The sequence below is a fragment of the Astyanax mexicanus genome, chromosome 1 (genome assembly GCF_023375975.1).
Source record: "Astyanax mexicanus isolate ESR-SI-001 chromosome 1, AstMex3_surface, whole genome shotgun sequence".
NCBI classification, from domain to species: Eukaryota; Metazoa; Chordata; class Actinopteri; order Characiformes; family Acestrorhamphidae; genus Astyanax; species Astyanax mexicanus.
The window spans coordinates 50,924,240-51,145,892 of NC_064408.1; the positions used below are offsets into that span (position 1 = coordinate 50,924,240).

Consider the following 221,653-nt stretch of genomic DNA (forward strand, 5'->3'; position numbering starts at 1 on the left):
AGTAAACTGCATAAAAATGAACGTCCTTCCCAAATTCCTGTACTTATTTCAAAGTATACCACTGTATCTTAGTAAATCTTTCTTTAAATCTGTTGAAAAATCTTTTACTGAGTTTATTTGGAATGGCAAAAATCCCAGAATACGTATAGAGCTACTGCAGAAACCCAAGCAACAGGGTGGGTTAGCCCTTCCAAACCTTTGTTACTATTACTGGGCTGCAAATATTCAAAAAATAATCCACTGGCTTCATGCCCCAGATTCTGGGTGGTGTCAACTTGAGGCCTTCTCTTGTATCTCGACCTCTTTTAAGGCGTTGGTCACCTCCAATCTCCCCCTGTCTGCCTCAACCTTTACTAATAACCTAATTGTTATCAATACACTTAAAATATGGAATCAATTTAGAGAGCACTTTGGATTTAAACACTTCCTTCATATGAGCCCTATATGCAATAATCACTTATTTCTACCTGCAAAACTGGATTCTGCATTTTCTACTTGGTGTAGAAAAGGTATCTCTAGCTTTAAGGACGCATATATAGACTCCACATTTCCAAGCTTTGATGAGCTATCAGCAAAATTTAACCTTCGCCGATCTGACATGTTCCGTTACTTTCAGATCCGGCACTTTTTGAGAAATTTGGACCCGAACTTTCCTAACTTGCCTCAAACTTCAGTCTTGGATGACATATTAGAAACCCTCCCCAACATAAAAGGGTTGATTTCAAAACTAACAGACGTTATATCTTCCCTTAAAAATCTGACTCTGACTAAAATTAAGGCTGATTGGGAGAAGGAATTGGGTATAGTAATTGAAGAAGGACCATGGAACTGTGCTCTGCAAAGGGTTAATAACAGCATCTCTTGTGCAAGGTTAGGCCTGATACAGTTTAAAGTATTACATCGTGTTCATTTCTCTAAAGCAAGACTGGCCAAAATGTACTCCAATAGTGATATCTATTGCGATAAGTGTCACAACACCCCGGCCAATCTAACCCATATGTTCTGGTCTTGCCCCGCTTTAACCGCCTATTGGCTTTCAATTTTTACATTTTTATCAGAATCTCTTAATATAGATCTTCAACCTAATCCACTTACTGCCATATTTGGTATATCTGATAAAAGTCACAGAACAATCATAGCCTTTACAACCCTTCTTGCTCGCAGGAGAATTCTATTACACTGGAAATCAAAATACCCACCAAAAGCTTCTGTGTGGCTTAGAGACTTGATGCAGTTTATTCAGCTGGAAAAAATTAAATATTCCCTTAGGGGCTCTAGGAAAAAATTTCTAAATATTTGGGCACCAATTCTAAGCAATATAAGCAACATTAAATCTATAACAGACATTGATTAATCCTTCTTCAGTAAATCACTTCCTTCCCTCTTAGTTATATATTTGTTTATTATTTACTTGCTGATCTCATTTGACTTTGTTTTGTCTATTTGTTTTGTTCCATTGTTGTTGCTTAATAGTTTTGTTTGTTTATTATTATTATTTGTCTTTTTTTTTTTTTTTTTTGTGGGGGGATGGGGGGTTGAGGGATGCTGTGTGGGATTGGGGGAGATGGTGGGATGGGTGGAGTGTAATAATGGGGATTCGTTCATAGAAGTTGAAAAAGGGAGGGGAAAAAAAAAAAAAAAGATAAATGGAAATATCTAGTTGTGATTGCTTTGTGACTTTGTGTTGCTATACATTTCCACAATAAAAAATAAAATTAAAAAAAAAAAAAAAGTGTTAAACAAACCAAAATACTTTGAAACATTTAGAATTTTCGTGTTGAAAAACTGACATATGAGCCAGTTTCTGAAGGTAGGGGATCATGATCTGCTTCACAATGAAACAGCACATTTTTAAATTAGGCTCTCTAGTGCTGGCAGCAGTCCTGCAGCACCAGATCATGATACTCTCACACAAACAAGTTTTATCTTAAACTTGTCAGACAGGATTCCGGTAATGCATGCTCTTGGACTGCTTGTCTTCAGGAAACTGAGTTAATTAAAAAAGCTACCAGGGTCTCAACAAAATTTGTAATTTTTCGGCCATGACGTTGCCTCAAATCCTGCGTTTTCAGTTTTTGAGATACAATATGCCCCATTCTTAAAACGCACTCTAATTCCAAAGTTTTAAGAATTGTTAAAGAATTGTTTAAGAAGTGTTAAGAATCAATCTTTAAATAATGCAGTAAGTCAAAAAACTTCCTCTGCCAGACTTTTTATTGAGGTTTTCTCAATAAGAAAAATTATCACAACACCAGCAACCAGACCCTTCTCCATTTCAACGGGATTTGTCAACAGAGTTTTGAGAATAAAAACCTTTTATCAATAGTATATAATAGTGTTCAACACTACTGACATGTTATAGTTATACCAAACAAAAGAAGCTTAAGGATCCCTTGTAGTCCTTTATTGTGAAGATCTGGCACAGATTGGGTGGCTCACATGTTGGCCACTGATTGGCAGGTTCATTCTCTTGATGTATGTAGATACATTTATAGCATAAAGGAAATACCTACCAAAATATGCATATTTCATACATTAAAATGTGTACATGTACACAGATATTTAACTGTTGTTTAAAAATATATATTTTATATTGTTTGAGTAAATGTTGTCTTCCAGCCTCTGCCGGCAAATGTGACAGTTCTGTATTTTGTTGAAATGAACATGGAGATTTTTAATAGTATAACATTGGTCATATTTTTTCCAAGCTGAATGAAAGTCAGTCTTTGTTGATCTGACCCTATAAACTGGAATAAAGTACCAGTAAAAGGTTTGGACACACCTTCTCATTTAATGTTTTTATTACTATTTTTACCTACATTGTAAATGAATACTGAAATTATCCAGACTATGAAGGAACACATAAAAAATAATTTAGTAAACATAAAAGTGTTAAACAAACCAACTTACTCTTTGAAACATATATCATTTTAACACTTTTTTGTTTTTCTTTTTTTGTGTGTAAAATAAATAATAATAAAAAAAGGAAAAACATTGAATTTAAGGTCTTATATTTTGACTAAAGTGTATTTAGCCTATATGTTATTAGGTCTGGTTCTTTCCATTAATGTCATTATATCCATATTGTAATAATTCAACAAGCTACGTGTGCTGTATACTGAATGCTAATCGGCTTAAAGTTTGCACAAAGTGTTCATTATCCATTCACATAAAGTTCGTAAATCCAAAGAACATGACAGGATCATTGCTTAGGACTTTTGTACCATAATGCTTTTTACTCTGAAACAATCATGAATTTCATTAAAATCCATGAAATTAAAATATACTGTGGAAAAGTTTTTGATGTTGTCAAGGGTTAATGCATATATATATATATATATATATATATATATATATATATATATATATATATATATATATATATATATATATATATATATATATGCGATTATTATTATTATTTATGTTGTTAAATGTTATTCATGGTACAGTATTCAACAAAAGTGAGTACACCCCTCACATTTCTGCAGTTATTATTTTTATATATTTTCAAGGGACAAAACTACTTATACAGCATTGTAGATTTACTGTTCTCTGAAACTCAACTCTATTAATCTCAAAACTGAGATTTGTTTAGAAGCATACTTCAAACAAAGGGGTATGAGATGGTGGTAAGATGGTGGAACAAGCGACCAAAGAAACTCACAAATGTAAGTATTTACTTGTTAAAAGTAATGGTTAGGACAATATTACCATAGTTTAATGTGTAGTATCAATGCTTTATAGCTGAATTCTTCATAACAAGCATAAAAAATTGCTAGTTTTTTTTTTAATCAGTAGCTAGTAGTTTGTATCAGTAGCTAGCTTGCTTATCTAACCTTCCTGTTCCACCTTAAATTGTGCAACAGGCAGGGGGCTGCAGCATTTAAGGCGGATATAAAATAAAATATAAAATAAAATAAAAGCTAAATTTAGCTCCCCATCACAGAGAAATTAAGGAATGGACAATAATAATTAATTTCTGTACCATCCTCCCCTCTTTCTAGAGACATACAATGCCCTAATGTTAACTAGTTAGCCAGAAGGAGCTAGGCTAATAAACTTTAGCGCTCCTGAGGACGTATTGGGTGCTTGAAGGTTTGGCCCAATTTATAGGGGGAGAATTTCACCCCTTCCCCTTGTAACTCTGTTCCAAGAGAAAGGGTTACACTCAAAAACAAAGGGAAGGTATAAATGGAAGGGCCAAGGGATAAAATGGGATTGTGCCTAAACTGTGTCCAGAGTTTCACTATTTTGTGTGACCACCATTATTAAGCACTGCATTAACCCTGAGCTGCACAGGTTCCTACTAAAATAAAAAAAAAAATGAAAACTGAAAACATCATGGAGTTGGGGGATGTTAGACAACCAGTGCTCCTCCACCTTCGACTTGAGGATGCCCCAGAGGTGCTCAATTAGATTAAGGTCTGGAGACATGCTCGGATAATTCATTTCCTCTTCCTTTATCTTCCTCAGAAAAGCAGTTTTTATCTTGGAGGTGTATTTGGGTCATGCTCTGCTTCAGAATGTAGCAGCACATTTTCAAATTAAGGTCCCTAGTGCTGGCAGCAGTCCTGCAGTTGTATTGATGCTTCTCACCTTGGCACTAAACATGCTGGCCATCATATTAATCTAGTGTGGCGTGAGGAGGCGGGGGAACCGTGGGTCCGCCCCACGCCGGAACTCACAGCCATGTCTGTCCCAGCCGGTGTGCATTCAGGACTGATTAAGCCGCCAGCTGGGACAGGCATAAAAACTCTGCCTCAGCTCACACTCGAGAGAGACTTGGACTTGGGAGGAGTGAGCTGAGGCTGCACGGACCTTTAACCGACAACTAAGTAATTCTACAGACTCTAGAGCCCCATTGGGCTGAGTTATGTTTATTTGAGTTATTCTGGGTGTGGTGGAGGGCGTTAAAAGAAAATAAAGGTATGATTTGAGTTCATTTACTCCCCGTGTCTGTGTTCTCTGGGTGCTTCCTCCTTCCGGGTCACAGTGGTCACGCCCCTAACCCCAGGGCCTACCACACTAGTCAGACAGGGTTTCAGTAATGAATGTTCCTGGACTGCTTGTCTTCAGCCAACTGTTTATAATATAACAAATATGAAATGCGGGCTCTTTATAAAAAAAAAAATAAAAAAAAACACTTTAAAGATTTTATTAACATTTTCTAAAATATATATTTTTTTTAAACTACAAGGGTCCCAAATAAAACTTTCAATTCTTTTGTTAATATTGCTTTAATCGTTGCTTGGTTAAGTTAGAGACAAATATTGTACTCTATTCTTGGATATATCACTAGAAAAGAGAGATCCACATTAAATGCATATTTAAAAGTGGAATCTTATATACTTGTTTCAAAAGGATCTGTATCATTTCTACTACTTTTGCCTTTACATTTACTGTTCTTGTCTGACAAGTGCATATGCTGCTTCCTGCTTTCAAAACAAATTTACCCACCTCAAGCAAGCTTATCAACTTTTAATCAAAGCTTATAGTCATATTTTATGCTTCCTGTTTCTGCCATGCCCTTTTTATTTTAAACTGACAAAATACACATAACAATGTCTGCCTATTTTGGTTCCCACCAGCCTGTTCTTCTTTTATATGAAAATGTAGACAAATAAACAGCATCTAACACAAGGCAATACATAGTACAACACAGATATAGATACAAGGTCTTTGAGGTCTCCAGCTACAGATTAAAGAATCACCTAAAGCAAAAATCCACTTGAACTTCTTTTTGTGTTCTAATTGCTTTTGTAACCAGCAGCAGTGGGACCCATGAATCATTCTTATCATTCTGCTAGATGTTTGTACTTAGAGTGGATGTTTGTTCAAACAACTGCAAATACACATCTAAAGGAATAATACTGCAGTGGTTGATTTCTAAGGTTGTGTCTCCATCTAGAGGGTCAATCTCGTATTCACCAAGGCTATTATGTGATGTGCACCACCTTAAGTGTAAATCCAGGTTATCCGGTTATAGTGGCACTTGCCAGTGGATGAGATATTATGTATAATTTAGGCAGCAAATGAACAGTAAGGTCTTGTTGAATGGCTGGCAGCAGAATAAATTGGAAAGCACAAGGATATGAGACACTTTGGCAAGATCCAAATGGTGTTGGCTAGATGACTAGATCAGAACATCTCCAAAACATCAGGCAGGTGTTGTGTCAAAAGTGCTGAGAAGAAGGAATATTTGTGATGTTGATACAGGGTCATTGGTGCACAAAACTTGGTGCTATTGATCCATGGAGGCCCCACCTTACAGCTAACAGGAAACCTACAATATTCTTTCTGAAATATCTTGGTGTCAGTTACCACAGGGTACATTCTGAGGTTTTTAATGTTATGTAACCACCACTCAAGTCAAAACAAATGCTTTGTATTTAGCCAGGCCTTTCACCTCCTGTTCGTCCACTGCCAAGCCAAGCTGCAACATCAGTCAGCACTGTCATTAGCATCGCAGCTTAACTGCCCCAACCCTGCTGACTTTTAGCATTTCAGCTATACTGCCCAACCCTGATAACTTTTAGCATTCCAACTAAACTGCCCAACCCCAATGAGCCTGACTGTTGTGTTTGTTAGCATTGTGTCTCTAACCCTGCTGGAGCTAGCATTATGGCAATCCCTCACTAGTCTGGTAGAGTCCGTCTGCTGTGTTTATCAGCATCGCAGCCTTAACTGTGCTGAGGTTGGCTAATAGCATTGCAATTCACCTGCTTTTGTTCTCCAGATACAAATTTCCTAACTTTTGAATGGTGTATTGTTCAACATTGTTTGATATACAGCATTATTTTTTTTTCGCTCTTATCTAAACATTTAGTTCTTCACTGCTGTGTGGGAGGTCATTAAGCCTCAATAAGCTTATACATGGCTGGGCTAATGTGCACCTGTAAAATGTTGGATTTTGCACCGTTAAGCGATTTGTTATATTCCATTTTACAATAACTCAAACAATACCTCTCTTCAGCCACCACCATATCATCCAGCCACCTCCCTTGGTCCTATTTTTACCTGAGATCTGCTGCTCTCTACCGTGGTCGGCAAAAAGGAGGCAATGCAGAAGAATGTCCATGTCACAAAGATTCACAGTTTCTATGACTACTGTCGCCAGGCAACGATCCGTCCATATACAGTGCACCATCTCCTTTGATTAAAGAACCTGAACCAGGACGGCCTATTCCACGTGTGTCTGTTTCCCATCCAGCTAGACTGACTTTGTCACATATACACTGGGGTTACTCAACACAGCAGGAAATCTACAGCAGCATTAACCTAATAACTTGCAATAATACAGCTCTCACATTCTCATATCTGTCAGTATTCTGGGTGAAAGCCACATTTTATATATGCTTTGCTGTACATGGCTCTACAGGGCATACAGTGCTCACGACAAGCTGCACCCAAATCAGCACACTAAGCTATCGGATCAATCTTTTTGATTTCCTTTTATGCTCAGCTGGTAAAGTGCTCCTCCACTGCAGTTTAAAATGTTCCCTGCTCTGAAACCCCACATATATAACCAAGCTCTTCATGGTTAGATCATAGAAAAACTGACACTGGTGATCACTGTAATTGGAGAGTAGTAGAATATTATGGAGAGGAATTAGTGCCAAACTTAAAAGCAAACACTACTGTGGAAAAATGTAAATGCAATCCACAAGATTTATTGCTTTTCCTAACTATCATGCAGAATTCCTGCCAAAATCAAAATGCAAAACCACTATTACATTACATTTCACTGCACTTGATCTCTTAATTGAAAAACTAAAATGCTGTATTGCTTTTCACCATGGGGTATTTCAAACATAAATGCCTGCTTAAAGTGCAATGCTCCCGAAATTGCTTTAAAACACTGATGTGAGGAAAACGTGCCACAGTAAAAAGTAAAAGCTTCACAGATTTAATATCACCCAATCTCTTAACGGAAAAACAGTGTGTGTAGATTTTGTATATAAAATAAGAAATGATGAATTACTGTCAAAATGCAATCGAATCAACTACACTGTATTCCACTGTGTGGCGCTGCAAATGTTCCCAAGCAAAGTACAGGATTGCATTTCGTCTAGGAGCAGTGTGGTATTTGTGCCAAAATTAAATGTAAACACTGTCGAACCATAACCCACCACTTAAAATGGGGTGGGGCTGAGAAACCTTATGGTGAAAAGCAATACCGCTGTCCCTTGATTACATTTTGAGGTGTACTGTACTCCATTCTTGTATATTGTTCTCAATAAAGAGATCAAGTGCAGTGAAATGTAATGGAATAGTGGTTTTGAGTTTTGATTTTGGCACATATTCTGCATGATAGTTAGGAAAAGCAATGCATCTTGTGGATTGCTTTTACATTTTTCCACAGTAGAGTTTTTTAATTTGGCACTAATTTAATCTGCTGATCATTTTTCAGATTAATCACTTATTAATCAGATAAAAAGGAAATATATTTATTAAAATAACTTTTTTTAAATATATATTTAACATATTTTACCAGTTACTGTTACAGACATGAAAGATTTTAGAAAACTAATGTTGAATGTAAATATATAAGGAACACATAACTATTATTAAAAATATAAAGGGTTTACATGACAGATTAACCTGAGATTTACATAAATTGTATTATTATCAATATTTAATAGCAGAACAACAGTGTATGTAATGTAAATATACACTTAGATGTGATTCTCAAACACTTCCATGCAATATCAGAGTCAGAGTCAAAGTGTTTATGAATGTTTATTGATTCTGCTGCTGCATTTAAGGTGGAACAGAAAACTTGCTAAACACGAGTGGAATATAAATGTACTCAAAGTAAGACTTATTTAAACACTCTTGCCAGCTCGAGTAACACTGAGTGTGATAAAAAACAGAACCTGTCACTAGCGTAAACTTGATTTAACTATGGCTTACATAGTTAAATACATACAGCTAAGGTTGAATTTAAGGTGGAAGGGAAAATACTCTTAGGCTAATTGTTAGCTAAGCATGAGTGAGACATAAATTTACAAAAAATGAGACATGTCTTGTTTAACTACTCTAGCAGGCTCTTGGAACATTGAGTGAGAGAAAAAATAGAATTAGCTAACTCATTATTATTCTTCCTTGCTTTCAAGTGCAAGTTTCAAGTTTCAAAGTGGCTTCTTTGATTCTCAGAGGTAAGCTTGTTTACCGACGTGTGGGAAAAAAGAGACTGCAGATATTTTTTAATGAATGTTTTATTTTTCATTATTTTATGCTAACTAGCATATATGTTGATTGTCTGGGATAAAAAAAGACATTATTGTGTTTTGTGTAAAATCTACATGGAACTGGTGGCACTGAGTACGTATCAGCAGGGCAGTGGGCTTGGTACGACCTTACGTCACCAGGGAGGCCGGGTGGCTCTACAGGTATGAAGTAGTGTAAGTGATAGGCTGTTGAAGTGAGCCTGCATGAAGTGGGTCTGGGAGGCTAGACCTCACTGTTGGACCTTTTGTGAGATTCAATGGAACACTGATGATGAGAGGTGCCTGCCTGATGATCCCTGTGAAGAGCCTATAGTGTAGCGGTTGATTGGAATATGGGTAATGGAAATTGGCTGGACCTAAATTATTAGTTGCAGGGTTGTCCTCTTTTCTTGTATTATTTTATCAGAGTCTTCAAAACACCATCTTTACTGGACTTGGAACCACAGAGATAAAATAATTTGTACATTATTGAAAAGATATCATATTTTCTTAAAGTTTCACATATTATAAACTAAAATGCAGCGTATTTTATCTCGGTTTGTATATCTTAAATAAATTAACTCATTTGTTTTAAAAGGAAATAAACAGAAAGACAAAACTATGTTGATGCAGATAATTGTATTCATGCAAAACTAATGTATTTGAATCAGGTCTATTTTATGTACCATTTGTTTCAGCCATTGTCAACTACTAGTTGACTACTAGTTGCTAAAGTGTATTGTGGCTTGTCAGTGAAGTCTTACCAAGGACTATAGTGTTACACATTTGGTGTAGACCATTGATATTTTTGGGAAGGCTGCAGATTTTTAAGAAAATAACATTCAAAATGTTCTGTAATATTATGATAAACTAAACACAAACATTAGTTAATGCTGTGTGTGAATAGCTGGTGACTTACTTTCAAGCTTATATGCAATGTGTTTATGTTAATGTAATGTCTCACATTCCTTCCACCAATCAGCCTGTCCCCACGACTCCCTCTTCAGTGACAATTCAACGCTCCGCCTCTCCTGAGTACTGACACCTGGATCTCGTTCCCTCCTCGTTAGCTCCGCCTATATAAACCTCACTCCTGTTCAGCTCCCTGCGCAGCATTGCACCCTCCATGTGCCTTTGCTCTGCCAAAAATCTTGACAATTCTAGCTCTGTTAAGCCCTGTTGTGTTTTTGTCCAGTTTATAGTTTGGTAGTCTGTTTTCTTGTTACTGCTAGCTTCCTAGCTTTCTTTAGTTTGAGTGATATGTTTTGTTGAATCCCATTGACTGATTTGTGTTTCCTTGTGCCTTCAGAATTGTACTCTCCTGATTAAAACCCGCTAAAGTGTCTTCCAGTGTCATCTGTGCTCATTGTTCACAGAATGCTGCGCCGTAACCCAACAGACACTGCGGGAGGCGAGTCCATCTCACAGATGGATGCAGCCAGCATAGAATCTATTTTTCAAACCCAACAACAACAAATCGGCAAACTACAACAGCAACTTGCTCAGCAAACACAACAAACAAACCATCTTGCTTCGCTGGTCCAGACTCTAAATCAAAGGCTGGCTGCAAGTCAATCAACTGGGAATCTGGGAGAGGTGAGTCATCCCCCTGCTCCTTCCCATGATTCAAAGATCTCCAAACCTGAAAAATATGATGGGAAAACAAGTGAATGTCGAGGATTCTTGCTGCAATGTTCACTTTTTGTGACTCACAATGCGTCCAAGTTTCATTCAGATGCCTCAAAGATTGCATTCATTATCTCGTTGTTGACTGGGAGAGCAAGAGATTGGGCTACAGCAATCTGGGAAAGACAAGGAGAGGAGACACAGTCATATGAGAGGTTCACCACCACTTTCCGCAAGGTGTTCGACCATCCTCCCGAGGGCAGGGCATCAGGAGAGGAATTATTCAAACTACGTCAAGGTAACCAGTCTGCAGCTGATTATGCTCTAACTTTTCGCACACTGGCAGCTCATGCAGGATGGAATGACAGTGCCTTGATTCCAGCTTTTCGCCGTGGACTGCGCAATGAGCTTCAAACAGAGATTGCCTGTCGTGATGATGCCCTGACCCTGGATCAGCTTATTTCCCTATCCATCCGATTAGACCATCTCATGCTGGAACGTCGTCAAAAAGCATCCCTACCCCCTAGACCCAAGGTAACCAATCGTGAACCAGAACCTATGGAGGTGGATCGTTCTAGCCTAACTCTAGAGGAGAGACGCCGGCGGATGCAGAATGGACTTTGTCTCTATTGTGGTGCAGCTGGCCACCTCCGCATGAACTGCCCTGTGAGACCACCACGTCAGAGTCAGTCGGTAAGCCATGAGAATTTCATTCCTGTCCTTGAATCGTTTTTAATTGAAGTACTAATCCAATGGGACAATCACTCTATACCTGTTACAGGACTGATTGACTCTGGTGCGGCAGGCAGTTTCATTGCTGAACACCTGGTCCATGCTTACAACATCCCTGTCTGCCCGTGTAAACCTCCTCTCCATGTGAAAGGCTTGGATGGCCGACCTTTGGGTACTGGGAGGGTATTGGAAAAGACACTGCCCTTAGTTTTGAAAACTGGACAGACTCACTCTGAAATAATCTCTCTGTATGTCATAGACTCACCTGGCCATTCTGTTGTTCTAGGACTTCCCTGGCTGCGATTACATGATCCAGTTGTTCGTTGGTCAAGAGGGGAAATTGTGGGCTGGTCACCCACTTGCTCAGGCCGATGTCTCCAGCTCACATGTGGCTCAACATCCATTGAAAGCCCATCCATCCAGGGAGTTGAAAGCGTGCCTAAGGAATACCAAGACCTGGCAGCAGTCTTCAGCAACAAAGGTGCCACACAACTTCCACCGCATCGTCCATGGGACTGTGCTATTGACTTGCTTCCAGGGGCTGTTCCTCCTAGGTCCCGTATTTATCCTTTGTCTGTAGCGGAGACAACAGCCATGAGTGAGTACATTCAGGAGGCCCTTAAGCAGGGGTTCATCAGGCCATCAGTGTCACCAGCATCTGCAGGGTTTTTCTTTGTCACCAAAAAAGATGGAGGGCTCCGACCATGCATCGATTACCGAGGTTTGAATCAAGTCACTGCAAAATTCCATTACCCCCTTCCGTTGGTACCAGCCGCACTGGAACAGGTGCGTGAAGCAAGCCTTTTCACAAAGCTGGACCTGAGGAGTGCATACAACCTCGTGCGTATCCGGGAAGGAGACGAGTGGAAGACTGCCTTCTCCACAGCAACAGGGCACTATGAATATCTCGTCATGCCATATGGTTTAGCAAATGCACCAGCAGTGTTCCAGTCCTTTGTCAATGAGGTGCTACGAGACATGCTTCACAAGTATGTAATCGTTTATATCGATGACATTCTAATTTATTCCTGCAATTTGGAGGAACACATAGGTCATGTGAGGTCTGTGTTAACTCGACTGTTCCAACACCATCTGTTTGTGAAGGCTGAAAAGTGCCAGTTCCACTTATCTTCTGTCTCCTTCCTAGGCTATGTGATTTCTGCAGGAGGTGTACGCATGGAGGATCAGAAGGTGCAAGCAGTGCTGGAATGGCCTCGCCCTCAGTCTGTCAAGGACCTACAGAGATTCCTGGGCTTCGCCAATTACTACAGGCGATTTATCAGAAACTTCAGTACTGTTGCGGCACCTCTCACCTCTCTCCTCAAAGGTGCTCCACGGCGACTCATATGGTCACCAGATGCAGAGGAGGCTTTCATCTCCCTGAAGACCAAGTTCACCACTGCACCTATCCTTCACCAACCAGACCCCTCAATGCCCTTCATTGTGGAAGTGGATGCCTCAGAAGTGGGAGTGGGAGCCATCTTGTCACAGCGCCAGGGGTCTCCTCCAAAGATGTTCCCCATCGCCTTCTACTCCAAGAAACTCACTCAGGCTGAACGTAATTATGACGTGGGGAACCGCGAGCTTCTGGCCATAAAATTGGCTCTTGAGGAGTGGCGTCATTGGCTGGAGGGGTCCCTCCATCCATTCATGGTATACACGGACCATCGTAATTTGGAGTACATCAGAAAGGCCCAGCGCTTATCTCCTCGCCAAGCCAGGTGGGCTCTTTTCTTTACCAGATTTCAATTTCTTATCTCTTACAGACCAGGATCAAAGAACGGCAAAGCTGATGCCCTCTCTAGAATTCATGAACGGGACCCAGCCATTAACAAGGATCAACCCATTATCGAGCCCACTTGCTTGGTTGCACCAGTCCTCTGGGAGGTCGACCAGGAGATCTCTGCCGCAGCAGCAGTTGACCCCGGACCCAGTGACAAACCACCCAACAAAGTTTACGTCCCAGAAGTTGTACAAGGTAAGCTCATTACTTGGGCTCACACTTCAATCGCTACTGGCCACCCTGGGGTGACTAAAACTGCACAACTCCTTTCCGACCGTTACTGGTGGCCTAACCTTCATGTTGATGTTCAGAGGTTCGTTAAATCCTGCTCTGTTTGTGCTCAATGCAAGGTTCCCAGATTGTTACCTGCAGGAAAACTCCAGCCTCTTCCAATACCCCAACGACCATGGACACATCTCTCTGTGGATTTTGTCACTGACCTCCCAGCTTCTGATGGTAACACAACAATATTAGTGGTGTAGGTTCCTTCCTTGGGCAGAATATGCCCAAAACTCCCTGATTCATTCATCTTCAGGCCTCACCCCTTTCCAATGTTTCTTAGGGTACCAGCCACCCTTATTTCCCTGGACCCCTGCCTGTGAGAGTGTCCCAGCTGTGGAGGAGTGGTTTCGCCGGAGTGGAGAGGTCTGGGAGTCTGCTCATGTCCAACTTGAGAGGGCTATCAGGCGACAGAAGAACCAGGCTGATCGCCACCGCAGGGAGGCCCCGAACTACAGGCCGGGGGAGAGAGTCTGGCTATCCACCAAAAACATGAACCTGGGCCTTCAGTGTAAAAAACTGTCTCCTCGCTTCATTGGTCCTTTTAAGATCATTCGCAGAATCACTCCGGTAACGTACAAACTACAATTGCCTCCGCAATATCGGATGTCCCCATCTTTTCATGTCTCTCTCCTCAGGCCTGTCGTCCCGGGTCCTTTACAAGATGCTGTCCCCTGTGATTCACCACCTCCGGCTCTCACCTTAGATGGAGAACCTGCTTATGCCGTGAGGGCTCTCCTGGATTCCCGCAGGAGAAGGGGACAGCTCCAGTACTTGGTTGATTGGGAGGGTTATGGGCCAGAGGAGCGTTCTTGGGTCCCTGCCGAGGACGTCCTTGATCCTCTTCTCAAAGCAGACTTCCATCAACGTCGACCTGATCGCCCCAGGCCTAGAAGGCGTGGCCGTCCTCCCAGTCGGACTTGTGCTGCCTCTGGAGAGGCTTCTGGGAGGGGGGCTTCTGTAATGTCTCACATTCCTTCCACCAATCAGCCTGTCCCCACGACTCCCTCTTCAGTGACAATTCAACGCTCCGCCTCTCCTGAGTACTGACACCTGGATCTCGTTCCCTCCTCGTTAGCTCCGCCTATATAAACCTCACTCCTGTTCAGCTCCCTGCGCAGCATTGCACCCTCCATGTGCCTTTGCTCTGCCAAAAATCTTGACAATTCTAGCTCTGTTAAGCCCTGTTGTGTTTTTGTCCAGTTTATAGTTTGGTAGTCTGTTTTCCTGTTACTGCTAGCTTCCTAGCTTTCTTTAGTTTGAGTGATATGTTTTGTTGAATCCCATTGACTGATTTGTGTTTCCTTGTGCCTTCAGAATTGTACTCTCCTGATTAAAACCCGCTAAAGTGTCTTCCAGTGTCATCTGTGCTCATTGTTCACAGAATGCTGCGCCGTAACCCAACAGACACTGCGGGAGGCGAGTCCATCTCACAGATGGATGCAGCCAGCATAGAATCTATTTTTCAAACCCAACAACAACAAATCGGCGAACTACAACAGCAACTTGCTCAGCAAACACAACAAACAAACCATCTTGCTTCGCTGGTCCAGACTCTAAATCAAAGGCTGGCTGCAAGTCAATCAACTGGGAATCTGGGAGAGGTGAGTCATCCCCCTGCTCCTTCCCATGATTCAAAGATCTCCAAACCTGAAAAATATGATGGGAAAACAAGTGAATGTCGAGGATTCTTGCTGCAATGTTCACTTTTTGTGACTCACAATGCGTCCAAGTTTCATTCAGATGCCTCAAAGATTGCATTCATTATCTCGTTGTTGACTGGGAGAGCAAGAGATTGGGCTACAGCAATCTGGGAAAGACAAGGAGAGGAGACACAGTCATATGAGAGGTTCACCACCACTTTCCGCAAGGTGTTCGACCATCCTCCCGAGGGCAGGGCATCAGGAGAGGAATTATTCAAACTACGTCAAGGTAACCAGTCTGCAGCTGATTATGCTCTAACTTTTCGCACACTGGCAGCTCATGCAGGATGGAATGACAGTGCCTTGATTCCAGCTTTTCGCCGTGGACTGCGCAATGAGCTTCAAACAGAGATTGCCTGTCGTGATGATGCCCTGACCCTGGATCAGCTTATTTCCCTATCCATCTGATTAGACCATCTCATGCTGGAACGTCGTCAAAAAACATCCCTACCCCCTAGACCCAAGGTAACCAATCGTGAACCAGAACCTATGGAGGTGGATCGTTCTAGCCTAACTCTAGAGGAGAGACGCCGGCGGATGCAGAATGGACTTTGTCTCTATTGTGGTGCAGCTGGCCACCTCCGCATGAACTGCCCTGTGAGACCACCACGTCAGAGTCAGTCGGTAAGCCATGAGAATTTCATTCCTGTCCTTGAATCGTTTTTAATTGAAGTACTAATCCAATGGGACAATCACTCTATACCTGTTACAGGACTGATTGACTCTGGTGCGGCAGGCAGTTTCATTGCTGAACACCTGGTCCATGCTTACAACATCCCTGTCTGCCCGTGTAAACCTCCTCTCCATGTGAAAGGCTTGGATGGCCGACCTTTGGGTACTGGGAGGGTATTGGAAAAGACACTGCCCTTAGTTTTGAAAACTGGACAGACTCACTCTGAAATAATCTCTCTGTATGTCATAGACTCACCTGGCCATTCTGTTGTTCTAGGACTTCCCTGGCTGCGATTACATGATCCAGTTGTTCGTTGGTCAAGAGGGGAAATTGTGGGCTGGTCACCCACTTGCTCAGGCCGATGTCTCCAGCTCACATGTGGCTCAACATCCATTGAAAGCCCATCCATCCAGGGAGTTGAAAGCGTGCCTAAGGAATACCAAGACCTGGCAGCAGTCTTCAGCAACAAAGGTGCCACACAACTTCCACCGCATCGTCCATGGGACTGTGCTATTGACTTGCTTCCAGGGGCTGTTCCTCCTAGGTCCCGTATTTATCCTTTGTCTGTAGCGGAGACAACAGCCATGAGTGAGTACATTCAGGAGGCCCTTAAGCAGGGGTTCATCAGGCCATCAGTGTCACCAGCATCTGCAGGGTTTTTCTTTGTCACCAAAAAAGATGGAGGGCTCCGACCATGCATCGATTACCGAGGTTTGAATCAAGTCACTGCAAAATTCCATTACCCCCTTCCGTTGGTACCAGCCGCACTGGAACAGGTGCGTGAAGCAAGCCTTTTCACAAAGCTGGACCTGAGGAGTGCATACAACCTCGTGCGTATCCGGGAAGGAGACGAGTGGAAGACTGCCTTCTCCACAGCAACAGGGCACTATGAATATCTCGTCATGCCATATGGTTTAGCAAATGCACCAGCAGTGTTCCAGTCCTTTGTCAATGAGGTGCTACGAGACATGCTTCACAAGTATGTAATCGTTTATATCGATGACATTCTAATTTATTCCTGCAATTTGGAGGAACACATAGGTCATGTGAGGTCTGTGTTAACTCGACTGTTCCAACACCATCTGTTTGTGAAGGCTGAAAAGTGCCAGTTCCACTTATCTTCTGTCTCCTTCCTAGGCTATGTGATTTCTGCAGGAGGTGTACGCATGGAGGATCAGAAGGTGCAAGCAGTGCTGGAATGGCCTCGCCCTCAGTCTGTCAAGGACCTACAGAGATTCCTGGGCTTCGCCAATTACTACAGGCGATTTATCAGAAACTTCAGTACTGTTGCGGCACCTCTCACCTCTCTCCTCAAAGGTGCTCCACGGCGACTCATATGGTCACCAGATGCAGAGGAGGCTTTCATCTCCCTGAAGACCAAGTTCACCACTGCACCTATCCTTCACCAACCAGACCCCTCAATGCCCTTCATTGTGGAAGTGGATGCCTCAGAAGTGGGAGTGGGAGCCATCTTGTCACAGCGCCAGGGGTCTCCTCCAAAGATGTTCCCCATCGCCTTCTACTCCAAGAAACTCACTCAGGCTGAACGTAATTATGACGTGGGGAACCGCAAGCTTCTGGCCATAAAATTGGCTCTTGAGGAGTGGCGTCATTGGCTGGAGGGGTCCCTCCATCCATTCATGGTATACACGGACCATCGTAATTTGGAGTACATCAGAAAGGCCCAGCGCTTATCTCCTCGCCAAGCCAGGTGGGCTCTTTTCTTTACCAGATTTCAATTTCTTATCTCTTACAGACCAGGATCAAAGAACGGCAAAGCTGATGCCCTCTCTAGAATTCATGAACGGGACCCAGCCATTAACAAGGATCAACCCATTATCGAGCCCACTTGCTTGGTTGCACCAGTCCTCTGGGAGGTCGACCAGGAGATCTCTGCCGCAGCAGCAGTTGACCCCGGACCCAGTGACAAACCACCCAACAAAGTTTACGTCCCAGAAGTTGTACGAGGTAAGCTCATTACTTGGGCTCACACTTCAATCGCTACTGGCCACCCTGGGGTGACTAAAACTGCACAACTCCTTTCCGACCGTTACTGGTGGCCTAACCTTCATGTTGATGTTCAGAGGTTCGTTAAATCCTGCTCTGTTTGTGCTCAATGCAAGGTTCCCAGATTGTTACCTGCAGGAAAACTCCAGCCTCTTCCAATACCCCAACGACCATGGACACATCTCTCTGTGGATTTTGTCACTGACCTCCCAGCTTCTGATGGTAACACAACAATATTAGTGGTGGTGGATCGGTTCTCTAAAGGATGTTGTCTGATCCCTCTCACAGGCCTACCTACTGCTCACCAGACTGCTGAGGCCCTTTTCCAGAATGTATTCCGCAGATATGGATTGCCAGAGGATATCGTCTCTGACAGGGGTTCTCAATTCACCTCCCAGATCTGGACTGCCTTCATGGAGAGACTTGGGGTGAACGTGAGTCTAACCTCTGGCCATCATCCAGAATCAAATGGGCAAGTAGAGAGGTTAAACCAGGAAATTGGTCGATACCTGCGTAGTCATTGTGCTGACCGTCAGGGGGACTGGTGTAGGTTCCTTCCTTGGGCAGAATATGCCCAAAACTCCCTGATTCATTCATCTTCAGGCCTCACCCCTTTCCAATGTTTCTTAGGGTACCAGCCACCCTTATTTCCCTGGACCCCTGCCTGTGAGAGTGTCCCAGCTGTGGAGGAGTGGTTTCGCCGGAGTGGAGAGGTCTGGGAGTCTGCTCATGTCCAACTTGAGAGGGCTATCAGGCGACAGAAGAACCAGGCTGATCGCCACCGCAGGGAGGCCCCGAACTACAGGCCGGGGGAGAGAGTCTGGCTATCCACCAAAAACATGAACCTGGGCCTTCAGTGTAAAAAACTGTCTCCTCGCTTCATTGGTCCTTTTAAGATCATTCGCAGAATCACTCCGGTAACGTACAAACTACAATTGCCTCCGCAATATCGGATGTCCCCATCTTTTCATGTCTCTCTCCTCAGGCCTGTCGTCCCGGGTCCTCTACAAGATGCTGTCCCCTGTGATTCACCACCTCCGGCTCTCACCTTAGATGGAGAACCTGCTTATGCCGTGAGGGCTCTCCTGGATTCCCGCAGGAGAAGGGGACAGCTCCAGTACTTGGTTGATTGGGAGGGTTATGGGCCAGAGGAGCGTTCTTGGGTCCCTGCCGAGGACGTCCTTGATCCTCTTCTCAAAGCAGACTTCCATCAACGTCGACCTGATCGCCCCAGGCCTAGAAGGCGTGGCCGTCCTCCCAGTCGGACTTGTGCTGCCTCTGGAGAGGCTTCTGGGAGGGGGGCTTCTGTAATGTCTCACATTCCTTCCACCAATCAGCCTGTCCCCACGACTCCCTCTTCAGTGACAATTCAACGCTCCGCCTCTCCTGAGTACTGACACCTGGATCTCGTTCCCTCCTCGTTAGCTCCGCCTATATAAACCTCACTCCTGTTCAGCTCCCTGCGCAGCATTGCACCCTCCATGTGCCTTTGCTCTGCCAAAAATCTTGACAATTCTAGCTCTGTTAAGCCCTGTTGTGTTTTTGTCCAGTTTATAGTTTGGTAGTCTGTTTTCTTGTTACTGCTAGCTTCCTAGCTTTCTTTAGTTTGAGTGATATGTTTTGTTGAATCCCATTGACTGATTTGTGTTTCCTTGTGCCTTCAGAATTGTACTCTCCTGATTAAAACCCGCTAAAGTGTCTTCCAGTGTCATCTGTGCTCATTGTTCACAGTTAAATTATTATGTTAATGTTTCATCATTAGTATTAAAAAATCTAAATTATGTGTATTTTGTGTTTATACATTTAGTTAAAGATGACACATTTATTTAAACACTTTAGATTCTTCATAAAGCTTAAAGAGAGCTACTCTTAGTACAAAAATGAAAACAAAATGGTTTGATTTTTAAATACATTTAATTTACCTCTCAGTAATGGAGGATGAAGCCTTGGGGCTGGATTTAGTACATGTAAAAATCTTGCACATACATATTCAGTGGTACAGTTAGAGTCATGATACTGCAGTGTGAAAAGTTCATAGAAAGAGTCTGAGGAAACTACTTTCCTCTGGTCAAATATTACTCTGCAGCCCTAATTCATTTATATTACACAAAGGCATTGGTGTGCCAAAATGACTAAAAGTAACTAGCTTCCTCAAACCATTTGAGTGAACTTGTGTCTTTCTTTTTTTAATCCTGGAGCATGCACAATACAGTTGTTCAGTCTGTCAAAGTGCTACATTTTTGCATGTACTAAATGCTATGCTTTGCCCTTAGCTGTGATGGTACATGACAGAACCAATGGTGACGTATGTACAGGAGTAGTGTACAGTGGTAAACACTCGCTACAGCTTTACAATGCTATCACAAACATTCTAGATGTAGTCATGAAACTATATTTGTTTGTCGTTTTCATAGTTTTCTTTATGTTCATTGTTTCTGTAATATTTTACGAATTCTCCCACATTTCTCTGAAAATCTTCCACAACAGTCCTTTTCCTTTTTAGTTCAATAAACTGATAAACCATTACCTATATATCTACGTCTCCATCTCCCTTCATTCTCTGTGATCACAGTGCACCGAGATCGTGACAGGAACGAGATTTCTGCCTGAAGAACTTTCCACTCTCACGCTCCTTCTCGCGCGGGTAGCGTGGCACCAGGCTGGCGAGGAAGCGCTTGGCTCGTGTGGTCATGCTCTCACGCCGACCACCTGCAGCCCCTTCTCCTCCAGCACCCAGGGGACCCACACTCTCACCACGTGCTGCCCGTACTGCCAGCTCCAGAAGCTCTGTGGTGCCGTGGTCTAGAGAGGCAGACAACTCCAGATAAGGAGACTCGTAAAGAGCAGCGCTGGACCGAGCCTCTGAAAAACAAAGACAAAGAACAAGGTGTTGATTATAGATAAGCAGATACACTATATAACTTCTAGCAAGACAGCACTCCATTCTACACAGCCAGGTCAATCAGGGTGTGGATGAAGAACTCTGTCATGACCAGTCCAATCTCTAGACCTGAAACCTATTGAAAACCTCTGGAAGGTAATAAAAAAGGTGGATGATCACAAGCCATCAACTATGGCTGAACTGCTTGAATTCTTGCACCAGGAGTGGCATAAAGTTATCCAAAAGCAGCGTGGAAGACTGGTGGAGAGCATGCCAAAATGCATGAAAGCCATGATTAAAAATCAGGGTTATTTCAATAAATACTTAAAATATTTAAAATATTAAATATTTCTGATCTCTTCCTGAGTTAAAATATTAGTATTTTTATTTGTAAATGATTATGAATAAAATTGTTATTTTTACCATTTAACATTTTCTGCAAATAAATGCTCTAAATTATTTATTTATTTTTTGGAAATTGGGTCAAATGTTGTCAGTAGTTAAAACAAAAATGTTAATTTTACTCAAACATGTACAAATAAATAGTAAAATCAGAGAAACTAATCATTTTGATTTCTGACTTAATTTTCATAATATGCAACCATAAAAAATAAACATCAGCATCATTGGCTGAAATATGCAATTTCAGTTCTATAAGCTTAACCTTTCTAGAAGCTCACTAATATTTTCAGGTCATATTTAGCAATTGTCTTATTTTCTAGGTGTGTCCATGACTGTAAAACAAAGGAAAACTAATCTTTCAATGTTTATGTTTAAGTTCTGTTTATGTAGTTCACTAGTCACTGCATCATCACTTCTGGCTCTGGGGTGGCTTTCCCAAGGGCGAAAAATAGCAAATAATGAATAAACTAACGCACAAAGTGGGAAAAGATTGAATGTGTGTTTTATCGTAGAGTTTTGCAAAGCAAACTTAATGAACGATTTAAAAAGAAACAACTTCCCAAAACAGAGCTCATCACAAACATTAATTTAACTCTGTCATATATAAAGTATCTATTCTCTATTATGCCAAACAAATGTAGAAATGTGTTATAAGCAGTATCACTACACAGATTCTGAAATTCAACTAACAAACGGATGTACCTGCAGTGTAAAATACTTGTAAACCCATGACCAAATAAATAAACAAAAATGTCCATATTAATGCTACAACCTATTTTAAAAACATTAAACTGCTAATTTCACTGGTACTGTCTACCGTCCTGTATTCCTGCTGTGCTCCAGCTCATCCCAAATCACTTATCGCAGTTAGGTTTAGGTCAGGGGATTGTGGAGGCCCAACACTTTTTTTGCTTACTACGTAATTCCATATGTTTTCGTGTCTTTAATATTAAACTGCAATGTAAAATATGAATTAAACAAAGAAATTAAGAAAAATACTAAATAAGAAGGTGTGTTCATTTTTTTACTGAACAGATATTTGCAGCTCTGGAAAAAACAGCCGTGCTGTTTCACAGTATGGCTGTATATGAAAGATGCATACAGCTCTGGTAAAAGATAAGAAACCATTTAAAAATTATGTGTTTCTTTGATTTTTACCAAACTGAAAACCTCTGGAATATAATCAAGAGGAAGATGGATGATCACAAGCCATCAAACCAAGCTGAACTGTTTGAATTTTTGCACCAGGAGTGGCATGAAGTTATCCAAAAGCAGTGTGTAAGACTGGTGAAGAACATGCCAAGATGCATAAAAACTGTGATTAAAAAACAGGGTTATTTCAACAAATATTGATTTTTGAACTCTTAAAACTTTATGAATATGAACTTGTTTTCTTTGCATTTTTTGAGGTCTCAGAGTTCTGCATCTTTTTTGTTATTTCAGCTTATATAATAAAACAACAATGTTTATTTTACTCAAACATATACCTATAAATAGTCAAATCAGAGAAACTGATTTAGAAACTGAAGTGTTCTCTTAATTTTGTCTGCAGGAACTCATTGAATGCATTAATCGCAGCATTAAGGCCTCTACATTTAAGTGGTAATTTAAAACTGACCAATTAGACTACAAGCTACAGACAAATGATGTCATTATTGTACAATCTAATCTAATCTATTATAATACAATATTGAATGTATTATATTATATATATTATATTTATATATTATATTATATATTATATTACACAGAAATAATAACATTTATTTTTGATTAATGAATGATCAACCTTAAGCATGAGCTAAAGAAGTCTTCAGTGAAACCTAATAGTTTTAATTCTGATGGAGTATAAACTCTAGTGAGTGAGTTTAACTAAATTATTTGTGTATTTATAAACAAGCAGTAACCTGCTTTCGCATTAACAAACGCAGACACGTGAAAAAGGTCTATACATACTAAACTGTGCCAACTCAAAATGTACATTAGTTACATTACATTACATTACATTACATTTGGCAGACGCTTTTGTCCAAAGCGACTTACAATAGTCAAGTACAATGTAAAATAAGTTTCAAGGTAAAACATCTTTGGATAGGGATAAAAGGAGGACAAGGGGAGTAATAGGATAGAGGAGTGAAGGAGAGGAAGAAGGAAATGAGGTTAGAAGTAGTTAGTGTGTTAGAGGTGTTAGGAGAGTAAGTGCTCTTTGAAGAGCTCTGTCTTCAGGAGTCTCTTAAAGATAGCGAGAGATTCTCCTGATCTGGTAGTGGAAGGTAGTTTGTTCCACCATTGGGGAACTCTGTATGAGAACAGTCTGGATTGCTTTGTGTGAGTTTTTGGCAAAGCGAGGCGACGTTCACTGGAGGAGCGCAGCGGCCGGGAGGTAGCGTAAGCCTTCAGGAGCGAGTGCAGGTAGGAAGGAGCCTGTTCTGTCATCACCTTGTAGGCGATTGTAAGAGCTTTGAATTTGATGCGAGCATCAACTGGTAGCCAATGGAGCTCAATGAGCAGCGGGGTGACATGTGCCCGTTTTGGCTGGTTGAAGACCAGACGTGCTGCTGCGTTCTGGATCATCTGGAGTGGTTTTACTACACAGGCCGGGAGGCCAGTTAGCAGGGCATTGCAGTAGTCGAGGCGTGAGATGACGACCGCTAAATGTACTGCAGTCTTTAGTATGTGTTCCTAAGTTATTCGTTTTTTTCATCTATAGGTTAGAAATTCCTATCCTCAGACTCTTAAACAGGGGTTTCTCTGGTGTTTGATGGGATTGATTGATGGGATTGATTTGGATCTCCTTGTTTCTTCACGACTTTGGCACAGAAACGGTGGTGGTCGTCTTGAAGCTTGTTGGCACGACCGCAGTGCTCAGAGAAATGTTAAAAAATGTGTCTTGGTTCTCTCTCACAAATCAACAGTGATGTAAGTTACATCAGTTACAGTTACATCACTGTTGATTTGTGAGAGAGAACCAAGAAACATTTTTTAACATTTCTCTGAGCACTGCGGTCGTGCCAACAAGCTTCAAGACGACCACCACTGTTCACTCTGCTGACTCTTGACTGTACTGCAAAGTACAGCTTAAACCACATCATCAAGTTCGCTGATGACACAACTGTAGTTGGCCTCATCAGCAAGAACGACGAGTCAGCATACAGAGAGGAGGTGCAGTGGCTGCCGGACTGGTGCAGAACCAATAACCTACCAAAGAGATAATTGTTCACTTCAGGAGAGTTCCAGGTGTCCACCACCCGCTGAACATCAACGGTTCTGCTGTGGAAATTGTGAAAAACAACAAGTTCCTCTGTGTTCACATTGCAGAGAACCTCACCTGGTCTCTCAACACCAGCACCATAACCAAGAAAGCCCAGCAGCGCCTCTACTTCCTGAGGAAAGCACATCTTCCATCTCCCATCCTCACCGTGTTCTACAGAGAGACTGTAGAAAGCATCTTGAGCACCATCATTACCATCTGGTTTGGGAACTGCAACACTTCAGACCGCAAGACCCTACAGCGGATAGTGAGGACAGCTGAAAAGATCATCAGAGTCTCTCTCCCCTCCATCACCGAGATCTACACCACACACTGCATCCGCAAAGCCACCAACATTGTGGACGACCCCACCCACCCCTCACAACGACTCTTCACTCTGATGCCGTCCGGCAGAAGATACTGAAGCATCTGAGCCTCCACTACTAGACTCTGCAAAAGCTTTATCCACCAACAGTGGCGTGCACAGACATTTTGGGGGGCAAGTGCTCAGGGGGGAAAAAGGGCACTTTTTAGCGCATGTGGAACACTTCATTATAAAAAAACCTTATCTATCATTGATTTGGGCTAGAGCAGCTAGTTTATCTGGTGACCAGTCGGCTAAAGATGCTTGTTAGTTTGGTGCTGTATGTCAGCCCTGAGGCTCCACCCATACCCTCTCAGCAGCGCTCGACGTCGCCAGAGTTCTGATCACCGGCCCACCCTTCCAGCTGATCATCATCAGCTGGGGTATTTAAGTGACTCAAGCTTCAAACCCAGTGCGAAGTCTTAGTTGCCATATCGTTTCTAAGTTCTGAGCGTTTCTATAGATATATGTTTAATCGTTACTGACCTCTGCCTATTCCTCGACCCCGATTCTGATTTCCTCTTATATTCCTGTTTGCCGGTACACTGACCTCTGCCTGTATTTGGATTTGTTTGTTGTGGTAATAAACTGTCTGCACTTGCATCCAGCCTCCCTCCTCCTTGGGGTAACAGCAAGACTTCGCCCCATGGATGCAGCAGACACCACCACACAGGGAGCTGCGGCAATCCTGCCGGCCCAGCTTGTAACGGCCGTTACAGAGCAGGGAAAGTTGTTGGGTGAGCACCATCAGACTTTGCAACACCTGGGCGGCTCCATGGCGGAGATCAGAGCAGCCCTTGAAAATCTCACTTCCGCTGTCGCCACCCTGGGTGCCTCCACTGCTGCCGACACGTCACAAGCTCCCGCCTCCTCGCAAGCGGCTCCTATCTCCATGGCAACCCCGAACGCTCTAGTTCCTCGAGCTGGTTGCCGTCTAGATCTGCCTACTAAGTATGATGGTAAGGCGAGTGATTGCCGGGGTTTTTTACTGCAGTGCTCACTGTACTTTACTCACCAGCCCGCTGGCTATATTAGTGATGTGGAGAAGATCGCCACTGTTATATCTTTACTGAAAGGTAAAGCATTAGAATGGGCTACTGCTGTATGGGAGCAAGCAGGCACTGCTACGCAGTCTTATGAACGTTTTGAGTCATTGTTTCGTTCTGTCTTTGATAATCCCCCTGACGGAAAAGAAGGGGGTGAGAAACTATTAAAAATCAGACAAGGGGGAAGAACCGCTGCGGAATACGCTCTGGAATTCCGCACAGTGGCGGCAGCAAGTGGATGGAACGATTCAGCGCTTGTCTCAGTTTTTCGGAGAGGACTAAGGGAGGAGGTACAAAAAGAACTGGCTTGCCGGGATGATGATCATGCAACTTGGTACAACCCGTTTATCCAACCAAGAGCGAGCCAGGCGTCGCGTCATGGGTCTTTGTCTATATTGTGGAACTGCAGGGCATCTGATCAGAGACTGTGTGTCTCGCCCCAAGAGAGAACTAACCTGTGACGCTACTCCTTCCTGCTGCGGGGTAAGTGTTCCACCACACACACTCTCTTTGAAACCCTTCACGGTGCCTATTACAGTTCACTGCCTGGTGTCTTCCTCTTCCACAGCCCTTCTCGACTCGGGAGCAGCCGGGAACTTTATTGATGAAGACTACGCACAAGAATTAAAACTGCAACTCTTCCCACTTAAACATCCCCTAAATGTCCAAGCCATTGATTCCCAGCCAGTAGGACACGGCAAAATAACCCACATTACAGAGCCTGTCCTTATTACAGTTGGAGCCATCCACCAAGAATTTGCGCGTCTATTAGTCACTGTTTCCCCTGTGCATAAAGTAATATTAGGGCTTCCCTGGTTGGAGAAGCACAACCCTGCCATCTCCTGGCGAGATCATGAACTTGCGACCTGGTCTACTGAATGTCTAGAGGAGTGCCTGAGGCTCACTGCTGCATCCACCACAGTGGAGAGCCCAGTCATAGCAAGCATTCCCCAAGTTCCAAGAGTGTACAGCGACCTGGCAGAAGTTTTTAGCAAAAAAAAGGCCACTCAATTACCCCCTCATCGGAGTTATGATTGTGCCATAGACCTAAAAGTAGGAGCTCCTCTTCCCAAAGCCAAGGTGTATTCACTTTCTCGTCCTGAAACAGCAGCCATGGAGGAATATATAAATGAGGCACTTAGACAAGGGTTTATCCGCCCCTCTACATCCCCTGCATCCTCTGGGTTCTTTTTTGTGCAGAAGAAGGATGGAGGATTACGACCCTGCATCGACTATCGTCAGTTGAACTCAGCTCTGGTTAAGTACTCCTATCCTCTCCCTCTGGTCCCAGCCACCTTAGAACAGATACGTGGAGCTCGCATTTTTACCAAGTTGGATTTGAGAAGTGCCTATAATCTCATACGAATCCGAGAGGGTGATGAATGGAAAACTGCGTTCAGCACCACCACTGGGCACTTTGAATATTTAGTTATGCCATACGGCCTATCTGTCTCTCCTTCTGTGTTTCAGGCTATGGTTAATGATGTACTTAGAGACATGATTGGACATTTTGTCATTATTTTTATTGATGATATTTTGATCTATTCCAGAACCGAGGTGGAGCACGTGCAGCATGTGCGCAAGGTTCTTAAAAGACTCTTGCAGATGCAACTCTACGTCAAGGCAGAGAAATGCCTTTTTCACCAATCCTCTGTGTCATTTCTAGGTTATGTACTGAGTGAGGAGGGTATCAAAATGGATTCAGCCAAGGTGGAGGCTGTTCTGTCATGGCCTACACCTCGTACTGTGAAGGAACTACAGAGGTTCCTGGGGTTTGCTAATTTTTACCGGCGATTCATTCGTGGATTCAGCGCTGTGGCAGCTCCTCTTACCTCAGCTCTAAAAGGAGGTGGTAAGAGAATCACATGGGATGAACACACGGAACACGCGTTCCAGACTTTAAAGGATCGCTTCACTTCTGCACCCATACTCAGACACCCAGATCCAGAGATACAATTTCTGGTGGAGGTGGATGCATCTGAAGTTGGAGTTGGAGCGGTCTTATCCCAACGCCAAGGTATGCCCCCTAAACTGTACCCATGTGCATTCTTTTCCAGGAAGTTGTCCGAAGCCGAGAAGAATTATGACATAGGCAACAGGGAACTACTTGCTGTCAAACTGGCACTAGAGGAATGGAGACACTGGCTGGAGGGAGCCAAGATGCCTTTCGTGGTTTTCATGGACCACAAGAATCTGGAGTATATCCGCACGGCCAAGAGATTGAATCCAAGACAAGCTAGGTGGGCTCTGTTTTTTACACGATTTGACTTTCACATCACCTATAGACCAGGTTCCAAAAATGTCAAAGCAGACTCACTGTCTAGACTATTTTGTGACACTGACAATCCCCGTCTTCCTGAACCTATTTTGTCTGAGTGTGTTGTTGTAGCTCCAATCGAGTGGCAGATCGATGCAGACATCAGGACAGAACTGAACAACACTCCACCACCAACATCCTGCCCTCCTGACAAACTCTATGTGCCGGAACATCTTAGACATGATCTGTTGGTCTGGGCTCACACCTCTTTCGGCTCGGGACATCCAGGTATTCAACGCACTCTCCAGCTGTTGTCCACCAAGTACTGGTGGCCCTCTATGAGTAAAACTGTGGAAAGATATATCAAATCCTGCACTACCTGCACCATCACCAAAACACCTAGAAGGCCCCCTGCTGGTAAGCTTGTCCCTTTGCCTATTCCCTCCAGACCATGGTCACACTTGTCAATGGATTTTATCACAGATTTACCTGTATCTGAGGGTTTTACTACTATTCTTGTAGTTGTGGACCGTTTCTCTAAATCCTGCAGATTCATCCCTTTCCCTAAGTTACCCAGTGCCTTCCAGGTAGCAGAAACCCTGTTTTCTCATGTATTTCGTTATTTTGGCATACCAGAGGACATAGTATCTGACAGGGGACCACAATTCACATCCAGGGTATGGAGAGCCTTCATGGACCGTTTAGGGGTCACTGTTAGTTTGTCGTCAGGTCATCATCCGGAGTCCAATGGGCAGACGGAACGAATGAATCAGGAACTGGGTCGATTCCTAAGATGCTACTGTCATGATCGACCTATGCAATGGGCACAATTCCTTCCATGGGCTGAATACGCTCAAAACTCCTTGCGGAACTCCTCCACTGGATTATCCCCATTTCAGTGTGTTCTAGGATTTCAACCCCCCTTGTACCCCTGGCATCTTGGACGGGACGAGGCGCCGGCAGTGGAGGTATGGGAGAGTGCTCATGTGCGACTGGACCAGGCCCAAACACGCTCCAAGACCCAGGCTGATCGTCATCGAGGCTCCACTCCTGAGTACCAGCCTGGGGACAGGGTCTGGTTGTCAACACGAAACTTGAATCTTCGTCTTCCTTGTCGAAAGTTAAGTCCCCGCTATGTTGGACCTTTTAAAATTGATAAGAGGATCAATGATGTCACATACAGGTTGCTATTACCTGCTCAGTATAGAATCTCACCCTCTTTTCATGTCTCTCTTCTCAGGCCGGTGATTCCTGGTCCACTAGCGGAGACGGTCCCTGTTGGTGATCCACCTGAACCCCTGGAGGTTGCGGGTGGTTCGGCCTATGCTGTCCGCACCTTGTTGGATTCCCGTCGTCGTGGGGGCCGTCTTCAATATCTGGTGGACTGGGAGGGGTTTGGTCCTGAGGACCGGTGCTGGGGACATCTTGGATCCTGCGTTGATATCCAGCTTTCATTCTCGTCGTCCTGATCGTCCTGCGCCGCGTCCTCGGGGTCGTCCCCCAGGCCGGCGGCGTCCTGCTGCTGTGGCAGCTCCTGGGGTGGGGGGTACTGTCAGCCCTGAGGCTCCACCCATACCCTCTCAGCAGCGCTCGACGTCGCCAGAGTTCTGATCACCGGCCCACCCTTCCAGCTGATCATCATCAGCTGGGGTATTTAAGTGACTCAAGCTTCAAACCCAGTGCGAAGTCTTAGTTGCCATATCGTTTCTAAGTTCTGAGCGTTTCTATAGATATATGTTTAATCGTTACTGACCTCTGCCTATTCCTCGACCCCGATTCTGATTTCCTCTTATATTCCTGTTTGCCGGTACACTGACCTCTGCCTGTATTTGGATTTGTTTGTTGTGGTAATAAACTGTCTGCACTTGCATCCAGCCTCCCTCCTCCTTGGGGTAACACTGTATAAGACATTTTACTGCACAACCAAATTATTTCACGTTGGGCTTAGAGGGCAAGCGGTACGATTTTACTTGATGTGTATGTTACCTGGCTGGTGGGACACGGGGGAGAAGAAGCCTATCTGTTGCCATGCGTGCTGTGCTGAAGACTCGCTGAACTGAACTGCTGCTGCAGAGCATCTAGTGTGCCTTGTGCACGACCGCGCGGGGTCATGTGACAGAGGAAGAGAGAGGTCGGGTGTGTGCGAGCTGATTTCAGGGCATTCTGTTTTCACTCGTTTTTAATCGCTCAGGTTTTCAAAAGATCATTTCAAACCGGCCTCAGTAAAATCTTAATAATAAAAATATTTAAAAAAAAAAAAAAAAAAAAAAAACGAAGTTTCAAAAGGGCACTTTGGTTGATGGGCAGAGTTGGTGGTGCTTTAGCACCACCTGATGTCTATGTCTGCATGCCTCTGTCCACCAGGCAGTCAGACTTCTCAACACACAGAGACGGCGCTGAACACTCACACAGAACTGAACAGATCCCCCACACCACACTTCACACACACACAAAGACTGTTCTGAACCCACCCATCACTCTAAACACACACACACTCACAGCACACAGACACCGAAATATCTCTATCCCTATCAGCAATGTTTGCTGCTTCATTCTATAAAACTATAAAATCTCTACCTCTCCTGTCTCGTCTGTTGTTTTTATTGTAGTGTTATAGTTTTATGTTGCACTATCGTTACCCTTTTGCAAATTACGTTTGTCTGTTTTATTGTTGTTCTATGTTAAACTGTGTACCTCTACTCAGATGTAATGACAATAAAAGCCTCTTGATTTAACTTGACCTGAAAAAATAGAAAGGTAAATTTACTTAAACTGTGTTTGATGTTTTTACATTTTTTTAAGCCCTAGAGTGGCAGCTCTGTCAGCTCATCAGAAGTAAACAGACCATATGTTTAAATCCCAGCAAGGATTAGTCTCTCCACTGTCAAAAGCATTCCAGCCTGCTGACATCAAACAACAGGGGGAACTCTAACATACAGATCATTAAGTGGCACCATCACTGTATAACATTTATTTGACAAAACAAGTAATATAACAAAGGCAAGGTTATGTCAAATTAAATAAATTATTAATAATGTGAATATTATTACCTCAACTTGCCAAATAAATCGTCTGTCATTCAACAATTATAAAAAACATATTTTTTTGCCCTGACTAATAGGCAACCCACACTCATGCCCAATACATTGTACCTTCATTTCTAGCTCTAAATATTTTTAATATATTATACCTTTATAACCAATGATTTGTGCTACCAGCAATGTAGTTTCTTGTTTTAAAAAGAAAGCCGTGTAGTTGCTTGCTTTAAACTGAAAGCTCTTACTGATTGTCTCATCTATTCAGTAATCACCTTCAAATCGACTGACACTGCTGTCATGTGTGCCAGTTACTGATTTTTCATTCTGTTCCTTCTGCTGCACTTTCTCGAGCAATCCAGGGTGGAAAGAGAGCAATAAGAATAATGGGGGAGGACAAGAGCAGGAAAAAATGTACGGGCACAAGCAAGACAAGCACGGTGAGGAGTTTGGACCAGGCAAGACAATAGCATAGTTCAAATCTTGCTGGTTTTTTTTTAACCAGATTAACTGAAAATGACTTTTACAAAAAACAAAAGCATTCAAGATTATGAGAAAAGGTTTGTATTTTTTAGACTATTCACTAAATACATTTGAGGTGCAACAATGTATTTATTGTAATGCAAATTAAAGACCAAGGTTCTTTCATAATTATAATGTTTGAATGGGTTTAATGGTATAACTAATGGAGAATTATGTATTTATGTGAAAAGGTTACTAACCAAGTTGCATTAATGAATCAAGATGCAACAGACCATCTAATAAGGTCACAAACAAAGAGTAACAGCTATGATTTAACAAATGGGAAAAAAAAAACAAAATGCAGCCTGCAATTTTGCTCTCAATTGTTTTATTCCAGGCTAGTTATTTAGCAAATCCATTTTATTACCAATGAACTAAGCATCCCTGTGCATATTTGTTGATATATGTTGATCTATGTCGAATCCACAATCATGTACGTGATTGCAGCATCGATTCAAAAGCAATTTCTCACTGGGAATGAGGCATTAGTGAGAGTATTGGCAGTTCCTGCAGACTGCATTCAAATAGAGTCTACAATTGAGTGAAACACAAAACAGAGACATGGTGGTATATATAGACAACGGAGAAGCAGAAAGAAGGAGGGAGATAGAGAAGAGAGAAAATCAGCCAACTCATTATCGTGGTTGAGGGTGGGTCACAGAGGCATGGTTTTCAGTTATGCTTTCCCCCTCTCTCTTTCTCTCTCTCTCTCTCTCTCTCTAACTCTCTCTCTCTCTCTCTCTTGCCCCCTCTGTGTCTGACTCACTCTCACCTTGCCCTGTAAACATTACACACAGAGTGTAGTATAACAGATTCCAGTGCCTCTCTAGAAAAAAGACCTCATTATAGAACTTCACCCACATCTCCACACACACACACATCTTTCTAAAGGCGACAAAGAGACAAGAGAGAAAAAGAGAGACTGAAAGGAAGCTGTCTGTGTCAAGCTGATAGTATAGTGGGAACAGATTAAGGTTTATCACAAAATTGTATTTTTTTCTAATTGGCCCCAATTAAAAGCTCATCCAGTAATTATCGTGCAATTTGTCCCTGATGGCTGATACAAAAACAAGTGGAACACTTCAATCTTTCTAGCTTTAAAAACTTTCTGGAGGGTTCTAAAGAAGCTCAAGTCCAAAGGAAGAAATTCACAGGGAGAGAGAAAAAGAGAGAGAGAGAGACAGACAGACAGACAGATAGAAAGAGTGTACTTTATCTTCTATTCAGCGCCTCTGAATGCAATTAACCCCAAATGCCATGTGACGCCACAGGCACACAAAAACACTTTCACACACACTCACACAGAGAGATTACACAACAGTCACAAACCCACAGGATCTAAAAGTGTGTGCATATCTGTGTGTGCTTGAGCGTGTGTGTGTATACCAGTTTCTTCCAAGTCTTTGTCTTTAAACTCAGATAAAGATGCATGAAAATGCAGCCAGTTTAAGCAATCTAAGATTTGTGTGTGTGTGTGTGTGTGTGTATGTGTGTATATATGTGTGTTTCATTTCAAGCCCATCCTCCTCTCCTCCCACACAGAGTGGATGCTGCTGTTCTCTGCCAGTGTGCATCTACGCTTTCATAAATCTGCCAACATCCCATTCCTCCAGCTGGGACACACATAGGACACACACACACACACACATTGAAATGAAAATGCACACACACACACACACTTATATCCACAAACAACCGCCTGCATACACTCACACAGAGTCTGTCACTGCAGAGAGAGAGAGATTTAAAAAGAGGCAGAGGCAGAGTAGGAGGTTCATTAGGAGCAGAAACTGAGAGAGAGAGAGGGAGAGAAAAACATGGGAAAAGTAGAGACAGGGTGGAAAGAGAGCACTGATTGCTTTCCACTAATGCAAAAAAAAAAAGATTTAGGGTGAAAGAGCAATGCAAGAATTTAAAGGTCAAATTGCACAAAAATCTATACCCAAGCTAACCGCTCACACAACTATGCTCAGACATTTTTAGAATCTGAACTAAGCTCCATCTACACTCAAACAATTTGGCTCTAGGCCACATGTTCCTGCAGTCCATGCCAATTTGAATATGTTTCTGAACCTGCTTTGGAAAATGATACACTGTTGTTTTAGTCATGATCTGATTAGTGCCAACAGATGTAAGCAAAAGCCATAAAGTTAACCCAATTTGGCTTGATTTAAAGGCATACGGGTCTTCAAGCCATGTGCTGTGTGTGTCAAGCCCATGATGAGACCTGTTTTTTTTTTTTTGGCTGAGCTCATCAGTGCCTGTATAAAGACTGAACCCTCTGGGTTTTCTGTATGACATTTTTATTGGCATGAAATAAATAACCAGAACTGAATAACATCATTGGCAGAACATCAGATTTTGCTAGTAATCTTATCAACACGTTTACATGCATTCAGGTAATCAGATAATTGGAAACTCTGAGTCCAGCAGTTATTGAGTTTTTGATTTGCAACCAATAATCTTGTCGAAAATATATTTTTTCACACTCGTCCTATATTTTAATATTTTATTTTGTCAAGCACAGTATTGGTTTTAGTGTCACTACAAAGAAGAGTAATCTGAATAATCAGATAACTTCAAAAACCTGATTATTAACTAATTTTCCAGGGCTTAAAAACACACCCACTCACTTAAGATTTACAGGATTATTAATGTTGACTGTACCTACTATTTGGATATTCCAGGGTCCAATCTTTGTTGCCTGGTCTGGTCATATTTTCAGACTAATTTTCATAAATTTGTATGATATATTATATTGCTGGGTATTTGATGTTTTTGCTGCACTGTGGACACTGACTCTGTGAGCACTAAAACTAAAAAAGCAATCTGCCTCTCCACCAACATTACAGAAACATGCTGTACACTGACTGAGCTTGTGGGCTTGTTGTTTTCTTGTGTCTTGCGATGCACTAAACCAATCTCACGCAGCAATGAGTCTTTGTATTTCCCTGGCTTTGTGTAAAATGTGTGTGCAATGTGGCCTAGCTTTTTGTGTATTTGCACTAATACTGTAATTCAATTTTATTTGTGTATTTGTTCAATTGAATTGTTGTTAATGCGAGAATTCATGTCAGAAACTCTAAGTTAAAAGCAGGGCTGCAGACTATATTCTTTAAAACAGCATTGGGCAACTGAAGGAGATGTCTGGAGAGGAGATTTATGCTAAAGTGGTTTTGAATAACCCAGACCAGGATGTCTCTTACAAACAAATACAATAAAGTCCAGGTCTGGGGGCAGCTCCCTGAAATTTTTGCAACTTGGGATGTCTGCACTTATTTTCAGCCTCAGTCAATTAAAACACAATCTAAGCTGTTGTGTTTAATCTAATAGCTAACTAATTTATCCCCAGCTAGTTAGGCTACAAAGCATTTTGCCTTTCTGTCATTCCAACACCAGTTGCCCCACTTTAATGTTTCAGACAAGTGTCAGTTTTGTGGCGTGTCACAGTTTGCAGCACTGATCTGTCTGATAGTCAGCTTGTGCTACTCCCTGCATTCATGAATACTAATATTTTGAGGCAGAAAGGTTGTATGAAAATGAGGAAGCCAACATATGACCACTGTTAGCTTAGTACTAGCCACATACAGCAAATTCTATATAATACCTTTAGAAAAATAGCATAATTGCTATAATATTGTTAAATAAATACAGGTTTCTTAATGTAAGGCATTAAAAAATTTAGCTTGATAATGTGCATGTTTTCAAGAAATGAACAGCACTATCAGAATAATCTGTATTTGATGGTGTTTGCATTGGTAATTTCGGATAATGTTAGAACATTCAGGCAACACAGGGTTACTAAGCTAAAATGACTGCATTTGATTTATTTTACGAGTGACAGGTTAAACTCGCCAGACACACACTTCTTTATAATGCATATTTAGGTATTGCCATTGCCAGGCACTTATGCTTATGAAAAACTGTATATTCTTATTAAATTCTGTGGAACATGCTACCATTGTTTCACAATTTAACAATAGTGAAACTCTTTATTGTGATATTTAGAATGCATTCAAGGTTCTTCATCATTTGATATCAACTGATCAGCATACTTCTTTAACCAATCACGTTTTGATTGTGTATACAACTACCTCACTTGAGAAAGTAAACATGAATGGGGACAGATCCTTCAACACTCTTAACTATTCACACCAAAGTTATTCAGAAGGGTATTAAACAGAACCTACCTTCTGCAGTGACCTCTCGGGATCGGACCAGGTCGCTTTTGTTGCCCACGAGGATGATGGGCGTTTGTGGCTGGTTTTCCCTGAGGAGGAGGCGGAGCTGAGCTGTGCGGTGGAAACTGCGTCTGTCAGTCACCGAAAACACCAACACGCACACTTCACACATCAGCGTGGACAGATCCTGTCACAGAGTGAGAGCATGAGAAAGGAACAGAGAGAGAGGAAGAGTGGGAGCAATGTGTTACTGTCAGTGTAAATACATGATTCATCTGAAACATACGCATGAACCATGCTGATTTGATAATCGGCTGCTGGTGTTCCAACACGTATGAGAGTAAAAAAATCCCAGTGGATGATCTAAGTCTCTTATAAGCTGTCAGTTGGAGTAATAGATTTTAGTGTGAGTGCTTGAGTTAACATGCAGTTCTGGGTGCTCTTGTGGAAGTGAAAATGTACCAGGCGGTGGGAGCAAATATAGTGAGAGTATCTGATAATGGGTGACTTTCAAGTCACGCACATATTGGAATTGAAGCAGCGCTGACTATGAAATCTCAAAGGCTGTGGAACTCAAAAGTCCTCTTTTGAGCTCTCCATGGTGCTGAACTGCTTACTGTCACAGTGACAAGACTACATAATTAGCAGATGAGTTGAATCAGGTGCTGTACTACAGCAAGAGACATTCATATAAATGATTTGGGACTCTAGCACTGGTGTCTGAAACACCTGTGCTGAAAAATAGATTTTTGTTGACAGCCTGGGAAACATGACTAATATGCTTATGTAAATGATTGTGTGCTCTTTAAAAAGGTTTGAAAGACTCCCCTAAAGACAAACAAATGTTTCAAGAGAGAATATGAACCAAGTCAGTGTTTGCGAATATTTAACTCAATGTGAATTCTGAATTCTGCAAATTCAGCTTGTCTTCCTTATATACAACAAGCAATAACTCTTGCTCAATATGCAAATATGAGTCTCTGTCACTCTGTCACATAATTAGCACCATAGCATGGAAAACAAGAAAGAAGCTGTACTACATTCACCCCTCAAGTATATTAGTATCTGGAGCTGTTGAGTAAATCAGAGTAGTTTGAATGTATGAGTAGATACTGCAAATCAATGTGTAAAAAATGTGTCAGTGTGTGGGTGTTTCTGGGCATTGTCTATAGGTCTCCTTGTGCTGGCTGTCAGGATACGAGGGCAGCAGAATTATGGGTCCAGATACAGTGTGAATTTTTTCATAAAGCATGATGAGTATGACATAAATACAGTGGTATGAAAAAGTTTGGGCACCCCTGATCATTTTCATAATTGCCCTATATAAATCAATGGTTGTTTGGATCAGCAATTTCAGTTAAATATATCATATAGCAGATGAACACAGTGATATTTCAGAAGTGAAATAAATGATTATTCCAGAACGTTGTACTTGTTCCTCTGCATGAAAGCTAGTAGTTTTTGTCTTGTTTAAGTATCCAGCCCCGGGGCAACTTTCACTTTCTCACTGATTCTTGATCATTGTTCTTAAGAATCTGCTGATTCTTAGTGTGAGAAGCAGTAAAGTGTTTGTGTTAGAATGCTGTGTTCTTTTTCCTCCATGCATACCACCCTCCAAATAACTCAATTTTAGATTCATCAGTCCATAGCACCTCATTCCAAAATTAAGCTGGTTTGTCTAAATGTGCTTTAGCTTCAGCATACCTCACGCGACTCTGTTTGTGGCGTGTGCACAGAAAAGGCTTCTTTTGCATTACTCTTCCATACAGCCTCTCCTTGTGTAAAGTGCTCTGAATAGCTGAACGATGCACAGTGACTCCATCTGCAGCAAGATGATGATGTAGGTGTTTGGAGCTGATCTGTGGGTTGACTATGACTGTTCCCACCATCCTTCTCCTCTGATTATCTGAGATTTTTCTTGATCTTCCACTTCAGGTCTTAACTAGAACCGTGTCTGTGGTTCTTCCATTTCCTCACTATGTTCCTCACAGTGGAAACTGACAGCTGGAATCTCTGAGCTTTTTGTATCCTTCCTCTAAACCATGATGTTGAACAATCTTTGTTTTCAGATCATTTGAGAGTTTTGTGTTGAGGCTCCCATGTTGCCGCTCTTCAGAGAAAATGCAAAGAGGAGAAAAACTTGCAGTAGGCTCATTAACCCTTTCTTGTAATTAGATTTACTTGTGTATGTAGGTCAAGGGTCAATAAGCTAACCAAACTAATTTTGTGTTCCAATAATTAGTTCTAAGGTATTCAAATTAATAAAACGTTATTATTATAATTTTGTTTAAAGAATTATTGCACACTTTCTGTAAATCCTATAAACTTTATTTTACTTCTCAAATATCACTGTGTTCATCTGCTATATGATATAATTAACAACCAATGATTTATAAAGGAAAATCATGAAAATTATCAAGAGTGACCAAAATTTTTCATATCACTGCATATACATACTGTATATAGCCTTCAAGTAACGAAGCAATGAAAGCAACTTCAAAATGCTACATGCAAGAATATTTTTCATATCTCTTAAATGAGCAAAATGTATTTTTATGTGAGTTCTGCTGCTTTCTACATTGATGTTACCTAGATTAATGTTATTTGATGGTGTTATCGCTGCAGCACCACATTAAGACCCCATTGGCATGTTATTTTTCTCATGTTGGTTTTCATCTGCTTTCAGTCAGATAAGAAATATGTAACCAATTTTGTCTCAGTCTGCATTCACTAAAACATTATTACCACTCACAGATGGCACTAATAACACTGATTATCTTGTAACATCAGTGCATGTCAAAGTCTGGGATACATTCAGACCATTACTGAACAGTTTGTTCTTGTACTGACATTCAAAAGGGGGTGTAAAGAGCGATGTGATTTTTACAAAGGCTGGGAGGCTGGGTTGCAGTGTTTCTCAGACAGCAGGGCTTTCGTGGTGCTCCTGGTCAGTAGTGATAAGTTCCTACTCACAGTAAATTTTAAATGAAGGACAAATCATAAATGGTGATAGGATGTTGATGACCCGAGGCTCATCAATGCACAAGGTTAATGGTGGCAATCAAGTCTGATCTAAATTGACAGAAGGTCTGCTGTCACACAGAATCTTTCAATGATGGTTATAGTAGGAATCCCTTAAAACACTCAATCACTTTATGCTGATTAAATCCACCCTAACCTAGTCTAATGCCGAACCGACACAGAACAGAGCTTTGTGTCAGGAGAGGAATGGAAAATGGTTACATTAAAATGAGTGTTTTTTTTTTTTTTGTGGGTGGCTTGGAAAGTGTATGCTGTTTACCAGTGTGATGTCTAGGAATAACAAGTAAAATCTATGGGAGGCTTACATTGCAACTTACAGGATCTGCTGTTATTTCCAGATAACACAAGACACCTTTATAGATCATGTAGAGTTTGCTATTAGGTGAGTGGTCATATACAGCTTTGGAACAATCAAGAGAACACTTTAGCATCAAAGTTGTTGATGATTATATACAGCTCTGGAAAAGATTAGGAGAACACTAAGAGACCAGTTTCTGAATCAGTTTCTCTGATTTATAGCTATATGCTTGAATAAATTGAGTTTTATTATTTTACTTAACATTTCTCCAAAATTACAAATAAAAATATTGTCATTTAGACACTGAAATAACAAAAAAGATGCAGAGCTTTCAGAGCTCAAATATTGCAAAGAAAACAAGTTCATATTCATAATGTTTTAAGACTTCAGAATCATTATTTGGTGGAATAACTCTGGTTTTTAATCACAGTTTTCATGCATCTTGGCATTTTCTCCTCCACCAGTCTTACAAACTGCTTTTGGATAACCACTCTTATTGCAAAAATCCAAGGAGTTCAGCTTGGTTTGATGGCTTGTGATCATCCATCTTCCTCTTGATTATATTCCAGAGGTTTTTAATTTGGTGAAATCAAAGACAATCATCATGTTTAGGTGGTCTTTTTCCAGAGCTGTATTTTGGCCACATACGCTTCTGCAGAAAAGTAGTAGCGTCAGTATTGTTTTTTTTTTAAAGTTACAATCTGCATAAAGTAATACAACATTGGCCAGTCATTGCACCTTGCCCTTTTTGTACTTCATCTTCATGGGGTGTTAATAAATTTTTTCATTATTCTTCCTTTCAAAAATGCTCTATATTGCCTGCAGAGTAAGGCCATTAGAGGCCCACAGAGTCACAGACTCTCCCTGAGAACTCTCACCTTCATTAGCGTAGCAACCCCCTGAGGAGAACAGCCCAATCACTAGCTACTTCCAACATATCCACAGCAATTACCTAGCCCTAATAGGCACAAAGCACATTGGCACACTGGACACAGGACTGTTGAGTCAGACAGCAGACTTTACATCTGTAGTCAGCAACCTCTTCTACAACAAATATCACCTACTTCACAATGAAAAAAAGTCAGAGCAAAGCTTACAACTACATGAAATATTTGTAGAAAAATGTGCACCAGAGAAAAATGATCTAAACTGCACTACGTAACGGGAAGGAAAACTCTTACGACACATTTAGAATACTGTAGTATTTCTCTAACAAAATCACACACTTCTTTCACTTTCAGTGACGGTTCTGTATCTCTTAGCTTGTCCAAAAATGCATATGAAAAGCATGCCCTTTATTGGTGGCTTAAAGCACAAATTACACTTCCTGACTCTAGGGGAATGCCAGGAACAAAAATACTACATTTTATATTATTCTATTTTAAATGTTGCAATTTGAATCACTCAGTATTAGATCTATGTAATACATATGCATTGTTAGCTGCCATTTTTTACTGAAATGTCAGTTACTTAAGTTTAATTTAGTATATATAAGAGTTTATTTCCTTTATATACTAGTCTTAAACTCTGCTCCAGGTTAAAAAGACAGATTCTTTACTCAAGTGTGTTTTGTTTATGAATGATTTAATTACTTTGGTGTTTCCCAAACCAGATGTCGTAGTGATATGAAGCACTCTTTGGTTTATGTGCACAACTCTTCTTTAAATCTACTTTTCTTGTTCTTTTTGAAATACTATAGGTCTCTGAGTATGTATGCTGCACATAAAACTCTTCCTCAACCTCCACTGTCTGCAGTAGCTACTAGCTAGTAAAAGAAAATCCTCAGAAAAACAAGTTGATCAGAGAGATGTAAGATGTCAAAGTCAGTTTTACTGAGACCTTAAATAAACATTAGGGATGCACAACTCGACAGAACACCGGTCAAAGTAGGCACCGCTTGCGTCATATTTTATGATATAAGAGCGGACTCTAGGGCTTCACTGTGATGAAACAGCCCAAGCACCAAATCTCCAAGTCTGAGGTAAGAGTTTAGTAGCGTTACTTTAGCTGAAAGAAACGTTATCAATGCCGCGGAGAGGAGGGGGGGATAATCCATGGCCATGGGGAGGGGGGGTACTTTTTTTTTCACAAAAAAAATGGCTCACAGGGCATTTATTCATTGTAGAGACCACAACTAGACATTTTAAAATGAATAAAAAACGATGGAATACGACCTTTAACAACAATATAAGTACTATTGTTTCTTAAGATACTTCTACAACTGGCATGTGGCTGTTCTAAAACTTTAAGTTCATATGGTGTAGAAAAATATTTAAAACATATATTTTAAGTATACATTTAACATCTAACAGGATATGTACTCCTATTCATACTCACATGTTGACAGAGGTTTAAAAGTCTCACCTGTCTCCAGTTATCAAATATAAAGATGGTGCTCTCCTCGTCATCCACGGTGACATTTCGAACATAACCCTCTCCTACAAGAAGCAGACACACACATAAACAGCCGTGACCTGAGAGAGTGAAAGGCTCTCGAGGGAGTGCTGTGTTTTTTTTTCTTCCTCTGCTTAGGGCTTGTGTAACAGCAGTAAGCTCCCTGAAGAGCACAGACCACCACAGCCTGCAGAAAAACAATTAAAAAAATTACATTTGACTGAACACTGTTGTCAGCTACACCACCATAAGGTCATGCTTCTCCATTAGGCAAGGCAGATCTGTAGTGAGAATGTTCATAACGAGGATATTTGTCTTGTAATTTGACATTTGCTGATAGGTTGGCATTTCCCTGAGACATAATATAGTGGGGTCTGCTTTTCTTCTCCGCGTAAATAAGCCGCTGTGTCTATTTATGTTAGGGTCCAAATGATACATCAATTGGTCTATAAAATTGACATAAGCAGTGTACTGAGAACACTTTAGTCCACAGTGCACAGATTTCAGGAAAACAGTATATAGATGATATACCATCTGTGAGTGGCCATATCATCTCACCAGATGGTTTACTGGTGAACTGAAAAGCTTCAAAAATTATGTGTTTTTATATATAGTAGGTGCCAGATGGACGAAACATTCTATTTTTAAAGTTGTGTGAGCATTTAACATTCCTCGTCTTACTGGGTCACATGTATAGATGATGGTGACCAGCAGGAACCGGCAAGAACAGTCTGTATAAAATCACATCCCCACTTTATGCAGGAGGCCCCACACACATATCTCACAGGTCAGTGCAGCTTACCTAAGGTTCTGTGAAACATGATACTAGTTCCTGTTCTATGATTTTTGGCATGTTAGTGTGATACAGCCTCACAATTTAAACTGTGCTGATACTGCAAAATAAAATCAGCTAGTTTTAGTGAACAAACATGCTGAACTGTTTAATTTAGTTACTTATTTTCTATAGCCAATTAGAATCATAGAGAGTTTAAAATCTTGTGATTTGTTGCTTTTAGTCTTTTGACAACTCTAGTCAGACACTGCCAGTCAATATAATTACAAACCACGGCTCTTTCCACGGTGGGTGGTAATGCCTTCTATTAAGTATTAATTGATTCAGAGTAGATAAATCTGACACAACTTCACTGTATAACAAGGTGCTTGGTATTAAAAATTAAACTCACTTGAATGAATATCTGCCGTTTTTACTGAAGATACAAATTAGTACAAGCGTAGTACTTTGTATCTTTAACAAAAAAACACAATTCTGACAAATTACTGGAACATGTGACACTGTGGCTCAAAGAATGTTCAGTTCAGTCTTACTCACAAGATACCACCTCACAACTTATACAGGTGTGGATGTTGTACAAGTACAAAAAGGTCAAAATAGATCGTTTTAAACATGAATAAAAACCCATAAATAAAAACATATAGCTGAATTAAGCATTATCAGTTTGAGACAATGCAGATGTCTGTGTGTTTAATATAGACAGTTAGCTAACCAGTGTTTAAGAACTTAAATGAGGAAAGAAAAAAGGAAAAAGAACAGTACTGTTTAGTTGTGAGAAATAAATAAGAAAAATATAATATGTAAAACACTGAGTTTTGTTGGGCCATTATGTGTTCTAATTATAAAAAGGTGGGCCATGAGGTGAAAAGGTTGAGGACCCCTGACATAGAAGATCATGCCACAGCCATGTCAGTGTCACAGATGTGCTCGAAAGGGCCCAGCCTTCTTAATAATATCTGGTCAACAGCAGACCTGGGTTCTGAAACTGACCTATGTGACCTAATTAACCTGGTAAAAAGCTGTGCAGCAAATGGATTATGCCTGGAAATTGTACCTTAGTCCAAACTGCTTAGTGAATTAAAATAAAAAAGTAAACATTTACCACAAACTTGAAAATTAATAAAGTAGATGAACAACTGAAGTTAATAACTAAATAAGTACCATCAGAATCCACGGAGGCAGTCCTGTCTATCTCCCCTGCGAGGGCAATAGCAAGTGACGTTTTGCCCACCCCATTCTGGCCAAGCAGTGCGATCCTCAGGGGGCCGCCCTGCCTCTCCTCTGTGTCTGCATTGATGACCTCATCCTGTGCAGGGATGAAGCTTATTGGAGGTGGGGAAGTTCCACCAAGTCCAGGTGTCCAGTCACAGTCATCATTGACAGCTTCTTCTCTTCTGAGCTGATGTTTGAATGGAACAGGGGTGCTTCCTCTACGAAGTGGCGGGGCACTGGACAAAGTCATGCTGCATGCACAAATTAAAAGATCGAATTAGCGACTTGAGACCAGTATAAGGTTTCAGTAGTGATGGTTCATGTTGGTCACCTGTTGCTCAGTTAGAATGTAAGACAGGAAAACACATCCTCACTCCACCAACACACAGACTCTGTTTTATTAACTTTTGCACATTCACACAAAATTATTTTTTAAATGTTCAGTGTTATTAATGTTATTCTGTTAAGTAGTTTATTTATATACCTCATAATTTGAGTCACAGCATGGATGGAGAGAGATTATTTACACTTCATGAAGCAACCAGACTTAGTCACTGTTACCTAACAGGCTGAAAACTGAACATTTTGAGAGAGAAAGAGAGAGAGAGGCAGAGAGAGAGACGCAGAGAGAGAGAGAGAGAAAGAGAGAGAGAGAGAGAGAGAGAGAGAGAGAGAGAGAGAGAATGAGAGAGAGAGTTTAAAGCTTTGTAAACTGGGCTGTATAATAGTTTAACATTAATTTTTATCAGAATAGAAAAGGTTTAAGAAACCTATTTCTGATATTTCAAAATACATTATTTACAGCATTTGTCACTGACAGACGTTCAATACAGGAAATATTACAGAACATATAATTAACAAACTCATTTTCAGAGGTTAGTCAATACAGACATCCCTTGTTGGAGTTATGGGCAGATTTTCAGTGGCTTTTATACTGTTCATATTGATATTGTAATTATATTGTATAGACCAAAATTAGGAAACATATTGTGATATAACTGTGGCCATTATTATCTAGCCCTAATTTGTACAGACCGGTCTCTAATCTTTGCTTCATTCTATATAAATACATTCAGTTCTGGTAATCAGCAGCTTTTCAGGTATCAGCCTCTAATCAGTAAAACAGTAACTTAAAACAGTAAAAACACACACACAGTCTCTTCACCCAGAATATTAATAAAGCTAGTTAAAGGTCATTCTCGGAGTCTGGGGTCTTTACTGTTCTCAACATGTAGTTATTGTTTGTTTCAGAGCTGTAAGTTATATTGTGCATTTTCTCTAGTTTATCTTTTCGAGCGTCTGTCGACCTGTTCAGTCTGATCTCTGCGCTAATAAACAGCTAGTCTGAGGAGTTACAGAGAGCGTCATCACAATCACAGTACACTTATAGTCCTGCTTTAATCCTGCAGTGTGTGTGAGTTTATTTCAGTGTTTTAGAGCTCCTACCTCTCTCTCGCCCATCAGAGGTCTCTCTCTCTTTCTCTCTCTCTCCGCGGTTCGTCCGTTACTCCGCTCTGAGCTGCTGCTCAGTAACGATGCCTCGCGCTCCTCCTCCTCCCGCGCTCCCACTCAGAGGTGCGCGCGACTCTTCCCTCTCTCTCTCTCTCTCTCTCTCTCTCTCTCTCTCTCTCTCTCTCTCCTTTCTCTTTTTCTCTCTCTGTCTCTGTATGTATATATACAGCTCTGAAAAAAAGTCATCGCACCAAGCTGAACTGGATTTTTTGTGGCATAAAGACTGGTGGAGGAGAACATGCCAAGATGCATGAAAATTGTGATTAAAAACAGGGTTATTCCACCAATTATTGATTGCTGAACTCTTAAAACTTTATGAATATAAACTTGTTTTCCTTCCATTATTTCAGCTCTGAAAGCTCTACAATTTTTTGTTATTACAGCCATTTCTCATTTTCTGCAAATAAATGCTCTAAATGACAATACTTTTATTTGGAATTTGGGAGAAATGATGAGAAACGTTTATAGAATAAAACAACAATGTTCATTTTACTTGTTCATTTTAAAATCAGAAAAACTGATTTAGAAACTGAAAGGTCTATTTTTTTCAGAGCTATATATACGCTTTGGGATACGCTTTGTTCCTCTCTTTCTCTTTGTCTAGCTTTCTGTGCTATCCACCTTATTCTTCATTATTCTGCATGATTATAGGGCAGCGGCCACGTATACTTTGTGTTAGACCACCCATTGCAGCAGCAGACTATTGATATGGGTTACACACCCACATAATAATATAATGTAAAATACATAGTATTGTATATTACACTCAGTTACTTATAGGATGTCACAGTGAATAAAAGAAGAGGATACATTTTTGTTTGAACAACAGTGTTTTAAACACAAATCAAGAATATCAGGGTCATGAGAAGTTTAATTGAACTTGTATTTACAACTTTCCACAGAAGTGGAGATGGTAAATTAGCTAGTTAGCTAGCTGTTAAGATAAGTAAACTAAGCTGTAATTCTTAAAAAAAATATATAAACTAATAAACATTTTATTTTAAAGTCAAACTAGCGCTAATAAACGCAGTCCGACAGTGCTACACTTAGGAACTCTAAGTATTTCGGAAAACTAGGGCGATATCAGCGGATTGTCCCATGTAGCTTGTAGCGGCTAATGCTAATACTGCTCCAGCTGTACTAGCCAGGGTTAGCAACAGGATACAAGGCAATAATACTCACCTCTGAACGGCGAAAGAGCTACCGCTTAGTGCAGTTAGCAGCTAATGCTAATACTGCTCCAGCAGTGCTAGTCGGGGTTAGCAGCAGGCTACAGGCCGATAATACTCACCTCTAAACGGCAAAAGAGCTAGCGCTTAGCAGCTAATGCTAATACTGCTCCAGTCTTAGTGCTGTAGAAAAACTTGACTGAAAATCCTTTATAACACCGCTCAAGAAAGTACTGAAATTGTTCCGTTTTACACTATCTAACCTAGCTAGATAGCTATGCTGTATAAATAACTTAAGATTGGTACATAATGCTCTTGCTGGATTCCAAATTGTCCTATGCTGGGTCTGTTGTTGATGGCTTATTTTAACACATTCAACCAAACGCCCATATGTCTGCCCTTACACACCCAGTGCTCCACTTTAGATTATCTTTAAAGCAAAAATCTTCTCTAACAGACTCACAGCACCTGACCTGTCCACTTCACAAGAGCCAGTTACCCTCCACAGAGCAAGCAGAGCAGATGTATGGAGGTTTGGGTAGATGTGTTAAATTTAGCTCCTTTAACCACAGACGCAGCTCCTCTTCTCTGAAAAGCAGTGGATGTAAGTTCAGTCCACACAGCACTCCTATGTTTTTATGTGCTGTGTGAAAGCTGGTTAGCTTTACTGTAAAAACGCTGATATAACTTTAGCCTCTGTCAATTCTGGGCTAGCATAGGGTTAATAGCTGTAGTTATTTTAGACTGCACTTTATATATAATACGACCTGAAACCATCAAATGTGAACTGACCGAAAATTCTAACACTCTTGAAAGTGGGTGTGGCAGAATAAGGTAGATTTGTCTGTCTCTCCTTTCTCTCTCTCTCTCTCTCTCTCTCACAGATCAGACACAGATCAGAGGTCGGGTACTCTCAGATAAACTAAAGTCATCTTCATTCTTCAGTCTTGTCTTCAGAGAGAACTCTGCTGTAATGGTTGATGATCGTCTGCACACCTAAGTTAACCTCTCACTGTGTGCCTCGTCAGTAGGGGGCAGCAAAGAACAATCCAAAGCAAACCGAACAGTGACCTTTACACCCGCACTTGTTAATCTTTTCTGTAGGGTACTCTGAATAAAGCTACATGACACCTGTATAAGTAGTTCACACAAACAACTGACATAAACATACATAAACATTATTAATTGGTAAACAGTTTGATGCTATTTTAAGGTCATAAAAAGGATCAAGCTGTCATAGTTGCCTAATAAACACTCCATAAAGGAAAGTAAAAACAATTACCTATTCCTTCTGTAACTGAACTGACATCATAAAATGTGTCATTTATTATTAATTATTTTTAAATACATATGTATTGGAAGTGTTGGAAGACCTAAACAGCATTGAAGGTCTTACAATAAAAAAAAAAAAAAAAAAAAAAAAAAAAATAATAATAATAATAATAATAATAATAATCTCAGTTTGTTGTTTTGTTCACCTTTAACTATATTAAAAACAACAAATAATTTATGTTTTTATTTAATTTTCTATTTATTAATTTCTTATTTTTATCTGATGACTGCAGCATGCCTTAAAGACACTAGGGACAGTTTTTTTTTTCCAGATAATTACACATTTTTAAAACAGGCACATTAAAATGCCCAGCCTGGAACTGAGGGCTTTTAATTTGAGAACCGAATGCTTAGCCTGACACACCTCTGCCCTTTCACAGTCTTCTGCCCAGGCAAAAGCTTGACTGCTGATGGATTTATTTACACTGTTTAAGCTCTGCTCCTGCTTTAAAACACACACTGAAAGACTGCACTGAGATACTGTAATATTCTTATGTTATCAGTCATGTTTTATTTGCTGTCAGTACACATAACAAGACCTGTTGTGGCTGGCTAGTTAGCTACATTAGCTAGTTAACCAGTACTAACAACTGTACTTTTTGTCTATTTCTAAAGCTAAATAGGTCCATGAGAAAAAGGAACTCTTTAAGGCTAGGTAGTAATTTCTTGATTAGTCATAATTTTAATTTTTTAAGTAAAATTATTGCTTAAAAATCACTACACCACTCCTGTAAGGTGTAATAGGCAGAATCAGGGGCGTAGCAGCAAATTCTGGGCCCTGTACACCCTCTATGTTAATGGGCCCCTATCCATGCCAGTAAACAAAGGAAAGTGAGCGAAAAAAAATCAGGATTTTCATGGGCCCCTCTCCCTACTCGGGCCCTGGGTAGTCAGGTCCACTTTTCCCCCCACTACCACGCCCATGGGCAGAATGGCTTCTCTCTCATGCAACTAACTTCTGTATACCAGGCTCAACCAACTCTTGCTTCTCTTTCTAGAGCTGTGAACTGCTGTACAACATTGTAATTCTAACAATATTACAAGGACTACAAAGATCAGCCAATGGAGAACTGAATCGTTTCTTCAATTACAGATAAATTCTGGCAGATGCTGCGAAGAGTACAAACATGTCAGAGGAAGCAAGAAGAGAAGAGAAGAGAAGAGAAGAGAAGCGAGAGTAACCAAGCTAGAGACCGCACGAGAATTAAAATCGGACACCCTTTAACTCAATGTCGTGAGCTACAAGATAATAAAGGGTAACCACCAAACAGACAATGAGCTATCCAACTACTTATAGGAATTTTGTTGCACTGCTGTTTGGCTGCGTAGTATAATCTAGTCTACATTGCCTGCTAGGTCATAACATTACTGCATGGTCCTATTGTCCATGTTTTGTTAATATTACGGTATATTACGGCTATATCATTTGCTTTTGTTAACTTTGTAAGCTTGCGATGCAGGGCTCCAAACACTGATCTAGATATACTTTTTAGTAAGGGCTGGTAAAAGCTTTGGATTTTAACCGATACCATGTTTTTCTTTTACTATAATTTCATTTCAACGTTTTGTCATAGTTGTAGACACTGAAGAAATGTCTTGGTTGAGTCATTTAATTTTTAACCATAAAGTAAACTTCCTTTAAGTCTAGATAGCTAGATAGCATAATTATGGTTTCGCACAATCTACTGACATAGGAGTGCAGTGTGCAATGTATAGAATGTGTAGTGTTGATTGCAAACAACAGTCAACAATCTGCCGGCCAGTGCTATCCTAGCCATGCAGAATTTTATTTCACATTGCACCCAAAACATACTTATGATTCATTAAAAAAAATAGTCCATGCCTTTTGCATGTTTTTAAGCCGCGCAAGGCTTATTTTTTGCACCCTCACAATACCAAAGACACACCGACACACCATAAGTGAAGCTGCGCAATAGTTGTGCTATAGAGCGCTAAAATTGGGTCCTAGGTATTTATGAACTGGTGCTTGAATGAGAAAATAAAATGTAAATATGAACTGTGAATGGATATAGGGGTTGTGGGTGTGGCTGGTAAATGGTAATTTCTTGTCTAGGCATACATCCTTTATGTTTCATTTATTGGATGCAAACCCAACCTTATTTTTTCGGATTACTTTTCTTTTTATAAGTAAAGCAAGTTGTTACGACCTCACCACGCCTCCTTTGACACGTATAATACTACATGCCATGAAAACTGTAATACATACAGGCATGTTTTACAGTGATACACATGATTTCAGTGGAGGCTCATTGTATATTTCCATTATATATCTGTTCTGCACACTACAGTTGTGATGTGTGTGTGTGCGTGCGTGTGTGTGTGTGTGTGAGTGCACAAAGCACCAGCGTGGCATAGAAGTGGTGGTGAGTGTGCATGTAACTCTGTGTACGTCCTGTCCACAATGGCCTCCTGCCTTTTCCAAAGCGCTCCGGCAGTGAGCTGGCCGAGGCCTATTATCCCCATAATCCCAGGGCCATTGTACCAGGCCCGGGAGAGAGAGAGCGAGAGACAGAAAGAGGGAGGGAGGGGCAAGGGTGAGGTCATCCTAAACAGCTCTTAGCCAGGGTCACTGTCTTTCTATAGCAAGAGAGAGGGATACAGAGAATGAGAGAGAGAGAGAGAGAGAGAGAGAGAAAGGGAGGGGAGAGGGGTGTTAGGAAAATGTAAACTGGTAAAGAAAGAGGCAGCATTCAGGAACCAAAGTACACTCTAATCAATCTCTTCTAAAAATATTGATTTGTAATGAAAAGAGCCAAACTGTCGACAATTGAGTATCATTTCTCAACATATAAAAATGCTAAAGTGTATCTCAAGTGTACAAATAGTAATGATTCACAAATGACAAAAATATTTTTATTTTCATAAGAAACCACTACAATAGAGCATAAACCAAAACAATTGTAATAATGATTGGAATCATGGTCAGTATCATAGGAATCATGGCAATATATATGTTATCAAGCTACAAAATAAATAAATCACACTAAGCATGTAAATAAAACAGTAAACCAGCAAATGATCACATGAACATGACCATTACACCAACAAACAATAAATAGTGTGAATAAATAAAAGGGAATAAATTCAACATACAATCTTATTTAATCGAACTACACTCATCTAAAAAAAGAAAGATAGAAAACAAAATGATCTCTGAGCTAATTATTCAGATGGCATTGCAGTGATGTATGTCTAAAGAAACAATGTAAATGTACTGAAGAGACCTCGATATATGTCTCTGCATTTCACCCAGTTGTTAAAAAAAAAAAATAATAATAATAATAATATCAATAACCCACAGTGTCCAGCTCTGTGAATTCGGAGGTGAATTGGTTGTTAGTGTCTCTGAAACTGGTTCATGAGCTTCACTCTGTAACAAGCCTGGTAAATGCCTCTATTTCTATCAGTTCACCTTAATGAGTGTGTCTTAATACAGTGAGCTGTCTAAATAAGCATCATGTTAACCAAACCATTTGAGCCTTTGAATACAAATTCTTAACTACTTTCTCTACTAATTCTCCACAAAGAAGACACGTAAGATGCTAAAGTAAGTTATTTAGATAGTCGTTTATTTAATGACTGTAGCAATTATAATGCATTTTTTCGAATGAAATCTGCTATTTAAAAAATCTGTTATCTATTCATTTTAGTGTATGATTCTTTAACCAAATGGTTTTTGCCTTCGATTGCAGCAAATTGAAGGTATAAAAACTTTAGGAAGTCTGTCTAGACAGCTCACTTAACTTTAAGACATAGTGATAGACACTGTCACTCAAAACTCACTTAATTCACTCAGCCATGCAAATCAAAGACTTATTGCCACAACACATTGATATTGCCTTGCGTTCCAACCACTTCCAAGCACACAAAAAAATTCACACAGTATCCTCGACAGTAAAAGCAGATCTATGATCAGTCACAAACATGATTAAACCCCTCCTTTTTTCTGAATTTCGTTCAAAACTACAATACTTGTTGAACCTTTCTGTTCGAAACATATGCAAAGGTATGTGTTGTTATCGAAAAGATGTGCAATAACGTAAGACTTTCATCGATCTTTGGGACTACTATCACTCAAACACACACAAAAAAGGTACCTTATGATTTATACAGTCTTAATCAAAAGGTTATAGAGCAGCAGGCAGACGCATCTTTGAAAACGTCCTTATCAGAGAGTGATGTTAGAGCTGTGGCACATGGTGAAAACCATAAAGTGAGTGCAAGAGGAGCCTCTGCAGTTCAAATGTAAAGTTCGACGACGTCCTTGATATTGCTCCACTGCCAAGAACTACCACACAGCTCTCATCTAATCTTTCCTTCCCTGGACTAGACATAGTATGTCAAAAAAATGAGAATGCATTTGAAAGTTGCAAAAGCTTGGTGTTTATTTCTTTTTTTGTGCGACTACAAACCTTCCAGTGATTGAACCGAAAAAAAAAAAACAGCATCCAGCAGCAGAGAGCACGATCTTCATGGAGTTACAATCTAGGGCTTCAGGTTGAGCCCGGATTTGACAGTCAAAGTGAACCCGCTTTGGTCAAGTAGCTTATTTCACTGTTGAGGGTCCCTCCCTCTGCTTTTTTCTGTCTCACCTTCTACAGTATTGTCTGAGGGACTGATTAGCCTGCTTGGATGGGACAGTCTTTCTCCTTTGGTTCTTGTTTTATTGCCTCACTGCTCTCCAGTCTTTTCCTTCCAGCAAAGGGCATCATAGGAAGTAGTCAGGGGGTGGGGAAGGTGGTTTATTGGCTTGAATGGGTGGGGCCTCGCTGGAACTAACAAGTTTCTCGTAGCGGGCCTTGTAGGCGTCTCGCTCCCTCAAGACGCGGGTCAGCTCACACTGCAGCTGCTCCAACTGGTGAGAAGAAAGAGGAGAAAAAGTGAGAAAACACAGTGAAGGGGAGAAAGAGAAGGCAGAGGAGGAAATGAGGCAAAAAGATAAGAAAAGGGAAGAGAGTAGAAGAGTGGGTGAAAAAACAAAAAATGAGACAAAAAGGAGGAGTAACAGCAAAAAAAAATAGAATAGAGACAAAAGAGGGAATAAAATGGATAGAGAGATCGAGTGCGGGGAATAATGAGAGAGAGAGAGATGAAGAAAAAGAAACTGCAAGAGAGATGTATGTAATGGTCCAATTCTTGGCATTCTGGTTTACTCTTAGCTGGCAGCTGCAACCTATTAAAGATGCCTTGCGTTTTAGTGCATTCAGATTCACATGCCCTTGAAATGAAAATGGAAAGTGAAAAGGCTGAAAATGTGAAGTGCCTCCTCTCCACTCAACCACTAAAACACATTTACTCTTCCTCGTGTCTGTGCCCATTTCATTATATCAGTGTGAATTTTAAACATAGTGTATCTCACTCTGCTTTCACTGTATTTCAGCATGTGACCTGAGAAATGTGTTAAGCTTTTTTTTTGGTGTATTCGCAAAATTGTAGCTAGTTTTGGTCCTAAGATAAGCTAAATTCCACAGACATTAGCTCATAAGCTTTGGTGATCACACAGTTCACCTCTACATAACTTTACTCTCTGGTGAGCTGTAATAGAACATCATTTTAAAACACTGGACAGCTCACAGTGAGAAAAGTACGGCCTTTACACTCTGATATGAAACATACAGAGATATAACAGAAATGCATTCAATAGTCACTGCAGACTTCTTAAATACTACCATGTTAGAGAAACTCTTCCTAAGAAACTTAAACTGGTTCTTTCATGAAAACAAAGTCCAATCTGATCCATAAAGGATTTTTTTACAGCAAATCTGAAGCAACAACATAGCTGCGTTCCCATGTTTAAGGGGCAGCCAAGGTGAACTGCATTAGTTGGCCACTTCAATATAGGACTCTTCATGTGTTCTGTGGAATGTCATGTTTTTTTACTTAATGACATGATAAAAATAGCGCCATAAAAAAAAAAAAAACTCTTTGGGGCTAATTTTTTTTAAATAAAATGAAATTAAGCCAGAATGTTACCAATTAACATTCACACAGTATATCACCACAACACTTTCTATATGTGTGACCAGAAGGAGTCTTCATATGATAGTTCTATTGAAAGCTAATTCAACTGCAGTCTAGACTTTGAAATCCAGCTGTTTTCAACTATTTAAAGACTAAAAATATGTTATTAAACAAATAAAGTCAGATGAGCTCTTGTTTCGTTAGAGCGAAAACATCCAGTAAGAAAGGCTCGGTGTGAAAATGAATTCACCTAATAGAAAATAACCACTTTAGGTTACCTAACCCTGAAATAAAAGTGTAGACCATCATCAATTTTGTGTTTGTCTAAGCTGTTTTAAGCTGGTTTATGCTGGTTTATGCTGGTTTATCTGGTAGTGGTTGATCAGCGTAACAGTGGTTAACTACCACTAAACCAGCACGAGACCAGCATAAACCAGATTAGATAAGCTTGTAATTCATAATGGAAAAACACCAAAGGTGATTGTTTAGTAGCAACCTTAAGCACCATGCGTTTGTGTGTGCATACCTGTTGCGTGAGGACGTGTTTCTCGGACTCGAGTGCATGTCGGTGCTGCAGCCGTTTGTACCGGCAGGACTGGGCATAACCGCGGTTCTTCAGGGTTCTTCGTTTCTGCTTCAGGCGAACCACCTCATCCTTACTCACACCTCGCAGGTGTCTGTTCAGCTCCCGCACTGACAGACTGACCAGCTGTTCATCCGAGAAACGCTCGTCCACTGCACACTGAGGGAGAGAAAACAGCAGGCCGTGTTAGGATTTTTGAAGCATGGAAAAGATATACATAGTAATCACCATGGTTAGCTAGCTCATTGCTAGCAATAGTTTTCTCCCTGGTAACATTAGTGTGTTAGCTAGCTTGTTGCTAAGGTTAGCTAGCTCATCACTAGCTTAAGTTCTCTCCTCGGTAACATTGGTATTTTAGCTAGCTCATCACTAAGGTTAGCTAGCTCGCTGCTAGCTATAGTTTTCTCCCCGGTTAACAGTAGTATTTTAGCTAGCTCATCACTATGGTTAGCTAGCTCGCTACTAGCTTTAGTTCTCTCCCTTGTAACATTAGTGTGTTAGCTAGCTTGTCGCTAAGGTTAGCTAGCTCATCGTTAGCTTTAGTCCTCTCCCTGGTAACATTAGTGTGTCAGCTAGCTTGCTTGCTTGCTTGCTAACATCAATAACATTAGTATGTTTGTTAGTTTGCTGCTAACATTAGTTATCTTGCTAGTTTGTACGATATTGTATTAAAATGTGGCAGAATTTACATTCTGCTGAATGTTTAGTAACGATAGAAAAAAGGTTCAGTTTCAAATGAACTTCACCTCAGACAGAGGACTCCACAATTTCTCAGTGCGCCTCACCCCGAGACTGAGACAAGACAGATGCCAAACCAAGTGCAAAAATACTACAACACTACACATAATATATGTTATAACAATACTTAGAATGAATGTTTAATTATCTTTTTTAGTGTGTACACAACTATATAATCAGTGTTGCTTTCTAAACTTTCATTTTGGCTAGCTAAAAGTGTCCCCATTTAAAGCATTTTTAAACTCTTGTGGGAAGCTAGACATGGTAGCTTACAGACTCTACACAGTGGGGTTAGCTTTTAACACAATGTTACAGCCTTTTAAAAGTTCAGCCTTTTAAAATAATTTTCAAAGTCTAGTTGTGAATACCTGGCATAAACCTTAGTAAACAAGGTTCCTTTAGTACCCAAGGTATAAAATGTGAGAGGTACAAATGTCCTCATATTCATTGTAATTCTTGAAAAATGTATACATTTTTATATAGAGATTAATCAAAAACACATTATCAATGTTAATTTTCTGATATTAGCCTGTCCAAAATGTGTCATATTTTAAGATGATTAATTGCAGAAAATATTGGGTTAAAAGTATAAAGCATCTCTGCTTATATACCTAATAATATACCTAATAATATATAATCAAATTGAAATATCTGTGCTTGCAATAAATTACATCTACTGTGATTTAATATAACTGAACTATAAAGTAAACCAAACTGATTCGGTTTGTTGCTGACGAAGAATGGTATGACGTGGATGGTTGTGGTGACCGATGATGAGGATCAAGGGAATAACGAATAGACATGGGTATTAGTAAACAAATTAAAACGTGATCATGTATGTTGCACGTGTATTCCACTCGTGCAAGAGCATGATGTGTGTAAGCGGCATAGTTTTTATGTGCTTGTGTGTGTGATGGGCTGAACATTTGGTGTGCACATGTCCATAATCTATAGTGTAATCTGACTGAGTGTGAGTGACAGTGATCAGGATTACACAACAATAATAGCAGATATTATGCTAATCTCATAGACCTGTTCCACATTCAACTCCACAGATTTCCAACCGGTGTCCTGACAGGCACCGCTACTTTAAATCAACATCACCCGCTCACACACACACACACCATCTCGGCTATAAAAACCCTAGCAAACCACATAATTACTGCCAAAGTGGCATCAACACCTAGTCTCTCAATCACACATTTAATGCTAATTATATATTAATGCAGTTTAATATGCTGCATTATATGTCATGTGCAAATTATAGATACATACAAAATGAACTGGTTATAAATATTAATATATTCAAATGTGTGAGAGTTGTTCTGCAATTCTTTTGCTTTTAGTTGTAGGCGTCACATAACAGCCTCCACAAAATGCACAAGTTTGTACTTAGCATTAAAAAAGCAGAAGTACCCTAACCATTTGTAAATCCAAATTAATATTTTGTTTTCTGCCTTAGAAGTTACTTCTACACACAACTTCTTACTTCTTCCACTGGCTCTATAGGATACATCCGGTGTTTAAACTCATTCTAGAGAACAGCATACTGCAGTATGAATTAGATTGCATTGGTTTTCCAACAGGTATTTGCATTATTTTTACTCAGACTAATGTTTTAAGTTCCACTGAAGTTAAAATTTGTAAAAATAAAAAATAAAAAAATAAAAATGTATACATTAAAATACTTTCTGCTTGTTTTGTGGCTAGAAAGGCTGAATCTCAGTCACTCATATTCCACTCATATTCATCTTTACCTGACCAACTTGGAGCTGGTGGTGATGATGGTGACTGTGACTGCCATGCATGGGATGATGAGGATGGTGGTGGTGATGATGCTGTGGGTGATGAAGGCGGCCTTGTGGGCTGGGGGGTTGTGGGTACTGGGCAGTGGGTGGGTTTGCACCGTGGAGAGAGGGAGGGGCAGAAGAGACGAAGAGAAGAGGACGGTGGCATAGCTCTGAAGTTTTGCTGATGGCTACGTCACCTCCACTCTCACTACTGGAATCTCCCAAGTTACTGCTTCCAGAGCTCTGTGATAGCACAGGAAACTAAGTAAGAGAAAGAATGAAAGACATATTAGAAAGGCTGAAACCAAAGTTAAAGACATGCAAGCTAGATGATGCAAACCAATGGTTCCCAACACTGATCTTTATGTACAATGGCCTGCATATATAGTGCTCTAACACTGCTGTATGACATTTTAAATACCCGTTTTCCCAACAAACTTGTTTTGTCCCAACAAAATTAGGGCTTGATAATTAGTCTTTGCTTTGGAATAACAGTTTTCTCTAGTTATTTTAAAGCACATATTCAAGAATCAGGCTATAGAACAGCTGTTCTTAACTGATAATGATACTTGTTATGCTCAATGAACCACTTTATACCGTGCTCTTCCATATGTTAAAAGAAGCATACCCATGAAAATCCGCCAGTACAAAATTACTAGTGAGTGCCCACTAATGCAGTTATACTAAACCCAAACTCTAAAATGGCTTGTTAAATGATGTAATAAATGGATAGGGTGTATAAGTGTGGGTAAATGACAAGGTAAGGGTACTTTAGGACAAGTGTTGTGGAAATGGAAACACTGATAGTACCTGTGAACTTACAGCCGCAGCAGCCGAGTTGAGCAGCGCCTCTACAGCATCTTCACATCCCAAGAACCCCCCAATAGCACTCCTATCCCTGTCTCCTCTCTCTGGTGCCCCAAGCGCACCCAGGAGGGATGCAGCACCCCCTGCTTCTCCTCCAAACTGCTGCTGCAGTGCAGCCAACCAGATGAGGTCTTCCAAAGAGGCAGGATTGGGGCACTGTGGCGGGGCACCTGGGCCAGGGCTGCCATCTGGATTGCCCTGAGAGGCCTGGCTGAGTCCTGAGACGTAGCCGGCAGAGACGGACAGGGGAAAGGAGAGTGAAGAGGACGAGGACGACGAGGCCGATGGGGGATGGGCATCGCTGAGGGTTGGGGAAGGTGGCAGGGAGGTATAAGGGCTGGAGCTCAGGCTGGAGTCCGGAGGGGGCCGCACCACGTAGGGGGAACCAGAGACATCCCGCTGCTGGAGGCCTACTTTGGGGTAGGAACATGGCGCCTGAGGAGGTGGGGGAGTGTCAGGCTTCACCTCGAACTTGAGCAGGTCAAAGTCATTGAGGTACTCCATTGCTAGGGGGCTGGGAGGCAGCGAGGGAAGAGGCAGTGATGGGGAAGACATGGTGGCCGTTTATGTGGGTGGAGAGTCTGCAGAGTAACCAAGTGTGTGCTGTAGCAGATGTAGTAGAGTAGGGCTCTTGAACTCAGTGCCCTGCTACTGTTTCAACAGTCCAAGCACACTGAGAGGGGCTTCACTATCTGCCAGGGAGGACACACTGCAGGAGTCTGGCACTCCAGTGCCCTGATTGGATAGGATCAATAATGATGCCAGTAACCAGATCCCTGATTTGTCAAAACCTGCCGAACTTGAGTGGGGTTCCAATGTTTCTTTTTTATGGAGGATGTTTGGTGTTACCTCCTGATCCTATCAAGGAAAAGAGAGGCAGACATAGAAATGGTACAGATTAGATAGGTAGCATATATATGAGAGATTGTAAAAGGGGAAAGTAGGATGGTACAAAACTCTCCATAACAGTAGTCTAAGGCCCAATCCCATTTTACCCCTTATCCCTACCCCTCTGTTTTGCGCATGAATGTCAAGGTAGGGGTGTCCCGATTCTTGTTAGGCTGGAGGGGTAGGGGGAAGGGTTAGGGCTTGATAGCCTTTTAAATGGAGATTTTTCAGAGGCACACTTCAAATAAAGGGGTATGAGAATCCCTGGTAAGAATATCGATTTCTTCATAACAAGCATAAAAAAATTGCTAGTAGTTTGTAGTTTGTAGCTAGCTAGGTAGCTAACTTTCCCGTTCTAATTTGATTTGTGCAACAGACGCAACAGAAGCTAATTTCAGTTACCCATCACAGCATCATCAGCACCATCTCCCCTTTTTCTGAAGACAAACAAGAAAGCCCTAAAGTTAACTAGTTAACCAGCAGCAGCTAGGTTACTGAACTTTAGTGCTCAAGATGATGTATTATTGGGTGCTTAAAGGGTTGTGTCAATTCATAGGAGGAGGATTTCTCCCTTTCCCACTTCAAACTCTGTTACAAGGGGAAGAGTTACACTCGAAAAGAAGGGGTAAGGGTAAGTGGTAGGGCCAAGAGGTAAAATGGGATTGAGCCAAAGAATACTCATGTTTATGTGAAACTGGACCGGGCTAATGGTTAAATCTCTCTAACATATTTAATATACACATAACAAGCCTTAATGGAAAACGGCCTTATATCTAAAAAAAAACATAATAATAATAATATTATTCTTATTCCTAACATTTCCCCACTATACAGTACTCTTCACATGTGTCCAGCTTATGTAAAGCAACAGCCATTCTCTTATGACTTGGCACAGATAGCTGTGTCTGGAAACGCCTGGCCCTACAGATGGTCTGATCATGACACAGCTTTTCAAAGGTTGCTTTAGACAATTGATTTAGAAATGTTGAACCCAAAGATTGCCTGAAAAATGACTGTGTTTTCCCAGGACTGGGGTATCTGCGATTTCTGAAATCTAGATCATGTTATCTTAGTGAGATGTAAGCCTTTATTAGGTGGGCCACTGTTCGCTCTGCCTTTTGAGAGCCATTTTTGCACATTTCAGCATCAATTCTATATGGTATCCTACTTTTGTGAAACCATTGGATGTAAAACCAACTAATGTTCACAAAGTGCAAAAACCTGAGACATCTATGGTGCAATTTAAGCAAATGCCGAAACTTAGTAACTTAGTATTACTTAAGTTTTTCAGTAAAAAAGCAGAACAATACTCTAGTCTTTATCTCAAACCAGGCAGTGTTTTCTCTGGGTTGCCTCTCAAATGTTATTGTTGTTAAATGTTATTGCAGGAATACGGCTGGGATTGGCTCAGGAACTCAGCTGAAGATAACATCACTGAGCTCAGGGTCGAGAGGTCAGAAGCAGCATAAAAGTGACAGCCCATCCCCTATAGTTGAACCAGGTACTCTATTCTTTAAAGCCTTTCTGTTTTATCAGGGAGAAAACGTATGTTAGGGCAGAAACAAACCATATGTAACATGCTTATGCAAAATTAATTAAAATTAAACCTAAAAGTGGATTAAATACAATTTATTTGAGCTATAAAATTATTACAAGCGTGCTGGAACTTGTCTTAGCCTAAATATAAAATATTTCTCGCTGCAGGTCCATAAGTGTTAAACAATCCTTGCCACAGATGAATCACTGTTCCCACTGAAGTGGGAGTCGTGCAATGGATGCGTATGAATGTCCAATGTCAATTACTTTTGAAGAGTTAGTAGTAGTTTAAAACTTATCTAAATGTTGTTTGTGCCACTTATGTGCAGTGGCAACATTTCAAACGAGTAATGTAGTGTAATGTAGAAATATCTGCCAGTGTTTTGTAGTCTTGTGTATCTCATCTTTTATGAGCAAACATAGAATAATAGAATGAACAATGCTAGCGCCAACTAATATATATTAAACATAATGCTGTACATCACTGCATGTAACTCTAAGCCAATTAATAACAGTTACTATTCCTATCCATGCCAGAAGGAATAATGTGGGCCGACAAATCTGATTCAGATTACTGGGAGGAAAGGTTTAAATCCAATCGCAGGTACCAGCCATAATCTTAATCCCGACAGCACTCTGAAACGAAGGCAGGGGAAATCCTATATATCAAATCTGAATAGCTTCATATACACATTCTGATATAGCATAAATGTGAAAGATAAACTAATACTAATATCAAGAGAAATGCACAAAATCCTACACATGGCACCTAGTGGGTTTCCCTGGTTTTTAATTCATAAGAATTATTTAAACAAATATCAGCACAGAGAAACTTGATTGCTTGATTAGATTTTTTTTAATTATACTCCTAAAATTAGTCTTTAAATGCAAATATATATTGTAGAAAAATATATTTTATGTTATTACTTTGATTTTGCTTTTGTCATTACTATAAACCACATTTAGCTTATTTTGCATATTTCTGGTTAGATCATGTAAACCTTTTTTAATCATAATATCATTATATTCAATTTATGAGAAATAAGAGTAGGAGGTACCACTCTGAACTGGTCTGAACAATGAAGTACACCAACTGAACAATAATGTAAGCTGTGCTGTATATAATCCATGCACACAAATCCTCATTACCCCATTGCAAATTCCATAACTGGATGCAGCCTTAGGTGAAAACAATTTGTCAAATGAGAAATCATTCCGGCCACTTGCACACTGCAAACCTCGCTTCAGCACATTTTACATTTCACGGGTCAGTAAAGTCATCAAACTGCTCTAAAAACGGCTTTGTGGTCAGTATTGAAGGCATCATTCCAGATCACTGCTCAGTAAATTAACAGCCTCCTGTTTCCAAAAATGAAGCGTGCCAGTGAACAGGTCATCATGGGCCTACAGAACAGGCCCAAATGAGAAAGAGACAGAGAGAGAGAGAGAGAGAATCACTTTTCAGGCTAAAACTGGAAACTAGAATCTACTGTAAAGTGACAGATAGTGTCAAAGGCATGGTCACAGGTGATGTTTGGGAGTATCTCATTAAATGAATACTCTAAAACTTTTCTAAACAGTGTCTAATCCCTGTGTAATGCATGTGTAGCATATGGTCATATTATCACTGACAGTAATACTGACAGAAATGGAAAAACTTGGGCTCTTACAATGGAACACAATGGACAGGCTTAGTGTGTTTTTTGCCTCATTGTTTTTTCCTTTTGTAGATACAGAAAATGACGGCCCATTGTACTCAATCGTACCATATTCTAGAGATGTGTCAGGTAGAAATTAGGATGAAGCTCTTGCTCCACAGCTTACACAGTACTTTCATACTAGTAACTAAACAATATCTATTGATTAGAGAAAAATGAGACTTAGTTTAATAACTAGGGGGGGTTGAGGATGTTAAAGCCACTAGTTAAAGGTCATATAGCATTGCTCTTACCGTGGGTCATACAAAGCAAGGCCAGTGGGCATCCCTCTGTTCTGTTTCATTCCTCATTACTGGCTGGACTGACTTGACTGATGCCTGCTGTGTGCGTGTATGAGTGTGTGTGAATGTGTGTGTGTGTGTATGTGTGTGTGAGTGTGTGTATGTGTGTGTAGAAGTGATCGTGTGTCAGACTGTGAGCATCTGAGCGAGCGAGTGCCACTTTGTAACGGACTGTGTCATTGCCCCCTCCTCTCTGATGTAAATCCCCATCTACCCCCAGTTCTCTCTCTCTCTCTCTTCCTCCCTCCCTCTCTGACTGTCATGCCCCACTCTTTTATCCTTCCTAAAGCCACAGGTTTGTTCAGTTGTTCTGTTATGTCTATTCTCTCTCTCTATTTTTCTTTCTCTCTCTTTCTCTTTCCTCAATTAATCACTGTTGCAGGTGCATTAGAATTTATGTACTATAATTAAATCTTTGTAAACTATTAATTAACACAAAGTTGCATTCAATTGATATTGATATAGCACATGGAAAATAAATATGCTTTAATTATATAATTTTTTATTTATTTATTTTAATTTAACTTTATTTCTTTCTATTTTCTGTTAGATTAGAAAGTATATTTTAAGTGTCAAACACTACAAAACAGTATATAACTGTATATGAAAATGTTGCTCTCACATTACTTAAAGGCATCACACTCACCACAGTTACATCATCCAAAGACATTAACAAACTAACTATTTCTAACTCTATTCCCTGCTTTCATTACAGTGTAATGTAATGTAATGTGAAATTACATTACTTAAAGCCATTGATTTATTACATTATTTATTACATTACTCTAAAGCATCATATATATATATATATATATATATATATATATATATATATATATATAATTTATAGGCATCACAACTGCATCTCTCAAAAAAGTGTTTTGTTTATGTAACTCAAAGGCTTTGCTGTTTCATTGTATTTTTCACAGGCAGTGCAGTTAAATCACATTGCTTCTCTCTTACATTACTCCTAGTACATTACTATATCTTAAATGCACTATACTCAGTAGTGCTACCTTTTTATTGCTTCAATTTGCTGCTGTTACATTACTTAAATGATTTGCAGGACAACCATGTTCCTAATACATACTGCAGTTACACTAATCAAAGCCTGAATTTTTATAGCTTGACAGAAGTAAGGATATACTGTTTAATCTTTATAGTTGAAGTGGACATTTACGTTTTGATTTAGTTGGAAGCATATAAGCATTTAGCGTTTTATAAACAGTAGTACTTCAACACGGATCTATAGCACCTATTTAATTCCTAAAGTTAATTTTCTTTTAAGGGTTCCCTATAAAACAGCTGCAAAACATTCTACACATATCTTAACAAGTCCAAATGTCTCGTTGAGTTGTCATAGTTTTGTATAGAACCATTGCATTGCACAAAGAACAGTTGTTGAAAGAATGTAGCGTTTATTTCATTTGAATGTATTGTTTTTTTATAATGACAACCTGATTTGAACCTATGAATATGTGATCACACTATGCTTTATGCGTGGGTGTGTATCAGTCCTTGATCTCTCTCACACACACACACACACACACACACACACACACACACACACACACACATACACATTCCATCACTTCACACCAAGAATCTGGCCAATGCCAGGCTTCAGGGGGTTGCCGTGACAACAGTGTGAAAGCCACAGAAATAGATGTATCTCCAGCCCCATCAGTGTTGGTAATGAAATATTGATGAGTAGGATGACATAAGTTAGATGGAAAGATAATAGTTGGCTTTTTATTATGGACTGTGGAGCTGGCAATTGTCCATCCTCTGCCACCTAGTGGGCTCTCTGCAGGGTAATATGTGTGTGTGGGTGTGTGTGTATTGAGTGCAAACAACACATACTGTACAGTTCTGTGCAAAAGTCATTTGGCCCTAAAAGTGTAAATCTGTCCAGCAAGCCTGTGCTAGATATAATACAAACACACAAACAATTGTGTGTGTGTGTGTGTGTGTGTGTGTGTGCGTGTGTATGAGTGGAAGTATACACTGTAAAAATCAAACAACACAGTTTAAGTGACTATTTCTGTAAAGTTGATTAAGAAAAAAGACTTTATAAAAGATTTAAATAAAATTATTTGGGAAATGCTGCACTTTTATACCCTTTTTTAATAATGTAGTTTTGGTTCCTAATCACTATTAAATGTTGTTGACTACAGAACTGTAAAAATAACTGTATTCAGCTAAATTGTTGATAAAAAAAAAAAATGCAGGCATGTATAGGAAAATCATTATTATTGTATCTTTAAATTTTGTTGAGCTTTAACTTTAAAATTGGTCCTTTAGAATAGGAAATGTATCTGGTGTTACCAAGATGTTTATCTGATGTTGACTTTTCAACATAATGTAAATCTGACATGTGTGCCTTTTTTTATTTGTGCCACAATGTATCATAAATGACAGAAATGAGCGATAAAATAAAGAGATAAAACATTGTATTTCAATTTTGTACTTTTTGACAAAATCTGAATATATATAATCCACCTAAAATGAGACCATTTAAAAATTATGAGTTTCTATGAGTTTGATTTTACCAAATTGAAAACCTCTGGAATAAAATCAAGAGGAAGATGGATGAACACAAGCCATCAAGCCAAGCTGAACTGCTTGAACTTTTGCACCAGGAGTAAAGGCATAAAGTCATCCAAAAGCAGTGTGTAAGACTTAAAAACCAGGGTTATTGCACCAAATATTGATTTCCGGACTCTTAAAACTTAATAAAATGAATTTGTTTTCTTTGAAATATTTGAGGTCTGAAAGCTCTGCATCTTTTTTTTATTTCAGTCATTTCTCATTTTTTGCAAATAAATGCTCTAAATGACAATAATTTTATTTGGAATTTGGAAGAAATGTTGTTTATATTTATTACAGTAGAGACAATGCATTTCTAATGCAACTTTATATGTATATGTAATGCATAAAAAACTTTCAGCATGAATGAAAACATGAAATTAAAAGGAGTTTTTGTTTATCTATTTATTTTTGGTGAGTTGTTTTTGTTGTTTCTCTTTTGCTGTTCTTGTGTCTGGCTCCAGAATGCTTTGACTAGCCACCCCCTCCCCCTGTTCAAGCCTTGTTTATAATCAGAGAAGGAGACAAAGAGTGTGTAATTCTGGATTTTTACTGCTGCGCAAAGCAGGCAAGTGCCGAACGAGCACTTTTTAATGACCCTCCCGGGCTCAGCGTACTAATCTGAGGCTTCTAATAATGTCTCGTTAAGGAATCAGTGTGTTAATATTGTGTGACTAAATCTGATTTAGGACATGAGCATAAATGCTATAATAAAGAGAGAAGAGTAAGCTCCTACACACACACACACACACACACACACACACACACACACACACACACAGGGAGACAATGCATATGCACCCACACCACACAAATAAACAGAATTGATGTTCTTTATAAAACATATATTAACCTTTTTAGTGTTAACATTGTATAATCCAGCCATATCTGTTGATATGAGGAGGCTTTGTGTCTTGCTCTCCTACCAATAGGTCTGCATCTCCGTCAGTCTGACGTGTGTGTTTCCGGAGGAAAAGCTTAGAGCTTATAACAACACACACACACTCCCATTAGAGACATGGACAAAAAGGGCCAGAGAGGTCATTAGAGAATGATCCTTCCACTTTAAAACATTGCCAAAGAAACCTCGATTCATCACTTTTTTGCTTTATTACCACTGCGGGTCTAAACATCCAAATCTCTCACCAATCGGATCTAATCTAAACACCAAAACAGGGGAACAGAAGAAAAACACTCCACTCCACTCAAATACATCTTACAATAAATCACTCAAATGACACATTGTGTAACAGTCCTCATATCATAAACTTCTTTACAAAGCAGGTAAAAAAATAAAAAGTCCTCAAATAGCCCCTATTCATATCCACCCACAATACCTCAGACAATCACGAGGCAGTGAAACTCATGAGTGATTACCATTTTACACTGGACACTGTGGAGAGACTGCTGTTTCTCCATATCCGCTATGAAAAGTGTTATCACAGCCAAAATTAAAGTGTCACTCAAGATAATGATGTACCGATAAGCCTTTATTTCAGATGTACTGAATAAGGCTTCAGCAAATTTACTGCCTGAGGAACATTGAAGAGTTCTCTCCAATTGTGTCCTTGTAAAAAAACATCAAAAGAAACCGATAAGCAGCATTTTTAATGTATTTCATGTATTTAACTATGCACACATGCAGTTGGAAGTTAACACACACTTCTAATGGATACATACTGTATGTCTTGGCAAAATTGGAATCAAATATTCATTTGAACTGTTGTTTTTTTTAAACTAAATAAGTGCACAACATGCATCTCTAACAGAAACTGGTCATGGCCAAGTCCTTGGTTAATATGATTGACTACAGCTGACAGCTTCTCTGTTTCCATATTTAAAGGGTTTCTTTGACAGTATTTTTTGTATGGGCCAACTCACATTGCAGCAGGAAATCACAGAAGCTCAGTCCAAATCTGACAAAAAATTATTGCATTCAGATTCAGATTCCAAAATCATCAGACCAAACTATTAAAGGTTTCCTTCTGCTAAAATCCACATTTTCTTGTTCTTTGTGAAATACAATACGTCTCTCTGAGTTGTATATGGATGCTGCACATGAAACTGTTTCTTAGCCTCCATTGTCTGCAGTAGCTAGTAAAAATTTTTTTTAGAAAAACGAGTCGATCAGGAAAAGCACCGTGTCTATGTGAATTTGTGAATTAGTATTCGTGGCCTCGCCCACCTCGACTCACGACCGCCCACAGGCAGAGCTGAAGCCACGCAGTGACTGGTCTTTTCAGACAGGAGCTAACAGCGCTAGGAACAGCATGGCAGAAGTTTGTTCCTGTGTTATTTGTGCAAATATCACATCAGTGTTATATGCTTTAGCCAGTAATTCAGAGCTAAGGAACAAGTTGTTAGATTTTATTTTATTTATTTTATTTACTTTCTTCACCTGGACTACCCACCACTGTCTGTTTCTATAGGTTTACATAGGATCTCCAGTGGATTTTGCGTTTTATAGCGACTCTAAGACTAGTTCAGAGGCTGAACTGCACTTAGCAGGGCACATATGACATTGCAAAGACTGTTATTAGTGTAAAAATGTCTTTATTTTAAAACATTTCTAACTGTTGTCCGTCTTGCTGCCTCCTCGTGTCGCAGTGCTGTTAGCCAATCAGAAGTGACCTGTTTGCATCTATACAGAGGATAGCAGCATTGTACCGCATCAATGGAGCACCTTTTTCACAAAAAACAGCTTACATGGCATTCATTTATACTAGAGACCACAACTAGACATTTTAAAATGAATTAAAAAAACGATGGAATTTTAAGTACAAGTACAAGGAGGTGTGGCCTCTTTGTCAAGATCTGAAAAAGACAAGTTGTTTTCTTCAGCGGAAAGGATGGTTAAGATCAACTTATAAACCACTAAGGCTTTAAGCTGCTGGATGTTGTCACTGTCCACACTCAAGTGAGTTTTAAATTACAATTGGATACAATTGAGTGTTGTCAGCTATTGCAACAAGGAGGACATGAGGCGGACTTAAACACAGGTAATTTATTAACAAATAAACAAACAGTAAAACAAAACTAAACTCAAAACAAGATGCATGAGTAGATATGACTACTAGACTTAACACACAGTAAACTACAGACAGGAAAACATAGAAACAGAAACCTGACTGACGTATAACACGCACAAGAGCAGAGAAACTAACACTGAAAACACAGGGGCTAAAATACACATGTAGGGAACATGAAACAGGAAACACCTGGGATAGATGATAAGGGGGCGGAGCTACAAATTAACACAGGTGGGAGCACTGAAGACATGGGTGGGGACAAGGAGAGACACAGAGAGCCTGTGCTGTGGAGAGGACCAGTAAAATAAATAAACAAGGCAAATATTACACTTTTAGAATAGCCTTCAAAAGTCTAGGTATATGATATAAAATATTGTCTGAAATATTGTGTCTTTATTAAGAAACAAATCAACTTAAACTTTACCAACTCAGATCAAACTCACAGTTCAAATATCTGTAATATTACTTTAATTTAGCCTGAAGCTTGTTAACCACTATTAGAAGGTTCTGGTATAGGTATAGCTCACTAATATACATTAAGATTTATACATTTTATGAAATGTATATATTTTATTACCATTTCCAGATCTAACCTTAATTAAATATGTGTTAGATATTATTTGGTTTGCTATCAACACTCCAACCGACACCAATATCTACTGCACAATCTGCAGGAATATTCAAGCATTATATTCAGCATTATTGCAGGATACTAAATTATCTGGGATGTTGCCATATGCATGTGATGCACACTTCTTCTGCACGTTTAATTCCATTAATATTGCACATATCAGTCTAAATGTTTTATTTATTGTTCCTGGTAACTTAACATTCTTCCAAACATACTTTTTGATGATAAGTGTATTAGCTATGGATTCTGTATATAGTATTGTGCAAATGTTTTAGATACCTGTGGGAAAAGAAAAGAAAAGAAAAGAAAAGAAAAAGCTTCTTATCTGGGCAATAAGTGTTTATTAGCTCAGTAAAACAATGCCATTACAATAAAAACAAACAGCAATTTTACAAAAAGCAGTGATTTTACAGCCCTGTTTTTCTTAAAACATCTCCTAATCTCTCCTGAGTTTAATAAAGTTATTGCTAGTTATGTCTAGCTAGTTCTCATCATATCAACACCTGGTTTGGTAAATTGGCAATTTTGGTAAATCAGGTGAGCTGCTGGCGGAACTGAACACATGCAGGCTGAGGCATCCAGGAGAAATCTGGAACTACACTTTGATTTACAGCTTGGTTCAAGATACAACCTACGTCTCTAAAAATGAGAAATTTCTGTTCCTTTTTACTGTATGTATGTTTATTTGCACCCGTTTAACTCATATGTGGTGCTTTTTTTCAGACAAAAACACTCATATTAATAAATGAATTAGTGTATTTCAGATTTACCAATCCAGTAAAAAAACTATTAAATAAAATCACAAATCTTCAATTTCAGCCAAACAGTCCTCAAACTTTGTAAACTAGATAATAAACGTTCACATAAAAGCTCAGATATTTTGTAGTGGACCATAATAATCACAAGATGCATTAATTATCACATACACACACACACACCATTTGCCACACATAACTGCCCCTATCCACACTCATGCACACATTTCTGAGGCCTCTTATTCTGGTCATGACCTCACGCTCACCCTCAGCTGCTCCTACACTGAGGGCCCACAATGTGTGTCAGACGGGCTGTAGGAGGAGAGGTTGGCTCAGGTCGGTGAAAGAGAGTTGGAGAGACAGGGTCATGGAGAGAGGCTGACCTGAGGCTGCATGAAGTTGCTTTTACTTTCAGTGCATTACAAAGACAGGAGTGCGCATGGTTAGAGTACAATAAATTAGAATAAAATTCATAATGCACTGTAGTGTTCTAATGTGCCCTTTGCACCATTTTATAATGCACTACATTAGCACTGCGAGTGCTGAGTTAACCATGGTGTCTGTTTTGATTGGCTTTTATGCACCAATCCACATTTTCAGCATAGCAAAGGCACTCTCTCCATTCTGCCCATGCAAATATAATAATATATTATAATGAGTGGCACAATATTCTTCGGATTTACTGTATCTAGGTCTGGTTTTACAAGCTGCAGGTATGAAAGTGCATTGATATATTTCCGTAGATTTTTCCACTCTGTAGTCTTTGTAGGAATATGTGAGGATTCTCTGTCAGCTGGTAAAGAAGCCAATGTTTGTTAAATATTAGGACACTTAAAGGTTCTTAATGACAGCATGTGCATGTCTTCAATTTAGAGACCAATGTTTCTATTAATACAATTGTGTATGCACACATTCACCACACACATGCAAACACTTTGCAATTGTTTACCTCATTCTTCAAGCCGTGCTCTAATGGGATCAACGTGTTCATTTGAATGCCAGTCATCTCAGGATTAAGATGCGCTAATATCAGCTGGGGTTTTCAGAGCAACAATCAATTCATATTTCCTTTTTAACTTGATGATTACATTTAGTCATTTGAAAAATGTGTTGTAAAACCTCTGTGTATGTGTGTGTGTGTGTGTGTGCTTTAGACATGTGCAGGGGGCCTTGTTTTGGGTGGGATTATAAGGCTAGTCATTGGATTAAGTGGCTGATTCTCCTGCTATAATCTGGTGTCAGATTAACAGATCCTAGTGCTTTAATAAACTGTCTGTAATGTAGACAGAGGCTGGACACTGCTAATACCAACACCGTCTCCACCCCCCGCTTCCCCCAACATAAAACATAATTACACCAACCAATTATACAAAATCCAACCAACAACAGCTACAAGCAGATACTTTAGAATAGAAACAAACTGGTCTGAATGGGCATTAATGAAATGCTCTGAAATACCGATTCTATGGGCTTCAAAAAGTCATTTAATGAATCTCTTTATTCCATTTTACTTGTTTATGTATGTACTTTTCAACCTTTCCACCATTGTTTCCTTGTATGTTTGGCTAATTAGTCACAGGTATCTTACACAGTTGTTCTTATTCATGAAAAAAGTATAAAGGATATTTGATTATTTATTCACAAAACATTACAGGTAATCTGTTTAAAATATATTTTAGTTGTAGTTTTAGTGTAGCAATTTTGAACTCCTTTTGTGACTTCAAATATAGCATGCACAAATGAGTAATATACAGTGGAATGAAAATGGGGTTTGGGGGTTATGAGGTTTGGGCACCCCATAATAATTTTCATGATTTTCCTTAATAAATTGGTTGTTTAAACAGCAATTTCAGTTAATCATACAGCAGATGAACACAGTGATATGAAGTTTATAAGATTTACAGAAAGTGTGCAATAATTCTTTAAACAAAGTTAGACAGGTGCATAAATTTGGGCACCCTTGTCGTTTTATTGATTTAAAAACCTTTAGCACTAATTGTTGGAAAACAAAATTTGTTTGGTATAGTTAAGACCTGAAGTGGCAGAATAAGAAAAATCTCAGATATTCAGAGGAGAAGGATGGTGAGAACAGTCATAGTCAACCACAGATCAGCTACAAAGACCTACATCATCATCCTGCTGCAGATGGAGTCACTGTGCATCGTTCAGCTATTCAGCTCACTTTACACAAGGAGAGGCTGTATGAGAGAGAAATGCAGAAGAAGACTTTTCTGAGAACATGACACAAACAGAGTCGCTTGAGGTATGCTTAATTACATTTAAACAAGCCAGCTTAATTTTGGAATAAGGTTCTGTGGACTAATGAAACTAAAATTGAGTTATTTGGAGGACAGTTATTTATGCATGTGGAAAAATAAAACAGCATTCCAAGACAAACACTTCACTCCTCCCCACAGTAAAATGTGGTGGTGGTTCATCATGCTGTGCAGGTACTGGAATCTTGTTAAAGTTGAGGGTCTCATGGATTTCAGTCGATATCAGCAGATTCTTGAGAACAATGTTCAAGAATCAGTGAGAAAGTTAAAGTTGCACCAGGGCTGGATACTTTAACAAGACAACGACCCTAAACTCTGCTCTAAATCTACTAAAGCATTCATAGAGAGGAACAAGTACAACAATCTGGAATGATCATCTCAGTCCCCAGACCTGAATATTATTAAAAATTGTGGTGTGATTTAAAGCGGGCTGTTTATACTTATATTTTTTAATATCAAGCAAAAGGCAAAGGCAAAGTGAAAAGCAATAAAGGAAAAATAAATGTTACCAAATGTGAGAAGGGCCTTTATGTTCTTTTTGGTCAGCAGTGGTTTTTGTCTTGGAATTTCATGAACCAGTCTCTTTCTTTATTATTGAATCATTAACACTGACTTTAACTGAGGCAAGTGAGACCTGCAGTTCTTTAAATGTTCTAGGGTCTTTTGTGACCTCTTGGATGAGTTCTTCATGCTCTTTTGGAAAGAATTTGGTGGCCAATCACTCCTGGGAAAGTTCACCAGTGTTCCATGTTTTCTTTGTTTGTGAATAATAGCTCTCACTGTGGTTCTCTGGAGTCCCAAAGCCTTAGAAATTACGTTGTATCCTTTTCAAGACTGATAGATGATCAATGACTGTTGTCTGAAATTACATTTTCATATAGGGACAGATTGGATTGGGTAGTTTTTTCTTTTTCTAAAATAATTATCATTTAAAAAATCATTTTATATTTACTCAGGTTATATTTGTCTGATTTGTTTGTTAATCTAAAAAAATGTAAGTATGACAAAAAAGCTTAATTAAAAGAGGGGGAAAATACTTTTTCACAGCACTGTATATCATTCAATTCATTGCTTCTTGCTAAAGTGGAGTTGTGTCCAGAAGAAAAGGATTTATTGGTGAAGTATGTGGAACTGCAGTGAGTCTGGGCTGAAATGTCTAAATGGTGGGCAGGAGCAGATGCTGCAGATTTTGGCGGGAATGGGACAATTGCAAAAAGAGCAGGTGGGCACGAGATTAAAAATCAGTCCTGCACAGACCCCTGTTTTTCAGTGCCGTTCAAAACGGGATTGAGTGCAGGTTTTTCTAATCTTTAAATCTTTTTCAAATTAAGGCTGATGCGTAAATGTTTACATTATTAACAGTGGCATTTGGGATTAAATGCAAAGGGTTTTTCAGCCAGTTTAGAAAAAAAGAAAGACTCATATTTAGTAACAAAATAAATGAAATTATATGAAATTAAATGAATAAAAAATACATTTAATACGGGCATTTTGGGCACAAATTGGTTAAATTATTACATTTTATTATTGCCCAAATTGCACCTGTAGGTACTTAGTAAATTGTGAATTTTTGAACATAATTTTCTGGCAAAGTTTCATATCTTATATAAAAAAAAAAAATATATATATATATATATATATATATATATATATATATATATATATATATATATATATATATATATATATATAAGCAGAATAAGAATGTTTCTGCAGGAAACATTACTGTAAATGCATTGTCTGATGTAAATTATTATTAGTATATAATGTCTATTTTAAACAATTTATTTCACCCCATTTGTCAGCTTTCTACTCTGTTTTTCTCCCAGTTCATTTTTAGTGCTCAGTTTGCAGAAACACATACTATGCAGTAGAGATGGAGCAGTTGTTGAGCAGCTGAGAGAGAGAGAGAGAGAGAGAGAGAGAGAGGCGGAGGGGAGGAGGATAGTGGGGGTGTCTGTGTGGGAGAGAATTAACAGATTTAGTGTCATCTTTCAGACTGGAGGTGAGCCAAAGTATTGACCACTTTAATCTGCTCATCCCTCTCTCTCCCGCCTCCTCCCCACCTCCTCCCTCCTCCCTCCCTCCTCCCTCCTCCCTCTCTGTTTCTGTCTCCTCCTGCGCCGGCACTGTCGGCCACCTATGGCTGTTTTCCTTCAGGAGTCTGTGTTTGGGGTCTAACCATATTAAAGCTGTCTAATGCCCATGTTTGTGTGGTTGTTTGGCAGGAGTCGGTTGGGGTCGTGAGGTCAAACACTTGGAAAACTTTGTAAAAGAAGCTGATCTAGCCTTTATAGAAGGATTTAAATGTTAGGAAGTAAAATAATTCGAAAAAATCACTAAATAAACAAATAAATGCTATAAGATGCATTACTATGAAAGAAATACTGTATATTAATTGTACACACATTAAACACCAAATATTACATCAAGATTCCATCACTATAATAATGAAATAACTATGTTGGATTATTTATTGGATTAATTATTTGTTGGATTTATTATTGTGGAAATGTACATATTTAGCATTACCATTGCAGTGTCACGTAAAGCAGATTACAAGGCATGCTTCAACTTACTTACAAAAAAAATGCACTAATCTAATTTTGTATGGTATTCCTTTTTAGTATAATTCATTTTACTCCAATATTGGACACACTAATTGCAGTGTTCACATCAAGGCATGCTGGTTTATTAACTTCAATGAAATCTGGTAAAACATGTGATTGTACATGTGATTGGTTGATTGTACATTTTTAAAATTAATTCATCACATTCCTATTGATCAAATAGCTGTTTTGTACTGGACTACAAAACAGCTATTGTTTTATTATTATTATTTTGTAAATATTGTATTTATTTGTGGGATTTTCTACACGTACATGTTGTCTTGTTCTGCACTCACTGATGTGGTTAAGCAGTCACACATCTTTTTTTTACTGTATATTGATAAATGCAGGAAATGCGATAATGCAGGAAATTATAAAATCATAACAAACTATAAATTATTTAATAAAAAGGGTTGTTTGAAAGAAAGGAGCAATAATAAAAGGCTTTTCTTTGTATTGTATGTGGTTTTAGAGGTTCTGTTAGAATATTTGCATTGCTTTATGTTCCAAAATCTGAATTTATTAACCGTTTTTCATCCACACTTTTTCATTTAGAATTACATAAGCTTAAGAAATGATACATTTTGAAATTGTTTATGGTTTCTCACCCAGTAAACCAAAATTTTCATTGCTAAAAATATACATATTTTCATGAATGTAGAAAGTTGCTCTTTCTACAAAATGCTTTTTGTATGTTTCTGTACAGAAGCTTGCACCAAATATTTTGAATCAATACATCTGTTTCGATATTATATATTGTCAGTCCTGATACTGTCAGTCTGCCTGCTTTGGACTACTCAAAGACTCCAATTCCCAGCATGCGCCCACACCAAACATCCCTAACTCTGCTGATCATGTGATGCTACAGCGTTCACGGTCCCCAGTTACTGATTGTTTCCACCTGGCCTGTCTAGTATGAATACCCCTCAGTTTGCTCTGTTCACTGACGAGTATTGAATCTCGTTATAGACCTATATACGTAGACTTATATAAAATATTTCATAGTTTGTATATTGTACACAAACAGTGCAATAATAGTGAATGTATAGTTTAACATAATGTGTATATGTTCTTTATTTTTCATTCTTGTATTCTATAGACCCTTTTTTAGTGATCTATAGGTAAGCCTGTTTTCCATTGCCAAGACAGAAATACAACAGAAAATTATCTGAACCCCCCTCACTAAGAGACCACCATGCCCACAGGCACAGATATATTCACAAGCACCTGTTGCTATTTAAACGACACAGGTGGAAGATGTGAAAATAGACTGTGAAAGATAGTAATGAGCATCACAATGCATCTTGCACAGGACCCTATGTTTCTATTCACCTTTAAAAAGGAAAACTTAACCGAAGCTTTCTATTTCTTACTGTGATGTAGCTGTGGTGTTTCAATTTCTGCTGGACAGCAACACTAGACAAATTGGGAATCCTCATTTGCACATTTACTCAAAAAATCTGATGTCATGCTGGCATCACTGCTGCATTCTATTACTGCATACTGCATTGCATTAGCCTACATGATAAAGTACACACTAAGCACAGTAAAAAAAAAAAAAAAACCTTAGAAAAACTTCTTAAAATGAGCTGTCTCCCAGAATGGCCTGTATACACACAGAAAGACAGGGGCAGGGATTTGATAGCTGGAAGGTGTAATCATGGCATTTAAGTGACTGGATAATAATTGCAATTATAAGGGCAGGCCAGAGGGGGAGTCTGTCAGATAAGCGAGGTGGAGAAAACATGAGTCATCTACTGCTAAATAACTCATACACATTCAGACCTTTGGGCCCACAGCTAATCTGGTTTCTGCTTTCAGGACCGTATTCACCATGAAAAGGAGCGGAATTTCAGCCAAGGTGGGGAGCAGCAAATTTAATTACCATTTTTAAAAGGCCTCTGCTTTTCTGGCTATTTTCAAATGCTTCTTTTATCTAGTTGTCTATTTTCATTCATCATCTCATCCAGAACAATGTATCATTGCTCAGATGTTGATGTTTCGTATCCCAAGATACCTATTTGTCATCTTATTTACTTTAATCAACTTTATCGTGGATGTTTACCCTAAAATTGCTTGGGAGAAATAACATATAAAAAACATTCAGCCCTTTTGTTGAACACATTCATTTTAATTTACATAAACTGTCCAATCCTTTCATTCTTTAACCTTTTATTTTGTGAACAGAAATAATTTAGCATAGTAAAAACACCACATGAACAGTGTTTCTCCAAAATATCCTGTCCTCTGTTTGCATCTTTAGGTTCAATAGACGCAGTAACAATTGCTTAAGCATGATTTTTAAAACAGGGCTCACTTTGTCAAAACATAACCCACAATTTAAACCGCTACACGAGCAACAGCTGATCACCTTTATAAAAAAAAAGATTTCATTAAAACAATACATCATTTATAAAATCTCAATTTTATCTGTATATTCCACACCCAGGCTTCATATGATCTGATCCAGTTTGAACCAGTTAGTTGTGTTCATAAAACATGAATTAAACAACTTATAATAATATAAATATAAAAAACGACTAGCTAATGTCAAGCTCAATCTAATCTAGAGAGAGAGAGAGAGAGAGAGAGAGAGAGAGAGAGAGAGAGAGAGAGAGAGAAGGACCTTTTGGTATAGTGAATCTATCTTTGTATAGCTCTGCATTAGTTAAATGAGGCGCATGGTGGGTTCTGGAGGATTTGATCTGTAAACTGTGGATTCTGATGAAACCAGTGTTGGATCAGAGCAGAATTATACACAGCCTCAGGTCACAGTGTATCTCATCTGCTCTGCATCTGAGAGGATGGTGTGTATTCTGTATGTGGGCCATGCAGTACTCGGAGTGTGATGGTACCACCAAGACATTCAAAATAGCTCTGTATCCAGCCCTGATGTATACATTACCTCCACAGAATCATGTTTATTAAGTGCCTGTACACCTGAAGGATTTTTTTTTCTTTTGATTTTTTTCCTAATTTTTCTCCAAAATTTTAAAGGCCGAGTACTCAACCCACTCACTTGGACTCCCCCTATCACTAGTAATGCCCCACCCCCCAAGGGTGAAAACTAGAACATGCCTTCTCCGGCACATGTGCAGTTAGCCATTGCCTCTTTTCCAACTGCCACTGATAGGTACCAGCACATTTGGAGGAAAGCCCAGCGACTCGGCTCCATTACATCAGTTCACAGATGCTGACTAGCAACATCTTGGGAGTGATGTGGAAAGAAAGCCAACTGTCTCTCAGACTCCAGCTGCTGATGACAAGCAGCATGCGGCATGATTCAAACTGGTGATCCTCAGATCATAGTGACAGCGCCTTAGATCACTCAGAGATGCTGAGAATGTGCTTGTAGTTGTCCAAGTCTGGGCTGAATCATAAAAGTAAAACACAAACAAAGAACAAACACTAATGCAGTAAAACAAACACTAAGACTAAGGAAACAAACACAATAAAACAAAGGACTAACAAGAACACTAAAAAACAAGCAAAAAAAAGTATCAAACAAAGTAAAGAAAACAAACCAGAAACTTGACACTTGAGACAGCAGAACTGAGGCAAAACAGAAAAAAAAAACCTGAAGCAGGGTATCAAACAAAGAGACTAGAGTTCAAACATTGAGACTTAACAGTCAAACACAAAAAGCTTAAGACATGGGGTATTTATACACAGGCACAGACAAGGAACACCTGGAGAAGTAACTAAGGGAGGGGTTACAAATAGGACAGGCAGGGCTAGGGCGCAGACAGGACAATAACAAAACAAGGCCATGTGCTTTAAAGAGCACATGGCTGGGAACACAAGACAGGAAAACAGAGGACAGGAGCACATGAAACCAAAAGAGAGAAAAACACAAGACAGACACAGGCTAAGGTGTGGCAGCAAGATGCTTCTTACATAAATGATCCAGGGCTCAGACAGTCTCACAGCTTCCCCATAAACTAGTAATGTCCGCCATTAAGATGTCTGTTTCCATGGTTCCAGGCTGAGCAGGTCACAGGTGACCTTTATGGGAGGCATAAATATTAGCAGGCAGCATCCATTGACCTTTACCACTGGATAAGGAGTGTACTGATACAGGTGGAAAATGTTGGGTTTAACAGAGATAGACGGGCCTTGAAATGAAGCAGACTGTGTGTGTGTGTGTGTGTGTGTGTGTGTGTGTGTTTCTGGTAAAATGATGCTGTATGAACTGCTTGGTGGATGAGGGTGCACTGTTGAATTGCTTCATAAAGTGACTCTCAGCTTAGTGCTGTAAAAGGAGGTCCTTTTAAATGAAGGACTGGGTGGATATTTTATATATATATATATATAATTTTTTTTTTTACACTTGATATGGCATAGACAAAGTCAGTGAGTGTGGTTAAAAGTGAAATTTATTTTTGTTCACAGTTACAGTAGCAGTAACTACACATTCAAAGAGTTGAAAGCCTAAACATTGATACAGTAGTATGAAAAAGTTTGGGCACCCCTTGTGCGGTTCAAAACATGCAAAAGGCAAGTGCTAATTCTCTTAATAAAAGCATGGTTTTGTTTTGGGCGTAACATGAAATAAACCAATCAGTGTGCCAGTTTTATTCCCTTTAAGAGCCAGGTGCGCTCTGACTTTGGCACATTGATATCTTAACAGTGCAGTGCTTTGAGCGTCTCAGCAGACGATTCTGACCTGCTTTGTCACACATGAAAATGTTGATGGGGTGTAAGCAAGATAGGAATGAGCATCGTGATGCGCCTTGTGCAGGGTGTATGATAACCCTGGACATCTTGAAGGTGTATGAAATATGATCTGATGACAGAGAGCTGTTAATATTGAAAGTGATGAACAGAAGGGGACCTGGAGCAATCGTTTAAGACCTAGTGGACAAGTAGTTGGATTGTTTTTCTTGAAGAAGGTAACAAAATGATCTGTGGAGAGGGTAGTGGGAAGCTTCAAAGTTTGCGTGAATCAGATGCTGATACTTCCCATTTTTGTTTGTAGAATTTTGCAGGAGTCCATTAAAACCTACAATGCAGAAATAATTAAAAACACTGAATTTAAGGTGTGTCCAAACATTTGACAGGTACTATAATTTGTGTAGTTTGTTTTAGATTGCTATTTAACAAAATCTTCTTTTTCATTTTATATCTATTTTTTGATAAAGCACATCTTAATCACAAACACAATTTAAAAAGTTGAATCTTTAGATGACAGTGGTGTGCAGTGAGGCCCTTCTAACCCTTCAGAGAAGGGGTGACAATAAATGCATGTAAATAATTACATAATTTTTAATCAGGAAACATATATCATAGCCATTGTAAGTGTAAGAATTTATTTTATAAATTAACTAAAATAAAAAAACCTGCAACTAATTCAAAGCATTAGTCTGTGTTTTTTTAGTTGCTACAGGACTCGTATCTGACTGACAGCTGTTTTAACAAATGAAAGCTTTTTAAAACGGCTTCTTCCCCACGTGTCTGCGTGACCCTTCTCCTGATTTTGAGAAGGGTTTAGTAATGAGTCTATTAGCAAAGTCGAAGCAAGTCTAACCAATCAGGTTCATGATTTTTACTACCTAGGGGGCGGGGCCATGGCTGTGTAACCCCTTCTCAGCACTGTGGTAAAGGTGTTGCGCGTCGCTTAGTCATAAACGGAGCGCATGCTGGATTAATTCAATAGTTAGCGAACTATCATGGAATTGCGACGGTAAATGAGACAGATATTGAGTTATATCATATTAAATAGCCTTTTTAAAGGCTGTCCTTCAATGTGCAACTAAATCACAATAATAGGCCGCCTGACTGGTGAGTTTTTGTGTGTACCTAATGTTTTGGCTGCCCTGGTGTACTGTAGACATACAAATGAATGATCTTTGTTGAACGGTTGTACTTGTAGGCAAAATAAGCATTTATTGTTGGGTCTATTGTATACTTTTGTAGTTTGTAGCTGTATTTGTTGGCTGTTGATTTGTATTAAGATCATACAACTAAGTCAAGAGAGAGAATATGTAGTTATTGTAATATGTATCTATGTGTCGGTCGGCCAGCGACGGGGTGGGGGGTGGATGGGTTTGCAGAATGGGTACCTACTATATTCACTGCACGCCACTGTTAAATGAATATTTCAACTAAATACTACAAGACTTCTGTATTGCACATTTAAGATTATACTTTAATCTCAGAATACTGTTGTCATGTTGCTACATTGTTGTCATTCTAAATGCTCTTCAAACACTAAAGGATATGCAGCATAATGAGTGCAGTATGAAATACAATAAAAACAAGACATCTTTGATAGAAATTATGAATTTAGGAATGCCATAACATCTGAAACCATTAGGCCATGTATGGAATTAAACGTCTAAATCAGGCTACTAATTCTACGTAGTAGCACTTCTGAATGTCCTTTATAATGACTGTGTACCATGCTTGAAGATTTTTTCCTTGTAAAGATGTGAATATACTGTAGCACAGAACTATGAAAAACACCCACTTTAAGAATATTTTCATATATTCTAAAAGAATGTAAATTGTTAACGGCCCATTAAACGTCCTGCGCCATAAATACCTGCATGCAGTGAAAGCGAATCAGCCTGAAGCCTCTAGCCTCTGGTTCTGCTCTTCCATGGAGCTCGTCATTTGTATTTGTGTGAACTTGCCTTGTGCAGTGCTGGGTCTCCTGATGAACATGTTTTATGTTTTCTGCTTGATATTTCCTCTGGGTGGAGAAATGAACGTTAGGCAGCCTCTGATGACCCTCCTGGTGCTTGTGATTTGCTGCACCAGCACCTTCCAGCTTTGCTTCATCATCCACCTGAGTTTGGAGTTCATGGCCATAGGCGGGAATCTGAAGCAGATCGTGGACGCGCTCATGAGCTACGCGGTCCGTGTTAGCATTCCCGCCAGCTTGTGGCTCAACATCTTCTACTGCAGTCAGATCATTCCAGTCACATATGCCCCTTTCATCTGGCTCAAAAAGAACATCAAAACTGTCGTGTATTTTCTTCTCATCTCCACCAAGATCTACTTCCTAACGTACTTTGTTTTGGAAATATTGATGTCGTACGGCATCTTTTCCAGGATGAAATTACCTCAAGTCAACAGTACCGTTATTAATGGCTCATACGCCTCCGTCAGAACTAAATTTCAAATCAGTTCATTATTGGATATTCTGGATACTTTGACCATGGTGCTGATTATGCTGGGGTTGTGTGTGATGCTGATCGTCACTGGTTCCACAGGACGCTACCTCTACAAGCATATTAGGAAGATGACCAGCAGCGGGATGCCCTTCAACTCCCAGACTCTCCAGAATCAGGTCAGAGTGACCTTAACCAGCTTCATACAAGGATTCATCTACTTGCTCTTCACAGTGGGCGCATTTATAGACGTGTACTGCGCTTTCAAGTCACTCGTCTTTGACTGGGATATTGTCTGGATGCTACATAATCTGTACTCACTGGCCACCATCATAAACCTTGGAGTGGGTCAGTCTCTGTTCAGACAGAGAGTGGCTCATCTTTGCCAAAAGGCAGTGAATATACCTTCATCCTAAATGGGTATACAGTGATATAAATAAGTTCCCATGATTTTCCATCATAATTCATTGGTTGTTTGGATCAGTAATTTCAGTGAAATATATCATATAGCAGAAAAATAGATGAACACAGTGATATTTGAGAAGTGAAATGAACTTCCAGGATTTACAGAACGTGTGCAATAATTCTTTAAACAAAATTAGGCAGGTGCATACATTTGAGCACCCCAACAGAAAAATAACATCAAAATATATTTTATAAGGCTTCTTCTGCATTACTCTCCCATACAGCCTCTCCTTGTGTAAAGTGCTCTGAATAGCTGATTGATGCACAGTGACTCCATCTGAAGTAAGATGATGATGTAGACCTTTGGAGCTGATCTGTGGATTCACTATAACTGTTCTCATCATCCTTCTCCTCTGATTATCTGATATTTTTCTTGTTCTGCCACTTCAGGTCTTAACTAGAACTGTGTCCGTGATCTTCCATTTCCTTACTCTGATCCTCACAGTGGAAACTGACAGCTGAAATCTCAAAAATTTCATGAGAACCCTCATGAAAATCATCAATGGTCATATCACAGTATGTGTCATTATCTATTATAATTTGAACATGCACCATGTATCAATGTTTACTGTGAAAACTATGAGTAAATCTAATTCTGAAATACAAAGTTTTCCCTTGTCTGGAAACACCAGGTACTCTGCTGCCTGAATTGTCTACATGATATAGCAAGATAAACTAAACATACTATATATAGTACTAACATTTAGATGTTTGCAGAAGTATACATAATTTAAACCAGAGGTAATAGAAGCTCTAAATTCTCCCTACAATCACACACAGGTATAGAACACAGGCTCACCCACAAACGATTTTACGGACAAAGATGATTCTTAGATGGTCAAGCGAGCATCACACTAAGCACTCTCTCTCTCTCTTCATGCTAAGATGCTATTAATGCTAAAATGCTTTTGGGAAAATTGGCCCGGTTTGCTGGTTGTGGGTTGTTTGTCTGGTGTTATTAAAAACCTTATAAATGAAATTGTGGTCCTATTTTTTTTATTTATGGACAAACAGTACCACTAATAAAGAGAGTCACAGGATATTATCTCTACCAGCACATCATGCTGTCCAGATCAAGGTCTGTACAAGGCTTCCTTTACTCCCATTGCTTGGCTGACATTATTTATTGATGTAATCTGTTTTGTTAGGAGACTTGAGTAATTTTTTTAGGGAATATAATTTAAAGCACTTCTGAAGATCATTCATGAAGGGTGTGTGCTATTTTTGAAAAAACTTTATGCTGGATACAGGTACAGATGGTTAAAACAATGGAAAATAATTTTTTTATATTTACATATATTCTAATTGGATGTAAATTGATAATGATCCTTTGAACATTCTGCACAATGCATTCTTGCATGCAGTGAGAGAGAGTTTCAGACAAAATACTCCAGCCTCTGGTTCTGTTCTCCCAATGGAATTGAGCATTTTGTTTGGATTGAATTTGCCTTGTGCATTGATGGGTCTCCTGATGAACACGTTTTACATGTTCTGCTTGATATTCCCCTTGGGTGGTAAGATCAGACAGCCTCTGATGACCCTCCTGGTGCTAATGATCGCCTCCACCAGTGGATTTCAGCTCAGCCTGATTGCCTATCTTGCCCTGGAACTCACACCTAGGATGTGGGATGTCAAGCAAGCCATGAGAATATTCCTCTTTTACATGATCCGGACCAGCATTCCTGGCAGCTTATTTCTTTACATTTTCTACTGCATTCAGATTGTTCCAGTCACAAAGGCACCTTTCATCTGGCTCAAAAAGAACATCAAAACTGTTGTGCATGCTTTTCTCATCTTTGTCAAGATCTACTTCATAGTGTACTTTGCACTGGAACTCTTTACATCATTTGGCTTTTCTACTCAAATTTTTGAATTCAACAACACTACTATGAATATCTCATATACCTTCACCACTGATACATCTGCGGCCCATATGTTACTTGGAACAATGGACATATTGACAACAGCGATGGTTTTTCAGAGCTCAGTTGTGATGCTGGCAGTCACCACTGTCACAGGACATTACCTGTACCAGCACGTTAAGAAGATGACCAGCAGCGGGATGCCCTTTAACTCTCAGGCTCTCCAGAACCAAGTCAGAGTGATCATTACCAGCTTCATACAAGGATTCCTCTACCTCTTCTGCTCAACTGTAATATGTGTATATTTGTTTTTCACTGACAAAAACTTTGATTGGGCTGTCTTCTGGATGATCTTTAATCTCTACTTACTGGCCACCACCACCAACCTGGGAGTGGGTCAGTCTCTGTTCAGGCAGCGGGCCGCTGAGTTGTGCCGAAGAGCGGGATACCTACCTTCTACCTAAGTGGGAACATTCATCATTAGAAGTTGATCATGCCATGAATCAACATTAATTAAAATATTTTAGCCCAAGACAAAGATTCAGTGCAATTTCTTGATTTTTAAAATCTACAGTAAGTTTTATTAGAGATGCTCATCATTAGACTGACCTTAACCAGTGTCTGGAAGCCTGGACACTTTCGTTTTTTTTTTTTTGTTTTTTTTTCATATTTAAATTTTTTTAAATATCAAACAAACTTTAATATCAGACAAAGATAACATGAGTAAATATAATTTTTTTTAAATAGATTTAATTTATTAAGGCGAAAAAATAATACAAACCTACCTGGCCCTATGTGAATAAGTAATTGCCCCACCATGGATTAACCCTAATTAACTACATTTTTGAAAAGCTGTATTAAATTCCACTACTAGCCACAACAATGTCTGATTACTGCCAGACCTCTAGAATAATAATAATAAAAAAACAAACAGTGAAATTACTCCACAAGGGCATGGACAACTCATCAAGAAGGTCCCAGAAGAACCCAGAACAAAATATAAAGAACTCCAGTTTTTTTCAGTTAAGGTCAGTGTTAATGATTTAATAATACGAAAGAGACTGATCCACAAGAGAGTTTCAAGACAAAAAACACTGCTGACCAAAAATAACACAATGCCCCATCTCACATTTGCCAACAAACATCTTGATGATTCCCAGGACTTACAGAAAATATTCTGGGACTGACGAGAAAAAAGTGGAGCTTTTTGGAAGGTGTGTGTCCTGTTACATCTGGCATAAAACTAACACATAATTTTAGAAAAAGAACGTCATAGTGAATGTAAAACATGGTGGTGGTTGTGTGATGGTCTGGAGCTGCTTTGTTGCTTCAGGACCTGGACAACTAGCTGTAATAGATGGAACCAGGAAGAATGTCCGCCCATTGTCCAGTTTTGGAGTGGCCTAGTCAAAGTCTGATTGAGATGCTGTGGCATGATCATAAAGTGGCAGGCTGGTGGAGCAATGGAGACTTCAGAAGGGGAAAATCAGAGCTCAGTAGCTCATTCACCCATAGTTAAAACAAAGGAATGAAGCAAGCTCTGAAGCCAAATAGGAACACAATACGGTTTAGAGTCCACGCTAAAACCATAATTAATATCAGATTATCGTTTGAACAGTGGAGAGAGCTCCACAGAGATGTGAAAGATTTATTGCCAGTTATCACAAATGCTTGATTGCAGTTCTTGCCACCGACGGTGGATTAACCAGGTTATTAGGAACAGGTTGGTTTAAATAGATATTTTCATTTAATAAATGAATTTATCACTTACCCACTGTGTTTTATATTTAATTATGTTATGTTTGTCTGATATTAAAATGTGCTTGTTAATCTGAAAACTGTTGATGTATAATAATTTCTAATCATATAGTAAATTTTAAAAGCAATTACGTAATAATAGCATCCCACCAAATTCCTATGAGTGGCAAATTAACCTGTCCCAAGTATCTTAATATGCAGCTAATAAAATATTATTTGTTTTGAAAGAGTACATATGTAAACACAATATTTACATATTTTGGCAAATTAGGATTTTTTACTGTTTATTTTCTCTTGAGTGCTGATGGTTCTCTGATATTTGTTTATCTAGTTTACCTGCCCCTTTCTGTTTGGATTGCGGCTGTATTTGCGCTTTTGTTAGTACTCTGTTTTTTTTAAACTATTATTGCGGTTTTAGATCTGCAAGCCTTTGGTTTGTACCACCAGGTGTAACTTTTTCATTTTGTTGTCTCTAGGAGAATATAAGGGGAACAACCTTTTATATAATACATTTTAAAATTACATATAATAAATTTTAAAAGCAATTACATAATAATAGCATCCCACCAAATTCCTATGAGTGGCAAATTAACCTGTCCCAAGTATCTTAATATGCAGCTAATAAAATATTATTTGTTTTGAAAGAGTACATATGTAAACACAATATTTACATATTTTGGCAGATACTTTTATCCGAAGAAAGCTATAGCATGAGCAGGGACTCATAAGGGTAAGAAGGGTGGTTTTGAGATTGTACATTATTGTACATATTTAACACTTCCTTGGCCTGACCACCAGGTTTATCTTCAATATTAATGGGACCAACTGGAACAGCAGCTTTGGCAACCTAAGAGTGTGCAGGATCTAAAGGCCCAGCTGTAAATTCTGTGCCACAGGATGATGTAAAGAACATTTATCTCAACTTGTATTCAAGCTAGTATCCAACATCGTTTTGCTCTAATACTGTAATCATTTTTATATATATCATCATTATGTTCACACATATAAAGTTTCATTCAATTTCAATAACTCATTTTTAATGCATGCTTTTTTGGCAATGAGTGTATACACTATTGTTATAGTTATTTGAGTATGTATTTAAACGTTTCATTAAATATACTGTTAATACACTTTCACACTCTGGTTAGCTGACAGAAAGTGAACAGGATCTTAAAGGCCAGAGCATGCCATGTTCAGGCATTTGTGTTTGTTTGGTCATTTTACAATCCCTTTATGGTCAGGATGAACCAAATGCCAAATAGATATATTTTTAGCCACCACCAGTTTTTTTCTTCTATTTCTACAAATGAAACTAAAAAACAAACAAAAACATCCAAACACTGCAACTAATGTGTTGTGTTTCTGTAATGTAAACATCCATAGTATTTTTCTATACCTTCATTTCCATTCTAAATAATGAAAATATGGAAAAGATTCAAAATTGTGGTTTGTGGTGTGGAACATTTGGTTCATATAGATAACATATAGAAGATTTGCATCATGTCAGGTGTGATATATGTGTTCTTTACTCTCTACATAAGACCTCCCACTGGCCTGCAGTGATCATAGCTCTCCATCCTACCTGAAAACTAGAATATCTAATATTTTTTTTTAATTTCTGTCTATTTGTTTCAAACCAGAAAATAATATTTTAATAATAATTTTTACAGTTACAGGACTTGAATTGTGAATTTTCCGTCAAGTCCACCAACTTTAGCTCCCATAATCCACCTCTATATAATGTCATGGTTCTGCCACCCACCTCAGCCAATCCTGAACTGTTTTCCTGTTTTTCCTCACCAGAGTTCTAGTCATACTCACCTGGTTCTCATTAGACTCTTTTCATAAATACCAGTCAGAGTGTCTGTGTCAGGTGGGGTGTTGGAAGGACGAGGAGGCATATACACAAATTTATTAACAAAAATAAATACAAAACAAACATGGAATAACCAAAAGAAACCAGTGGGGATATAACACAGACATGAGACAGGGCCAGAAAAGGTAAATAAACACAGAAACATGAGAACAGACAGGGACCACCTGACAGTCTGGCACTACACTGTAAACTCTTTTTAATCTTGAGCAACACAAAAACGTAGTGTTGCTCAGACTATTGCTAAGGCTTTTTGTATGTATTAGGTTGATTACATTTGGATTTTTTACAGTTAATTTTCTCTTGAGTGATGATTGTTCTCTGATATTTGTTTATCTAGTTTACCTGCCCCTGTCTGTTTGGATTGTGGCTGTATTTGTGCTTCTGTTTGCACCATACTTTGTTAGTACTCTGTTTTGTTAAACTATTATTGCTGTTTTAGATCTGCAAGCCTTTGGTTTGTACCACCAGGTGTAACTTTTTCATTTTGTTGTCTCTAGGAGAATATAAGGGGGAACAACCTTTTATATAATACATTTTAAATCTCACAATTTGAATTTGGTTCATTGTGAGCACTCTGGAAGCCAGGCCTCCCACACTGTCTGGGAGTCGTGATGCACAGCTGTCCAGCGGTATATATGCCACCTCAACAGTGTCCTGCTGTGCTGCATCAGGTTCACCAAGTCCACTGACCTCTTCCAGTCCGTCTCCAGTACCAGCAGAGTGTGACTCACTGACTTCAGCCGTCTGCGCTCTGTACCTTGTTACCTCAGCTAATGAGTCACTGTGGAGGCCATGTGGAGACTGCTGCAGTTGACCATGCACTCTAAATAATAAATAAGGAGTCCAAAAGAAAAAAAGTTTCTGAAAGTCGATAAATGCAGGATTCATTATGTAGAAACTGGTGAAAATTTAACACATAAGGTACCTCTTTAAAGCAAAACCTATATAAAACAAAATTAAACAGACAATGTAGCAAACAATGAAAGTCTTTGCTCATAATTATAAGATTTATTATATATATACACCTCCCTATAGGCTTTGCTTTGTGTCTTCTTTTACTGTTAATCCACACCTGCATTCTTCCAGGTTCAGTATACCCTCAATAATTATTGTTTCATTCCACAAATAGTCTTCAGTCTGACACATAGTATTAACACAATGTAGCCCAATATCTAAATTACATATCACATTTCTTTCTTACTTAAGTTACATGCCATGAACTCCAGTACAGACTGAAAACTTACCATTTACCCCAGTGACTCAAGATTTGAGTTCAACTCTCATCCAGAAACGTAAAACTTGCACAATCAACTTAAATTCATACTTAGGGTTCTATCTTACACCCTGCGCAAGGCACATCACAATGCTCATTGCTATCTTACACCCCAGTCTATATTCACGCCCTGCGCCTGCGGCAATAAAATTGTGATGGAGTTTAAAATACCCACACTGTTGTTCTGGAAGTGAGGTGTGTTCAATTAAATTTCTGTTGCATTGCATCTTGGCAACACCGGTGCACATTGTGTGCCCAACGCGGGTACGCCCCCACTCGTTACACACACACAGACATCCAGCAGTGCACAAATTTTTACATCAACAATAAACAGATTATAATACTAAATAAATCAACATTGCTGTTCCTGTAAATCATCTGCTCGAACAACTTGATCGCACAGGTCAGTTTCTTCTGTGGAGAAGAGCAGAAAAGCTGCGGCATTAAAATACCAATCCACCAAAGTCAGTGTGTATTTAAAGGCAAAAGTTGTTTGGCACATTATGCCCAAAACACACCCATAGCGTATTTTTCCCGTTGTTACTATACCAAAGATGCACTGACACCAAAAACACTAAAATTGGGCCCTTAGATTTGAAACTCAAAGTTGACTTTCACCCAGACTGAAGATTTTCCTCAAACTCATGCTCCAAAAATTTGAGATTTGACTCAAACTTGCACACTATACAGTTAAGACTTAGTTCAGACTCCACTTTCCATAAGTACTATAAAACTTCCACACCAGAAATTTAAGGGTTGACCAAGACTCAGATTCTAGGCATTCTAGAGATTTGAGACTCCCAAGAGACTTAACTCATGATCCACTTGCACAACACCAGCACTCAGAGTCTCAATTTAGCTTAAGACTTAACATTTGCACTTCAGACACTAAAAAGCTTGACTTAGACTCATCCACTAGTGACTCGAAACTCCATTGAGACTTGCACCTCAGAGACATGATACTGCAAATAAACATGCAACCCAGACTTTAGACTCCAATCATTCCCCAAACACATAATTCAATCTGAAATACAAAAAAATTAGACACTGGAGACCCTTCTTAAACTCCCGACACTCTAGACTCAACTTCGACATGCATTTCAGACATTTGAGATTTGAGACCCACACTCAATTCAGACTTGCACCCAGATATTTGAAGTCAGACTCATAATCATAGACTAAAGAGACACTCCATACACTTGAGATATGAACTCACAAACTTGAGATACAAATTAGAACTTGAGACTTGATCTGAACTGCAGACGTACAAAACTCAAATCAGACTTGCTCACCAGAGGCTTAAGTCTTAACTTACCTCCCAAAGATTTGTTCCTTGCAGGGGCGCCGAGCGGTCCAGCGATCTAAAGCCTGCAACTTTGCCATCGGAGCAAAATTGGCCCTGCTCTCTCCGGGTGGGTAGATGGCGCTCTCTCCCCACATCACTCCTAGGGTGATGTCCACAGCATAGGGCGTCTGTGAGCTGATGTATCGAAACCGAGCCGCTGCGATTGCCTCCAAGCTCGCTAGCTGCTTGGCAATGCTGCATCAGCAGCAGTTAGAAAAGATACTCCGATATGTCATGTGCTAGTCTTCACCCTCCTGGTGTGTTGGGGCATCACTAGTGATAGGGGGAGTCCTAGTGAGTGGGTTAGGTAATTGGCTGTGGTAAATTGGGGAGAAAATGGGAAAAAATTAGAAATACAATTATAAAAAAAAAAAAGATTTGTTCCTTGACCAAACCTTGAATGTTTAGAGTTGGACATTCCTCACTTGAACTTGGACACCATAGATATGTGGAATTACACCAGAGAGATATGACTTGCACTAGAACTCCAGATTCCAGTCAAGGCTTGACCTGGACTTGCACCTCAGAGACTTGTAACTCAATTAATACATTAAAATCAATTTGAGGCTAAATTGGTTCTTTGGAATTTGCAATTTGGTTTACAATTCAACATGTGTTGTTCATGTAATGGGGTGGGAGCAGTAGCTCTCCAGCCCAGAAGGTTTTAGAACCAAAGTGCAGAGCAGTGGATCTCAAAGCAGGAAAACCCAAGAAAAAGGAAAATAATAATAATAATAATAATAATAATAATAAATATATATATAATCGTTTATATATATATATATAAATAGGATATATAATATTATTATATAATAATATTATGTATATATAATAATTATTAGACCCCACTCCACGCAGGGATCAAACCCAGGCTGTCACGGCCGCAGCCCAATGCTCTAACCGCTGAACCAACGAGCGGATTGGGATGCAGCCACTTTATTCGCCCTTAGAGCCTCCGCCGAAAGGGGCGGAGCAACGAAAAACGGGCGGATAATGAAAACGGGTGGAAAACAAAAGTCCCACCTAGCGTGAGCGAGAGAGAAGGGGAGTGAATCAAAACAAAGACCGCCGGTAAGTGCCGGCTACCTCTTATGGCGCGAGGTGAGGATTAACTAAACAAAGGGCTTCCAAACTAAACAAAGAAGTGAACTAAGGTGATTGTGGATTTTAACGCTGCTCCACCAGAGAGGAGAGGAACAGCGCGGGAGAGAGAAGGTGAGCGAGCCGCGTGGCCTCACGGCTGTATCACCCACACACACACACACAGACACAGAAACTCAAGAGGAGAGCGGTGGAGCACACAGCTCTACTCAGCCACACCAAACTCAAGAATAAAAAGGGATAGATGAAAATACTTTGGCGGGAGAGGCACGCCAGCGATGCTGAACAATGCTCTCTCCAAAGGGAAAGGCAGGAAACTGGCTGTTGCCGTAGATAGAGCAGGGATGAAAAGAAAGAGCCGAGGCTCACTCGAGAAACCGGCATAGATTCGCTCTGATAGCGTCAAAGATCCAGCACCGAGTGGCTGGTTGGCTCTGCTTTTAAGGTGTTCATAGCAGGTGTTGGTAATTAGCCAATTAACCCTCGGCGCTGGCCTGGCACGCCCTCTGATGCCCCGGAGGACGCCTCAGTCGGCAACCAGCTCTTACAGGACCCCCCCCCCGAGGGGCGGCACCCGACGGCCCTAAACCCGCCGCACGGTCTCGCCGAAAAGCCCTAACCAGTTCCGGGTCCAGGATGTGTCTAATGTGCACCCAGGACCGCTCCTCCGGACCGTACCCCTCCCAGTCCACCAGATACTGGAGGCCCCCGCGTACCCTTCGGGAGTCCAGGAGCTGACGGACGGTGTAGGCGGGGGCACCACCAATGGTGCGGGGACCCGGGGGAGCAGCCGGACCCAAAGAACAGAGGTAGGGCCTAAGGCGGGACACGTGGAATGTCGGGTGGACTCTTCTAAGGGCGGGTGGCAGGGCGAGCCGGTATGATACCGGATTGATCCGGCGAAGGACTTTGAATGGCCCCACGTACCGCGGGGCCAGTTTAGGTGGGGTACCCCGCAACGGGAGGTCCTTGGCCGAGAGCCAGACCCGTTGGCCAACCCTATATGAGGGGGCGGGCCGCCGCCTCCTGTCTGCATGGCGTTTCTGGGTCGCCCTGGCAGACAAGAGGGCAGCCCGCGCCTTCCTCCAGGCTCTGTGGCAACGTCTGACCGTCTGGTCGGCCGAGGACACCCCCGTAGTAGTCTCCTGTCCGGGGAAAGCAGGCGGAGCATACCCAAACTGGCACTCAAAAGGCGACATTCCCAACGATGAGTGCCAGAGGGTGTTGTGGGCATACTCCGCCCACTTCAGTTGGTCGGACCAGGTAGACGGGGCAGAGGAAGCCAGACAGTGGAGGGTCCTTTCCAGATCCTGGTTGACCCTCTCTGTCTGACCGTTGGACTGGGGGTGGAACCCCGAAGACAGGCTGATGTCAGCCCCCAGTAAGCGGCAAAAGGCCCCCCAGAACCGGCTGGTGAACTGCACCCCACGGTCTGACACGATGTCAGCGGGTGGTCCGTGGATGCAGACCACCTGGTCCAGCAGCACCTCTGCAGTCCCCTGCGCGGTTGGTAGCTTGGGCAGAGCCACAAAGCGACCAGCCTTGGAAAACCTGTCGACAATGACTAGTATCACGGTGTTGCCCCGAGACGGGGGCAACCCCGTGATAAAGTCCAAGGACAGGTGTGACCAGGGACGCGAGGGGACCGCTAGAGGGTGCAGCAGACCCGTGGGCCTGGTTCTGGGGTCCTTACAATAAAGTAAAGTCTAAAGTCTAAAGTCTCTACTCTGCGCGCAGACTACACAGGCGGCCACGTGGGCACCGCAGGAACTCGAGCGTGCGTGTGGCCCCTGGATGTGCGACCTGAGGTGAGGAGTGTCCCCAGGTGAGTACCCTTTTCCTGAGGGAGTGGGGTACATACTCCCGGCCTGGTGGGCCGTTCCCCGGGCCGGGATCTGTCTCTTGGGCCCGTCTGACGGCGTCCAAGAGTCCCCACCGAAGGGGCACCAGGATCCTGGCCGGAGGTAAAATGGTGGAGGGCTCGCTTAGGAGAGGGAGGGGTTCCCACTGGCGAGAGAGGGCGTCCAGTTTGATGTTCTTGGACCCAGGGCGATATGACAAGATGAAATCAAACCGGGTAAAAAACAACCCCCATCTGGCCTGGCCTGGCCATTTAGGCGCCTGGCCTGTTGGATGTAGGCCAGGTTTTTGTGGTCAGTCCAGACCAGAAAGGGGTGTTCGGCCCCCTCAAGCCAGTGCCTCCACTCTTCTAGGGCAAGTTTCACCGCCAGGAGCTCCTTATCTCCCACGTCATACCTCTGCTCGGCAGGGGTCAGACGGTGGGAATAGTAGGCACATGGGTGTAGTCTGCCATCCAGCCCCGCCCGCTGGGACAAGACTGCACCCACGCCTACTTCCGAGGCGTCCACCTCCACGACAAATGGGAGTCCGGGGTCAGGCAGTCGGAGAACGGGTGGCCTGGTCAGCAGGTTCTTTATAGCATCAAATGCCTCCTGGGCTTCTGTGGTCCAGGTGAACCGCCCTGAGGTCTTCCTGGTCAGGGCGGTCAGTGGGGCGGCCACAGTGCTAAAGTTCCGGACGAACCGCCGGAAAAAATTAGCAAAGCCCAGGAAGCGCTGGACCAGGCGTACCGAGGTGTGCTGGGGCCAGCTCTCGACTGCCTTGACCTTGGTGGGGTCCATGTGCAGGGTGTTATGGGACACCACGAATCACCACGAGTATAGGTAAACGAACACGTACCTGTCCAACGCCTCCCGGAGCACCTCATTAATATACCCCTGGAAGACAGCAAGGGCATTCATCAACCCGAAGGGCATTACCAGGTACTCATAGTGCCCAGAGGGGGTGATGAACGCCGTCTTCCGACTGCATGGGCCGCCCCCTATTACCTGTAGGTCTGGGGGGTCCATCCCCAGTGCGTGCCCTACACCGCTCTCTCAGGCGGTTATCCAGCCTCTGGGTGAGCTCAATGAGGTCATCAAGTGTGGTTGGTGAGTCGCGATGGGCGAGCTCATCCTTGAGATCCTCATTGAGCCCGTGATGGAATGCGCTATCGAGCGCACTAGCGTTCCACCCGCTTTCAGCCGCGAGCATTCGGAACTTGATGGCATACTCAGACACCGACCTCCTACCCTCTCCTCGAACCGGAAGGTCAAATGTTCGCGAAAGAGCTTCCGCAAACAGCGTAGCTGTGGTGCAAATGCCCGGCTGGTGTAGCCATACTGGGGTTGCCCACGCTAATGCTTTTCCGGTGAGGAGGGAAACGATGTATGCCACCTTGGCCCGCTCCGACCGAAAGCGGGAGGGTTGTAGCTCGAAAGCCAGCGAGCACTGTAAAGGAACCCCCTACAGCCCCCTGGCTCACCCCTGTAGCGCATGGGAGCCGGTAACGGTGGCTCAACCAAATGTGCGGAGGGGGGTGCAGCTGCCGCAGGCTGCTCTGCCGGAAGAGGGTCCGGCCCCTGGGGAACTGGTTGAATGGTTGGGGGTGGGTTCTGGGCCAGCCTGGCCGTCAGACCCTGCAGCTGGGCCAAGATCTGCTGCAGGGTCTGCTCATGTCTCCCGATGGAAACCCCCCGGTTCCCTAGGGAGAGCTTTACCTGCTCGAGATCTTGCTGCTCTGCTGGGTCCATGTTAGGGCTGGATCTTTCTGTAATGGGGTGGGAGCAGTAGCTCTCCAGCCCAGAAGGTTTTAGAACCTGAAGTTTAGAAGTGCAGAGCAGTGGATCTCAAAGCAGGTAAACCCAAGAAAAAGGAAAATAATAATAATAATAATAATAATAATAACAATGATAATAATGATAATAAATATATAATCATTAATATATATATATATATATATATATATATATATATATATATATATATAAATAGGATTTATAATAATTATATATAGAATTATTATTAGATCCCGCTCCACGCGGGGATCGAACCTAGGCTGTCACGGCCGCAGCCCAATGCTCTAACCGCTGAACCAGCGAGCGGATTGGGACGTGGCCGCTTTATTCGCCCTTAGAGCCTCCGCCGAAAGGGGCAGAGCAACGAAAAACGGGCGGATAATGAAAACGGGTGGAAAACAAAAGTCCCGGTGGAGCACACAGCTCTACACAGCCACACCAAACTCAAGAATAAAAAGGGATAGATGAAAATACTTTGGCGGGAGAGGCACGCCAGGGATGAAAAGAAAGAGCCGAGGCTCACTCGAGAAACCGGCATAGATTCGCTCTGATAGCGTCAAAGATCCAGCGCCGAGTGGCTGGTTGGCTCTGCTTTTAAGGTGTTCATAGCAGGTGTTGGTAATTAGCCAGTTAACCCTCGGCGCTGGCCTGGCACGCCCTCCGATGCCCCGGAGGACGCCTCAGTCGGCCACCAGCCCTTACAGTTCAATGTTTTTTTATGTCCTCCCTGTTAATAAACCAGTGCAAATATAATCATGACAAAGTAAATATGGCTACACTTTTACTGTCTACTGTCAGCAATCCACAGGATCTTTTCCTGGTAAACTTTTGTGTTTAGTCATTAGTTTATCTTAGATCTTCCTCTGCTTGATTGGAAATGAACTGAAAGTTGCTCTGAGGAAAAAGCAGACACCAGTGGCTGTGTGTATGTGTGTGAGTGTTTCATAATCTCGGGAATGTCACGCTTGCAGAGAGACATTTCTTCTCATGCTGCTTTTTTCATCTCTCCCTCTACCCACTCACGCTTATCCCGCAATCTTCTGCTTTTTCTGACGCTCCTTTAGAATTTGAAATCATGTTGCTAAGTAACAGCTAAAGAGTAATTACTGGCATTGAAGCTTTTTTTCTCTTTTTATGGGTCAGAGCAGCTTTTCTCTTTTCTCTGATGATACGCATGCACACTCACAGTACCAAGGGACACGGCCACACACACACACACACACACTCCCACACATACACACGTCACACGAACATGCAGGCATACACTAACACTTATAATTGCCTAGCAAGTTGCACCCACACACTTACCTGCATAGATGTGATATTTAAACAGATGTGAAATCACACCCTCTGATTAACAGTGAGCCTCATAATATTGTTTGCATTTTTAATAAACCACAATATGAAAAGGAAACACATTTTCCACACATCTCTCTGACTCATCTCTCTGACTCACACATTTCCACTAGAACCAGAAATTCTCTCACTGCTATCATCCAACTGCAGTGAGAGAGAGAGAGAGAGAGAGAGAGAGAGAGAGTGCACAAAATCAGTGCAACTAAAATGAGATTTACCAATAAAACTCAACTGAGGTCCATTAACATCCACCACAAAAAGTGATATATCAGGTATAGCAGACGTATCATTATAGTAAAACGATTTGTGCTACCTCTGTCAGTTGCATATAGTCCTTACATACACAGCTCTGGAAAATAGACCACTTCAGTTCCTGAATCAGTTTCTCGGATTGTGCTATATATAGATGTCACGCTTCAGCCAGGAGAGGATGCGGTGAGCGGACTTACACACAAGTTTATTTAGAACCAAAAACAAACAAACCAAATAAACCAAAAACAAGATAATTAGACCTAACAGACAGAAACACAGCAGAAACAGACGCATAACACGCACGAGAACCGACAAACTAACGCTGAAGACACAGGAGCTTAAATACACACACAACATAAGGCGGAAAAGGAAGTAGGGAACGCCTGGGATCTGATAACGAGGAGGCGTAGCTACAAATGAACACAGACAGGAGCAAGTGGGGAAATGACAGGCACAACCCAGGAAAAGGTAAACACACAGAGAAACCCCAGTACAGAAGGGAAACAGGGCAAAGAACTGACAATAGGTATATATTTGAGTAAAATGAAAAATATATATTAATACAATAAAATCCTGTCATTTAGAGAATTTATTTGCAAAAAATAGAAATAATAAAAAAGATGCAAAGCTTTCAGACCTCAAATAATGCAAATAACTTTGTTCCACTAGATTATTCTGGTGTGTTGTGGATTTTATTTTGAAAGTTGTTCTGAGTCGTCAGTTGCTGAAGCACTTCACAGAGGACTGAGAGATGGAATTATTATTATTATTTTTTTTAACATTTTTTTTGTTGTAAACTTCTCTCTGGAAAAGGCCATCTTAACAAAAGGTGGAGCTGAAAGAGAGCAAGAGCGTGCCAGATAATTGAAGCCTGTCTCTCCTGTGCATTTTAATACATGCTGGAGGCTGGAGAAATAAATTCCCGAAGCTGAGCTCAGGTGTCGGTGCTTTTTCCTATCCACACAAACATAATAGCGCAGAAGTAACCCAGTTACACAAAGAAAACAAGTTCATATTCATAAAGTTTTAAGAGTTCAGAAATCAATTTTTGGTGGAATAACCCTGGTTTTAATCAGAGTTTTCATGCACCTTGGCATGTTCTCCTCCACCAGTCTTACACAATGCTTTTGGATAACTTTATGCCACTCTTGGTGCAAAAAATCAAGCAGTTCAGCTTGATTTGATGGCTTGTGATCATTAATCTTCCTCTAGATTTTTAATTTGGTAAAATTAATTTTAATAAAAAATTTCCATTGCTTTATATGATGTCCACCACTAAAACTGAATTGAGATCAGTTTTGAGGTCCAACACTGAAGTAAATTAAACAAGAGCAAAGTAAATTGAGGTCAACCACTGAACAAAGTCATTCAGGTGAAAAAACTCTTGAACTGAGGTTAATTACTGTACTTAACAGAGGTCCATTACTGAACTAAGTTAAAGACAATCACTGAACTTGCCAAATTGCTTTCTCCTTGATCTATCACATTTACTTTTCTTTCACTGCTGTAGTCCAATTAGACATACTACTTTCACTCAGGCAAGAGCAGGGCTAGTGAACCAGAATCCGCAGAAAAAAATAGCCAATTAGCGACCAATTCTTGCACTTTATTGCTGAATATCTTTATTAAATGAATGTGTTATCCCTGAGAGGAAATAGAGAGATGCTGTCAATAGCTAGAAACACAATAGGCCAAACATTTAAAACTAATTGGTCACATAGGCTGTACTTCAAAATGTAGTTTAGTGGTGCGAAAAAGAAATAAGGTGATTTCAAAGTGATTACAGCTTTAAAAGTATAAAAAAAATATTTTTAGAGAGGTTTGGGACTAATGTGCATTACCATAATGTTTAAGGTTAGTACAAAGTTTTATTAGATTTCTGAAGTAGTGATAAAATGACAGTGAAGGTTTCTGTGGTGTTGCCTCTGCACACCCTCGCAGATGTGCATGTAGTGTATACTTTTAGCTTTAATTCAACTGGCTTAAAATATTAATATAATTTATATAAATATATAACCCTGTTTAACTATTTAACAAGTCTTAGATACATATTACATCTATTTCAACATGCTCAAAAATAAATTATTTCTTCACGAGTGTAACTTTAGACACCTGCAAATTCTTGATTACACTCAAGAACTCAAAAGTCAGAATAGACTGGTAGAAAACCTGTAGAAAACAGCATGTGTGATTATATGCATATCACATCATCTGTCAAACATGGTGGAGGCACTGCTACAGTTGTGGTCAAAAGTTTACATACACCTGTAAAAAAACATAATGTTATGGCTGTCTTGAGTTTTCAATAAGTTCTACAACTCTTATTTTTCTGTGATAGAGTGATCGGAACACATACATGTTTGTCACAAAAAACAGTCATAAAATTTGGTTCTTTCATAAATTTATTATGGGTCTGCTGAAAATGTCACCAAATCTGCTGGGTCAAAAATATACATACAGCAACATTAGTATTTGGTTACATGTCCCTTGGCCATTTTCACGGCAACTAGGCGCTTTTGGTAGCCATCCACAAGCTCCTGGCAAGCTTCAGGTCGAATGTTTGACCACTCTTCTTGACAGAATTGGTGCAGTTCAGCTAAATGTGATGGTTTTCTTGCATGAACCCGTTTCTTTAGCACTGTCCACATGTTCTCAATGGGGTTTAAGTCAGGACTTTGGGAAGGCCATTCTAAAACCTTAATTCTAGCCTGGTTTAGCCATTCCTTTACCACTTTTGATGTGTGTTTTGGGTCATTGTCTTGTTGGAACACCCAACTGCGCCCAAGACCCAACCTTCGGGCTGATGGTTTTAAGTTTTCCTGCAGAATTTGGAGGTAATCCTCCTTCTTCATTATCCCATTTACCTTCTGCAAAGAACCAGTTCCACTGGCAGCAAAACATCCCCAGAGCGTAATACTACCACCACCATGCTTGACAGTAGGCATGGTGTTCCTGGGATTAAAGGCCTCACCTTTTCTCCTCCAAACATATTGCTGGGTGTTGTGGCCAAACAGCTCAATTTTTGTTTCGTCTGACCAGAGAACTTTCCTCCAGAAGGTTTTATCTTTGTCCATGTGATCAGCAGCAAACTTCAGCCGAGTCTTAAGGTGCCTTTTCTGGAGCAAGGGCTTCTTTCTTGCACGGCAGCCTCTCAGTCCATGGCGATGTAAAACACGCTTGACTGTGGAGACTGACACCTGTGTTCCATCAGCTTCCAAATCCTTGCAGACCTGCTTCTTGGTGATTCTTGGTTGACTCTTGACCATCCTGACCAATCTCCTCTCGGCAGCATGTGATAGCTTGCGTTTTCTTCCTGATCATGGCAGTGACACAACTGTTCCATGCACTTTATACTTGCGTATAATTGTCTGCACAGTTGCTCTTGGGACCTGTAGCTGCTTTGAAATGGCTCCAAGTGACTTCCCTGACTTGTTCAAGTCAATAATTCGCTTTTTCAGATCCACACTGAGTTCCTTTGACTTTCCCATTGTAGCTTTTGTAGCTGAGTCTAATCACTGGGTCAAATGAGCCCTATTTAAATGGGCTCATGAGAAGTCAACAGCTGTAGTCAATCAGAATCACTTACAAGAAGTGAAGAGGCCATGACATGAAGCTAATTTGATTGACACAACTCGCTACATCACCAAAATTGACAAATTTTGTTGCTGTATGTATATTTTTGACCCAGCAGATTTGGTGACATTTTCAGCAGACCCATAATAAATTTATGAAAGAACCAAATTTTATGACTGTTTTTTGTGACAAACATGTATGTGTTCCGATCACTCTATCACAGAAAAATAAGAGTTGTAGAACTTATTGAAAACTCAAGACAGCCATAACATTATGTTTTTTTACAAGTGTATGTAAACTTTTGACCACAACTGTATGAAACAAGAAACGTACTGAGGGTCAGTGGTGTTTTCAGTCAGTCACCTGACCTCAACAAAACTGAACAGTCTTGGAGGGAGAGCAGTCAGCATGTAAAGGTCTGAAAGTCTGTACTTTAATCACACTCTGATTGCTCATTTCAGAGCATTATGATGGTGTTCATAAAAATGATGAATTTAATGATTAAATTGTGTTCTATGGACCTGACTGTTTAGGTGTGTATGTGTGTATAGGCTGACTGTATACACACACAGCACAGAACTCACAAGTTACATCACTGTTACACATCTCAGGCTAGAGCTTACCTAATCTACAGATAGAGAGAGAGAGATGAGCAACAGGATGAGATCATCAGTGGTGATCACAGATATTGGGTGTTGGGGTTCTCCATCATCTTCAGTGATGATTTCCCGCAGCTGTGATGCACCTTCTCGGCTCCAGCGCCTACGTCTGACTCACCGCATCACTGGGTGAAAAAGGATCACTGCTCGGTTGCTCATGACAACCTGCGGATCAAGCCATGCACGACAACTTCATTGTGTGTGTGTGTGTGTGTGTGTGTGTGCGTGAGTGTATAGGAGTGTAGGATGCAAAGAGTACTTCTTTTTTTTAAGTAATAGTGTTGGTATAGGATGCCCCCTGCTGGTCGATATGGACAATTACATTAAGATCGTAGGTACACGTAGTATATATATATATATATATATATATACAGCTCTGGGAAAAAAAAATAAGAGACCACTTAATAATAATGAGTTTCTTTGATTTTACCAAGTTAAAAACCTCTGGAATATAATTGAACATAATCAAGAGGTTGATCAAGATGGATGATAAGATCATAAGCCATCAAACCAAGCTGAACTGCTTAACTGTTTGCACCAGGAGTGGCCCAAAGTTATCCAAAAGCAGTGTGTAAGACTGGTGGAGGAGAACATGCCAAGATGCATGAAAAGTATAATTGAAAACCAGGGTTATTCCACCAAATATAGATTTCTTAACTCTTAAATCTTTATAAATATGAATTTGTTTTCTTTGAATTGTTTGAGGTCTGAAAGCCCTGTGTCTTTTTCTTATTTTAAACATTTCTCATTTTCTGCAAATAAATGCTCTAAATGACTTTTTTATTTGGAATTTGGGAGAAATGTTGTCTGTAGTTTATAGAATAAACCACAATGTTAATTTTACTCAAACATAAACCTATAAATATCAAAATCAGAGAAACTGATTCAGAAACTAAAGTGGTCTAAATTCTTTCCAGAGCTTTGTATATATATAACAGTATGTTAAATCAACCCATTGCAATTTCAATCTTTAACACACCTTAGCTGGAGGAGCCTGTCACTGAAGGCACTGTCCAGTGCTGCAAATGGCTCCTGCAGTGGGTGTGAGATGTTCTTTTTAAAGTTGGCAGCTGAGCCAGCATCCTCCTTTTCCTCACTGCCTCCACTGAATCTACTGAAACCAGTACGCTGCTCACTCCTCATACTCTGTAACTTTAGATTTTTTATCAGACAAAATGTTCCAAAAAAGAGCAGAACAGAGCTCGACAAACTTCAACAAAGTTTCTATGTTGATAACCTACATGTTGGATGTACTAAGAAGTTCCACTGCAGTTGTACAAGTTTTAGAAAGTTAGTGTTAGCTGGGATCTGACCTGTTATGTTTAAAATGTTTAGTAAATTTATTTTTATATCTGATCTGATCAGCTTATAAATTATTAAGATATCTGCCATGAAACAGAGGACTATGGTGGTATTGTGTCCCATGACTTCTGCCACTTTCATGGAAGCTAAAGAACGCTGCACTGACCTGCAGGATAGGTGTGTGGGGCATCTTGCTTTTATTAGGCATGTGATTTCTACTCACTAGTAAAACGTTTTGGCAGCTATGAAATCCTACTAATGTTATGAAACTAAACATTAAAATATGAATACAGTAATAAATATGAAATTAGGTGCACAGGCTAAACAGCTTATTTGATTTAATTTAGTGAAAGATTGATTGTTTTGTTCAAATTCAATATTGGTTTGCCACTATAAACAATGTAGCCTTCTGGAAACCTGTGAAACTTATGTGCTTATTTTTAATAAGATAGTGTTTTTTGGTGAACCAATAAGATCATATTGCACAGATAAATTGCTTTACATATAAATGACATATCGTATTAGATTGCCCATTCCTCGATCTTCCTATATAGTGTAAAGATGTTTTTATAGTAGTTATATGGTTTTAAAGTGATGTTTCTGCAGTGTAGCACTTTGAGATTTACTTTAAATGTAAAGTGTGTTATAAATAAAATGTATTATTGTCATTATTATTATCGTTTACAAACCCGTCTTATTCAGCCCACAACTGAATAAGAACATGTTGAAAGCTGTGATATGAACTGAAGACAGTTTTAGCTCCTACAGGTTCACTGATTTAGGTTTTGTTTAAATAGTAAAAATATGAGTTCTCTGGTTTGCATACAAGCAGCTGTGTGACAAAGCATAAATATCAGAGTTTACATAAATGTTTTAGGCCCGGAAAACAAATTGTCTTGTGTAATTTGACTCACTCAACCTAAGGCCTCATTTGCAGCGTTTGTACCATGCAGCCAAGACAGGTAAACAAATTAGCTGCAGCATCTCAAATGAGCTGAGGAAAGCCCAGTGTCCTTAAAAGCATTCAAATGTATTAAACACTCACACAGTGCCCCTAATTTGGATGTGTGTACCTGCGGGTGGGTAATGTGTGTGTTACAGAAAGAGACTGTCTGGTTAAATCTAGAAATACTATGATCGGGAGATCGATGGTTCGAATCCCGGTCATGCAGCTTGCCATCAGCTGCTGGAGTCCTAAGAGAGCATAATTGGCCTTGCACTTTTTGGTTGTGTAGATGGCACTCTTTCCCCACATCACTCCAAAAGGTGATGTCTGCAGAACAAGGCCTCTGTCAGCTGATGTATCGGAACTCTGCAATGCTACATCTGCAAGAGTTGGAAAAGAAGTGAGGCTGACTTCACAGGTATCAGAGGAGGCATGTGCTAGTCTTTAATTAGAAATAAATGTATATAAAAAAAATCAATAAATAATAAATACTGTAGCTACAGTTCTATAATCCTACTTTATTAAATCTCTGAACTACAGCATTCTCTTTTACACCTTTCTCTAGGATTTTGCAAGGGGGTTGTCGAGGAAAGGGGGCGCTCTGTACTAATGCAGAACATATAAAGAACAGTAAATGTGACATAATAATTATACTTTAATCTGCTTAAATCAAAACCACTTATCAGACCTTATTACTTTAGATGAATTCTTCACCAGAATAAACCCATTCCATTTTTTTTTGAAGAGGCAATCTGACATTGAAACAGTTACATGTATAGTCGTGGGAGTTAAAGAGAGTCGTCTCATTTTAAAAACGACTCTTTTTAACAGATCAGTTTTTATCATAATAAAACTAATGACACTCGCTTTCTTTTCCCATCATAATCTTTAATTCATTTATATATAATTTTTGAAGTTTTGTCATTTTCTTTTCTAAAAAATATAATACACATCAGCTCATGAAAGCAGAGATAGATAGAAATATCAACAACTTAATTTCAAGTCTCAACTGTGATAGCAGTCATACAGATATCTGTGAGAGCAAACGATGCAATATCTATTGGTTTCGATAAACAAATACAAATATATTTTTCCCATTTTAACTTACGCATAATACATAATGGTAAAAAATTAAACTGATATAAATGCTTACCTAAATAATAATAATAATAATAATAATAATAATTCATTCTTTTAGTGCTTGGCCCCATAGCAATAGCAAGAAAATGAGCGATGATCATTTTAGAAGAGTCAACATATAATTACTGAAAATGCATTATCAATAATTCATCAGTAATTACTGCCAACCATTTTATCATTTTATGCATGACATCTTCAAAAGAGATAGACAGAGAGATAGAGGAAGAACTGACGGTGTGTGTTTGTGGGACCACATTCACGTACTCCAAACTAAGTGCAATCGATTGATAAATGCTATGATATCAGCTTCTACTCCCACGTCTACCACATCTTCATTTTTTCTTCCTTCCATTTTCTTCATACCTCTTTATTTGGGTCATTTTTGCCTGTTACTTTCCAAATGTCGCTGCTTCATTGGTGAGTTCCTTTTTTCTTATGTTTCTAAGTATGATCTGTCGTCGTTGTCATGGCAACCCTCCGGTCAGCCTCTGGCAGGTGAGGTGTGCACAGTTGTCACAAGGGCTCACTGTTACCAGGCAGCAGCCCAACGTCTATAGAGAGAGAAGTGAGAGAGAGAAAGCGGGGTTAGTACTGTCGGAGCAATTTAAATTACATGATATATACATTCACAGTGTGTATTATTGGACATGAACCCTTTTTAATTAATCAATTATATACATAGATCAAGCATCACATTATTCTATTTCTCCGCATACCTTATGATTCTCAATGATCAGGACTCTACAGGACCACTGGTGGTAGTGTGTGAGGTGTAAGTGTGTTAACATGAGTAGATCAGAAACAGCAGTGCTGCTGGAGTTTTTAAACACCTCAGTGGCACTGCTGGACTGAGAATAGACCTACTATCTAAACGCACCACAATGCGCACCAATAAACCACGCAAACAGGCTGTGTCCTCTGATTGGTCAGAGCTGTCTGGCGTGGGAGAAAATATAAATACGAAAAAAGTAAATATAGTGTGAAGATTGTGTGTTCCAGTGCGTATATTTATGCTGCAACACTGAACGCTGAAACACTGCGCTTTCAAACACAGTGTTTGGACATGCAACACAGATGTATACATAGTAAACGAATTTGCCCAGCTGTGAGCAGTGAACGCAGCACAGACCGCATATACACAGCATTTGTTCATAGGTGTGGTAATTAGCGTTATCTGGCTAATATATCAGTTTAAACTGCATCTTATCAGCTGTTTAGCTCAAATAAATTGACTATATTTGATAGCTGGGTCGTGTCGAGACTGAATCACAAGTGCCCGAGTGCGATTACTGTTTTCACACCTGCTCAATCGAACCGCACTAAAGTTACAAACAGACCAAGGTTCGTTTTAACCAGACCAAACAGTACAGGTATGAAAACGCACTAACACACCATCACCACGATTGACCACCCAAATAACACCTGCTCTGCATCAGCCCTGTGGGGTCCTGACCATTGAAGAACATACTGAAAGGAGGATAATAAAGTATGTGCCGTCTGACTGTATAGTAATATAATTTGTTCAATTCTGTACTGTATTTGACACAAGAAAAGCACGATCAAAATAAGTCAAGGTTGCTTTTTTCTGGATATTATAATATTGCTTATAGTGTATTGCAGCGTGTTGCATTAGGCCATTTAATTTATTTATTTTTATTCTAAAGGCAACCATGCTTTGTTTCGTACCCTATCCGTGCCAAGGGTGGAAGACTTTCTATTCTCAGATTATATGACCGTGCAGGTGTCATACCTGGCACCAAATGTGCTTCTATTCCTCCCATTTCTGGACTCCAATGCCCAGAATGCACCACATACCGACATCACCCATTCACTGTCTCTTATGTCACATCACATGAAACCCCCCAGACTAGAATATCACCAGAATATTGTCTTCACCTCACTATATATATATATATATATATATATATATATATATATATATATATATATATATATATATATATATACCCCATCCCCCCACACACACTGCCAAGTACCATATTTTCTGCACAAAGGATTTTCTGTACTTAAAATCCTTTAATTTTCCCATAAATCATCAGTGCACCTTTTTCAATCCAGTGTAAGAAGTGCAATGTATGAATTTTACCAGTCAGGTTCTGAGGAGCAGTAAAGCCACTCTGCTGAAGTACAGCATTATACAGGAGTTTCGTTTTCTCCAGCACAGAGAGTGGAGCAGTATTAGCATTAGCCGCTAAACACAGTGTTAAAACAAGCTATGTGAGACGAACTACTAGCTAATATCGGCCTGGCTTACCAGAACACTCAGGGATTCTCAGTGTAGGGCTGTCGAGTGGCATTAGCCACTAACCCCGTATAGTGCTGGCGTCACTAATGCTAATGCTGCTGCACCCAGCCTTATTGGAAATCTGGAAATTTAAGCTTATTGTCCATAAATGGAAGAACTTTACTCACCAAAATAAACCGTTTTCAGGAGATAAATCTGTGTAGATTAACATCCAGCGCTAGTTTGACTTTAAAATAAATATATATATATTTTTAATTAGTTTTCTTTACCTTTACAGGTCTCGCTGCTGGGTGGCTGAATTAGAAGGAAAATATGGCAACACCCCTGTTTCTTACTAGTGTCGCACAATGTGCCTTATAATCCAGTGCGCACTTTAGTGTGAAAAATAATCTTTTGTTCTGGTTCCGTCCGTTTGTTTACAAAGCGTTTATCTTGCCTGTGTTTCTGTTACACAGCGTTTATCTTGCCTGTGTTTCTGTTTCCTCTGTACATGACCCTTTTTAATATTTCCTTCTTGTTTTTTGCCTTGCCATGTGATACTGCTGTGTCCTAGTCTGTCTCACTACCCTTGGTATGTTTGCTGCCTTACATTTATGTATTTTGATTTAGACTCTGCCTGTGATTGTCCCTTACCAATAAAACCTTTTTAGTTTATCTGCACTTGCCCCACCCCTTGCGTGGCCCTAACAGAAGGGCTGTGGACCGTGAAGGACAGCTGTGAGCTGTGGAGCAATCGACATATTCATACATTCTCTCAGAACTAAGTTTTCATTTAGTGAAATTCACAGACCTTTAGTGGTTCAGCTGCATGTTCAGATAGATTTGCGTGTTAAGAGTGAGGGGATAATTTAGTTCAAAAATTCTAAATGTCAAATGCTAGCAAAGGCCACAGTGTTTCACCGTCACTGCCTCCCATGATAGGGGACCTTCTGGGGAGTTCTGCATTTTCTCAATTCTGCATATTTATATCACACAGTTAAAATCTTTTTTACGTTTTTAGTTTTATATTAAAAGTTGTTTTTTATCTCAGTGCAGCATTTCATTGGATGCCAAAACAATTTGTTTACTTCTGTGTTGTACAAATATTATTCTCATACCCCACCAAGAACATTTAAAATTTATAAGAGCAGAGAGTGATTTGTAAAATGTTTTTCTCTCCTGTGCCGCAGCTGAAGCAACGTTCAAAGTAGCTCTTCAGTGATGGATGCAAAACTCATTAATGATGATAATTTGAGAAGTTCAAATGAAAGAGCAGTTCTGGAGAGAAGGATATAACACGTTCATGTCAAAAGCAGTCCTTTGCACAAACACACACAGATCACACACAGTACCAGGGTGGTCCAAGGATTGGTTTCTGTTTTGGGGGAGTCTAGGTTTTTTCACAGGGGGGTTGCGGGGATTTGGGGGCTTCTCCAGGTTATTGGGGCTGTCCCTGTCTGTGCCTGGGGTAAAAGGGGTACAAGACACAGGGACACAGTCAGGACTTTCACAGACAGTATTCATATACACATAACATACATCCACATATACACATATACACAAATACACAAAATGATTAATAAAAAGTCTTTGACTGCACCAACGTCTATTAAAAGTGTTAAAAATGCATATATTAAAGTCTGTGGACACCCTCTGAAGATTTATTAGGGGAGTTACAGGTCGGAACATTGTTGTATGCATTTAATGGCAATCAGCCACGAGAGTTAGTGTAGTCAGGCCCTGACTGTTGGATGTTGGATGGTTAGTTATGGACTTGTACCATACTGAGGCATAAGAAATAGGAAAATATGACATTCTCCCAAACATTATGGAATACACTATGAAATATACTCCAGGATAGTGATACTGTACATGTCAGTGATGCGTGTCTAGTGTGGATTTGTGACAAATGTCATTCTAGGACACTGCGCTGACTATGTGGGAGGTGTCGTGTGTGTGTAGGACTTCACAAATCACACAGTGTGGAATAAGTGCGAATTCCCACAGTCGCTGTCCACAGTGCTTCAAAGGGATTTTTGAGACAAGTAATAAAAAAACAACTTTTGGTTCTACAAAGAATCATGAGTAAAATATTAATTAACAGTCAAACATGTTGAATTAAAGATTCGTTTACAATTTAAAGTCAAAAATGATTCTTATTTGGCACAGATCAGATAGCTGTTTTTATAGCAGTTTTTTTTTTAAGTGTAGGTTGCACTTTGTGTCTTTGTGAGTGAGTTATACTGGCTGTACTTTTCATTTATTTTCAGGCTTTCAGAGAAGAATGAAAAATAATGTTTCATGGCCCTGCAGGCCAGCAGACCAATACATTCAAAGGATTTTGTCCTCTGAAGTATAATGATGTTGAGGGCTGGCTTTACATTCTACAGGATCTTTCGTGATCTGCACACACTCCAGCAAAAGGGACAAAAAAAAGCACTGACATGAATCCTACCAAATGACACGCACTGCACACATACACATACACATGTACCAAGGAATAGGTAATAAGAGTGGTGTGTCTCATGTGAGGTGAACAGGTGCATATGTGTATGCATATGTGTGCATGTGTGTATTTGCATGCACACATGTAAGCAGAATACCTGTGTCACATGACAGAGCCTTCCGGTTACGCTGTGGTTTAACTGGAGCTTGAGGTCTCACACACTCCTCCCCTGCACCACAAACACATGTAACCAGTAAGTAGGCAGATTTCTTTAGTTATAGCACATGCAATAACCAAGATGTGACAAGATTTATTACAGGAATTTTTGACTGCTGTGTTGGGTCGCAACCATGGATTACTGTCAACAAACTACAGTGCTATACTAGAAGGAATACTTACTGCAACTCATTATGTTTTATTGCAAGTCATGTCATGTATGTCTACTTCTTTGCATCCACAGGTCCTTCTGACTTTATAAATGTATTTTTTGGTCATTGATACTAATCAACACAATTATAGTTAAACTCTTTACACAGTTCCAGAGCAACAGCCAACTCTGCAATTTAATTGACATTTCTCTAAACCATAAAACTGTATTTCTTAAGGAGAAATAAAAATATGGTAGCACACAGAAAGCAGTGATTCCATTTGCTGATCTCTTTAATAATTCCTTGAATACTCTGACTGCAGATTTATGCTAGTTGACCCGATGGCACAATGACCACTAGGGGGCATGCAAAAAAAAAAAAAAAAAAAAAAAAAAAAAAAATATATATATATATATATATATATAAACGTTAGATAGACCATACTATTAAATGCAGTACATACTGAACTAAAAATCTTTTTTACTGAACTTCCATCATGGTTAAAGTAATAAAAAATTGGTAAAAACCTAGTCTTTAGCATGAAAATACAATGTTTTGATGTGTTAAAAATGTGTCTATGATGAGAGCTAAATGAAAATTTTAACAATAACCCAAATTGAAACACAATTGAAAACTAGCTTGACATTCAGCATTTTTACATCATTTAAGTGTAATGAATTATTGTCTTCTGGTCTTCTGATGACTCTCAAGCTTCCTTTTAATAAACAGATCCTGACTTGACGCAATGACGAAACCGAAGGAGTTAAGTAAGTGGAGTCTGAACCCCACTTGTGTCCCAGCGCACTGAGAATGTTCAACCCATTTTTAATGTAAGGCAGAAGATTTCCGGTTCTGATCTGCTTTGTAAGATTGAAACTACCTGCTCAATAAAGCTGTCACCTCCTTTCTATTAAAACTGATTCCGTCAGATTTTTAGTTTAAGTTTCATTTTTCAACAAAGTTGTACTCTTAGAAGAACTTAGACAATTTCAACTAGATGTGGTAAGCCCCGGTTTCCTCTCGGGGGAACCATCCCAAGAGACGTATTTAGACACGTCACTACCTTGGGTATGAGACCTCTCAGCTAGTCCTAACGGGGGCTTTGAGGAGGTCGGTGGAATCAGGGGTGGGATCTTCCTCTCACTGGATGATTCGGTTGGGGAGAGCATGTATGGCGCAGACTTTGGCTGCGAATCGGAACACAGATTTACAAAACATTAATATAATCATTAACGTTAAAATAAGTAGAGTTAAAAGTTAGTGTTAAAAACACTGCTACCTTTGCTGGAATTGGCGGGGGCTGCCCCTCGGTTTCTCTTGTTCTTTCTATCCCTCCATCTTTTTTATCCCTCTCTCCTCCTACCTCGTCTTCTGTACCTTAAAAACAGACCACATAAAAACGATGAGTATTAACATGCTAATATTTTAATAAACACGCTTTGCTTCACAAATAACATTTATTTTAATTCTCAACATTAGTTACTTCAGTTGCTTAAATGGTAGACAGAGCAGAACAGTTCTAGAAAACACTAAACATGACTGTCACTCTGGGACTCTGTGCCAGGACCCATTATGTGGATCACAAATCACGATGTGTGAAAGAGGTGAGAATTAGCATAGGCACTGTCCAAGGTGCCTAATGCCAACCCAGCTGAAGCACTGCATGAATCATTTTATTAGAATGCGCTGTGAACTAGCCTCTAAAAATGGACAAAAACGATATTTTGCACATAACAAGAATTAAGGATCAGTTTGGAGAGCTCTGCAAGAACCGATAACCTAAAGAATAAAGGAACTCCATTTTTTAAGGTTGAAAGCAAATTCATAGTTATGTACTTAAATTTAAAACAGCATGTAAACTGAATGTAAATATAATTAGAAAGTCAATTTGTAATTGTGAAATTCTGTATTTAAAATGAAAACAATTACATTAGGTGAACTGATTATTTGAATGCATTAAACAACTAATTGACTGCATTAACAACAGAAAATCAGAACAGAACAAAAAAAGGAAAATAAATAATTCAGTCATAATATGAATTACATGTAAAAATAGGTAAATTAAATATAATTATGTAAATAAAATAAAACGCTCAAAGCTCAAAAAAGCTAGGTAAATAAACACTTAATAATATAAGAACAAATAATAAACTAAATGTAAACTTAAAGTTAATTGCCATACAACTGTGCAAATATTTCTACAGTTATACAATAGTTTTAGATTTAATTTATGTAAAATGCTCTGATTATGTAATTAATTATAATGCTAACTATTCTAAAGTGAATCTAAAGTAAATGTTGCTGTTACATAATTAGCCTGTAATTACCTAGATAATGGCTAATTACAGAAATGTGTCATTTAAATGTATCAATAAATTCACAAGAATAACTCTATAATAATAATAATAATAATGTTAAGGGGTAATACCAGAGCTCTCCTGCAGGGGTCTCTGTCTGAGTTTAGCAAGACTGGGCTTGCTGCTCTGTGGAGGGGGGTTTGGTTTGGTTGGACAGGGTACAGGACGTCCCCCTGGAGGTCCTGTTCCTCTACCCCTCTCCTCTGACGGCCATGATGACTCGACCATCTGCAGGGGGTCAGTCAGCGTGTCTGAGGGTGGCTGATCTCTTTCTGTGAGATCAGTGAGGAGATCACAGTGCAGTCGTCTGTCCGCATCCACGCTGATCTGCCTCTCGGACTGTGTGTTTGGAGAGGGAGTCCTGTCTCCGGAGGGATAGGGTGGGAGGGGCCTGTCGGTGGGCGATTGCTGTCCTTGTGTCTGTTTACCCGCTTGCTTCTCCGCCCACTGCTTCTCACACTGCCTGTCCACCTGCCTCAGGTCAGTCCACTGCGTGTCTGGTGGTTTTGGCTCCGCCCACTTCCTCTCCAACCCCCTGTTGGTCTGTCTGTAGTCGCCCCATTGGTTGTCCATGTGGCGAGACTCCACCCACTGCTTGTTGGCCTGCCTCTGCTGAGCCTCGGCCTGCCTGTCTATCTGCCTCAGAGTGTGTCTGTCCAATTCCCTTTCTAAATGCCGGTCTGCCTTCCACAGCGTCTGTCTGTCCATCTCTCTGTCTATCTGCCTCAAAGCTTGTCTGTCCAGCTCCCTCTCTGACGGCCGTGACGTCTGTCTGTCCAACTCTCTCTCTATCTTCCTCAGGGTCTGCCTCTCTGCCTCCATTTCTGAGATCTTCTCCATCTGTCTGGATGACTGTCTGTTCAATTCTCTCTCTACGTGTCTCAGCGTCTGTCTGTCTGTCTCACTCTCACACCTAAAGGACTGCCGGTCTGCCTCTCTGTCTGTCTGCCGCTGCCAGTCTACCTCCTTGCTCATCTGTCTGTCCATCGGCCGTAACGTCTGTCTGTCCATCTCTCTCTCAGAGTTTCTGTCCGTTCCTGAGGGTGGGTCATGTTCAGGACCTGCCTCCGAATTCTGCAATAACATAGACAACAGATGGAAAGACTAATAAAAAGCTCTTCATTTGCATAAACTTGCAATTTGAAAGTGCAAAACAAGCAATACAGAGCATATGGGAGCAGTCAAAAGTCGAGCTTAACTTATTTGTAGTTGGATCTTTCTTATTTTTACATTTTTCACAGATTTTAGAATACTAAATAGCGTATATTTTAATCACCCTTTGCCTTTTTGCAGCTTTGCATACTCTTATCATTATCTGAAGTAGCTTTATGAAGAGCCACCTGGGAAGCCTTTCTAACAGGGTTGAAGAGGCACACAATATGTGAAGATCCTCAGATTGAAAAAAAAAACAAAAACAAACTTGCTCATTCAGAAATAAAAGCCACCACTGTTACCCTTTATGTGATATGTGGTTCTGCACATACACAGATAATTGTAGATAATTAACTGGTACTCAGCCTGGACCAGCTGACTATCATTAGCTGCAAAAGTACATATAAAGTATATATTTGAGAAACTCCTAAATATAAAATTTCAATACTGTGATAATTAAAAAAAAAACAGTACTGATAAAGCTAATCCAATCATATATATACATATATAAAAGAGAGATAAATGTTTGCTGCTTAGTCATGATTTAATTAGCCAACCTAAACACTGTCCAAATGATATTGGGACCATTTGTTTGTCTATAAATTTTTAACAGGAGTCACGGTTTGGTCCGTGGGTTCTCGCACCATTGCTATGCTGAAGACGATCAGCTAATATTTTCTTTTCCTCCTTCCGACACTCAATTCTCATCCTGCATCATTCAGCATGTCTCCCTGATGTCTCATTGTGGATGACTTCTCATCAAACTCAACAACAGGTCTTCACCACAATCTCACCATCTCCTTCGAAAACTCCATCAGCAGAAGCACAACGTCTTGGCGTAGTTATGGATGATCAGTTACCATTCTCAAGCCATGTTGCATATCTGACATCATGGTCATGCAGAGGAAACTGTTGTGGGTAAGGACTATTACTTTGTAGTCTTAACTGAAAACTTAAAATGAAAATAAACCTGGGTTAGTTTGGTTTTCTTAGTTTTTTTCTTGTACCATACTCAAAACAAATCTTTGGGCACAGTTTCACTCTTAACCATGTATATCCAAACTTTTGACTGGTACATATTTATCATATTTAAAACCCCAGAGAACATCCAGAATGTTAAAATGTCTGCATTTATGCCAAAGACTGCTATTATTTCATAAAATGAATATATTTTACACTCCTCTCTTCCTATTTTAAACACAAATAAAATAGAAATATTCACAGCATGCTCTGATTTAGTAAATACAGGGTTGAGGCCTCTGCTTTGTTGTTGTAAAGTCCCTGACCTTGCCTTCAAAAACAAGTCAGTTTAAATCAGCGCTGCTACAGACATCCCAGGCGAGCCGCGGCGCTCGGACCGTACCGTTCTGCTGGTGTAGAAGGGGTGCTTGTTCCCCCTAAAGGTGGTGAATGGCATGCCCTGAACGGAGCGAATCTCCATCACCCCTGCTCTGGGCTCCTCCATCCGCTTCTCCTCCACCGTCCCATCAGCCACCTCAGCTGGGCAGCTGCTGCTGCCAGGCAGCCTGGGGGGCTGTAGAAGAGTGTAAACATTCTCAAGGGCATTCCTGGACAAGGTCAAAGCGAGGCGAGGCAAAAATGGGGAGGGATAGATGGAAAGAGGGTAAAAATAAAAGAGAACAGAGAAAGAAGTTCAGAAGAAAGGTCCATTAGTTGCTCAATTTGACAGATAATAAATAGCTGTGGATTAGCTTGTCTGCGCTTCAAAAAGAGACCTTCTTTTTTTCTTATATATGCCCTGCAGCCGGACAAAACGCTACACTAATTTCCACTGATTAAGAACCAGCCCCCGGGGCAATGTGTTAGTCACGAATTAATGCAATTCACACAGCTAACTAATCAAGCCCTTTCAGTGTTCATTAAAGCCTCACTGAGATATCTTCCTTGTCTCCTCTTATATACAGTTTGTGCAGCAGAAGAGCGTGTCCTTCAGTTCACTTTCCCTCAGCTTATTATTACTGATTGCGCTTTTGATCGCTGCACGCTCTGACGCAGGCCGTCCTCGCCGTTTTCCAAGTATATGCAAATACACAGTTACATGGCTTCTGGCTCTGACATTACATAACAACTCCACACCTGCAAGGCCTCCAGCCAAATGACTATCCCCTGCCAAGCCAGTGGCTTTAGCGGCCAAAGCATCAGAGCTCCTGGTTTGCTCATAAATATTCACTGACTATTTTAGAGAGAGTTTTTAAGGTAAAAGGAATCAATACACATAATGTGAACTTATTAAAACTCTTAAACAACTAAAATGTTGCATTAATCCTGCATTTTATTTGTTTTCCTGATGTCCACGTGTGATGTGTCTATAGGTTAATATCTGGATATATTTCTACATGCGTTAACCCTTTAATGTTTTGCTAAACCTTTTGGTCAAGCACGTTCTTGAAATTTCTTGTGTCGGAATGCAAATGAGTTATTTAAAAATTTAGCACGATAGAGAACTCTATGATTTTTTCATAAAGTGTAATTTAATATATTTAGTAGAGGTGAATATTAAAAAAAACTGTTTTAAAAATGTTAATATAAAACATTGCTTTATTTATAGGCACAAGCATTAAATGGTTAAACAGGTTGTTCTTGCTAGGTCAGCTTTAAGACTGAAGCCCTTTTTTTCCTGCCAGTCCCGTATTGCGCCCTTATTCAAAAATTCTTCACAGTTGAAGAAGTATATCCACCCTCAGTAGCAGAGGGTCTCCTGGCCTCTTGGCTCATTTGAAAAACATTAACACATTATGGGGTGGACAATAAGCGTGCTGAGGCGAGGCTTAGTGAGGAACAGGCAGATTAGAATGGAGCAACTGTGTTGTTCTTCAGCTTAATACGCTGCTGCAACAACCAGTTAATGCATCAACCTTTGCAAGGTCACTGCCAATTTATAGGAATTTATTTTGCTATAAATTAGAGAGAAAAACCTTACTATTTCATTCAGTGGAGGCAGAATTGCACATGCAGCAGAACAGAATTTTCAACAGTAAATGCATGCTTAAAACTGCCCTATATACAGTAGGTACTGAACAATGTGCTGTAACATTTTTTCACTGCAAAACTGTTGATGATAATAAGTTATTATGTGTGTGTGTGTGCATAAGTGTGTGTGACTGACCCTGTGGGAGCTGTAGCGACAGTCCGACAATCCTCACTACAGTTCACACCCAGCGAGTCGGACTCTTGGTTGGACAGGGTGGAATTCCGGTTCCTTCGGAAACCAAAGATGGCCAGCATGTTGCGTCTCTTCTTTCGCCTGAGGGAATGGGCCTTATGAAGGGTGGATAACTGACTAAGAGAGAGAAAAATACAGAAATAAAGCAAATGAGCAGGAAAAATGACAAAAGGATTAAGCAATTATACTGCCTGGCCAAGTCATCACCTGGATTTAAGTAAGTAAATGATGTGGGGTTGATGCTGCAGTTGGTCTGCAGGTCTAGGTTCAGCAACAGTATGTGCTGAAAGAATGAGGTTAGATGACTACCTGAATATACTAAATATAGACCAGGTTATTCCATCAATGATTTTTTTCTTCCCTGATGGAACGAGTATATTCCAAGATAACAATTTCAGGATTCATGGGGCTGGAATTGTGAAAGAGTGATTCAGGGAGGATGAGATCATTATTTTCACACATGGATTGTTCACCACAGAGTCCAGATCTTAACCTCATTGAGAATCTTTGGGATGTGCTGAAGAAGACTTTGTGCAGTGGTCAAACTCTACCATCATCAATGCTGCTACAAGATCTTGGTGAAAAATGAATGCAACACTGGATTGAAATAAATATTGTGACGTTGCAGAAGCTTACTAAAATAATGCCACAGTGAACGTGTGCCGCAATCAAAGATAAAGACAGTCCAATGAAATATTAGAACGTGACCTTTTTTTTTTTTTGGTGGGGACTTTTGGCCAGGCAGTGTATTTTCCCCAGTGCTACTCTCACACATAGAGTTTAACTGTTTCCTATTATTTAAGCCCAACTGGTCTTTGAGTTTGAAGACACGATCCAGTGCACCTGAAACCAGTTGACACTTATTTTCACACTTCTGTTCACATGACACTGCAGGTGAACATGCAGAAATCCAGGAGAGAAATTAAGGTCAGAGCACACCAACATTAAACTCACAACAACAACAACAACTAATGTTGGCAGGGAGTTGAAAAAATGAACCACTGTAGTTCTCCTAGGCAACAGGAGAATGTAAGTGGTATGTATAAAAAAATAACAGACAGTTCTGCAACTCTGTGCCAGGTAATTTCAGAAACATTACCTGTAAAATGTACAGTAAAGGCTTGAACAACAGACAAAAAGGATCATCTCTTTATTATTTACTTACAAAAGCAGTGTTTTCGTGTTTTTTAGTGTTTCAGTATTCCTAGAAAAAGTTCAGTTGTTTCACTTTAGTCCTAGCAGCATTAGCTTATTATTTAGTTTCTAATTTAATTCTCTGTACTCCTTCATAGTTATTGCACAAGCAGTTTACCACCGCTTACTTTAGAATGTATGTAGAGCCACTTCTCTTTTTTTATATAAACTGGCATTGGCCTGTACTGAAAACTGGTCCACAAATCTTTTAGGATTTTCTGTTTTTCCCTGATTTTCTGTTTTTTTTTTTTTTCACAACAGAGCTTCTGATATAAAACATCCCTCAAAATATGTCTCTTTCTTTTAGGAATTTAAAGGGTAATTTCAAAAACTCCAAACAAGAATTTTATGAAATATATGCACCTTAAAAATGCAGGACCTTTTGCCAATACATTACACATCATGGGTTTGGCAATAGTAAATGTTGCCAAGGGATGGAGACCATGAGCAACATCCCCTGCATAGAGAGGCCAGGTTTATTTTTAGGTTGAATACAGGGAAACCAAAATGTATGAAAGAAGATGTACTTAAACATACATTAGTACTAAATGTACTAATGTATTCTTTAATCCGCTATGTGCATTTAAACCATAAAAAATTATCCCTACACTTGGACTAAAATAAACAGCTCATGGAAAAATGATCAATGGTAGTTCTTTTTAGCTAAGGATTACCATATTTTTTTGCACTATAAGGTGCACTACATTATAAGGCACACTATCAATAATTTCATACATAAGGTGCACTGGACTAAGGTGCATTATGAGACACTAGTAAGGAACTGGGGTGTCGCAATGTTTCTCTTTTAAATTTAGCAGGTCTCACTGCTGGGTGGTGGTAGTAGGGTAACTAAAGTAAAGCTAAGCTAAGTAAAAAAACTGTAATTCTGAAAAAAAACTGAAAAAAGTCAAATGATTGCTGAATGTGAATCAACACAGATTTCTCTCTCCTACTTTTCATTTGGGCCGGGGTTAGAGCTAGTAAATGCCATTTGACAGCGAGAAACCCTGAGTGTTCCAGTAAGACAGGGCAATATTAGCTAGCGGTAGTCCCACACACATGCTCCAGTCTGATATACTCGTCTCTGAACAGTAAAAGAGCTAGCGCTTAGCGCAGTTAGCGGCTAATGCTAATACTGCTGCAGCGGTACTAGTTGGGGTTAGCAGCAGACTACAGGTCGATAATACTCACCTCTGAGCGAAGAAAGAGCTAGCTCTAAGCATGATTAGCGGCTAATGCTAATACTGCTCCAGTCTTGTGTCTCTTTGCTGGAGAACTAAACTGAAACTCCTGTATGACGCTGTACTCCAGCGGAGTGGCTTTACTACTCCTTAAAACCTGACTGGTAAAATTCATACATAAGGCGCTTCGGATTAAAGGGCACACTGAAACAATTTTAAATGCACTTTATGGTGCAAAAAATACTTAATTTTGGTATGGGAGAGTGAGGTGAATTTGCTGAATTTATGTGTCATAACCTTTGAACATGCCATGCTTTATTTGTACAATTTATTTGCTTTAAAAAATCATTACAACATGTAAACTGCCCTGATTTTTGTAGATGGTAATAAAATTGATGATACAGTTTGATCATAAGAACTTTCAGAAGGTGCTGATATCTTAAAAATTTTATAAAGGCTTTAGGTCTCTCATTTTTATTCACTATAAGATCAAGCTGATAGACGCGATTTTTCATTGACTTTATTTTGCCCCATCTTTAACAAGCGTGCCAATAATTCAGGAAGCCTCCTTATCTATTCCCGCATTACACTACAATGTGTAGCCTTTCATTTCATAATCATCATCGTCGCAGTTCATGGCCCAAATATGCAATTTAGAAGCACTGCATTATTTATCTGGGACGATGGCCTTTCACTGGCTTAAGGAACCCCCATGATTCCATGCAGCTGTTGCCCGGCAACAACATAATAACATCTCGAAGAGCCCCGTGGGTTGCTAGGCAACGCCGTGTGCTGGCACAGGAGGGTGCATTTAGAGCAGATTCATTAGAAATGTACTTAACGGGGAAAAATGTAATTATGGTAAAAGCATCTAGAGTTTTCCTCGGGAGACTCATACATCTGGCCAGAGGAGTGTGTGTCTGAGGGAGTGTGTGTCTGAGCTGCGAGTGTGTGTCAGTGATGGTGTGTGTATTTGTGTGTGTACCTTTCAGGAAGAACTCTCTTGCTGTAAAAATCAGGCAGTCCATCGTCCAGTGGAGTGACAGCTCCATTTTCAGTACAGTGCTGAGAGAGACAGTGAGAAAGAGAGAGCGAGGGAGGGAGAGAGGAGAGGGGGATAATTGGTTCCAGAATGTGGTTAATATTACACATGATACTATATATATATATATATATATATATATATATATATATATATATATATATATATATATATATTTACTTCCAATACATTATGTTACTATATATAGTTACTTTAAGTACACCGATATACTGTTTTCATGTTCAATTGTAATATGAAGCTAAATTTACTAAATAAATTCCACAGCCACTAAATGAGCTATAACTCCACATTTCCTCTCTAAACCTCTACATTTGTGCCAAACGCTCTCATATTCAGCCAAAGAATCCATTAGTTTTGTGCAAAAGAGAGTGCAGCCATTCCTGGAACATCCCAGCATGATGAAGACAAATGCAAGCTGAGCTCAGCTTCTCCCTGCTTTTACTCATTCCGTGAAGCTTGCTCTGGAGCAGAGCCAGAGCACTCCGGAACAAAACAACAAGGCAGCAGATGCCGGCCGCAAGATTCCGGAACACAAGACGAGTTCTATATTTGGTTAAGAGCTTTTACTATTATGAATTGCTATTCATTTCAAAATGACCATAAGGGGCAAGTAAGGTGATGTCATCTCAAACTGTTTTATGAAATGGGCAGACACATACACACACACACACACACACACACACACACCTAATTTGTAAATGATGATATTCAGGAAAGGGTTCTGGCATGTACATGGAGTGCTGGGACAAGCTGCATACAAAAGTGTGAGCACAAGGATTAGACAGCAACAGTGCGACTTGGGACATAATACTAGAACACTGAATAAGGAAAAACATTGTAGAATTTCTGAAGAAAATAAAAGGTCTGGAACTGTGTGAATACAGGACAGGAGTCTAGAACAGTATGAATCTGGGACTGGATTTCAGAACAGTATGGATGTGGGACAGGATTCTAGAACAGTGTAAAAAGGAACATCATTCTAGAACACTAAATAAGGAATACATTTTAGATATTTGTAAAGGAAAGAGAACAGTCTACAACAGTGTGACTGTGGGACAGGATTCTAGAACAGTGTGAATGTGGGACAGGATTCTAGAAGAGTATGACTGTGGGACAGGATTCTAGAACAGTGGGAATGTGGGACAGGATTCTAGAAGAGTATGAATGTAGGACAGGATTCTAAAACAGTGTGAATGTGGGACATGATTCTAGAACAGTGTGAATGTGGGACAGGATTCTAAAACAGTGTGAATGTGGGACAGGATTCTAGAACAGTGTGAATGTGGGACAGGATTCCAGAACAGTGTGAATGTGGGACAGGATTCTAGAACAGTGTGAATGTGGGACAGGATTCTAGAACAGTGTGAATGTGGGACAGGATTCCAGAACAGTGTGAATGTGGGACAGGATTCTAGAACAGTGTGAATGTGGGACAGGATTCCAGAACAGTGTGAATGTGGGACAGGATTCTAGAACAGTATGAATGTAAGAACTGGATTCCAGAACAGTGTGAATGTGGTACAGGATTCTAAAACAGTGTAAAAAGAGATATCATTCCAGAACACTGAGTGAGGAAAAACATTCTAGAATTTTCTGAAGAAAAGCGAACAGTCTACAACAGTGTAAATGTGGGACAGGATTCTAGAAAAGTGTAAAACTGACAGTATTCTAAAAATGTCAACAATGGACATTTGGGGCAACACTGTGAATTCAGGGGCAACCTTGTGAATTGGGGCAACCTTATTCACACTGTGAATAAGGAAAAACATTCTAGATTTTTTTAAGGAAAGAAAACAGTGCAAATGGGACAGGATTCTAGAACAGTAGGAATGTGGGACAGGATTCTGGAACAGTGTAAATGTAGAACATTTACGCATTCTACAACCCCTGGCAAAAAGTATGGAATCACCAGTCTTGGATGAGCACTCCTTCAGACATTTCATTCTGTAAAACAAACTCTGATCAAAAACATGATACAATAATAAGGTCATTCCAAAGTGCAACTTGTTGGCTTTCAGGAACACTCAAAGAAATGAAGAAAAAACATTGTGGAAGTCAGTGAATGTTACTTTTATTGACCAACCACAGGGAAAAAAATATGGAATCACTCAATTCTGAGGAAAAAAGTATGGAATCACTCAAATTGAAGGTAGAAAATAAGGACACACCCAGTCAATTTCCTTTCCCTAAATGAACACCTGCCTCAGATTAGATCTGCTCGTTAGTCTGCAGTTAAAAACACCTGCAGTCATGACACCTTGGAGGGCTGCTGGACGAATTAGAGTGGCAAGAACCATGGCTCCAACAAGAGAAATGTCTCTTGAAACAAAAGAGAGGATTGTGAAACTTCTTGAAGAAGGTAACTCTTCACGCATGGTTGCTAAAGATGTGGGCTGTTCACAGTCAGCTGTATCCAAGATATGGACCAAATACAAACAGCATGGAATGGTTGTTAAAGCCAAGCGTACTGGTAGACCGAGAAAGACATCAAAGCGTCAAGACAAGCAACTTAAGGCCATTTGTCTTGAAAACCGAAAAAGTACAACTAAACAGATGAAGCATAAATGGGAAGAAGCTGGAGCCAATGTATGTGACCGAACCGTAAGAAATCGCCTAAAGGAAATGGGATTTCAATACAGGAAAGCTAAAAGAAAACCATCATTGACACCTAAACATAAAAGAACAAGACTGCAGTGGGCTAAGGAGAGGCAATCATGGACTGTGGATGACTGGATGAAAGTTATCTTCAGTGATGAGTCAAGAATCTGCATTGGACAAGGTGATGATGCTGGAACTTTTGTTTGGTGCCGTTCCAGTGAGATTTATGAAGAGGCCTGCCTGAAGAAAACAACCAAATTTCCACAGTCCTTGATGATATGGGGCTGCATGTCAGGCAAAGGCACTGGGGAGATGACTGTGGTTAATTCTTCTATCAATGCACAAGTTTACATTGACATTTTGGACAGTTTTCTCATCCCTTCAATTGAACAGATGTTTGGAGATAATGAAATAATTTTCCAAGATGACAATGCATCGTGCCATAGGGCAAAAACAGTGAAGGCATTCCTTGGAGAAAGACACATTCAGTCGATGTCATGGCCTGCAAATAGTCCAGATCTCAACCCAATTGAAAACCTGTGTTGGAAATTGAAAAAAATGGTCCACAAGAAGGCTCCGACCTGCAAAGCTGATCTGGCAACTGCTATCAAAGAGAGTTGGCACCAAATTGATGCAGAATACTGTTTGTCACTCATCAAGTCCATGCCTCAGAGACTGAAAGCCGTTATAAAAGCCAAAGGTGGTGCAACTAAATACTAGTGATGTATTTTGAATCATCTTTTGTTTATCTGTTTTTCATGATTCCATACTTTTTTCCTCAGAATTGAGTGATTCCATATTTTTTTTCCCTGTGGTTGGTCAATAAAAGTAACATTCACTGACTTCCACAATGTTTTTTCTTCATTTCTTTGAGTGTTCCTGAAAGCCAACAAGTTGCACTTTGGAATGACCTTTTGGAATGATGTTTTTGATCAGAGTTTGTTTTACAGAATGAAATGTCTGAAGGAGTGCTCATCCAAGACTGGTGATTCCATACTTTTTGCCAGGGGTTGTAGAACACTGTAAGCAATGACCAACTTTCTAAAACACCAAATGTAGGAAGACATTCTAGAACATGTGGATCAATGGACAACTTTCTAGACAGGTGTGAATGAGGAAGAGTATTCTAGAACACTAAAAGATGGGCAACTTTCTAGAAACAGTGGCAGCTTAGTAAAACTGTACAGCAGTACAATCCTTTTCGGTGCCATACAGAACTATTTTGAAGAATGATTATATAAAACAAAATACAAAAGGATTTCCACCAATCTGAAAAATGTTTTTACCAAGCAAACACTTATATTTGGGCATCCAAATGCTGTTTTAAATTGTCATGGTTCTGCATAGAACAATATGCTTTACTACAAAATCCCAAGTTACTCTTGTTTAAAGAGTGTAGGCTGCGTGTAAATAACATAAACCAGACACAATAAGCTCAGCACCGGCATTTATAAACAAATTTCTTATAAACACACTCACCCACCCACACCAGCAATAGTGCTGCTGCTATTTCCATTCTCTCTTAGGAGATCCTAACTGGAGGCTTTTAATATCTAATATGTCTGGCATAATATCTCTCCTCATCTTCCAGACCGAACGCTTACTGTTATCAACAGACCCACACCGATTTTATCAATAAAACATTCAGTGAATGCATAAGTGAGAGTCTAATGTTTGACTTAAGAACATTTATTAAAATATTCTTCGCACTGTGTGGTTACAGTGATAGTATCTTCTGCTTCTGTTCATTATATATTTGGACGATATATCCATGTCTACACACCGGTGCACAAGGGGCCTTTCTACGAATCAAATATTAAAAGAGGAATATTTAAGTTCACATGGTTATTAACATGAATATTCATTACAGAACACTGTCAGCGGCAAAAGGGCAAATCTCTGGCATTTCAAGGTGCTTAAACAAGGTCCTGCATATTCAACCTTGTCCTTTGCACTCTCTGTTTAGACTTAATTTGTTTTATGTACAGCATTTATATAAACATATAAACAAAATCTTTAGAAGTATATGGTTATTTTTATTTATTTTTTCAAGAATTCAAGTTGTGAATTTCTATTAATCAAATGTTGTTGCTGTCCAATGAAAAACAGATATTCTTAAAACAGCAACTTTACAGTATTGATAAAAACTTTCAGGGGAAGCTAATATAATAAGAGTTAATTTCAAATGTAAAATTGTATTGGTTGATTCATCATGAGATTCTGACACAGTATATGGGACAATTTGTGTGTGTTCAAATTTGGTAATAAACTAAAAATCTGAGATACTTATTTTTATTAGACAGTGACAATATAAGTAAAGGCACTTCCCTGCTCAATACCAAAACACTAATTTATACAGAACCATGACCAGTGAAAATAACTGAATTAAACTGATCGGAATCAAAAATCATCCTCTATTATAATATCATTAAGATTACCTTTAACATTTTGATTTGATCTCAGTTGAAAGTTGAGCTAAACTAAGTTAAATTTAACTAATTAAACTGCATTTAAAATAAATTGAATTGAAATGAACTAAAATAAAATGATTAAGTAAAAAGCATTTTGATCTCAATGCTGTGAGGGATCATCAATGGCAGAAAAATATTTAAAATGATGGGAAATTTGCATGAAATCTGATCATGACTGTTAAGAAAAAGGCCATACTGACATATATCTGATGCATATTATATTTTAGACTATATGTGAAAGTGAATCAGAACTGATTTTTTTTTTCGGTTCACACTGTCAGACATATAATATAAAAACTAATTGAAATGTTAAGCATCAAAGCTGAGAGTATCTGGACTAATGATAGAGTAAATCTGGAGTAAAAGGCGTGCAGTGTAATTCCAGTCTAAAGTGTACTGAGTCAGACTGCTGTAATAAATAAATAGATTTTGTAGACTGTGTACTGCAGTGTGTTGGACAGGGTTATATTACTGGGATTAGTGTCTCACAGAGTCAGACGACAGAAGCGCTCCACGGTGCCGTCGTGGAGGCCTCGGCCTGACCCGAGTCACATGGTGCAGAGGTGCACCCTGGGTAGGCAGTGCAGATAAGCCTTCCCAGGATGCAGAGCGGGCGAGCGGAGAGGAGAGCTGAGCGGCGGAGGTGGGCGGAGACGAACTGGAGTCATCACACAAACCTGAGACACAAAAGAAAAGCACATAGGGAGAAACACAAGTAAAAAATTGATTATTTTTTATATTATGATATACAGCAATTAACTAGGTAACAGAGTTACATTCCTTTTAAATCTCCACAATTATGGTGTATTGATATTAAACTCCAATGATGGTTATAAAATCATATACAGTAACAGTCAAAAGTTTGGACACACCTGAAATTCAGTGTTTTTTTTTTTAATGTTCTGCATTAATGCTAAAATCATCCAAATTATAAGAAAAAAAAAACATATGAACTTATTAATTTTGCTTTATATTTTAGATTCTTCAAAATCAGTTTTGCACATCTTGGCTGGTATTTATCAGTCAGCTTTATGAGGTAGAGTCACCTGGAATGGGTTTCAGTTAACAGCTGTGCTGAACTTAAAGTGAATTACTTCAATTTCTTGACATTTAATGTGTTTGAGTGTTTTTCGTCCCCCAGACGAGCCCAGAATCGGTCAAGGGTGCGAAATCATTTACTCAGCACCAGTGATAAAACTCCATTAAACTCTGGATACGAGGTACAGAAAAGCTTCAGGAACAGTAATTATAGACATGTTTAAATATATTAATACTCTAGCTTTAAAGATAATTTTAATGCTAATGCAGTCTGATTCCTTTATATATTATGTAATATTGTGGGACAAAGCAAACCCAATACTAATCAAATTATTTTAAATTAATTTAAAGCCTTGGTGTTTTATATTATATGTTTTCCTAACAGTACAGTAACTCATAAACCTATATAAGAGCCCAGCCCGGTACTGTGACATACCATGAAACCATCAGAAACTTGAAAAATACTGTGATATACATTGTTTGTAATACTGCACTGCACCTACTTTGAGGCAAAATAACAGGGTTGTAAATAGGCTTGTTAAATGATATTTGACCATTTTTATTCAAACTTTTTAAACTTCAAAATTTACTTAACAAATATATCAAAGAAACAATGTGTAATTAGATTTTTCATTATTAGCTTTAATTATTCTCAGCAGGTACAATTCAGTTCAATTAAGCCATCAAAATCTAACACTAACTCCATAAACATTTCCTCTTTAACAGGAACACATCCACTTATCTAAAGCAGAAGACGCACATGAAGAGTTAGAGCATTAATTATGAAGATGATAAGTAGCGCTGCAAGCTGTGAGAAAGATAGGCAGACCAAGAGACTGACAAAAACACAGACAGATACAAAGACAGATGGACGAATCCACAGAGATGGAGAGAAACTCATTTTCGCAAAGAGCTTATCTTTGCATAATGGAACTTTTTGTTTTTGTAAAGTCAGGCAAGCATCGCACAGAACAGAGAGAGAGAAAGAGAGAGACAGAATAAGAGAGCAAAAGGGAATGAAGGTCGTAATCCAGCCCAGCAGGGCACTCTTACTAATGGAGCACCAGAGGGAACAACAGCAGAGTAAGAGGGATTGATGGAGAAGTTATAGAAATAGCAAGAGAGTGAGCAAGTGAGTGAGACTGATTTAACGAGAGAGAGAGAGAAAGAAAGACTCACTCAGTCTGGTGGATACTGGTCGGATTCTCCTAGTCCTGGAACTATGCTTCTTAATGGCTATCGTGTCCTGCAGACATTAACAAAGCAGCATGTATTACTCATAAAGGTGTGCCATATCGTACCGTACACAATAATATCGCTTAGATTTTTAAATTTCGTGAAAGATATTATACCCTGAAATATCGTGCCATATCGCCCACCCCTAATCATCACATCAGGGTACTACTTTTTTGATGTTTTTAGCAAAATAAAAAATTTACACTGTTCTCATTTCCTATTTTATATATTTTCCTATTATATATATATATATATATATATATATATATATATATACATATTAAATGATATATCTACTTATTTTACTTTATTTCTAGATAAATGGAGATATATGGATTAGTATCATTATTAGTATCATGACATTCTGGATCATTGATTTCTGTTACAAATCTGATAAAATTCTTGAATTTTTTTTATATCTCAGTTAGGGGTGTACCATATCATATCGCATGCAATAATATAATTAATTTATTATTTTGTTGCAGTAATGTATTCGTAAAAAAAAAAATCAGTGTTTTGTCATATCACCAAGAGTATCATTATCGCAAAAAAAAAAAAAAAAAACATGAAATATCGTGATATTATTTTAGGGCCATATTGCCCACCCCTAATTACTCAAACACACAGCCAGACCCTCACTAAGGGTAGATACAACCACCGAAACACACACACTCACAATGCTGGTGCCCAGCTCCTCATCAGTGATCTCAAGCGAGTCTCTGTGTCTGTGTAACCTTCGTCCTGTTCCACCATCACAAATTCCATCCCACTGTTTTACCTGAGACACCTGCCGAGTCTACACACACACAAACACACACGTACAAAACTGATGCATTATCACTGATTCCTGTCTGATTATGCAACATAATAATAATAATAATAATACAGAGAGTGTACACGCTAAGCATATTATATTGTTTATATACAATGCCATCCAAAAGTATTGGAACACTACAGCCAATTCCATTATTTCTACTGTAGACTGAAAACATGTGGGTTTGATATTTTTAAAGAAGAATATGAAACAAAAGATCAGCATTTTAGCTTTTACCCATTTTTCTTGTCAGCAAAAGTACTGGAACTGGAATGTGACTATCAGATGTATTGTACTAACCTGTTGTGTCCTGTTAGTCAAACAATCAATAGAGCTGAATATCTAGATTTGGGCTTTGCCTGTGCAGACTGAGAATGTATGGTTAGAGGAGCTAACATGAAAACCATAGAGGTGTCTATGGGTAAAAACAAAACACAAGCAGAAGTACAATGTCTTGAAGAAGAAAGTCATCACTGGTGTACTAAGCAACAGATGCCGAACAGGTAGACCAAGGAAAATAAACATTTATGCTGTAAAGAAAAAACATAAAAAACTGACATCAGCAACAACCTCCAGAGGGCATCAGATTCAGATACAAATACCTGGAAATAAAAGCTGAAATGTTGACCTATCAAATCCAAATGTTTTCAGTCTTCAGCAAAAAAATGGAATTGGCCTCACAATACATTTGGAGGGCACTGTATAGGGAGACAGCTAAACAATATGCTAAGGACACACACTGTCATCAATAATTTTAATATTAAAACCAATTTAGCAGCAGATAAATAGCTAAAAGGACTCAAATATTAATCAAAGGTGCCTAATTAAGTAAATCTAAGAATTCCAGATAAGTTGTTAACATAATAACTGTAAAATAATAAACATTAAAAAAGGTTAAGCAAAAACTAATCAACAGAAATAAAGTTGAATTCTTTGGGATGCACCACATTTAATATTGTTTTATGTTTTCAATAACATATTTGATTTTATTTTAAGATTCAATGTGACTGAAATTCAGAGTTTAATTTAGAGTTAATTCTGAGTTATAAGGCTACGAGTTCATATTGTGCTCCAGGACCTGATACCTTGTCTTGCAAAAGAAGCAAGTTAGTATATCCTTCCTTATAGGAAGGCTGCATTTAAAGTCATTCCACGATTATACAGGTAAGTAAGTCCTTGATTTTCTGTCCTTAAGTGTCTGTTAGTCAGCTTTATACATTACACATGAATCAATCAGTTAGTTAGATTGGACTTCTATTATGAACATTTAGTGGGCAATTTAATTACAAAAATAAAAGTAATTGACATCCAACTTTTCCCTATTTGGTTTATGGTAAAAAAAAAAACAGAAATCTGGCTTCTGGTCAGAATAGAAATAATAGTCCTTTATGAGGGGAAAGTGTGTTGAATGTTGAATACTGAAGTGTTGCATCGCTGAACAGCTTTTGTAAGCATTTGTTTAAAAGACCAGTCGTTCTGGAGAGTGCAGTTTATGGCCTAGCACTCAAATATAATTGTTTGGCCTTGAAACACTTTATTCTTGTGCTGCATGTTATTCACTTTCTCATTGTGAAGCATCAGTATAAAGTCTATGAACAAGACAAATAAGCTTTTATAAGGTATTCTGGTGGTTCTTTTAGTTCTGGTTCTATGTAAAATAAATACATATTTACTAAGAAGTCTTAGAAAGATATTACACTTTCTTTTTATTAAGTGTAATATCAATAGGCATACAATAGGTATCCTCTGATTTCTGAATAAACTATGTGAGGCTGTGAAGTGTCATGGCTCCTACCAGAGCTTTGTGTGTAGAGTAAAGCTCCTGTAAGATCTGATCCACAATTGAGTTGGTGAGATACGACACTACAGACAGCTTAACCTCCCTAAAAGAGAAAAAGAAGACAGAGAGAGAACACATTTTGCAGTAAATGCTAAAAATCATCATTCGTTCCACCCTTCTATTATCACGCTGCATGTCACCCATCTGCTCCCTCGCTTTCACTATTTTTCTTCTGCTCTTTCATCTTTTTTCCCCTCATTCTCCTTCTATCGTAGTTCTCTCAATTCTGCCCTTACATCTTACATTCTTCCCTCACAACTGCACTTCCCATTCAGAATCTAATTTCTTTCCTCTGTCCTCTCTTATTCTTGATTCTGTACTCTTTCTTCTCCTCTGTTTTCTCTCGTTCCCCCTCTCAACTAAATATGAATCACTCAACTTAACTTAACTGAACTATGAGCTTTAATCAACTTCAATCTCTTACTCCAGAGCTCGATGGATGTCTTGAGCTGCTCTCTCCATCAGTGCGGTGCGAATAGCCGAGCGAGGGATGGACACTCGCTCTGAGACAGAGGAGAGAGGAGGACTCAGTCGTTCTGCCGCTGTGGAGGAGAGGGGGCACAGTTCACGGCACAGAGACACCATGGAGTCCACGATCACCTGTCAAACAAACAGTGTATCAAACAGTCAATCAATCAAATCAGTCAGTAAGTCAATCAGTCAGTCAATCAGACATAGTGTTGACTTCATACTGCTGTCCAGTAGGTGGTGCTAGTTCGGGGCTCATGATAAATGATATGAAGGGAAGTTCTATTTCATGCCTCCTGACCGCCAGAGGGCGGCTTAGCCTAGTGGATATTCCCTTGGGCACAGCAATGGACCGAGCAATTATACCAAAAAAAGCATGTGACCCACCCCTACAAGGGGCCGTCACACCCACCTATCTTCCTCTTTTTCCTCTCGCGCTTGGACCGTTCACAGCTCACGGAGCTGCAGAATTCTGCCCTCACGAGCTGTTTCGTTATTGGATTTACTGGATTCTACTGGATTTCGGATTTACTCGTTTTCACTCCTGAGAACTAGCGTGGCCCGGGCGGTGAGTATTGCGGTGACCCCGCTTGCCCGGGTTCGCTGAGCGTTAGTGCACCTTACCTGCACTCGCTCGCCACGGCCTACTGCATCGCTGGTCCAATAACCGCGTGCGTATTACTCCCGTCCGCCGTGGATCCTCTGTGTGCACCGCCTGCTATGGAGCCTATTGCCTGTCGAGCGTGCTTCGCGCCGCTGCAGCCAGACGACCCGCACACCCTGTGCCCCTCCTGCCTCGGGGTCTCTCACCTCCGTGAAGCTCTGTCTGACCCTTGCGTGCATTGTGCGACAATTCCCTTCGCCTCACGCCAACACCGGCTTGCGTCCGTCCTTATTAACGACGACGCCATGCTCTCCTCCTCGGGTTCCTCGATGGTGAAAACAGGAACTAAGCGCTCTTCTTCGCGACCTGCGGACGAGCCAGCACCAAAAAGGAAGGCAGGTGCTCTACGTTCACGCCTGGACCGCTTGGAAGCTCTCGTTACTCAGCTTCAGAGTCACCAGCTGCCCGCTGCCCTCCAGCTCGGCGCTGAGACCGCCGACTCCGAGCCCGTGGAGGATGATGATGATTTACTCTCCACTGCAGCCACGGATAGCCTCTTTACTTCAGGCAATGCTGCTGACTACACTGGACGGGCTGTTTCCCTCCCACGATCGCCCCTCTCTGCAGCGGGCTCTCCTCTCGGCTCCGGCTCGGTTGTGGATGATGGAAGTGCGTTGGAGGACACTTCTCCCCTCCCAACTATGGTTCGCGCTACTCTGGCTCGGCTTGGCTCCGCTCCAGCACAGCCTAATCCCAGCTCCAGTGCTTACTTTAAGCTAACCGCGGCGGATAGCCCCGCTCTCATTCCTCCTTGCAGCGCATTTGTGGGAGAGCTCCAGTCAGCCTTTTTGGCTGCAGCTTCGCGATCTCGACCTTCTTCCCTGGCTCGGTCGTTTTGGAACATGTCCGACGCGGCTCAGTACGGACTGGATCGTATCCCTCCAGTGGAGCCTTCGGTCGCCTCCCTGGTTGTTTCTCCTGACGAAGCGCTGCGTTCTGATGTCCGATGCCCAAGCAAGGCATGCAGACGCACTGATGAAGGTATCGCTAAAGCATACAATCACGCAGCGCGCATTGGCCGGCTGGATAATACTGTTTCTCATCTCCTTTTGGAAATGGAGTCTTCACCTCAGCTGGTAGATATGCCTTCTGCCTTTAGAGGTGCTCTGCAGACTGTTCTACATGGAATGGGATTCCTGACACAGGAGTTAGGCAGTCTTATGGCTAGCCTTGTGAGATTACGCCGTCATTTGTGGCTTTCTCAAGCGCCGTTGTCTGATGCGTGCAGAACCGCGCTCCGGGATCTCCCGTTAATGCCCGGCCAGTTATTCGGACCGGCGGCCACAGAGGCTTTGGAGCGCCGAGCTCGTATGACCGAGACGCGACAGCAGCAGCCGAAATCACATCGCTCTGAGCGTGTGTTTACACGCCCGCGTTCAGTTCTTCCACAGGCTCGCTCTGATCAGATCAGGCGTATGCCAACTCAGGCGAATAGGCGATCTCCCCCTCGGATCTCTGGACACTTTCGCCGCCCTCCAGCTCCCCCTCGGCGCCCCCCCGCTGGAACGAAAGGACCGCGCGCTTCGCGCTGACGAGCAGGGGCAGCCAGTGGGTGTTTTCACGGACTCTCAGCTGGCTGCGTGGTCCGTAGCTTCCACGGATCGCTGGGTTCTTTCGACCCTGAGTTACGGGTATCGGCTCCAGTTCAGGAGTCGACCCCCGCGAGTCGCACGTTTGATTCAGACACGTGTAAAAAGTTCAGTTCATGTAAACACTGTTCAGGAGGAAATATGTGCTCTTATTGCAAAACGTGCCATAGAGGAGGTGAAATGTCCCGTGTTTTTTCAGGGACACTGCTCCAAATATTTTCTAGTGCCGAAAAAAGACGGCGGCTTCCGCCCGATTCTGGATTTGAGGGGGATGAACCGACACCTCAAACGATTCACTTTCAAAATGATTCGTCCCGTGGATGTGCTCCAGGTGATTCAGCCAAACGAGTGGTTCACCACTCTGGATTTAAAGGACGCATATTTCCACATTCCCATAGCAGCTGTACACAGGCGTTTTCTCCGCTTTGCCTTTCAGAACCGAACTTATCAGTACCGGGTTCTTCCGTTCGGGCTTTCGCTAGCTCCGAGGGTCTTTACCAGATGCATGGCGGCGGCGTTATCTCCGCTGACTCGCGCTGGAATGAAGATCTTGCCGTACCTGGACGACTGGCTGATCTGTTCACTCTCGCGGGAGCAAGCGATGGCAGATCTCAAAGTGTTGCGATCTCACGTAGCAGGGCTGGGGCTTTCCATCAACCTGGAGAAAAGCTCCCTCTGCCCGAGTCAGTCTGTTCAGTTCATAGGCATGAACTTAGACTCGCGAGCAATGAGAGCATCTCTGACGACACAGCGTGTGGTGAGTATTCTGAGATTACTCTCCAGAGTTCACGTGGGCCGCTGCGTCCGCTACAGTCACCTGTTACGTCTGCTGGGAATGTTCACAGCGGCTGTGTGCATTTTGCCGCTCGGTTTGCTGGAACTGCGACCGTTTCAGATCTGGATGAATCATTTGGGGCTCGATCCGATCCGTCACAAACACAGGCTGGTGCTGATCGATCGGGGGTGCGAGGAGGCTCTCGCCCCGTGGAGGCGCCGCTCTTTTCTCATGGCGGGGGTACCGCTGGGGGTCGTGGCATCACGTCGGGAGATAATCACCACCGACGCATCTCTCACGGGTTGGGGTGCTGTATGGCAACGCAGCGCTGTGCAGGGTTCTTGGAGTTTTCACCGAGCCCAGGACCACATAAACCTCCTCGAGCTGAGAGCGGTTTATTTGGCACTCCAGCATTTTCTGCCACAACTCCAGGGTCGTCATGTTCTTGTTCGTTCAGACAATATGACAGTTGTTTACAACATAAACCACCAAGGTTGTACTCGTTCCCTGCCTGCTCTGCGTCTGGCACGCAGCATCCTCACCTGGGCAAATCACAGGCTGGCATCGCTGCGGGCGATTCATCTTGCTGGGACCCTCAATCTGACTGCGGATTTTCTCTCAAGGCAGAGGTTGGACCCGGGCGAGTGGTGCTTACACCCGGATGTGGTGCGTCAAATATGGGATCGTTATGCCATGGCTGCGGTCGATCTTTTTGCGAGTGCGACCACCACACATTGCCAGCGATGGTTCTCTCGCATGGACGAAGAGAGAGCGATGGGGACAGACGCGTTGGCACACGAATGGCCACGCTGCCTTTTATATGCCTTTCCCCCAATTCCGCTTCTTTTGAGCGTCCTGCTCCGAATTCAACAGTGCAGACACAGTGTCCTGCTGGTAGCTCCACAGTGGCCTGCCAGACCCTGGTTTCCTCTGCTTCACTGCCTACTCAGCAGCGAGCCCTGGCCACTTCCTGTGAGGAGGGACCTTCTCTCACAGATGGGGGGGCGACTGTGGCACCCGTGTCCGGAACGCCTCCAGCTCTGGGTGTGGCCTCTGGGCCCCCTGATGTTTTAATGGCTTGTTCTGCCTCTGTGAAATACACTGTGGAGAATGTCAGAGCTCAGTCTACCCGTCTCTTATATGGTAACCGTTGGAAGCTGTTTTCTGATTGGTGCACTAAGTTCAGGGTTTCTCCTGTGCACTGTGATATTCCTGTAGTGCTGGATTTCCTCCAGCATCTGTTTGATGCGGGTAGGGCACCTTCCACATTGAAAGTTTATGTCGCTGCCATATCGGCCCGTCATGTGGACATTAATGGATCATCCTTAGGTTCTCACAAACTGATCTGTGGCTTTCTTAAGGGTGCTAGGCGCCTAAGGCCTGTCAGGACCCCGCGCTGCCCTCAGTGGGATTTACTTTGTGTTTTAAGCCTCTTAAAGTGTGCTCCCTTTGAACCTCTATCACAAACGGGTGTTAAATGGGTTTCACTCAAAACTGCCTTTCTCTTAGCTGTTGCCTCAGCAAGACGTGTCAGTGAGCTGCATGCACTTTCAGTTAGTGCTGCTTGTTTACGTTGGTGGCCTGATTGTTCCGGTGTCACATTGTGGCCTAATCCTGTGTTTCTGCCAAAGGTTCTGGAATCATCTTTTGTTAACCAGTCTATTGCTCTGTCTGCGTTTCAGGACGAGCTTGTGGATCAGCCTTCAGTTCTGTGCCCTGTTCGTGCACTCAGGCAATATGTTTCAGCTACGGAACCTCTTCGTTCCACTGATCAACTTTTTGTGTGTTTTGGTGGCCGCACAGTGGGTGGGCCACTCTCTAAACAGGGTCTCTCACACTGGGTGGTAAGAGTCATCAGGATGGCGTATGATGCAGCTGGTATCACGTTACCTGCATCTGTGACATGCCACTCCACTCGTGCAGTTTCCACATCCTGGGCGGTACTTCGGGGTGTTCCCCTGTCAGAGGTGTGCTCAGCCGCGACCTGGTCGTCTCCTTGCACTTTTTCGAGGTTCTACCGGCTGAATGTGGCTGCGCAAATGGATCTGGCCTCATCCGTGCTCTCAGCCAAGAATCTGCCATTGGATGTGCTGCCCTCGTGACAAAGTTGGTATGCGTCATCCACTAGGCTAAGCCGCCCTCTGGCGGTCAGGAGGCATGAAATAGAACGCTAGTTACGAATGTAACTGTGGTTCTATGAATGCTGGATGACCGCCAGAGTCTGTCGTCACTCGGTCAGTCCGCGGGTTGCGCGAGAAGTTGTTCCGAGGAAGATAGGTGGGTGTGACGGCCCCTTGTAGGGGTGGGTCACATGCTTTTTTTGGTATAATTGCTCGGTCCATTGCTGTGCCCAAGGGAATATCCACTAGGCTAAGCCGCCCTCTGGCGGTCATCCAGCATTCATAGAACCACAGTTACATTCGTAACTAGCGTTCTTTTATTCATTGTTTCTTCTGAAATCAAGGAAAAGACCTTACCCTGCATTTGCTGGAGTAACTGTGTCTCTACTGTTCAGGAAAGGCTTTCTTTTATCATTTTAAAGGAACACATGTGCAACACATACGTACTTACCCCACACACCATCCATACCATTACTTTTACCAATGTTTCTTTTCCAATTGTGTGATGATCTGCAAGTTAGAGTGGTATGATGTGTGTTTATTATTTCTGGAGTGCACAGTAGAGGGGTAGTATGATGTGTAGATGACATTTCCTTTAACTCTACCTTAAATATTCAGCTTTTAATCGTAATACATAAACACAGCTCTACAAGGCTCTACTGGTCAGATGGTTTGAGCCACTACACAAATAAATATAATGTTATGCAAATTACAAATAAAAACTGATTTCAGACCGTAGTATTTTAGCGCATTTTAGTGCATTTTAGTGTGTTAATGGGTTTAGAGTTTGGATGATTTTTTTTATGTAAATATTTATCAAGCTGTTTGTGTGCATTTGCACAACTGTGTCAGCAATTGGTACAACTTTATTAGAAGTTGTGTCCATAAACAATAGAGTACTTTTATTTTTGTACTTATATATACTCATTTTTAAACTGTAACTAGAATTCTCTGGGGTGTTTTTGTGTGTTTTTGTCTTTGTGTATTTGTGTGTGTGTGTGTGTGTGTGTGTACCTGCAGTTCTTTATCTGCAGCCTTGGCCAATTCCCCAGCCAGAGAGTCTAGCCTTTGTCTGACCGGTCCATCAACAGAAAGCACATGAGCCAACTCACAGAGAGATGGATAGAGCTGATAGAGAGAGAGTAAAAGAAAGAGAGAGAGAGAGAGAGAGAGAGAGAGAGAGAATAGGATAGATGTATAAAATATTTATCTTCATATAACCTTAACAGAGAACATCTTATGATAAAAATAAAATACTTCCAGCATTGTTTCTGTAATGAAACAACAGACATAATTTATCTAATTAATGTGAATAAGGTATGCAGTTTTTGAATAAAAGAAAATTATTTGTCCAATTGCAAATCTAAACATAAAATGGCATAGGGGAACCATTAAAGAACCATTTATTCAAACAGCTAATTAAAGTAAAATGTTACTATATACTATAGATTATAGATCTGTAGTTGTTATCATTGTGTACCATATTCATTAGATATTTCATGTTCACACATCTTCACAGTTCACACATGCACACTCACCGCTCGGGAGTTGCGGGCCTCTTTCAGAACCTGTTTAGCTGCCTGAAGCTCCTCCACCTCCACCACACCACGCAGCACACACACCTGCTGCTGCACTCGTACACACAAGCGCTCCATCACCTGAATGATAGAAACACTATCAGAGAAAGAGACACAAAAGCAAACACACCCGCTACTGCACCAGTACACAGATTAGTTGGGCTGGTATAGTGAAACACATATTTTAAAAATATGTTAAGTATAATTTTGTATAATTTTGTTTTTGTTCAGTAGGTCAGCTGGTAGCTTTTTTAATCCACTGTTCAGCAAGCAGCTTCAAGGCATAGACTAAAATACTCTACAAAACTCATGGACATTACACCATTAATTACTAGGAATAAGAGAAAAAAAACTATAAAGTATCTAACCTGTGTATAACAGAACCTACTGTATCTGTCCTCAATTTTTATAAGATGTCCAGTTTTCACTAAGAAAAGGCATCTGGGGCCAGTTGTTCAAAAAATGTAATCCGGATCAAAATTATCCAGATTTGGTAATCACATTTTTTGCTATCCAGGATCAGGTGAACTGTCTTACTTTTAAGCCAGTTTTTCAAAGCAATTTTGGATTGGATCAACCTGATCCAGAAACACAGTTTTCAGGATTACCTAATCCGGATTACCAGCTATGTAAAAAACAGATAGAAGAACCAACAGGGGTTGATGACTCCTTTTCTTGCAGTAACAAGATACGGCTTATTGCAAAACAATACGAGCAATTGAGCGTTCTGCAGAGACGCTTTGCATGACTTAACTATTTGCGAGTCGAACCACAGGGAACATGCAACATAACACTTGCATGTATTGTCCTGCACAACGTTGCTACCAGACGCAATGTCCCTCTCTGTGATGTTTATGATGCACCTGAGCCTGTTGAAGAACCAGAACAAACTCTGGTGTTCTTTGCAATTGTTCGAAATTATTTTTGACAGCTTCATATCTGATGAATGTTTCCTTGACATTAATATACAGTGATGAATGACAGTGACGTAGATGAAAAAATGAATGTATTATTTTTGTTTGTTATTGAAATCTTTTGGGGGGTTTATTTCATTGTTTTTATTTTTACTTTACTACAGTAAAATTGTAATTGGTAGCCAATGTCTACTTTATTACTGTAACGGTTAAACAGGTCAAGTGCAAAATAGAAATAAAAATATATACACTAAATTGTACAAATACATTTTTTTTTACTTTAAAACTTTGATTTTAAAGTTTTACTACATTTTCTTCCTGAAATCCCCCTTGAAATCCTACCCCTTGTTGGGATCAGGGTAATCCTGTTTTTTTGGATCAAAGTTATCCAAATCCTACTGAAAAGTTTTGAACAACAGAAACTGAAGGTTTGATCCATTAACAAACTAGGATTGGATTACGTGATCTGATCCGATTTCAGATTGCTTCTTTCCCTTTTGAACAACCTGTTTTCCAGATTTGATCCAATCCGATAACCAAAATCCGATCAGATTACCTTTGAACAACTGGCCCCTGATGCTGCCACCACCATGCTTCACTGATCTGATGGGGGAACGGGTAGTAATTCTTTAAAACTGTGTTTAGGAAGATTTTTATTTTTCATCGGAACACACATTTTTATCCTACATTTAATGATGGTCACAGCTTTCCCTGAGATTTACCACTTCATCAAGCTACTTACAGTTTTTCTCAGTTACTGTGGAGCATTTATCACATCAGAATTGAATTTCTCAAAACCAGCTGTTCAATCTGCACATCAGCTAGTCCCTTGTGCACATCACAGAAACTAGTTCTCATTTATTTTAAACAAACAGCAAAACTTTTTGTAAAAAAATCAGCTGTTTTCCAAATTATGAATGGCTTCTGTCATGCAGTTTTAAACATTATTATACGTTACTCTGCAGAATTGGCTTATGCACCAGAACAGCTACCCGTTAGTTAACTGCATACGTCCTTACATTCAAATTAGTTAAACTAGTTGTCAGAGCCTGTAAAACAGTTTTTATACATTTTTTATTCGATATTTTCTGGTAATTATTTCCCGGATGGATAAATTACTAAAGTGCTCATTTAAGTTTGTGGAAACAAGCAGGTGGTCATAATGTTATGCTCATACCTGTCAAGTCTCCCGTTTTGGCCGGGAAACTACCGTATTTTACTCCTCTTTCCCGCCGTCCTCCCGTATTAGTATTTTCCCGTAAATTTCCCGTATTATACTAAATAAAAAAATATATAGGCCACAGGCGACAATGCACTGACCGCTGTGTGTCTCTTAACCAATCGTGGTGCCGGTTCAAGGAGAAAGTCCCGCCTTTCAGGAGAAACAGCCAATCAGCTTACTGGTTTTGCGGAGAGCTGTTTAGTGTGGGGAAAGCCCCGCCCCTCCCCTCGCTGTGAATTCAGGCAGCTAGTCGGAGCAGCTGTCGTTAAAACTAATCTGGATATACGGAGATTTTTCTAAAAGAAAGGTAACTAACCATGTAAACTGTGATGAGATTGTTTCTGATAGCTGGTTAAAAAGACTCTTCTCTGAATCAAAACCCATAAATTAAACCCACTGTGTGTTTAATAAAATACAGCTTGTGACCCAGTTAGCTTAACTTTAGAATTAGCTAGATAGATATTCAGGGTTTGAGAAAAATCTACATATATATATATATATATATATATATATATATATATATATATATATAATGCCCTGCCCTGATGTGCCTGATCAGCCAATAACTATAATTTCCAAACTCTATTTGTTCAGGGCTAGTTTTAGGGTTTGTTAGAATTTGTTTAAATCTCAAGTATTGTGGTAATGTATTATAATGTAATGTAATGTATTATTTAGAAGGGGTAGAAGAGATGGTTGAGCTGGAGAGAGAGAAAATGTGGAGAGGGCTGAAATTAACTGAACTGATCAGGAGTGGACTGAACGATAGAAAGAAGTATTAATGAAAGATTATTAATTGTGTAGGCCCCTTAGGACTATTATTTACTTATGGAATATATCTGATCCATGTCCTTCTTGTAAATTTGTGCACCCTTCAATTTCATATATATATATATATATATATATATATATATATATATATATATATATATATAAAGCACAAGCCCTCGGTTGGGCTGTTGGGGCGGCGGAAAAAAATCCCTTATTTTTAAGTCCAAAACTTGACAGGTATGGTTATGCTTGATCGTTGTATAATGATATACAGTACAGAAATTGATCTGTGATCTGACAAATTGCTGTGATTTTAGAAGCGTACATCTGATATGTAAAATAACTGCATCTTGTCCAGAATAATAATGAATGTAATTCATAAAAGTCATGTTGTAAATTCTGGAATGTAACTTAATGGAACTGGAATGAAGTAAACTATACATCTGGATGAAGCTGGATAAAACCTGATGAAACACAATGTACTGAAAGTCCTGTCTGTCTGTTCTGGGGTACGACATGGTCTGTCAATAAATTACTATATAAACAGTAAAATCATAAAGTGGAATTCTTGGAAAGTCCTATTTCTTGCAGTTAGTCTCTCATAAACTGTAGTGTGTAATTTTGTACTATTGAAACTGATTCATAATTCACAGGAAAAAGTGCAGGATAGTGTATTTTAAATAATTCCCAGACAGATACAAAAACATTAGCAATGAGAAAATCCTTATAGAGTAAACTGAAATACGACCACATGACTAATCATTTTGACTGACTTGTTCGTAATCAATGACTAAACAACTTTATATTCTGATGACTGACACATTCATTGACATATATACATACCTTTGGGGCACGGACAAAATATTTTGAGTAAATTATGGGCATTATCTGCTCGTTCATTTTGTCGTGCTGTTTATACAGACTGTTTTGAGAAATGCGCACACTGTGGTGCAATTATTAATTCTGATTTGAGAAATGCATCAAAGTGACTGAGAGAAAGTTTAAATTAAGGGAGTATTTCATTTAAAAACAACTTCTGGGAAAAAGTGAATATTTTCTCTTTGGAATATCTGAAAACTATTTGTTTCAAAATGTCACTATTCAAAAAAAGGTTAAAATGTCCAATGCACAGACAAACAAACAAACACACATATACACACACCTGTTCAGCAGTGCTGGTCACCAGGCCTTGGTGAAGCCGGAGAGCTTGTCTCTGTGAGAAGCGCTGAGTCTGATTATTCCTCAGCAAAGCTCTCTGAATCTGGAACAGCAGAAGAGAAGCCATCTACTCAATCTCCCTGCTCTCATCTACACACATCTCACACACACACACACACACACACACACACTCTCACACTCACTACTGAGAGCTGCACACTGTGTCCAAGCAAATATGAAAAGGCCTCTTCAACTCAAATTCCCTCTGTGATCTAGTGTAAATAAGTAAGTCAGTGGCCTTTGCGTCAAACGCGCACACACTTCTGAGACGCGCTTGATGCATTATTCATTTCACAAGCTGGACTATTTTCTCATTAAAGTGCATTTGCCTAAGAGATGAGCTACACTATGTTAAATGACATTTTCATGAGAGTGCATGAATGTTTATGCATTTTGGGACGCTCAGAGTAAACACAACTGTCAACATTATATCAAATGTGTTGGAGAGTTAATATAGAGTTATATAGTGGTATATGGTTAGAGTTTGTATCTCATATGATTTACAGGAGACTCTAGACCCTCATCATTACTCAGATTGTGACCACAGTGTGCCTCAAACACTATACACTACACCACCAGAATGTCAATTTCACTGCTGCCCTGTGAACGGTCCTCCAACCAAATAACAGCTGGTGACTAATTATGAATGTGGTAGAAGAGGGATTGAAATAATTGTTAAAATAATCGATTGGTAGGGGAGTGTTCAGTATGAAAATACGCTACTCCGTGTTATCAGGGTTGTGGGTTATTATACTATAATAATGTGCAATACAGTATAACTTCATATTTCAGATATGACCCGTCCTGAAATAGCTCTGAAAGTGGTGTAGATTTAAAAATCATACTTTGGTAAGAGCTTGCTCTGTCTTCTCTGGAGCAATCCGATACGCCTGTGTGACATCACTCAGGGGAATGGGCATGTACTGCAGAGTGAAATTACTGAAAGAGAACAGAAGAAGAGCAAGACAAAGAAGACAATGTTACTAAATAAAGAATAGAATGAACAGAAGAAAGAACATAAGCAAAAAGAAACAAAGAGCACAATATACAGAAGAGAGGTGAAGAGATGTATACGGAGATCAATATAGAGAATAAAATAAGAAGAAGAAAGGAGAAGAGATAAAGGAGAAGAGAGAAAAGAGAAAGAAGAGAAGAGAAGTGAAGAGAGAAAGAAGAAGAGAAGTGAAAAGAGAAAGGATAAGAGAGAAGAAAAGAAGACAGAAGAGAAGCAAAGAGAAGAGAAGTGAAGAGAAGAGAGAAACGAGAAGAGAAGAGTAGTGAAAAGAGAAAGCAGAAGAGAGAAAAGAGAAAGGGGAAGAGAAGTGAAAAGAGAAAATTGAAAGGAAAGAGAGAAGATAAAAGAGAAAGTAGAGGAGAGAAAAGAGAAAGTAAAAGAGAAGAGAAGTGAAAAGAGAAAGGAGAAGAGAAGAGAGAAAATACAATAGAAAGGAGAAGAGAAGGTAAAAAAGAAAGGTGAAGAGAAGAGAGAAAGTAAAAAGAACAGAAGAGAAGAAAAGAGAAGAGATGAGAGAAAAGAAAAGAGAAAGGAGAAGAGAAAAGAGACAAGAAGAAAAGAGATGAGAAGAAAAGAGAGAAGAGAAGAGAAGAGAGAAAGGAGAAGAGAGAAGAAGAGAAGAGAAAGGAGAAAAGAAGAGAAAAGAAAGGAGAAGAAAAGTGTAAAGAGAAAAAAATGATAAGATATGTCAAAAGAGAAAGTAGTAGAGAAGAGAAGAGAAAAGAAGAGACATGAGAATATAAGAGAAGGGAAGAGAGAAAAAAGAAAGGAGAAGAGAAAAGAGAAAAGAGGAAAGAAGAGAAGAGGTTATGCAATCTAATGAGCAAATTCACTTTTTTCTACAAAGTCAGAACTGAGCAACATCAGCTGGGGGAGGTGGTTGAGAAACCAGCATAATGAAGGCTATTTTCAGCTCTGTGTGTGTGTTGTTCTGCATGCCTTAAAGGCAATACATTGTTTGAAATATGACATAATCTGTATTACTTGTGACCATGGCTAAAATTAGACTCTGTCACATTTTATATGTGTATATAAAGGTTTTATCACTCATTGTTTATGAAAGCTGACCTCTACAAAACTGTTGGGTGTGTGTGTGTGTGTGTGTGTGTGTCTTACTGTTCCAGAGCTCGCGCCACATCCATTAGTCCAGTGGCTGTGGTGTTATTACGGTCCCAGGTCACACTCCTGTTCAAGGCAAAAATGGAATTTAAAAGGCACAAATACACAAATACATCATTTCACCCTGTTATTCAACATCAGGACCATTACAAAACTATTATCTATATAATAATAAAGCTATTTTTGGGTGGTAAATCTTTCTCAGGACTGTAGTGGACACTAAAATTTTGTTGGTGTGTTAGTGAGTGTTGTGTTTGTACGAGTGAATCAGACGCAGCAGTGCTGCTGGAGTTTTTAAAGACTGAGCTGACTCACTGTTCACTTTATTACACACTCCTACCTATAGCTGCTCCACCTTGCAGAGGTAAAGTTAGAAACAAAGGCTCATTTGTTGCTGCATAATTAATGCTGGTCATTCTCTAGGATGCTGCTCACATGATGCTGCTGGCTGGATATTTCTGCTTTTCTCTTTTTGTTTTTTATTTCCAAAACTGCAGGATTTGAAAGAGAGACTGAGTGAGAATGAGCATCTGTTAAAATTCTCAAACAGCAGAATGTCTATAACTGCTATATTAAGCTACAGTTATTAAGTCTGTGTACTGAACATAAATTGAAATCCTTCTAAATGTCAGAAAAATACATAACTAATAATAACTTATAGTTACTGTGCACATTTTTAGGTATATTTTATTTTATAGTTGATTGATGAAGGCTCTGGGCGAGGTGTTTTTTACTGTGGTAAAGAAGTGATGGTGTGTGGTATATTTTGCTTGGGCTTCGCAGTGCTCACGGTGATCGGTAATCCATTCCTGGTTGCGCGGCTGACTGTTGACTGTTGTCAGGGTTTTAATCAGTCAGTATTGGACCTGTGTTTTCCACCGCCAAGATAGAAACATGCCAGAAATGTACCTGAAAACACGCAATTTCCAGACCATCACGCTATTAAAACGCTATTTTAACATCGTGTGCACATGAAAATAGACTGTTGGCAGGGTGTAAGATAGCAACAAGCATTGCGTCACGCCCTGCGCATCGTGCACATCAGGGCCCTGAGGTGTTTAAAACCATACAGCAGTACTGCTGTCTCTGATCTACTCCTACCAGCACAACGCAAGCTAACACACCACCACTGTGTCAGTGTCACTGCAGTGCTGAGACTGACCCACCACCCAAATAATAGCTGCTCTGTGGTGGTTCTTATTCTGAACTTCTTTCATCTCACCTCAGTGTGGTGTTGATCTGCAGGGCTTTGCTGAGCATTTTGGCTCCTATGTCCTCCAGACTGTTCCCACTCAGGTCCACTTTCCTGAGGCACGCATTACTGCCCAGGGCGTTCACCAGCACTGTTCCTCGAGAACGTAGCCGAGAATCCACCAGAGACAGAGACTGCAGCACCTGAGGGGAAGGAAGAAGTGTGTGTGAGAGAGTGAGAGAGAGACACTGATTTGACATTAATAAACATTATTAAATTCAACTGAATTTAATTGAACTGAAATGAACAGAACTGAGAGAAGGGTGAAGATAAGGCAGATAGGGCAGTGTGTGTGTACCTGTGTGTGTGTTTGTGTGTGTGTGACAGAGAGAGAGAGAGAGAGAGAGAGAGAGAGAGAGAGAGAGAGAGAGAGAGAGAGAGAGAAAGAAAGGAAAGAGATAAAAAGAGACAGTTATTGCTTTGGCATTTGCCCACTATTGAACTGCTCTGAACTGAAATGAATTGAACTAAACTGATCTGTACTGAGAGGAAGAAAGTGAGAACTGTGGTAAGAGACAGATGTGGGATGAGTATACATAAAGCGTAGATAAGTGAACACAAGAAGAACAAAATGAAAAGTTAAAAACAAATGAAAAAAAAACAATGTAAGTATGCATGATACCATTTAAAAAAGTTATTAAAGACAATCCATGTTCACTGCATATATGGTGAACAGTGTGTCTTATAATGTAGGTGGTTTAATTACTGATGCACCATCACAAAAAGATGGAGAGGAAAGGATGTAAAGAAAAATGTAATTATGAGAAAGAAAAAAGGGGTTGAGAGTGCATAAAAAGGAAATAAAAAAAAATTAAGAGGAAAAAAAGATATAACCAAAAAGGAGAACAGAAGAGAGAAAACTACAACACAAAAGCAGACATGAGAAGTAAGAGCAGACAAGGAAACAAGAAATAATATAAGAAAAGAGGAAGCTAAAGTAGAAGAGGAGGTAAAACTCAAGAAGAGAAAAGAAGAGAAGTTATGAGGGAGAGATTGGACAAGACAATACATGAAAGAAAGGGGGGGAAAGTAGGAAAAGACTAAAAAAGGGACAGAAAAAGAGAAGAGACGAGAAGAGAAGAGAAGAGAAGAGAAGGAGAGATGATCAGGAGGGAGATGTGTGTGAGCTTGTAAAACAAAGAGAAAGCTCCTTCGCTCCCTGACTGCCATGATATTATAAACACAGTCAATTATTCAATACACAATATGGCACTCTGCACTACAACAGAGTGCTGCTCTCTGTACGTGTGTGTGTGTGTGTGTGTTCATTCGTGGAAGTAACAGAAGTTACTGCGTCTGAATTGTGTGTGAGGTGGTGTATAATTAATGCTGCAGTGTCTGTGTATAAGATGTGGTGTGGTGAATTTCAATGCTGAACACTTACACACTCTTCCTCCTGGATCAGCTGGACCAGTTTCTGCAGAATGTCGTCCAGCACCCTGTGAAGAAACAGTACCGGAGTCAGAGGAGGGTACGGTCAGACAGGGGCCTTCCTTAACTACTGTTCTATGACTGGCATTGCAAAGTCCATTCTAAAACACTTCAAAACACAGTAAATCAACAGCAGATTAAAGAACACTGCAGTGACCATTTCAAATATTCCACTATTTATGAATAATTAAAATACTCAAATGTAAACAAAGTAATTAAGAGTGTTTAATGTAAAATATCCAGTTGTAGAGAAACTAAAAAGATGTACAGTTATCAACAATGAAGATGAATAAACAATATAATATGTAATATATTTATGTAATGTATTTAAATGTAATATATTTAAATGGTTTCACATACAGCTCTGAAAAAAGAGACCACTTAAAAATGATGAGTTTCTTTGAATTTACCAAATTAAAAACCTCTGGAATATAATCAAGAGGAAGATGGATGATCTCAAGCCATCAAACCAAACTGAACTGGCATAAAGGCATAAAGTTATTCAAAAGCAGTGTGTAAGACTGGTGGAACTGTGATTAAAAACCATGGTTATTCCACCAAATATTGATTTCTGAACTCATAAAACTTTATGAATATTAAATTGTTTTCTTTGCATTATTTTAGTTCTGAAAGCTCTGCATCTTTTTGTTATTTCAGCCATTTCCCTTTTTTTTGCAAATAAAGGCTCTAAATGACAATATATAATCATACTATTCTTTGATTAATATTAATATAATAATAATAATAGTATTCTGTTAATATTTGCTAAGTATATTGATAACACACTTATAGTCTTAATGACTTGGCAATATCATGATTTATCATCATATACAAGAAATCACTTAGACCTGGTTATATTATACTTCGGTCAATTTCTGAGAGAGCCAACAGTCAGTAACAGTACTGCCAAGCAGTCTGAAGATACATCACATTTATTACACTGAAGAAAATGAGCCTAGTTTTGGAAGCTCTTTCATCTTCATCCGGCTGAATGTCTTTAGCTGTATTGGAAATGTACTCTCAGATTATGCGTTGAGGGCTGATTTTAAAAGCTTTAATAAAGTGACTAAGCATAAATGTGAAATGTTTGAGCTGAATCTGAATAGCTTTCAGGGTTTCGTATGACCAAGTTAAATTGACAAAAGCATTCATATACTGTATATAGTACTTGTCAAACGTTTCCATCTCGTTCAATGTTTTTCCTTAATTCATTTATTTTCTACATTCTAGATCAGGGGTGTCCAAACTTTTTTTGTTGGGGGCCAGAAGGAGAAATATATTTGAAGTCACGGGCAACAGACTCCGTAATAAAACAAATAATGAAATATAACACTTTAAATAATACATTTTCCTGATTACTTTCATTTACACACCATTTTACTTGACTTACTATCTTTATCTATCTTTGACAGTGTTGTGTAAACTAAGATTTTTCAAAATGATGTTTAATTTTATGATGACTCTTAATATTAAACTCCTTAATTACGGCAACTTTTAGACTCTTTTGACCTTTTTCTGCGCTACAACTGAGCACCCTCTCCGCTTTTAGACTCTTTGGCCCGTTTTTCTGCGCTAAAACTTCACTCTCGCCGCTTTTAGACTCTTTGGCCCGTTTCTGACACCTAGCGTTCAAACTTAACTATAATGTGAATCTCACATTATAAAAACCTGGTTAACAGCGGGCCAACTTTCATTCTATTTCTAAAATACCATTTGCGGCCGTTTCCTTTATTGAAGCGGCCCGCGGGCCGTAGTTTGGACACCCCTGTTCGAGATTAATATTAAATATATGAAAACAATTAAGGGACACATATGGAATTAAGAACAAAAACAAAACCCTTACCTAAACCCAACTGAGACGGTGATTTGGGATGGGAAATACTGACATAATACTGACACAGAAAAATGTTACAACTGTTGTAATAAATAAATATCAAAAGTATTTTAATCTATTTTTATCACTACATACACCCGGCATATAGCTGGAGCACAGCGTAAAGGAAAAACAGCAACTATTGTTCAGCACCTTTGTAAAAATCTGTCATCAAAGATAAATGTAGTTACTTAGAAGAATCTAACATATAAAACATAAAACCATTTCTTAACAATATAGTTCCACATGTGTTTCTGTACAGCTTTAATGTCTTTATAAATAAGTTTATAATGTAAAAAATATAATTGAATGAAATAAATATTGAATGAAAAGATGTGGGACCACTATACACTAGAATACAGTGGTGTTACTGGGGTTTACCAGGTTGAGAGTGGGCCACCACCCAAAACCCTTCAGCTAGGAATAGCTTTACGGTCAGAATCTAACCAATAATGAAAAGCTGAAGGATGGTTAATAGAAACTGTGCATCAACAGAGACAGTCTCTAATAGGTCACTAGGGGGTTCTAATAAAGGGATCATGTAAATCTGCACAGAAATAAAACTGTCTGAATGGCAGTACCTGTTCTTGATGTTGAAGTTTTTGCCCAGATGGAGGTGTTTCAGTGATGGATGTTTGGACAGGGCAGGCAACACAGTCAACAGGTCTGAATCAAATCCTAGAGAAAAATATAAGGTTATTATGGTTAATAAAGTAACTCCTATAAACTGCTTTAAACTGACTGAAAGGCAACAGTAACTCATTACTCTGTACAATTGTGTTTTTTTCTCCATTTTTCTCCCCAATTTATATGGCCAATTACCCAACCCACTCATTAGGACTCCCCCTTCACTATGATGCAGCACTGCAGAGTAGCATCACAGAGCGCTCGGAGGAAAGCACAGCGACTCGGTTGCGATACATCAGCTCACAGATGCCTTGTGCTGCGGACATCACCCTTTAGAGCGAGGTGGGGAAAGAGCGCCAACTACCCACCCAGAGAGAGCATGGCCAATTGTGCTCCTTCAGGCTCCGGTAGCCGATAGTTTGCCTACATGAACAGGATTCAAATCTTGTGGTTGATGGATTATAATAACAAAAGACAGCATCAGGTTCCATTTCTGTCAGCTAAGAACAGAAAGCTGAGGCTGTAATGGACACAGTCTTGTAAAAAATTACAAGACTGGAAAATGTACCCTGGTCTCATAAATCTTTAGAAGAAGTGTGGACAGAGTCATTGACATGCTTACCATTGTCTGAGATGTCCAGTGTAGCAATGGATGTCACTCTGGGAAACAGCTCCTGTATCACAGCTGCTCCTGCTGATCTTAGCTGTATGAGACGCAATTGATAAAGATAAATAAAAAACATTTAAACACTTCTTTCAAATGTAACTGAATTTCCATTTTTTAAAAGTATTTATTAAATATTTCTTTTAAAGGAAGCCTGTAACATCACACTATTATCAAATATAAAAAGCCCAAACATTCACAGAAATGAAATACAAGGACAATCTAAATATTCTGTTCCTGTACAACAATATTCAGTCTTTCAGCCTAGGGCAAAGTTCATTAAATATAGAGATATTTAAACTCATCAAATAATATGTTTACCTATTAATTAAGGTATTTGGAAAACACCGACATAAACCCTCAACGAGAAACATAGTTTAATATAATATATTTATGAAAATGATCATGATACTAGAATATCGAAGTCAAATGTAATGTGGAAATAATATGAAATGTCAATAACTGTTGTATTAAAAAATATTTATAAGTATTTAAATCTATTTCTATCACTACAAAGCTGTTAAATAATTCACACACAAAGGCATTTAACATCCTTGAAATTAAACAGTGAAAAAGGTATACATGACACACATTACTGAACAGAAATTCTCCTGCAGGCAGTTTAGAAACTTGATTAGAGTTGGATAAACAACTTTTCTTCAGGCCTCAGCATAGAAATGACTGACAGAAATCAATAAGATTTGATTTCTCCATAAAAATAGTGGTTTTAAATGTGTTTTATATAAAGTAAAAAACACATTAAAAACTGTATTGTTCTGAGATATTGGTGTGGGGCTGATAGGATTAGCTAATGCTAGCTTGATAAAAAATAATGTTTGTTTCCACTCTCTTACTGGACAGCCCTGGGTTTTGGTCCATAGTAAGATATGTGTGTATTTATAGATAAATATTTTTGCAATAGGTATACAAGCTATTGTATCATTTTCATAAATCTGACCTAGCTTTAGCCAGCTGAGTAATTAGCTATCTTAGCTAATTACTTGATCTGGAATCCTTTGTAAAAGAAAAGTGCATTTAATATATTTTTTAAAAGTATACATATCATGGAAAAATACATTTTTATAAGATTAAAATTATTACATACTTAAATACATACTAAATGTACTATTTTGGAAAAATGTACTGAAACTTTTAAACTATTTTAATTGCAATTGAGCTATATTTAAATACTACATAAAAGCATTAAAATGTGTTCATATAACTTCTGCAAACTTAAGTAGATTTAAGTAAGTGTTTTTTAAACATCATTTTAATCCACTAGAAGTATATTGTAAATGTACTACTTTACATATTGATGCATATATTGCGTACACCTTAATGAAAATGGAAAAAAATAAAATACACCACAAAACTACAAAGCTACAAGTGCACTTCAAGCAGTATTTAATGGCACAACATACATTTGCCTAAAAATACATTTTAAGAAAATACAGAGAAAGTATATTTAATGTGTATTTTTATAAAGTATATTAAATAGAAAATGTATTTTTAGTATTCTTTACCTATTTGAACATACTTTTAATGCTCTTAAGGATTACTACTGCTTTCTTAGTGCTGGTGTAAACATAGTTTTAGTCATTTGCCTTAAAAATATTTTCTAGGATCATCACATGTTGGAAAATCAACATGTTGTAGTACCAACAAAAGAATATTATTATTAAAAAACATATTTCAATAAATATGTGTGAACATCCACTATGGACCAGTCTCTTGTTATAACCTATGTTTTCTTTTTAATGGAAAATCTTCATTCAAAATGCTTTGTAGTCCAAGATTAGTTTAGATTTAATCCCTGTCTGGAAAACTACACCTGTATATTTAAATATTTGCACATTTAAATATTGCAATAAATGCTTTCAGATATTTTAAGATGCACTCATTGCTGACATTACTGTGCAAATACACAAATACACATCTTGTCTAGTTCTTGTCTAGAGAAGAATGCCAATACACTAGGGACCTTTAAAGCAGATAAACATGACAGAACCTATTGGCACCATGACTAATGCCATAACATCTGGACCTCACAAAAGCATGTGTTGCTGAATTCAACCAAATTCTCAGAGCAGTGTTCCAAAATCGAATCTAGTAGACGGCAGGATGAATACCATTAATACACTTACAGTATTTTTCACACTATAAGGCACACTATCAATAAACGTCTCTTTTCTAGTCTATTATCATACATAAGGTCCATCGGATTATAAGGCACATTTTACAGGACACTATTAATTAGTAACTAGTAGTAGGGACAGGGGTGTCACCATGTTTTCCTTTTAAATTCACCTGTAAATTTGAGTAAACAAAACTGTAATTCTTAAAGGGTTAACGAGCGCGGACTTAAAATCTACAAAGATTTCTCTCTTAAAAACTGTTTAGTTGGGTGAGTAAAGCCCTTATGTTTATTTCCAGCAAACTTAGATTTACAGATTACCACTAAAGCTGGAGCATTAGCATTAGCAGCTAACTACTAGCAGTAAGCTATGCTGAGGTGTTCAGGAAAGCCAGGGTGCTATCAGCTAGCGGTTCATCCCACATAGCTTATTTAAACACAGTATAGACACAGACTACAGTCCGGTATACTCACTTCTAAATGACAAAAGAACTAGCACTGTGGTTAGCGGCTAATGCTACTGCTGCTCCAGCAGTGCTAGCCAGGGTTAGCAGCAGACTACAGGCCGATAATACTCACCTCTTTTATCGATTTGCTTTGGTTAGCAGCTAATGCTAATACTGCTGAAGAACTAAAGTGAAACTTTTTACTGCTCATTCCAACCTGACTGGTAAAATTCATACATAAGGCGCACTGACGATTTTTGGGAAATTAAGTCATTTTTAGTGCATCTTATAGTGCGAAAAATACTATAATTTCACAAGAAACAGTGAATGAGAAAGGTGTCCTCATTAATTGCCACACTGAAATACTGGCAACGTACTTTTCATATACTGTGAGGCTCTACACTGAATGTTATGACACAAGTTTCTTCCTTTTGCTCTTTTTACAGCTTTTTTTCTTCATCCCTCTACTGATCACAGTTGATGACCTTTCAGGTGTTTTAGTGCACACCATTTGAGTGTCAAATATGTTTTTCATCAAGCAGCTTCAAGCTTAAACAGAGCAAAACACACACACACACACACACACACAAACACACACACACACACACACACACAAGTAGGTATGAACACAGACTAAGATAGATACCTCACAGCCACTGATGTCAAGATGCATGTCATTGATATGGGGGTTGTTGGTCAGACCCAAGAACAGATTCCTATAAGTGAGAGAGAGAGAGAGAGAGAGAGAGAGAGAGAGAGAGAGAGACAGAAAGAAATTATAATCACTATAAAACATTATCTTCATATAACCTTTGTATACAAATTTGTATTACAATACAAACAAATATATATGTAGAAGATCATTTTAAAATATTTAATTGGTTTTTCGTCGCTAATTCTGCTTGAATCAATACCTCATTTAAGCACAATTTTTACTGCATTTCGCTACTGCTGTGACCTCCACTACTAATTAGCTAGATATTTACTGGCAGTCAATTATAATTGCTCAGATGTGCATACATTCACCAAAAGCATTCGTGCAATTGTCTAATCAGTCAATTAAACAATACAAAAATACAGGCCAACTTCCAATAATGCCAAGATTAACTATTAATAGAGGAGAAAATTTGAGCTTTTGAATGTAGTATGATTGTTGGTGCCAGTTGGGCTGGTTTGATAATTTCTAGACCTATAAGCTTCAGCATTAGTTCTAGCAGGAAACTCCTGTGCTCGTCACTCGTATCTCAACCAATTGCAAGCTTCCACCTGTCTTTATAAGACCTCCCCGCACACGCCTATCTCTGCTTGCAGGCGCTGTTTCGTTTCCTCTCCTTCCTCCCCACTGCCTCCAGTTTGGTCTTGCTGGTTGCCCAGGGATTGGCTCCGCCCCTGCCTCCTACATAAGGCAGGATCTGCTAGGGTCCAGGCCCTACGCTAAAGGCTAACTTTACATAAATTGTTATCTAGTACATTGTTAATACTTTTGAAATTAAAGCTGTTATTATTGCACGCTTGTCTAATCTCCTGTCATTTTCAGCACAACTGAGTTTTTTAAAGTTTCTTTAAAGAAAAAACATCCAAACATCAAAACACATTTATGATGACTACCGGGTTAGTGGTGAATAGTCAGACTGGTTGGAGCTGACAGAAAGGCTACAGTAAGACAGCTGTTCATTTGAGGTGGGCAGAAAAGCATCTCTGATTGCACAACACCCTGAATCCTGAGGATACCACAATAGGGTTCATTTCTGTCAGCCAAGTACAGAAAGCTGAGGCTGCAGTGGGTACTGTGGTTCACCCAAACTGGAGAGCTGAATAATGGAAAACTGATTAATCTGGATGTAAACTGGGGAACACAGATCATAGAATCTGAATTTGGAACCAACAGCATGACTTATCTATTGACCTATCTTGTATTGTGTGAATATTGCACTCTGGTGAGAGTGGTATAATGGTGTAGGGAATGTTTTCTTAGTTCAGTTTGGGCCTGCACCAATTAGTCATCATTTCCTGCCTGGTGAGTGTATGTAATACATTGATGTTCTGCCACTGCGGTTGTGCCGATAACAGAAAGCTCTTCTTTAGAAAGCCATGTGAATGAATAAAAGCTTAATTAATTACTTTAATCATTTATTTTAGGTGTGTTTTTTTTTTCGGAAAGATCCAATTAATTGTTAACAGTAATTTTCCTCTTGTTATTTTGAGGCAGTATTTGGCACTGAAGAAGGTGCAGCAGTGACAGTGTGTGACTTAAAGCTTAATCTTTAATAAATAATAGAACACGATAAACCCACAGTTCAGTAAAAGCTAGTTGTGATATACTGTCATCTTTTATTAGGCCAAAAAATAGTCATTTTATAGCGATAAGGCATGGAATTGCAAATGGTACAGCCTGAGGTAGTGTTGCTTGCATTCTGAAAACATTGTGCCTAATATGAGAGCAGAAACATAACTTTACTGGCTGTTTAGTCTGATGTCTGAAACCGGAGGCTACAATACAGAAGTTATTATAAAGACATCATTTAGTACAGGCCTGTAATGTAGCCTACAGCACCCAAATCTAACCAGCGCAGCTCAACAGAAATCTCACTTGCAGTGTACAATAAATTTGGTAATAATGTAGGATATCAAATAATTCAGTGAGTAAGTTAAATTATCATGTGTGGGAAGACGAGTGTCTTGCTATGATTTACAAGAAATAAGCTGGGTTTTCAGTCGTGAAAATGTTCTAAATCAAACAACTTTAGTACTATAGGCCCTATTTTATCGATCTATAGACAAGTTTTCAACTGCACAGATTGCAGCATGATTTAGGTTATGTCAGTGTGTCCTTGCTATCGTAACGACAGGAAAAGTACACCTTAATGCATATACTAATTCTCTTAATTAATTATGGGTGTGTTTTGGGTGTAACAGGAAATAAACCAATCAGTGTGTCACTTGCCATTCCCTTGAAGAGCCAGGTGTGCACCGAATTTGGTGAACTGGTATTTTAACGGTGAAGTGCTTCTGTGCTTCTCAGCAGAGGAAACTGACTTGCGCGTTCATACTGTGAAGGTGGGCAAGCAGATCATTTACAGGAGCAGCATTATTTTGTTTTCTGTTTATTGTTGATGTTGGGTTTGTGCACTGCTGCATACCTGTGTATGTGTGTGTAAAGAGCAGAGGTGTACATGTTGAGCATGCACTGCGCACCTGCATTGCCAAGACAGGAATGAACAGTTGGAATCTGACAGTTGAATCTAAAAGTTTACTGCAGTCAGGGTTTAAATCAGTCAGTGGCTCACCTGTTTTTTTCATTGCCAATATAGCAACATGCAATAACTTTACCTGAACAAACCTCACTTCCAGACCAACACGGCCACTGGCGTAGATAAATTCGTAAGCTCTGTCACCATTTTAATGGTATAAAAATAGACAGTTTATGGGGTGTAAGACGGCAATCAGCATTGCGACACACCAGTGTGTAAGGACCTTTTTTACACCAGGAGTTGGTTTCTATGGTCCGAATTGGTTGATGAGTTTGTTGACTTGGAGCGTTTTCTCTCTCTGTTTGGTTTGGTTTCACACAGGCCCAAACCTAAACGCACCAAAATGCGCACCAATAAACCACGTAAGCGCATTGTCTCCTCTGATTGGTCAGAGCTGTCTGGTGCGAGAGCAAGAAAGTTAATATAATGAAAGGATTCTGTGTTCCAGAGCGTATATCTGTGCACTTTTGCGCTGTTTAACTCTTTCAAACAGTGTTTGGACGTGCAGCGCAGATGTACACTTTGCAAACAGAGTTGCACGGCTGCAAGTAGTGAGCGCAGCACACACTTTGCATGTAAACAGCATGGAACAGAGACAGTATTTGTTCATAGCTGTGGTAATAAGTGTTAAAAATATTAGATTAAACTGTGCCTCATCAGCAGATTAGCTCAAATAAAAGACGTATATTTGATAGCTGGGTCAGATCAAAACCAGATCACAATCTCACTACAAGTGAACCGATCCGGAGCTCATTTAGTACCGGACCAGGACCACCTCCAACCACCGGTTGTTTTGATACGCACCCAAGTGCGATTAGTGTTTTCACACCTGCTCAGTCGAACCACACCAAGGGTATAAACGAACCAGAGTCAGTTTTAACCGGACCAAAACGTGCAGGTTTAAAACGCCCTAAGAGAGGTCCCTATGACTAATCTTTATTATAAATATACCTCCTCCTCTTCCTCTTTACCTGTCAGATCAACAATAACCATTAAAAACTATATCAGGGTGCTTAATAAGAAGAAGAATAATAATACTAAATACTAATAGACTTATACAATCTTCTTCATAGATTCTATCTTGTTTATTTTAATATGCATGCTATTGTTGAGAAATACAAAAAAAAATATTTTCTAACATCATAACAAAACCTGGGCCCATTTGGCCTTGAGAGTCTACAGTATAGCAGTTATATTTACCCGTCTCTATAATGCTGGCTTGCATCAGAACGAGCAAATTAAGAAAGTCAATGCCAAATAATCACTGAAAGGCCTTATTCTACCTTATTCAAGAATCCTTTCTTACACTTGAAAAGAGAAAGACCCAGAACAGTGATTTCAATTTCAGCCTTCTAATCTTCCCCTTCACAGATTTCCTACCACCATCCATGACCCGGATACAAAAATAAGGAATAGAGGATGAAAGTCATTTATTCTATACCACTCTAAAAAGGGATTTAAACGTTTTAATATGTGTTTGGTGTTTTTGAGATCTGTAATTAGATTAGAAAGTTTCTATTATTTATTTATATTATTCTGTTTGTATTTTTATAAGATGACGTTTTAAGTGCTCACACAATTCAGTTTCCTAAAGCTGCCATGGGAGTGTGAAATAAAAATCCCATCCAAAAAAATCTATTTTTTTAACCATGACTGGGGGATGTTGCCATGGAAACTAGGTTAACTGTCACTGGACACAGGCGTATAAGTTACTGTTCTGAATGTGTCCGAAGGGATCTATCGCCTCCTTTTGATCAATAATCAATGTAATATGACACTGATAATCAAATGATGGGTTTGTTGAGTAGTCAGATCTGGTGATGTCATGGCAATTTTTGTGAAATGTGTGAAGAAGAAGAATTTATACTTAACTACACAACAATATATTTCACACTGATATATTTCTTCCATTCCTCCTCAAAATTACCTGTACTCATTCTTTTCTTGTCTCGTCTATATTTCCATATATCTAATAATTTACAGTACTGTGCAAAAGTTTTGTACACATGTTTTTGTACCAGTAAAGATTATAAAGATCATAAACATTATCATCAACTGAATATGTGTCAAGAACTTGATGATCCAAACTGTCTGGCTTTCAAATGAAAATGTATAATTAAAATATATATTGTTTATTAGTACAGTGATACAGAATACTGAATGTACCTTTTGTTTGGAACAAATACGTACTTCCTGCTGTCAGGAAAGACTCTTTACTTCAGAGGGAACACATCTGACCATCTAAACCAATATTATACCTTATGAATATATTTTTATACTTATTATACAGTATTACCTCTGAGTACAAGAAAGTACATAAATCGTACATCTGTTTTTTACTGTGTATTATATATTGTTTTATGATGTATTTGACAAACTTTGAAACCTGAACATTTGAGCAATTATTTGAAGACTGCCAGGGTATTTACCTCAGCTAATGTCTACTATACAGCATGGCATATCTGTAAGAAACCCTGTTAGCTCTGTAATTAACTGTAATTAACTCGATTTGAAATGGCTTTTCTAAACAGCAGAGAGCTATTATTTGGTCAATCTGAGGCAGAGACGAAAAGGCCACTTTGGATTGGATATTGAGCTGACCCCTGACCTTCAAGAAAAAGCGTCTCACCTGAGGGCTTCTGGGGGCAGCTTCATGGAGGCCAGACTGACGTGTGTGAGACTGAATGCAGAGCTGAAGAACTGACGGAACAAAGGCAAAGACTCCTTCACTTTTCTATAAAGAGAGACACAGAGGGAACTGAGTGTGTGCAGCAGAACTGTGACAATCCCTGATACCAGGACTAAGTGTAATATTACAATTCTTAATATACAGTGATACTACCGTTGCGAGACTAAGTAAGTGAAACCTTTTTGAAGTACCTGGATGTCTTAACTGATTACTAATAAGACGTTTTTTTTTTCTATAAGGCAAACTTAAAATCCTTACATTCTCCCAAAAATTATCAGTGCGCCTTATAATCCGCTGCACTTCGTATTAATTTTACCAGTCAGGTTGTAAGGAGCAGTAAAGCCACATCACTGAAGTACAGCGTTATACAGGAGTTTTTAGTTTAGTTCTCCAACACCTAGGCTGGAGCAGTTTTAGCATTAGCCGCTAATTGCGCTCAGATCTAGCTCTTTTGCAATTCAGAAGTGTCTATTATCTGTAGTCTGCGTGTTAACCGTGTTAAAACAAGCTACGTGGGATGAACAGCTAGCTAATATCGCCCTGGCTTACCAAAACACTCAGGGTTCCTCAGTGTAGCTCTGTAGGCTGGCTAGCGCTTTCGGTTAGCCGCTAATGCTGCTGCACCCAACCTTAGTGGCAATCTGGAAATCTTAGCTTACTGTAAATTAACAGAAGCACTTTACTCACCCAAATAAACAGTTTTCGTTTGACTTTACAAGATTTTTTTTTTAAAGAATTACAGTTTGTTTACTTAGCTTAGCTTGACTTAACTGGTGGTAAAACCCCCCACCACCCAGCAGCGAGACCTGCTGAATTAGAAGGAAAACATGGCGACACCCCTGTTCCTTACTAGTGTCTCATAATGCTCCTTATAATCCAGTGCGCTTTATGTATGAAAATAGATGTTCATTGATAGTGTGCCTTATAATACAATGCGCCTTAAAGTGTGAAAAAAAAACATTTGTACATTAAACATGTGTTTTATGTGATTTACTGTTCACATTGAGTAAATATTAAGAGTAGAAAAAGTAAGTAAACCTTTTATGACTTCTCCAAGACCTAATTGGCTAAAGGTGTTTCAGTTAAGGAGATGAGACTGGAGGTGTGCGTTACAAAGGAGCTTTGCAGATTAAATGATGGCACATAAAAAGCCCACTTACTGATAAATCTTTTCTTCTCAAGAAAAACTGAACCAGTCCTTCACACAAACAACTTTCAAAATACATGTTATAGAGATGCATAAAACTGAAAAGGCTACAAAAGCATTGCTAAAGACTCTGGATACATCAGTCCAAGGGTAGACAAACTGTTTATAAATTAACAGGTGAGACAGGAGTGAAAGGATTTTGCATAAATGTGTAACGCTATGTTTTGAGGATAAAGAACACTGCAAAACAAATCCCATCCTAACTGTGAAACATGGTGGAGGATGCATCATGGTTTGGGGCTGCTTTGCTACCTTAGAGCCTGATTACCACATTTTATTTGTACTTAACCAAACCCAGTTTACTCACTCACTTATTCTCACAACTGTATATATACAGTACCTACACATATTTTACAATTAAAAAACAGAAACAAAGAGTATAGAAAAGTAGAAAAGATATAGAGACTCTAACCTGTGAGAAAATGAGTTTTTGGAGAGGTTGAGGTAAGAGAGGTCAGCACAGCAGCCCCTAAGCAAAGCCCCAAACAGCTGCATTTAGAACCAAACAGAGAGAAAGAGAAAGAGAGAGAGAAAGAGAGAGAGAGGTTAAACGAGGAGGAAAAATGAGAGGAAATAGAGAGGAGGACAAGTGGATAATAAAAACAGATGGACAATTTGCCAGCGTAATGAAATTATGACAAACACTTCGATTTTCAGTAGCTGGTCAGTGGATAATTAGTTTTGGCAGCGAAAGAGAGAGAGAGAGAGAGAGAGAGAGAGAGAGGGAATGAGAGAAAAAGCAAAAACTAAGCTTCATACAACAGAAAAAAATTATATTGTTGAGATTCAGGTTTAAATCTCAGCTGAGCAAACGTGCTTTTGTCTAGAAAGACAGCAGAATCCCTCTCCTCTCTACAACATAACATTCTGCTTAACATGAAGAGTTTCCTTCCAAACTCATTAAAGGCCTTTTTAATCAGTTTTTGATTTGAAAAAAGCATAGTGGGAGGTGAGTTTTAGACACACAGGACATGGAAGTGCTGTTAAATAATTAATTCTCAATTATCTACCACTATTGTAGAAAGAAAAATGTGGTTCTTATTGCGTTAAATAGGATGTGTTTCTTGCAATTCATGCACCGTACCATAATGCATTTGAAATTAAACTCTTTACACTGATAATGTACCTTTTATACAGGTGTGAAATGGCTCTAAAGCAATCTTTAACCTGATTGAAAAAAAATGTTTCATTTTTTTGTTTAGCAGGTGGACTTATTGAGGGTTGATTAATGATGTGTGAGTATTTTCCTTGAATTAGTAGTTATAGTAACTCTACTTCCACTAGGTTTGACAAGGCAGCTCAACTTGATAGAACACCGCTCACAGCGGTCAGATTTTATGATATAGAAAATCTCATACTGACTTCAGATTGTGGCTTGTACAATGATGAAGCCCTTTTCCACGTGGCACTAGTTAGTCAGTCTGGGCCTCTTTTGCTGGTCACAGCTCTGTAGAATTTTGTGTTAATAAGTTTCTCCAAAAAGGGTTCTCCAGTTGTCATTAAGAGTACTGAAAGCAAAATGCTCATTTCTGCAGATCTGTGGAATAGAAATAAACCAATATGGGCGCTGCAGTCTAAAGCGCTGCCACTATGAGCAGGAGGTCGCGGGTTCGAACCCCCCTCATGCAGCTTTGCAATCAAGCTGCCGGTGCTCAGAGGGAGCACAATTGGCCCTGCTCCCTCCGGGTGGGTAGATGGCGCTCTCTCCCCACATCACTCCTACGGTGATGTCTGCAGCACAGGGCGTCTGTGAGCTGATGTACTGGAGCCAAAACTGTTGACTTCACATGTATCGGAGGAAGTATGTGTTAGTCTTCACCCTCCTGGTGTGTTGGGGCATTACTAGTGATAGGGGGAGTCCTAATGAGTGGCTTGGGTTATTGGCCGTGTAAATTGGGGAGAAAATGGAAAAAAATAAAGAAAAATTATATTTAAAAAAAAGAAATAAACCAATATGGTTATACAGTATAACAAGTCTGCTGTAAGATGTGTGATAAAAATAGACTACTTTAATGATCAAGATTTTGGAATAATCAGGACCAGATGTAGACACTAGCCTGTAGTTTGATAAACAAAACTTACTGAGAGGAACACTAAGTTTGTGGGAGTCACAGTTATATATATATTCAGGGAATGTTGAGGGGTGGCAGCTGTTGGGTGAACCTGTGACAGAAACCTTCAGAAAAGTCACTATGAAGTACTCACCGAATCCACGCAGCAGTCTGTGGCTGACAGGTCTAAATGTACCAGACAGTTAGGCTGGGACAGGAACATGTGGAGATGCTGTAAAAAGATAAAGTGGTACCGTCACTAACCAGGATTTACCACAAATTCCTTTATACAGTAAGTGTCCCATTGATTAGTTTCAATTTCATCACATTAGTCTGTGTATGTACACTGTTTTAGGGGACTCCTCTGCCTTTTGAAAGTGATATTTTCTTATTAATATTTGCTTTTTGTTGCAAGACTGCAGCTGCATACAGCAATGAAACTGTAATATTCAAGGCAGTGTATTTGTTATAACTGTCAGTTATTACTGTATACAGTGCTAAAATAAACAAGGTACAAAGCAGGATTTGAGAGCTTTCACTAATTTCATGCTCTGTTTTTACACTTCTCAGACTTGGAAACTTTTAGCTATATGAGCTATATTAATTTACATACATGAATTTAAATCACATATACTCTTACATAAAAAAAAAAAGTTCTCACAATCTAAAATGAATAAATGTATAAAAAAAATTAATTCCCAACAATTGCCTTCTAAATATTTCTAAAGTGTGATAGTGGCATATGTCACCCCACTGCTAATTAAGCTTCATTGGCTACTTTCATTGGTTACTGCTTTTGATTGCCTATAAGGTGATTATCAGGCTCCCTCCTACCTGCACTCACTACTAAAGGGCTATGTTACCTCCCGGCCGCTGCGCTTCTCCAGTGAACGTCGCCTCGCTTTAACAAACATTCACACAAAACAATCCAGACTGTTCTCATACAGAGTTCCCCAATGGTGAAACAAACTACCTTCCACTACCAGATCAGGAGAATCTCTCGCTATCTTTGAAGAGCTCCGTCTTCAGGAGATTATAAAAGAGCACTTACTACCCTAACACCTCTAACAAACTAACTATACTATAACAATACTATACTACTAACCTCATTCACCTACCGGTACTCATTCTTCCTCCTTTCTTCCTCTATCCCAATATTATTCTGGCCTCTTTAAGGCCCTGCTAAATGTTTTACTTTTTGCCTTGAATTTTTATGTCCTCTGGTACCATGAACCTTATCATTTGTAAGTTGCTTTGCATAAAAGCGTCCGTTAAATGTAACGTAATGGAGTGTAATAATATATATGAGTATACTACAAAACTTACAGTATATAATACAGCTATGCAAAAAACACAAAAACAAAAATGTCTTGCTCTAAAATGTCTTTACAACAAGTGTAAACTTTTCGATATTCTTTTTCTATAAACTTAACGCAACAAAATTCTCTTTGATAAACCATACAAGCATGTTGTCTTCTAAGATTGCGAAAAGATTCTATGCTCCAGCGTGTATATCTGTGCAGAGTAAAGCTGCTTTAACACGGAATTGTTTTTAGTGTTTTCAATGCGACGTGCAGCTGCACATACCAGGCATGTAAACATCATTAAGTAGAGGCAGTGTTTATGCATAGCTGTGGTAATTATTGTTGTCTGGCTAATAAGATTAACTACGCATAATCAGCAGTTTAGCTCAAATAAAAGAAGTATATAAAGTCCATTTTAACCGGACAAAATAGTGCTGGTGTGCAAACGCCCTAGGTGTTCCCCAGTGTCTCACATGCCCAGCATGCAGATGTATGTAAGTGCTCTGTCAGACCGTTGCATCCTCTCCTGACAGAATCCCGGGGTTCTTGCTGAGATCCAAATGCAGAAGTGAGTTTGAGTAATCGTCATTGGAGCAGAGAGCCTGAGAGAGAGACACCACACCTAAGAGAGTGAGAGAGAGACAGAGAGCAGGACACAAAGACAGAAAGAGACATTCAATTACTGCCAATCACCGGTGGCCTCTGAAGTCATTTCTTTGCCAGTCAGTATCGATCTTTTTCGTAATAATGCATTAAATTAGCCTCCTCTGAGCCATGGATATGTTTGATCATCACAAATATGTTTCTCTAAAGAGACACAAGTGGAGCATTTGCTCTAAATGAGAGCTTCAGTCAGTCAGCCAGTCTACCACAGAAACGGGGGATAAGCACAGCAAAGAAAAAACAAATTAACAAAAGACACAGTAGGTCAGAGGAAAAGAAAACAGACAGATGAATAGAAGTGGAAGACAGTGTCCTTAAATATATGGGTTTCAAATTAGCACTATTTCTGTCTGTATAAGCAGTATTATATTAAGCCTGTATTATAAGCAGCTTATATAAAGTATATGCTCATTTTCTGAGTAAAAATATAATGTACAAATAAATAAAACAAGTGGTTTTATACCACTGAGTTTAATAAAACATTGTAAAAGCTCTCCTCCTGTGATAGTATTATTTATATAGTGAAATATAGTCACATGGAATAACAGGGTTCAATTCTCCAATGGGGAGAGCATCTTTCATTTCAGGGGCAGTGGGTGCTCAGTGGTTAGACTGAACACAGGGTTGTGGGTTTGATACCCGGGTTTCCAGTCTGGCATTGTTGGGCCCTTGAGGATGGCCCTTAACCCTCATTGTGTGCGTGTGTGTGTGTTTCAGTGTTAATTTCAGGTTATTTAGTTTAAATTTTAGTCTTTGTATGCATAAATGCATAATAGTTGTAATCAATCATTGTTGTAAAAAAAAACATGGTTGAAAAAAAGACATTAGAAGTATAATTTGCAGTCATATACATATTAAGTCATATACGGGACACAGAAAACATGTGGAAGAAGGTACTGTGGTCAGATAAGACCAAAATATAATTTTTTGGCCTAAATGCAAAGAACTATGCGTAGCAAAAAAAGTAACACTGTTTATCACCCTGAACCCACCATCTTCACTGTGAAACATGGTGGTGGAAGCATCATGCTGTAGAGATGCTTTTCTTCAGCAGGGACAGCTGATCAGAAGCTGATCAGAGTTGATGGAAAGATGGAAGGAGCTAAATACAGGAAAATCCTCAAAGAAAACCTGTTAGAGGCTGCAAACGACTTGAGACTGGGAAGGAGATTCACCTTCCAGTAAGACAATGACTCTAAACATACAGCCAGAGCTACTGTGGAATAGTTTAGATCAAAAAATATTCATGTGTTAGAATGGCCCGGTCAAAGTCCTGACCTAAATCCTATTGAGCTTCTGTGGCAAAACATGAAAATTACTGTTCACAGATGCTCTCCATCCAACCTGGCTGAGCTTGAGATGTTTTGTAAAGATGAATGAGCAAAAAGCTCATTTCTAGAAGTCTTGCAGTAAAAAGTGGCTTTAATAAGTATTAATATTAGGGGCGGATAAATGCTTTTGCATGTCACACTTTTGAGATTTTTTTTTTGAAAATCATGTATCATTTTCGTTTCACTTCACAACTATGTGCTACTTTGATACTATTTCCCACGCCCTTGAACTGGAACTTAGCCCTGAACTCCCCCAACAAGAAGAGATACCGGAAGAGAAAAGGCAGAAGGAAGGATAGAGGAAGATGGGGAGGAGGTGGGTGCGAAGTTGTTCGACACACAGGTAGAGAGGAAGTGGATGGAAAGTGGGAGGAGTAAGGGCATAAATCAATCTTACAAATTTAGTTATATTCATAACTCCACTTTGTGTTAGTCTTTGACTTAAAATCCCCAAAAAAGTTTAAGTTGTAAGGTGACGACAAAAGAAAAAAAATTCAAAGGGTATGAATACTTTTGCTAGCCATTGTACCATCTCCCTATTAACAAAGACGTTTGAAGTTACACACTAACAATGTCCAAAACACACACACACACACACACACACACACACACTGCTATACATAATAATCTCTGTAGATCCACCACTGCATGCTGTGTGTTATATATCATTTCAAAAACGCATGCAGATTACTACGGCCTCAAGGCACAAGCCCGCTTTTTTTAAAGGCTGAAATAAATGCTAAATGCGAGACACTGAAGATTCATGCAAGGCAATTCAGACAAGAGAGGGAAAATGCTGAGGACTGGGGACGTGAATAATGATCCGCATGAAATTCACAAACGCCCTCCGCTTCAGTGAAAGCCCATTTTTGCCATGTGAAAGTTTGATGAGCATGCTGATGCATATTTCACCAGCTGAGCATTAGAGCGAGCTGCAGGGCTGTTCCTCGAAAACAAAAAAAAAGCAGAGAAAGTTCAGCTCTCGCCATTTGTTTAAGATTTTTCCATTGGTTTGGACTTTTTGTTCTGAGGCGCTAAGTGTTGCGGAGAGGACAGCTGACACAAAGCCTCCATAAATGATGTATGAAGGATGTGAAGGCTGGATTATGCTACAAATCTGTGTACATGTATGAAAGAGCATGCAGCGGCTTCAGAACATTCTTCAAGCAAATGACAGGAGTCATGTCATGAGCTAAAAATGAGCCTGACAGCAGGACACACCCCATACATTAATTATTTGTGAGAAAAAAAGACTGACCAGACCAGAACAGCACCAGATTGGTACAGTAGATTTGAGGACCAATAAGAGTTTAACTAAACACCTAAACCATGATATCTTTACACTCTTTTCATATCCGCCAGCCTTATTTACCCATCTATGAAAAGACTGACTGATTATTTCTTTCTGTGTGTTGACTACACTGAAAATGAGGGCCACCCTGAAGAGTTTTGAGAATCTCATACTTCTCCCAATCTAACATTGTGTACCAATGAGCTTTCTAGCCTCTTTACATGAGCTCCTGAACTCTCATGGATAACTACCTGCTCTGTCAGTGGATTCATTTCATCAGGCATCCAAACAAAGACAAGTTTAAGAAATCTTGTAACAGGATGAGCATTAATCCATTTATTTTCTTTATTCCGTCGATGCTTGAATTTTGTCTCTAAGCTAATCCCTCAGCCCACTCATAGGCCATTTTTTTGCACGATAGATGCCACCACTTCCCTTTCTAACCACATCTTGGACCACTGCTTCACTTTTTATGTGTCCTCCAGCCTCAACTTGTAGATTAACCAGCTCATAAAATGAAGTTTGCCTCTTGTGATACAAACCTCTGCTGGCTTTACCATTGTCCACACTTTTACATTTTTTTATTGGTGAATCTCCCTCTCATTGAAGTGTCACCATAAGATGCCTTCAGGGCACTATAGTTCTAAGGCCTGATCGCTCTTGTTTAAATCACCAGGCTCTCATTTACCCATATTTATCTTTCTTGTTACGACTGATCCAAGGGCTCCAATTGATTTTCCACTTTCACAGAGCTCTCCAATGTCTAGGCTGCAGCCACAGTGGGATACATTTCTTAGACGCTGCATCACAGAAGGATGTTCCAAGCTGAAGGCCAAGAAATGCAGCCAACTTCGGGTGCGTTCTTAAGGACACCGATCCTTAATCCTTCATTGCTCCCAGGTACCCATAACTCTCTCAATGTACAATGCGATGGGAAGAAAAATAGCAAAAAAAAAAAAAAAAACAGCATTTGGAGCAGAGTTAATTAAAAAAATATATTTTTTAACCCTAGAACACTAACATTAAAATTATTAGTAAAACCATCACTTATGCTGGGTATACATTGTATGACAAATTTTGGCACCCTTCCTTAACATTTAAGATTACAACATTACATTATACAAAAAGGTACCATGGATGACCCTTTAAAAAAGCAGAAAAAATATTGGAAAATCAGGTAATCTTTAACAGGTTATGTTCTAACAAAAAAAATAATAATGCTGCTGGAAACTTGGTCTTTGGTCCACCCTTTCCTGGGACATGTGAGCGTCTAAATAAAACACACAAACACTAACATCAGGTAAATAACACCCAAAAATATGTTACTCTCTATAACATATTTTCATCCGAACTAAAGCATGCCTCTTCAAAAAAACAAAGATGAGAAGAGGGAATCAATCATAACATTAATGACATCAATAAGCCAATAAAGCTACCCAAAGTCCCATGCAACTCAGACAGCAACAACACAGTGAAAATCACATGAAAAAACTGTGTGGGATAAAATCACCCGCCATTAGAGTTCTAGGGTTAAAATTCTTAATTATTTCTGTGAAGAAATTAAAAAAAGCAAAGAGTTTCTTGCCAGTGTATGACCGGGTATTCCCATGTGACATCTCCATAAAGCCTTGTTAGACTGTTCTATATGTGTGACCAACAGTCAAATAAAATGCGGGAGCCTGGGGGAGTGGCTAAACACTGACCATGGGTGTCAGAAACTGGAGGACACTCCCAGTATGCAAATAGATTGTGCAAGAAGCCAATGAAAAAAAATATATAAACTCAGTTACTATAAGCTGAATGTTCTTTTTAAATATTCATATGGCCAAAAATGTTTACATGATGTTGAGATGAATAATTTTTGAAAATATATCCAATTTTACATAAAAAAAACGAATGGGGCTTTGAAACACAACTTTTGTTTTCCCTTTACCCTAAAGCTCCATCCTTATTGGTCACTATTTAAATGTCTGTTACAATTGCCCGAGCCAGGGGTTGTCTTCCAGGTGCCGTCTCTTCAAATTGCTTCTCTACGAGCCAAGCGTCCCTTACCCTGGGTCAACTTTACCACTATGATCACACATTACCATATTCACACTGCTTCATTACTCCAACTTGCCATGTCTACTGAGTAGGAACTTTAGTTTCACTACCTCTCCCTTTAGTCTAAAGCTTAACTCCAGACTTCCATCACCAGCTCACTTGTAATTAATAAAAATTACAGATAAATAATACATGTTAATAATAATATACTCCTATGAGGAGAGCGTTACAAATGTTCTAATAAACACTGTGAGAAAAGTAAAACCACTAATTTTTATATGAATATAATTTGTATTTATTCTAATATTAGGGTTTTAACTGAGTAAATAAACACCTAATATTTACAAGTGCCAAAAACATTTGCACAGTACTGCTTGTGACACAATCCTAAAGTTTCACATCATAAATAACCGAGTAAAGCTATCCAATCCTTTATCCAAAACAGAAAGTACCCAATGGCTGTGTTTGCCCTTCTTGTAAAGAGCAAAGCATATCTCTTGTAACTTGAAGACATTTTGTTCATTTCTTTGCTTTTATCACATTGTAAACAGGATGGCAACATTGTGTTGCTGCCACTGAGCCTGCCATGCACAGTTTTGGAGCATAAAAGATCTTATATATTCTTCATTTTTCCGTTTATTGTCTATTTGCACTGGACTAGCTTTCAAGTATATAAGTCATTGGGCCCTATTTAAGCGCGATCTGTAGGTGACCTGTCAACCACACACTGTGCAGCTTGATTTAGGGCATGTCAGTGTGTCTTTGCTATCATAACAAAAGGAAAAGTACGCCTTTCACAGCTTGAAATGCGCAAAAGGTATATACTAATTCTCATTATTAATCATAGGTATATTTTATGTTTAATGTGAAATATATATATATATATATATATATATATATATATATATATATATATATATATATATATATATATATATATATATATATATATATATATATATATATTAGCATGTCACTTGCCATTCCTTTTAGGAGACAGGTGTGCTCTGAATTTGGCTGATTGGAATTTTATTGGTGCATCGCTTCTGCACTACTTTGCATAGAAAACAGACCTGCGCCTTCACACTGTGTACATGGGCACAGATATAAATGTGTAGGAGCAAGGTGTGAAAATGTGTGGTGGCTGCAAAGTAGTGAAGAGCATCCCGACATTGTTTAAGATAAGGCCCAAAATCTACATTTCTCAGTAATACACTTTAGCCACACTAGGTCCATTTTAAATGTGAACATAATATATGTAATATATAGTAATATATGCCAGTGTTCACCTTTTCTGTTAATCTTATTCTGTAGTGTCTCTATTGTTACACCCAGTTTTGTTTGGTTTTATCATTTTTGCTGCTCATACTCAGCATTCTAAAGGCTGTCACATGTCTCTAACACTCTTCCAAAATCTTCACTGATACCGCAATTAATCCTGAACTTATCTGAACTGAATTAAAGCTTCTTTAAAGCCTGGATATCTACGCTGTGCCCACCTTTAGATGAGAGTGAAGTTTTGGACAGGTTGAGGAGGCGAAGCCCTTTGCTGAGACGGCACACCTGCTGAATCAGATTACACACACCTACAGAAAGACAGAGAGAGAGAGAGAGAGAGAGAGAGAGAGAGAAATGTAATGAACAAAAGAGAACAAATGTGTATTTGAGTCTACAGAAAAGGAAATGGAAAGAGAGTGGGAAAGTAAAAGAGAATCAGGCTTAATTAAAGAAGACCCATTTTATTCTCTCTCTCTCTGAGATGAGTGACAGGTGAAGATAAACAGCAGGGTAGGTGAGGTAAGAGGTGGGATAATGAGAGAGCTGGAGAGAAAATGGAGAACAAAAAATAGCCCGAGAGAGTCGAGACAGTCGGGACAAATTAAGTGTCATAAACATGAGTTTGATGAAAATTAGCGAACACTTGCATTGTTGTTTAAACTGTGCTCTGAAAAAAGGGCTGTCGTCTAGGCTATAAATATTCAGAGACATGCTAGAAAATACACAAATTAAACATTTCATCATGAACTACTTTATTCTTCCAGTCAGAGCCCACTTTACTATAAACACCTATAATATAAATACCCAGTTCACTGCCCACAAAACACAGACCTTATACTTCATCTCACTGACATCTTTACCCTTCCAGACACTGGCCACTTTTTTTTAGATACACCAAACATGTATTTAAACTTACTGGTCACTTTATCAGAAACACCTGCATTGTGCTTCCATTTAGTGGCCACTTTAGTATCAGTTTATCACTCAACACTTTAATACAACTCACACATTTTTGGTTGTCTATATGCATTATATGTGAGAACAATTACATCATGCTGTCATTCAAAATCTCTCTCTTTATTCCTTTTATTAATTATTGGTCACCCAAACACATCCAGTCAGTAGCTGGTCTGTAACTGTACACGTTAGAGAGTAGGCATTTGTACTAAGGTAGGGCAGAAGGGACTTTAAGAAGAAAAATGTTATTCTAGGACACAGATGTCCACAAAGGACCGGTGTGTCTGCAGTAGTGCTGGGCGATATGGGAAAAATTATATATCACGATACGGAATTTTTTATATCTCGATAACGATATATATCATGATATCACATTTAAGTATGTTTTCAGTTATTCTTCGAAAAATTTGACAAAATAATTGCTTACTTTTTTTCAACTTTATTTAAAAGTGCCATTAAACCAAACTTTCTTGAATGAGAATTACTACCTTTTAGTGCAGCAATATATATATATATATATATGTATCAAATGAAAACAGATGAGGTAGATGCAGTAGCAAACCACATTATGAAGCTTTTTTTGCGAAGATTACTTTATTATCACTTATATAAACCGAGTTTATGCAAAGTGAACACGCCAATACATTTCATCTTAGCCTACTTTATATATTTGCATGTATAATTTATGAAATTACTGTAGAAACGATAGGGGCAATAGAAGGTAGCATGATAAACACTTTTCTATCGTCCCCACGATATTTATCATCATATCACACAGCACTAGTCTGCAGGATTACACACCACAATCAGCAGCACACTTGACTCCACTCGTTTAATCAGTTTCTGCTGGTTATATAGAATGAAAGCCTGCAGCCTGTTGCAATAGTTACTTTATAAATATTGTTGTTGTGTTTAAAAGTCTCAGCTCAGCCAATCAGATCCCCCTTTTGATCTGCCTCTAAACCCATACATCACCCAGTGCCTCTCTCAAACTACCCCATACCATTTTTTTAGCCTTTTTCATATTTGAGCTGTGGGTGGAGTTAGCAAAAATCAGTTTTTTCTTAGTGAATTCATCTGAATTTAATTGCTAGCTATTGTAGTCACAGTTTCCATTGGTGAAGACTGGTAAAGTACCTTGGTTGTCCAGTGTGTTATGAGCCAGATTGAGAGAATGGATGACTGAAGCTGGATTCTCCGATAATGCAACTGACAGCTTCTGGGGAAAGTCACTAAATAAACACACAAACACACATAGGTAAATATAAATATATACAATCTACAGCATTTATATAATGGACATAAGAAGAGGAAAGAAAAAAAACTAACGATTTAAGTCCAGCGTTCTCCAGTGTGATCTCTTCTAGACTTGAGGACTTACTGAGCGTGTGCAAAACCTGCTCTGTGACTTCTGACCCCTGTGTGGAAAACAGACATCACTCAACAAACCAATTTAACAATAAACAAAACAGAAACTACAATAAAACTATTTATAAAGCACTGTCACTGTGTCTCACTGCAACTTGCACATACAGACTTCCATGGTTGTTAGGGCTGTAGAAATAACACTATTTGTCTAATTTAACAAAAAAAAAAAAAAAACAATTAAAGCTAAATCTAGGCCAGCTTTTACTAGCATTAGCATGATTCAGTCAAGTTAGCCAAACAGCAAAACTTTTCAAATGTGCCACTCAAATTTACAGATTGTCTATGCTTAATATTGCCTTGAACAACAAGGTATTTATTTAATTGAAATGTATTTACATTATTTACAAAACAAGGGGAATTTTTTTACTTTACTGTTATGAGAAGTTGAGACAGTCCTAGTGATCATGAATGCACCATTTGGGCCTGCAATGATAATCCATTTTTATTGGGACAATTATTGCCATTTTAAAACATTTCATGCTACAAATATTATGCTAATTTAATAGCATAACGACGCAATTATACCTTTTGAAGGGCAATAGACTTTTAATTATTAAAAGTTAACATTTAAACAATGAAATTGAAATATTAAAATGTTTAAATTTATAAATTAAATAAAACACTAGAGATCAGAAGTCAAACATACCACCTCATTTACATTAATTGACTCTTTTCGCCAAGTACAACACAATAGAATATGGAATATGATATGATATGATAAAGTCGATTATATAATTTTCATGACAAGATCTATCATGAAATAAACCTAAGATGTACCAAAGTGTGTTTAAAACTTTGATCAAGTCTGAAAGTCTACAGGTAAACTGAAAAAAATGTTATACTTGATAATGTAGGTATATTTGGGGTATTATTTGATTTATATTTGATTATTTAAAGAGTAGAATGGTTAACATGAAATATTAAACAAATACAGTGTATTAAAATATTACAGTACATACTTTAGCATTAAACATTTTATATATACCGGTAAATGTGCTTTTTACCTGCACACATCCAGCACCCCTATGAATGTTTTAAGACATTTTTGGCATTTTTAGGAGGAACTGCTCGTAAAGTCATAAAGTCTTAAGGAAGATTAGAGTGCGTCAGAATATAATATTATATTAATTCATTTTAGCATTATGTAAGTCACGAAAGTTTTTGGGAAATGCTCAAATTTGTCGACTAAAATAATTATCATTTGCAGCCTGAGTAGCAGAGTGGTAATAGTTACAATGCGCAGGTCTTTGCAGTAGAGTTTGGTGAACCATGTGTTGTAGGCCATGGACGCAACGATGACTGCGAGATCTCTAGAAGAAAAAAACACAAAAGCAGACACACACACACACACACACACACAGTTACAGTCAATTACACCTGGAAATAAATGTAGGTTTAGTTGACTGTTTGCACAGCAAGTCTAGGGTGATTCAAATGTGTGTTTATTGTATAAATCTGATAAAGTTTTTGTATTATTGCTTAGTAACATGCAGATATTAGCAAACTTCTGAAGCCTAAGATGAAACACACACCTGCTCTCTAGGTGACTGAAGTCTAGTAGGTTGAATTCACGGTTGTCTTGAGAATGATAGATAGTGTCTACATCCTGAAAACACACACACACACACACACACACACACACACATTTGTTTGGCTGTCCATATACTGTTCAGATGTGTATGTGTTCTATGTTTAGCCTAATTACATTTAAGGGTACTGAAAGGTTTTTAAACTACATTTTTACATTTTTGTATTGAATAGAATCATTTCTTTTAATGAATGCTGTAAAGCAGTTTACAAAAATCCTTAACCAGGCAAGAATGCAAATGGCCATAGTGTTATATATATATAAAATATGTACTTTAATCAGTGACAGCTGTAGAGAAGGCTACGGTTGCTAGACATAAATCTGCATAAACACAGACGCCATGGAAACCAAAAGGAAACCAAAGTCACTAAGCAACAAATCACAAATCATGACTAAAATATGAATATGAGGCCATTTCATTTTATGATATTTACATATATATATGTGACAGACTACACACCTGTTTAGGTGAGAGAAAACAGAAAAACTAAAGCTATGCAAGCAGATCAGTGCTGTTCACTAAAACCTTGTATCTCCAATGTTAACATGTTTGCCTTTACCTGTGAAGTGATCATTTTGGAGATATGTGTTTTTACTTACCCACTGCACTTCTTCTTTACAGCTGATGCCATTGTAATCACAGAGAGCGGCATAAGTTTCAGAGAAGCCACCTGGGAGAGAAAGAGACTGAAACAGACTGATACAGTGTGTGTGTGTGTGTGTGTGTGTGTGTGTATTTTCATGTGGAGTCAAGGATGCAGCTGTGTATAAGGGACATACTGTATGTGCGGATATAAGCACGTGCCTTTTGAGCACGTGCATCAATATGTAGAGCATATGTGTAAAAGATTTGGAGTCCATCTGTGTGTGTGTGTGTGTGTGTGTGTGTGTGTTTGTGTGCACACATACCACAAGCTCTCTGTGTCTCGACTGAGGTGTCGGAGCTGGGAGAGTACTTCCTGCTTCCATCTGACAAATCACTGTCTGAGTGACAGAGAGACGGGCTGGAGAGAGAGAGAGAGAGAGAGAGAGAGAGGTAGAGAAGAAAATAGTGAGAGAAAAGGAAGGAGAAAGAGTGTTGAAGGAGACAGCGAGAGTGGATGAATAAAAGAGAGATAGAGAGAAAGAGAGAAGAATTATTTTTCTCCTCAGGGCTTTTAAAACGGGAAATAAGCAATTGACATGGTCTACAAACCACTTACCCCAAGAGGGATCTGAGAGAAAGACAGCACAGAGTGTGTGTGTGTTTTTATGCTTTTTTTTTGTGCACTTACGCGAACGCAGAGTTGTTGAATATTCGAGACAGAGCGAAGTTGATGTGGTTGATCACATGGTCCAGGTGATCACGTGTCTGCAGCCTGAGGGAATACGTCGACTTGTCAGTTTCTATGACAACCTGTGTAGGAGGAGAAAAAAAAGACAACAACAACAACAAATGCTCTTCTGTCACTCGGGCACTGCGATGACCAAAAAGAAAATCTCAGTAAGGAAGGAATGCCCATTAACAGACTGGGAATAGAATAAACCGAACTCTTTGGAGGTGTAGTAAAGAAAAGTTCATGCATATATTTAGAGAAAATATTTCCTAAGCTAAACAGCAGAGACACAAGGTACATAAGGTAATAGCTACTCCAACCCTCCATCACTGTCATTGTGTAGCATTGTGTACCTTCCCTGTGTTCTCAGTTATTTTTGAATAATGGTTAATCAGTTGATGTAAACTCAAGGGAGATTATTCAAAAATGCAGTATTTGCTGTATACATACAGACACAGGGGGGCAACAGGGCAGAGGTCACCAATTTAATTGACCAAATGTGGAGTAAATTCAGCAAAACAGAGCAGCTTCATCACATGCTGGAGGCTGCATTAACCCTGCTCTTATATTCAGCTGTAAGAAACAGATGATAAACAAATGATAATGTGTCAAACTGACCCAATTCATGTTTAACCACCAAAAATAATATTTCATTAAATTACTAAAAAGTTACTTTTAGTTACTTTTCAGCTAGCTTAAGTGTTAACTAAGCAGTAGAAAGGCAAGACAGATGGCTTCTGTTTCACCTGCAATAGAAATGATGAGGGCACTTTTTGTATATGCTTCTAGAGGCAAGCAGCCAATAATTAGTTACCATACATTTAATTAATTTAATATTAATTTATTTAACATTGCGCCTCAACTTTACAAAAGAAAACAAATAAAGTGTTGTCTGTAGAATGTTTAGCCCCCTGTCTGTCACTGCTTGGTCAAACTGACCTGAACAATATATGTGTAGTAACTCTGTGGGAAGTTGCAAACGTATTATATTAGTCATTTTTCACTTGCGTGACAATTTTTTGCTAACTAAGCCCAGCAAAAAATAATAATAATAATAATTTATTTTTCATTGTTGAAACAGGTCAAATTGATTTGCAACATAACAGAGAATCATCATGTTTTCTTGTCCTGTTGTTGTAAGGTAATACAAAATAGACAAATAGGAGAAAAAGCCCTTAAAATCCTAAAACTTGCAGTTTCACATAACTTAAAAGAAACTAAACTGGACTGGATTTTTTTTATCTTACAAAATGTGAATGAGTATTGAGCTGGGAAATACAGATAACTATAAACTAGCTAATCGCTAATGTTCTAAAAGTGAGCAACTTGAATTGATAGTTATTAAGCATAATTATTTTAGAGAACTGCCTAGTTTAAAATGTATGTGATTGTATTGTTGATAACATTAACAAACAGTAGTGGGGCTGCACAATATTTACACAACAGTCATTTCAGCCTGATTGCATTGAAATATTTGTATTGACCAAACATTTGCATAGTTCTCAATTACTGTATTTTTTTAACAATGTAATATATATTATGTGCAGGAATGCTGCTACTGCACTAGAATACTGTGCACTAGTTCAAGACTCACTTTAAAGCTTATTTGTAAAGCCAAAGCTGAACTTGTTTCTCATCTCGTTCTACAAAAATAACATGCCACCATTCACTTTTATTCAAGCTTCTGTCCTGGAAAGATGCTTCTGATTGTAAAAAAAAAAGGGTTATAAAATGCAAATCTGGGACAGAATCAGGCTCAGAAGTCTAAAGGGGGTCCACTGGCACTTTTCTTCAACGCATGTCGCCGTGCCGGATCTCTCGGCTCGCCACGTGTGGGCGTGTCTGTGACGTTTTTAAATTCAAATGAAGCAACAGATGTAGCCAAACATAAGTTTAAGATTTTACATTTTTAGTAAACCTCACTGTGATCTATAGCTGTATAAATCCATATTCCGCCATATTCCGGCGGCTCTCTTCATTGAAATGAATGGGATGCGTCGGGGCTTAAGTGCCAGTGGACTCGCACCGTAATACCTTTCATCTATGCAAACTTTTGGAACTTTGATGCTCAATATTAATTATAGATCGTAAACTGACCAAAGGTCTTGCTTTTGTACCATTAATCAATTCCAGTGCAGACTTTAATGTTATTTAATGTTGATATACTGTTGATAAGTGTTACTAGGGTATTAGGATTCAGGTATAAAAACGTGCAGAGACAAATCCTATTATAAAAAAGGTTGTAAGGGGCAAACCATGTGAAAAATTAAGCTCATAAGACATGAATTTGGATTCCATCCTTTTTTGTGCTAATTGTGAAAAGTCTCTATGTACTGTACACATTGTTAAATGTTCTAAGAGAAGTTGGATAATGTTTATTATACCACAGTTAGTTCCAACCCTGCAATGTGATTGGATGAGAGGCGTTCTATGAGTGCCGTTATCAGCAGGTAATGCTCTGTAATCGAAGCTCTCCATGTATTACTCCGCCTAGAAACAATGCAGCGCTTATAAAACAAACTGCGCAGCTACAAACAGAGCAGCAATGAAACTATTTTAACTTGTGGAGTTTTTATAACCAAACAGATCATATTTTCTCCTCCTCTTTAACTGAAAATCCTTCAATTAACAGAGAAAATGGAACTGTGGTATAATCACAATAACAGAGTCAAGGTTCATGCTTTAACGTGTAATATTGGCACTGCTGTGCTGCGGTCGTAACATCAAGTGTATTATTGCTTAATTATTAAGAATACAAGAGCAATGCACAAAACAAACAAAACAAACAGTGATGGAAACACGTTCTGGGAGTAAATGATGACGCAAGGGGGCATGTTTGGCCTTACAGCCAATCAGAACTCATTGCTGTAGTCAGGTTCCCACCAAGCCTCTTGGTAGGTGACAGTGAAATGGGAGCGCAATTTCAGCCCTCATTAGTCAAGTCAAGTCAGGGTTTATTTGTCATTTGCACAACATGTCAGCACAGTTATGCATTGAAATGCTTGTGGTGAGCCTCAGGTAATCACTCTACAGTGGGGGTAGCAGAGTAATATGGATGACTAAATATACCAAAATATAGCCATTACATTGGCTGCTGGCCGCTCTGGCCAGCGTCTATGAACTCCAGCTGTGTACAGCTGACATAGAGCTGTCAGACTGGTTGTAAAGACAGCTTAAACCATTTAAATGTCTTTAATGTCATTTATATATGCACTGCTCACAGTGAGACTACAGTTTTCCACCCTGCAAATCAGGAATAAGGGCACAGCTACAACAGTAGCTGAAGAAAACACTCATTAATTTGTTTCCTGGGATGTAATTTATTTTCCTGAGTTTATGGAAAGGTGCTTGGGATTTGTAAATAGCTTGAGCACAAATGCAGCTACAGTGGTTTAAGAGTTTAGATTTGATGTTAGTTTTAGGATCTATTATCTTTTAAAACAGCACTATGCAGCCATGTTACCTTAATAATGTGCTTAACTGAATTAGAATTTTCTTTTCTGTGCAGTTTAACATAATAAAGACACAGCAGAGATGGCATATTTTAATAGTTGTAGTATTTATCTGGCTGATATACGAGGTTAAACGACACAAGCAGAATGCTAAGTCGTTTATTTTGGCCAATTAGCTCAAATTTGAGGTTCAGATCTGTCAGATAATGTTCGCACCACAAATTAACTTTGTTTGGGACCGGATGGAGAGGTCTCCTTGTGGTTAGATCTGCATTTAAAGGTGATTACAGAATTCACACTTCCAAAAAGAGTGAAAAGTCTAATTTAACCAGACTAAAAAGTTTGGCTAGCTTACAAGAAGCATCACAAAATATATAAAACATAATATATAAACAGCTCCAAACAGACCTAATTAGACTTGTTTTATAACAGAAACTAAGCTGCATAAAGGCAAGACGGAAGCCTTCTGTTTCACCTGCAACAGAAATGGTGCGAAAGCACTTTTTTACATGCTTATAGAGGCAAGCAGCCAATAATCAGAGTTACACTCCTAAAAGTAAATGTACTCAAGTGTTCTTGTGTGATTGAGTGCTAACAGAGGGGAAGCTTTGACTGGTTCAAATGGTTCTGAATGAAAGTAAAAGGGTTCCTCTATAACAATTTTCAAACAACTATGGTATAAATGAAGCAAATCTAAGGATAGCATTAATTATAGAGCATAAAGTTTAGGCTGATGTCTGTAAATTTTGGGATTTAGGGCCCTCTCTGGTGAGAATGGGTAATTGCACCGAGCATGTGCAATTAAGAAGAATCATTTTAAACTGGGTGGGTGTGATGCAGTCTCCTTTCAGAGGGGATGAATCAGATTCCAGTGAGTGAATAAACTACTGAGCCCTGAGTTTCCTCTTCTGAAGTCTCCATTGCTCCACCATTGCTGAAGTCTCCATTGCTCTTGTTCTGTAAAACTGAGGCGGATCCTCTTTCAGAGGCTGTAAATGTAATGTAAGTACGTAAAGACACGTGACGTGGCCAAAAGAACTCCCACAAAAAGCGATCCGACACCCTAGTTTTTAGAATGAATATATTAGTCTTAGCAGGTAAGGTCATTCCAGCACACTGGTACCATTAAACACAATACTGTATCCCTTCTCCACTCAGAAATGCCTCTGCTTTCAGTTTAAAAACAAAATAATAATACTGACTGCCACTTTCATTTATGAGTAGTGCAGTAAACGTAATGCTGGTGAAATTAACCTAGTGTGGATATATATAAGCGTATGATTCTGAGTCAGTATGTAATGCAGGTCCACTCACTTGCATCTCGGGGTGCGTGTTCATGGCTCGGATCTCCAGGAAATTAAAGGTTGCCTCCGCCTAAAATGAAGGTGTTTTATCATTCTGAATCAGTTTAATGCTTTTTTTAAAGAATAAAATGATTTAAAATATCTCTGCCTACATCAGAATCGGCAGCACAAATGCAAAACTAACCTTTGTCGGCACCTTTGTTGCCATTAGGTACAGTCTCCATGTTGTCAGCACCTGAAATTAAACAAATTCGAGGAATTAGATGTTTATTAGATCAAGAAAACGGCAGAATATAGCATGTACACATTCACACAGTCATGTGGTACCTTCAGTATAGGTGTGCAAATACACACACACACACACAAAACACAATGAGCTGGACACTTCTGCAGGTTGCCCTAGAAACCACTGGAGTGAGAGGAGACAAGAGGTTAGTGCTCTTTCACTCTCTCTCTCTCTCTATTGATTTTGTATCCTTTTTATCTATGCCATGTGCCACTGCTATTCAGGTCTCCTCCAGGCTACACCAGCACAGACGTCCAGGCCGTACTAATTTAGATCACTGTTACTCATATTTACTCACATAATAGCAGATTACGGCATTTTTAAAACACCCAGCTGCCTTTAAATGAATCAGTCATATTTAACTTGGCATCGGACTGAACTCATACTGAACACAGTGGACACACACAAAGCCCAGCCACTCAGTCTCTATTCTGCACCATGTGTGAAACTGTGTGTGTCTTCTATGAGAGCTTGACAAGTGATGGGGAGCAGAAACCTCCTTCAATTCTCAAGGTTAAAGTCGTAGAGCAGAGCGCGGCTTCTGTTCCCTGCAAGATGGCTAAACGCTCTCTCTGGTCTCTGTGTGGGTTTAGGAGCTGGCAGTGCTGTGCGACACCTCACTCGCTGTAACTGAGAGAGAGAGAGAAAGCGAGCAGAACGCTCAAAAAGCACCAATTGGAGTGTATATCCAGCAAAGTCTACAAAGCAGTCTGGGCACGTTCAAAATTCTACATGCAGAAATGTTAACAGTCCATAACTGATGCTATTAGCTTTGATATTTTATTCATGATCTGACCACTTGCGTTTTTCTTTAAGCTGAGGGCATTTATGTTACAAGGGAGAGGACAGTACAAACAAACACGGTTAATTTTTTACTAAATATATTTAGATATAACATATATAGAAATTCTTGGGGAGTTTTCACATCTGCACTGTTTGGTCCAGTTAAAACGAACTCTGGTCCGTTTGTAACTTAAGTGTGGTTTGATTGAGCAGGTGTGAAAACAGTAATAACACTCGGGTGCGGATTAAATGGACTGGACAGAGACCAGCTAGAGGTGGTGGTCTCGATCCGGTCCCAAAGGAACTCTGGAGCGTTTCTCTTGTGGTGAGAACGTGATCCGGTCTCAATCCGATCTAGCTATTAAATATAGTCCATTTTTTTGAGCTAAACTGCTGAAAAGGTGCAGTTTAAACTGATATATTAGCCAGGTAACGCTAATTACCACAGCTATGAATAAACTCTTTAGCGTTTTAGCGTTCAGTGTATTCACAGATATTCACACTGGAGCACAGAATCTTCTCACTATATTTACTTTCTTGTATATGTATATTTACTCCCACGCCAGACAGCTCTGACCAATCAGAGGACACAGCCGGCTCGCGTAGTTTATTGGTGCGCATTTTGGTGCAATTACATGTATGTCTGTGTGAAACCAAACCAAACAGAGCGAGAAAACACTCCAAGTAAACAAACTCATCAGCTGATTCGGACCAGAGAAACGACCTACAGGTGTGAAAACGCCCTTAGATCACTCTAATTGTTTTGCTGTTTGTCTGTTTAAGGCCTACACTGAGCCTGTTTGTTAATTATTCAGGATTATTTCCAGAGTGCTGGGTGTTTTGGGTAGTCAAGCAGTTTGTTTATATCTTGTTTGTTTATGACTGTCACACAAAAAAAAATCCATCCAATGGATAGATGTTTAAGGGTGTTCTCACACTAGGCAATACGTGCCATGCCAGAGCACCCCCAAAGCATACCTTGATCGACTAATGTGATCGATCTGAACCATGCCCGGGCACGGTACACTGAACCATGCCCTTGCCCGAATGCGGTGTGAGTGTGATCCGTGCCTGAACACGAAACAAGTTAAATGCCATTGATGCGACGTTCCTGTAAACAAACCTGCCGATGTTGCTCCAATATATATGATACATGATCTATATGAGACATATGAGAGTTCACTAAATTAAATAGGCACATCTAACGCTGCATTTACACTGCTCCATCGCGACAATGCACAGCGACATATTCCATTTATTTTCAATGGGAAGCGCCGCCTCCATCAGACGCAGTCAGCCGATGCATCATCCGATGCGTCGAGTGCGGGGGATGCGATGCGATGAAAAGTTGAGCCGAGCTGAACTTTATGCAAATGAATCCATACAACGGTGTTCGCCTGATACGTGTCTGCAGCGCAGTGTCTGAAAACATTTAGTTCCGCTTTCAAGAGTCCAGAGAAGCCTGGAAGAGACGTTTCAGACTTCCCTGTCCTTTATCTTAAATCCCTGCTGATTTACAGGGACTCTAATCAGCATATACAGCGTGGAGAAACGTTGCAGATACTGTTGGGGTCTCTAGTGGGTTTTTTTAATATTAATATATAATTTAATTGGAAACATTTGCTTTTGTTAGCCTATATGATGCTCACTAGACAGTGTGATGAAGCACAATCGAACATTTATATTTACTAATACACATTTATATATTTTTTATTTATAGAAAATAATAATAGCTTGTATAAGAGCATTTCCATTTATTAAAATGATTTAATTGGACGACGCAGGGAATGCCTTTGTCACGCCCACATGTGACCAGTTGGAGGGGGGCAGTGCGATCATGTGCGTTGACGTGATGGAGCAGTGTAAATGCAGCAAATTCAACATTATATATCATATTATATATTATATATCATCTGCATATTGTTATTGTAACCTATCTATCAAACAAGCCATATTACATCAACTAGACTTCATATTACTACCTTTTTAATGTATAGTATATTTTTTGACAAATATTGTATATTTCTGAATGTATTTGCTCACCCATCCCATTGAACTCAATCTCCAATACTGAGCAGACAGTCTCCAACCTACTGTAGACATGCAGACTGCTTCTACAAACACTAGTGAAGAATGGGTAGCTCTCAGGAGCTCAGTGAATTCCAGCATGGCACTGTGATAGCATGCAGCAACTGTGCAACAAGTTCAGTCGTGAAATCTTCTCACTACTAAATATTCCACAGTCAACTCACAGTAACGCACAGCTTTATTAGTAATATAGTGTATTAGTTGAACAGCTTGTCATTACTAAACAGTTCTTTGTTATGAAGAATTCTATTGGGCTAATGCATATCATATTTTTATTAAGAAACATAAAAGCAAACACGCATTACATAAACAGAGTAGCTTGACTACATAAAAATAGTAACTATATAACAGGGTTATGTATACACAATGTTTTGATTCATTCATACAGCCTAAACAAGCCATGCTAAGTCAGTCTATCACAGTATGTGTTGTGTTATAGTGACTTCTGATTTGTGCTGAGTTATGGAAATTACTCTAACTTTGTTGTTTTTTTGTGTGAAATAAAGATAAATAAAAAAATGTAAAACATGTTCTGAGTTCATTGTGAGTTTAAGTGAAAACTTGCTTGATATGACCCATCAAGACAAGAATAAACTAAAAGAGGACTGTTTTCCACTTCACATCAAACACAAGTCAGACCCCTGCTGGTGCCTCAACCCCCCCCCCCCCCCCCCAAAAAAAATGTTTTGAAGCCTTGTTGCCCAGAGTTTTCAGCTTTCAGACATCATGTCTTGTTGTACTGTCTTTTAAATGAATTTTTTAGGAGGCGGATTAAAAAGTTTTATTTTAGCAACGTACATGAAGGTTTTAGGCAGATGGCACTTTAACAATTTCTACTGGTTGTGGAAATCAAAGCTCAGTTTAAAAAGCTGCACGCTGACAGGCTGTCTTTATAACTTTATAACACTAACCTCTGAACAACAACACATTTAGACACTTTGATACAGTAATCTCAATATACAGCCATATTAGAGTGATTTTCATGTACTAAGACTGAACTAATAGCCAGGAATGTTCTATCACCAGATAATGACCATATGGTAACCACAATATAGTCTAGTCCATCTCTATAGGGTCATCACTCAGGGATTCATAACACTAACAGATGCCCTTGTCCTTCTCAGTCGAAGTCGTAATGTTTATTACTATGCAATGAGTCCAGTGATATAGAAGCTACTTCACATCTTCCAAGGGCAGTCAGGAGCAATAAGCCAATGTGTGTACGGATCACACTTTTCCCTATTTTAATACAGGATTATAATAAAAGTCAGATTGTAAACACATGTATGATACTATACGGTTTGTGAAAGACCAAAAATCCAATTCAAGTATGTAGTCAGTGACTGTCCATTTAAAAAGAATTTTCTAAAATAAATCATATACTCCAAACTGGTGTATGTAATGCCAAGCTCATAATCAGATGTTTCACCATTGCATAATTATAGGTACTGTTTCCATAAGCTAATCATAAACAAGACGACTCTGAAAAGACTTTCAATAGACTGAAGTCTGACTCCCACTCACAGCTAAAGACAAGTCACAGACTTTTTGCTCACAGATTTTTTTAGTCACAGGCTAAGATTTTGCAAAGACTAGGGATCTTGTAGGGTCACTATTTGCAAGACTGCAACTATATATTTTTTAGATTATTTATGTTATTTATTTTATTTATTTATAAAAGATTGTTATATTTTCTGTCATGGTATAAATGGGAAGACATATTAAATTTCACACTTCTACTCAGTGATACAACTCTTGTGTCTGAACTGCAACTGAAGGTTTTTTTGGCTTTCTCGGTCACATGACGTAACGTTAGTGGCCCCCCATTTCCACTTGCTGTTGCGCCCAAAGTGTAATTACGGTGCACGTCAGTGGAAAAATAGCTATTTTATTAAACACAAGGTGACGAAAATCAGAGATGTGCGTCCGGACGGGACTAAAATTACCAGAGGACCACAGAGTTTAGCGAAAAACAGTACATAATTCAGCCTATATTTTTCTCAGAGGACGTCTGAGACCCCCATAAAAGAGATAATTACCCCAGGACCCCCTGAGAAACTACTCCTGTCCAGATAGGGCTAAAGAGACACTCTTGCTGACTCCACAGCTCTACCAGTTTCCGCGCTTGCCTTCCAGCTTCCCGTAGCTCTCCTATTGGTTGTTGACATTATTCACGTCACTTTTTGCGTGAGCCGAGTCTCAAGACTTGTGATAATATTAAACACGGTTGATTTTATCTCAACAAAGGATGAGAAAAAGACTGACTTAAACCTGCTCAATCCTAACCATCGTACACTGAAGCAACTTGACTCTAGCAAGACATGATTTTATGCCACATCATTTATTTTACACTTTGGTAAAATGTCTGACACCACCTTAAAGGCCACTGGGTTACTTACTTGTCTTACATAAAGTTTATTCCATGGAGTGGAGTGGCAAATACTATGAGGCAGTTTCCCTGACAGGGATTAAGCTTAGGCTTGTACCACACAGGATTCTGAATGGAGACTTTCCACTGAAAGTCTCAAGACCAGTTTCCCAGACAGGGACCGACCCTTTAACTTTGGCTGCAAAAGAAAACACGGCTCTATACAATTCATTCTGCAACATCACACAATCACACAGCAGTCACACAATCAATAAACACAAGTAACCCAGTTCCATTGGCAGGTTTTCCATCTAGGATTTGTATTTTTAGTAAGATCACATGTGATTGGTAGTAAAAACCAGGTGTGAAAGACTGTGACTTGATTTTGTGTTGGCATGTCCTGATCTAATCCAGTAACTCGGGACCAGGGCCAATCCAGGCCTATTTTAAATTATCAGCTATTATTTTTTTGGCTTTCCTTGCTTTAACACACATTTATACATTTTTCAGTAGTCATTTGATCAATAAACAACGGTGACCCGGTTCCACTGCCACCCAAATAGGCCAGTGCCACGACACTACCACCATGTTTGACAGATAATGAGGTATTGTTTTGGATCACAAGCACTCCTATTACTTTTTCAATACTCTTCAAATTTTATCATACTGGAATAAATTAATCTTCTAAAGTGTTTTTATTGGTTTAGGTCTTGAACCAACCCCTCTGTATTTAGATCCATGAAGTTGTCTATTTTTTCTCTACCTCCTCAATAGTGTAAATCCAATTTATTTAGATGTTTATGATCTTTTAGATCTTACAATGGTGCTGAGTTTGTCAGTGTGTTCCTTTCGTTTTTAGGAATGTACCAAACTGTTTAGCCAATCCAAACATTTATGCCATCTGACGTGATGCAACAAAGTACTCTGTAGTCATGTTAGTAATAAAAGCCAACAATTTGCTTGGACAAAATATGGGCAATGCAATAAAGCTGAGCAGTATTTAACTTTGTTCAAATTAGGAGTGAATCAAAAGAGGTGTGATACATGTTTCATCTCCACCACTGGGAAACAGAGTGTTTCATTTAGATTTTTATTCCTACTAAAGATGGAAGAAATGCTTTTGCTGTAAGAAGGCAGAGTGCAGACTTGTAATGGAATTCATAGACAGGCCATTTTCATTCTTGGATTAGTATTTAGAAAGAACACATGAACACAATAGCTGACGTTATTGTCCAGTCCGCAGCACTAAGGAGAGTTCCCAGACGGTAAATGAAAGATCAGATCATACTGGTTTCAGTGTCGGCTGATAGATATCAAGAGACTGGTTAGGACATCCCCAAGTCTGTACACACTTAGTGGTATTTTGTACTGCCATGGCACTGTTGGTGGTGGATTCCAAATGTTTATGCCATCTGAAGTGACTTTTAGTGCATTCCGCTGAATATCTGATCACTTGTAAAAGCAGGAGAGACAAACAGGTCTTTTGTACATGGCAGTGTTTTTTTCAGTCCTGGTCCTGGTGCACCACCATCCTGCACATTTCACATGGACCTGTAATTCTAAAAGATCTGATTACACAGCTGATGAATTGTGTTTCGGAACCAGGACCAGAATTGAAAAATGCTGGTGTATGGCAGGTGGCATAAGTCTAATCTGAAGATTTGCAAGATAATATTTTGGCTGGTTACTTCCAAACAAAATTTTTTCACTAAATTAAAAGCCTACAAAAGTTAAACAATAGCAAATTACATTTGTTGCCAACATAAATGACATGTAAACCATTTGCAAGTCTAACTAAAAAAAAGTACATGAGCATGTGTGAGTAAGTGATACATGACAATGTCTTCTAACCATCTGAACTGTAGTATACAGCCCTAGTTATATATATATATACACTATAATCTGTCAGGACCGGCATGACAGCTTTAACATCCAAGCCTAAATAAAAATAGCTAAATAGCACACTAGCAAAACTGTACTGTCAGGAATACACATCACACAACACATCACACCACAATAAACACAGGACACTGGGGAGTACAGAAGAAATAAGTGCTTTTACTTGCAATATTTGTTTATGTAAAGAGTTCAGCCGAATAAAACCCTCATTGTGACGTCAATAGGACACCTTCTTTCTAAAAGAAGCAGGCTTCAGGGTGATGATTATGAAGAAATGTCTAAGAGTCTGTTTCCCAGACAGGGATTAAGCCTAGTCAAAGATACTATCTTCCTTTTATTCCTTTTAATGGGAAATCTCCATTCAAAAAGCTATAAAGTCTAAGACTAGGATTAATCCCTATCTGGGAAACTGCCCCTATATGTTTACGTTTCTGATACTAATTATTCAATTGCTGAATCCACAGCATAATTCCAGCACTTTCTAATTTAGAGGCCTTTTATTTTGTAGGAATTTCAGAATAGGAATGGAGGCTGCAGATTTTCTGCTTCAAGAGGCAGCGTGACAGGGTCTGCAGGCACGGCTGGTCAGAGAGAAAAAGACAGCAGATGAAACGGGATGCGACACATCAAGCGGAGTGGAGTGTGAAGTTATACTGTCGCTGTGACGACTCCCACCCTCTGCTCTCTCTCTGCTCTGCCGTTCTTCGTCTTCCCCTGCCTCACACTGCCCACTGAACGTCTGAGGCTAAATGTTGGAGACTCTGCCTGTCTGTCTTTCTCTCTCTCTCTCTCTCTCTCTCTCGTTCTCTTTCTTTCTCTGTCTGTTTTTTTCCTTTGCTCTTTATTGTTCACTACCTAGTGTCTCATGACTTATGCAGCTGTTCACACTTTAAATCCCATCCATTTACAGATCCCCAATGATACTGTAATTAGTGCAGAATCTGCAAATATTTGACTGTGTACCTCTGAATTTTCTTGTATTTTGAAAGAACATAATGTTAAGGGGAGCTGAATATAGAATATAAATCTGCATTTTGATTATTTTATGTTTTTTGTAACCTTCAACAAACATGTGATACATTTCTCTCCCTATATATATGATTTATGCATAGTCACTGGATGAAACATATATTTTTGGTTTGCTTTTACTGCAGGTAACCAGGTCCCAAATTGTTTTGTTTTTGTTTGATATATTTTTGAGAGAAATCTGGATCATTTGTTGTATTTTGATTAATATTACTTTTGTGAACCCCAGAAAGACTAGCCGTCACACTCTAGAAGCAAATCAAGAATAAAGAAAAAAGAAATGATAAATATATAGATGACCGGAATCTGCAGACAATTGTCAAAAGCAATTGTCACACATTAGCTCAGATGTTTAAAGTAAAAGCATAAAACAACAATTATCAAAAAATGATATCTGATGGTATATAAATTATTATTTAGAGCAGAATGTTAACCTTACCAATTCTGTAGCACTACAACAAATATTTTTCCCTGCTAACCGCATATTGATGTGTTGCTATTTCTAGGAACACATAAAATACTGTATAGTTATAGTATTTTTAGCAGTCCACCATTCTGAGGACCTCTTTCTTCTTGCAGTTTGCCTTCTATTGAGTTTCAATGCAATTTTAGCATAATTCTAAGCACTTCTATGAAAAATGTAATAATCTTCATTATAATTAAATAAAAAAAAGTTTTCAGACCAATTCAGAAGCTAGGAGACAAACCATGTCCTGCTTTTCTTTACTCTCCCACTAAGTTCTTTTATAATCAATGTTATACAGTCTCTTAAGAAAAACACCTTTTTTCAAGTAACTGGGGCAGGCATTGTCTAAACTTATCTACGTTGTCATGCAAACATATTAGTGTAGCAGCCTTTAGAACGGCAAGTCCTCAAGAGAACAGAACAAAAGACTGTATTTCACACTGGGTTGACCTGAAGAAAGAATGGTAATTTACACCACCTACATGAACAGTGATTAGAGGAATATGAGGTCTGTTCACACAAGCACCTTTGTCTTGAAGATTAGATGTGAAGTATTTAAAGGTGCAGTGTGTGATTTTTAAAATGAACTCCACAAAGGTCAAGAAACCAGCTATCTAGTTATCCAAGGTATAGACTGTACTAAATATTACACTAACAACACACCTTAACTGTTGGGGAAGTCCAAGAGCAACAAAAATACTAAAGAAAATTCTTATATAATGCTGCTTTAAGAGTAAAAATGCAAGCTGTAGCTGAAAGTAAGATCTGCCAGCATACATGAATGAGACCAATGTACATAATCGGGAGAACCTGTGTGAACAGAGTCGGTGCACATGCAGTGATCTCTACATCACAGACAGCACTGTAGAACTTTTTGACGCTGCTTCTGTTGGAACAGTTTAGTTTTGTTAGTGAAAAACACCGGCGGAGTGTTTTCCCTACTTGATTCTCTTGACAAGTCTAACCCAGCCTGCATGCATGGTTGCTTCAGGCACTAAAGCATCACGGCACAGTTGGCAAAGCAAAGCGATTCTGTGAAGCTTTTGTTCTTATAGTCAAGCTCTCACTTTTATCGAGAATAAAAAAAGTCACAGAGGCGTATTTGTGTACATGACTCAGAAATTGCTCCCATCTGCTAACAAGAACTCCACTATCCCGGGATAGTTACTAACAGAGAGACACAAGGGCTAGCAAGAGAATCCTCCTGAAACATGTACTTATCTTTAAAACAGCTTTCTGCACAACTAAATGAGCTTGTAAGAGAGCTCTGGATAAATACAGAACTGCACACTTTTATAGTTGTGTACAATATAGTTAAAAATGTGTGATAATGCTGTTTAACACTATACAGTGGTGCTTAAAAGTTTGTGAAATGTCTCATTTCTGCATGAGTATTACCTGAATCGTCTTCAGATCCTAAAAATAGATAAAGAGAATCCAGTTAAACAAATGAGACAAAAATATTATACTTGATCATTGATTTATTGAGGAAAATGATCCTCAATATATATATATATGGAAAAGGGCTGAAAAAGGTTACAAAACCAATTCTAAAGAGTTTGGACTCCACCAATTCACAGTCAGAAAACACAAGACCATGTTGGTCGACCAACAAATATCACTTCAAGAGCAAGGCGTGTAAGAGTCGCCGAGGTCACAAAAGGCCGCAGGGTAACTTCTAAGCAACTGAAGGCCCCTCTCATATTGGCTACTGTTAATGTGTATGACTCCACAATCAGAAGAACACTGAACAACAGTGGTCTGCATGGCAGGGTTGCAAGGAGAAAGACACTTCTCTTCAAAAAGAACATTGCTGCTCGTCCGCAGTTTGCTAAAGATCACATGGACAAGCCAGAAGGCTATTGGGATGTTTTGTGGATGGATGATTTTTAAGTGAAAAGCTTTATGTTAAGAGAAGAGAAAGAAAAACACGGCATTCCATCATAAGAACCTAATCCCATTTATGAAACATGGTGACGATGACATCATGGTACCATATGCTGAAAGCAAAGGTTTGTACTCACAAATATATAATATTGGATCATTTTCCTCAGTAAATAAATATCAAAGTATACATTTGTCTCTACTATTTTGGATATATAAAAACCTGATGATGGTTTAGGTCATATTTATACAAAAATACAGAAAATTTTAAGGGGTTTAGAAACATTCAAGCACCACTGCAAATAAAGATCCTAAATTATTTTAAGCTCCTCAAAACTTTTTTTAACACTCGTTTTTTGCACCACGCTCTACCTTGTTCTGTCTCCAGCCTTATGTCATGTAAGTACAGTCTGCAGTGTGTAATTCGTAAAAACTCATATTTCTATGAAAGTAAAAATATGATTTATCTTACAGTCTATTTCTCTATATGAGACATTTATTGCATTTATTGACTTTCTCCGTGAATATAAATCTGCTGGTAAATCCTGTTACAACATCATTTAAGTGTTAAGCTTCAAGGGTAAATGACGCAGAGCCTGAACATTACCGGGTAAAAGTATCCTAGTGATGATTAAATTATGAAATGCGCTGTAGATAAGCCACAGCAGAAACATGTGGCTGAACGCAAGCAGCAGATCTATGTGAGAATCTGAGCAGATCTGTGTGGTGGTAGGCAACATGTCATCTCACTCTCACAAGACATACGGATGAAAGGAGAGCAGGCGAACTTGAAAAGGCAGATTCGTCCCCAAAAACATCAAGTGAACGTTGTGGGACTCTAAGTACATGCTGTACCAGATGAAACTGCCATGTCAGACACAACTGAAAGAAAAGAAGCACTGAAGAAAAGTTCTACTTCAAGAGGGATTTCAGATGCTGATCCTCATGAGAAGAGTCTTTATCAAAGCATTCAACATCAAAAACGTGAAGACTCCGAGTGCCTCTGGCGGCCATTAGCAACGGCTTCATAAGCTCTGCGCAATAGGAAGTCTGCCTGCTCTAATTTGATTGATTAGACAGACAGGCCCATCGGATACATTGCAGGGATGAGCATTCATGGTTTTATTTAATGATCACTGGTATTTTGAACATAATAAAAAAGCAGGAGCACATCTGCGAACCCACTTCAGGCTGAGCACTCCATGAGCCCTGCTATTCTGAGAAGCCCTGGAATAAACAGTGAAGAAACGTGGCAGTATACGTCTACAAGGGCAGCTAAATACTCTCATAGATCTCTGCCTACCGCTCTGAGCCTTCGCCTGGGATGTTAAACGATGGTAAACAAGAAAGATAAATGAACCTGTTCGTATTTGTTTCTAATAATGAACCTTATTAAATAAGATGTATGAGATGTGTGTTAATGTAGGATCTAACATAAAGGAGAAGTGGGACACAAACTAACACAGAGAGGAAAATGCAATACTAATAGCTTATGCTGTAAAACATTTTAAACTAGGACTATTTTTCTAAAGTTTGTATAAACATGTATATAAAAGATTTAAGTTATTATTAATAAAGTATCAATGTAAAATTTAAATATTAAAAAAGCCAGAAGGCTATTGGAAGAATGTTTTGTGGACAGATGAAACCAAAATAGAACTTTTTGGCTTAAATAATAAAGGTTGTTTGGAGAAAAAATAAAACACTGCATTCTGGCCTAAGAATCTTATCCCATCTGTGAAACACGGTGTTGATAGTATCATGATACCAGATACTGAAAGCAAAGGTTCACATACGTTTGCCACTCACAAATAGTTGATATTGGATAATTGTCCTCAATAAATAAATTAGAAAGCGTAATATTTTGTCCAATTTGATCAACAAGGTTCTCTTTATCTACTTTTATGTGTGAAAATCTCATGATGAGAGAGAACATGCAACATTAGTATCTTATTATATGTTTTTTTTATTAAGACACAGGGCATATATATTTATATAATAACAACAGGGCAACATTTAGATTGTTTGTCTTGTTTTGATTCTATAACATTAACATGTATATAACAATGGTAGTTGTTATTCATAGAGTATCTATTTTTAAAGTTTTTTAATAAAAATATTTTGTTCCTTTTTTAATACCCATGATGTTTTTTCACTACCTTATGCCGCAACTGAAGAATCTCAAGGAAATGCTCTTGCTAGCTCTCATCACCATTATCTGGAGGCTATCATGTTCTTGATAGTGGAAAGGAATGATCAGTAACTAACTTTCAGTAAAAAAAAAAGTAGGTAAAAATATTCAATGCCTCAAGGAAAAATGCTGCCACCTTCCAGAGGAATGTCCCTGTTTTGTAATGCTATGTGAAATTTCAGCACAGACGCCCTCTGGGGCTTGATATGGTTTTCTCTGTCGTTAGATTTCCAGTAAATCAAGGAAGAGCCTACCTCCTCTAAAGTCGAAAGGTACTTCTGAAATGTGCATACGAAGGACATCTTAGGCCAGTTTGCCAAGTTCCATGTCTTACTGGAGATCAAAAGCTGGAGTGCAAGAGGGTTGTATATATTTATTCTATCAAGGAAAATTGTATGTATTAATTATATATTCCAGTAACAAGAAAAATATACTTAATTTAGCTGCTCTCTTTATTATTACTTTTCCTGAATACAAACTCACACACCCCAAAATGACTCAAAATAATAGTTTGTTTAAAACCCTGTTAGATTTTTTATTTTGTATTTTATTGTGAGTGAGTGTAAGGTAGTAAAAATCAGGGCTCGCCACTCATTTGGTGTTAGCATAGCATGACTTTTAAATAGTACTTTACTAGTTCCCACTGGTTTAGTCCTTTATGATGATCTTCCTGACTGTTTCTCTTATAAAACTCTTGTTAAAAAGCATCAGAAAATGTAAGGTTTAGGTTAGAGAAAGACCATAGAAAGACAAAACAAACACTGGCAAAAAGAAGATAACATAAATATATAATACAAATTCTAGAACTAAATAATAAAAAACTAAAATTAATAATACATTATATTTAGAGGTGTAACGGTACAGAAAATTCTCGCTTTAGTACACACCTCGGTATAAACCCCACGATTCGATACATTTTCGGTACAGTTGGTGGTAAAAATGAAGAGGCTGGTCATTTTGTATAGCCTCATCTTTATTAACTTCATAATAACAATAAATCTTCATTATAATCATGTTTTGTTTTTTGGGATGGAATGTTGTAACGGGGCTCGAACACTTCTATTAAACACTTGAAACCAGGGTTCTCTCCTACTGTCATCATGAGAGATGCCATCTTTTAGATCTTGTTCGAACAAACAAACAATGAGCCTGATTGTGGCGCTTTAAGAATAAAAAGAACAGCATTAACTGCTTAAACTACACATGCACAAAGAGAGAGAGAGAGAGAGGGCACACGTGCACGAAAGAAAAATAGGGTACGCACGAGAGAGAGTCTCCTACGGGCTGTACTGTGTATTGTGCGTGCGTTTATGCGAACCGAACTGTGACCCCTGTACTGTGACTGTTCGTATACACATACCGTTACACCCCTAATAATACTTAAACATAGGTATAGTACAACAAAGGATTGTAGTATATAAAATGAAGGTTTATAAAATGTTACATGACACAAAAAATAACTAAGGATGCTAGATATATGCCTTGGCTGTTTCTTAAACTGTCCATTATATATAAGGAGTGTTTCAACCTGGACTGCTTTTTGACTGTCCAATTTTTCCAAAAACACTGGATAGAGTTTTGTTCAGACACAAGGCTCAGACCCAGTGGCAACGGATGACTTGTCTTACTGAGTTCAGATGATCAGTAAATATATACATTTCAGTGTGGAAATGCTCACCTCTTCTACGCTAGTGGTGGTAGTAAATTATCCATCTATGGTTAGTAAACCTTACTGAAGCTCAGTGATTACCTGTTCAGCAGAAAAATTGCCAGCTTGCTAATTACAATGGCTGCAGCACACTGTTTGCATGCTGCTGTCTATACCTGGCAAACCTGATTGTGGAAATGGGACAGGGGAATAGCGGTGGGCAGATTCAGAGGCTAAATCCCACACAGATTTCTGGGACGTACTGCACAGTTGCGAATGCAGGTAAGAAAATACTGGCAGCTCTGCTGTCACGTGCTGCCATGTTAGGAGTTTCTGCACAAAATATAATCCTTAACAGTCCTTTAAGGTAAAGATATACTTGCTTTGCTATTGTGAACATTGTGAACATTCTTATACTTGCAATTACAATGGGATACTTTCATAGATGGTATGTAAGGTGTGACAATGGTGAGTATGTGCCTCCAGTATTGCAAATTTTCTACTTACAACCATTTTAATGCTGCAGAGTGTCTGCACTGGCTCTCATATTTTTGTGTGTACTACAACTTGCATATTCTTCTTAGGAAGTCCATAACCGCCATGAAACAATATCCAATGAACACAGAACACAGCTATCATGTGTACACAAACAGGTAATTAACAACAAGTACTGTATCTCTCTAGCTCATTTCAAACTAATGGGTTGATAAATGATCATGTACTAAAACTACACACATGCCCTATAAAATACAGCAAAATGAACCCCTTCAAAATTGAATATAACCAATAAAAGACACTAATTGTCTTTAAAATTGGGCACATGTGCAAGACACTGTAAGGAACTATAGCGTTTCCCGCTGTATGTGTGTCACAGAATCTGCAGTGACATGAGGGATTAGGGTACAGAGATAGGAGGGGAGGGGGGCGAGGCAGAAGAAGGGGGAGATATGAAGGGCTCAGAGACGAGGCAATAGGGAATTAACGCCACAGCCAAAACTTGTCATAGGCTACTCTCTGCACCGCAGTGGGTAACAGGGGACCTGATGGCTAAATACATTCTCAATCCTTCCCACACAACTGCACATTTACAGCATTTGGCTGACACGGACCAGGGCATATCCTGGGCGACATACATCCTACTGATGTTACACAGGTAGGTGAATTTAGTCTTAGGAGTCTTGCCCAAGGTCATGTTCAAGGTTGTTGTGTTTATCCAGTCAGGCAGGGCTCCTAATTAACTTTTTGTACTACTATCCCAAATTGTCCCTATTATATACTAAAAACCACCCGTCCAAAATTATATATATATTGTTTTTCCATTATTCTTGTACTTATATTTTATATCTATTTATCATCTAGTTAAGGACAAGAAGGAGCAGCACATAGACCTGGCAAAATAATTATGTTATTAACTTTTGATACAACATATTGACAATACATTGACCTTAATAGTATGTGATGACTTCATTATTCTCAATTAGGTTTTTCTAGCAAGAATAATCAAACATGAATGAAACTGCATTTTTTTATTGTTTTAACTCATCTTATTTGGGTTTAAGTCAGGATATTGTGTTTATTTGTATGTTTGTTCACATATATTACTGTCACAGCTTAGCTCATGTCTGTCTTGTGTTTCTCTCTCTTGTGCTTCTGCCCTCTGTTTACCTGTCATGTGTTTCCCAGCCATGTGCCACTGTTGTGTTTTGGTCCTGTCTCCGCCCTAGCCCCACCCTGTCATCAGTGATTTGTAACCCCGCCCCCTCTTGAATGATCCTCAGGTGTTTCCAGTTTCCTGTTCCCTCCTCGTGTATATAAGCCCCTTTGTTTCAAGCCTTCTTTATCTAGTCTTTTGTTGGTTTGTTTGCCGTTTGTAGTCTTGTCAGGTTTGTTTATTGTCTCATGCTGTTTGTTAGGTTCCTGTTTTCTAGTTTAGGTCTTCTGTAGTTTTGTATTCAGTGTAACTTTGGTTTAACATATTTGTTTGTTTGTTAGTTTGTTTTAGTTTGTTTATTTAATAAATTGTATATAATCTGCACTTACGTCCATCCCTCCTCACTTGTGTAACAATTACAGTGAACATTATTTCAGCCTGTCATGCTTCAAAGCTGTGACTCCATACACACAGTGTGGACTAAAGTAGGTGAAGAAATAAGTATAGAATTCCCTAAGTAAATATAATAAATGATTAATTAAAATTTTAGCTTTTTTATGCTATTTTATTATGATTATATCAGTGGCATTTAATAGTCTTAAAATTACAAGATATAGTGTATCGCAATAATTTCTGGGACAATATATTGTCCACAAAAAAGTCTTATCGTGACAGGCCTAGGAATGACTGAAAAATGTCTGTTCAAATTATGTAGCAAACTTAAAATTGACAAAAATGAGATATTTGTTTTTCTTTGGACAGCAACAGCTTTCTTTGGAAAGCAACACAATTTCTGCAGTTACTCTGCCATATTTAATGACAACATACATTTTTATTCAATGGAATTGTACTTGAAGTAGGAAATATATAGAACAAAACATTTTATTAGAATGTGTCAGATTGTTTGGTCGGTTATCAGTTAATTGTGCTTTTTTTTGGGAAGCACACTCCACAATGAACTTACACTCACACTTACTCACAACTACCCTAACTAACTACTTTTGTCCCATGTAGTTAAAATAACATTCACTAATCTTCATCATCGTGTCCACAATACCGCTACTCTCACGTGATTAATTAGTTCAATTTAAATGTGTACGTTTACCAAATGTAGGTTATTTTTCTTCGTAGGTGAATATAGTGTTAGGGGTCTTGCCCGTTTAATGCAGAGACTGTAAAAAAAGATGGACGCCGTGTCGCCGTTCCCATTCATTCAATGAAAATGAAGCCAAAATCTTCCGCCATGTTGGCGATCCTGAAACCCGAGTCTGCGCAGTAGAGACCAGAGGAGGGAGAAAGACTGTGGAGAGACAGCCTTCTCATTTGAATAACCCCGCCCCTGAGGGCTGTCTCGGGGTCACAGGCTGCGGCGGAGCTGACGGTCTGTTATTGGTCCCGCCCATGAGCAGTCCTTTTACAATAACCACACCTTTTTGAATAGAGCTGAATAACGTTTTAAAAACGAATACTGTGGGGATATAAAATTTTGACAATATAAATAGAGGTTACACTAGCTGTTGCGTTTAAATAAAGGAGGTAGAATTACAGTATATTAGAAAAAAACATGATTGAAAGTTGTCTGTTTTGCCATTGAAACCTATGGGGATGGGGTGGGGTTACACAGCTTTCTGAAACCGAACAGCAGGGGGCACCCGACCTGTGTTGGCTTCACTTTTGAGAGACGATGCTCTGTCCAGCTGTACACAGTCTATGGTTAAATGTATACGTTTACCAAATGTCGGTTATTTTTCTTTGTAGGTGAATATAGTGTTAGGGGTCTTGCCCAAGGTCGTGTTCAAGGTTCTTGTGTTCAACCAGACAGAAATTCAAACTCAAGCAGGGCTCCAAATTAACTTAACCATCTCAAACTGTTATTTTTCTTCGTACCTCATAAATTTTCAACCCTGTTGTCACACTAACCTCCACATCTGCTCATTTTAAACCTCCACTGTTAGCAGGTGAATGTTGCAGTTTCAATGGGAGCAGAGCAATTTTGAATCTACACAATTGACAAACATCTATTAACCACAATAACTTCCTCTAGAGGGCTTTCCTCACATTGACCCTCGTGCATCGATGACCCAAGTCAGCTAGTGGCATTACCAGCAGCACTGTAAACAGACACCATGCTGAGCATAAGGAGAACTCTCATTCATATTTCTACAAGTGACCACAGGCTCCTTATTAACAACTTATAACCAGCTGCTTTACCACAAGCAACACTGCTGCTCTGAAAGCTCCCCAAGAGAGCTTTTATCTTGCTCTTTGTGTGCTCTTTTTTTGGCGCCATTATTTTGGAGCCCCAAATTCTACAATGTAAAATGTAGTGTTGTTATCCATTATGCTATACCAACCACTGTCTAGTAGATGCTCTGAGACACACTGCTTTTCTAGCTTTATATTGGCCTCCATTATGGATTTGGGGTGTGTTATAGGATCACTGACATCTTGTAATCTGTAATCATAATCTTTTCATCATCAGCTTTACACAGGACTTACATCCAAAATGTATCAGGCTTGTTTAGATGTTTAGAAGACTTGTGGTGATAAAACAGGTAATTTTTTATCTTCTTTCTGATGACTCTTACATGAAGGTCATATTTGTGTTATGTTAATTTTACTCAAACATATACCTATAAATAGCAAAATCGGAGAAACTGATTCATAAACTGAATTCATCTCTTAATTTTATCCAAAGCTGTAGATATCTGATTTTCCTCCATACTAAAGACAAAGTCACAATGGCTGAACACACAGTCAAGAGGAAGATGGATGATCACATCCAGAGATCACATCAAGAGAACATGCCAAAAAGAATGAAAACTGTGATTAAAAAACAGGATTATTTGACCAAATATCGATTTCTTAAACCTTGTTTTCTTTGCATTATTTGAGGTCTGAAAGCTCTGCATCTTTTTGTTGTTTCAGCTATTTCTCATTTTCTGCAAATAAATGCTCTAAATTTGTATTTGGAATTTGTGAGAAATGTGTGTAGTTTATAGAATAAACCAACAATGTTAATTTTACTCAAACATAAATATATAAATAGCAAAATCAGAGAAACTGATTCAGAAACTGAATTTTATCCAGAGCTGTATATGTCTGATTTTCCTCCATACTAAAGACAAGGTGACAATGGCTGAACACACATATTCACACACAGGGGACACCTTGGGTTAACAAGGCATGGCTAAGGGACCAAAAATGATGTACCAATATTTGTACTCCCAACTCAACACACACACCCAAGGTTCAATTTCGTATATTAATCTTAGTTGAGGGTGTGAAGAGGACTGGAGAGCGAGTCCCTACAGATAGAGTCATCAAAGGCCCTGCATATCAAAGAAGCCACAGCGGACACACATATACACACACGCACACACACACTCGCAATGCCATGAATCATTTACCAGGCTGGGAGAAACCCAGCACACCAACACCACCCAGCTGGAGGTAAAAAAGTGAGAGAGTAAGAGTAAGCGTAGGAGTGTGTGTGTGAGTGTGTGTGTCTGTCTGTGTGTGTAGGAGTGTGTGATAGGGATTTGGAGAGAGAGAGAGAGAGAGAGAGAGAGAGAGAGAGAGAGAGAGAGAGAGAGAATAAGACAGAGAGACAGAGAGATCTAATCATCAGAGCAATTTCACAGCAGCTCACAGAGCAAGAAATACCAACCCGAGTTCTAATTAAAGCATAGCTGTACTTTCTTTTAGAACTTACAGTTAGTGTTCATTCATACAGTTGGACATTCAGAATTTGCACTAATGTATGTGCAAAATTGTGCAATTTTGCAGTGCCCTATATAATGTTCAGGCCAAAACACACTATGCTCCTTTGCTCCAGAGTTTAAAAAAGCAAATTACACCAATCAGACATAGGTAAAGCACACTTTAATTTAAGTTTAAGCAATTTAAATAAGCAATTTTACCATGTTGAAATTACAGCCCCCCTCATGTCAGTACATACTGTTAATAATGAGAAAATGATAAGTACATTTAAGTACATTTAGGCCTTTTTTGGACAATATGTTGTCAGAAAAATAATTGTCATAAACAATAGTAATGTAACTTTGTAAGACAATAACAGGCCACTGCCAGTTAGTCCTGGACGATATGGACAAACTGTACATCACAATATGTTTCTTAACTTTGGTTGATGCAATATAATGTCAATATCAATATGAACAGTATACATAATGTATAAATGGTGCATATCATCACACACTGGCACTACCAGGCTACATCTATAAGCTACATCTATAGTGTTCTGTCCTTTGTGTTAGACCTACAATAAACAGCACATCACTGTAATACTCGTATCACTCAGCAATGGATGGTGTAAATACTGTATCTCTTACTGTAGATCAAATAATAGGAGTCACCCATGCCACATGTTATTTTCAGGAGACCCTGGATTTAGAGTAACGACACTTTTAAGATATTTTTTTTAATAGATAAAATATGTTGCTCTTATATCTGTACTTGCTCAAATTTTGGACACACCTCTTCTCATTCAATGGATGTGACCGAAATAGCTACAAGCTATATGTGTCCCAGAATGCATCACAAGTCTCGCTACTAAGACGCTACTTAGACTCGCAACAAACGGAGCAGACAGTACTTACAAAAAAAATCGCAAGCAGTGAAAGAAGTAAAAACTCATTCACTTTATAACCAACACACAGTTCTGTTAGAACACACTGTTAGAATAATAGGTTCTGGGGTTTGATAACAGATGGATGGCGCTGTGCTGGTTATATTAGTAGGGTCTGGTTATTGATAATAGATGGATGGCGCTGTGCTGGTTATATTAGTAGGGTCTGGTTATTGATAATAGATGGATGGTGCTGTGCTGGTTAGATTAGTAGGTTCTGGGGTTTGATAACAGATGGATGGTGCTGTGCTGTTTAGATTAGTAGGTTCTGGGGTTTGATAACAGATGGATTGCGCAGTGCTGGTTATATTAGTAGGGTCTGGGGTTTGATAACAGATTAATGGTGATGTGCTGGTTAGATTTGTAGGGTCTGGGGTTTGATAACAGATGGACGGTGCTGTGCTGGTTAGATTAGTATGGTCTGGGGTTTGATAACAGATGGACGGTGCTGTGCTGGTTAGATTAGTAGGGTCTGGAGTTTGATAACAGATGGATGGTGCTGTGCTGGTTAGAATAATAGGTTCTGGGGTTTGATAACAGATGGATGGTGCTGTGCTGGTTAGATTAGTAGGGTCTGGGGTTTGATAACAGATGGATGGTGCTGTGCTGTTAGATTAGTAGGTTCTGGGGTTTGATAACAGATGGATGGTGATGTGCTGGTTAGATTAGTAGGTTCTGGGGTTTGATAACAGATGGATGGTGCTGTGCTGTTAGATTAGTAGGTTCTGGGGTTTGATAACAGATGGACGGTGCTGTGCTGGTTAGATTAGTAGGGTCTGGGGTTTGATAACAGATGGACAGTGCTGTGCTGGTTAGATTAGTACGGTCTGGAGTTTGATAACAGATGGATGGCACTGTGCTGGTTAGATTAGTAGGGTCTGGTGTTTGATAATAGATGGATGGTGCTGTGCTGGTTAGAATAATAGGTTCTGGGGTTTGATAACGGATGGATGGTGCTGTGCTGGTTAGATTAGTAGGGTCTGGGGTTTGATTACAGATGGATGGTGCTGTGCTGGTTAGATTAGTAGGGTCTGGGGGCTGGTTAGAATAATAGGTTCTGGGGTTTGATAACAGATGGATGGCGCTGTGCTGGTTATATTAGTAGGTTCTGGGGTTTGTTGACAGATGGATGGCGCTGTGCTGGTTATATTAGTAGGTTCTGGGGTTCGATTACAGATGGATGGTGCTGTGCTGGTTAGATTAGTAGGGTCTGGTTATTGATAATAGATGGATGGTGCTGTGCTGGTTAGAATAATAGGTTCTGGGGTTTGATAACAGATGGATGGCGCTGTGCTGGTTATATTAGTAGGGTCTGGGGTTTGATAACAGATGGATGGCACTGTGCTGGTTATATTAGTAGGTTCTGGGGTTTAATTACAGATGGATGGAGCTGTGCTGGTTAGATTAGTAGGTTTTGGGGTTTGATAACAGATGGATGGTGCTGTGCTGTTTAGATTAGTAGGTTCTGGGGCTTGATAACAGATGGATTGCGCAGTGCTGGTTATATTAGTAGGGTCTGGGGTTTGATAACAGATTAATGGTGATGTGCTGGTTAGATTTGTAGGGTCTGGGGTTTGATAACAGATGGACGGTGCTGTGCTGGTTAGATTAGTATGGTCTGGGGTTTGATAACAGATGGACGGTGCTGTGCTGGTTAGATTAGTAGGGTCTGGAGTTTGATAACAGATGGATGGTGCTGTGCTGGTTAGAATAATAGGTTCTGGGGTTTGATAACAGATGAATGGTGATGTGCTGGTTAGATTTGTAGGGTCTGGGGTTTGATAACAGATGGACGGTGCTGTGCTGGTTAGATTAGTAGGGTCTGGTGTTTGATAATAGATGGATGGTGCTGTGCTGGTTAGAATAATAGGTTCTGGGGTTTGATAATAGATGGATGGCGCTGTGCTGGTTAGATTAGTAGGTTCTGGGGTTTGATTACAGATGGATGGTGCTGTGCTGGTTAGATTAGTAGGGTCTGGGGTTTGATAACAGGTGGATGGTGCTGTGCTGGTTAGATTAGTAGGGTCTGGGGTTTGATAACAGATGGATGGTGATGTGCTGGTTAGATTAGTAGGTTCTGGGGTTTGATAACAGATGGATGGCGCTGTGCTGGTTAGATTAGTAGGTTCTGGGGTTTGATAACAGATGGACGGTGCTGTGCTGGTTAGATTAGTAGGGTCTGGGGTTTGATAACAGATGGACGGTGCTGTGCTGGTTAGATTAGTAGGGTCTGGAGTTTGATAACAGATGGATGGCACTGTGCTGGTTAGATCAGTAGGGTCTGGTGTTTGATAATAGATGGATGGTGCTGCGCTGGTTATATTAGTAGGTTCTGGGGTTTAATTACAGATGGATGGCGCTGTGCTGGTTATATTAGTAGGTACTGGGGTTTGATAACAGATGGATGGTGCTGTGCTGTTTAGATTAGTAGGTTCTGGGGTTTGATAACAGATGGATTGCGCAGTGCTGGTTATATTAGTAGGGTCTGGGGTTTGATAACAGATTAATGGTGATGTGCTGGTTAGATTTGTAGGGTCTGGGGTTTGATAACAGATGGACGGTGCTGTGCTGGTTAGATTAGTATGGTCTGGGGTTTGATAACAGATGGACGGTGCTGTGCTGGTTAGATTAGTAGGGTCTGGAGTTTGATAACAGATGGATGGTGCTGTGCTGGTTAGAATAATAGGTTCTGGGGTTTGATAACAGATGAATGGTGATGTGCTGGTTAGATTTGTAGGGTCTGGGGTTTGATAACAGATGGACGGTGCTGTGCTGGTTAGAATAATAGGTTCTGGGGTTTGATAATAGATGGATGGCGCTGTGCTGGTTAGATTAGTAGGTTCTGGGGTTTGATTACAGATGGATGGTGCTGTGCTGGTTAGATTAGTAGGGTCTGGGGTTTGATAACAGATGGATGGTGCTGTGCTGGTTAGATTAGTAGGGTCTGGGGTTTGATAACAGATGGACGGTGCTGTGCTGTTAGATTAGTAGGTTCTGGGGTTTGATAACAGATGGATGGTGATGTGCTGGTTAGATTAGTAGGTTCTGGGGATTGATAACAGATGGATGGCGCTGTGCTGGTTAGATTAGTAGGTTCTGGGGTTTGATAACAGATGGACGGTGCTGTGCTGGTTAGATTAGTAGGGTCTGGGGTTTGATAACAGATGGACGGTGCTGTGCTGGTTAGATTAGTAGGGTCTGGAGTTTGATAACAGATGGATGGCACTGTGCTGGTTAGATTAGTAGGGTCTGGTGTTTGATAATAGATGGATGGTGCTGTGCTGGTTAGAATAATAGGTTCTGGGGTTTGATAACGGATGGATGGTGCTGTGCTGGTTAGATTAGTAGGGTCTGGGGTTTGATTACAGATGGATGGTGCTGTGCTGGTTAGATTAGTAGGGTCTGGGGTTTGATTACAGATGGATGGTGCTGTGCTGGTTAGATTAGTAGGGTCTGGTTATTGATAATAGATGGATGGTGCTGTGCTGGTTATATTAGTAGGTTCTGGGGTTTGATTACAGATGGATGGCGCTGTGCTGGTTATATTAGTAGGGACTGGGGTTTGATAACAGATGAATGGTGATGTGCTGGTTAGATTAGTAGGGTCTGGGGTTTGATAACAGATGGATGGTGCTGTGCTGGTTAGATTAGTAGGGTCTGGAGTTTGATAACAGATGGACGGTGCTGTGCTGTTTAGATTAGTAGGTTCTGGGGTTTGATAACAGATGAATGGTGCTGTGCTAGTTAGATTAGTAGGGTCTGAGGTTTGATTACAGTTGGATAGTGCTGTGCTTGTTAGAATAATGGGTTCTGGGGTTTGATAACAGATGGATGGTGCTGTGCTGTTTAGATTAGTAGGTTCTGGGGTTTGACACCAGATGGATGGATTAGTAGGTTCTGGGGTTTGATAACAGATGGATGTTGCTGTGCTGTTTAGATTAGAAGGTTCTGGGGTTTGACACCAGATGGATGGATTAGTAGGTTCTGGGGTTTGATAAAAGATGGATGGTGCTGTGCTGTTTAGATTAGTAGGTTCTGGGGTTTAATAACAGAAGGATGGTGCTGTGCTGGTTATATTAGTAGGGTCTAGGGTTTGATAACAGATGGATGGTGCTGTACTGGTTAGATTAGTAGGTTGTGGGTTTAATAATAGATGGATGGTGATGTGCTGGTTAGATTAGTAGGTTCTGGGGTTTGATAACAGATGGATGGTGCTGTGCTGGTTAGATTAGTAGGGTCTGGGGTTTGATAACAGGTGGATGGTGCTGTGCTGGTTAGATTAGTAGGTTCTGGGGTTTGATTACAGATGGATGGTGCTGTGCTGTTTAGAATAATAGGTTCTGGGGTTTGATAACAGATGGATGGCGCTGTGCTGGTTCGAATAATAGGTTATGGGGTTTGATAACAGATGGATGGTGCAGTGCTGGTTATATTTTTAGGGTCTGGGGTTTGATAACAGATGAATGGTGATGTGCTGGTTAGATTAGTAGGGTCTGGGGTTTGATAACAGATGGACGGTGCTGTGCTGGTTAGATTAGTAGGGCCTGGGGTTTGATAACAGATGGACGGTGCTGTGCTGGTTAGATTAGTAGGGTCTGGGGTTTGATAACAGATGGATGGTGCAGTGCTGGTTATATTATTAGGGTCTGGGGTTTGATAACAGATGGATGGTGCAGTGCTGGTTATATTATTAGGGTCTGGGGTTTGATAACAGATGAATGGTGATGTGCTGGTTAGATTAGTAGGGTCTGGGGTTTGATAACAGATGGATAGTGCTGTGCTGGTTAGAATAATAGGTTCTGGGATTTGATAACAGATGGATGGCGCTCTGCTGGTTATATTAGCAGGTTCTGGGGTTTGATTACAGATAGATGGCGCTGTGCTGGTTATATTAGTAGGGACTGGGGTTTGATAACAGATGGATGGTGCTGTGCTGGTTAGATTAGTAGGGTCTGGTGTTTGATAACAGATGGATGGTGCTGTGCTGGTTAGATTAGTAGGGTCTGCTGTTTGATAACAGATGGATGGTGCTGTGCTGGTTATATTAGTAGGGTCTGGTGTTTGATAACAGATGGATGGTGCTGTGCTGGTTAGATTAGTAGGGTCTAGGGTATAATAACATGGATGGCGCTGTGCTGGTTATATTAGTAGGTTCTGGGGTTTGATTACAGATGGATGGTGCTGTGCTGGTTATATTAGTAGGGTCTGGTGTTTGATAACAGATGGATGGTGCTGTGCTGGTTAGAATAATAGGTTCTGGGGTTTGATAACAGATGGATGGCGCTGTGCTGGTTATATTAGTAGGGTCTGGTGTTTGATAACAGATGGATGGTGCTGTGCTGGTTAGATTAGTAGGGTCTGGGGTTTGATAACAGATGGATGGCGCTGTGCTGGTTATATTAGTAGGTTCTGGGGTTTGATTACAGATGGATGGTGCTGTGCTGGTTATATTAGTAGGGTCTGGTGTTTGATAACAGATGGATGGTGCTGTGCTGGTTAGATTAGTAGGGTCTGGGGTTTGATAACAGATGGATGGCGCTGTGCTGGTTATATTAGTAGGTTCTGGGGTTTGATTACAGATGGATGGTGCTGTGCTGGTTATATTAGTAGATTCTGGGGTTTGATTACAGATGGATGCTGCTGCACTGGGTAGATTAGTAGGGATTAGAATAAACTGTCAGAATATTTCTGCTCTATCACTTAATGATTTTATTTGAAAATTTAAACTGTGGGGCAGAGGGACATATCAAGGAAAAATGCATTTGTCACATAACATATGGAAAGCTCTGCATACATATATGTGTTTGTTTGTGTTTTGCCCGGTGCAGTAAAGTGTGGCTCTGTTGATACTTATGGCTGCTTGATGGAAAATGTATTTGACACACAAGCAGCGTGTACCATAACACCTAAAAGGTCACCAACAACTGTGATTAGTAGAGAGGTGACGAAAGTGTAGCTGTGAAGAGAGGAACAGTGAAGGGAAAAGAATAAGTAAATAGAAGATTATAGACTATCTACATGTGTTTTTTAGAAGCTGCTGACTGAATGACCTAAAGTCTGAATTCGTTAAAGACATTTCTCCTAAACAATAGAATATTTCAGCTACTCACCAATATCCTGTCCTCTGATTTGCCATTTTTTGTTTCCAACTTGATGCTGCGAACAAACTTGATTGAGGATTTTTCCATGAATTTCTTGATGCTGTCTGTTAATAAAACAAAGACTTTAAGTAAATCTGTGTCAGAGCAAGAAAGAAACATTTTATTGTCTGTGTTGCTGTAAAACCATCAGTTTCACCAAAGCAGAATGACACACAGGCCAAGAGAGAAAGACAGACACACAGACAGAATTCATGAGCTTAGACATATGGACTAACAATTGACTAGACAAATGAAAATTAAACAAATATTTACACACACAGATACATTGCTAAAAAAAAGCAGGCATATACAAGGGTTGGACAATGAAACTGATACACCTGTCATTTTAGTGTGGGAGGATTCATGGCTAAATTGGAGCAGCCTGGTGGCCAATCTTCATTAATTGCACATTGCACCAGTAAGAGCAGAGTGTGAAGGTTCAATTAGCAGGGTATAAGAGCACAGTTTTGCTCAAAATATTGCAATGCACACAACATTATGGGTGACATACCAAAAGTTCAAAAGAGGACAAATTGTTGGTGCACGTCTTGCTGGTGCATCTGTGACCAAGACAGCAAGTCTTTGTGATGCATCAAGAGCCACGGTATCCAGAGTAATGTCAGCATACCAACAAGAAGGACCAACCACATCCAACAGGATTAACTGTGGACGAAAGAGGAAGCTGTCTGAAAGGGATGTTCGGGTGCTAACCCGAATTGTATCCAAAAAACATAAAACCACGGCTGCCCAAATCACAACAGAATTCCATGTGCACCTCAACTCTCCTGTTTCAACCAGAACTGTCCGTCGGGACAGTAAATTATTGTGGTCTAAAACCAGGTGTTTCAGTTTCATTGTCCAACCCCTCTAGTAAGATAAATAAATATTACAGATGGAAAAATCATTTTATTACCTGATCAACCTTTATTTCCCAAAGTAATTAATCCTGAGTGCCAACCAGATTACATTAATGAGCTAAGCATTATAACAGCGCTATGAGAGGCTCATTGTAGGGGCTCCTTGGTCACAGGAAGCTGTGGCTCCTTGTTCAACCACTAGATGAAAGTTGCACACAGCTTCAGGTGCTCAATAAAAGCCAATGTTGAGCTGTAAACTTGGGGTATCAAAGTAAAGACATTTAACACTCCTAACCAGATACTCCTTTCAAGAGTACATCATTTAGCCTAGTACAGAACACAACAAAGCTACCAAACACTACTATCCACACAAAACAGCCACAACCAAAAGTACAGCAGCAACTGTCGGAAAGCTAAAGAATTGCATCCATACAGTAATTCTGAACAGTTGGTGCTTGGAGTTTGACAGCGTTTTCAATGTGTTTTTCAAAAGCAAAGAAATATGGTGGACATTACAGCCCTGCATGATGATACATTGGCAAGTTTTGTATGAAATATTTATTGTAGCATCCAGCCCCCCCTATGACAGATCATACTGAAAGACTATTAGAGATCAGAACCGGCTCCAAAAACACTGATCTGTTTATCTCTAAAAGACAGACAGACATGAACAGAAAGATAGACAGGAAAACATAAAATGGATAGACATGGATAGACAGGAAGATGAAAACATAGTGGGCTAGATGCATGAGCAGATGGACAGACAGCTGTACAAGTTTACAGACAACACATAGAAAGATATATGGATAGATAGACACGTTAGAATGACAGAAGGACAGAACGACAAACAGGCTGATAAAGTTAAATTAATAGATAAAAATAGACAGACAAACAAATTAACCAGACAGATCGATATAAAGACAAACATGAACACAAGTAAACAGAAAGTAGGCAGGTGGATAAACAAACCACTACACACACAAAACCCTACTGAAAAGACCAGCTTAACTGTGTTTTGATGGTCTAAGCTGGTGCTTGATGGTGAAGGTAGTGGAATGTGCCCATTTAGATGAAAACATTCCCTGTGCTGATAGACTAGATTATTCACCAGCTTTTGACCAGCAGAGTGCATGTTACAAGTGATGTGGTCATTCTTGGTCATGCTGGTTAATCAGCATGGTCTAAAACCATTAAAAACACACCATATACTGGTCGAAGTCTGAGCTGGTCAACATGCATAAACTGTGCTGTTTTTTTCAGCAGGAAAGTACAGAAGGAGGGCTAAAGGTCAAAAGAGACAGGAGGATGAAGGGATTGAGAGGTTAGTGAGACAGAAAGAGATATGCAGAGAGAGAAAGAGATAGATAGACAGGCAGAAAGAGAGATACAGACAGAGAGAGACAGACAAAGAGAGAGATAGAGAGAGACAGACAGAGACAGGCAGAAAGAGTGATAGAAGGAGAGACAGACAGAGAGATAGAAAGAGACAGATAGAGAGAAAGAGGTGAGAAAGACAGAGAGAGATTAAAAGAGAGAGATAAACAGAGTTAGAAAGAGACAGATAGACAGAGAGAAAGAGCGATAGACAGAGAGAGGGACAGAGAAAGGCTGGACTGCAGGTGAGGGGAGTGAGGTGCAGTGACTGTACATTCATTATCGCTGAGTATTTATCACAGTCATTAGAACTCATTAACAGAGTCCGCATGCGCGTCAGCTCGCGGGAGACGGCGGAGGAAAGAGCGCGCGCGCGCGGCTAGATACGAGCGCGGACTACTATAAGGCACTGCCCACGGGCCTGTCCATGAACACACACACACACCTACAAACACACACATACACACACACAGAGCTACACGCACACACACACACACACACATACAGGGGGAGCGAGAGATACACACGTGTGTTAAATTGAATATTCAGGTCCACGAGGCCGAGCATTAGAGTGAATGAGCGGATCCGGTAAAGCCGTTAAGCGCAGCATTACTCCCCTTAAACCGAGATTACAGCCTCGGGGTCTGTTTATTTATTTATTTATTTATTTTATTATCTATCCCGCTCGCCGTTCCCTCCTATAATCCCTCCTATAACCAATGAGAAAAACCTCGTGTGTTTCTGATGCATCTCCGAGGAAAACACACGGACACCCCTAACACACACACTGTAACACACACACACACACTGCGTCGCCAGCAGTTAGCTTGAGCGTGTTCTCTCAGCGCTGATTATCAGCACGGGTCCGCGATGCTAGCGCTCCTGCAGAAGCAGTGTACGTTATAGTGTCAATGTGTTTGCTTGTGTGTGTGTGTGTGTGTGTGTGTGTTATGGTGAATGTGTGTGTGTGTGTGGTTTGCTCCCCTCACCTGTGAGCTCTCTGGACACGGTGGTGAAGCCTGAAGCGGTAATCTCTCTGGAAGCCATTTCAGCATTTCAGTCCTTCAGTCCGATCAGTTAAACAGAGCGCAGGACTCACAGATAGACCCCCCAACACATTCCACTATACCACCTGCTCCCACCCTCCCACAGACACACAGAGAAAGAGAGAGAGAGAGAGAGAGAGAAATGGGAGGAGAGGGAGTCAGGGAGAGACAGACCGAAGGAGATGGGAGGGAGTGTAGAGAGAGAGAGAGAGATGGAGAGAGAGAGAAAGAGAGAGATACAAACGGACTGGACGAGATCGAAGGGAGTGTGACGAGAGAAAGGAATGTAGAGAGATACAGAGGGACTGAATGAGAGTGTGAAGAGAGAGAGAGACAGAGAGAGAGACAGAGACTGAATGAAATGTAATGGATGTGGTGAGAGAGGGAGATACAGAGAGAGGAAGAGAGATACAAAGAAAGAGGAAGAGAAAGAGAAATACAGGGGGACTTAATGGAATGGGAGAGATGGGAGAGGGGGAGAAAGAGAGATAAAGAAAGAGAGAGATAGAGAGAACGAGAGTAGAAATGAGAATGACTGAGATGGGAGGGTGTGTGTGTGAGAGAGAGAGAGAGAGAGAGAGAGAGAGAGAGAGAGAGAGAGAGAAAGAAAGGGGCAGTGAAGATGGAAGAGGGACAGAAAAGATAAGATAAGGCACAATATGAAGAAAATAGAGATGGACAACTGAGAAGGAGAGGGATAAAGAAATAAAACAGAAATGAAAAGAGGAAATATGAAAGGAGTGATGAAGAAAAGAGAAATGAGAAAGAGAAATGCAAATTGGAGAGAGGTACAGAGAAACAAGGAGAGAGGGAGATATAGAAAGGAAGAGAGAAATGAGACAAATGAGAGAGAAAAAAAAGGAGGTAGAAAGAAACAAGAAGAGAGTGAGAAAAAGAGAAAGAAGAGAGAGGGCTTTGCAACAAACAAGAAACAGAGATGTAAAGGAGAAAGAAAATGAGAGAGAGAAATAGCGCTGCTGAGCGAAATACTCTCACACACAAACCAAATTAACTTTTAAGTACTTGAAGAAGAACTGACAAAACAGCATGTGAGATTACAGCTGCATCATTAAACAAGGTTAATCCAAAGTGAAGCACTTTTTGTATACAACTAAAAAATGCAGGCAATGTTTGGAGCAATTTTAAGGATGTGACTGAGGTATTCCTCTAGGCCCCAAGTTCTCTGGATCCATATTATGCAAAGAGGGAAAGGAAAACGAAGAAATGCAAAAGCAGTTTTGTGGCATAATACCAAGAGAAGGGATACTTTTGGTGAGGTCACCACAATGCATTGTTAGGCTGTTTGAAACACTATATTGCAAAAAGTATTTGCTTGCCATTCTTAATCCATAGGATTTAACATGTCTGCCACCATTTGAAGCTATAACGTCTTCAACTCATCTGGGAAAGCTTTCCACAAGGTTTAGGAGTATGTTTCTGGGAATTTTTGACCATTCTCCCACAAGCACATTTGTAAGGTTGGACTTGCCCTCTGATACTGCCTTGCCGTGTTTTAGAGCCAGCTACTTGGTTAGCACCTGCAAACTCTAGTTGGTATGACACACGCTACTGATGAGCTTGTTTGCCAACAGAGTGGAGAACAACACCTCTCTCAGGTCCTGTTTACAGGTTTTTTTTACCAACTCACAAAACCCTGTATCAGTTTCTCCTCAGTGTTCCAGTCTCCCACTCATGTATCCAACACCATTAATTTCTAAGAGTAATGTGGTGGTTTTCTCCTTCAGTGCTCAGTTTATTTCTATAACTCCCAGCCATTGCTATTTTATATAGAGTTTCGTCAGGTTTTTGCTCACGCAATGAGTTGATAATCTAGTGCTGAAGAGCTACCCTCAAGCAAGGCACCGAGTCCGCAGCTTCTTTCACACTGGAGTGCTGCACTGCATCAGCCAGCAGTGGTTGGAATCAACTTGCCCTCATAAACATTTTTCACAATGGAGTTAACTCAACTTGATGAAAACATTTGTATGAACTCAAGATGTTAAGTTAAACAAGTTGTTCAAATACTCATTACTTATTGTTTCAACTTGCACTGAGTTAAAACAACTCAAGTGTTTAATTTGTCCTTTTTTAAAAAAAATTCTGTTTAGTCAAATAAACTAACAATTCAGCTTTATTTTAACACACACTTTGAAGTTAGTAAAACGTCAGTAATATTCACACAACTTATTATTTTAAGTTAACCATAAGTATTAGAAACATTTTTAACATTATCATTTAACTGCCAATACTGACAGTATATTGCTGGGGCAGAATAAGAGTAAACTCAGTAAAGAGTGAACTCTGTAGCTCAAAGCCAGCATACTGTGATCACTACAAACACAACAAAGTTAATGTGCTCTTACAGCCTACAACACTGAGGCCTGGCAATCAACACATATATTATATTACTGCACGCCCAGGATCAGGTAGCTTTGTACAACAGACAACACAAAGATGGTAAGTAAGGGAGAGACCACACCCAATATGCAAATATTGGCCTGGCAATCAACGTATATATTATAATTAGTGCACGCCCAGAATAAGGTAGCTTTGGGCAACAGACAACACAAAGATGGTAAGTAAGGGAGCGGCTACACCCAATATGCAGATATATGGTACCAGGAACCAATAGGAAAGCTGCATGAACCAACACTGTAGAAAGAGCTAAAAGTTGGTTGAAATCACATTTTTTCATTGGCTCAACAAACCTTTTTAAGTTTTCCAATTGAAAACAATGGAGTTGTACTGGCCGGTGAGTTCACTCAACTTAATAACATTAGTTCTTCTGACTAAAACACAGAATTACTTTTTGGAGTGTTGGTGACTCACGCAGCTGAAAGTAATCCCCTTTAGTTTTTTGCTCCTTGTTATTATTAACTGCTATGCGTCGGTTAAAAAGTGTTTAGCCCAATGTGCCCACGGTTTTAAAGTTGTAAAAAGTACTCCAGTCTTTTCTAACTTGCTGCCTATCACTCTACCTCTCTGCATTTTTAAATCTTCACACTTTCATTTTTTTTACCCAATAACTTAAAAACGTAAGTTGAATAAACTTGGGTAAATTTGAATAACTCACAGGAAGTTAAGACAATATGTTATTTTAAGTTATTTTTATGTAAAACGAAGGAACTTGAGTTCAATATACTAAACTTGTCATGGCAATTGGAATTGAAAAGAACAAATAAGTTCACATAACTTAATGTGGCTGTAATGTTTTACAGTGTATGAATATTCTCACAGATTAGTTCATTTTCATGTCCATCCAACTAGATAATCTTCTGGCAAGATGTCCCAAGTTTTCATCAAGGACCCAATCTGCTCCTGTTGCTCCTGTGAGGTCCACTCAACCTCCCAATCCCAACCCAGAACCCATTTAACCCATTTAAGTGGAGTTGAATATAATTTAATTTTGGGAGATTGATCCACATCCTTACTCTTCTCACCTTCCTGCTCTGTCGAACAACTTTGCAGGTGGTTTTGGCTACCGCTCCTTACCTGATTCCTGATGGTCCTCCACCTGTCTGTCTCCTTCGACGCTCCCGGCTGTCTTCCATGGTTATGGTGTGTTTTTGTCCTGAGTGCCGTGGCTGGCGTCTCCTCTCCCGGCTCCTTGACCCGGTCTGGCCGCTCCCGCAAGGTCTCCTCTAGACTTCAGCGGCTTTCTCTCTCTCGCGCGCGCGGCATTCTTTCACCTTGACCAACAACTTCTGTGGCCCATTTCCCTTTCCTGGCTTCCAACCTGCGTTCTTTGGCCCGATCCATTTGGCCTCACTGTGCGGTACTCTTTCTCTCTCTCTCTGTCAGTCTGTCTGACTTTCTCTCTGTCTGTCTTTTTCTTTTTCCACCAATCATTCCATCCCTCCCCATCATCCCTACACCAGTCCGTCCTCCCTACCCATCCTCCGTCATCCCAACAACCTCCCTCATCATCCCTTCCCCTCCTTTCGTCGACCTTCCTCGGTGATGCCTCTGCCTTCCTCCTTCCTGAGCCATGCCATCTTTACCATCATCGCCTTTATCATTGCCGCCTTAATTGACATAATCCCTCGCCATAATCATTGTCATCTTCTCCATCATCATCGCCATCATTGCCATCTCCATCGTCACCGTCGTCATCTCCTTCATAATCATCGCCATGATCTCACCATTATCTTGCCCCCATCGCCGTCTTCATTGCCTTCATCATTGGCATCTTTATTGCCATTATCGCCACCTCCATTGCCTTTATCATAGTCACCATCATCACCTTCCTCATTGTCATTGTCTTGGCCATCTTCACTGACTTTATCGTCACCTTTCCTCATTGCCTTCATTGCCACCTCCATTTTCTTTATCATCGTCACCATCGTCTTAACCATACTCATTGCCTTCATCATCACAATCTTCATCGCCTTCAAAATCATCCCCATTGTCTTTGGCCATCATCTTCGCCTTCATCATCGCCTTGACCATCATTTCCTTCATCGTCACCATCTTAATTGCCATGTTCATCATCACCATTTTCACCACCTTTGTCTTGGCAATCATCATGGCCATTGTCTTGACCATCATCGTCTCCATCATCATCACCTTCATCCTCATGGCCATTGTCTTGCCCATCATCGCCTTTATCATTGCCTTCATCAGCGTCACAAACGTAATAATCGCCTTCATCATCGACATCATCATCGCCGCCTTCGCCATCATCTTCGCCATCATAATCACCATCATCTTCGCCGCTGTCCTCATCGCCATCATCCTCGCCATAATCATCACCATCATCGCCACCATCGTCATCGCCATTGTCATCGCCATTGTCATCGCCATTGTCATTATTGTCACCATCATAATCATCGTCTTCTTCATCATGCTTGCCATCATCACCATCATCGCCATTATCATCGTCATCATCACTACCATTTTCATCGTTCAACACCATCTTCCATTTCAACCGATTTCTGACTCCCAGGACCTCATCCTTAATGCTGTACTGTAGTTCCCAGCACACTCCCTCATATGTATTTGCTGGAGGTCCATAGATTACCTCAGCCACATACCTCCTAACAATCTTCTTGCTGAAGTCGAACGTTCTGATTAAATTTTTTGAGGCTGGAAATACTAGCTAAAAACTAGCAAAGTGGGAAATTAGTTAACTAAGAGGGTCTACCCCTTTGGTTTGGTTTGTTTTCACACACGCACAAATTTAAATGCACATAAAAGGGCCCTAACAAATCACACAAGTGAGTTGTCTGTTTTGATAAGTCAGAGCTGGGACCAATAAAGTAAATATAGCAAAAAAAGTCCTGTTTTCCAGACCAGCATGCAGGCAGGTGACAGTAATAGACATTATCCTGACGTAAACCTCTTGTCATCTAACATCACGACCAACATGCAACCTGTAATTAATGTCTATTGATGTTGGTGCCCAGCTGAGTGTGTAGTGTGAAGCTGATTTAACACTGAACAGAACAGAATGGAGTGGCCACAAGCTGTAGACACTGAATATACAGCGTATAGTGTAAATACAGCAGATGAAACTGCACCTGAACAGCCATTTAGCTCAAATAAAATTTTGTTGAATATTTGCTAGTCGGGTTGAATCAAGACTGGATCACATTCTCGCCACAAATGAAGCGCTCTGAAACCAGACTGAGACCACCTCCTCTCGCAGGTCTCAGTACAATTGTTTGGTCTGAACACGAGAGCCATTACTGTTACCACACCAGCCTAAATCAGATGTGATGTGGTCAGATTACACTAAATTATTTTAGTGAAATGTTGTAAATCACTGCCTATAAATATATGTATTATGATATTATTGTGACAAGCTACAAATCCAACTATACCTCCACTCCATTTTTGGAGCATTGGGATTTTTCAGGTATAACAGGATTGGTTTAGGCTAACACAGCTAGCGGTGCATAAAGCTAGGTTAACTAACTACAGATAAAGCTCACATAAGATGGTTTATAATTTGCAAACAATAAAAACACTCCAAAGTATTCAGTAGCTGATTAACTTACAGAGTATGAGTTGTCGTTGCATGCCATGGTAGAAGTTACTGAACTTGTCTTGCACTGGATTGTGTAGATTTAGCCTCCTCAGCTTGGCAACCCGAGTTAGCATTGCGTCTGGGGATGGGCAGGGCGGACAACTATCTGTGGTGTTTTGCAATTGGACTGCTGTAGCTAATTCACAGGCTCCCTCTCATTTCCTACAAAATGCACCTTAAAGATAATTGCAAGCAAGGCTAAAAAATGGCTATTTAGCAAAGGAGGGTTTTAAAGCACATACATCTACATTCATGTTTAGATGTAGCTTAGTATTGAGGTGACCGTTGCTATGGACTTCCAGAAACTGTGAATAAAAGCAGCTTTTGTGTGTGTGTGTGTGTTGGTGTGTGTGTGTGTGTGTGTAGGGCACAGGCAATAGAAGCAGCAGGGTCTTCTATCCCAAGGTGCACCACTGGACCACTCTTTTAGCAAAACCGTGGCTGGAAATAGCTCCTACTTACTATTTAGGGCACTACTGAGTATGTCAACCATTTTTTTCTGAGTGTCCGAACTAGGGGAATTGGAACGTGATTTCGAGATCACTATAAACTCCCATAATGCATCATGATTTATAGTACACATCACTGTTTGCTACATGAGTTGACTGTGTCCCAGAATGTATGAGTCTCGCTACTAATCAACAGACAGCCAAGAGCGGACGGTGAGCCAACAGGGTTACCAGATTGTTACAGTAGGATTCAGATAAAACAAATTCACTGTGTAAAATGTTTCAAATCCACCAAAGTTCTGAGAAAACTGTCCAAACAGCTAGTTTTGAGCATATCAACAACATTACAGGGTTCATTCTAACATGATCTTAAATAAAAATTTAATATCTTAAATATCACCAATTACACAAAACATTATATTAAAAATATTTTATCTGCATGCTTGTATTAAGTGTTTTGTGCATTGTGTCATAGGACATACAAACCAAATAAAAGTAATTACAGAACATAAAAATAAACCTATAAGCAATAAAAGAAGTAAATACTCAAACATTATAACATAATAACCAACACAAACACAAGCTTATTTAAATATCCATCAGCAGGACTAAAAGCTCCATCTCTGCAAGGCTACATATCTAACTACAACACTGATGTGTTACATTTCTAAAGTCTTATCACTTGGTAGTTTTGTCCACCGTCAAAGCACAGTGATTCCTCAGAGACAACTCCACATTTAGCATAAAACCACCCAATCTGGCAACATTGTGAGCCTGTGTAGGCTGTTAATTTTAGATGTTTTTTAGATGTAGTTCATTAATGTGAGGATTAATGTTTGTGAACAGGGTAAATATAGCAGAGATTACTCCATGATCAGCTCAGAGCTTCATTAACTTTAATTCAGAGCTCAGCTCGTGTTTGTATGGAGTTTTAAACACAGTTCAGCCCTTCAGGTGTTCTTGTTTAAGAGAGCAGAGCTGGCACACGTGTTAATTATGAGGGAGTGTCTGAATTCACTCCTGTTTTCACCACTACGTAGTGAACTACACTGTGTCTCCCTATATAGCGCTACACTAATGAGGGAGTAGGAGCCATTTCAGTCACAGCCAGTGTGTTTAATTGTTGTTATACTGTTATTTCCTGAGTGTTTAATGTTATGTTGAGTTATGGTGGATATGAAAACTGTTTTGGTAACCTAATGTGACGCTAGTCAGTAGCAGTTACAGTCACCTCTCTGTGTTTTTTATTCTGTGTCAGTTTCACTCACCTAGTGCTTTTCAAGTGTGCAATAAGACAAAAATGGGCTTCCTGCATCCTTGTGTGGATTCTTCCTCTCTCACTCCACAGTATTGTACAGGGCATTCTTTTAGCTCCTCTGTTCTTAGATGTTTTTTGATGATTTTTTAAACAATATAAATAGCTACAGCCTATATATATAGCTACAATATAAAAATATAAATAGCTGCAAATAGCTACAGACTACAGTCTACTTCTACAGCTAGTGTTTTCCTGACTGCAGATCAGAAAACCAAAATGGCTTCCCCTTTTAGACCTCCCCTACAGGTGTCTCTACCAGCCCTTTTATACCTCTAGCTTCACCCCTTCCATAATTGAGCCATACCATTACTACAGGTAGGGGTATCTTAAAGGTATACACACACACATATACATACATTAATGCCGACATTATTTACACCACATTTACATACAGATTTTTGACATGTTACTGGATAGTAAGTATTCATACATTTTTGTATTCAAACTTTTTTTTCCACAGGTGTCCCCAACCATCTTGTAGCACATCCATAGCACCAAGGATACTATAAGGCATAGGTCGGCAATAGGCGGCCCGCGGGCCAGATGCGGCCCGCAAGCAAGAAACATCTGGCCCGTGAGGTTGAACTATAATGAAAAAAAAAAATGGACTGTCCGTCTCAAAAATGCTCTTTATTTAGAAACTTAATTTTCCAAAACAGAAAAATTTATTCAATATAATAATGCTTATTTGTTTCATCTGGACACGACGGCTGGATATGGGGGTGAATAAGCACATTAGCGATGTGTAGCATGAATGTTGGACAGCGCCTGATGCTGAAATTACAAAGTGGCCCTTAAAACATGGGTTTCAACTGGTGGGTTGCGAACCAAAAGTGGGTCGGGGGCACGTTCTGGGTGGGTCGCGGACAGGTGCCTGTTTATACTTTGCACTAAACGCGCTAAACGCGGAGAGCGCGCGAAGCGGGGAAAAAACAACCATGGAGGATTTTTAAGTGATTGACACCACTAATATAAATATAATTTAATTTTGCTGATTTAATCTAATGCTGATATTTTTTTAAAGAACTTTTAAAAACTGAAATGCATCCAGCAATATGCTTAGGGAAAATATCTGTAGTTTAAGCAGTTTAAAGTAATGCTGCTGTTTTTGTTCTTAATAAAGCGGCGCAGAGATTGAGATTACTCATGTCTGCTGTTAAATAAATACATTTAGTGATAATAATTATCCCTACCGAAAAAGAAAAAAAAAAGTCCTAGTCGCAGACAGCTTGTAAAAAAATAAATACATACAATAAAATAAAAATTATTAATGCCAATCTGATTTTATACTCATCTTTTATATTGGAAAAAAGAGACAGAGAGAGTTTCTTACTATTGTTCTCTGAATGCAGAGATATGCAAAGAAGTATCTAATTTTGTGGGCTAATTTATTTTGTACAGTTTTGATATTTATTTTAGTAGTAAAAATGTATACATGTAGTTGTCATGTTTCTCAGTTTTTTATGCTCTTAAATTCACTTTGCATGCATATTTATGCTTAAATGTGTTTTGAAGGCTATTTTTCAAAATTAGATTTGTTTGTTTTTTATTCTATAAACGTGGGTCGCAACTTAATGACCATGCAAATGTGGCTCCCGGGCTGAAACCATGAGAACCCCTGCCTTAAAACATAGCTTCACGTTATTGTGAAAATTAAAACATGGCTTCTTTCAAACAAGCCAGACTTCAAACATAGTCTGTGAAAAGTAAAACACGAGTTTCAAACATAATGTACAAGTTAGTTATTTGTAACGGTGGTGGCACCAAAAATGTAAACAATGGAACAATACAGTTGCCCTGTCAAATCGGACCAAATCCGAGCAAAAAAGAACGAAAAAAAAGGCTGAGTCCTTTTGTATCATGGGCTGGAGTGCTCGAAGCTCCTGAAACGACAGAGCAGACGTGCTACATTTACCTTATGCTTAGTAACGAGTCATTCATTTAAAATACAGTTCAGATTAGACACAATAACTGGTTTAGATTACTCACCTAGTGTGAAAAGTGGCATCTCCCGCTTGTCACTATTTTTTGAAAATCTGGTGAAATAGACGTCACTTTAATCCTCAGACAGTTCTCGAGATTTTTGTGAGTCAGTCTATTCCTCTCGTGCGTTTTTATTGCATTCATAGCTGAAAAGGACGACTCACACACGTAGGTGGAGGGGAACATGGTCAGAGTGTAAAGTGCGATTGTCTTGAGGTTGCTGTATTCCTCGGAGCATGGTAGGCCTACCCAAAAGCCCCACACAGACTCCGCACTTCTTAACGCATCTCGCACAACTGAGGTTGTTTGGAAATTAATAATTTCCATTTCCAGCGCAGCCTGATCTAAAGAGGGGATCGTTTCTTTTGCCAGGGAGGAGAAGTTGTCGGCCGGTTTTACTGCGGGGTCACGTATAAAGTCAATGATGTCTTTTGGGATGGAATAGTCATCAAACCGAGAAGTGAAGTTGTCTCGTAGCCTCTTAATGAAGTCAACCATCAGCTCCGTCACTTTTCCCGCTGTCCTCTTCAGGGTGCTGAAATGTAGGAGCCTGTTGGTGGATATGTCTGCCTCAAACATCTCCAGCATCCTCGTGAATGACTCCAGCTTTTCAACCATATCCACGATGGTTTTGTCTTTTCCCTGTAGCTGAAGGTTCAGCTTGTTTAAGTGACCAAATATGTCACATAAAAACGCTACATTGGACATGAAGTTTTCATCTTCCAGCAGTATAAGGTGGTCAGCTGCTGCTTTGCTCTTGCTCATTCCAAGGAACGCCTTGATCTCATTCAGTAGCTCGTAGAAGCGATCCAGCGATTTTCCCTTGCTTAACCAGCGCACATCATTGTGAAGCAGCAAGTCATCGTGGGTGGCATCTTCTGATTCAGCTACAAGTTGTCGGAAAAGCCTGTGCTGGGTGCTTGATGTACCTCTGACAAAATTAATGATTTTCATCACTTTTTCCATGACATCCTTTAGCTCGCCACTCAGTCTGGCATAAAGGACACTTTGGTGGATGAGACAGTGCAGCGCGTGGATTTGGGGGGCGAGTTGTTTCAGCCTGCTCACCAGACCTCTGTGCTTTCCCACCATAGCAGGTGCCCTGTCTGTCACGATTAGGTTAACCCTCTCAAATGATAATGAATGCAACTGAAACAACTCTTCCAGTTTCGCAAATATAACATCTCCAGTGGTGTGCCCTTCTAATGGAATTAGAGACAGCAGCTCTTCCTTGAAATCCTTCCCATCATAATATCTCACATAAACGCACAGCTGGGCTACATCTGTTTTGTCAGTGCTGTCGTCTATGGCTAAGGAAAAATAGTTTGCTCGACTGACACCGTCGATAATTGCACCCTGCACTGCATCCGACAGCACTTCTATGCGGCGGGCAGCGGACCTTGCAGAGAGGGACATCTGTTTCACTGACCCGATCACACCATCCATCGACTTGTCGGTATCCAGTTCCTCCAAAACTGTTACCATCATCTCCTTGAAGACCTCTGCATCAACAAATGGCTTGTTGTGCTTTGCGAGTACCCACGACGCTTTTAGAGATGCACTGGTTACCTTCTGTTGGGATGTGAGGCCTCGCACCAGGATCCTGCTGCTGTGCGCATAACCACCTTTAAGTGCTTAGATTTTGCGCTTTCGTGCCTCTGTCTTCGGAGGGAATGCAACCTTGAAATTAGCATGCTTTGTTTCGTGGTGCCGTCTAACAGGGGCGTAGCAGCAAATTTTGGGCCCTGTACACTAGCAATGTCAGTGGGCCCCATTAATGCCAGTACATGAAGAACGTGAGCAAAAATAAAGGAAAAAAATATTTATCCAAAATAAAAAAGCATTAATACATTTTTAAGCTACAATCTCTGGCAAAAATGTATGGCAAAATCATGATCACAATTATTTTTGATTAATATTGAGATCACAGTTACTTAGTTATTTAATGGCTTTGATAACATCATGAATTTATTGAGCATTAAACGCTAAAAAATAGCTTTTAAGCACAGCACTGCGCAGCAATGCTAAGGCTTTTTACCAGACAAAAATAATAAATTGCTTTATTGCTTAATATATTACTAGTGTGCACTTGCACCTACAGTGATATTGGTAGGCTATTTTCATGTTGATATATGCAGCAGAAATATTTCTAGGTGTATCATTTATTAAGTCTCAGCATTGTTTCACTTTCAGCTCTTCTGTGTTAGTAGACAATAGGCTAGAGCACACGCACTGAATCAAAAGAATAACTTACTTTAAACTTAAGGTAAACTCGTATTTAGGCAGCAATTCTACCAGTCAGCAGCTCTCTCTCACACTCCCTCGCGCGCGCGAACCAACTTACCAACGTAAGGTGGGCGTGTGGGGTGGGGGGGGGGGGGGGGGTGGGGGGCTCGCCCTTGAATACTTGACCACTGCTGCGCCACTGTTTGTTTCTAAAACTGGTTAATGTTGATAACTAAGGTTAGGCGGCTCATAATTGTCTTTATACCTGGTTGGCAACTAGCTAAGCTAATGACTTCACGTGAGTATACAAACATCAGCAGCAGCTGTCTGGAGTGGACTACGTTAACTTTAATTGGACTTTGTATAACAAGCAAACTCGGTTCACCTTTGGGAAAGAAAACCGTCAACAGCTGCCTCCTCTTATTCTTTTTCCTTCCTTTCTTTCTTATTTTGATAACCTGATTTCTGCTTTTTGGGCAGCATGATGTCTTTAGCCCACAGATCATTAAATCTGGGCTCACTGACGGTACACCTGTAGTCGGTGGCTGTGCGGCGGACTAAACCATTTTGCGCCTCCAGGAGGGGGCCCCCAGAATGTCCAATATGTTTAGAGGACTGTTTATTCTCTCAGTTGATGTTATCAATATATTTGATAGATTAATTAATAAATAGTTTATTGGAGGGCCCAGTTCAATAATAAAAACATCACAATAAATAAATAAATAAATCAGGATTTTTATGGGCCCCTCTCCCTACTCGGGCCCTGGGTAGTCAGGTCCACTTTTCCCCCCACTACCACGCCCATGCCGTCTAATATTATACTCTTTGCATGCAGAGACACCCTCGTTACAGATCAGGCATGTCGCTTTGCATTCAGAAAACTGGGGAGGATGAAGGCATACTTCTCTGTCCATTCTTCATTAAAAATTCTGTTTTTTTTGATAGATTTTTGATAGAACCATTTTCTGTTAGATAACTGCTAGCTTCTTTATTCTGTTTTTTTTTTTTTTATTCGTTTGTTTTTTTTTTATTTAACAAACAGGTATATCATTAATAGCGCCCCCAATGGTCAGTCCACAGATTTCACCCACATCAGCCCACTTGAATGTCTGCTTGTCATTTTAAGAGCGCCCTCCCGCCACCGCGCCCGCCAAAATCTGGCCCGCGGCCAAACTTAATTGTCGATCCCTGCTATGAGGCCTCCATTTCAAAATGAAAAGCCCCCCCAAGGACAACAACCAGGCAAGTATATTTAGTCTATTCATACACCTAAAGTGTAATATATATATATATATATATACATATTCTTATATACACACCACAGTGCTGTGAAAAGTGTTTACCCCCTTTCCTTTTGCATGTTTGTCACCCTTAAAAGTAATTAAACACACTGGCTTTGACCGAAATGCCTCCCTCATTAGTGTAAATGCCATACTG

At 39.6% G+C, this 221,653-nt stretch overlaps 3 protein-coding genes and 1 long non-coding RNA gene across 8 annotated transcripts; 1 reads left to right on the plus strand and 3 right to left on the minus strand.

The window, feature by feature from the left end:
- Positions 1 to 19,910: 19,910 nt before the first annotated feature.
- On the minus strand, positions 19,911 to 45,418 carry LOC103026240 (GTP-binding protein REM 2). 2 transcript variants are annotated; one of them, XM_007255225.4, is made up of 5 exons: positions 45,139 to 45,418; positions 43,642 to 43,943; positions 41,658 to 41,731; positions 35,963 to 36,140; positions 19,911 to 20,877 (listed from the first exon to the last, which is right to left on the minus strand). In XM_007255225.4, exons 2-5 carry the CDS (start codon positions 43,940 to 43,942, stop codon positions 20,582 to 20,584), a joined length of 849 nt encoding a protein of 282 aa, XP_007255287.1. In that variant the 5' UTR covers position 43,943; positions 45,139 to 45,418; the 3' UTR covers positions 19,911 to 20,581. The 2 variants fall into 2 exon arrangements, with proteins under 2 accessions (XP_007255287.1, XP_007255286.1); XM_007255224.4 differs by lacking the exon at positions 45,139 to 45,418 and adding an exon at positions 44,177 to 44,277.
- Positions 45,419 to 50,565: 5,147 nt separating this feature from the next.
- nrl (neural retina leucine zipper) lies at positions 50,566 to 62,320 on the minus strand. 2 transcript variants are annotated; one of them, XM_022665136.2, is made up of 5 exons: positions 62,041 to 62,320; positions 57,621 to 58,523; positions 56,766 to 57,059; positions 54,214 to 54,429; positions 50,566 to 52,581 (listed from the first exon to the last, which is right to left on the minus strand). In XM_022665136.2, exons 2-5 carry the CDS (start codon positions 58,218 to 58,220, stop codon positions 52,435 to 52,437), a joined length of 1,257 nt encoding a protein of 418 aa, XP_022520857.2. In that variant the 5' UTR covers positions 58,221 to 58,523; positions 62,041 to 62,320; the 3' UTR covers positions 50,566 to 52,434. The 2 variants fall into 2 exon arrangements, with proteins under 2 accessions (XP_022520857.2, XP_022520849.2); XM_022665128.2 differs by having other exon boundaries at positions 57,609 to 58,523; positions 62,041 to 62,319.
- A 41,051-nt stretch (positions 62,321 to 103,371) lies between these two features.
- Positions 103,372 to 208,897, minus strand: LOC103032908 (capping protein, Arp2/3 and myosin-I linker protein 3-like). Of its 2 annotated transcripts, XM_022665145.2 has the most exons (40): positions 208,156 to 208,896; positions 204,906 to 205,000; positions 178,042 to 178,092; positions 177,868 to 177,927; positions 173,060 to 173,181; positions 172,695 to 172,789; positions 172,386 to 172,456; positions 171,730 to 171,803; positions 171,432 to 171,507; positions 170,099 to 170,187; positions 169,907 to 170,001; positions 168,034 to 168,120; positions 161,719 to 161,828; positions 160,057 to 160,134; positions 158,264 to 158,340; positions 156,585 to 156,689; positions 151,351 to 151,420; positions 148,083 to 148,164; positions 147,415 to 147,511; positions 144,914 to 144,968; positions 143,500 to 143,672; positions 142,275 to 142,343; positions 140,989 to 141,082; positions 140,088 to 140,186; positions 135,980 to 136,099; positions 135,456 to 135,569; positions 129,250 to 129,425; positions 128,781 to 128,868; positions 126,848 to 126,967; positions 126,115 to 126,181; positions 124,387 to 124,574; positions 118,751 to 118,830; positions 115,334 to 115,507; positions 113,570 to 113,774; positions 111,126 to 112,128; positions 109,977 to 110,074; positions 109,761 to 109,884; positions 108,487 to 108,558; positions 107,236 to 107,346; positions 103,372 to 104,189 (listed from the first exon to the last, which is right to left on the minus strand). In XM_022665145.2, exons 1-40 carry the CDS (start codon positions 208,211 to 208,213, stop codon positions 104,152 to 104,154), a joined length of 4,860 nt encoding a protein of 1,619 aa, XP_022520866.2. In that variant the 5' UTR covers positions 208,214 to 208,896; the 3' UTR covers positions 103,372 to 104,151. The 2 variants fall into 2 exon arrangements, with proteins under 2 accessions (XP_022520866.2, XP_049335612.1); XM_049479655.1 differs by lacking the exon at positions 107,236 to 107,346 and having other exon boundaries at positions 208,156 to 208,897.
- LOC125802251 (uncharacterized) lies at positions 199,404 to 203,028 on the plus strand. 2 transcript variants are annotated; one of them, XR_007439279.1, is made up of 4 exons: positions 199,404 to 199,467; positions 200,819 to 200,869; positions 201,787 to 201,837; positions 202,980 to 203,028. It is a non-coding gene; the product is annotated as an uncharacterized LOC125802251 (long non-coding RNA). The 2 variants fall into 2 exon arrangements; XR_007439280.1 differs by lacking the exon at positions 200,819 to 200,869.
- Positions 208,898 to 221,653: the final 12,756 nt, after the last annotated feature.

Excerpts from the sequence above, each read along its gene's own strand:
- LOC103032908 (XM_022665145.2), bottom strand. The coding sequence starts at position 208,213 with ATGGCTTCCAGAGAGATTACCGCTTCAGGCTTCACCACCGTGTCCAGA. Across the intron at positions 172,457-172,694 it reads CGAGACACAGAGAGCTTGTG|GTGGCTTCTCTGAAACTTAT; the intron begins GTATGTGTGCAC and ends TTTCTCTCCCAG. Across the intron at positions 170,002-170,098 it reads GAGAACGCTGGACTTAAATC|TGACTTTCCCCAGAAGCTGT; the intron begins GTTAGTTTTTTT and ends GTGTTTATTTAG.
- LOC103026240 (XM_007255224.4), bottom strand. Across the intron at positions 41,732-43,641 it reads TGCCTCCGTGGATTCTGATG|GAGAGGGTTATGTTCGAAAT; the intron begins GTACTTATTTAG and ends TGCTTCTTGTAG. Across the intron at positions 36,141-41,657 it reads TATTTGATAACTGGAGACAG|GATCTGTCCACGCTGATGTG; the intron begins GTGAGACTTTTA and ends ACTCTGTGACAG.
- nrl (XM_022665128.2), bottom strand. The coding sequence starts at position 58,220 with ATGTCTTCCCCATCACTGCCTCTTCCCTCGCTGCCTCCCAGCCCCCTA. Across the intron at positions 57,060-57,608 it reads CTGCGGCTGTAAGTTCACAG|TTTCCTGTGCTATCACAGAG; the intron begins GTACTATCAGTG and ends TCTCTTACTTAG. Across the intron at positions 52,582-54,213 it reads AACACGTCCTCACGCAACAG|TTGGAGCAGCTGCAGTGTGA; the intron begins GTATGCACACAC and ends TCTTCTCACCAG.